At 43.8% G+C, this 228,341-nt stretch overlaps 1 protein-coding gene across 6 annotated transcripts; it reads left to right on the top strand.

Moving 5' to 3' along the window:
- Nucleotides 1-200: 200 nt before the first annotated feature.
- Nucleotides 201-157,554, top strand: GRB7 (growth factor receptor bound protein 7). 6 transcript variants are annotated; one of them, XM_077252363.1, is made up of 16 exons: nt 201-276; nt 30,478-30,547; nt 132,784-132,967; nt 133,332-133,464; nt 134,081-134,237; nt 136,416-136,537; nt 138,411-138,488; nt 138,767-138,904; nt 141,949-142,059; nt 142,151-142,249; nt 142,886-142,960; nt 145,999-146,115; nt 148,129-148,189; nt 150,447-150,534; nt 152,138-152,231; nt 156,793-157,554. In XM_077252363.1, the coding sequence occupies exons 3-16, from the start codon at nt 132,792-132,794 to the stop codon at nt 156,937-156,939; spliced, it is 1,596 nt and encodes a 531-aa protein (XP_077108478.1). In that variant the 5' UTR covers nt 201-276; nt 30,478-30,547; nt 132,784-132,791; the 3' UTR covers nt 156,940-157,554. The 6 variants fall into 6 exon arrangements, with proteins under 6 accessions (XP_077108478.1, XP_077108476.1, XP_077108475.1 ...); XM_077252361.1 differs by lacking the exon at nt 201-276 and adding an exon at nt 1,470-1,609; XM_077252360.1 differs by lacking the exon at nt 201-276 and adding an exon at nt 20,506-21,094.
- The last annotated feature ends 70,787 nt before the right edge of the window (nt 157,555-228,341 follow it).

The following is a 228,341-nucleotide window of genomic DNA, read 5'->3' on the forward strand; positions in this document are numbered from 1 at the left end:
CTGCAGCAGGGAGGTGAGGAGGATGGTGGGGCCATGGAGGACATTATCTCTGGCTGGTGGACGCCCTGCATCACGTCGGCTCCAAGCTGCAGACAGCTGACAAACCTCCTGGTTCATGAGGGACGGAACCTATCGTAATCATGGAGGGGCGGAGCCTAAGCACTGAGGGGTGAGCCTAAGCATTGATGGGCGGAGCCTAAGCACTGAGGGGGCGGATCCTAAGCAGTGAGGGGCGGAGCCTAAGCGCTGAGGGGACCTGGTGCTGGGTGTGCTGAGGTAAGGGGCGGCCTATAGGCGTGAGTGACTGTAATGTGTATGTGTGTATTTATACACTGTGTATACTGTATATATGTGTCTGTATACTGTATGTATTGTATATACTGGGTCTACACTCCATTTGTGTATACAGTGTGTACATATACTGTGTGGGTGATGTATACATTGTGTATGTGTATATATATATATATATATATATATATATATATATATATATATATATATATATATATATATACATATAAATAAGTAGTGTATATACTGCATGTGTGTGTATATATGCACTGTGTGGGTTGTACTGAATATACTTACTGTGTGTGTATTTTATACACTGTGTGGGTGCTGTATATATTGCGTGTGTATATATAGAGAGTGTATATACTGTATGTGTGTATATATAGATAGACAGGGTGGTCCAAAAGTAGGTGGACAGTATGTGTAATAGGGTTATGAAGGGGGAGATTTATCAAACATGCCCTTAGCAACCAATCAGATTCCACCTTTCATTTTCCAAAGAGTCTGTGAAGAATGAAAAGTGGAATCTGATTGGTTGCTAAGGGCATGTTTGATAAATCTCCCCCTACATAACCCTATTACACATACTGTCCACCCACTTTTGGGCCTCCCAGTATATATAGTGTGTGTATATATAGAGAGAGTGTATATACTGTGTGTGTGTATATATATATATATATATATATATATATATATATATATAATAATTTTTATATAGCGCCAACATATTCCGCAGCGCTTTACATATACTGTGTGGTAGACAGTACTGTATATACTTACTGTGCTGTGTGTACTCTATATACTGTGCTGTATAGATTGCATATGTGACATTTATACATTTTGCAGCTTACATGTAGTTTATCTGTGGGGTGTCAGTATATACAGTATATGGTTTATAATGTTGTTGATATGGGTTGTGGGGCATGAAGAGATATGTTACTTACTGTACGTGCGGTGAGTGGGTGAGATTTGTCCGTGTTGGGTTGGGGTATATAGTATTTTCCTATATGGGAAGATATATAAATACTATAATGTCAGTTTGTTGGTATCATTTCATTATAGAAGTGGTAATTGCCACACATGTAAATTGAAGGGGTTGTCCACTGTCATTTTATTTGACTTGCACTGTAAAAAAAATAAATAACCAAGTCAGTGTTACACCTTCCACCCCAGCCCTGCCCCGTGGTCTTTGTTGACGGGCAGCATCGGTGATGATATCACAACAACTGAACATGACCGCTGCAGTCAATCTTCTAGCTGAATGCTCTTGTGCTACCTGCTTGGCGTAACTGTTGAGCACTCCTTTCTTCAGTATTGGGTCAGTATGTCTGTTTTCACCATCAGTGTTTCATCAGTGATTTTCCCCTATGAAAAAATAAATCTACTATACCAGTTTTGTGGAATAATGTCCTTAAGTGACAATTGGCGCAAATAGTTATTAAAGGGATTGTCCACTTTCATTTGTTTCTTAGGGGACAGAATTCCTCTGTTAAAAAAAAATAATATCAGTATGTGGCCGGGGTCCCACTAACAAATCACATCGGATGCAATATGCTAATGACCCTCAGCTCCAGCTGTGCTGCAACCCTGAGCCGAGTGTCAGTACTCTGTGCTCCGATCCTTTAGGCCGGCGTCACACTAGCGAGTTTTATGGACGTATGAGAGGTGCAGAAAATACGGATTGCATACGGTACAATGATTCTCTATGGCTCAGCTCCTATCTGCCGTATTTTACTGATCCGTATTATACGGTCTTGTACAGCCGTAGAAAATCTCAGCATGCTGCGTTTGTCACCGTATTGCGCAAAAAAAATCACGAATGAAAGTCTATGGGGGCGAGAAAATTACGGATTACACACGGACCATGCGTGTGACTTGCGAGAACTACGCAGCGGTGTTCTCTAGAAAAGCCGGCAATTCAGTGCGGTGTACAGTAAAATCACACTGACAGAATAGAATAGGTAGAATAAATGTCTACACATAGAATAGGTATATATATATATATATATATATATATATATATATATATATATATATATATATATATATATATATATATATATATATATATATAATGTCAGTGAGACACACACATATATATATATATTTATATTTAATTCAGCGCTAGATAGCATGAAAGCCGGTAATTCAATTGCTGGCTTTTGCTATCTCCTTCCCAAACCCGACATGATATGAGACATGGATTACATACAGTAAACCATCTCATATCCCTTCTTTTATTACATATTCCTATTTACTAATGTAAGAAGTGTCTGTGTGTAAAATTTGGTGTGTCTAGCTATTAAATTAAAGGGTTAAATTGCGGAAAAAATTGGCGTGGGCTCCCGCGCAATTTTCTCCTCCAGAGTGGTAAAGCCAGTGACTGAGGGCAGATATTAATAGCCTAGAGAGGGTCCATGGTTATTGCCCCCCCTGGCTAAAAACATATGCCCCCCAGCCACCCCAGAAAAGGCACATCTGGAAGATGCGCCTATTCTGGCACTTGGCCTCTCTCTTCCCACTCCCCTGTAGCGGTGGGATATGGGGTAATAAAGGGTTAATGTCACCTTGCTATTTTAAGGTGACATTAAGCCAGATTAATAATGGAGAGGCGTCAATTATGACACCTATCCATTATTAATCCAGTAGTACGAAATGGGTAATAAAACACACACACATTATTGAAAAGTATTTTAATGAAATAAAGACACAGGGTGTTTTAATATTTTATTATACTGGTAATCCACCTGAGGACCCTCATTCTGTAATAAAAGAAAAAGAAAAAATCAACAATATCCCATACCTTCCGTCGTTACAGTCAAGTCCCACGATGTAAATCCATCTGAAGGGGTTAAATCATTTTACACCCAGGAGCTCTGCTAATGCAGTTGTGCTCATGGCTGTAAAACCCCGGGGAATGAATGGAAAGCAGGGGAATGTCCTGTAGTTACCTTGATTCGCGGTGATGCGCCCTCTGCTGGATGTCCTCATATGAACTCGAGCGTGGGAACTTTTCCCAGGCTCGAGTTCATATGAGGACATCCAGCAGAGGGCGTATTACCGCGACTCAAGGTAACTACAGGACATTCCCCTGCTTTCCATTCATTCACAACATTTTACAGACAGGAGCACAAATGCATTAGCAGAGCTCCTGGCTGTAAAATGATTCCCAGAGCCATAACTTTTTTATTTTTCTGTCAATATGGCCATGTGAGGGCTTATTTTTTGCAAAACAAGTTTTACTTTTGATCGACATCATTGGTTTTAGCATGTTGTGTACTAGAAGACGGGAAAAAATTTCCAAGTGCAGTGAAATTGCAAAAAAGTGCAGTCCCACACTTGTTTTTTGTTTGGCTTTTTTGCTAGGTTCACTAAATGCTAAAACTGACCTGCCATTATGATTCTCCAGGTCATTACGAGTTCATAGACACCAAACATGTCTAGGTTCTCTTTTATCTAAGTGTTAAAAAAAATTCCAAAGTTTGCTAAAAAAAGTAAAAAGAATTGAGCAATTTTCCGATACCCGTAGCGTTTCCATTTTTCATGATCTCGATTTGGCTGAGGGCTTATTTTTTGCATGCCGAGCTGACGTTTTTATTTATACCACTTCTGTACAGATAAGATCTTTTGATCGCCCGTTAATGCATTTTAATACAATGTCGCGGTGACCAAAAAAATTTATTTTGGCGTTTTGATTTTTTTCTCGCTACGCCGTTTAGCGATCAGGTTAATCCTTTTTTTTTATTGATATGGATTGCCCCCAGGCGCAGGGCAGTGGGGTACTCGGTACTGGGTCCCTTCTGTCTCGGTTCTGGGGATGTCATGGTGGCCTGACCCGGTCCGTGGCCCTGCTAAGGGGCGCCCAATTAAAGGTGTAGTTAGTTGTTTGTACGGTGTTCGTGACGCCACCTGTGGTATTCGGTCAGGATGACCGACGCTGCTTGGGGTCCACTGGGGTGATGGAATGGCAGCTAGATGGTATACCTTCCCACAGATGAAGTATGTCCCCAGGGCTTCCCAGTAAGGTAGATGATGATGGTGTAGGTCGCAGTAAATAACGAGGACACAGGGTTGCAGTCTCTTTACCTTTTACTGTAGACTTCAGCATCCACAATCCCGAGCACTGCTAACAGGGCTGGCTGAATCCGGCCGGTCCGAAGGCACATCCAGAGTTCCCTTTGCAGGTGGAAATCAGTAGCCTTCCTACTTGTGCCTGTGTGTTGTAGTACCTCCCTGCTGAGCACCACGGGATAGTCCTCACAACTCGGTACCGGGTCCCTTCTGTCTCGGTTCTGGGGATGTCACGGTGGCCCGACCCGGTCCGTGGCCCTGCTAAGCGGCGTCCAATTAAAGGTGTAGTTAGTTGTTTGTACGGTGTTCGTGACGCCACCTGTGGTATTCGGTCAGGATGACCGACGCTGCTTGGGGTCCACTGGGGTGATGGAATGGCAGTTAGATGGTATACCTTCCCACAGGTGAAGTATGTCCCCAGGGCTTCCCAGTAAGGTAGATGATGATGGTGTAGGTCGCAGTAAATAACGAGGACACAGGGTTGCAGTCTCTTTACCTTTTACTGTAGACTTCAGCATCCACAATCCCGAGCACTGCTAACAGGGCTGGCTGAATCCGGCCGGTCCGAAGGCACATCCAGAGTTCCCTTTGCAGGTTGAAATCAGTAGCCTTCCTACTTGCACCTGTGTGTTGTAGTACCTCCCTGCTGAGCACCACTGGATAGTCCTCACAACTGTCGTGTATGTTTCTGATATTCTCTCTCTACGTCCCCCAGATGATATGGATAGGACGACCCGTATGACGGGGTAGGCCTGGAGCTATTTTATAGGGACCCTAGAGACGCCCCTCTCCCACAATTTGCCTCCGTTGTCTTCATTAGGTTAAAGGTTGGGCAGCCAACTTGGAATTAACTGTCCTGCCGTAGTTTGAAGTAATGCGTAGAGCCTATTACTCCCTCGGTGTTCCGGCCACCGGCTACGCGCCTCAGAAGGATGTTGCCGATCTTAAGGCAGAACTCCTCCCGGTGTTATCTCCTTGTGCTGTGATCTCGTTTCTCACTTCTCCACAATATACTCCGCTTCTTGTTCTTTCTTAGGATGCTGCCGCAATGGGGTGCAGGCGCAGCTCCGTAACGTTCTATCTCTCGCTCAGTCTCTGCCAGGATCCCACCCCTGACAGGGACCTCTGTCTGCAGCTCAGATGTTCCTCCTTCTCTCCCTGTCTGCCTGACAGGTCTTTCCTGGGTCTCACCCAGTAGCGTTCTCCTCTAACTTCCTATCCAACCCCCAGTTTTACCCGAGTGTGAGGAGTGGCCTAATACATAGAACCCTTTGCTCCCCCTGGTGGTTGGAGTGTGAAGTGTAGTGTGTGACTGTGATACCTGGTCAGGTGAACTCCTTTAGTGCCATCAGACGTACCATCACTTCCCCTGGTGGAAGAGCGACAATACTGCAACGACCAGGACTCTGGGGCGCTGCAGATAGATCGGGGGATTCTGAACTCGGCGATACCAAATATGTGTATATTTGATTTTTTTTAATTGTTTTATTTTGATTGGGGCGAAAGGGGGGTGATTTGAACTTTTAGGGTGTGTGCACACGTTGCGGATTGTATGCGTTTTTGCCGCGTTTTTGCCTGCAAAAATACATACACAACACCGCCCATTGAATCCAGTGGGATTCCGCAATGCTGTGCTAATGCTGCGTATTTTTCCGCGGTGGAATTGCATCGCGGAAAAATACGCAGCATGCTCATTCTTTGTGCGGAATCGCGGCGATTCCACACACATAGGAATGCATTGATCCACTTACTTCCCGCATGGGGCTATGCCCACCATGCGCAAAGTAAGCGGATCATGTGCGGATGGTAAAGAATTAAAAAAAAAAATAGTTATATACTCACCTTCTGGCGGCCCCCGGATCCAACCCTGGCCTTAGCGATGCTCCTGGCAGCTCCTGTTCCCAGTGATGCCTTACGACAATGACCTGTGATGACGTAGCAGTCTCACGTGATGCTACGTCATCTGGGGTCATTGTCGCGAGGCATCCCTGGGAACGGGAGTTGCCGGAAGCAACGCAAATAGCAGGAAAGGCTGCGGGGGCCGCCGGAAGGTGAGAATATCACGATTTTTTATTTTTTTATTATATCTTTTTACTATTGATGCTACAAAGGCTGCATCAATAGTAAAAAGTTGGTCACACTTGTCAAACACTATGTTTGACAAGTATGACCAACCTGTCAATCATTTTTCCAAGTGATGATACAGATCGCTTGGAAAACGCTAGCATTCTGCAAGCTAATTACGCTTGCAAAATGCTAGTGTTTAGTGAATACGCATGCCAATTCCACATGTGTTTTACCCGCCGCAGGGAATTGCCGCGGAAATTTCCTTGGCAATTCAGCAACGTGTGCACATAGCCTTATATTTTTTTTATTTTTAAACACATTTTTTTTAATTTTGGCATGCTTCTATAGTCTCCATGGGAGGCTAGAAGCATCCACTACTCGATCGCCTCTGCTGCTTAGAGGTGATGCACAGATCATCTCTATGCAGCAGAATTACAGGCTTGCTATGAGCGCCGACCACAGGGTGGCGCTCATAGCAATCTGCCATCAACAACCATAGAGATGGTTGTGATGGCAACGCACCGATGACCCCCGATCACGTGACGGGGGGGTCAGCAGTGCGCATACTTCCGGCTGCGCGGCCAGCACCGCTTGTTAAACAGCATTGAAGACAGCTGACATGTCGTGGCTTTGAGGTGGGCTTACCATCTGAGCCCACCTCAAAGGGGGGTATCTGCCAGCTGACGTATTGTTGAGAAAGAAAATTCCAAATTTTGTTTAAAAAAAAAAAAAAGCGCCATTTTCTGACACCCAGAGCGGCTGCATTTTTCAAGATCTGGGGCTGGGTGGGGGTTTATTTTTTGTGCGGCGAGCTGACATTTTTACACCATTTTGGGGAAGATACAATATTTTGATTGCCTGTTATTGCATTTTATTGCAAAGTTGTGGCATCCAAAAAACTGTAATTCTGGCATTTCGATTTTTTTTTCTCATTGCGCCGTTTCCTGATCGGATTAATTCTTTTTATATTTTTAAAGTTCGAGTGTTTCTGAACACAGCGATACCAAATGTGTATTTTTTATTTTGTTTTCTTGTTTTAAATGTGGCAAAAGGGGGGTGATATGAACTTTTATATTTATTTAATTTTTTTCAACTTTTTTTTTAAGCAGAAATAATCATCTGCAATGAACGCCAGCCACAGGGCAGCACAGTGACTCAGTGGTAAACACTCGCAGCGCTGGGGTCCTGGGTTCAAATCCCACCAAGGACAACATCTGCAATGAATCTGTGTGTTCTCCCCGTGTTTGCGTGGATTTCCTCTGGGTTCTCCGGTTTACCCCCACACTCCAAAGACACACTGATAGGGAATCTAGATTGTGAGCTCCAATGGGGACAGCGAATGATAATGTCTGTAAAGCGCTGCGGAATATGATAGCGCTATATAATTTACTTGTTAAGCAAGTATCGAGTGATGGGTTCGCTCATTAAGTTAGAGAAAGACAAAGTGGTAGGGGGCGCCATTTCATTTTTCGTCTCAAGCGGCAGGGAAGCTATAGGCTATGTGCACACTTTGCAGATTCTGCTGCGGATTTTTCCACAGCGGATTTGTTGAAATCCGCATTGCAAAAAGTACTGCGGATTTATCGCGTTTTTTTGTGCGGTTTCCACTGCGGTTTTAGGCACCTGCGTTTTTTTAACATGGAGCAGGTGCCAAACCACTGCGGATTCCGCACAAAGAATTGACATGCTGCGGAATGTAAACCACTGCGTTTCCGCGCGGTTTTTTCCGCAGCATGTGCACAGGGTTTTTTGTTTTCCATAGGTTTACATTGTACTGTAAACTCATGGGAAACTGCTGCGGATCCGCAGCGTCCAAAAACGCTGCGGATCAGCAGCAAAAACCGCAAAGTGTGCACATAGCCATAATCGGCCCTGCATAAGACTGCTGCACAGTGAAGCCACAACTACTTTCCTCTACTCCATAGCACAGCATGTTGTGATACCACAGCGTCATGTACAATTATGACAGATGGCTGAGAGAAGCCAAATCCCTCTTTAGATAAATGTGGAGACATACACTACATGACTGCACTGAAAATAAGAAGGAATAATGGACATAAAGGTGGACAAGAGAGCGGAAAGAATAAAGAAGGATAGGGGGTAACCTTGAAACTTTGTACAACCCCACTTAAACATTTTGATCTATAGCCACCTAATTCTAAGGGTACCGTCACACAGTGGCATTTTTATCGCTACGACGGCACGATTCGTGACGTTCTAGCGATATCGTTACGATCTCGCAGTGTCTGACACGCTACTGCGATCAGACACCCTGCTGAGAATCGTACGTCGTAGCACATCGTTTTAAACTTTCTTTCGTCGCTGGATCTCCCGCTGTCATCGCTGGATCGTTGTGTGTAACAGCGATCCAGCGATGCGTTCGCTGGTAACCAGGGTAAACATCGGGTTACTAAGCGCAGGGCCACGCTTAGTAACCCGATGTTTACCCTGGTTACCAGCGTAAAAGTAAAAAAAAACAAACCGTACATACTCACCATCTGATGTCCGTCAGGTCCCTTGCCGTCTGCTTCCCGCTCTGTCTGTCTGCCGGCCGGAAAGTGAGAGCAGATCACAGCGGTGACGTCACTGCTGCGCTCTGCTCTCACTGTACGGCTGCACTCAGTCAGAGCAGGAAGCAGACGGCAAGGGACCTGACGGACATCAGATGGTCAGTATGTACTGTTTGTTTGTTTTTTTACTTTTACGCTGGTAACCACGGTAAACATCGGGTTACTAAGCGCGGCCCTGCGCTTAGTAACCCGATGTTTACCCTGGTTACCAGCGAACCTCGGCATCGTTGGTCGCTGGAGAGCGGTCTGTGTGACAGCTCCCCAGCGACCACACAACGACTTACCAACGATCACGGCCAGGTCGTATCGCAGGTCGTGATCGTTGGTAAATCGTATAGTGAGACGGTACCCTAAGGTCAGGGGCATTCTAACAGCCGACCCCCTAAACCTAAATCATAGCCTCTAGATTATTAAAATGCTTGGCCTGATTCCGTTGTATCTATTGTATACAACAGTGACTGTCACTACATGGGACATCATGATAATAATAATAATCTTTATTTTTATATAGCGCTAACATATTCCGCAGCGCTTTACAGGTTGCACACACTATCATCACTGTCCCCGATGGGGCTCACAATCTAAATTCCCTATCAGTATGTCTTTGTCATGATTGTCGGCTCTTACAACATAGCCCACTTTATTCTTTCTAATTGTTAGTGTACCATATAATACTGGTTTGGAATTAACTCAGTTGAAGAATTATACAGTATCAGAGGCGTAGCTAGGATTTTGGTTTGGGGGGGGGGGGCGAAGCTTCTGAGTGGGCCCCTAACCAGGTAACCTTGATTACATCTCGGTGACACCCCCTAAGGGTACCGTCACACAGTGAAATTTCCATCGCTGCGACGGCACGATTCGTGACGTCGCAGCGCCGTATGAATATCGCTCCAGCATCGTAGACTGCGGTCACACTTTGCAATCACGGCGCTGGAGCGATGCCGAAGTCCCCGGGTAACCAGGGTAAACATCGGGTTACTAAGCGCAGGGCCGCGCTTAGTAACCCGATGTTTACCCTGGTTACCAGCGTTAACGTAAAAAAAACAAACAGTACATACTCACATTCCGGTGTCTGTCCCCGGCGTCTCAGCTTCTCTCCACTGTGTAAGCGCCATAGCCGGAAAGCAGAGCGGTGACGTCACCGCGTCACCGCTGTGCTCGCTTTCCGGCCGGCAGACGCTCACACAGTGCAGAGAAGCTGAGACGCCGGGGACAGACACCGGAATGTAAGTATGTACTGTTTTGTTTTTTTTACGTTTACGCTTGTAACCAGGGTAAACATCGGGTTACTAAGCGCGGCCCTGTGCTTAGTTACCCGATGTTTACCCTGGTTACAAGCGAACACATCGCTGGATCGCTGTCACACACAACGATCCAGCGATGTCAGCGGGTGATCAAGCGACGAAAGAAAGTTCCAAACGATGTGCTACGACGTACGATTCTCAGCAGGGTCCCTGATCGCTGCTGCGTGTCAGACACTGCGATATCGTAACGATATCGCTAGAACGTCACGAATCGTACCGTCGTAGCGATGGAAATTTCACTGTGTGACGGTACCCTAAGGGTTTGTGCACACATTCAGGATTTCTTGCAGAAATTACCTGACAAAAAACGGACATTTCTGCCAGAAATCCGCATGCGTTCTTTTCGCGTTTTTTCCCAATGCATTAAATAGTGGGAAAAACGCGAAACATCCGCAAAATTAATGAACATGCTACTTTTTTTACTGCGATGCGTTTTTTTAGCGGAAAAAAAACCGCATCATGTGCACAAAAATTGCAGAATGCATTCTAAATGATAGGATGCATATGTATGCATTTTTTATGCGTTCTTATCGTGAAAAAAACGGGACAAATCCTGAACGTGTGCACATAGCCTAATAGTGGAGAAGAACCTCAGCAGATGACCACGCCGCTGCTGAAAATAATCTCTATACAAAGAGCAACATGGATATTACCGCCATATGGTCAGTGGTAGATACCAGCCCTGCAGAACATATAACAGATCAAAGTACAGTTACAGATGGTGACTTACCGCTGACATTCTTTCTGATGGAATCGTTCATTTTTCCCGTCTTTTCCATCTGGCCCAGACCGACACAACTTCTTCCACCCAGGACTCGTCTGCAGAGATTACGACAAAGACACAGTACACTTCTCATATTCCAGCCATCACCATCTATTCTCAACCTGCACAAACTCCTCATCCTACTGGTACCCCAATGCTGCCGCTGTATGTGACCCTATTACTGCACCTGCTGTGTGGTTCTCTGTGCCCTCTAAATTCTAAAGCAACCCTCTAGAATACAGTAATGCCGGGTGCAAGTGCCCTAGAAAACAGTACCCACATTTTGTTCCAAGTCTCCCCCCTGTACAGCTCCCCTATACACAGCATAATGCTCTCTTATACATAACATGATGCCTCCTCACTGTAATGTACCCCCACACAGTATACTGACCCCTTAGTAGCCCCCAAACTGCTTGATGGCCCCAACACTGTGTGATGGCCCCTTCACTGTAATCCCCACACTATATGATGGCCCCCTAGATAGCCTCCATATAGTATAATGTGCCAGATAGTCCTCAATATAGTATAATACATTCCCCATAGGCCTGTATAGTATAATGCATTCCCCATAGGCCTGTATAGTATAATGCATTCCCCATAGGCCTGTATAGTATAATGCACTCCCAATAGGCCTGCATAGTATAATGCACTCCCCATAGGCCTGTATAGTATAATGCACTCCCCATAGGCCTGTATAGTATAATGCATTCTCCATAGGCCTGTATAGTATAATGCACTCCCCATAGGCCTGCATAGTATAATGCACTCCTCTTAGGCCTGTATAGTATAATACACTCCCCATAGGCCTGCATAGTATAATGCACTCTCCATAGGCCTGTATAGTATAATGCTCTACCCATAGGCCTGTATAGTATAATGCACCCCCATAGGCAGCCAGTGCAGTATAATGCACCCCTATTAGGCAGCCTGCATAGTATAATGCACCCCCATAGGCAGCCAGTACAGAATAATGCACCCCCTTTAGGCAGCCTGCATAGTATAATGCACCCCCATTAGGCAGTCTGAATAGTATAATGCACCCCATTAGGCAGCCAGTACAATATAATGCACCCCCATTAGGCAGCCAGTACAATATAATGCACCTCCAATAGGCAGTCTGTATAATATAATGCACCCCCATTAGGCAGTCTGTATAGTATAATGCACCCCCAATAGGCTGTCTGCATAGTATAATGCACACCCATTAGCAGTCTGTATAGTATAATGCACCCCCATTAGGCAGTCTGTATAGTATAATGTACCCCTATTTGGCAGCCAGTACAATATATTGCACCACCATAGCAGCCAGTACAATATAATGCACCCCCATTAGGCAGTCTGTATAGTATAATGCACCCCCATTAGGCAGTCTGTAGAGTATAATGTACCCCTATTAGGCAGCCAGTACAATATATTGCACCACCATAGCAGCCAGTACAATATAATGCAACCCCATTAGGCAGTCTGTATAGTATAATGCACCCCCATTAGGCCGCCAGTACAATATAATGCACCCCCATTAGGTAGCCAGTACAATATAATGCACCCCTATTAGGCAGTCTGTATAGTATAATGCACCACCATTAGGTAGCCAGTACAATATAATGCACCCCATTAGGTAGCCAGTACAATATAATGCACCCCCATAGGCAGCCAGTACAATATAATGCACCCCCATTAGGCAGTCTGTATAGTATAATGCACCCCATTAGGCCGCCAGTATAATAAAATGCACCCCCAATAGGCAGTCTGTATAGTATAATGCATCCCCATTAGGCAGCCAGTACAATATAATGCACCCCATAGCAGCCAGTAGAATATAATGCATCCCCATTAGGCAGTCTGTATAGTAAAATGCACCCCATTAGGCAGTCTGTATAGTATAATGCACCCCGATTAGGCCGCCAGTACAATATAATGCACCCCCATTAGGCAGCCAGTACAATATAATGCACCCCCATAGGCAGCCAGTACAATATAATGCACCCCCATTAGGCAGTCTGTATAGTATAATGCACCCCCTTTAGGCCGCCAGTACAATATAATGCACCACCATTAGGTAGCCAGTACAATATAATGCACCCCCATTAGGCAGCCAGTACAGTATAATGCACCCCATAGCAGCCAGTAGAATATAATGCATCCCCATTAGGCAGTCTGTATAGTAAAATGCACCCCATTAGGCAGTCTGTATAGTATAATGCACCCCGATTAGGCCGCCAGTACAATATAATGCACCCCCATTAGGCAGCCAGTACAATATAATGCACCCCCATAGGCAGCCAGTACAATATAATGCACCCCCATTAGGCAGTCTGTATAGTATAATGCACCCCCTTTAGGCTGCCAGTACAATATAATGCACCCCCATTAGGCAGCCAGTATAATACAATGCATCCCCATTAGGCAGCCTGTACAGTATAATGCACCCCCATTAGGCAGTCTGTATAGTATAATGCACCCTCATTAGGCAGTCTGTATAGTATAAAGCACCCCCATAGACAGTCTGTATAGTATAATGCACCCCATCAGGCAGCCAGTACAGTATAATGCACCCCCATTAGGCAGCCAGTACAGTATAATGCACCCCCATTGGGCAGTCTGTATAGTATATTGCACCCCCATTAGGCAGCCTGTATAGAATAATGCACCCCCATAGGCAGTCTGTATAGTATTATGCACCCCCCATTATTCAGCCGGTACAGTATAATGCACCTCCATTAGGCAGCCAGTACAGTATAATGCAACCCCATTAGGCAGCCTGTATAGTATAATGCACCCCTATTAGGCAGTGTGTATAGTATAATGCACCCCCATAGGCAGTCTGTATAGTATTATGCACCCCCCATTAGGCAGCCGGTACAGTATAATGCACCCCCATTAGGCTGTCAGTACAATATAATGCACCTCCATTAGGCAGCCTGTATAGTATAATGCACCCCCATTAGGCAGTCTGTATAATATATTGCACCCCCATTAGGCAGCCTGTGTAGTATATTGCAACCCCATTAGGCAGCCTGTATAGTATAATGCACCCCCATTAGGCAGTCTGTATAATATATTGCACCCCCATTAGGCAGTCAGTACAATATAATGCACCTCCATTAGGCAGCCTGTATAGTATAATGCACCCCCATTAGGCAGTCTGTATAATATATTGCACCCCCATTAGGCAGCCTGTATAGAATAATGCACCCCCATAGGCAGTCTGTATAGTATTATGCACCCCCCATTATTCAGCCGGTACAGTATAATGCACCTCCATTAGGCAGCCAGTACAGTATAATGCAACCCCATTAGGCAGCCTGTATAGTATAATGCACCCCTATTAGGCAGTCTGTATAGTATAATGCACCCCCATAGGCAGTCTGTATAGTATTATGCACCCCCCATTAGGCAGCCGGTACAGTATAATGCACCCCCATTAGGCTGTCAGTACAGTATAATGCACCCCCATTAGGCAGTCAGTACAATATAATGCACCTCCATTAGGCAGCCTGTATAGTATAATGCACCCCCATTAGGCAGTCTGTATAATATATTGCACCCCCATTAGGCAGCCTGTGTAGTATATTGCACCCCCATTAGGCAGCCTGTATAGTATAATGCACCCCCATTAGGCAGTCTGTATAATATATTGCACCCCCATTAGGCAGTCAGTACAATATAATGCACCTCCATTAGGCAGCCTGTATAGTATAATGCACCCCCATTAGGCAGTCTGTATAATATATTGCACCCCCATTAGGCAGCCTGTGTAGTATATAAATCCAAAAATAGAATATACACACCACACCTAAATATTGGAAGGGGTGTCAGGGTATGTATAGCAGGGTTCAGTGCCAAGGACATGTGAACCAATGAGAAAAAAGCACCAAAAGAACCAAAAGTAAAGCATAAAAACAACTTTATTGAATACAAAATAATACAAAGAGAAACCACAGGACAAATGACAGGGAACACACCATGGAGGTGGCACCACAAAGAACAGCAGGCAACACTAAATAGAGAGCATCACAATAAGCCTAGAGAAAATGCACCCCAATTGTATACGACTCAAAGTGACTTCAGTAGTGAGGAGGCACAAATAAAAAAAGGCTGTAAGACTAAAGAATGTCGGATGCTTCAAAGTAGCAATAAACAAGTTGTATTACCTGCGGGACCGTGCTGCCACCCACCCCAACGCCGCGTTTCGGCCTCGTGCCTTCTTCCGGGGGTATGGCATCATCAGTAAAAGCCAGCGTTTTAAGTGTTAGAGGAACCAATCCGAAGCGCCGTTACAAAAAAGACCCATGTAGCGGCGCATGCGCAAGTCGGCTTCCAGAGAGCAGAGCGACACAGAGGGCGTCAAGCAAGGCCGGGGAGCGCGTCACCAAGGCCCGCCCACATGCGATCACATGAGCGGCGGCTTCGCCGAACCCCAGACAAGCCTGTGAGACGCCGCCAGTGTCGCCCGGCAACAGAGCGCCGACGCGCATGCGCACAGGATCAGGTAAGTATAATAAGAGCGGCGCTAAGGGAAAGAAAACGCTGGTTGAGAAACCCAAGCCAATATTAAAATAAGCAGAATTAAAAACATTGCGGACCAAAAAGCAAAAAGAAATAGACCTATAAATGTGCAATATGATAAAGTGCGAAGTGCAAAAAATGTGAAATAGAATACCCCACTAAAAGGTACATTAGAGACTATAAAATACAAGTCAATAAAACTACTATACAGAAGCAATTAATATAATAATAGAAAAGTGATAACGTCAATACCACAGCAAAATACAAAAAATCAATACAAATATAAGAATGGAGAATCCATAGATAAGATGCTGTAATCTTCATAACAGGTGATATTCCACATATTTAAAAAGAAGAAGTGCAGAAGCAAGAGGTCGCAATATTGATGATCCAAAGGACCTAATCTAAAAAGGATAAAATAATAAACACAAGGGTTAAAATAAATAACACAAGACGAGATACCAATTAAAAAGCGTGCTGAAAAATGATCAAGGAGATAGATAAATTAAAGAAAAGGGGCAAAACTAAGGCTTTCATTGAGACCCAAAGGATGTAATGTCTGAAGTCTCCATATCCATCGCGCCTCTTTCTGCGCTAAATGGCGGCTGAGTTTGCCACCACGTAAGTCGACAATCAGATGATCAATGCCCTTAATCCTGAAGCCAGAGGGGTCACATGAATGATATAATTTGAAGTGTCTAGGAATGGTTTTAAGACACTCCGCATTCTCCACTTTTGCAGCCGCCAAGATGTCACATACATGCTCCCGTGTTCTAACTTTAAGGGTACGTGTCGTGAGCCCAATGTAAATTTTATTGCATGGGCAAGTTCCATGATACACCACCATCGTGGTTTGGCAATTGATCGTGTGTGTGATGGTAAATTCACGGCCATCTGATGCCAAAAAATGCGTAGCAGAATCGATGTTGGGGCACGCTATGCACTTCCCGCATGGTCTGCAACCCCATCGAGAATGACCAGGTGCACTGGAAAAAATTGGAGGTGGCGTTATTGGTTTCAAATAACTCCTAACAAGGTGATCCCCCAAATTTTTAGATCTCCGTGCCGTAACAGAGGGATGTAAGGGCAGATATTGTCTCAAGATAGGATCAGCGAGCAAAATGGGCCAATACTTGGCCAGAACATTAGACATCTCCCCCCACCTAGAGTGGTACTGTGTGACGAATCTGACCTGATTTGTGCTTTTAACCGATCTGGAAGAGAAGAGAAGTTGTTGGCGGTCTGAATACTTTGCTCTGTTGTACGCTTTTTTGATGCATCTTTTACTATAGCCGCGATCCATAAAACGGTTTCTCAAGTCCTCAGCTTGAATTTCAAAAGACTCCTTGGTGGTACAGATTCTTTTCAGCCGAAGGAATTGTCCTGTAGGAACAGCTTTTATCACATGGGGTGGGTGGGAAGATGAAGCATGAAGTACTGCATTCACAGATGTTTCTTTACGGAAAACACTGGTCAAAAGTAAGCCATCCACATTCCTCTCCACCAAGACGTCTAAAAAATCAATACGGGAAAAATCATGTTTATAAGTCAGATGAATATTCAATGAATTATCATTCAACTCCTGTACAAATGATCGTAACTCAACCGAAGTCCCCCGCCAGATCAGGAAAATATCGTCGATGTAGCGGGCCCAAAATACGACCCGCTCCATCGACGAGACCCGATCTGACGAGAAGAGATCCTTCTCCCACAGCCCCAGGAACAGATTTGCATACGAGGGCGCACAAGCCGCGCCCATCGCTGTCCCCTGGAGCTGCAGGAAGAAGGATCCGTTAAACAGAAAAAAATTATGTGTCAGGAGGAAATCCAAAAGAATAGACAAAAACTTGATGTCAGTGGTGGAGAGGCTTGTCATGGCGAGAAAGTACGAGACTGCCCCCAAACCATCCCTGTGGCGAATATTGGTGTACAATGACTCAACGTCACACGTGACGAGGAGCATGTCCTCGTCAACATGGACGGAGTCAATCTTCTTCAAAAAATCTGATGTATCCTTTAGATAGGAAGGTAAAGTCTCCACAAGGGGCTTGAGGAAAGAGTCGAGATATTTTCCAATGTTCTCCGTAAGTCCACCCACCCCAGAGATGATGGGCCTACCTGGAGGTGATTGAAGTTGCTTATGAACCTTGGGCAAAAGGTATAACGTCGGTATGCAGTGATCATGACCCAAAAGGATGTCCCGGACCTGTGTTGTAATTATCCCCTCTAGTACCGCTTTGTTCAGGATCTTAGCCAATTCTTCTCTGAATGAAATTAGAGGGTTGAATGTTAGTCGCTTATAGCACTTCGAGTCCCTGAGAAGGCGTTGTGCCTCAGCCAGGTACAATTTAATCGGCCAGATCACAATATTCCCCCCCTTGTCCGCAGGCTTGATAACCACATCCTGAAATTGTTTAATACGTTTCAAAGCCTGAATTTCATTGAATGATAAATTACCATGACTAATATTGGTCGGTATCATGTCAAACTCGCGGGAAACCAGCTTGACGAAAATATCGACATTGGGACAAAGGGACAAGGGGGGGAATTTCCCGGATCTAAGGCGCAATGAAGAAGGTACCTTAGCCAACGAGGGATTCAAGTGTTCACGTGCCAACTCCTCCAAGTCTTGTAATGCTAGTTGTTCTTCCGGTAAAGGGAATGCCCGTTGAATATCCTCATTATGGTGCCACTTCTTAAATAAAAGGGAGCGTGCAAACATATGTAGATCTTTCAGGGCTAAGAAAGAATCAAACCGCATACTTGGTGAAAATGTTAGACCCTTAGAAAGAACAGAAATTTCAACAGAGTTCAAAACATGGTCTGAAAGATTTATTACCTTAGGCGTATTATTCATTGAGGGCTGAGTCTGACCATGTGCATTCTGACCGTATTTATTCTTGCGCGTCTTTCTTTCCCATCTACGTCTACCATTATTCCCAAATCGGGTTTGCATAGGATGCAGAGGGGTATCAGAAACGTCTCCAGACGAAGAGGCCGAGGATGCAGACGGAGATCTCTGTCTATTGCCAGGAAAATTAATACGTCGCCATCTATACATGGTTTTGTTTTGAAAGTCTGTTGTGTCACGGAGTAATTTCTTAGCATGAGTAGTTTTAATTTGTGTCTCCCACTCCACAGAGCTCTTATCTATAGCAGTATCAAATGCCGAAATGGCATCAATACCCGCCAGTTTCTTAAAGTTGGAATACAGGTCATCAATTTCTGTCTCAAGTATCACCAAAGAGTCTTTTTCAAACTTCACCAAAAGTTCCATAAATTGAGTAGATGCTTTACTACACACTTCTTCCCAACTATCAATGAACTGATCATCAGATATCGGAAAAGAAGGGAAAATCTGTATCCGCAAACCACGCGGGATAAGATTTTTCCTGAGGTAATTCTCTAAGAAAGCCTTGTTCCACCATAGTTTCGTACGTTTATACATTAATTTCTTAATTTGGGTTTGTATTTTATTCACATCTCCTCGATCATCATTAAGCACACTCGATGGATCCCTGTCAAAAACCTGGGCAACTGCAGACTGCCAGGTAGCGTCTCTAGAGCGGTAGTCCATCCTGATAAGAAAACAACACTGTGGAAACCACAGCAACAATTAGTATATAAATCCAAAAATAGAATATACACACCACACCTAAATATTGGAAGGGGTGTCAGGGTATGTATAGCAGGGTTCAGTGCCAAGGACATGTGAACCAATGAGAAAAAAGCACCAAAAGAACCAAAAGTAAAGCATAAAAACAACTTTATTGAATACAAAATAATACAAAGAGAAACCACAGGACAAATGACAGGGAACACACCATGGAGGTGGCACCACAAAGAACAGCAGGCAACACTAAATAGAGAGCATCACAATAAGCCTAGAGAAAATGCACCCCAATTGTATACGACTCAAAGTGACTTCAGTAGTGAGGAGGCACAAATAAAAAAAGGCTGTAAGACTAAAGAATGTCGGATGCTTCAAAGTAGCAATAAACAAGTTGTATTACCTGCGGGACCGTGCTGCCACCCACCCCAACGCCGCGTTTCGGCCTCGTGCCTTCTTCCGGGGGTATGGCATCATCAGTAAAAGCCAGCGTTTTAAGTGTTAGAGGAACCAATCCGAAGCGCCGTTACAAAAAAGACCCATGTAGCGGCGCATGCGCAAGTCGGCTTCCAGAGAGCAGAGCGACACAGAGGGCGTCAAGCAAGGCCGGGGAGCGCGTCACCAAGGCCTGTGTAGTATATTGCACCCCCATTAGGCAGCCATGGTGGTGGTGGGTTCTCCTACTATGGTGCCAAACCTATTTACTGCATACCAGGGATCAGGGACCAGTTTGCACATATTAAAATACTTGAAGTGGTCATGTTGCCTTACACTGAAGAGGATACACCCGTTATGTTTTACTACATGTAACACAAAAATCCGATTTAAGCAGTGGGTCGTTTTGTAATAATAGCTTCCCTTTTGAGGTCCATAAGCTTCAAGTTACGACTTGTTTACTGCAGTGAAGTGTTGCAAGGTGTTTCATCGCTGGAGGTAAAGCTTCAATATCTATTAACTGGGCTACAGCAGATTTTGGTGCTGGTTCCGTCACTGGCACCCAACATCCAGGCCACATGTCGCGCCAGTCATACTGCTAATGCATACCATACCGCCCTAGTCATATTGTCTATTGAAGATCACTAGAAAAGTTAGCAGAGCCAGCTGTTAGGATGGTATTGTTACTGAGGGTGCTGCCAAAGTGGTTGGCACTGTGCAGGCAATTGGCAAGCAAAGTGCTCTCCCTCTAACAATACTATAGATAAGACGCTGATCCATAATGTCTGAAGATAACGCCGAGAGCACTTTGTACTATAACTGCACATTACGTTAGCAAAAAAAAAAAACTCTGCAGATCTTTCCAGAGTTAAAGTTGGGGTCATTAGAAGTGTGCAGCCGTGATTCCAAGAGCTTGCAATCTAATTCTAATTCTGCTGTGGCCAAAATACTGTGACGGACGACTCCACGTGGAGAGCAGAATATTTTGGACTGTCTGGACTCTGTCTGCTATCACTATGTGTGTGATTTGTGTCAACAACTGAAAGTCGTCGTCACTGCAGAGTCCCCGGCGTATACAGGCTGGAGGGACGGAGATAGGCAGCTGTCAGATTTCTGGGTACAGCACCTGGACGGCCTCCACATCTTGGTGATGCTTGGATACAGTGTCTGGAACCTCTAGGACTACTGACCCAGCAACTTATTGCTTCCCGTCGTCACAGAAGACATGGAAAGCGAACAGGCACAAGCCTAATCTTTCTTGCATTTCTTTGGCTGCCAGACTCAGAGTGGTGCAGAGTGCCCTATGATTTTGGGCGAGGAAAGGAGAACTTCTCACCCAGTTGGGTGGCAGAGGAAAAAACGACTTCGTTGGAGGAATGTCCTGGAACAATTATTCTGTTGTTTTAAGAAAAGGAATGGGAAAAAGAGAGTCTCGAGTGAGAAGAGGGTTTGTGAGCTGCTCATTGAGAACAAGGTAAGAAATGACATGAACACGTGGGGAAGGGGCTCGCTGCTTGCTGCACGTCAGAAAACTTTCCAGAAAGTAGCCATATTGTAGATGAGCAAACAAGGCAGCTCTGAGTTCGCAGAGCTTTGTGGTATCCAAATGTAGCAGAGCTGAGATTGTCACACAACAGTGTGGAACTTCTCACTCGGCCAATAATATGAATATAATGTCTTATCTGCTATTTTACATAGGACTGCAGGTAAACCTACTTCATTATCTGGAAGAAATATAGTCTTTTAAAACAGGGAGCCTATTAAATGCCTAATTTAAAGGGTGCAAATAGGCACTACTACACCCACTCTCCTACTCCCATTGAGGGGGTTTTGTCAAAGATGAGCTCTATATATTATGCAGCACTTAACCCACTCATCTGATTGGCTGTGAGGTATCACATGGCTAGCATACACTTCTATCTGGGAGGTAATTACGGTACATATATAGATGGGTCTGTACTAGAAAATATGAATGAGGCCTCAGAGAGAACCAACGCATATTCTTCTTAAAGGGGTTGTCCAATTTTTGTATCCTAAGGTCACAAATGTAAGATTTATGTGAGTCTAATAACCAGTACCACACTGAACAACTTTTATCACCTCCGCCAGCAGGCCCATGTAAGTTTTGTATGGAGCAAAGCACCATAGTTATGTCATGCTGTCTAGTGGCCAATGCCAGGTACTGCAAGTTAGCTCTTATTGAAGAGAATAGGAGCTAATCTGCAGTACCAGGAGCGGCCACTAAACACTGTGCTGAGCTGCGGTATTCTGTCCTGTACATTGTTTACATCCAGACGCTGCCAAAGGTGAGAACTGTAAACTCGGAGAGGGTGCTGTATATTGGTCCCCATAGATCTTATATTTATGACCTATGCTAAGGATAAATCATCGACATAGAAGTAGTGGACAACTCCTTTAAAATAGTAAAAGAGGGTGGCTTCAGCATCCAACTATGATCAATTGCCCCATTGTGTCCAAAGACCCTGACCTATACTATGGGTCAAGACGGTGCTGCTGAAGCCGCCTTCTTTTACTTTTTTAAAGGGTTATTTTCAGTGTGGTAGTGGAGCTTGATTCTGCCACTATTGTTAACCCCATTTAAAGAAAACCTGGCATCTCTCTTAAAATATATATATTTTTTTGTTAGTAAAGGCTTATATTCTCTATGAAATGACATAACTGGAACATCCTAAAGCTCAGTGTTCTGACAATTTAGTGTTACCATTGCCAAGAGGGAGTGTTCCTACACAAGCTAGCATTGTCCAATCAGATCTGATAGTATTAGATGGTGCAGGGACGAGCCTTTTTAAATAGGAGAATAATAATGCCATGATGTCAATTTCAGTTTATATTTCCGGGAGGAATAATAGGGGAAAGTCAACATTCTGTGCTCTAAGAAAACCTGGGCTTGATATTTTATGACGAATACAAGTATTTACTAAAACAGACATGTCAGGAGAGATTAGAGATCTTCCCTAACACACCAGGCCTGCACTTTCACCTAGGGCTTACAAGTGTATCATTCAATAAAATATGACATATAAATGATGTATGGCTGCTATGGGGTTTGTAGAGTGGGGAGCTCACAGATCAAGTTAACAGTTGCATTCTTTAAAGGGAATCTGTTGCGTCCAGAAATACTATTTATCTACGTACCGTATATAAGGTTAATCCAAAGGTAAATAGTGTTTAAACCCTGTTTAGCCTGCTCTGCACACACTTATTAGGCAACAGATTGTCAATCAAAATACCGGAGCGTGTAATAACTCCCGGCACTGGCTCTATAACTGGAAGCAAGTGGCTGCAGAGAGGATAAAACCTCATTTTCTTCCTGTAGCCGCTGTTCCAGTATGCCAGTTACACAGGATTTTACCTGCAGAGCAACCCTATGGTTCCCTTCAATCATTCATGGTGTGAACCTGTTCCAGTGACTGACCAGTGTCCGCCGATATCATATCATGCAGAGAGCAATAAGGAAAACAAGGTGCTTGTTTCAGGAAAACATGGTGCTTACAGAACAAGATGTAAAATGAACAAGATCAGGTTTACTGAGCTATTCGGTGTGCCTGCTGTGTGGGCACAAATGTGCGAGATACTCTACATTCCGATCAACAGCTAGAGATTTACAGTAACACTGTTATTAAGCTCCACATATAATGACACAACCAGCGCTAATATACAGTGTATATATATAGAAGTGTGTCTCTTTATAGAGAATTTCCTCCAAACATCAAAGTAACACTAGCAATTAATGGGGTATTCCTATTATATAATTCTATGGTGTATTATTAGACTATGCATTGTTTCTAATTGTGGGTGTGCTACCATAATAATCCCCACCGAATCTGAGACGAAGTGGCAGTAGCGTAACTAGAGTCCGATGGGCCCCAGTGCAAAATTTGGACCTGGGGCCCCCAATGCATGTTGGTCAGATGTAAGAGCCCTTGTAGCATTCCATATCCTATAAGATCATACATGTTGCCATTCTGGTATATATGTCCCACATCCTGTTATTTATGGCCCTCATCCTAGACCCATTCTGGTATATATGTCTCCCATCCTGGGCCCCTTCCTAGTATACAGTAGCATGTAAAAGTTTGGGCACTCCTTCTCAAAATTACAGTTATTTTGAACAGTTAAAGAAATTGAAGATGAAATTATCTCTAAAGGCCTAAATTTAAAGATGACACATTTCCTTTTTTTTTATTAAAAAAAATATATATTTGTCATTTTTTTTTTTCAGTTTAAAAACTTCAAGAAGGGAAATGGGCCTATGCAAAAGTTTGTGCACCTTGGAGATTTGTATGCTCAAATAACTTTGACCAAGGTTTCAGACCTTAATTAGCTTGTTAGGGTTATGGATTGTTCACGATCATCGTTACGAAGGGCCAGGTGATGCAAATTTAGAAAAACCCAGCCTTCTCTAACCTTATGCCAAAAAACAGCCATGGGTTCTTATAAGCAGCTACCTAGCACTCTGAAAATGAAAATAGTAGAGGCCCACAAAGCAGGTGAAGGCTACAAGAAGATAGCAAAGCGCTTTCCAGTTACCCTTTCCTCAGTTCGAAATGTAATTAAGAAATGGCAGTTAAGAGGAACAGTGGAGGTCAAGATAAGATTTGGAAGACCAAGCAAAATTTCAGTGAGAGGTGAAGCTGCTCGTAGGATTGCTAGAGTAAAGATGAGCGAACATCGTCAGCTCCCTCTTTATTCGGCAAGCTATAGCGATTACTGGAGAAGCTGCATCGGGAACCTGGCTACCTGAAGTGCTCCCGATAATCAGCTGTTCGGCGCTGCAGCTTCATGTGTCGCGACCAATGCAGCTGCGGCGCCGACCAGCTGATTATTGGGAGCTGGGTTCCCGATGCAGCTACTTCGGTAAGAGCTAGAGCTTGCCGAATAAGGAGGAAGCCGACGATGTTCGCTCATCTCTACTAGAGAGGCAAATCAGAACCCCCGCTTAGACTACAAAAGACCTTCAAAAAGATTCAGCAGACTTTGGAGTTGTAGGACATTGTTCTGCTGTTCACAGACACTTGCACAAATATGGCCTTCACGGAAGAGTCATCAGTAGAAAACCTCTCCTGCTTCCTCACAATAAAATTCAGCGTCAGAAGTATGCAAAATAACATCTAAGCAAGCCTAATGCACTGTGTGTAGAGAAAAAAGGGCACAGAATTTCAGGAAAAGAACATCTCACCAACCGTTAATCATGGGGTTGGATCTGTCATACTTTGGGGTTGTGTTGCAGCCAATGGAATAGGGAACATTTCATGGGTAGAGGGAAGAATGGATTCAATGAAATTTCAGCAAAACCTTGATGCAAACATACCACCATCTGCAAAAAAGCTGAAGTTGAAAAGGGGATGGCTTCTACTAATGGATAATGATCCTAAACACACATCAAAATCCACAATAGGCTACCTCAAAAAGCGCAAGACGAAGGTTTTGCAATGGCCCTCACAGTCCCCTGATCTGAACATCATTGAAAATATGTGGCTAGACCTCAAAATAGCAGTGCATAGCATGACGCTGGAGTCTTACAGAAGTGGAAGAATTTACCAAGGAAGAATGGATGAAAAATCCATCAAACAAGAATTAAAAAACTCTTGGCTGGCTACAAAATGCGTTTACAAGCTGTGATGCTTTCAAAAGGGGGTGCTACTGGGCACTAAACATATAGGGTGCTCAAACTTTTGCATGAGCCCATTTTCCTTTTTGCCATATTTAAAATGTGAAAGATGTATTTTTTGCCTAAAATGCAAAAGAAATGTGTCATCTTTAACTTTAGGCCTTTTCGAGATCATTTTATCTTCAGCTTGCTTAACTGTTCACAATAACAGTAATTTTAACAATGGGTGCCCAAACTTTTACATGCCACTGTATTTTTCCCCCACTCCGGGCCCCTTCCTTGTATATATGTCCCCGTTCCTGGTATACATGTCCTCCATTCTGGTATATCTGTCTTCCATTCTGGCATATCCAGATCCATCCTAGATCCATCCTAGTATATATATTCCCCATCCTGGGCCCCTTTCTGGTATATATATCTCCCATTCTGGTATATATGTCCCCCACCCTAGTCCTATCCAGGTACTGTCCCACATTCTGGTATATATGTTCCCCATCCTGGCCCCATCCAGGTATGTATGTTCCCCATACTTAGCATCTTTCTAGTATATATTTCCCCCACCCTGGGCCCCATCCTGGTCTATATGTTCACATCCTGGGCCCCTTCCTGGTATATATGTCCCCCATCCTGTTATGTATGTCCCCTATCCTGGTCCCCTTCCTTGTATATATGTCCTCCATCTTGGTATATATGTTTACCATCTGGGCCCATTCTGGTATGTATCCCCCATTGTGGGCCACTTCCTTGTGTATGTCCCCCATCCTGGTAAATATGTCTCCCATCCTGGTATATACAGCTCTGGCAAAAATTAAGAGACCACTGTAAAATTTTCAGTTTGCCTGATTTTTCTCTTTAAAGGTATATTTTTGAGTAAAATGTAAATTGTTCTTTTATTCTATAAACTTCTGACAACATGTTTCCGAATTTCCAAGCAATAAATTTTGTATTTTTTTCTGACAAAGAAAAATTGTCAAAATAAAAAAAACAGTGCTTTCAGATCTCAAATAATGTAAAGAAAACAAGTTCATAATCATTTAGAAACAACAATACTAATGTTTTAACTCAGGAAGAGTTCAGAAATCAATATTTTGTGGAATAACCATGATTTTTAATCACATCTTTCATGCATCTTGGCATGCTTTCCACCAGTCTTTCACACTGCTTCTGGTGCAAAAATGTAAGCAGTTCTTCTTTGTTTGATGGCTTGTGACTATCCATCATCCTATTGATTACATTCCAGAGGTTTTCAATGGGGTTCAGGTCTGGAGATTGGGCTGCCCATGACAGGGTTTTGATGTGGTGGTCTCTTAATTTTTGCCAGAACTGTATGTCCCCTATCCTGGTATATATGTCCCCCCATCATGATATATGTCTCCCATCCTGGTATATATGTTCTCCATCCTGGTATATCTGTCTCCCATCCTGGTATATATGTTCTCCATCCTGGTATATATGTCTTCCATCCTGGTATATATGTTCTCCATCCTGGTATATTTGACTCCCATCCTGGTATACATGTTCTCCATCCTGGTATATATGACTCCCATCCTGGTATATATGTCTCCCATCCTGGTATACATGACTCCCATCCTGGTATATGTCCTCCTTTTTTCCACTGTTCTTTAACAAATTAAAAAAATTATTGTACTCACCTTCGGCGGTATTGAACATCAGCAGGAAGCCAGGGCTGCTGCCGCGCTCTGGCTTCTTTTGATGATCAATTTGTCTGAAAGCGGGGACAGTGACGCAAGCACAGATTGGGTGTAATTCTCACGTGAGCCCCAGGAAAGGAAGTGAGTATAGATGTTTTTATTTTAACGGAGCCAAACATGAGGAATGAGAAGTGGTTGTCCTAGTAGTGGACAACCCCTATAAAGACAATAGAAAGAGGAGACAAACGGAAGAGAGTAACACATGGTTACAAAAGAATCATTTCCACATACTGTAAGTCTGCCTAGGAGTTGTACAAATGGTAGAATTTTAAAAGATTAGTTGCATATTTTCTTTTACTTGAGATATATTAGAGAAAAAAAGCTATGGCTTGGAAGCACCAAGCCGTTTGCCAACTCTTAGGGATTATATAACAGGTATCAGCTAGAAGAGTACATCCCCTTTAATTAAAACATAACCTTTACTGAAGAAATTTAAAATTAGAACAAACCATAACAACAAATAAGTGCTCACGCCGAAAACTGTGCTCAAGTTAAAAAACTGGCTTGGTCTCACCAATTAAGGACGGGGGATCTCAGAGCGGTGAGTCGGATGATCCCAGGGAGGGTTCACACAGTAGAGTATTAAAGGGGACAGGGGCCTACTACCCTGTCGTGCCCCAGTATCAGACTCCTGTCCTCACAAGGACAGGCCCAAGTATGTTCTACTCTGGACACCCCCCACCAAATGTATATGACGCCTCCCAGGGAGGCGTCATATACATTTGGTGGGGGGTGTCCAGAGTAGAACATACTTGGGCCTGTCCTTTTGAGGACAGGAGTCTGATACTGGGGCACGACAGGGTAGTAGGCCCCTGTCCCCTTTAATACTCTACTGTGTGGACCCTCCCTGGGATCATCCGACTCACCGCTCTGAGATCCCCCGTCCTTAATTGGTGAGACCAAGCCAGTTTTTTAACTTGAGCACAGTTTTCGGCGTGAGCACTTATTTGTTGTTATGGTTTGTTCTAATTTTAAATTTCTTCAGTAAAGGTTATGTTTTAATTAAAGGGGATGTACTCTTCTAGCTGATACTTGAGATATATTAGAAAGAAATGAAAATAGTTTTTCAAATTTAACAAAATAGTTAGCAAAAGAATACACAGCTAATCTCTCAACCAAAATTTCTTAGCAGCTTAGCCCATGATGAATATTGCCATCATCCAAGTTATTTGTTACTTGGGGTCATAATTGTCTTAAATAGGGTTAAACGACTCCATCTGTATGAAGTCAACTTGTCCCTGCAAAACCCAGAAACATTCTAAACGGGAACATCCATGATCTCAATTCCGACTAGTAAGGAAGTAGTTCTGACTAGGAATGCGACATATTTTGGGAATCCCAAAACTGAAGTGCTAATGCTTATTGAATTACCAAAGGTCATTGCACTTTGCCATAGTTTAGTCTTCCCCAGCATATGGTAAATCCATAGCCTTCTGTACTCATCACTATGAGCTATTCACTATGTGCTCTCCAGGAACATATACAAATTCTTATGGAATTATGGTTGAGATTCGCCATTAAACCTATTAATATTCTGAGGGTGATTGTGGACCAAACTTGTGAATTTATGTACTAGGCATCAGGAGGAGATGACTACTGAAAAAATGCCAACTCCTCATGTTACGGGTCAGAGTATATCTTTCTTGACTATTTATGCATATAGCAAAATACCGCATTGCACAATGTATCTCAGTGTATCCACAACACAGTAGTAGCAACAGACGCACCCCAGAAAAGTCAGTGGAAAATGCTTATTAAAGGGGTGGTCTGGCATCTAAAATGTATTTTCTAAGTATCTATCCTTACACCCTAACCACTTTTGTAATTTGCTTTATTACACAGTACCTTACAATTGTACTTATCTACCTAATCTCTAAATGTGTTTTCTTTGTTTACTGTCTGTTATGTTTCATTTGAGTGGAGTCCCAAGTGTGACGTCACAGGAGGCTCGTTCCCTGCAGCCTCCATTTCCCCTTCTGTAAAAGGACATTATCCGGGGACATCACTGCAGTTACTCATTAGATTTTTGCATCACCACATTCTCTAAAGATGTCCTAGTTCCTGGGTAATAGACGCTGTGAGAGAGGTGAGTGCAGCACCAGCTCTCTGCCGTAGCTTCTGTGAAAAAAAGATGTAGTCAGGGAGCAGAGATTGAAACAGTGAGTTACACCAGTGCCACCCCATAGATTCTAGCACTGTCCTCAAACAAGTAATCAGTAAAGGGCAATGATAGAAGCAGTGAGTGACACCAGCGCTGCCCCCGATGACGATTTGTTTGAGGGCAGTGCTGAAAGCTGTGGGACGGTGCTCGTGTCACTCACTGCTTCTGTCTCCACCCCCTAACGAAGTCTTCTTTCACAGAAACAGTGGTGGAGACAGAAGCAGAGTGCCAGCACTGCACTCACATCTCCCACAGCGTCCATCACCCAGGATCCAAGACATCTTCAGAAGAGGCTGCAATGTTAGAAACTATTGAGTAACTGCAGCACTGCCCCGTGACCTCTTGTTCCAGGTGGGGCAATGGATACGGGGAGTGATTGAAGGCACAGCCTTCTGTGAGGTCACGTTTGAGACTTCTCTGAAGCGAAACATCACAGGGTGTACAGTAAAAAAACACATTTAGAAATTAGCTAGACAGGGAGAAGAGTGACTAAAGAGGTTAGGATGTAAAGGTAGATAGAAAATACATGTTAGGTTCCAGATTACCCCTTTAATGCAGGGGTTTTCTGCAGAATTATACTTCTGTCTACTTTAATCAAATGCCACGGAAAACATAGGAGCTCCTCTATCTTTGTCTTCAGGCAGCTGGAATGTTGTCAGTTAAAGGGAATCTGTTACCAGGTACCTGATATCCCATGTGAGAGCAGCATGTAGGGACAGGGGCCTTCCTTACAGTAATGTATCACTTATGTATCGCTTTAGTTTGATAAAACTACTGTTTTCTCTGCTGCAGATCTAGCAGTTCTCTAAATGCTGAGCTCTGTATAACACCGACAACACCACTAATTGTCAGCTCTTTGTGTACGCTATACACTGCCAATCAGTGTTGGGGGCAGGGTTATACAAAGGTCATGTATATGGAGGACTACATTGCAGCAAGTTTACTAGTCCTCTAGTGATCTGCTAATAAAACAGTGATTTTATTAAAACTGCAGCAAGCAGCCCAGTAAGTGATACATCGCTGATGTTGGGGTCTCTGCTCCTACTTTATGCTGCTATCAGATTAGGTGGCAAAAACCTACTGACAGATTCCCTTAAACTCTAGTGTTTTACAGAGGATTTGGAGCCCTATCAGAAAAATTGGATGCTATGACGATACGTTAAAAAGTGAATTTTGGACTAAAAAACAAATGTTAAAAAGTTGAAATACGTTTAAAGTTCTATGAGTCACCATGGAACTTTTTTACTTGGACCTTAGGCATGTGTTTGAAGTAGATATCAAACATTTTGGGATAGGGGTGTGGGGTAAAAACGCATAAAGCAATAATTAGATTTCAACGTTGTCATTTTCAGGAGAATGGTGGAGGACGGGTGAGCTGTGAGACCACAGAGTGTGATGCAAATGAAGACAGCTTGGAAGACGGTAAGTGCCTCAATGTTCATATTGGCAAAGCATTCAGGACATTTACTCTATTACATTGCCTAGATTTTTCTTTGAATTGAACCTACATCTGTCAATATATTTCTTCTGCAAAAAAATGGAGAACCTAAAAAATGAATGCGCCTGTTGTGGACTGGAATCATGTCTTAAAGGTGCACTCCTGGCAAAGCTACTACTCGATGCTATGCCTAGTGCATTGCCAAAAGGCATGTAGCATGATATAAGGATTTTTGTCTGGTGTTCTTTGAATCCCTGTATTGCAATTTCTTTTTCCAGGCCTGGCATTAGATCCGGGGCCCACTGGGCTTTTTAAGGCCCATGGCAATCTGAGTAGGCATGCGATATGCTTCCTTTCTCACCTAAAGGCCTATGTAAGGCTGCAGCTGGCCCTGTTCAACCAATCAATATTTATTTTTTATTTATTTTGCTAATTCCAAACCACACTTGCCAACTTCTTAAAATATATTTTCAGACAGACATTGATTATGACAGAGCATCCATGAGATAGACATCTTTTCCAGGAGGTTCAGGAGGTCTTCCTTTTTTGTCCTTCAGCCTCCAGGACATTCTGAGAGAGAGGCAGTTGGCTTTTCGTTTTGGAACGTTTTTTTACCTTGTCAAATGTTTACATGCCAATATGTCTTCACCTATGGCCTGTTCATCAGTGATAAATGATGGACATTATGTACATGTGTAACAGCAACTTGAGTCATTTGACTATAAGGAATAGCAGACGTAAGATTGGAATCAAATCTAAATGCCCAGAGGGGCGAGTGAGTAGAGGATGATGTGTCTGCATATAATATGCTGCATAACAAGGATTCACAGCTAGAGTTACAGATGGTCTAATAAAAGCTTGGCTAGAGAATACATTATTTCCTTGTGGCCCTTCAGCTTTACTGTGGACAGCTCAAGAGGAATTTACTAACCAGGAATCATTGGCTCCAATTTCTGAGTGTTTTGACCAGTTTTCTCAAAAGTTGTGGAAAAAGTTTGTAAATGTTCCTGTTTTTACGCCAGTCCCGGCCAGCTACTCCAAAATAGGTGTAGCATTGATGGTACGAGGTGTGGCTAAGCATTCCTGAAAATTGATGCCACTTGGTGGTGTATATTTTCTCAGAAATGTTCTCATTCCCTTACTGGAGTAACATTTCTGGTTGTGGCACATGCCAGTTGTATGGTGCGCCTAACTCCCTAAATGACATGTGCCCTTTAATGAGTTGGGCACATCTTGCTCCAGCTTCCCTGATCAATAAGATGGGTGCACAACAAAAGTGTCAATTAATCTGCCCCGATATACCATTTCAGGGCCTATGTCCTACTATGTCCTGCTACCCAACTTGTTTTTCCTTTACACATTTATTCCATTAATTTAAAAAAATGATGTATTGCTAAGAAAAAGAGGACAAACATAACATTTTGTTCGTGATCCCTGACTGTGTCCGCTTTACATACACCAGAATGTTATATTAGGGAAAAATGTGAGGGGCAAATGATCAGAACTGGTGCAAATGGATCTTACCCAGACCGTTTAAAAAGAGGTTTGATGTCGACACTTACTTCTGTGGTTAGCTGAGATTGAAATCTACCTGGGTGTAGGCTGGACACCAGACAACTGAGAGAATACGGGTGCATACCAAAAAATAAATCAATTATAGTCCAAAAACAGAGAAAAAAGGTGGCACAACATCCGGTAAAACATTCCTTTATTTAGTCCATAACGCAGATACCTTCTGTGGAAGACGGCCGTTTCGCGCTAGCTGCACTATCAACAGATAGGACCCGTTGAAGCACTCATTCTGCAAATGGACAACTGCTCTGCTTCTTCATTGCACAGGTTTTGATAATCCTCCAGGGGATTTTATTTCACTCGTTCACACCTGTCCTTCAGACTATGTCTAGTTTTCTGATTTTTCACAATGTGAGAACTCACACTTAGAAATTAATGTGTCTTCTGGTTCAATCAGTGTAGTTATGACAAGTACGATTAAGTCTAATTATACGATGAGTTAAACCAGTTGACCAAGATAAGAAAGAAAAATGTATTTTTTTGCTCCAAAACAGCTCCACACCAAACAACAGGTCGCATGTAGTATTGCAGTTTAGCGCATTTTGCTTCAATGTATCTATAATGCAATATCAGACACAACCATTGACAGGAGTGGTGCCGTTTTTGCAGTCATGTAATCCTCTACAACCCCTTTGACATTCCTGTGCACTCTTTCATTTATGACCCACATGTCCGTCCTGTTTTTTCACCTGTACTGGGAGCGGCAGGGGAATTTGTCATTTTGTGGTGGTTATTAAGATGTCTCAATGAGATGAGTCACTGGTGCTGTCCATCACTTTTAGTATTATTTTTATTATTACATTATTGTATCCTGACAATCTTCTTTTAATGACTAAATATATAGCTACACGTTAAAGATATATTGCAGGTCTTACAGCACCAAAGACAGAATGGAGCTGAGATTGGGCTTCTAAGCAAAGTATAATCTAAAGGGAATCTCAGCCCAAACTGACAGTTTAACCAAAGCACACACAGTCATGTAGGGGATGTCGCCCGGAGCCTAATACCTAACACCAAAACATTGTTTTTCATTTGTTCCCCAGTAATTACAGCTACCTCTTCTCTGCAGAAACTAAAGAGTAATCAAATTTATTAAATCGGCTGCTCGGTGTTCCCTTAGTGTGGCCAAGAAGCTTAGCACAGCGGTCCGCTAACTGGTTGTGCGTCTTTCGTCTCCCTCACTGGTTATTGACAGTGCTGGCTTTTCTGGATCATGCACTGTCTACAGAGAAAGCCCAGGCAAGCCAACGCTGTCAATCACCAGAGAGGGAGGCAGGGACGTGCAAAACTAGGGGGTGGAACGATGCACTGAGCACCTTGGCTACACTCAGGGTGCACAACCACCCTAATAAGCATAATTGATTAGACGTTGATTTCTTCAGAATAGAAGCAGTGACACATAGACCTTGATTCATTAAGACTGGCAATGTTCACATTGGGGGAGTCAGACGCTCCTGATTCATTAAGAGGTGCACACCTCCTAAAGGGGTTGTCCACTACTAGGACAACCTCTTCTCACTCTGAATGTTTCCCCCCATTGAAATTCCAAAACTTACACTCACCTTCTGTGCCAGTGCTGATCCAGCGGTGTGTTCCTGGGGCTCATGTCAGTTTAGGTCACATGAGCCGTGCACCCAGTCAGTGCCGGCTTTCACAGTCCTCACCTTCAGACGTATAAGTAATCAAGAGAAAGTGAGCAGCCAGCCGCAGCTCTGACTTCCTGTTGATTACATTTACGTCCAAAGATAAGGAAACGGGCGCACGGCTCACGTGACGTAACAACCTCACCTCAGTCCCAGGAACGCGAGTGCCGACACCGCTGGAACGACCGGAGGTGAGTGTAAGTATTTTTATTTTAACACGGGCAAACATTCAGAATGTGAGAAGAGTTTTTCCTAGTAGTGGGCAACCCCTTTATCAGGAGCATCTGACAAGTGGCGCGCGCCTATGTTTGCCATGCTTCAAGTCTTACTCTGGTCCGGGACTAAAGTAAGATTTCCAAAGTAAGGAACGTCACTGCTTGTCATAAAGTAGATGAGCAGTGGTGTGATGCCCCATTGCACCATTGTCCCATCCCTGCTTCTCCCAATCTGGCGGAGCAGGGAGAAACTGGCATAAAAATGGCTAAAATCACAAAATTTGCAAAACTCTTCTTTAAAAGTTGCTAGTTGCAAATGATTTAGGCTAAAACATCTGGATCAGAAAAAACACGCCCATAATGCAAAAAAAAAAAAAAACAGATTAAGCCAACTAAAGTTAACTTTAAAACAGTTGAAAATTAAATGAATAAAGCACAAGCATAAAAGTCACTATTAGGCCATGTTCACACGTTCAGTATTTGGTCAGTATTTTACATCAGTATTTATAAGCCAAAACCAGGAGTGGGTGAAAAATACAGACGTGGTGACATGTTTCTATTATACTTTCCCTCTGATTGTCTCACTCCTGGTTACAAACACTGACCAAATACTGAATGTGTGAATGTGGCCTTAGAACCATTTTTGCTTCAGAAAAAAGGGACGGAAAACAATGATGAAACGGGACCTACTGTATGTTCTAGTTAATACCATCAATTTGATCTGACATACTCCCTCTAAACCTATGAAGGCCTAAAGCACAATCTATAACAGGATCCCCCCTAATACAATTCAAATTACCCACCCCTCCCACCGCAGAATAAATTCGGTTTATTGGCAAAATTGACAAATGTAATGGTTTTCAATTAAAAATAAAATCAAACTAGAACAATGCAAATAGCTCAACACAAGTAAGATCACAAGTGCTTCCCCAAATTCAGTACAAAATACCACTTTTCCTGACTACTGCATTATCACAACTATTCAATGCCCTCAATGAAATTGCTCATTACAAAGCTGTTGTTTTTTTCTCAAGTAATCAGGGAATTAATCAGCTGCATCAGGAATGCGTGAGATAAAATACATTAAATACCTGGACTGGCTGTTGGTTTGTTGACTGTGAAGATTTATTGCATATGAGAAATATGGGTAATGATGGGTTTGTGCTATCCGACGTACAGCGTTAAACAAACTGTTTGACAATCGGTGGTCATTTATTAGCCTGTTTAGACAGGCCGACCTCTTTCCCATGCTCGCAGAACGATCTGTGATAGATCAATCTATGCACATCGGCTGTCATTGTTCTCGGCAGCACATGTCCTCTTTACACAGCGCGATGTGCTCCGAAGAATGATGATTTATAAGCAAGCTTAAAAATAATTTCAACCGACAAATAAGCATTATGCCATTGTCAAGTGATTGGCAGCGTGTTTACACTGCCTGATTATAAGAAAACAAACGTTACTGGGAATGATTGTTTCCGATAATCATATAATAATAAACAAGGCACAGACATTTTGGGATTCTGTTTTGACGTGCAATAAAACAAAACTCAAACGTTTCAGCGTTCTGTCCGGAGGAGGCTTAGTGTGATGCCCTGGCGCTGCTTTGCTTCCAATGGAGACCTTGTGGACCTTGCATGTGAAGGCCAAGATAGATTCAATCAAGTATCAGGAATTGCTAGGCAGAAAACATGTCTTCTGAGAGAAATCTGAAGCTTGGTCACCATTGGACTTTCAAACAGGATCCCAAGTATACCTCACAGTCTACCTAGCCTGAGTTGCCATCACAGTCACTTGACTTGAACTCCATAGAAAATCTTTGGGATTTGTAGAACACAGTTCAAACCCAAGAATATTAATGACCTGGAGGCCATTACTCATGAGGAATGAGCTAAAACTCAACAGGAACGCTGCCAGTAGCTGCTGTCTGGCCACTTACCACATCTGCAGCAGGTCAATAGCAGCCAGAGATGTTCTACCAAGTGCTAAAGATGCTTGTCATGAAGGGGTTGAATAATTATGAGTTGCATTTTCTATTGAATTTGGAGAAACCACTTGGAATATTAATTGCGTTAAGCTATTTAAATGATTATTATTGGTTTGTTAAAAAAAAACAAAAGCCGAATGTTTGCACATTTTGCTAATAAACCTAAATTGCAATGTGGGCAGAGTAATTTGGATGGCGACTGTATGATACAGATGCCGTACAAGTCATTCTACTTTTTTTAAGATATTCTGGACATCCTCTCTGGTACTTTTAAAAGCTGGTGCTATCCCTCACTTAACCTGTACCCTCCCATCTCTTAACGAAACCTGCAGCTCAGCTACTAATTCCCTCCCAAGCAACAGACACAGGAGGGGAGGCTTATACATGGGCATTGGAGCCAGTCCAAGAGTTCGCCGAGCTGCTAAGTAGGGGATGCACAGTATGTACACACATGGCATCGACCTCCCTAATACCTGCTTTTGTGTGCTGCAGAGATTGTACACGATTATTACACGTGCAGCAGAAAAGATAGCGTCTAAGTACATAGCAACATGTGCCCGCCCAGACACCCGGCTGAGACGGCTCATCTGCTGCCTGTACTAACCCTGACAGCCGTCCACTTCACTCAGAGGCAGCTGGTCTGGCTACTCAATAAGATGCCTCTGATTCATATTTCAGGAGGGCGGGAAAAGGGTTTCCAGGTGATGTCACCTGGGAGGAGTGCTCATGTAAATCAAGACAGGTAGATAAAGAGAGGAGGATAAACAGGAATTGCCAGTTCTCCGGTCGGTGAAGAGCCCCCCCGCCGCCCCCCTGGATCTCTGTACTGGTCATTGGTACAGGTAGGAAATTGTCACTTCTTATTATTACTAATAAGACCCCTCGGATAAAGGAGCAGGGGCAGCGGCGTGACTTAATATGTGATTAGTGTGTGTACGTGTGTTATCAGCAGGAGTGCTACATGAGCAGATCTGGATGTATACAGGCTCCAGGAGGGATAAGCACAATATACAAAGCCTCTATGTATAGTCCATATTCACTGTGGAATGGGATAAGACCATGTACAGCTGCTGGGGGACTACAAGTTAAAGCAACATCTAGTTAAAGTTTTCAGCCCTAGTTTATAGCATAACTATCTTGGAGCGTTGGCTGCAGAGTGGTTGAGTACAGACAGGTAGGGGTTAACAGCTGGATGCGTAGTCCTTAAAGGTCTCGGTGTGTGACATACAGTAGGCGACGGTGGAGCATATAGGATAATTGACCTGGAGTACCTGTAATCATCCTATACATACAAGGCAAGGTATAGCAGCACATACCGCGCCATCGCTGTGCTGAATGGCATAGGTGCTGGCACTGTACTGCGGCAGTGCTACTGCTGGCATCCTATTTATTTAACCTCAGGGGCATTTTCTGTTACCGTTTTAATCCCAGGTGATTTCTTACTTTACTTCTTTGCTCTGATTCTTTTAATCTCCTGAGGTTAATTCTGCCTGCCTTGCTGCTGCCTTCCCCTGGCTTGCAGTTTCTGTAGCTGCAGATAAGGCTGATCCTATATTTCCCGGGCTCTATCACAATGTCGGCATTACATAGTGGAATGTGCCGGCACTTAACACTAAATTTTGCAACATGTACAAGTATATAGTGCATTTAATGTGTACATTCCCAGAGCAGACTTCACATACTTAACATTGCTTTTCTGGCCTGAAGAGAAGCAATGTTACTCGGAGCTAGTGAGCTGCTGACATCATAAGTGGAGTCTGCCATGGGTGATAGATGAGCAAGTTCATGGGCACACACCGCTTTCCCCCAATTTTAGGTTGTTGCTAATAATACTTACAGATCTACTTATAGTTACATAGGTTGAAAAAGGTCCATCAGGTTCAACCTTTCTTCACCAATTAGACATTTTGTCACTAAATTATCTATAACCCGCAATGTTATGTATATTGAGGAATCCATCCATCCCTTTTTGAAAATCTGTTATAGTGTCTGCCATTACTACCTTTTGCAGTAGGACATTCCACAGTCTGACTGCTCTAACTGTAAAGAACCCTTTCCTATGTAGCTGCCGGAATCACCTTTCTTCCACTGGTAATAAGTGCCCCCTGGTCCTTGGAAGGAATAAGTCATGTGCCAATCCTTTGTACTGGCCACACATATATTTATACATGTAAATGAGATCTCCTCCGAGGCATCTTTTATTCTAAGCTAAACAAGCCCAACTTTTCCAACCGCTCCTCATATGACAGGCTTTCCATCCCTTGTAATAATCTAGTTTCCCGTCGTTGAACTGATTCTAACTTCTGAATGTCGTTTTTAAAATGTGGATTCCAAAACTGGATTCCATATTCTAGATGTGGCCTCACCAGTCACCAGTGATTTATAAAGAAGTAACAATACTTAGGGATCACGGGATTTTATCTCTCTTTTTATACACTCTATATATTTATGATGTTTCATATCACAGGTCAGAATAAGGCTATGTTCACACCATGTTTTTGCTGCGTTTTTTTCCCCTCTTTTGGCAATAAAGAAGCTGTTTACAAAAAGCATGTTTGCTGCATTTTTACAGCTTTTTTTATTGCTGCCTTTTTGCTGTCTCTTGTGCATGGTGATAATGTTTAGTGGCCCCCCAAAAAAGGCCTGATTTAACTTCCGTAGGTTTTTGCAGCAAAAACGGATACCTGCAACTACGATGTAAAAAACGCTGAAAGAAGTGACATGCTTCAGTTTTTAAAAAATGCTGCAGTTTTCTGAAATCTCATAGACTTTGCTGGTACTGTAAAACGCAGCTTAAAATTAGCATTAAAAAAGCAGGAAAAAAACCGCAAAGTGTGAACATAGCCTAATAAGGCATTATTTCTGCAGGTAAAGGTTTTATATAAGAAAGGAAATAATAATAATAACCCAAAGTATTCATCAATTCATCTTGTAATTTCAAGGTCCCTGGTGGTCTGGCTTTTTGAAGGGGATAGTTGTAAACCAATTTGGACCACCAAGTTCCTAAGATGGTAGAGAGGTGAACTTTACATTCAAAGGGTGATTTAGGGAGTTTAAGGATTACATTGTAAATTTAGTTTGTTTCTGGGGAAGGAGGGTGGTTGTCTTCTGGGACCGCCTTGAATATTGGGGATCTGGCAAAGACTTCCACAACCTAAACCTGACTAAACATTGCTCTGCTTCTAGATCGGGTAATAGGTGTTGGTGAGAGCAGGTACATAATTGGATAGAAAGTATAAAAATCAATATAGGGTTGCTTTACTGTAATGCTCTTCACAGTCATTTATATGATGATAATGTCATAGGTGGTGATGATGTCAATGTTGATGCATCCTAGTGAAAAAGCACACAGGTAGAGGAAGACCTAAGTCAATACTAGGTTCTAGAGGAGATCAGTGGCTGCCACTTTGGCCTTCTGTGGCTGGTATTCTAGGGCTATTTTGGGGGCTATTTCATTGAATATGTGGGGGCTATTTGAAGCTAATACACTTTTAGGACACCTGCAGCTAACCCAAAACTTTTAAGGGTTTATCCAATAAAAGAGGGGAAAAGAAAAAATAGGGGTATCTGGGTCTAATTTTTCCTACCACGCTATGTTCTCTAGGCAGGGGGCAGGTTGGGGGACCATTCATGGAGTTTTTGCACTGTGCACAACTATGTGTTAATAGACCTGATGCAATAAGATGTTAAATATAAATGGTCAGATGCAAGGGTGTGATTACTTCTGGCACTACCCTTGTTCTCAGTGCTGTAGGCATGGGCAGGTATTGCTTATATAGCAAACAAAACCTTTGGTAAGTATTTTTATATTACTTTGACATGTGCTGTTTGTCGCCAGTGATATCTCGCATATTGGAACTGTGTAATTTTTAGTATTTTTCTGTGAAAATGTTGGGAGACAACCACCCTTGATGTTTTGTTGGGAGCGGAGACAATTTTAGGGGGTAGAAAATTGGGCAATTGCTGAGGACTTGTATTTTGTAGGAGTCCTCGGAACTGGCCCCCCAGCAACTAACAGAGTGGGGGAGGAGGAGCATTTCCCGACCATTTTGCCACTAGTCTGTAGAGCAGTTATTTATACCGAACGGTGTGCCCAACAATAGAGACAATGGTGTAGCTGTTGGTGGAATGAGATGGCTACTGTATGAGCGTATTAATAAGATATGGTATGGCAACACGATTTGGACAGTGAATGACTTTATTTGTGCAGTATTGTGTTGTGTGATCAATATATGGCATGATAGAACTTTATTGTGGTTTTATATGGATATAAAATAGAGGTATTATGAAAGCACTGTATGGCAGTATTATTTTAGAAATAGTTGTTAAAGTGTCACAACATTTTTCCCACTCCATCTCCTCCCCCTTTTAAAAATGTTTTCAACCCTGTTGTGGATGGACTCTGGTGATCTCCTTTACCATTTTAGACTTTAAATATCATATTGTTTTACTAGGTTGTGTATGTTGTTTTTTTCCGCTTGAAAAAAAGACTCCGTCTCGGCATTATAATTCATAGTGCTAATAAAAACCTTCAATTCTATCATGTCAAGAGAATTTAATTGCAGCTTTTAATGTGTTTTCAACCTTGGTCAAAGTGATGCATAAAAGCATTTTTAAAATGAAGATTGTACTTGGCTTGTTGTCCAGGGTCCCATTTTCTTTGAGACCAGCTCTGGTTGGGAAAGATGGCGGGACACATGGACACATCCAGAGATAATTTTTTCTACCAATGGATCCCATAGTAACTTTCGTTTCCTTACCGTCATATTGTTAAATTATCAAGACTCCTTCTCCAAAGTGGAAAACTACAAAGAAAAAAGTTCCCACAAGGTTGCAATCTTAAAATAGAAGCCTGCAAATATCTAGAATACTATGCACTTCTGCCTTACATACAGCAAGTCTGGTAGACACGCTATGCATGTTTTGCTGTATCACAGCTACTTTTCGATGACTTAACTGTAAAACTGGTTTTGGTTTTGTGATGTTCTATGGACAGATAGATAATTGTATATATTACTAGGTAGGGCATGATTCAGCAGGTCACTCAGGAGGCTTCTATCTCATTGAAACCTATTGTTCCTGAAGAATCTAAAAGGGTTGTACAAGGTTAGAGAAGCCTTGAGGACTTGCCATCACACATGTCCATTGGATGTGCAGCTCAGCTATTTTGAAGTGATTTAGTCTGAGCTGCCATACCATATACAACCTGTGGACAAGTGTGGCACTGTTTTCTAAGGAAGTAGGACTGTTCTTTCATTCCTGGACAACTCGTTTAACTGTTTCTTTTTCCGATTCAGTACTTGTCCTTGAGTCCAGAGTTTGCTTCTCTAGTCTTGTATTCAGATACCCCAGTCAAGGCAGAAGGGAATCCATCCAAAACCAGCATCTTGGCCTCATTCCCTTCCAGTTCAGTCCTAGTTACATAGGTGAGTACAGATTTTTTGGTTATTTTAGTCCAGTTGATCATTCTTTTTTTTTCAAGCTTTTGAGCATCCCTTTTACCCAAGTCCTTGAATTTTTCATGAATATTATAAGACATCTGCCACAGACATCACTCAAAATAAGGGCTCATTTAACGTAGAACTGATCCCTGCGTCACGGTTGCGAAATCCACACTATTAAATTGAAAGGGCATGGGTCAATAGGTTCAGCTGCAATCCCTGATGTTTACAAAGTATAGTTACTGTGAGTTAGACGCGGTGTGAAATGTCGTGTCATTCTGTTATGTCATGGAATGAATCAGTGGTGGAAAGTCCCATATTCCCAAGCCGTACTGGCTCCAAGTGAAACTCTGTTTAGTTGTCCGCATTACGAATAGGTGCAGAAGATGCGAAGAAAGGACCAGCCTAGTGCATACGGCAATTTTTTTTTTCCCCGCACAGACCATTGCTCCTATGCAATGGCTGCCATGAAGAACACACTGTCTGAAAATACTGCCGTCTCATTGAAGCATAAGACACAGTTTAGAAGGGCTAAAGACTCACTCTATTGTAGACTACAGGGACAGCAGCACCACAGGACTAGTAAATGAAGGTACAAGAAGGCCAAGTGTAGCACTGTTTTAGAGAAAAAGAGAACGAGGCTGCTGTTCCAATTTGTGAGAGTCCTAGAGGAGGGTTCAAGATTCGAGTAACTCTTTAAGTCCTCCTGAGTCTCCATGTTGATTCTTTGCCCATTCTTCAGTGACAATTAAGAGGAAGGTTCCAGATTCGAGTAACTCTTTAAGTCTTTCTGAGCATCCATGTTGATTCTATTCCCATTCTTCAGTGACAATTAAGATGGTATTCTAATTGTGAAGAGTCATCACCAATCTTCAAGTTATCCACTCAGGTCAAACTGATGGACAGGAGATCACAAATTTGTTGCGTGGTGCCCATTATCTTTGGCACTGTTGAATATAGCACTCGGAGTTGTATCACCCTTTGCTCCACCTCCGCTCTGTACTCATATAGAATTTTAAACCCCTTAATTCTGTTTCTCTGCCAGTTATCTTCTATCCATTGGATAGGGGAAAATTCTATACCGGCTAAATCTAATCTAACCAGATTGGTTGCTTTAGACATTCTGCCTGACAAATCAATAAAAAAGACTGATTAGGTAATGAATCCATGCAACATATATTCACCACAGTGCATGCATCTGCTTACAACTATTGACAATATGACCACATATCATGACTGACACTACTAGCTCAGTATGAGACTACAATCTCTGCACTGAACTGCAGAATATGTTGGTGCTATTTTAGCAACAGATAAAAAAAACAGAGCTCCCCTCCCACGCTGACTGGAGTACATGATGCATAAAAAATGTTGTCAGTGCATATTTGAGTGTAAAAATGGAAAAATACAATAATTTGTTAATGTGAAGCAAGCATGCACTATGTAAATAATAAAGGAAAAAACAGCATTATGCAATATTTGTAATTGTAGGATATGATTCCACGAGAAAACCATATGTTTTTACTTTGATCTGAAAGGTCTTCTACAAATGTAGATCTGGTATGACTTCCTAGCCTTGGTGGCACACAACAGCTGAAATGCCAAAGTTTGCCCTTTTTGCCCCTATGGCCGGAACGGGGTGCTATGAATGGTAATCCCACCTCTGTAAAACACCTATAGCTTGAACTAGACTGGCTTAATTACTAATAATAGATAATACACAGGTTGACTACATCTTGTTACCAGCCAATAGGCAGTGAGCAGGAAGGATTAATGGGATTTATAAACTAGCCAAACATAGTACACCCCCAAAAATGACTTATGCTACACTAATAGGTTCATATCTGCAAGACATTCATAGAAAATGTAAGACTGATGTAGCTTGGAACAAATGAGGCTCACAGGTTAGATGACACTTGGGGCTCATTCAGATGTCAAGTTTTCATGTATGAGCTCTATTATAGTGTGAGTTCAATTATAGTTCATGGGGCTTCTTACACGTCTGTATATTTTTGTGTACTGGGTGGTCCACACAAAATCATGGAGACATGTCGGATTTCACAAGTCTATGGGTCCACGAAAAAAATCGGAATGTTCCTTGGAAGCCATCCATGTGCTGTCCATTTTTCACAGACTGATAGGAGAAACGTAAGAAACATCCATCATTTCTTTTTGTCATGTGATGAAACTAATGATAAAAACTTTGGGTTTTTTTTACATTCAGAAAGCCGTTGAAATGCGTTGGTGAATAAAAAACCTCGTTTATACACTCCTGATCTAATCCTTTCTATTAGCACAGCCTGCACATTATATAATCTCCGCTTTGCCAAACTGTTATCTTGACAACACTCTTCTCCAGCCCCGGGGCTGCAGTTGTGGCACATAAGGCTTCTAAAGGTGTTGTGTCCTTACACAACCCTTATAGTGGAGTGCTACTATCAACCTCACCCCCACCTTTCTCATTATGGTACTGCCCTATCTAGGTGCATTTGTCCCATAGAGATCTTCCCTGATAATAAAAACTGACACACTGACCAAACTGATAAAATCGGATCAAAGACGCCGATGAAACTCGGACCGTTGCTTTTTTTGTGTACGAGAAGAATTAATGACTTTTAAATGAGCCCTTGTCTTCAGCTCAGATATAGTTAAGACCTTTAGTTTTTCGGTACTTGGACATATTGGCTAACCACAGTGGTTGAAAATCTACACGTACATTACCTTGTAGTTGGCAAGGCATTTTACTACGTGTAGTTCTCCAACGACATGATGCAAGATATATTGCCTAAGCATAGCCTAATAATTAACTTATGTATCCAAACTACTGCACGAAAAGCTAATCATTGGCTCTGGTCGTTAGAACGGAAGTCAACTTTTTGTACTAATCTAAAACCTAGACATGATGTAAGACTCTTATCTGCAGAATAAAACAATAGCGGTCTCTGGGGTATGGAGAACACAAAAGCTATTGTAGGTGTAGACTTGGTTTGTGAGGAAGTAAGTCTCCCCAAAAGAAGCACCTCACATCTAGATCTTAATGGTGATCTGCAGAAACATGATCCATGCTTGTCAAGTGTAGGGTACACGGAGGATTCACTGTGAATCTTTCCTCCAAGGGCCCAGATACACCTGGCGTCACTCATGGATCTGTGGAATGGCAAGTATATAAACCTATCTCGCCTCATCATTATGTTACTTGTTTTATTGGACTTGTAGTTGGGTTCTGCTCCAATCTAAGCCGACGTTCTCTTTATTGTGCTCCCAAAAATAGCTGGAACGATGTCAGCGCTGTCTGCCAACATCTCTATGGCGTTAAACTGGGAGCATACAGTAGTTATATATTAAAGGAAGCTAACAATGAGGGGGATTGTAGAATAGGCTGGTGATAAAACTGCAGATATACATAAATGACTGGGTTTATATTCCTGAAATATGTTTATAGTGGCACATAACGTGCAATATTTTAACTCTTTCAGTATGTAGTTCCTCTTGTGTCTTCAAGGGTTATACCCATGTAGTGCATTTATGGCATATTCATGGGATATGACAAAAATGAATGATAGATGTAGGTCCCATCTCTAAAACGGGGGTCTCAGTCAATTGCCACTGTCAAAGGTGGATGGCTTACATGTGCCCATCTCTTTATAGATTTGTATGGGAGTTTCGAAAAGGAGACCTGCTTCGTCAAGAAATGGATATACTCCTCTCTTGTCCTTTTTGGTTTTCTCCATACCTTCTGCATGGTGCGCTACAAGTATCTGTGTGGCCAGTACCTTATACAAGCCTTATTCGTTTGTATATACAATATTACGCCACCACTTCACCCCATGGTGGATATGTGTGTGAGTGGTTGTTTTTCAGTATTTTGCACCTGTGCCTGTGCCTCTCATCTTCTTTCTCTAACTTCTTCATTCGGCCTCTCAGTTTACTAATTCTCCTACGCATGAGGACGGGAATACTCTGGACCTGGTTTTCCCCCTTTCCGGCTCGCTGCACGACTTTACTAGCTCCCCTCTCCCGCTCTCTGACCACAACCTTCTTCTCTGTCTAGAATTGTCTCCTCACCCGGGACACCCCCACTTACCACACTTATCGGAATACACGTACCATTAATAACCAGCAGCTTATGGGCAATCTCCACACATCTTTAGCCCCCATCTCCTCTCTCTCCTGTCCAGACTTAGCATTGTCACACTTCAATAATACACTGAAGAATGCCCTAGATGAAGCAGCACCTTCTACGCGCAGAAAGACCCGACACAGACAACTGCAACCCTGGCACACTATGCAAACACGCTTTCTTCAGCGCTGCTCAAGGTGTGCAGAGCGGCAGTGGAGAGAATCTCTCTTAGCAGAAGACTTCATCCACTATAAGTTCATGCTCAAAACCTATAACTCTGCCCTTCATCTGGCCAAACAATCCTACTTCACCACCCTTATTACCTCACTATCCAACAAACCAAAATGACTTTTTGAAACCTTAAACTCCCTCCTGAAACCTAAAGTACAGGCCCCTATCACCAACCTCAGCGGTGAGGATCTGGCCACTTATTTCCTAGAAAAAATCAACCACATCCATCAGGATATCTCAGCCCAATCTCCTCAGTGCCTGGATTCCCATCCCTGCAGTACCTCAAGCTCACTAGACATCTTTGAGCCTGTTTCAGAAGAAGAAATTTCCAAGCTCCTCGCTTCTGATCGGCCTACAACCTGCAACAGTGACCCCATTCCTTCACATCTCCTGCAGTCTCTCTCACCAGTGGTCACCACTCACCTGACTAAAATATTTAACCTCTCTTTCTTCAGGTATCTTTCCCTCCTCATTTAAACATGCCATCATAACCCCTTTACTTAAAAAGCCATCCCTGGACCAGAACTGCACTGCTAACTACAGACCTGTCTCTAATCTTTCCTTCATCTATAAACTCCTGGATCCCTTGGTCCACTACCGTCTAATCCGCTATCTCTCGGATAACTCTCTTTTTGACCCCTTACAATCTGGTTTCCGCTCTCCTCTGAAACTGCCCTCACCAAAGTCTCTAATGATCTAATAACAGCTAAATCCAAAGGTCATTGCTCCCTGCTGATTCTCCTGGATCTCTTTGCCGCATTTGACACTGTGGATCACCAGCTCCTCACTATGCTCCGCTCTATAGGCCTCAAGGACACAGCCCTCTCCTGGTTCTCCTCCTACCTCTCTGACTGCTCCTTCACTGTATCTTTTGCCGGCTCCTCTTCCTCTCCTTGTCCCCTTACTATCGGGGTTCCGCAGGGCTCAGTTCTAGGCCCCCTCCTCTTCTCTCTATACACAGCCCCTATTGGACAAGCAATCAGCAGATTTGGGTTCCAGTATCATCTCTATGCTGATGACACCCAATTATACACTTCTTCCCCTGACATCACCCCTACCCTAATTCAAAATACCAAGGATTGTCTGTCTGCTGTCTTTAACATCATGTCCTCCCTCTATCTCAAACTAAATCTCTCCAAAACGGAACTAACCTCACTCTACCTAACCTCGAAATTTACCACGGAGAGTTCAACCATAACTCCCAAGCAGCATGCCCGCTGTCTTGGGGTCATATTTCACACCAAACTTTCCTTTACTCCCTATATCAGATCATTCACTCGCTCTTGTCACCTGCATCTTAAAAACATCTCCAGAATCCGACCTTTTCTCACCTTTGAAACTGCTAAGACTCTTACTGTCGCTCTTATTCATTCTCGTCTGGACTACTGCAACTCACTTCTGATCGGTCTCCCTCTTACCAAACGTTCTCCTCTCCAATCCATCTTGAATGCGGCAGCCAGGGTCAAATTTCTGTCCAGCGCTTCACCGATGCCTCCATCTTGTGCCAGTCATTACACTGCCTACCCATTCGCAACAGGGTCCAGTATAAACTCATTTCTCCCACCCACAAAGCTCTCCACAGTTCTGCATGGCCTTATATCTCCTCTCTCATCTCTGTCTATCGCCCTACATGTGCCCTCCATTCTACAAATGACCTAAGGCTAACATCCCCCGTAATCCGAACCTCGCAACTCCATCTCCAAGACTTCTCTCGTGCTGCGCCAGCTCTCTCGAATGCACTTCCCCAGACGATCAGACTGATACCTAGCCCCGACCTATTCAAGCGCGCTTTAAAAACCCATCTCTTCAAACAAGCCTGCCACATCAACTACTCAGTAAACTAACTTTGCCCTGTTCCCTCCTTCCAAATATTACTCTGAATCTGCACCCTACTATTCATCTGTCTCCACACCCTCCATGCACACGGTAACTGCACTCAATACTTGACTATTGCACTTAAACACACGGGCTGATGACCGGATCATGCAGCTTTGTATGAAAATCCCTATTTATCATAATTGCCAGACCTGAAATAACAAGCACTTTTCACCTATTGTGTCCCCCCATTTCCTTGTAGATTGTAAGCTTGCGAGCAGGGACCTCACTCCTAATGTCACTGTTTAAATTGTCTTAACTCGTACCGAATTTATTGTTTGTACATGTCCCCGCTTAATTGTAAAGTGCTGCGGAATATGTTGGCGCTGTATAAATAAAAATTATTATTATTATTATTATTATCATGCGGGCTTAATGCATCCTGCAATACATTAGCATTGGCACCAGGTATTGGTAATTATGGCTGTTTTTTCTATTATGCTTTTTCTATTTGATGTCTTAATTAAATTCCATGCATTCTGCCCCTTTCGCTTGCTGACCTATAGACAATAGCAAAAATGGAAACCTGAAGGAATTAACACTGGCCATAAATACTAAATAAAAATCAACTGAGCCTGCCAATTTTGGCGAAATCTGCCAGCTTTCTAATGTATGTAGAGTCCTTTCCAAAAGACGTGATCGTAGGAAGAAATAATCAGCATCTGAGATTTCAACATGCTGACGTGCCTGACATTAGCTTATTACTATCTCTCCACAGAAATAAACATGCATGCTCAGCGAGGCATGCATGTTTATGGTACAGTCAGCAAGAAAAGCATTTGCCCAACCGCTACCTCATGGTTATGGCTAACGTAACATGACTCAAGGATTAGCCTACACAGGGTTTATAATGTCTGTAACCATAAAGACACATACTTCTGTCTACCTGAAATGGTAAAATATTTCTAATCATGACAATCAAAAGAGAACATACCCTTTAAAAAGGTTTTCGAGAATTTTTCATTGATGACCTATCCTATTAGTGGGGATTGCCCTCAACAAAAACCACTAATAAGCAGAACAATGGGCACTTGTCTCGTAGAGAGAGGCCATTAATATAAAATCCCACATCCACTAAGTTAGCCTGAAAAAAAAACAATAAAGCTGAGGCGCAAGAAAGCGGCGGTAGGACTCACTTATTTTTTATGACAGATCATTGTAGTCATTACACATTAATCAAATAAGTCTTCTCACATTTGTAACTTAAGCTCTTTTCTGAGAATTTGGGGATTTTACTCAGATCAAAAAGAATTATTCAACAGCCTGTAAACCTGACATTTGATGAATGCGTCAGAAGACAACTTCTTATTTCTTAAGTCAGCAATCCTCATAGCTCTTAAGACATACCCTAACTAGGAAATCCTTTTGCTGAAAAGGCATTTAGTGAAGAGTTTATATTGAATGATTTATTGTCCTAGGACATTATAGGATCTAGTGAGATCTGTAAGACATATTCTACTGAAACTGTGCTAACAACAGACATCAGTAGTGCAACTTACACATTTAAAGGGGAAATCCATTTAAAAAGGATTTTTAATGTAATATTGGCAATATATTAGTAAATACAAAGTAATTGCTCACATATTATTAGTATAGTTATTCTAGTTACGGAAATATTGGCATTTTTCTGTATTGATGCAGCGGCCATTTTTTGCAAAAGGAACAACAGGAAGTCCAGCCAGATTTTGTACTAATAGTTATACTATCATTTTGTTATTGATACAGCTTACTAAATAATAGTATGTCATCGGGACTAAACATGAAAGTATCCAAAATTCCCAGATTTTTATGGGGCTGTAAGGAGAGGTGAGTGCTTACTCTTAATATTGGATAACAGAAACTGTACATTTTATTTTCCACAAAAATCTACTTATGTAGGGCCAACATAGCTGAAAATAGTACAAATTAACGTTTTGTAAATCTATGTTTTTGGAGGAAGATTGAGTTACACCTACAGACTCAATTCAACTCTGCAGTCATTGGAAATAGTCAACAAGTTTGTTATCAGTTAGTTTTTCCTTATGGCACTCACAGTACATTGACAGGTGTAAAAATGAGTGTACCTATCTTACAAATATCCAGAGTACGCTCTCTGTAGTCATTGACTCAACAAGGCATGATGGGAGATTAAAGCTCTGAGGGTTACAGAATTTTTAATTCATCTTTGGATTACGATATAGCCAGATCAGTACAAGATAAGTTATGTAATGTACTTAATTGGATATGTACAATATTTATACTATTAAATTGGATTTAGAGATGAACATAGACATTCTTTGATCCGCATTTTCTTACTAGTATGGACACTTTGTACTGTTATTTCCCTGAGAATGAATGTTGTTTTCTAGGGTTTTTGGAATGGGAACTATGACACAGAAGCACACATGTTGGGAGAACACAGTTCTGCCAGCCTGATAACAACCACTTTAGATGGTTTGTTTAACCTTTTTAGCTGGGAGCCTGCAGCAGTAATGTACTTCTAGTTGTACAGAACCCCTATGTCCTGTCTAGATGTTAGATATAAGATAAGTATAATGATAGGTGAGATATCTCATTTGTAACATTACCCATTAAGACCAGACTTTGTTAAAGGGAACCTGTCACCTGAATTTGGCGGGACCGGTTTTGGGTCATATGGTCAATATTGCCTTGCGCAGGCGTGTACTCCGGAGGACAGAGAATGAACTTCAATCCAATATTGCGGCCAGCATGCAGCCAGCGGGTAAGGAAAGGGTGAATCAAACACCCGAAACCCCCACCCATATGAACCAAAACCGGTCCCTCCAAATTCAGGTGACAGGTTCCCTTTAAGGTTCTTAGGCCTTAATTGAATAAATTAAAGGGATTTTTCTATACTCAGACAACCTCTTCTGAATCTCTATGTTTACCCCCAGTAAAATAATAAACGTATACTCACCTCCGAGTGGTGTCGGCACTGACGCTCCCAAGGATCACATCACATTGCTGTGTCACACAATCACGCAATCTACAGTGTCGAAAGCTGCAAAGAGATCAAGAAGAATGAGCAGAGAGTGGTCACTGTTACGTTTTGCTGTCAAAAGGTCATTGACACCTGGAGGAAATTAAAGGTGCGGCTGCTCTCACTTCCTTCAGGTGTCTTGATTTGTCTGGAGGGGAGAGTGAAGCCAGCGCTGATTGACATCAGGGATTGTGTCACATAACAATGTCACACAATGCCCAGGAGAGCCAGTGCCGACACTGCTGCAACAGCATTGGATGTGACTATAAGTTTATAAGTGGAGGGAATAATGAGGATTCAGAAGGGGTTGTTTCATGACTAGCCATCCAACATGTGACTTTTGGAGGTGTGTGGAACAGACAAAGGGGTTGCCCAAATGTTGTTCAATCACTGCCCATAGTTGTGGAGGTAGCACAGTTTGCATATAATCACTAAGACCAAGGTCAGAATGTCATCACTGCAGGAAAGGGTAGACAAGTAGGGAAATAATCAAGTGAATATAAATTATTTAGGGGTTCTGTCCATCACATGATGATTATTAGTTTTCAGGTGTCCAAGACTAAGCCCCTTACAAGGCAGTAAAAAAAAATAGTTGTAGACATCTGAGTCTGACAGGTGTAGGTCAGAAAAAAAATGTTTTCCCTGTTCGCTTGGGCATTGCTATAGGAGATTAGGGCAGTCACAGTTGTGACTAGGCCCTAAAGCAGTGATGGCGAACCTATGACACGCGTGTCAGTGCTGACACGCGTAGTCATTTTCAGTGACACGCCGGCCGCCGGCCGCGGCCCCATAGAAATTGCTTCTTTCCCAGGGTCTGAAGGAGAGGAAACTCTCCTTCAGGCCCTGGGAACCATATTAATATGTAAAATAAAGAATTAAAATAAAAAATATTGCTATACTCACCTCTCCGACGCAGCCTGGACGTCCGCGAGGGAACCGGCAGCGTTGTTTGCTTAAAAATCGCGGTTTTCCTTCCTTACTTGAAGTCCCGGCTTGTGATTGGTTGCGTGCCGCCCATGTGACCGAGACGCGACCAATCACAGCAAGCCGTGACGTAATTTTAGGTCCTTCAGGATTTTAAAATTACGTTCCGGCGTTGTGATTGGTTGCGTCGCCCATGTGACCGCACGCAACAAATCACAACGCCGGAACGTAATTTTAAAATCCTGAAGGACCTAAAATTATGTCACGGCTTGCTGTGATTGGTCGCGTCTCGGTCACATGGGCGGCACGCAACCAATCACAAGCCGGGACTTCAAGTAAGGAAGGAAAACCGCGATTTTTAAGCAAACAACGCTGCCGGTTCCCTCGCGGACGTCCAGGCTGCGTCGGAGAGGTGAGTATAGCAATATTTTTTATTTTAATTCTTTATTTTACACACATTAATGTTGTTTCGATACCGATACCCGATACCACAAAAGTATCGGATCTCGGTATCGGAATTCCGATACAGCAAATATCGGCCGATACCCGATACTTGCGGTATCGGAATACTAAACAATGGCATCCGATCCGATTTTTTATCGGATCGGATGCCATGCAGGAGGTCTGTGGGTCCAAACAACAGAGCTCCAGTGCAGAGCGTCTAGGCCTGGGACTTCCGGTAGGCCAGGCGCAGCTCCCGGAAGTCCCAGGCCTCTGCGTCGGATCTGTGTTGTTTGGGCGACATTGCGCTGCTCCCTGCTGCGCCGACCAGAAGTCCCAGGCTGCGCCGACCAGAAGTCCCAGGCTGCACCGACCAGAAGTCCCAGGCTGCACTTCTGAGGCCTGAGGAGATAGCTGTCTGGAGGCCCTGTGATAGCTGTCTGGAGGCCCTGTGATAGCTGTCTGGACTCAGGCCCTGTGATAGCTGTCTGGACTCAGGCCCTGTGATTGCTGTCTGGACTCAGGCCCTGTGATTGCTGTCTGGACTCAGGCCCTGTGATAGCTGTCTGGACTCAGGCCCTGTGATAGCTGTCTGGACTCAGGCCCTGTGATTGCTGTCTGGACTCAGGCCCTGTGATTGCTGTCTGGACTCAGGCCCTGTGATAGCTGTCTGGACTCAGGCCCTGTGATTGCTGTCTGGACTCAGGCCCTGTGATTGCTGTCTGGACTCAGGCCCTGTGATTGCTGTCTGGACTCAGGCCCTGTGATTGCTGTCTGGACTCAGGCCCTGTGATAGCTGTCTGGACTCAGGCCCTGTGATTGCTGTCTGGACTCAGGCCCTGTGATTGCTGTCTGGACTCAGGCCCTGTGATTGCTGTCTGGACTCAGGCCCTGTGATTGCTGTCTGGACTCAGGCCCTGTGATTGCTGTCTGGACTCAGGCCCTGTGATTGCTGTCTGGACTCAGGCCCTGTGATTGCTGTCTGGACTCAGGCCCTGTGATTGCTGTCTGGACTCAGGCCCTGTGATTGCTGTCTGGACTCAGGCCCTGTGATAGCTGTCTGGACTCAGGCCCTGTGATAGCTGTCTGGACTCAGGCCCTGTGATAGCTGTCTGGACTCAGGCCCTGTGATAGCTGTCTGGACTCAGGCCCTGTGATAGCTGTCTGGACTCAGGCCCTGTGATTGCTGTCTGGAGGCCCTGTGATAGCTGTCTGGACTCAGGCCCTGTGATAGCTGTCTGGACTCAGGCCCTGTGATAGCTGTCTGGACTCAGGCCCTGTGATTGCTGTCTGGACTCAGGCCCTGTGATTGCTGTCTGGACTCAGGCCCTGTGATTGCTGTCTGGACTCAGGCCCTGTGATTGCTGTCTGGACTCAGGCCCTGTGATAGCTGTCTGGACTCAGGCCCTGTGATTGCTGTCTGGACTCAGGCCCTGTGATTGCTGTCTGGACTCAGGCCCTGTGATTGCTGTCTGGACTCAGGCCCTGTGATTGCTGTCTGGACTCAGGCCCTGTGATTGCTGTCTGGACTCAGGCCCTGTGATTGCTGTCTGGACTCAGGCCCTGTGATTGCTGTCTGGACTCAGGCCCTGTGATTGCTGTCTGGACTCAGGCCCTGTGATTGCTGTCTGGACTCAGGCCCTGTGATAGCTGTCTGGACTCAGGCCCTGTGATAGCTGTCTGGACTCAGGCCCTGTGATAGCTGTCTGGACTCAGGCCCTGTGATAGCTGTCTGGACTCAGGCCCTGTGATAGCTGTCTGGACTCAGGCCCTGTGATTGCTGTCTGGAGGCCCTGTGATAGCTGTCTGGACTCAGGCCCTGTGATAGCTGTCTGGACTCAGGCCCTGTGATAGCTGTCTGGACTCAGGCCCTGTGATTGCTGTCTGGACTCAGGCCCTGTGATTGCTGTCTGGACTCAGGCCCTGTGATTGCTGTCTGGACTCAGGCCCTGTGATTGCTGTCTGGACTCAGGCCCTGTGATTGCTGTCTGGACTCAGGCCCTGTGATTGCTGTCTGGACTCAGGCCCTGTGATTGCTGTCTGGACTCAGGCCCTGTGATTGCTGTCTGGACTCAGGCCCTGTGATTGCTGTCTGGACTCAGGCCCTGTGATTGCTGTCTGGACTCAGGCCCTGTGATAGCTGTCTGGACTCAGGCCCTGTGATTGCTGTCTGGACTCAGGCCCTGTGATAGCTGTCTGGACTCAGGCCCTGTGATAGCTGTCTGGAGGCCCTGTGATTGCTGTCTGGAGGCCCTGTGATTGCTGTCTGGAGGCCCTGTGACTACTACAGCAACCATCATCCAGTGAACTGTGGGGTGTCATTGGCCATTACTGAGATAAGTGAGAGGGAGGCATCAGTGATGGCGAACCTGTGGCAGTCCAGCTGTTGCAAAACTACAATTCCCATCATGGCTGGCCATTCAAAGCAAAGGCTTTGGCTGTAAAGACATGATGGGAATTGTAGTTTTGCAACAGCTGGAGTGCCACAGGTTCGCCATCACTGGAAGAATTCCCCCTCCCCCTCACTTATCTTAGTTCACGGCACCCCACACAAGTTAAATAATAGCAAGACCAACAAAAGAAACCAACTGACAGATGAACAAAGAAGTCACTAAGCAGGTAAGTTAATTCTAATTATACATATTTGTTATTTAAACTATACATGTCGCAAAATTATGTTTTTTTTATCAAGGTGACACACCACCCAAGTTATGCTCGGTTTTTTGGCGAATTTTGACACACCGAGCTCAAAAGGTTGCCCATCACTGCCCTGAAGGCTAGGGGACCCACTGGTTTCCTGCTATATTAAACCCTGCATAGGAATATCAGCTACTATGAAGCTCATAGATTTTTAACCCCTTCATGACCCAGCCTATTTTGGCCTTAATGACCTTGCCGTTTTTTGCAATTCTGACCAGTGTCCCTTTATGAGGTAATAACTCAGGAACGCTTCAATGGATCCTTGCGGTTCTGAGATTGTTTTTTCGTGACATATTGGGCTTCATGTTAGTGGTAAATTTAGGTCGATAATTTCTGAGTTTATTTGTGAAAAAAATGGAAATTTGGCGAAAATTTTGAAAATTTTGCAATTTTCACATTTTGAATTTTTATTCTGTTAAACCAGAGAGTTATGTGACACAAAATAGTTAATAAATAACATTTCCCACATGTCTACTTTACATCAGCACAATTTTGGAAAGAAATTTTTTTTTTGCTAGGAAGTTATAAGGGTTAAAATTTGACCAGTGATTTCTCATTTTTACAACAAAATTTACAAAACCATTTTTTTTAGGGACCACCTCACATTTGAAGTCAGTTTGAGGGTTCTATATGGCTGAAAATACCCAAAAGTGACACCATTCTAAAAACTGCACCCCTCAAGGTGCTCAAAACCACATTCAAGAAGTGTATTAACCCTTCAGGTGTTTCACAGCAGCAGAAGCAACAAGGAGGGGAAAAATTAACATTTAACTTTTTAGTCACAAAAAAGATCTTTTCGCAACAATTTTTTTATTTTCCCAAGGGTAAAAGGAGAAACTGGACCACGAATGTTGTTGTCCAATTTGTCCTGAGTACGCTGATGCCTCATATGTGGGGGTAAACCACTGTTTGGGCGCACGGCAGGGCTCGGAAGGGAAGGAGCGCCATTTGACTTTTTGAATGAAAAATTGGCTCCAATCTTTAGCGGACACCATGTCGCGTTTGGAGAGCCCCCGTGTGCCTAAACATTGGAGCTCCCCCACAAGTGACCCCATTTTGGAAACTAGACCCCCCAAGGAACTTATCTAGAAGCATAGTGAGCACTTTAAAGCCCCAGGTGCTTCACAAATTAATCCGTAAAAATGAAAAAGTACTTTTTTTTTCACACAAATTTTCTTTTAGCCTCAATTTTTTCATTTTTACATGGGCAACAGAATAAAATGGATCCTAAAATTTGTTGGGCAATTTCTCCTGAGTACGACAATACCTCATATGTGGGGGTAAACTACTGTTTGGGCACATGGTAAGGCTTGGAAGGGAAGGAGCGCCATTTGACTTTTTGAATGAAAAATTATCTCCATCGTTAGCGGACACCATGTCAGGTTTGGAGAGCCCCTGTGTGCCTAAACATTGGAGCTCCCCCACAAGTGACCCCATTTTGGAAACTAGACCCCCCAAGGAACTTATCTAGATGCATAGTGAGCACTTTAAACCCTCAGGTGCTTCACAAATTGATCCGTAAAAATGAAAAAGTACTTTTTTTTTCACACAAAATTTGTTTTTGCCTCAATTTTTTCATTTTCACATGGGCAACAGGATAAAATGGATCCTAAAATTTGTTGGGCAATTTCTCCTGAGTACGCCGATACCTCATATGTGGGGGTAAACCACTGTTTGGGTGCACGGCAAGGCTTGGAAGGGAAGGCGCGCCTTTGACTTTTTCAATGGAAAATTAGCTCCAATCGTTAGTGGACACCATGTTGCGTTCGGAGAGCCCCTGTGTGCCTAAACATTGGAGCTCCCCTACAAGTGACCCCATTTTGGAAACTAGACCCCCCAAGGAACTTATCTAGATGCATAGTGAGCACTTATAACCCCCAGGTGCTTCACAGAAGTTTATAACGCAGAGCCATGAAAATAAAAAAATATTTTTCTTTCCTCAAAAATGATTTTTAGCCCGGAGTTTTTTATTTTCCCAAGGATAATAGGAGAAATTGGACCCCAAATATTGTTGTCCAGTTTGTCCTGAGTACGATGATACCCCATATGTGGGGGTAAACCACTGTTTGGGCGCACGGCAGGGCTCGGAAGGGAAGGCACGCCATTTGGCTTTTTGAATGGAAAATTAGCTTCAATCATTAGCGGACACCATGTCGCGTTTGGAGAGCCCCTGTGTGCCTAAACATTGGAGCTCCCGCACAAGTGACCCCATTTTGGAAACTAGACCTCCCAAGGAACTAATCTAGATGTGTGGTGAGCACTTTGAACCCTCAAGTGCTTCACAGAAGTTTATAACGCCGAGCCATGAAAATAAAAAATTATTTTTCTTTCCTCAAAAATGATTTTTTAACCCACAATTTTTTATTTTCCCAAGGGTAATAGGAGAAATTGGACCCCAAAAGTTGTTGTGCAGTTTCTCCTGAGTACGCTGATACCCCATATGTGGGGGTAAACCACTGTTTTGGCACACGTCGGGGAGCGGAAGGGAAGTAGTGACGTTTTGAAATGCAGACTTTAATGGAATGCTCTGCGGGCGTCACGTTGCGTTTGCAGAGCCCCTGATGTGCCTAAACAGTAGGAACTCCCCACAATTGACCCCACTTTGGAAACTAGACCCCCAAGGGAACTTATCTAGATGTGTGGTGAGCACTTTGAACCCCCAAGTGCTTCACAGAAGTTTATAACGCAGAGCCGTGAAAATAAAAAATGTGTTTTCTTTCCTCAAAAATATTTTTTTAGCCCAGAATTTTTTAATTTTCCCAAGGGTAACAGGAAAAATTTGACCCCAAAAGTTGTTGTCCAGTTTCTCCTGAGTACGCTGATACCCCATATGTGGGGGTAAACCACTGTTTGGGCACATGGCGGGGCTCGGAAGGGAAGTAGTGACGATTTGGAATGCAGACTTTGATGGAATGGTCTGCGGGAATCATGTTACGTTTGCAGAGCCCCTGATGTGCCTAAACAGTAGAAACCCCCCACAAGTGACCCCATTTTGGAAACTAGACCCCCCAAGGAACTTATCTAGATGTGTGGTGAGCACGTTCAACCCCCAAGTGCTTCACAGAAGTTTACAACGCAGAGCCGTGAAAATAAAAAATAATTTTTCTTTCCTCAAAAAAGATGTTTTAGCAAGCAATTGTTTATTTTCACAAGGGTAACAGGAGAAATTGGACCCCAATATTTGTTGCCCAGTTTGTTGTGAGTACGCTGATACCTCATATGTGGGGGTAAACCACTGTTTGGGCGCACGTCAGGGCTCGGAAGGGAAGTAGTGACATTTGAAATGCAGACTTTTATGGAATGGTCTGCGGGCGTCATGTTGCATTTGCAGAGCCCCTGATGTGCCTAAACAGTAGAAAAAACCCACAAGTGACCCCATTTTGGAAACTAGACCCCAAAAGGATCTTATCTAGATGTGTGGTGAGCACTTTCAACCCCCAAGTGTTTCACATAAGTTTATAACGTAGAGCCGTGAAAATAAAAAATAATTGTTCTTTCCTCAAAATTTTGTTTTAGCAAGTAATTTTTTATTTTTGCAAGGGTAACAGGAGAAATTGGACCCCAATAGTTGTTGCCCAGTTTGTCCTGAGTACGCTGGTATCCCATATGTGGGGGTAAACCACTGTTTGGGCGCACGTCGGGGCTTGGAAGGGAGGGCACACCATTTGACTTTTTGAACGCAAGATTGGCTGGAATCAATGGTGGCGCCATGTTGCGTTTGAAGACCCCTGATGTGCCTAAACAGTGGAAACCCCTCAATTCTAACTTCAACACTAACCCCAACACACCCCTAACCCTAATCCCAACTGTAGCCATAACCCTAATCACAACCCTAACCCCAACACACCCGTAACCCTAAATCCAACCCTAATCCTAACCCTAATCCCAACCCTACCCACAACTCTAACCCCAACACAACCCTAACCCTATCCTTAACCCTAACCACAAGCCTAATCTTAACCCTATTTCCAACCCTAGCCCTAATTCCAACCCTAAGGGTACCGTCTCACATAACGATTTACCAACGATCACGACCAGCGATACGACCTGGCTGTGATCGTTGGAAAGTCATTGTGTGGTTGCTGGGGAGCTGTCACACAGACCGCTCTCCAGCGACCAACGATGCCAAGGTCCCGGGTAACCAGGGTAAACATCGGGTTACTAAGCGCAGGGCCGCGCTTAGTAACCCAATGTTTACCGTGGTTACCAGCGTAAAAGTAAAAAAAAAAACCGTACATACTCACATTTCGGTGTCCTTCAGGTCCCTTGCCGTCTGCTTCCCGCTCTGACTGAGTGCCGCCGTACAGTGAGAGCAGAACGCAGCGGTGACGTCACTGCTGTGCTGTGCTCTCACTTTCCGGCCGGCAGACAGTCAGAGCGGGAAGCAGACGGCAAGGGACCTGAAGGACACCGAAATGTGAGTATGTACGTTTTTTTTTTTTTTTTTTTTACTTTTACGCTGGTAACCACGGTAAACATCGGGTTACTAAGCGCGGCCCTGCGCTTAGTAACCCGATGTTTACCCTGGTTACAAGTGAACGCATCGCTGGATAGCTGTCACACACAACGATCCAGCGATGACAGCGGGAGATCCAGCGACGAAAGAAAGTTCCAAACGATCTGCTACGACGTACGATTCTCAGCGGGGTACCTGATCGCTGCTGCGTGTCAGACACAGCGATATCGTATGGATATCGCTGGAACGTCACGGATCGTACCGTCGTAGCGATCAAAGTGCCACTGTGAGACGGTACCCTAACTCTAATTCCAACCCTAACCCTAAGGCTATGTGCCCACTTTGCGGATTCGTGTGAGATTTTTCCGCACCATTTTTGAAAAATCCGCAGGTAAAAGGCACTGCGTTTTACCTACGGATTTACAGCGGATTTCCAGTGTTTTTTTGTGCGGATTTCACCTGCGGATTCCTATTGAGGAACAGGTGTAAAACGCTGCGGAATCCGCACAAAATTGACATGCTGCGGAAAATACACAGCGTTTCCGCACGGTATTTTCCGCACCATGGGCACAGCGGATTTGGTTTTCCATAGGTGTACATGGTACTGTAAACCTGATGGAAAACTGCTACGAATTCGCAGCGGCCAATCCGCTGCGGATCCGCGGCCAATCCGCTGCGGATCCGCGGCAATCCGCTGCGGATTCGCAGCCAAATCTGCACTGTGTGCACATGCCCTAACCCTACCCCTAACCCTACCCCTAATTCTAACCCTAATTCTAACCCTAGTTCTAACCCTAACCCTAGCAGAAAAAAAAAAATATATATTTTATTTATTTTTATTATTCTCCCTATGGGGGTGATAAAGGGGGGGGGGGGTCATTTACTTTTTTTTATTTTGATCACTGCGATAGGCTATATCGCAGTGATCAAAATAGATCTGGAACGAATCTGCCAGCTGGCAGATTCTGCGGGCGCAGTGCGCATGCGCCCGACATCTTGGAATATGGCGGCGCCCATGGAGAAGCCGGACGGACACCGGGAGGCCAGGTAAGTATGTAGGGGGTGGTGATCGGATCACGGGGGGGGGACCGGAGCACAGGGAGGGGGCACCGGAGCACGGGGGGAGCGGGCAGGAGGACGGGGGAGCCGGCAGGCGGACGGAGGGGACCGGACCCCGTAACGGAGCACCGGGGGGGCGATCGGTGGGGTGGGGTGGGGGCAGATTAGGTTTTCCAGCCATGGCCGATGATATTGCAGCATCGGCCATGGCTGGATTGTAATATTTCACCGTTTTTTGGGGTGAAATATTACAAATCGCTCTGATTGGCAGTTTCACTTTCAACAGCCAATCAGAGCGATCGTAGCCACGAGGGGGTGAAGCCACCCCCCCTGGGCTGAAGCACCACTCCCCCTGTTCCTGGAGATCGGGTGAAATTGGAGTTAACCCCTTCACACGATCTGCAGGAGCGCGATCCCTCCATGACGCATACGCTGCGTCATAGGTCGTTTTGGCACCGACTTTCATGACGCAGCGTATGCGTCAAAGGTCGCTAAGGGGTTAAAGAGTATCGGTTGGGAGGTCAAATGTGTCTAGTTTCCTCTAGGAAACTTTATTCTTTATCCTTTATCCTTTATTCCCGCTGTTCCCCTGAGTATTCCGTTGTTTGTTTTATGTTTATGATCCACCATACAGTTCCAGAAATATGGGCTTTTTTATTTTATGCTAATTTTTATGTTGTTTACAAAGGGGTGTGTCTCACATGGCAATAATACCGAGGAGCCTAAACACCCCCCACCCAAGAGAAACCTATAAATTATCACTGATTAAAAGGCTCTTATCAATGGAACCATATGGTGGATTTAAAAAAAACTAACTCAGGGGAGCAGTGGGAATAAAGTAAGATAAAAAAAAGACATTTTTTACCTGTTTGAAAGACTCTCTTTAATGGATCCCTCACACACAAACGTTTTCAAATGGCCCTCCAGACGATGTATGTGGCAGTCTATACAGGGTGCTGATGGTGAGAGCTGCATTGATTTTGGGCCCCATCAGGATTCACCATTTTTCCACCTTGCTCTGTTTATTGGGTCATCCTGATACTTGTACTTTCCCAGATGTTGTATTTTTTCCCAATGTGATTTAACCCTAACATTTACATGACTCTGACAAATACCAAGTGAGCGATACCCATGAAACATTTACTATGAGCCCCAGCACTTTCTAGTTATACCCCTGGAGAATCCCTGTCTCTGAAGGACCTAACATTCATTTGATTGAGAGCTCTCTGCGATGCCTATCTCCCTCAGTGGCAAGGTTGCCAACTTAACTTTTTATTTTTACTTGGCAGCCTATCAAAAAATCATGGATAGACCATATTTTTTTCGGACACATTGGAAATGTATAATCAATTATTATGTTTATAAGTGACTAGATTGTGGCCCGATTCTAACGCATCGGGTATTCTAGAATATGCATGTCCCCGTAGTATATGGACAATGATGATTCCAGAATTCGCGGCAGACTGTGCCCGTCGCTGATTGGTCGAGGCAACCTTTATGACATCATCGTCCCCATGGCAACCATTATGACATCTACGTCGATACTGTGCCCGTCGCTGATTGTATTTATAAGTGATACATGTCCGCAGTCCATAATTCTGATGTGAAGACATCAGCTGCATCCACTGTAAACCGTAAAATGATGATAATTATAGTCAAGAAAATCTGTATACGTTTCTTCAGCTTCCAAAAGATCATGGATGTCTTAAAAAAATGTTTACAGGCAGGACAAAAAAAGTGTCCTATTTTTATTGACTGTCCTGGAATTTTTGGATGGTTGGCAACTCTGCTCAGTTGTGGCGCGGCAGAGAAATGCAACATTTCCCGCTATGTTGCTCCACAGCAGATCTCCAGTGATCCAGGGCAGCATGACATTATATGAGTAGAGTATTTCTGGGGAAAGCAAACAGACAAGGATTATCAGCTGATACCCCATTTTAAAGACCATTTTAAGGAGTTACTATGTTCTAACCACCATTAAATGCAGTTAAGTGTATTGCAAGTATCATGATGTAACAATTTCTGGATATTTTGTGGCTGCAAATGTTGTTGCGGAGCTGGTGTATAATCAGGACAGAAGTAAATAGCTCCAAATGAGTGAAACCGGAGCTGCCCAGACTAGACACATTCGCTTTGTTTACTCATTATATAATACATGTTGCAATATCTCATAGAATGTCAACTTCTTAGTTACTGAATTAGTCACTAGGCCCCTCCTTACCGTCTGTCTTGCAACACAAGATTGCCCTGAAAAGCCTTATGACATGCAAATCTTCCCTATTTAGCCATTAGTGGACTACAGATACTGTCCAGTATAATGTTTTCTGATGCCTTCTGCCTCACATGAGCTGACAGCTTGGAGGTGATGTGGGGATTGCTGGCCCTGCAGGATGCTGATGGGGAAGGGCAGTGTACGTGCCCTCCAGTACTGGCTCTGTTACAATCCGTAACCCAACTCCGTCATGAGCGTCTACCTCTGTTTGGAATGTATGTTGTGAAATCAAAGCTGTTGCAGTGTCATGCCAACAGCTAAATATATAGCCCTAGAAAGGGGGCATGGGGGCAGTGAGTCGTCTGCCTCCGCCAAAGCAGATGTCTCATGCTCAGACATACCAAGACCAGTAGTTCTTTGTATCACATTGCTATAGAAATATTTCACATATGCTAAACGTTATGATCCACCTATGATTAATATTGGTTTTTATATTAAGGATACAAAAACATTTTTTGTTTCACCTATTTTTTACGATGATCAGATCCAGGCATTTATGCTAATGCCATATTTTACAGTTCCCCTAATATTAGAGAGGGTTTAAAAGTTATTGGGCCCAGGATGGCGTAATAAAAAAAATACAATATTCACCTATTGGACCAGCGCCCTTTCTCCACACTCACTTTTATGACTGTTGCCTTTCTAAGGGTGTCAACATCCAAATCTGGCACCATGTGACCACTGCAGCCAATTAGCAACTGCTGATCAGCTACAGCCAGTATTGAAAGAAGCGGATGAGAAAGTGGTCGGCACAGGACCACAGGTATGTAATTCTCATATGTGCTTTATGGAAGAGTGGAAACACTCCAAAACATACTGATAGGGAGTTTAGATTGAGAGCCCCATTGGGGACACCAATAATAATCTATGTAAAGCGCTGCGGAATAGGATGGTGCTATATAAGCAATGCATAGTAAATAAAGAAGAAAGCCATTTTTCAAAGCAAGCCATGAGAAGTCTCGTTTGCAGTTTGCAAGAATCCATGTAAAGGACACAGTTTGGAAAAAGGTGCTCTGGTCAGATGAGACCAAAGTAGAACTTTGTGGGCTAAATGCAAAACAGAATGTGAGGCTAAAAATTAATACTGCGCATTACCCTAAAAACACCATCCCCACCGTCAAACATAGTTGTGGCAACATTATGCTGTGAGGATGCTTTTCTTCAGCAGGAACAGGAAAGCTGGTCAGAGTTGATGGATAGATGGATGGAGCTAAATACGGGGAAATCATGGAAAAACTTGTTAGAGGCTGCAAAAGACTTGAGACTAGAGCGTAGGTTCACCTTCCAGCAGGATAACGACCGTAAACATACTGCTAGAACTGCAATGGAATGGTTTAGATCAAAGCAAATTCATGTGTGTGAATTGCCCGGGCACAGTCCAGACCAAAATACCATTGAAAATCTGTGCCAATACTTGAAAATTGTTCATAGACACTCTCCATCCAATCTCAGTGAGCTAAAGATGGTTAGCAAAAACGACTTGGCAAAAATTTCAGCCTCTAGATGTGCAAAGCTGATAGAGACATACTGTACTTCAAACAAAGTATTGAATATGGGAGGCTAAATACAAATGCATGTCACAATTTTCAGATTTATATTTTTAAAATATTTAGAAAACCATGTACAGGTGTGTAACAACTCTGCTGGCATCACGGCATGGCCTCGCATCTGTCACACTATCTTACCCACTGCTCCAGGTCATGATGTGGTTTCTGTTTCATGCCAGCTCCATGTTCTGTGTCTCTGCTCTCTGCATGCTTCATGGCTGTGTGTATAGGGGGGGCGGTGCCTGAACTCTCTGGTTCTTATAGGAATCAGGTGCATCTGTCTAATCTGTTCCTGACCAATTGCCAGGAGGCCTCCAGTATTTAGTGCAGTTCCACCCAGTGGACTGGGCCTGTGCAATGTGTTAGTGTTTAGCTTCTGAGTTTGCCTGGCCTTGCTCTGTGTTACTCCCTCTCTGGAGGCTTTTCTCTGTGCTATTGCCTTGGTCTTGTTGTCCGCCCTCCAGGAGGCAGAATATCCTGGTCCCTGTGTCTTTGTCCTTGTTTCTTCTCTTGTTCCATTTCCTTGTCTGAACGTAGTCTTATCTCGGTCTCCTTGTCTGTGGCTTCCTTCCCTGCTGTGTCTTTCCTCGTGTTCTCAGTCTGCTTACACTCCGCACTCTTGTGGCTCTGCCTGCTCTGTACCTTTGTGGCTTTACCTCTGCTCCGCACTCCTGCGGTTCTGCTCCTTTCCTACTCTGCTTAGCTTTTGTTGCTACACCATCTCTTGCTGCTCTACCATTCCTATTCGCAGCCTTGCGGTTCTCTTCCTGAGTGAACAAGTCCCAACCTGTTCCTTCATTCTCCTTTCCTCCTGGCTTGTTTCCGTACCTACATCTCCTGTGTGAACAGGTCCCAACCTGTTCCTTCATACCTCATTCCTTTCTGCTTGTTTCCTTTCCTGCACCTCCTGTGTGAACAGGTCCCTACCTGTTCCTTCATATTTCATATCCGTTCCTGCACCTCCTGTGTGAACAGGTCCCTACCTGTTCCTCCACACTACATATCCATACCTGCACCTCCAGTGTGAACAGGTCCCTACCTGTTCCTTCATAAACCACATCAACCAGTCCTGTGTCCTCTGCCGTGCCTTCCAATTCAGTGTTCCTGCCAGTCCTGCCGTTCCTGCCGTGCCTTCCAGTCCTGTGTTCCTTCCGTCCCTGCCAGTCCTGTGTTCCTGCCAGCCCTGTGTTCTCTGCGGTGTCTCTGCCAGCCCTGTGTTCTCTGCCGTGTCTCTGCCAGCCCTGTGTTCTCTGCCGTGTCTCTGCCAGCCCTGTGTCTCAGCTGTGCCAGCCTACTCTTCTGAGTTTCAGCTGTGCTCTTCTGCCAGTCCTGCCTGATGCCCGCACCAATCCTGGTGTTCCTGTCACCCGTAGGTGCCACATGAGGAGTCTTGTAACGGGCACATACCTCTCAAGAGAGAACATAGTCCTTGGTATCCTTCAGGCAAGTTGGCCACCAGAAGAATCAGCTCAGGAACTCTTGTGTCTTCTGTACCCCCTGTGACCAGCCAACTTGGAGTCAGGTACCAACTTGAGGATCTGGCAGACGGACGACCTCCGGGACGTAGATACGTCGATCTCTGAACCACATGTGTTGTGAATTCTGCTTTTGGGTTCCCTCCGGTGGTAGTAGGTGGTAATGCAGTTGTCCCTGGGTTGCAGTCCTGGTCAGGTGTGTCTGCTGATTGCAGTTCTGACTGGGGTATTTAGGTGTGCAGGATTCATTAGTCCTTGCCTGTTGTCAATTGTTGTTGGGAGGTGTTGACCTCTGCCTTGTTCCTCCTGCCTTTCTTCCAAATCAGCAAAGATAAGTGTCTGTTTTTTTTTTTCCTGTGGCACACATGCTGTGTGCTTCATAATTCAGTGCTGTTTTCTTGTCCAGCTTAGATTGTGTCAGTATTTTCTCAGTCTTGTTGGATTCTCTGGGGTTGCAGATATTCATTCCACGTCTTAAGTTAGATTGTGGAATTTTTGTATTATCTGCGGTGGATATTTTTGAAAGGGTTTTATTACTGACCGCCTAGTAATCTGTCCTATCCTTTCCTATTTAGCTAGAGTGGCCTCTTTTGCTAAATCCTGTTTTCTACCTGTGTGTGTCTTTTCTTCTCCTACTCACAGTCAATATTCGTGGGGGGCTGCCTATCCTTTGGGGGTCTGCTCTGAGGCAAGGTAGTATTCCTATTTCTATCTATAGGGGTATTTAGTCCTCCGGCTGTGTCGAGGTGTCTAGGTTTTGTTAGGCACACCCCACGGCTACTTCTAGTTGCGGTGTTAGTTCAGGATTTGCGGTCAGTACAGGTACCACCGACTCCAGAGAAAGTTTCATGCGGCTCCAAGGTCACCGGATCATAACAGTACAACTGGCCCATAATGAGTTAAATGCATCTCAGAAGAAGGGAAGAAAGGTGTTGAGCCATTTTTTTTTCTGTGGTCTGCTTTGCCTTTTCTTCCCTCTTTATCTATGGGTGGCTGAGGAGTCTTGTGCCAGCATGGATGTTCAGGAATTAGCTTCTCGTGTAGACCAGCTTGCTGCTAGGGTACAGGGTATTTCTGATTATATTGTTCAGACTCCTGCTTTAGAGCCGAAGATTCCTACTCCTGATTTGTTTTTTGATGACAGGTCCAAATTTTTGAGTTTTAAAAACAATTGTAAACTGTTTTTTGCTCTGAGACTGCGATCCTCCGGTGATTCCATTCAGCAGGTTAAAATTGTCATCTCCCTGCTGCGTGGCGATCCGCAGGATTGGGCATTTTCCCTGGAATCTGGGAATTCGGCCTTCCTTAATGTAGACTCCTTTTTTCAGGCTTTAGGATTATTATATGATGAACCGAATTCTGTGGATCAAGCGGAGAAGACCTTGTTGGCCCTGTCTCAGGGTCAAGAGGCGGCAGAATTGTATTGTCAGAAATTTTGAAAATGGTCTGTGTTGACTAAATGGAATGCTGATGCTTTGGCGGCAATTTTCAGAAAGGGTCTTTCTGTATCCGTTAAAGATGTTATGGTGGGGTTTCCCACGCCTTTTGGTCTGAGTGATTCTATGTCTCTGGCTATTCAGATTGATCGGCGCTTGCAGGAGCGTCGAACTGTGCGCGCTGTGGCGTCGTCCTTAGAGCAAAGTCCTGAGCCAATGCAGTGTGATAGGATTTTGTCTAGAACGGAACGACAAGGATTCAGACGTCAGAATAGGTTGTGTTATTATTGTGGCGACGCTTCTCATGTCATTTCAGTCTGCCCTAAGTGGACAAAAAGTATCGCTAGTTCATTTACCATCAGTACAGTACAACCTAAATTTCTGTTATCGGTGTCCTTGATCTGCTCTTTGTCATCATTTTCTCTCATGGCGTTTGTGGATTCAGTCGCCGCCTTGAACTTAATGGATTTTGAGTTTGCCAGGCGTTGTGGTTTTCCCTTGCAGCCTTTGCAGAACCCTATTCCTTTAAGGGGGATTGATGCTACACCTTTGGCTAAAAATAAGCCCCAGTTTTGGACACAGGTGACCATGCACATGGCGCCAGCCCATCAGGAAGATTGTCGATTTCTGGTGTTGCATAATTTGCATGATGTTATCGTGCTGGGTTTTCCGTGGTTGCAGGTACATAATCCTGTGTTGGATTGGAAGTCTATGTCTGTGACTAGTTGGGGTTGTCAGGGGGTTCAAAATGATGTTCCTTTGATGTCAATCTCCTCTTCTTGCTCTTCTGAAATTCCAGAGTTTTTGTCTGATTTTCAGGATGTATTCGATGAGCCCAAGTCCAGTTCCCTTCCACCGCACAGGGACTGTGATTGTGCGATTGACTTGATTCCAGGCAGTAAGTTTCCTAAGGGCCGACTTTTCAACCTGTCTGTGCCTGAACATACCGCCATGCGGAGTTATGTTAAGGAGTCTTTGGAGAAAGGGCATATTCGGCCATCTTCTTCACCGTTGGGAGCAGGTTTTTTTTTGTTGCTAAGAAGGATGGCTCCTTGAGACCTTGTATTGATTATCGCCTCTTGAATAAGATCACGGTCAAGTTTCAATACCCGTTACCTTTGCTTTCCGATTTGTTTGCTTGGATTAAGGGGGCTAGTTGGTTTACGAAGATTGACCTTCGGGGGGCATATAATCTTGTTCATATTAAGCAGGGTGATGAATGGAAAACTGCGTTTAATACGCCCGAAGGCCATTTTGAATACCTTGTGATGCCATTCGGGCTCACTAATGCTCCATCTGTTTTTCAATCCTTCATGCATGACATCTTCCGGACTTATATTGATAAATTCATGATTGTATATTTGGACGATATTTTGATTTTTTCCGATGATTGGGAGTCTCATGTGGAGCAGGTCAGGATGGTATTTCAGATCCTTCGTGACAATGCTTTGTTTGTGAAGGGGTCTAAGTGTCTCTTTGGGGTGCAGAAGGTTTCTTTTTTGGGCTTTATTTTTTCTCCCTCATCTATGGAGATGGATCCGGTTAAGGTTCAGGCCATTCATGATTGGATTCAACCCTACATCCGTGAAGAGCCTTCAGAAATTTTTGGGTTTTGCAAATTTTTATCGCCGTTTCATTGCTAACTTCTCCAGCGTGGTTAAACCCTTGACCGATTTGACGAAGAAAGGCGCTGATGCGGCGAATTGGTCCTCTGCGGCTGTCTCTGCCTTTCAGAGTGATTTCTGAGGTTCACTGTTCTGTTTTGGCTGGTCATCCTGGTATTTTTGGTACCAGAGATTTGGTTGGTAGATCCTTTTGGTGGCCTTCGTTGTCACGTGATGTGCGTTCTTTTGTGCAGTCCTGTGGGACTTGTGCGCGGGCTAAGCCTTGTTGTTCCCGTGCTAGTGGGTTACTTTTGCCATTGCCGGTCCCTGAGAGGCCCTGGACGCATATTTCTATGGATTTTATTTCTGATCTTCCGGTTTCCCAGATGATGTCGGTTATCTGGGTTGTTTGTGACCGTTTTTCTAAGATGATTCCTTTGGTGCCTTTGCCTAAATTGCCTTCCTCTTCAGAGTTGGTTCCGTTGTTTTTTCAGCATGTGGTTCGTTTGCATGGTATTCCGGAGAATATTGTGTCCGACAGAGGTTCCCAGTTTGTTTCTAGGTTTTGCTCCGGTGTTGCGCCAACCGGATGTTTCTCTTCCGTTTCAGGTTGAAGTTGACGCTTCTGAGATTGGGGCAGGGGCCGTTTTGTCTCAGAGGGATTCTGTTGGTTCTTTGATGAAACCGTGTGCCTTCTTCTCCCGCAAATTTTCACCTGCTGAACGCAATTATGATGTCGGCAATCGGGAGTTGTTGGCTATGAAGTGGGCGTTTGAAGAGTGGCGACATTGGCTTGAGGGAGCTAAGCACCGTATTGTGGTCCTGACCGATCATAAGAATTTGATTTACCTCGAGTCTGCCAAACGGCTGAGTCCTAGACAGGCTCGATGGTCCTTGTTTTTTTCCCGTTTTGATTTAGTGGTTTCGTATCTTCCGGGTTCTAAGAATATTAAGGCTGATGCCCTTTCTAGGATTTTTTTGCCTGATTCTCCTGAGGTCCTTGAACCGGTCGGCATTCTGAAAGAAAGGGTGGTCCTTTCTGCCATTTCCCCTGATTTACGGCAGGTTCTTCAGGAATTTCAGGCTGATAGACCTGACCGCTGTCCTGTGGGGAAATTGTTTGTTCCTGACAGATGGACTAGTAGAGTGATTTCTGAGGTTCACTGTTCTGTTTTGGCTAGTCATCCTGGTATTTTTGGTACCAGACATTTGGTTGGTAGATCCTTTTGATGGCCTTCTTTGTCACGTGATGTGCGTTCTTTTGTGCAGTCCTGTGGGACTTGTGCGCGGGCTAAGCCTTGTTGTTCCCGTGCTAGTGGGTTACTTTTGCCATTGCCGGTCCCTGAGAGGCCCTGGACGCATATTTCTATGGATTTTATTTCTGATCTTCCGGTTTCCCAGAGGATGTCGGTTATCTGGGTTGTTTGTGACCGGTTTTCTAAGATGATTCCTTTGGTGCCTTTGCCTAAATTGCCTTCCTCTTCAGAGTTGGTTCCGTTGTTTTTTCAGCATGTGGTTCGTTTGCATGGTATTCCGGAGAATATTGTGTCCGACAGAGGTTCCCAGTTTGTTTCTAGGTTTTGGCGGGCCTTTTGTGCTAGGCTGGGCATTGATTTGTCTTTTTCTTCTGCATTTCATCCTCAGACAAATGGCCAGACCGAGCGAACTAATCAGACTTTGGAGACTTATTTGAGATGCTTTGTGTCTGCTGATCAGGATGATTGGGTGGCCTTTTTGCCATTGGCCGAGTTTGCCCTTAATAATCGGGCTAGTTCGGCTACTTTGGTTTCGCCTTTTTTTTGTAATTTTGGTTTTCATCCTCCTTTTTCTTCTGGGCAGGTTGAGCCTTCTGACTGTCCTGGTGTGGATTCTGTGGTTGACAGGTTGCAGCAGATTTGGGCTCATGTGGTGGACAATTTGGTGTTGTCTCAGGAGGAGGCTCAACGTTTTGCTAACCGCCGTCGGTGTGTTGGTTCCCAGCTTCGGGTTGGGGATTTGGTTTGGTTGTCTTCTCGTCATGTTCCTATGAAGGTTTCTTCCCCTAAGTTTAAGCCTCGGTTTATTGGTCCTTATAGGATTTCTGGGATTATTAATCCGGTGTCTTTTCGATTGGCGCTTCCGGCCTCTTTTGCTATCCATAATGTCTTCCATAGATCTTTATTGCGGAAATATGTGGTGCCCGTTGTTCCCTCTGTTGATCCTCCGGCCCCTGGTTTGGTTGATGGGGAGTTGGAGTATGTGGTTGAGAAGATTTTGGATTCTCGTTTTTCGAGGCGGAGGCTTCAGTACCTTGTCAAATGGAGGGGTTATGGCCAGGAGGATAATTCTTGGGTTTTTGCTTCTGATGTCCATGCTGCTGATTTGGTCCGTGCCTTTCATCTGGCTCGTCCTGATCGGCCTGGGGGCGCTGGTGAGGGTTCGGTGACCTCAAGAGGGGGGGTACTGTTGTGAATTCTGCTTTTGGGTTCCCTCTGGTGGTAGTAGGTGGTAATGCAGTTGTCCCTGGGTTGCAGTCCTGGTCAGGTGTGTCTGCTGATTGCAGATCTGACTGGGGTATTTAGGTGTGCAGGATTCATTAGTCCTTGCCAGTTTTCAATTGTTGCTGGGAGGTGTTGACCTCTGCCTTGTTCCTCCTGCCTTTCTTCCAAATCAGCAAAGATAAGTGTCTGGTTTTTTTTTTCCTGTGGCACACATGCTGTGTGCTTCATAATTCAGTGCTGTTTTCTTGTCCAGCTTAGATTGTGTCAGTATTTTCTCAGTCTTGTTGGATTCTCTGGGGTTGCAGATATTCATTCCACGTCTTTAGTTAGATTGTGGAATTTTTGTATTATCTGCGGTGGATATTTTTGAAAGGGTTTTATTACTGACCGCCTAGTAATCTGTCCTATCCTTTCCTATTTAGCTAGAGTGGCCTCTTTTGCTAAATCCTGTTTTCTACCTGTGTGTGTCTTTTCTTCTCCTACTCACAGTCAATATTCGTGGGGGCTGCCTATCCTTTGGGGGTCTGCTCTGAGGCAAGGTAGTATTCCTATTTCTATCTATAGGGGTATTTAGCCCTCCGGCTGTGTCGAGGTGTCTAGGTTTTGTTAGGCACACCCCACGGCTACTTCTAGTTGCGGTGTTAGTTCAGGATTTGCGGTCAGTACAGGTACCACCGACTCCAGAGAAAGTTTCATGCGGCTCCAAGGTCACCGGATCATAACACACATGCCACCCTTAAAGACAAGATTAATATCCACAGGTGGGTTGGCCAGAAATACATCACCTTCATAGGCCTTCCTGCACTCCTTCCACAAGTCCTGATCGTGGATAACTCCGATGAAATTGGCATCAGATAGAATGGTCTTGGACGGGGCTCCAGGTACGGAATCCGCAGCATGGATTCGGGATAAAGCATCAGCCTTCCCATTACGAGAACCTGGACGGTACGAGATAACAAAGTTAAATTGATTTAAAAATAAGTTCCAACGAGCCTGACGAGGTGAAAGACATCTAGCGGATCTAAGGAACTCTAGATTGCGATGGTCAGTTAGCACTATGATCTGTTGTGCAGCGCCTTGCAGATGATGCCTCCATTCTTTGAAAGCCACAATAATAGCCAGCAATTCCTTGTCTCCCACGTCGTAATTCTTCTCTGCTGAGGTTAGTGTTATGATCCGGTGACCTAGGAGCCGCATGAGAGACTTTCTCAGGAGTAAGTGGAATCTGTACTGACTGCGAACCCTGAACTGACACCGCAACTAGAAGTAGCCGTGGGGTGTGCCTGACCCGTCCTAGACACCTCGACACAGCCGGAGGACTAAATACCCCTATAGGTGGAAATGGGAATTCTATCTTGCCTCAGAGCAGAGCCCCCAAAGGATAGGCAGCCCCCCACAAATATTGACTGTGAGTATAAGAGGAAAGACACACGCAGGCAGAAAAACAGAATTTAGCAAAAGAGGCACTTCTAGCTAAATAGAAAAAGATAGGACAGAATTCTAAGCGGTCAGTATTAAAATCCTAAAAATATCCACAGCAGAAAATACAAATATAGGGTCATTCCATATCAAGTGATCCAAATATGAATATTTTTTTTACCTTACGTCTTTAGATTTTTTTTATTTTTTGTTTTTATGAAGTACAACTTTAGATAATTACAAATTAAAAGTTTAGAATTTTTTTCTTCATCAGTTAATTTTTTACAGATTTTTAAAGTTTTGAAAAAGAGCGGATTTTGGCCTGGTATGGCTTTACATTTTTTATCGTATCTCGGGTTAGAATTAAGATATAAAGGTGGGAGAGGCATCATTTTTCTCAGAACGGTACCGGCTTTCATTTGATATGTCACAAGACTATGTTTCTTTATATTTTGCTTTGGAGAAATCAAATTAAAAATTTTGATGCGCAATTCTGAAAAAAACGTATGTTTTAAAATTGTGAAAACATGCATGTGTGTTACTTGTGTCCTTGTTTATATTTGTACAGGGATTCAACTTGGGATCTATCAAATTTGTATTTTTTTTTTAAGCCTTGAATCATCTGATTTATGTCTGTGTGAGTTTCTTCCTTTTTTCTTTTCAAATTACAACTTATTGCATTCAACATTTATATGTAACAATAAAGAAACACAAAAAACAAATACCGAAGTGCCAGAATAAGGCCTCTTTCACACTAGCGTCGTGCACTGCACGTCGCTATGCGTCGTTTTGCTGAAAAAACGCATCCTGCAAAATTGATTGCAGGATACGTTTTTTCTCCATAGACTTTTATTAGCGACGCAGTGCGACGCATTGCCACACGTCGCAACCGTCGTGCGACGGTTGCGTCGGTCCATCGCCACCAAAAAACATTGCATGTAACGTTTTTTGGTGTGTCGTCTGCAGCATTTCCGACCGCGCATGCGCAACCGGAACTCCGCCCCCGCCTCCCCGAACCTCACAATGGGGCAGCGGATGCGTTGAAAAACAGCATCCGCTGCCCCCGTTGTGCGGCGCTTCATTATGCGTCGGTGCGCCGCAACGTCGCATTGTGACGTGCAGTGCACAACCCTAATGTGAAAGTAGCCTAAATACATCTTAATCATCATAACAACTTACTCAGTATTTTCAACCTGAATTCTTTGAACAAGCCAAAAGATAAAAGGTGATCACATCCTCAAGTGTGGTTTTCTAAATTCAGTCTGATCCTAATTATATGTTAAAAACCAGATTAAAAGAACCAATATTTCTACCACCTATTTATACATGGAACAATTTTTTTTCTACTATATCACTAAACGTCATTTCTGAAGTGTTTAAGAAGAATAGTCCAGCAGTTAAATCCTCGTACTATAAAATATGAACTAATCAAACAATTAATAGTAGGTTTTTACACTGGCCTGTTATCATCAATGTGTCCCTTCTAGAGGATGAAATGCCATCTTGTCCATAAGCGCTTACTAGCAATGGCCGTTTCCTTTTGTGTCAGTATGTGCGGCCTGTCATGTGTCCGGCTCCACCTGAGTTATATCTTATTTTTGTTCACTTTTACCATGTCTGGTTTTCTTGGATACACAAAGGATGGCGCTGGACCAGAAGGTGCAGAAAAGTCACTTCTTCATTTTCACAATCTTTGGAGAGTCCAGTAGCCGTCAGCGCCGATCATATTCACAGGTCACATCACCAGTTGTGTCATCCATTGCCGATCTTGTGCCGCCTTCTACCACGTCATGGACGTCACTGTCTTTATTTCCACTACATGTGATGACAGTCCGGTATTGCTGAGTCCCTGTGATGGGTTCTGCTTCCTGTAACCAATATAACAAACTCTCCTCCTCCTCTTCGTAGTCCTGGTTTGTACAATATATGAACTGGATGTTAAGAATATTTTTCTCCCTACATTTGAGGAGTTGCATCGGTGATAAGATTTGGTGTGAATGTGGGCTCTGGAGGCAGGAGCTGCCGGCCTGTCATCTGCTCTGAAGTCACCGTCTACCCCTGCTCATCCTCAGCCCTAACAAAGATTCTCCTCTGTCCTCTCCTGCTTCTAATACTCTGTAACATAATAAATAATACCGTAATATCTAACAATCATGGATTATTTGGTAAATATAGACCCCACACTTCTACACAACAGGCTGAACAGATCTGAAATCAAGATTTTTGAACTGGCACTGTAATAGTTTTATTTTTTAAAATATGATCCCATCATGATCCCAGCTTGTATTTTGGTACAGATGTGGTTAGGAGCATAGCAGGCACATGTGCAGTTTTTGAAATTTTTAAATTAAACGTTTTTTTCGGAAATGCGTTTTAAAGTTTTGCGCTTGCGTTCGCATAGGTAAAATATTATCAAAGATACTCTTGTGACATATCTGGTGAAAGCCTGTACAGTTCTGAGTAGAATGGTGTTAATTTGGTTTCTCTACCTCTTTTCTAGCCTGAGTTATGGGGAGAAATGTAAAGGCAGGCAACACCGAAATTCGCACTTTTTCCGAACTTTGAAAATCAATAAAAAATAAAAAAAAAATATCTAGAATTTTTTCTTCTTCATATTTTGCATTCTCTGACACACTATTACCAAATAACAAAATCTCAAAAGAATTAAAAATATAGTGGTAAAAATCATTGGTTCACTTGACATGGAATGACCCTATACTACATCTAACTAAAGACATAGCAAGTATATCTGCAACTCCTGAGAATCCAGCATGACTGAAAAATCCAAACAAAGTCTAAGCTGGACACAACACAAATGAATTGCACTGAATTACAAGCACACTGCATGTGTGCACAGAGACAAAAAAACAGACACTTATCTTAGCTGAATTGGCAGCAGAGCATGAGGAACCAGAGAGAGAAGCAATCCCTCCAAGAACAATGGACAACTGGCACTGACTAATGAATCCAGAGCCCTAAATACCCCAGTCATGCCTGCAATCAGCAAGGACACCTGAGCAGGATTGCAAGGCAGGGACAGCTGCAATACCACCAACAACCACCGGAGGGAACCCAAGAACAGAATTCACAACAGGTTAGTCTACGGGAAAAGAAAGCTCAAGGATGTAGCAGACCCTTCTCTCCAGTTCTTTGGGAGAGAATAGCCCCCAAAGCATTATCAGAAGCGTCCACCTCCACAATGAAAGGAAGTGTTGGATCTGGGTGTATCAACAGCGGTGCTGATGTGAAACAGATCTTAAGCCGATCAAAAGCTTCTTGAGCCTGTGATGACCACTTAAAGGGCTTTTCCTTCTTTGTCAAGGAAGTAATGGGACGGACAATATCAGAAAAATTTCGAATGAAGCGTCTGTAGAAATTTGCAAAACCAATAAAACGTTGGACCTCCTTAGCGTTCTTGGGTAGTGGCCAGTCAAGGATAGCCTGAATCTTACCAGATTCCATGTTCAGCCCCTGGGGAGAGATGATATAATCTAAGAACTGTATCTCAGAATGATGGAACTCGCATTTCTCCGGCTTAATATACAGATGGTTCTCTTTCAGACGTCTTAAAACAGTTTTGACATGTTCTTCATGTTCCTGTAGAGAGTCAGAAAAGATCAGTATATCGTCCAAATAGATCACTACAAACTGGTCCAACAAATCTCTGAAAATGTCATTAGCAAGGTGTTGAATTGTTGCAGGGGCGTTACAAAGCCCGAAGGGCATCAAGAGATTCAAAGTGTCCATACCGGCATCTGAATGCTGTCTTCCACTCATCCCCTGGACGAATACGCACCAAATTATAAGCCCCACGAAGATCCAGTTTAGAGAACACCTTAGCATGGCGGACTCTTTCCAGTAATTCGGGAATCAGAGGCAAAGGGTAACGGTTTCGTACGGTTACCTTATTGAGTTCTCGATAGTCAACACAGGGTCTCAGGGTCCCATCCTTCTTCTTTACAAAAAAGATAGGTGCCCCTGCTGGTGAGGAAGAAGGACGTATGAAGCCTTTGGCCAGATTTTCATCAATATACTCTTTTAAGGCCTGAATCTCAGGTGCCGCCAAAGGCTAACGTGACCAAAAGGAATGGCTGCCCCGGGAAGCAGCTCAATGGGACAGTCATAATGCCTGTGTGGAGGAAGCTGATCTGCATTCTTCTTGTCACAGATGTCAGAGAACTCTTTATAAGCTGGAGGTAAAGAAAATACCTGTACATGTGGTTCCTTCGCCGTGGACTCAGGGACAGCTTCTGTTAACGCTGAGTTGCTTCTTGTTGAGAAGATAATCTCCTTGGTCTCCCAGTTGATAATTGGGTTCTGAGAACTCAACCAAGGAATGCCTAAAATCACAGGAAAATGAGGAGAAGAAATTAGCAAGAAAGAAAGTTGCTCCTGATGATTAGGCGCCAACAAAATTTCAAGGGGTACGGTCTCCTGATCCACAGGCCCAGTGATTAAAGGTGACCCATCCACTGTTTCCATGGTAATTGGAGAGGCTCTTTGCTGAATTTTAATACCATGTTCCTTGGCAAATGCGATATCCATGAAATTGCCACCTGCACCAGAGTCAATCATAGCTGAACTGGAAATCCACTGTCCTGACCACAGGATCTTAATAGGGAGAGAACAGTGAGAGTTCTTTTCCTTCAGCTCCTTGGGGGGTGAAGTCATAGAAAGTGAATGGAATACAGCGTCTAAAGGCAGGCTACATTCAGAGATGTCAGATTCATCATCACAGTTGTCATACTCCCCTATTGCTGCTAGCACCTTGTTAGGCCGTCTAGGACAATTGATGAAGAAGTGGTCAGACTGGCCGCAGTAGAAACATAGACTTTCACGAAGGCAATGCTCCCGGCGCTCATTGATCTCGCGCCTCTGAACGGAATCAATTTGCATGGGCACCTCCTCCACCTCCCGAGAGATTTTACCTGCAGGCTCTTTGGATGGAGGGGAAAAGTTAGAAACACGGTTATATGCAGCAAATTTCTCCTGCCTACGCTCAGTAAGGCGAATGTCTATGCGCACACAATGCTGTATAAATGTCTCTAGCTCTTGTGGTGACTCAGAGCAGGCTAGTTCATCTTTTACAATACTAGACAGACCCCTTTTAAAAATAGGCAATTGTGCATAACTGTCCCAATTGGTATCTACCGCCAATCTCCTGAATTCAGTGGCATACTCAATAACAGAACGTTTAGCCTGGCGTAAAGACAACAAAGCAGATTCAGTGGTTGCACGGCGATTAGGGTCATCAAACATTAATGCCATAGCGGCCAAGAAAACATCCAAGTCATTTAACTGTGGGTCACGAGACTCAATCATCGGAATCGCCCAGGCGAGCGCTCGTGAGGTCAGTAGCATTATTACACACAATACTTTGGATCTATCAGTAGGAAAACTGTCAGCATGCACATCAAAATATAGCATACATTGATTCACAAAGCCACGAAATTTGTCGCGATCACCATTAAATCTGAATGGGGCAACTTAGGTGGGCCAGCTGGTGGCGGTTGCCGAGAGGGTAAAGTCACTTGTGCAGCTATTTGCGTGCTTATGTCCTGAAAAGCCTGTCCATACTGGGACTCTATGCCAGCAAGTTTGTTTTCCTGGGCTGCCATGCGGTTGCTCAAGTCCTGCAAAGTTTGTCCAAACACTTGTTCATTGTGTTCAAAGCTTCCAAACTTCTTTTGCAGACCTTCCACATCTTTCTGCAGTGATCTAATTATTGAAAACACCTGCTCTAATTTGCTTTCTGCAGTCATTGTTCCAGCAGTCTCCTTTTTTTTTTTTAGGCTAGAGTTATCCTGTAATAATTATAGGGGATAACTCAGGAGACTCTTTGCGTGGAACAAGACAACTACAGGACACAGTTTTATAAGTGGTAAAGTCTATATTATCACACGCTGATTCAAACAGGTGCAGAAAGAAACTCAAGTCCACAACACTTGGTGCAAATAATAAACGCAGCTTAGCAGTCTATAGGAAACTTCAGAGCAAAATGCAATCAAGCAGAAAGTCTATGAAGCACAATTATTCTTGAGGATACTTGACACGAATAAATCCTTGTCTTAGTCCAGGCACAGATAGATATGCTTATTAGGCAGTTCAAATCATATCTTAGCTCAACCAGGGAGGCCTGGTTAATAGTCTCAGGTTATTGCAAAGCAGAAACAGTGTACATGTCCAGCAAATGCAGATAGAAGTAAACACGAACAGCGGATTACTGGAAACTTGTGTATGCAGCAGGAACTTAGAACAGAGTAGCAGGATCACCACACAGGTTCACAGGAGCAGGTGTATAGCCAGGGAGTAATCAGAGGTCAGGAGCTGGATGCAAGGCAGAATACTCTAGCACAGACTGAAGGCTGGGGTGGAGTTTTATAGCAGGAAGACACAATGCACATGAGACCAAAGACGCCATCTTGAAAAGGGGCAGTAATGCACAAAAGGTAAAAAATGTTCAGAGTCCTGACAGCGTTTATCAAGTGTGTCAATGACACACTCCACCAATACCTGGTTTATAAACAACAGTATCACTGTGTTTGATTGACCAGCAAACTCGCCTGACCTAAACCCCATAGAGAATCTATGGGATATTGTCAAGAGGAAGATAAGAGACACCAGACCCAACAATGCAGACGAGCTGAGGGCTACTAGCAAAGCAACCTGGGCTTCCATAACACCTCAGCAGTGCCACATACTGATCGCCTCCCTGCCACGCCGCATTCATGCAGTAATTGATGCAAAAGGAGCCCCGACCAAGTATTGAGTGCATTTACTGAATATACATTTCAGTAGGCCAACATTTCGGATTTTAAAATAATTTTTCAAGCTGGTGTTATAAAGTATTCTAATTTACTGAGATAATGACTTTTGGTTTTCATTGGCTGTAAGCCATAATCATAAACATTAACAGAAATAACATTTGAAATACATTACTGTATTCTGTTTGTAATGACTCTATAATATATGAGTTTCACTTTTTGCATTGAAGAACTGAAATAAATTAACTTTTTGATGATATTTTAATTTTCTGAGAGGCACCCGTATCATTTATTTTACATTTCACAAATACTTGCTACATTGTGTTGGTATGTCATATGAAATCCCAATAAAATACATTTAAGTTTGTGGGTGTAACCTTAAAAAAGTGGGGAAAAGTTCAGAAAATGAATACTTTTTCAAGGCACCGCATGTGTGTACAGGACAACGTGTTTCAGCTTCCGGTTGTACAGAGGCCTGAGGCAAAAGACAGATGTTGAAGCATATTGCCCTGTACATACTCTTTATGTCCTAATTAAACGTGTTTGAATATATAACCTGCTGCCTTATTGGAAAGTCATTCAATATGGCCGCACAGTGGCTCAGTGGTTAATACTGTAGCTTTACAGCGCTGGGGTTTTAGGTTCAAATGCCACTAAGGACAACATCTGTAAGGAGCTTGTATGTTCTCTCCGTATTTGTGTTAATTTTTTTCGGGTTCTTCGTTTTCCTCCCACATTCCACAGACATACTATTAGGGAATTTAGATTGAGATGATGTCTGTAAAGTGCTGTTGAAGATGATGGTGCTATATAAGCAAAGTATAATAAATACAATGAAGATTTTGCTGCCCATACAGGTGAGTGAGAGTGGAAGCAGTTGATATTCAATTAACAAAGCTCTGAATCAGAGTTACACATACAGTTGCAGACCTCCTCTACGTGAGCATATGACCTATTACCTGACTGTTCCCCAATTTCTAACATATGATTCTGCACCATGGAACATCCATTCTCTTTTGTATTTAACATAGCATGGAATCCCCCTTTAAAAATTATGGATACCTTTGACATGGTAAAAAATGATTTTTACATATGTTAGTGATTACATTTAGTTTCTAAAATTTCTAAATGTTTAGCATGCACTCTTCATTCCTACATTCATTTTCAGTCCTTCTCATATGCAGTTTGCAGACTGATCCATGTTTCAAAATTTTATCTTCTGGGAGTGCTTCTTCTAGTAATATAGGCTGGATGTCAGATCTGTGCATATCCCAAGTGTGGCTGTCTTTATTAGCTCATGAATTAGCACAATTTCTATCCTACACTCATTTGCTCATATGCATTCCTCCTTATCTGCACACTGTTTTATCTGATACTTTTCCCCTCTTCACACTCTGATCTGTGTACAACCCTACTGCTATCCCTAAAGTTAAAGTGAACCTGACAACTGATACATGCTGTCCAATCCATGGAAAGTATGTATCAAACACAGACTGTGCGATCTCAGCTAGGCATGTTTTTGGTTCTTCCCGATTGCCAATGCACCAGGGCACTGGAAAGAGTCAAGGTGAAGCGCCAGAATTGGAGCATGTCGTGTGATGCTCCACTTCTGGGCGACTGCGGGCTGATATTTTTAGGCTGGGAACAGCCCAATAACCAGGGAACTTCCCAGCCTGATAATATAAGCCTGCAGCTGTCTGCTTTACCTTTGCTGATCACAAAAAATGGAAGGAACTCCATGTTGTTGTTTTCTTTTATTTATTATTTTAACCCCTTCACCCCGAAGCCTGTTTTCACCTAACTGACACGGCCAATTTTTACAATTCTGACCACTGTCACTTTATGAGGTCATAACTCTGAAACGCTTCAACGGATCTTGGTGATTCTGAGATTGTTTTCTCGTGACATATTGTACTTTATGGTAGTGGTAAAACTTCTTCGATATGACTTGCATTTATTTGTGAAAAAAACAGAAATTTGTCAAAAATTATGAAAATTTCGCAATTTTCTAATTTTTCGTTTTTATGCCCTTAAATTAGAGAGTTATATCACATAATATAGTTAATAAACAACATTTCCCACATGTCTGCTTTACATCAGCACAATTTTGGAAACATAATTTTTTTTTGTTAGGGAGTTATAAGGGTTAAAAGTTGAAAAGCGATTTCTCATTTTTGCAACAAAATTTGCAAAACCATTTTTTTTACGGACCACCTCACACTTGAAGTGACTTTGAGGGGTCTATATGACAGAAAATGCCCAAAAGTGACACCATCCTAAAAACTGCACCCCTCAAGGTACTCAAAACCACATTAAAAAAGTTTATTAACCCTTCAGGTGCTTCACAGGAATTTTTGGAATGTTTAAAAAAAATTGAACATTTAACTTTTTTTTCACAAAATTTTTACTTCAGATCCAATTTGTTTTATTTTACCAAGGGTAACAGGAGAAATTGGACCAAAAAAGTCGTTGTACAATTTGTCCTGAGTACGCTGATACCCCACATGTTGGGGTAAACCATTGATTGGGCACATGACAGAGCTCGGAAGGGAAGGAGCGCCATTTGACTTTTCAATGCAAAATTGTCTGGAATTGAGATCGGAACCCATGTCGTGTTTGGAGAGCCCCTGACGTGCCTAAACAGTGGAAACCCCCACAAGTGACACCATTTTGGAAAGTAGACCCTCTAAGGAACTAATCTAGATGTGTGGTGAGCACTTTGAACCTCCAAGTGCTTCACATAAGTTTATAATGTAGAGCCGTAAAAAAAATTAATATTAATTTTCACAAAAAATGACCTTTTTGCCCCAAATTTTTTATTTTCCCAAGGGTAGCAGGATGAATTGGACCCCAAAAGTTGTTGTGCAATTTGTCCTGAGTACGCTGATACCCCATATGTGGGGGTAAACCACTGTTTGGGCGCATGGCAGAGCTCGGAAGGGAAGGAGCGCCATTTGACTTTTCAATGCAAAATTGGCTGGAATTGAGATCGGAACCCATGTCGTGTTTGGAGAGCCCCTGACGTGCCTAAACAGTGGAAACCCCCACAAGTGACACCATTTTGGAAAGAAGACACCCTAAGGAACTTATCTAGATGTGTGGTGAGCACTTTGAACCTCCAAGTGCTTCACAGAAGTTTATAATGTAGAGCCGTAAAAAAAAATTAATATTAATTTTCACAAAAAATTATCTTTTTGCCCCAAATTTTTTATTTTCCCAAGGGTAGCAGGATAAATTGGATGCCAAAAGTTGTTGTGCAATTTGTCCTGAGTACGCTGATACTTCATATATGGGGATAAACCACTGTTTGGGCGCATGGCAGAGCTCGGAAGGGAAGGAGCGCCATTTGACTTTTCAATGCAAAATTGGCTGGAATTGAGATCGGAACCCATGTCGTGTTTGGAGAGCCCCTGACGTGCCTAAACAGTGGAAACCCCCACAAGTGACACCATTTTGGAAAGAAGACCCCCTAAGGAACTTATCTAGATGTGTGGTGAGCACTTTGAACCTCCAAGTGCTTCACAGAAGTTTATAATGTAGAGCCGTAAAAAAAAATTAATATTAATTTTCACAAAAAATGATCTTTTTGCCCCAAATTTTTTATTTTCCCAAGGGTAGCAGGATAAATTGGACGCCAAAAGTTGTTGTGCAATTTGTCCTGAGTACGCTGATACTTCATGTATGGGGATAAACCACTGTTTGGGCGCATGGCAGAGCTCGGAAGGGAAGGAGCGCCATTTGACTTTTCAATGCAAAATTGGCTGGAATTGAGATCGGAACCCATGTCGTGTTTGGAGAGCCACTGACGTGCCTAAACAGTGGAAACCCCCACAAGTGACACCATTTTGGAAAGAAGACCCCCTAAGGAACTTATCTAGATGTGTGGTGAGCACTTTTAACCCCCAATTGTTTCACTAAAGTTTAGAATGAAAATTAAAAAATAATTTTTTCTTTCCACTAAATGATGTTTTAGCCTGCAATTTTTTTTCCCCAAGGGTAACAGGAGAAATTGGACCACAAAAGTTATTGTCCAATTTGTCCTGAGTACGCTGATACCCCATACATTGGGGGGAACCACTGTTTGGGCGCACGGCAGAGCTCGGAAGGGAAGGAGCGCCGTTTGAAATGCAGACTTAGATGGATTGGTCTGCAGGTGTCATGTTGCATTTGCAGAGCCCCTGATGTACCTAAGCAGTAGAAACCCCCCACAAGTGACCCCATATTGGAAACTAGACCCCCCACGGAACTTATCTAGATGTGTTGTGAGAACTTTGAACCAACAAGTGTTTCACTACAGTTTATCATGCAGAGCCGTGAAAATAAAAAATATTTTTTTTTCCACGAAAATTATATTTTAGCCCCCACGTTTTTATTTTCCCAAGGGTAACAGGAGAAATTGGACAACAAAAGTTGTTGTCCAATTTGTCCTGAGTACGCTGATACCCCATATGTGGGGGGAACCACTGTTTGTGCGCACGGCAGAGCTCGGAAGGGAAGGAGCGCCGTTTGAAATGCAGACTTAGATGGATTGGTCTGCAGGTGTCTTGTTGCATTTGCAGAGCCCATGATGTACCTAAACAGTAGAAACCCCCCACAAGTGACCCCATATTGGAAACTAGACCCCCCACGGAACTTATCTAGATGTGTTGTGAGAACTTTGAACCCCCAAGTGTTTCACTACAGTTTATAACGCAAAGCCGCGAAAATAAAAAATATATTTTTTTCCACGAAAATTATATTTTAGCCCCCACGTTTTTATTTTCCCAAGGGTAAGGCTGGTTTCACACTTGCGTTTTTATCTAAATGCGTTTTTTAAAAAAACGCATGTGTGAAAAAACGCATGTAAACGCGGTAAAACGCATGCGTTTTTTAGACGCATGCGTTTTTATAGAAAAACACAAGAAAACGAGAAAAAAACAAAAAACCCTAACCCTACCCCTAACCCTAACCTGAAATACGTGGCACTGAAATACGTCGCACTGAAATACGTTTATATACGTAAGTGCCACGTATATAAGTGCCATGTATATAAGTACCACGTATATAAGTGCCACGTATATAAGTGCCACGTATTTCACGTAAATGCAACGATATTTCAGTGCCACGTATTTCACTTAAATACGTGGCACTGAAATATCGTGGCACTGAAAGACGTGGCACTGAAGTACGTGGCACTGAAATATCGTGGCACTGAAATATTGTGGCACTGAAATACGTGGCACTGAAATACGTGGCACTATGACTGTCAGAAAATGTTCATTAAACGGTTAGGTGTGAGTTTAGGGGTAGGGTTAGGGTTTGGATCCCTTTATCACCTTGATGGTGGTGGGTGACTTTTCAGTGTGTGTTCTGGTTTTTTTCTATAAAAACGCATGCGTTTTTAACGCAAACAAACGCGTTGAGATCGGACGCCATGTCGCGTTTGGAGAGCCCCTGATGTGCCTAAACAGTGAAAACGCCCCAATTCTAACTGAAACCCCAACCCTAACCCCAGCCCTAACCCTAGCCCTAACCCCAACCCTAACCCTAGCCCTAACCCTAGGCCTAACCCTAGCGCTACTTTCACACTAGCGTTTTTTTGCATACGTCGCAATGCGTCGTTTTGGCGAAAAAACGCATCCTGCAAAGTCATCTGCAGGATGCGTTTTTTCCCCATAGACTAACATTAGCGACATATTGACACACGTCGCAAGCGTCGTGCGACGGTTGCGTCGTGTTGTGGCGGACCGCCGGCAGCAACAAACGTTACATGTAACTTTTTTTGTGCCGACGGTCCACCATTTCCGACCGCGCATGCGCGGCTGGAACTCCGCCCCCACCTCCCCGCACCTCACAATGGGGCAGCGGATGCGTGGAAAAACAGCATCTGCTGCCCCCGTTGTGCGGCGCTTGCACAGTATGCGTCGGTATGTCGGGCCGACGCAGCGCGACGGCCCCGTACTGACGCTAGTGTGAAAGTAGCCTAACGGGAAAATGGAAATAAATATATTTTTTTAAATTGTATTATTTTTCCCTAACTAAGGGGGTGATGAAGGGGGGTTTGATTTACTTTTACAGCGGGTTATTTAGAGGATTTTTATGATTGGCAGCCGTCACACACTAAAAGACGCTTTTTATTGCAAAAAATAGTTTTTGCATCACCACATTTTGAGAGCTATAATTTTTCCAGATTTTGGTCCACAGAGTCATGTGATATCTTGTTTTTTTGCGGGACGAGTTGACGTTTTTATTGGTACCATTTTCGGGTACATGACATTTTTTGATCGCTTTTTATTCCGATTTTTGGGAGGCAGAATGAACAAAAATCAGCAATTCCTGAAATTCTTTTAGGGGGGGCGTTTATACCGTTCCGCGTTTGGTAAAAAGGATAAAGCAGTTTTATTCTTCGGGTGAGTGCGATTACAGCGATACCTAATTTATGTAATTTTTTTTATGTTTTGGCGCTTTTACACAATAAAAACTATTTTATATAAAAAAAATAATTGTTTTTGCATTGCTTTATTCTGAGAGCTATAACTTTTTTATTTTTCTGCTGATGATGCTGTATGGCGGCTTTTTTTTTTACGGGACAAGATGACGTTTTCAGCGGTACCATGCTTATTTATATCCGTCTTTTTGATCGCGTGTTATTCCACTTTTTGTTTGGCGGTATGAGAATAAAGCGTTGTTTTTTGCCTCGTTTTTTTTTTTTTTTTTTTTAGGTGTTCACTGAAGGGGTTAACTAGTGATATAGTTTTATAGGTGGGGTCGTTACGGACGCGGCGATACCAAATATGTGTACTTTTATTGTGTGATTTTTTTTTTATTTAGATAAAGAAATGTATTTATGGGAATTTTTTTTTTTTTTTTTTCTTTATTTAGGAATTTTTTTTTATTTTTTTTTTACACATGTGGAAAAAATTTTTTCTTACTTTTTTACTTTGTCCCAGGAGGGGACATCACAGATCGGTGATCAGACAGTGTGCACAGCACTCGGTCTGATCACCGATGTGACAGGCACGTTCCACAGGCTTGCCGGCGCCTGCTATGAGGATTCTCAGCAGACGCCGGCAAGCAGGGTCATCTCATGACCCGGAAGGAGTCCCGCGGCCATCTTGGATCCGGGGACTCCTTCCAGGTCACCGGAGCAGCGCGATCTCATCGCGTTGCTCCGGTGGGAGAGCGCAGGGAGCCCCCGTCCCTGCGCGATCCCCCTCTATGCCGCTGTCACTATTGACAGCGGCATCAGAGGGGTTAAATGCCCGCGATCGGCGATAGCGCCGATTGTGGGCATTGCTGCGGGGTGTCAGCTGTCATATACAGCTGACACCCGCACCCGATCACCGCGGCGCTCAGCGCGAGACCGCGGTGATCGAGCCGCCGTACTAGTACGGCGGCTGTCAGTAATGCAGTGCCGGCAGCGCAGTACTAGTACGGCGCATGTCGGGAAGGGGTTAATACAAAGCTGCACAATAAACTCCACATGCAAAGCACTAAAGGGTGCAATGTTTCGTGGGGTTGTGAAATATATATCTGACGGATATCTATTAGTGATGCGCAAATATACTCGTTACTCGAGATTTCCTGAGCATGCTCGGGGGTCCTCCGAGTATTTTTTAGTGTTCGGAGATTTAGTTTTCATCGCCTCAGCTGAATGATTTACAGCTATTAGCCAGGCTGAGTACATGTGGGGTTGCCTGGTTGCTAGGGAATCCCCACATGTAATCAAGCAGGCTAACAGATGTAAATCATTCAGCTGAGGCGATGAAAACTAAATCTCCGAGCACTAAAAAATACTCGGAGGACATCCGAGCATGCTCGAAAAATCTCGAGTAACGAGTATATTCGCTCATCACTAATATCTATCTATCATTTGAACTTTTATATTTTTTTATATTTTTGAAAACATTTTTTTTTTTTACTATTGGCATGCTTCAATAGTCTCCATAGGAGACTGGAAGCTGCCCCAACTCGATCGGCTCTGCTACATAGAGGCGATGTTCAGATCTACTCTATATAGCAGAATTACTCACTTGCTATGAGGTCTCAAGGAGACCTCAGGTTGTCCTGCCAACACACCGGTGACCCACGATCACATGATGGGCGTCACCGCTGTGCGTATTTCCAGCCTGATGGCTGGAAGCACGATTTTAAATGCCGCTGTCAGAGTTTGACAGCGGTATTTTACCGGTTAATAGCCGTGGGTGGATCGCGATTCCACCCGTGGCTATTGCGGGCACATGTCAGCTGTTCAAAATAGCTGACATGTCCCCGAAAAGATGTGGGCTTAGCGCCGGAGCCCACATCAAAGGGAGGAAGTCTGGCATCGGCATAAATGTACGCCCGATGTCGGAAAGGGGTTAATCCTTATCCTTAACTTTACAACAGTCACAATTTTTGTCCAGTGTTAAAAAACCGTATTAAAAATCAACACTAAAATTGCTGGTTTTACGTTATCTACCGTTCCCCAAAAAAAATAAAAGAAATTGTATGTTTCCCCAAATATTAGAGATGAAAAATCACATAAAAACGCAACAAAATGAAAAAGGTAGTAAAACATATAAAAATGATATAAATCAGATATTAATCATAATGACATACAGGAGAAAGTTAACGTGTTAACTATACTGAATAGTAAATGCCATAAATAAATGAAAAAAAAAAAAACAAGACAAAAAAAATTCCAGAATTTTTTTCTGATGCTTCCTCCAAAAAATATAAGATAAGTGCAAAAGAGGTCATAAGTACTTCAAATTGATGATAATAAATATTGTACGACAAAAAAACCCCACGCACAGTAACCTTTAAAAAAGAATGATGTATCTCAGAAGATGATGACACACAAGCAAAAGTCAGCTTAAAAAAAACTATGTAAATTTGCTTTAGACTCAATCATACTGATAAGAATAATGATTATTGGTTATTTATTTTGCATGGTGAACATCACAAAATTTTAAATGTAAAAAAATTGCAGTTTTGTTTTCCTTTTTTCAATATCTTCCCCCTTCTGCCCCACTGGAAATATTTAATAAAATGTAATTAATAATAATAATTGAATATAACCCAAAATTATAACAGTGAAAAATACAACTTTTCTTGCAAACCCCCCCGAAAAAACTACAATTTTTGAGATACGTAACGTCTTAAATTTTTGGTCGAAGGGTTGTGTGAGGACTTATTTTTGCCCCCAGAGCTGACATTTTTACTGAACCCATATGATATTTTGATCACCTCTTATTGCATATTATTATTTCAGTATTGTGGTGGCTGAAAAAACATTTTTTTCCCATTACGTTACCAATCAGGTCAACTAATTTTATATTTTGATGGATTGGGCTTTTATGCGCATAACAATACCACAATCGATTGTGCTATACACAGCAATACCACAGTGTTGATGTATATAGCAACAATCATGTTCTCCTATGAACACCGCCAGAAGCTGGCGTACCGAAGATTGCCATCATGACAGGCCCAGGGATTCTCAGCAGACCACTGGCCATCAAGGCAACTAATCAGCGCCCCACATTCATGTTATGAGGGTGCTGATGGGCACATGAAATAAAACACACCCCTATCGGCACTTTAAATGTCATTGTTTCAGGAAACAATACCTGTAGAAAGGTAAATGTGAAGTGAGCGGTAGGGGGGTCAGCTGTAACATCGACTACTATGATTGGTAAGTCCTGTGTTATCACCTGTGTGTAGAGTGTGACCTGTGTTGGTAATCCTTTCTTCTGATAAGGATTCGAGGATGATAAACAACAGAGTAGCTATGGGCGCCACACGGGGGGGACGTTTTATATCATAATGTTTAGTCCTCCCAAAATCCTTATCCTCCCTTGTGGTATCCATATCTACTCAGTTTATTTCTATCCTCGAATTCTCATACTACGAAGTGGAATACCACAACCAGTTCCCCTTCTGAGGTGGAGCTGCTGCAATCAGTCTTTAATGATGCTGGTATAGTTGTGGAGCTGTGCCTGTCCAGGTGAGCAAAAACCCTCTCACCCTTCTCACTCAAATATCACCTAGTACACACTACCTTAGAGGAATGCCGCTGTTTTTTCTTTTCGCTCACAGACTGTCTGATGATAAAGCTCCTGCTGTAAACTCTTCTTAAAAGGACAGGGAGTACGTCTAAAAAATAAACCAAGTGTTAAAATTGCATGATTACTATATCATTTTTTTTTTTTTAAATCATAATATGAAACAAAATGAATTTTTTTTTAAATACATGTAAGACAAAAAAATAGGTAATTTTCTAATGATTGCTTCCCCTTAAAGGTTTGCTCACACAACCATCGAATCTCTCAAGAGAATCAGGACGATTATGCAAATGACACTGATCAAATTCTGATCCGAGTTTGATTAGTGTCGGCATAGTGTGGTGCTGTCAGATGAGAGAATTGGAGCACACTGCGAGGAGAAGATGGAGAACAAAATTTCTCCATCTTCTCCATTCTGTGAATCCATAGAAATCAGACTGCACTCGGATGTCATCTCAGTGCAGTCCAATGTTTTTTCCACTCACTCATAGACTTGAATGGTGGAGTGTCTTCCGATTTCAAAGTGAAATCTCAGCATGTTGTGTTTTTTTTCTACTGACTAATTCTGTCAGTGGAAGAAACATGAATCAGCACTGCTCATTGAGTAACATTGGTCCGCGTACTATCCAATAAAAAAAATATGATAGCACTCATCATATGTATATGCTCGTGTGAGCAATCCCTAAATGTCATCCCCAGGGCCACCTCAAATGTAATCCCCAGCTCGACTTCTCAAGTGTCATCTTTAGGGCCACAGTAAAATTATTGTAATGCTACTGCCGGTGCCTCTGCGTGGTTCCCCTTCTCCTGCCATGCAGGGACACCAGCATACTCACCGCCCCGGTCGCATGGTGCCTCTGCATGGTTCCCCTTCCCCTGCCATGCAGGGACACTGGCATACCCACTGCCCCGGTCGCATGGTGCCTCTGCGTGGTTCCCCTTCCCCCGCCATGCAGGGACACCGGCATACTTACCGCCCCGGTCACATGGTATGGTCTCTGGCATACTCCGTCTCCTGGAGTTAGGCATGCCGAAGGTCTCGGCGGTGTGCACCCCTGTTCTTAAAGGGGAAACTTGCACACATAGTTAAATGCCCCTAGCTAATGGCTGGGAGAAATTTAGTATAAAAGTGCATCTGCAAGATGGCCTTTCAGCCAATTGCTGGGAGGCTGTTGTGAATTAGACTTCTTGGCTCTCTCTGGTGGTTATTAGTGATATGACTCTGGGATTTTCTTTCCTCAGTTTGCACCCACCTGGGTCGTTAGTCCAGGGGTGTTGCTATATAAACCTCCTGGATCCTTAGTCCAGTGCCTGGCATCGTTGTAATCAGATCCTTTTTGTTTGCTCCTATCTGCTGGTCCTGGTTCATGAAAAATTAAGCTAAATCCTGCTTCTTTGTTTTTTGGGTTATTTGCTTGCTCTCATTTTTGTCCAGCTTGTACTAAATGTGATTCCTGACCTTGCTGGAAGCTCTAGGGGGCTGGTGTTCTCCCCCCGGGCCGTTAGACGGTTCGGGGGTTCTTGAATATCCAGCGTGGATATTTTTGATAGAGTTTTTGCTGACCATATAAGTTATCTTACTATATTCTGCTATTAGCTAGTGGGCCTCTCTTTGCTAAATACCTAGCTCATCCTTACGATTGTCTTTTCCTCTTACCTCACCGTTATTATTTGTTGGGGGCTTGTATCCAACTTTTGGGGTCTTTTCTCTGGAGGCAAGAAAGGTCTTTCTTTTCCCTTCTAGGGTTAGTTAGTTCTCCGGCTGGCGCGAGACGTCTAGAATCAACGTAGGCACGTTCCCCGGCTGCTGTTTGTGGTGCTAGGATTAGATATATGGTCAGATCAGTTACCACTGCCCTATGAGCTGGTTTTTGTGTTTGCAGACTTAGAAACTATTTCTGAGACCCTCTGCCATTGGGGTCATAACAGGAGGCATCTTGTTTAAAAGGCACCATCCCCAATAGGTAGGTGCCAAGCAACTGTGAATCATTAGGTAGTGTGGAAGTCTACTAATGAGTTGTAAGGTCCCCTGGTCCTGGTGTGGCCAGTGTCCCGAACCCATAGTCCCTGGTCCTTGTGCCACCAGCTATGAACCCGAAGTCCCTGGTCTGTGAGTGGTCAGTTCGTGAATCAGTATCCGAGAGCTTTGCGCCATTCTTAACATGTTCCTTTCCGAGTATTCCATGTATCTGCACTTTCCTAATAGTCTGCACATCAGCCCCATCTGAGACTCCATGTCAGTAACCGTTCTACCCATGGATCCTTAACCTAGTAGTCTGAATGGGTCCTAATCTTATCCGTGTCTGCGTACCTGACCTCTGGGGTAAGAAGCTGCAGTAATGGGGATTGCCTAGGAGTGGTACCTGGGGGCTACCTCCATCATCAGGAGGTCCAGTGAACACCAGGTGGCCACTTAGCTAAGCCCCTCCTAGGTAAGCCAGGCCCCGTGGCACAGTGGGTACATGAACCACGCGCTCCACCTGCTTGAGTAACAATTGTCATCCTAAATTCCCCTTTTAATGTCATTCACGGTCCCTCTAGATGTCCCCCTTCGTCACGTCTTAAACAAGGTAGGCAGCTTAAAGACATCATCACTTTTACTGTAAGTAGGATCTTGATTGACATCCAACTTCTCCCTGATTCTCTGAAACGGCTTTAACTTTAACAACCAATTTGGGAGAACCGGGAAAATCAGCTGGATCCTACTACTGGAACTACATTTTTATCAAATAGTGGTGAAAGGAATTAGTCCTATTTAAAGATTCTAGTGGCAAGTGGTCCCCTCCTATATTGACTGTAATTGAGATTGTCTGTCTGCCGGGGTCTACCAACACATTATTCTGGTGGGGCAGTCCAATTATTCATATACAGTACTGGTAAAAGTAATGGGTGAATATAGGCTATATGCAAAATAATAATGTTATGAATTTAGATCTTCCTGCATCATAAAGTAGTAGGTGCTAAGCTGAATAATATATAGTTTTGTGCAAATTGATTCCCCATATTTTGTAATATATTGCTTGAAATCCCAGCTTTTAGTCTAATGGGCTGCCCTGTCTTACTCAATGCCTGTCAGCTTTCACTGTTTGAGCATGGACACGGATGGCTGTCAATCACTGGTTAGGACCACCCACTGGACTCCTAAGTCTAGAATGAGCACAGATTTGAATTAATAAAAAACAAGGTACACTGATTATTTTAGTTTAAAATCCTATACATCAATTTGTTCAATTCCTTCTGCTCAATAACATGATGCTGTCAGATTCCATGTTCTTGGTGACATGTTTTCTTTAAGTGAGGTTGGAACCTCCGCACCAGAAAAGAAAATCAAATGTAAATTTATTTTGATCCGGCAAGGAATCAAAAACCTATCTCGCCCAACTTTTCGACCGGGGACGGTCTTTGTCAAGGACATCTGAATTGCGGAAAATTACAAAATAGATACACATAATACATGGTTTCAAATGATATATACAAAATGTCAAAAAAAGGACAGTCAAAATGATAACACGCATACACGGGAGAAGATCTCATTGATAAAGTCTGTGATCTCCTGTGGATAAGGGATAACTTTTGAATCTGGCAATAACCCTTTAAACCTCTTCGGCACTGGTCAGGGATTTTTGTTACTGTAAATCCGATCTACCATTCTAAACAAAGGGTGAGATGACTGGAGTTTCCCTTTAAGTTGCATATGGAAGAGATGAGGATAGCAGTGTATTAAAAAAATAGTAGGACTATAAAATGATTAGAGAGGAGAAGCAAGGAAAATATGAGTGGGGCACAAGGAGAAAAAGGTGTGTAAGAAGGGGGAGTATGGAGGGAATGGGGATCAATAAAAGGAGTATAGGAGGGAACTGAGCAGTATAAAAGGCATATCAGAATCCAAGAGAATTATGCAAAAGTCTGATACGGGCACAAAAGTTGCAATTAGATGAATGTAAAGAATGTAGGAGGTGTAACGCCACAGGGCGCTAGTAAAAAGCAGCCACTTCTTCAAGACCAGTAGACCTAAATGCAACACAACAAGGATTTTACCTTCGAGGAATCTGCTTTTTCTAGAGAGTCAAGGACGCTTATAGAAGGTATTTTTCATAAAAGTTCTGTCGTAAAACACAATTGTAGATCTGGTAAAAGAATGTATATAATTTGCATACAAGGGCATAACAAACCTTCTCCCTGGTCTGCCAAATTTTAACTCTTATCATGCCCTGTCAGAGGTATTGTCATGTATTATATAAGAGATCAGACAAGTGCATTAGTCCAATAGTGGACTAAACATGTTGACATAAAGATCAATAAAGTTTTTTTGAAAACGAACATATATATATTGCCATATTTTAATAGTGGTCCGGTCAAGAACGGTGCCTGACAAACAGATGTATTGTCATGTATTATATAAGAGATCAGACAAGTGCAGTAGTCCAATAGTGGACGAAACATGTTGACATAAAGATCAATAAAGTTTTTTTGAAAATGAACATATTTATATCTATCTATATATATAATTGTCTAAGGGTTGCCTTGACCAATCAGCGACGGGCACAGTCTGCCGCGAATTCTGGAATCATCATTGTCCATATACTATGGGGACATGCATATTCTAGAATACCCGATGCGTTAGAATCGGGCCACAATCTAGTATATATATATATATATATATATATATATATATATATATATATATATATATATATAACTAAAAAACATTTTTCCCTATTAAAAAATCTTTTTTTTTTCTTGAACAATATCTATACACTTCTGGTATTGCATCCCAAATAAAAACAATTATTTTGTGAACAGTGGAAAAAGTAATGATTTTGATGGTGTTTTTCCTTAATCTGAAAGAAATCAACATTAAACAATGATCAATGATATAAGGATTTTAAGGCATTTGTGCCTCAAAACCACTTTGGTAAAAACTACATCTAGTCATGCAAAGAATAAACCTAGTTGACTGAAAATAAAAGACTGTTGTAGTGTGGTCCAAAAGGGTGTGAACACATTTGACAGGGAAAAATTATTTTTATATATGTTAAAAATTAGATTGTAGTCAGTCTGCAATCTTCATTTCTTCACTTATTTTCATACCTCCCTGATATGCAGTTTGCAGGTTGATCCAAGCTACACACTTTTCTCTTGTGAGAGTGTCCCTTGCTGTAATACATGCTAGAGATTTCTCTGTAATACATGCTGGATGTTTTTCTGTAATGCAGTGAGTTTTGTGTGTATCCAGGGTGCTTTCTTCAATGTATTTTATGTATCAGCACAGCTTCAGAACTGCCCTTATTCCTCTTTGTTTGGAGCCTGTTTTCTCTGCCCTCTATAAAACTTTAAAACCTCTGATCTGTATACAACCCCCATCAGTAGCAGGAGCCTATATTGGTTTTCGATTATTTTAGCAAATCACTTGATAAATGCCTTAAAGACACAAATTTGCTGATTTCCTCAGACTTCTAGGCTGAAAGAAAGGTGTGCTATATACACTGCTCAAAAAATAAAGGGAACACTAAAATCCCACATCCTAGATATCACTGAATGAACTATTCCAGTTGTAAATCTTTATTCATTACATAGTGGAATGTGTTGAGAACAATAACATCTAAAAATGATCAATGTAAATCACAACTAATATCCCACGGAGGTCTGGATTTCGAATGATACTCAAAATCAAAGTGGAAAATGAAGTTACAGGCTGATCCAACTTCAGTGGAAATGCCTCAAGACAAGGAAATGATGCTCAGTAGTGTGTGGCCTCCACGTGCTTGTATGACTTCCCTACAACGCCTCGGCATGCTCCTGATGAGGTGGTGGATGGTCTCTTGAGGGATCTCCTCCCAGACCTGGACTAAAGCATCCGCCAACTCCTGGACAGTCTGGTGCAATGTGACATTGGTGGATGGTGTGAGACATGATGTCCCAGATGTGTTAATTCGGATTCAGGTCTGGGGAATGGGCAGGCCAGTCCATAGCTTCAATGCCTTCATCTTGCAGGAACTGCTGACACACTCCAGCCACATGAGGTCTGGCATTGTCCTGCATTAGGAGGAACCCAGGGCCAACCGCACCGGCATATGGTCTCACAAGGGGTCTGAGGATCTCATCTCGGTACCTAATGGAAGTCAGGGTACCTCTGGCAAGCACATGGAGAGCTGTGTGGCCCTCCAGAAAAAATGTCACCCCACACCATTACTGACCCTCTGCCAAACCGGTCATGCTGAAGGATGTTGCAGGCAGCAGATCGCTCTCCATGGCATCTCCAGACTCTGTCACATCTGTTACATGTGCTCAGTGTGAACCTGCTTTCATCTGTGAAGAGCACAGGGCGCCAGTGGCGAATTTGCCAATTCTGGTGTTCTGTGGCAAATGCCAAGCGTCCTGCACGGTGTTGGGCTGGGAGCACAAACCCCATCTGTGGACATCGGGCACTCAGACCATCTTCATGGAGTCGGTTTCTAACCGTTTGTGCAGACACATGCACATTTGTGGCCTGCTGGAGGTCATTTTGCAGGGCTCTGGCAGTGCTCCTCCTGTTCCTCCTTGCACAAAGGTTGAGGTAGCGGTCCTGCTGCTGAATTGTTGCCCTCTTAAGGCCCCCTCCACGTCTCCTGGTGTACTGGTCTGTCTCCTGGTAGCGCCTCCAGCCTCTGGACACTACGCTGACAGACACAGCAAACCTTCTTGTCACAGCTCGCATTGATGTGCCATCCTGGATGAGCTGCACTACCTGAGCCACTTGTGTGGGTTGTAGAGTCCATCTCATGCTACCACAATTGTGATAGCACAACCAACATTCAAAAGTGACCAAAACATCAGCCGGAAAGCATTGGTACTGAGATGTGGTCTGTGGTCCCCACCTGCGGAACCACTCCATTATTGAATGTGTCTTGATAATTGCCAATAATTTCCAGCTGTTGTCTATTCCATTTGCACAACAGCATGTGAAATTGTCAAACAGTGTTGCTTCCTAAGTGGACAGTTTGATTTCACAGTAGTTTGATTTACTTGGAGTTATATTCTGTTGTTTAAGTGTTCCCTTTATTTTTTTTGAGCAGGATATATTACTCACCCAATAGTAGGCATTCTGGGTGGTTCTGAGTGTTCTGAGAGGGCTGAGGTGCAGTTTTGGGTTGGGACTTTAACTCCTTCAGAAATATTAGCAGCTATTATGCTAAATGGCATACTTTTTTTTTCTTATGGATACTACTTAGAAAGCTGCTTAATTTTGCTTTTAGGAAGAAAATGAACATAAAATTGTGAAAAAGTATACATAGCCTTTAAGACTAAACTTGTAATTGAAAGGTTGGTAACCATAGACATTTATTCATGCAAAGTTCTTTTGCTACAGTTGAATTTGCTTTAGAAAAATATTCTGAGTCTTGGAAATTCTTGGCCAATTGTTATGCTGAGTACAGTAATAAATCAGATATTTCCTCAAAAAAACAGGAAACCTGTCTTACAAGGTGGTTATAATAAAAGCACAAGAAGACAAAGCGCCTTTTCAGTAAATGAACATATTGATGCACATTATATACTAAAGAAACCAGAGTATATAATTCACCACCACAAAGATCTTATTTTTAAAAGATTCAATTTTTATTTGTATATTCCATATAAAAACAATAAAGTACAAATAAATACAATAGAGGAGAACAACAACTGAGCACTCAAAGGGGGAACCACTGCTCCATTTAGTCTGACTAGGTATAGCATGTGTCCATATATTTGGGAGGTGATATCGTTGCTATAAATGCTATTAGTTTCAAGATCATACCCAAATTGCAAGTTACTTGATACCACATAATCCCTAACAATACATATACACTCCCAGCATCATTGCTTACCCATTGTAGGTTCGGTTAGAAGCGGTGGTCCACCCTGCGACCCCTGACGCGCGTTTCGCGTTTAGATGGCTTTCTCAAAGGGGATGACATCCCCTTTGAGAAAGCCATCTAAACGCGAAACGCGCGTCAGGGGTCGCAGGGTGGACCACCGCTTCTAACCGAACCTACAATGGGTAAGCAATGATGCTGGGAGTGTATATGTATTGTTAGGGATTATGTGGTATCAAGTAACTTGCAATTTGGGTATGATCTTGAAACTAATAGCATTTATAGCAACGATATCACCTCCCAAATATATGGACACATGCTATACCTAGTCAGACTAAATGGAGCAGTGGTTCCCCCTTTGAGTGCTCAGTTGTTGTTCTCCTCTATTGTATTTATTTGTACTTTATTGTTTTTATATGGAATATACAAATAAAAATTGAATCTTTTAAAAATAAGATCTTTGTGGTGGTGAATTATATACTCTGGTTTCTTTAGTATATAATCTGTTTTTTGGAGTATTTCACCGGGCGATGTGCCAGATTGTTATATGGGAAAGGTTTTAAATCATTCACCTTTGGCCCTTGGGAATATGCAGTGCTGGATTATTTCTGTTTGTATATTGATGCACATGTCTATTGACAAATCGCTACAGTGGCTATAAAATATTTCTGAGCAAATAAGCTTTCAAAGACGTGGTTTACCTAAGTCAATGCACAATGCATTCTACATCCTCTTCCCCTACATGTGTGTGTAGGTTATAAGAACCAAAGTAAATTAAATTAAATTAAAATGCTAATTTGTTTCAGAGAAATCCACTTTGAAAGTGACATGTAGATGAGGCTGGGAGTGCTCTGGGCAGGACGAACTGCCTTGGCTCCAGCCTCCATTCTCAGCCTAACTCCACCTTCCACTGTGTGATTGACATGCTGCGGGAGTGCTAAATGACAGTTATCTAGTACAGGCTGGGGATAGGCTAAGAACCAAGATAGTCGAAGCGCTTCATCCAACCCAGAACACTTACATCCTGATTTTCATATTAGTTCTAAGGGCGATTTCTCTGCAACAGAGCAGTATTTTTCAATCACCGGATGTTTTCTCAACATCTGAAAGGTCCCTTAAAGGGGAGGTCTGAAGCTGAAAGTACATTTTATCTAACACCCTATCTATTTGATGCCGTAATCTAAGCTATTTTCTAATATACTTTGCGTTAGAAATTTCTTACCGTTCCCTAACTACATTATGTAACTTCCTGTTTTGATCTGGTGACCTTGGAGCCGCATGAAACTTTCTCTGGAGTCGGTGGAACCTGTACTGACCGCAATCCTGAATTGGCTCAGGAATTGGCTCTGAGGACGACGCCACAGCGCGCACAGTTCTACGCTCCCGCAAGCGCCGATCAATCTGAATGGCCAGAGACATAGAATCACTCAGACCGAAAGGCGTGGGAAACCCCACCATAACATCTTTAACAGATTCAGAAAGATCCTTTCTGAAAATTGCCGCCAAAGCATCATCATTCCATTTAGTCAACACAGACCATTTTCTAAATTTCTGACAAAACAATTCTGCCGCCTCTTGACCCTGAGACAGGGCCAACAAGGTTTTCTCCGCTTGATCCACAGAATTAGGTTCATCATATAATAAACCTAAAGCCTGAAAAAAGGAATCTACATTAAGCAAGGCCGGATTCCCAGATTCCAGGGAAAATGCCCAATCCTGTGGATCACCACGCAGCAGGGAGATGACAATTTTAACCTGCTGAATGGAATCACCGGAGGATCGCGGTCTCAGAGCAAAAAACAATTTACAATTATTTTTAAACTCCAAAAATTTGGACCTATCACCAAAAAACAAATCAGTAGTAGGAATCTTCGGTTCTAAAGCTGGAGTCTGAACAATATAATCAGAAATATCCTGTACCCTGGCAGCAAGCTGGTCTACACGAGAAGCTAATTCCTGAACATCCATGCTGGCACAAGACTCCTCAGCCACCCATAAATAAAGAGGGAAAAAAAGACAAAACAGACTGCAGAAAAAAAAATGGCTCAACACTTTTCTTCCCTTCTTCTGAGATGCATTTAACTCATTATGGGCCAGTTGTACTGTTATGATCTGGTGACCTTGGAGCCGCATGAAACTTTCTCTGGAGTCGGTGGAACCTGTACTGACCGCAATCCTGAACTAACACCGCAACTAGAAGTAGCCGTGGGGTGTGCCTAACACTCCCTAGACACCTCGACACAGCCGGAGGACTAAATACCCCTATAGATGGAAATGGGAATGCTATCTTGCCTCAGAGCAGACCCCCAAAGGATAGGCAGCCCCCCACGAATAATGACTGTGAGTAGGAGAAGAATAGACACACGCAGGTAGAAAACAGGATTTAGCAAAAGAGGCCACTCTAGCTAAATAGGAAAGGATAGGACAGATAACTAGGTGGTCAGTATTAAAACCTTTCCAAAAATATCCACAGCAGAAAATACAAAAAGTTCCACAATCTAACTAAAGACATGGAATGTATATCTGCCACTCCAGAGAATCCAGCAAGACTGAGAAAATACTGACACAATCTAAGCTGGACAAGAAAACACAAACAATAGCACTGAATTGTGAAGCACACAACATGTGTGCCACATGTGCCACAGGGAAAAAGAACCAGACACTTATCTTTGCTAATTTGGCAGAAAGGCAGGAGGAACCAGGCAGAGGTCCTACACCTCCCAACAACAATTGACAACTGGCAAGGACTAATGAATCCTGCACGCCTAAATACCCCAGTCAGATCTGCAATCAGCAGATACACCTGACCAGGACTGCAACTCAGGGGCAACTGCATTACCACCTACAACCACCGGAGGGAGCCCAAAAGCAGAATTCACAACAGTACCCCCCCCTTGAGGAGGGGTCACCGAACCCTCACCAGAGCCCCCAGGCCGATCAGGACTAGCCAGATGAAAAGCATGAACCAAATCAGCAGCATGGACATCAGAAGCAAAAACCCAAGAATTATCCTCCTGGATAACCCTTCCATTTGACAAGGTACTGAAGCCTCCGCCTCAAAACGAGAATCCAAAATCTTCTCAACCACATACTCCAACTCCCCATCAACCAACACAGGGGCCGGAGGATCAACAGAGGGAACAACGGGCACCACATATTTCCGCAATAAAGATCTATGGAAGACATTATGGATAGCAAAAGAGGCCAGAAGCGCCATTCGAAAAGACACCGGATTAATAATCTCAGAAATCCTATAAGGACCAATAAACCGAGGCTTAAACTTAGGGGAAGAGACCTTCATAGGAACATGACGGGAAGACAACCAGACCAAATCCCCAACCCGAAGCCGGGAACCAACACACCGACGACGGTTAGCAAAACGTTGAGCCTCCTCCTGAGACAACACCAAATTGTCCACCACATGAGCCCAAATCTGCTGCAACCTGTCAACCACAGAATCCACACCAGGACAGTCAGAAGGCTCAACCTGCCCAGAAGAAAAACGAGGATGAAAACCAAAATTACAAAAAAAAGGCGAAACCAAAGTAGCCGAACTAGCCTGATTATTAAGGGCAAACTCGGCCAATGGCAAAAAGGCAACCCAATCATCCTGATCGGCAGACACAAAGCATCTCAAATAAGTCTCCAAAGTCTGATTAGTTCGCTCGGTCTGGCCATTTGTCTGAGGATGGAATGCAGAAGAAAAAGACAAATTAATGCCCAGCCTAGCACAAAAGGCCCGCCAAAACCTAGAAACAAACTGGGAACCTCTGTCGGACACAATATTCTCCGGAATACCATGCAAACGAACCACATGCTGAAAAAACAACGGAACCAACTCTGAAGAGGAAGGCAATTTAGGCAAAGGCACCAAATGAACCATCTTAGAAAACCGGTCACAAACAACCCAGATAACAGACATCCTCTGGGAAACCGGAAGATCAGAAATAAAATCCATAGAAATATGCGTCCATGGCCTCTCAGGGACTGGCAATGGCAAAAGTAACCCACTAGCACGGGAACAACAAGGCTTGGCCCGCGCACAAGTCCGACAGGACTGCACAAAAGAACGCACATCACGTGACAACGAAGGCCACCAAAAGGACCTACCAACCAAATCTCTGGTACCAAAAATACCAGGATGACCAGCCAACACAGAACAGTGAACCTCAGAAATCACTCTACTAGTCCATCTGTCGGGAACAAACAATTTCCCCACAGGACAGCGGTCAGGTCTATCAGCCTGAAATTCCTGAAGAACCCGCCGTAAATCAGGGGAAATGGCAGAAAGGACCACCCCTTCTTTCAGAATGCCGACCGGTTCAAAGGCCTCAGGAGACTCAGGCAAAAAACTCCTAGAAAGGGCATCAGCCTTAATATTCTTAGAACCCGGAAGATACGAAACCACGAAATCAAAACGGGAAAAAAAAACAAAGACCATCGAGCCTGTCTAGGACTCAGCCGTTTGGCAGACTCGAGGTAAATCAAATTCTTATGATCGGTCAGGACCACAATACGGTGCTTAGCTCCCTCAAGCCAATGTCGCCACTCCTCAAACGCCCACTTCATAGCCAACAACTCACGATTGCCAACATCATAATTGCGTTCAGCAGGCGAAAACTTGCGGGAGAAGAAGGCACACTGTTTCATCAAAGAACCAACAGAATCCCTCTGAGACAAAACGGCCCCTGCCCCAATCTCAGAAGCATCAATCTCAACCTGAAACGGAAGAGAAACATCTGGTTGGCGCAACACCGGAGCAGAAGTAAATCGGCGTTTAAGCTCCTGAAAGGCAGAGACAGCCGCAGAGGACCAATTCACCACATCAGTGCCTTTTTTCGTCAAATCGGTCAAGGGTTTAACCACGCTGGAGAAGTTAGCAATGAAACGGCGATAAAAATTTGCAAAACCCAAAAATTTATGAAGGCTCTTCACGGATGTGGGTTGAATCCAATCATGAATGGCCTGAACCTTAACCGGATCCATCTCCATAGATGAGGGAGAAAAAATAAAGTCCAAAAAAGAAACCTTCTGCACCCCAAAGAGACACTTAGACCCCTTCACAAACAAAGCATTGTCACGAAGGATCTGAAATTCCATCCTGACCTGTTCCACATGAGGCTTCCAATCATCGGAAAAAATCAAAATATCGTCCAAATATACAATCAAGAATTTATCAATATAAGTCTGGAAGATATGCATGAAGGATTGAAAAACAGATGGAGCGTTAGTGATCCCGAATGGCATCACAAGGTATTCAAAATGGCCTTCGGGCGTATTAAACGCAGTTTTCCATTCATCACCCTGTTTAATACGAACAAGATTATATGCCCCCCGAAGGTCAATCTTAGTAAACCAACTAGCCCCCTTAATCCTAGCATACAAATCGGAAAGCAAAGGTAAAGGGTATTGAAACTTGCCTGTGATCTTATTCAAGAGGCGATAATCAATACAAGGTCTCAAGGAGCCATCCTTCTTAGCAACAAAAAAAAAACCTGCTCCTAACGGTGAAGAAGATTGCCGAATATGCCCTTTCTCCAAAGACTCCTTAACATAACTCCGCATGGCGGTATGTTCAGGCACAGACAGGTTGAAAAGTTGACCCTTAGGAAACTTACTGCCTGGAATCAAGTCAATAGCACAATCACAGTCCCTGTGCGGTGGAAGGGAACTGGACTTGGGCTCATCGAATACATCCTGAAAATCAGACAAAAACTCTGGAATTTCAGAAGAGGAAGAAGAGGAGATTGACATCAAAGGAACATCATTATGAACCCCCTGACAACCCCAACTAGTCACAGACATAGATTTCCAATCCAATACAGGATTATGTACCTGCAACCACGGGAAGCCCAGCACGATAACATCATGCAAATTATGCAACACCAGAAATCGACAATCTTCCTGATGGGCTGGCACCATGTGCATGGTCACCTGTGTCCAAAACTGAGGCTTATTTTTAGCCAAAGGTGTAGCATCAATCCCCCTTAAAGGAATAGGGTTCTGCAAAGGCTGCAAGGGAAAACCACAACGCCTGGCAAACTCAAAATCCATTAAGTTCAAGGCGGCGCCTGAATCCACAAACGCCATGACAGAGAATGATGACAATGAGCAAATCAAGGACACCGATAACAGAAATTTAGGTTGTACAGTACTGATGGTAGCGATCCTCTTTGTCCGCTTAGGGCAGACTGAAATGACATGAGAAGCGTCGCCACAATAATAACACAACCCATTCTGACGTCTGAATCCTTGTCGTTCCGTTCTAGACAAAATCCTATCACACTGCATTGGCTCAGGAATTGGCTCTGAGGACGACGCCACAGCGCGCACAGTTCTACGCTCCCGCAAGCGCCGATCAATCTGAATGGCCAGAGACATAGAATCACTCAGACCGAAAGGCGTGGGAAACCCCACCATAACATCTTTAACAGATTTAGAAAGATCCTTTCTGAAAATTGCCGCCAAAGCATCATCATTCCATTTAGTCAACACAGACCATTTTCTAAATTTCTGACAAAACAATTCTGCCGCCTCTTGACCCTGAGACAGGGTCAACAAGGTTTTCTCCGCTTGATCCACAGAATTAGGTTCATCATATAATAAACCTAAAGCCTGAAAAAAGGAATCTACATTAAGCAAGGCCGGATTCCCAGATTCCAGGGAAAATGCCCAATCCTGTGGATCACCACGCAGCAGGGAGATGACAATTTTAACCTGCTGAATGGAATCACCGGAGGATCGCGGTCTCAGAGCAAAAAACAATTTACAATTATTTTTAAACTCCAAAAATTTGGACCTATCACCAAAAAACAAATCAGTAGTAGGAATCTTCGGTTCTAAAGCTGGAGTCTGAACAATATAATCAGAAATATCCTGTACCCTGGCAGCAAGCTGGTCTACACGAGAAGCTAATTCCTGAACATCCATGCTGGCACAAGACTCCTCAGCCACCCATAAATAAAGAGGGAAAAAAAGACAAAACAGACTGCAGAAAAAAAAATGGCTCAACACTTTTCTTCCCTTCTTCTGAGATGCATTTAACTCATTATGGGCCAGTTGTACTGTTATGATCTGGTGACCTTGGAGCCGCATGAAACTTTCTCTGGAGTCGGTGGAACCTGTACTGACCGCAATCCTGAACTAACACCGCAACTAGAAGTAGCCGTGGGGTGTGCCTAACACTCCCTAGACACCTCGACACAGCCGGAGGACTAAATACCCCTATAGATGGAAATGGGAATGCTATCTTGCCTCAGAGCAGACCCCCAAAGGATAGGCAGCCCCCCACGAATAATGACTGTGAGTAGGAGAAGAATAGACACACGCAGGTAGAAAACAGGATTTAGCAAAAGAGGCCACTCTAGCTAAATAGGAAAGGATAGGACAGATAACTAGGCGGTCAGTATTAAAACCCTTCCAAAAATATCCACAGCAGAAAATACAATAAGTTCCACAATCTAACTAAAGACATGGAATGTATATCTGCCACTCCAGAGAATCCAGCAAGACTGAGAAAATACTGACACAATCTAAGCTGGACAAGAAAACACAAAGAATAGCACTGAATTGTGAAGCACACAACATGTGTGCCACAGGGAAAAAGAACCAGACACTTATCTTTGCTGATTTGGCAGAAAGGCAGGAGGAACCAGGCAGAGGTCCTACACCTCCCAACAACAATTGACAACTGGCAAGGACTAATGAATCCTGCACACCTAAATACCCCAGTCAGATCTGCAATCAGCAGATACACCTGACCAGGACTGCAACTCAGGGGCAACTGCATTACCACCTACAACCACCGGAGGAAGCCCAAAAGCAGAATTCACAACAACTGTGATGTGCACAGTGACAGCGCCCACTCTTTTCTTTGCACAGTGACAGCGCCCTCTCTTGCTTGCTCAGATCTGCAGTAATGAGTCACAAACACAGCAGTGTTACAGTACCCGGCAGAGACCAGTGAGGTCATCCTCAGCGGCGGTGCTGAAATGTTTGGTGTTTTACTGTTACTGAAGAGACCGTGAAGACAGCAGTTATTCTATTTGCTTGTTGAGGTGCTATGTTTGGGAAAGTTTGAAAAACTTTTGTCTTGCAACAAATGGTTTCCTGTATAATATTAAGCTGAGGAATATGAAAATTAGGATTGAACATCTACCAGATATCACTGTCAACTGGGATGTACTATGGACATAGGAAATGGGTGATAAAAACATTACAGTACATGGTTATTCATTCTCCTACTGCTTTTGTTTTGTAGTCTGTAGACTTCTCTGTTGTTCTAGTAAAGAGGAATTCTACAAAATCTGGATTCCATTCTGGTAATGTTGTGGTGAACCTAGTTCTATAGAAATCACTTGTCCACCAGGAGTAGCTAGATGTTTAGAATTAATGTTTGGTCCCTTAGGGGGTAATTCAGTGTAGTGGTTTTGTTTCTCGGGATCTACAATCTTTGTGACTGACTGAGCTCAATTCAATATCATGTTCTACATGAATTATATAGAATATGTGGTTTACTTTTTGTGGAACGGGGTGGAGGATTATTCATGATAAAGCTTTTCACCTGGATCTTATGCTTCCAGATTCTCAAGTCCTTTTTGCACCTTTTATATTTTCTTTAAATGCTTATTTTTACATTTACATTTATTAAAACAATTACTGGTTGTTTTGACCAGAGGGATAGCTAGAAGTTCCTTGGTCTCAATTCAAAATCAATGAAAAGATCTCGAGGGATAGCTAGAAGTTCCTTGGTCTCAATTCAAAATCAATGAAAAGATCCCCGCTTTCTATGTTCATCCTATGATCCTGGTGTCCTCGCTTATTGTACTGGGGCCCTTCAGCAGTCTAAGGCACCTAGACTTATTTGTGTCTGTTACCCCTCCATGGTTGTGTCCTTGGTTGTGACAGTGCAAGATTATTATTATCTGTACTGAAAATTGACTCTTTTAGAACAAGTTCTGGAAGAACTGGTTTAAAGACATCATGGTCCTCTTTAAAACTTAATACATCTATTTTAAAAGAATCATCAAGTATTGTAAACTGATACTGAGACTTTTCTTTTATCCTGTGTTAATCAATGGACATGGCACTAACATCTTCCAGAATTTTGCCCTTGGATGGTCTTCATACTGAGCCTGAATTATGTATGCTTCCTTGTTCTCCTAAAGGGCCTACTCTTCTTGTACGGTTGATGGAGAATTTTATACACTTTTATAATCTACTAGATGGTGGCCCGATTCTAACTCATCGGGTACTCTAGAATATGTATGTATGTATGTATATAGCAGCCACATAGTATATAGCACAGGCCACGTAGTATATAGGAGCCATGTAGTATATAGCAGACAAATAGTACATGGCCTGTGCTATATACTATGTGGCTGCTATATACATACATACATATTGTAGAACACCCGATGCGTTAATACAGGCCACGCAGTATATAACACAGCCCAAACAGTATATAACACAGCCCACGTACTATATAACACAGCCCATGCAGTATATAGCAGCCACGCAGTATATAACACAGGCGACGTAGTATATAACACAGGCCACGCAGTATATAACACAGGGCACATAGTATATACCACAGCCCACGCAGTATATAACACTGCCCATGTAGTATATAGCAGCCATGTAGTATATAACACTGCCCATGTAGTATATAGCAGCCATGTAGTATATAACGCAGCCCACACAGTATGTAGCAGTGTGGGCACCATATCCCTGTTAAAAAAAATAATTTAAATAAAAAATAGTTATATACTCACCCCCTGGGGTCCAGCGAAGCTACGACGATGCGCTCGCGCCTGCCGCCATCTTCCGTTCCCAGGATGCATTGCGAAATTACCCAGATGACTTAGCGGTCTCGCGAGACCGCTAAGTCTTCTGGGTAAGTTCGCAATGCATCTTTGGGAACGGAAGATGGCGGCAGGCGCGAGCGCATCGTCGGACGACCGAGGGTGAGTATAGCAGGTTTTTTGTTTTTTTTATTATTTTTAACATGACATATTTTTACTATTGATGCTGCATAGGCAGCATCAATAGTAAATAGTTGGGGACACACAGGGTTAATAGCAACGGTAACGGAGTGCGTAACACCGCGGCCCGTTACCGCTGCCATTAACCCTGTGTGAGCGGTGACTGGAGGGGATTATGGAGCGGGCGCCGGGCACTGACTGCAGGGGAGTAGGGAGGGACTAATCGGACGATGCCCGTCGCTGATTGGTCGCGGCAGCCATGACAGGCAGCTGGCGAGACCAATCAGTGACGCGGGATTTCCGTGACGGAAGTTGAGGACAGAAAGACGGAAGTACCCCTTAGACAATTATATATATACTAGATGGCAGCCCGATTCTAAAGAATCGGGAGTCTAGAATCCATATATACTTTATTTATTCAAATGTAAGAATAATACAATTAATAAATAATAGTAAGAAAGAACAAAAAATGGCTGCACTCACCAGCTCTTGACAATTCTTGACAGTACGGCACATTTCTGATTGGTCGCTCGCGGCAGGCGGCAACCAATCAGAAAAGTGCCGCGCACCACGAAGGCATATATCTTTGTCCACCCTGAGCGGGTGTAGGACGCTGGTGACGTCACTTATCTCCGGACATTATCTCCGGACAAAGCCACGGAAGTTGGCACAAATTGCCGGAAGTAGTATTCTAGGCAATTATATATTAGATTTTAATGTTATCAGTGGTTACCTTTGAACGTTTGTATTGTATTGTCCTGTCACCAGCCATGTGTACGATTATCGGCCGAAAGCCTCTCTGGAACCAATAATCACCCCATGTAAAGGTATCTTTATAAGTTAAAGATTCAGAATACTATGACTTTTATCATATCCTGAACAGTCAAGTTTTTTATGAACCGTTAAGGTTTTCTGGTTGAAGTAAAAAAAACTCTGAGTGTTTACAGTTTGAAACCATAAAATGTTGAAAAATTATGTCATTCTTGAGTATATCACTCAATGGTGCTCATAAACGTGTCAAATTTGATCTATAATATACTTTAATATACGTTACTTTAATCTTTAATATACTTAAGAACAGGGCCCCAGACATCACACAGGGGGTCTGAAACACCGCACAGTGGTCCAAAATATCGCTGTGCTCTGCCTGGGGCCCCATATGCTGCCTGGGGCCCCTGTGCTCTGCCTGGGGCCCCATATGCTGCCTGGGGCCCCTGTGCTCTGCCTGGGGCCCCATGTTCTGCCTGGGGCCCCTGTGCTCTGCCTGGGGCCACTGTGCTCTGCCTGGGGCCCCATATGCTGCCTGGGGCCCCTGTGCTCTGCCTGAGGCCCCATATGCTGCCTGGGGCCCCTGTGCTCTGCCTGGGGCCCCTGTGCTCTGCCTGGGGCCCCATGTTCTGCCTGGGGCCCCTGTGCTCTGCCTGGGGCCACTGTGCTCTGCCTGGGGCCCCATATGCTGCCTGGGGCCCCTGTGCTCTGCCTGGGGCCCCATGTTCTGCCTGGGGCCCCTGTGCTCTGCCTGGGGCCACTGTGCTCTGCCTGGGGCCCCATATGCTGCCTGGGGCCACTGTGCTCTGCCTGGGGCCCCATATGCTGCCTGGGGCCCCTGTACTCTGCCTGGGGCCCCATAGGCTGCGATGGGCCCCTGTGCTCTACCTGGGACCACTGTGCTCTGCCTGGGGCCCCATATGCTGCCTGGGGCCCCTGTGCTCTGCCTGGGGCCCCTGTGCTCTGCCTGGGGCCCCACGTTCTGCCTGGGGCCACTGTGCTCTGCCTGGGGCCCCATAGGCTGCCTGGGGCCCCTGTGCTCTGCCTGGGACCACTGTGCTTTGCCTGGGGCCCCATATGCTGCCTGGGGCCCCTGTGCTCTGCCTGGGGCCACTGTGCTCTGCCTGGGGCCCCATATGCTGCCTGGGGCCCCTGTGCTCTGCCTGGGGCCCCATATGCTGCCTGGGGCCCCTGTGCTCTGCCTGGGGCCCCTGTGCTCTGCCTGGGGCCCCATGTTCTGTCTGGGGCCCCTGTGCTCTGCCTGGGGCCACTGTGCTCTGCCTGGGGCCCCATGTTCTGCCTGGGGCCACTGTGCTCTGCCTGGGGCCCCATAAGCTGCCTGGGGCCCCTGTGCTCTGCCTGGGACCACTGTGCTCTGCCTGGGGCCCCATATGCTGCCTGGGGCCCCTGTGCTCTGCCTGGGGCCACTGTGCTCTGCCTGGGGCCCCATATGCTGCCTGGGGCCACTGTGCTCTGCCTGGGGCCCCATATGCTGCCTGGGGCCCCTGTGCTCTGCCTGGGGCCCCATGTTCTGCCTGGGGCCACTGTGCTCTGCCTGGGGCCCCATAGGCTGCCTGGGGCCCCTGTGCTCTGCCTGGGACCACTGTGCTTTGCCTGGGGCCCCATATGCTGCCTGGGGCCCCTGTGCTCTGCCTGGGGCCACTGTGCTCTGCCTGGGGCCCCATATGCTGCCTGGGGCCCCTGTGCTCTGCCTGGGGCCCCTGTGCTCTGCCTGGGGCCCCATGTTCTGTCTGGGGCCCCTGTGCTCTGCCTGGGGCCACTGTGCTCTGCCTGGGGCCCCATGTTCTGCCTGGGGCCACTGTGCTCTGCCTGGGGCCCCTGTGCTCTGCCTGGGGCCCCATATGCTGCCTGGGGCCCCTGTGCTCTGCCTGGGGCCCCTGTGCTCTGCCTGGGGCCCCATGTTCTGCCTGGGGCCCCTGTGCTCTGCCTGGGGCCACTGTGCTCTGCCTGGGGCCCCATATGCTGCCTGGGGCCCCTGTGCTCTGCCTGGGGCCCCATATGCTGCCTGGGGCCACTGTGCTCTGCCTGGGGCCCCATGTTCTGCCTGGGGCCCCTGTGCTCTGCCTGGGGCCACTGTGCTCTGCCTGGGGCCCCATATGCTGCCTGGGGCCCCTGTGCTCTGCCTGGGGCCCCATATGCTGCCTGGGGCCCCTGTGCTCTGCCTGGGGCCACTGTGCTCTGCCTGGGGCCCCATAGGCTGCCTGGGGCCCCTGTGCTCTGCCTGGGACCACTGTGCTCTGCCTGGGGCCCCATATGCTGCCTGGGGCCCCTGTGCTCTGCCTGGGGCCACTGTGCTCTGCCTGGGGCCCCATATGCTGCCTGGGGCCCCTGTGCTCTGCCTGGGTGTAGGACACTGGTGACGTCACTTATCTCCGGACATTAGCTCCGGACATTATCTCCGGACATTAGCTCCGGACATTATCTCCGGACATTAGCTCCGGACAAAGCCACGGAAGTTGGCACAAATTGCAGGAAGTAGTATTCTAGGCAATTATATATTAGATAGATTCCTATTATAATAGCTAAAGACGCATGGATATTTGAATCGTTCTCCTATCTCCATCAGATTTACCATCTGATATCTGATTTTACTAGAAGTCTATAAACAGCAGGAGTTAAAAAGCAACACATTCTCTGCATAACTTACATGACAAATTTTTCTTATGTTGGGAAATAAGAGCCTACTGAGAAGGGATTGTGGAGGTAACAATATGCTACATTGTAAAACACCCAGAAGAGATATTACATTTTCTTGGTAACACGGTAATCTTAAGTGATGGGGTTGGGTCTACAGAGCATAAGGTGTGTGCCTACAGAATGCAACAGTATAGATCAGGCCTAGTTAGAGACCACAATAGGTGTGCGTGTACCAAAGAGGAACTCAATGAATTGGCAGGTAAGGCGGTCACCAGGGACATCTTCATTGGTTGGTTTCTATTTAAAACTGCGAGTAGACCATATGGTATATCACTGCCAACAACATGGTCAATTGCTTCACTGTCTAATATTAAAGGGAATCTGTCATCAAGTTTTTGCCACCTAATCTAAGAGCAGCATGATCATTCCAGCAATGTGTCACTTTCTGGGCTGCTTGTTATAGATTTGATTAAAATTCTGGTTTATCAGCAGGAGATTATCACTAGAAGACTAATAAACCAGTTGCAATAGAGTCCTCCATTTTCAGCTAACTCTGCCCCCATCACGGATTGCCAGCTTACTGCCTATGCACAGTGTACACTGAAAGCTTACCAATCAGTGGTGTGGGCAGAGTTATGCAGAGGTTAGCATTCAGAGAACTGGGAGATCTGCAGCAGAAAAAAACTGGGATTTTGCCGATACTATAACAAGCAGACCATTAAGTGATACATTGCTGGAATCAGGATCTCTGCACCTACGTTACACTGACAGATTCCCTCCAAGTGATGCAATTGTGATGTCACATTGTCTCATTTTGACCTTGGGGGTTAAGTGAGAAAGTTGTCAGTATGAGTAGACACATCAGACATGGCCTTCTGGGATCATGAATGGTAAAAAGCTCCTGGACTTTAATGCAAAAATATATTTAGAAGGGTGGAATGAAAATAACAGAATTTGCCATAAGAAAGCAAAACTGATCCAACAGTATTGCAGTGTTAAGCTTATGATTAAATCCAGCTTTACTTCTTTGTGTTAAGCCTTAGCCCTCCTTAATGCCCCGTAACAAGACCCTAATGGAGACTGTTATCCCATTTCACCATGGGAAAGTGTACACAGGATTATAGAATAGCAGAAAGACGCGGAACAGACATTGCTAAGTGCTGAACCTGTCAGGATGAATCTGCTGCAAGAATGAACTGAATACTGAAGGAGAAACAAGTAAATGGAATTTGCATAACTGCTAGGTGAAGGGTGGGTGGCATTGGAATGGCACTGGCTGCGTCACAGCACCCACCCATCACCTTCCCTATAGATAGACTTTGGATCAGTCGCTTCAATGATTGCTGCCTTCCCTACCTCCCTCTGCTGAGGCTTACAGAATAACAAGAGGTCATTTCACGCATGAGGAATATCAAGTCAATTATTAACTCCTCACACAAGTTTACAGACAAGAGAAGCCAAACTTAACAATTAACCCATTTTTTTCCTAGAGGCAGTAATGCCAGCACATAGGGGTTAAACACTGTGTGGCCTTTACCTCTGCTTTCTATTAGTTGCTGGGTAATCATTGATAGTCTCATAGTCCACAGCTTTCAGTATTTGTGTACTCTTGTACGTGGCATAAGTAGGCAAAAGCAAACAGACCGGAGACTGCACACATTACACTGAATGTATATATGAATCCGCCTCTCTGACATCACGGCATAGACAGGATTCCAATATATTATGCCAGGACTACAAAGACTGGAATCTAACTACCAAAAGACCAGTAGCGTAGAGCGAGAGACTTCATGCAACCATAAAAATGAGGCCTCATTCGCAGTGCTGTTTGACTCCACAATACTGCTTGACTCCACAGTACTGCTTGACTCCACAATACTGCTTGACTCCACAGTACTGCTTGACGCCACAATACTGCTTGACTCCACAATGCTGCTTGACTCCACAATGCTGCTTGACTCCACAGTACTGCTTGACTCCACAGTACTGCTTGACTCCACAGTACTGCTTGACTCCACAATACTGCTTGCCCCCACAGTACTGCTTGCCTCCACAGTACTGCTTGACTCCACAGTACTGCTTGCCCCCACTGTACTGCTTGACTCCACAATACTGCTTGACTCTACAGTACTGCTTGACTCCACAATACTGCTTGCCCCCACAGTACTGCTTGACTCCACAATACTGCTTGACTCCACAATACTGCTTGACTCCACAATACTGCTTGACTCCACAGTACTGCTTGGCCCCACAGTACTTCTTGACTCCACAGTACTGCTTGACTCCACAATTATGCTTGCCCCCACAGTACTGCTTGACTCCACAATACTGCTTGACTCCACAGTACTGCTTGCCCCCACAGTACTGCTTGATTCCACAGTACTGCTTGACTCCACAAATACTGCTTGACTCCACATTACTGCTTGACTCCACAGTACTGCTTAACTCCACAATACTGCTTGCCCCCACAATGCTGCTTGACTCCACAATACTGCTTGACTCCACAATACTGCGTACCACCTGTGAAGAACAACAAGTTCCAAACTGTTTGTTAACATTACTTACAACCCCAATGGATACCACATTACATTGAGGGTAACACCAACTTGGAAAGGGCCGTCTTCCTCCAGTAGCCCAATAGTTACAATAGGAGCAAATACAGACAGAAGAGGGCCCCTTTCCAAGAACTTTATATGGGCAGTCCAATATCTCATCAAAAGGCTAAATTCTGCCTGCTTTTGAGGTAGAAGTGGACCCCCTTTCCTCTTCGGCTCCTATGTGGCTGCATCGGTTGCATCAATTAGTATGTCCGTCCCTGAGCTGTCACATGGGCCCTTGCTTCAGACGTTTGCAAAAGTTTGTGATTATGCATTATCATTGAATGCATATGAATAAGGAATATATCAACTAGTGCTTAAAGGGAATCTGTCATCACCAGGTTTTTGCCACTTAATATGACAGCAACATAAGCAGAGACCTTGATTCCAGCGGTGTATCGATTACTGGGCTGCTTGCTGTAGTTCTTATAAAATCAATGTATTATCAGCAAGAGATTATTGTTAGTGGACTAGTAAATCTGCTGCCTTGTAGTCAAGCATATTCATGAGCTTTATATAACCCCACCATTGCCAGCTTTCTGTGCGCAAGGGCAGAAAGCTGCCAATCAGTGGGGTGGGCGGGGTTTTACATTGTGTCTCTTAGCACTCCCGGAAGAAGCTAGGCAAAACGGCGACGGGGTAGTGGGACACTGTGCCTGGAATCTCATCGGTAACATGTTACCTTCTTACATTTAAGAGGTGTTGAAGAACCAGATGTGTTGTTCACTTGGAGATCACACTTGGTTAAGCGCTATGGGTAGGAATAAATATACCCTGTACTGAAGCTAAGCACTTGCACTTTATGGCTCAATACCCTTGGCTATTTTTCCTTCTGGACCCGTTCATTATATTGCTAGTTCCCCAGGCATTTTCTGTGTCCTTTTTGAGTCTTTCACTGTCTTTTTATATACAGTTTTAGTATTTTTTTAAATATTATGGTTTGAATCTCTGTTTATCGTGGGATATTATCATTTTGGGTATATACAGTGCCTTGCGAAAGTATTCAGCTCCCTGGAACTTTTCAACCTTTTCCCACATATCATGCTTCAAACATAAAGATACCAAATGTAAATTCTTGGTGAAGAATCAACAAGTGGAACACAATTGTGAAGTTGAACGAAATTTATTGGTTATTTTAAATTATTGTGGAAATTCAAAAACTGAAAAGTGGGGCGTGCAATATTATTCGGCCCCTTTAACTTAATACTTTGTTGCGCACCTTTTGCTGCGATTACAGCTGCAAGTCGCTTGGGGTATGTCTTATCAGTTTTGTACATCGAGAGACTGAAATTCTTGCCCATTCTTCCTTGGCAAACAGCTCGAGCTCAGTGAGGTTTGATGGAGATCGTTTGTGAACAGCAGTTTTCAGCTCTTTCCACAGTTTCTCGATTAGATTGAGGTCTGGACTTTGACTTGGCCATTCTAACACCTGGATACGTTTATTTGTGAACCATTCCATTGTAGATTTTGCTTTATGTTTGGGATCATTGTCTTGTTGGAAGACAAATCTCCGACCCAGTCTCAGGTCTTTTGCAGACTCCAACAGTTTTTCTTCAAGAATGGTCCTGTATTTGGCTCCATCCATCTTCCCATCAATTTTAACCATCTTCCCTGCCCCTGCTGAAGAAAAGCAGGCCCAAACCATGATGCTGCCACCACCATCTCATCATTAGGCATTTAGGATCATTCAGAGATCCACAATGAACTTCTGGAGTGAGTTTGCTGCACTGAAAGTAAAGGGGATGAATAATATTGCACGCCCCACTTTTCAGTTTTTGAATTTCATAAAAAATGTAAAATAACCAATAAATTTCATTCAACTTCACAATTGTGTTCCACTTGTTGTTGATTCTTCACCAAAAATTTACATTTGGTATCTTTATGTTTGAAGCATGATATGTGGGAAAAGGTTGAAAAGTTCCAGGGGGCCGAATACTTAAACGGACGAGTGCAATGCGATTAAAAATCGCATTGCACTCGGACCAATGTTAAATTATGGGGCAGCTCCCAGCAGCCGATTTTTTTGTCGGTCCGAGACAATCGCAGCATGCTGCGATTGTCACGGACACTCGGCCGACTGTCGGCTCACTCGCACCCATATAGGCCTATGGGTGCGAGTGAGACAGCGCACACCATTCAGATATCATCCAAGTGATGTGTGTTAAACGCAGACCCCGGCAATGGAGGAGATGGAGAAATTCATTCGGATCCCGCTCGCAGCTGAGCAGGAGCCGAGTGTCATTAGCATATCGCATCCGATGCAATACGCTAGCGTGACCCCAGCCTTACTGCTTTTATATTGCAGTGTAAAAAATGTGATCATTGATGTTAACTGATCTGCCTTTTGTTAATGCCCCTGTATTTCGTGCCTTAAGTGTATACTGATTCCGCCCTTTTGTACATGGCATGTAGATTTGATCACAGCCTTATTATCTGAAGACTTCTTGGATGTTAAAGAATCTGGATGGTGTATGGATTGTATAGAACAAAGCTGAAGTTTTCATAAGACCCATCAACAGCCTATAAAAAAGTATGACCCCTCATGTTCTTCTGCATGACTTTAGAGGCTAATACTAAGTATGCAAGTCCTACTGAGGAGACTGTTCGCTTCTCTGACTGTACAGAACATTCCCTCTACTGTGTAATTTTCTGTCTACTTGCAAGAACATACCCATGAAACTATCATTTGTTGTCTGCTGCTATAGAACATACCAAGGATTCTGGAGACACAGAATATACCGTAAATCTAGGCCTCCCTGAGGTGCTATCTCCTTCTCCTCCCATCATAAAAAGTACTACACAGGCCGGTGCTTTTTTATGCACTTGCACATCTCTGATGTACGGTATTAGCGCTATGGGCATAAACCTCCTTGCTGTTTGACTATTGCATCTTAAGACCAAAAAGGAGGCGCTCATGAAGAATTCACATGGAAGACGTTACTTAACGCTTTGCCAACTATTGGAAACGGGAGGAAGATAAATGAGAGGAAGATAATGTCTTACTCCAGATTTGCAGTGGGGCCCTGCAGTTGACGTGGCCCTTACAAACTGCGCTGTTAGCGAGAAATAAGATTATTTGTACTGCAGTTCATATGATGGGGCAGTCACAGCTGCCAACAGTGAATCATTCTTGTATAAATCTGGATGTTTTGGCACTTTGCAAGGAAAGACACACCTATCCCTGTGGCTGTGTGGGGTGTTCTGTATACCTGGGGCAATGGCACTCCCTCTAAAAGCTCTGGCGACAAATCGGTATTGTTCCTCTCAGACACTATTATATGACATATTTTCTTCCTTCTTAACCTCTTGGTTGCTGGGCCATAAAGTGTACTATGCACAGCTTATCACAGGACAATTCCCTTCCTATGGCAGTTTTGAGGTAAAGGATGTTTCTGGAACTGCTCAAATGCAGTATGTTGTGATTAAGGTACAAGGTCGAGGTATATACATAATATACATATATATATATATATATATATATATATATATATATATATATATATAAAATACTTTTCTTATATTCAGTCCTCGGGAACATCCATAATTGAGTTGAAGGATTTTACTAGAAAACCTCTAAACTAAACATTAGCATCTAACCTAAAGGGATTGTACCAGGCTTGATAGTTATCACCTATGGGATTTGCAGAGCCTCCTGTAAATGGAGTGACAGTTGTGCGTGTCTATCACTGCTCCATTTAATCTGTATTTCATAGCTGGAGATCTCCTGTAGTCCCATAGACAATGAATAGACGGCACACTGGTGAACATACTTGACTGCCACTCCATTCAGAAGGGTCACTGAAGTTCTCAGAATCAATATGGGCCCCAGCAGTGGGACCCCCAGTAATTAGCAAGTTATCACTTATCTTGTGAAGAGCTGATAACTTTTATATTTTCACATTTGTTACAGACCCTTCAAGTCAAGGTCATGCTCAGTGGCTTGCTAGATGATTCAAAGAAAAGAAGCGTCAAAATAAAGGCTAGTGTCCATGTATGCCTACATTTGGTGAAGTTGGCGCCATTTACATAAGTTGTGTCATAAAGGATACTGTTCCTGGTACATTGGACAGTCTTTGGTCAGGAAATCATGTTGTGCAGAAGACCTCTATAAAGAGTAAATGTCTAGCACACAGTCAGAGCAAGCATCAGTGCCTGGCACACTGGGGCTTATTGGGCTCCTTACTGGGGGTCCACTGGTAAACAAGCTTTGCACTTGTCATGTCTGGGATAGAATAGATTAGTGGCAAATGTTTTATACTATGTCAGGGTTACCAACCGTCAAAAAATTCTAGGACAGTTCGGAAAAATAAGGCACTTTTTTGACCAGTCCATTCAAAAATTTAACGTGTTCGTGATTTTTTTTTTTTAAGCTGAAGAAACCTAAACAGATTATTTTGACTAATTTTCATAATCATTTTACAGTTTACAGTCTTCATATCAGAATTATGTGCTGTAGACATGTATCTACTATATACAGTAATTGTCTAGGGGTCACTTCCGTCTTTCTGTCTGTCCTTCTGTCTGTCTCGGATATTCATTGGTCGCGGCCTCTGTCTGTCACGGAAATCCAACTCGCTGATTGGTCGCGGCAAAACAGCCTCGACCAATCAGCGACGGGCACAGTCTGGCGCCAAAATGGCCGCTCCTTCCTCCCCGCAGTCAGTGCCCGCTCCATACTCCCCTCCAGTCAGCGCTCACACAGGGTTAATGGCAGCGCTAACAGACCGCATTATGCCACGGTGTAACGCACTCCATTAACGCTGCTATTAACCCTATGCAGCATCAATAGTAAAAAGATCTGTTAAAAATAATAAAAAAAATAAAAAATCATTATATACTCACCTTCCGCCGCCTTTCCCGCTCCTCGCGACGCTCCGTGATCGCTCCATGCAAGCGGCAGGTTCCGGTGCCAAGGATGGTATGCGAGAAGGACCTGCCATGACGTCACGGTCATGTGATCGCGACGTCATCACAGGTCCTGCGAGAAGGACCTGCCATGATGTCACGGTCATGTGACTGCGACGTCATCACAGGTCCTGCGCTCATACCAACCCTGGGACCGGAAGCTGCCGCATGCACCGCACACAGGGCCAGGACTTAAACGGGCCTTCGGAAGATGAGTATATGTTTATTTTTTATTTTAAGTCTGTATACTATGTGGCTGTGTGCTGTATACTCCGTCGCTGTGCAATATACTACGTGGCTGGGCAATATACTACGTGGCTGGGCAATATACTACATGACTTGGCAATATACTACGTGGCTGGGCAATATACTACGTGACTGGGCAATATACTACGTGGCTGGGCAATATACTAAGTGGCTGGCCAATATACTACGTGGCTGGCCAATATACTACGTGGCTGGCCAATATACTACATGGCTGGGCAATATACTACGTGGACATGCATATTCTAGAATACCCGATGCGTTCGAATCGGGCCACCATCTAGTCACTTATAATCATAATGATTTATTGTAGTTTTCTAACGTTTCCATAAAAAATATTGTCTGTCCGTGATTTTTTGATAAGCTGTCCAGAAAAATTAAAAGGTAATATTGGCAATGCTGGCCTATGTACATGTGTATGCCTGCTCAGACCTACTCATAGCAAACCCAGAGGTGTATCTAGGATTTCTGGCACCCGGGGCAAGAATTCAGTTTGGCGCCCCCCCCCCAGAACGTATGCGATTTGCACACTCAGTCATGTACCCACGAGCTCCTCTCCCTAATGCTGTCAATGTTCAGTGAAAAACTGAGAGAAGCAGAAGAGAAGCTCGATGTCACAGGACCACAAGTATGAAAATCACATATGAGTGAAGTGTCCATGTGACGACTACTGGAACCTGCAGAGCTGAATCCTGACATCGCAGCTTCTGAATTCTCACAACTAATGCACTGCACACTTTTAGGGTTCTCCCTGGCCGGTGGACAGTCATGTCAGCACAAGCATGCGATTTGTATACTTCTGACCACGTTCCGACTAGACATTCCCGGCCTCCCTCAGTTCATTTTCATTGAATGAGGCCACACATGTCTAGTTAGCACGTGACCGCATGTATGTAAATCGCCGGCACCAGAGAATCCTGACAGGGTGCAGGGCGCACTGTGAGAACTCAGAAGTCTGCAGTCACAAAGAATGACTGCAGACTTGTTACAAACCTGGACATTCCCTTTAATGCTCCTAACATAAATAAAAACATGAGAGTTAGTTAGTATCACAAATAACATTTACATCCAGGTACCTTATAGATGGCGTCGTCTCGCGAGCCGTTCTCCTTTTCTTCATCTTGTCCAGACCCCATGATGAGTTTTCTCATCCACAGCCGTCTCTGCAGACTTCCATCTTCTCCGCTCTTTTGCAGAAAATCTCCACATGACGCTCTTAAAGATACAAGTGTCATTATAATGCTCCTGAATGAAAAATTGCCCCTCACTATATTGTCTGCATAAAATCTGACCCCCACACTGTCCCTCTTATGGTACATGCTCTTTACACTGACCTCTCCTTTCCATACCGGCCCCCTCTTCACACTGTCCTCTCACACTTTGGCCCCCCTATAGGGTCCAGTATTTATACTGTACTCTTTCATCACACATCCCCCTCCTGGTATACTGTCCCCTCCTGGCTGTGCCCTTACACTGTCCCCCCATGCTACGCATGCACACATCACAACACCCTCACTCCCCGTACTCTGTCCACATACGTTTTTCACATCACTACTGATACTGTGTCTGCATACATTCCCCCGTTTGCTCCCCAAACTGTCTGCACCCATCCCCCATACTGTTTCTTCATATATGCCCCCTATTCCCCTGTACTGTTTCCTCATACATGCCCCCCATCTCCCCCTTTGCTCTTCATTTTGTGTCCTCAAATCTCCCCACACACATTAAATCCCCCATCCCCATGACAAATCTCCCCCACACACATTCAATCCCCCTACACACAATAAATCCCCCCATCTCCACTCACATTAAATCCCTTCCCCACAATAAATCCCCCCATCTCCACTCATATTAAATATCCCCCATCCAATAATAAATCCCACCATCCCCACTCACATTAAATCCCCCCACATTAAATCCCCCCCTACCCCTGCACCTTCGGTGTCTTCAGCTCCACTGAAGCACTTACCACCGATCTGCGTCTCTGCCTCTGCTCTGCAGCGCTGGCGAGTGATGTCAGCCGCGTGATCACATGACCTGATCACGCTGCTGGCGTCGCTCTGACCCGGCAGGCTGAGCTTCAATTGTACTCGCATCTCAGATGCAGTACAATTGATCACTGGGAGCCGGCGCGCTGCAGCCTCTCTGTGCTGGCTGTCAGCTTGACAGTCGGCACAGAGAACAGCTGACTCCCAGTGCGAGGGGCAGCAGAATGCAGCCGCCCGGGGAGACACTGTGGAACGCCGCTTTAGGCGGCCCGACTGCGCCCCCTGCCGGCTGCGCCCGGGGCACATGCCCCGGCTGCCCCCCCCCTAGATACGCCACTGAGCAAACCCCATATATCCCATATCCAGCCTACCTTCTCCTCTTGCTACCCAGTTTCAGAGAACCAAGGCAACCTATACAGAGTGGTCAATTACCTCTTGGTTGAAGTAATTTAAAATTGAGTCAAGATGCTTGGACCACCACTGATCCAATAGGTCTGGGCAGACAAGCAATGTAAAATGTATAGACAGTTTAAATGAATTTTGTTATGTACCCTCCATCTCATTCCTGGGTTGGATACATACAAAAGTAATGTACCGGTATTATTTCTTTGTTAACTCCTTTACTGGAAATAGTCTTTAGAGAGACTCAGAAGGAAGATATAGAAACTTGAAGCAATGGTATCAATGGAAAAATATGCAAACCTCTCAAGAAGGAAGAAAACTTCTGTACATATAAGGTGATATTTTCATCAATACCCTATAATTGAAGGTCTCAGTCAGGAAGGAGTCTTACAACATGGCACCCGTAGACTCTAACCAAAGACATTCGTCTGATGACTTGGTCTTTATCTGTGAAACGGGTGTCTTTCTTTGGCTAATACTCAAGATATTTCAGTTTTTCTTTTTTAATAAACTTGCAACAATTTTTACATTTCTGTTTTTTTTTCTTCAGTAAAGATGAGGTTGCAGAGTGTACATTAATGAGAAAAGAAAATAACTTTTTTGAATTTACCAAATGGCTGCAATGAAACAAAGAGTGCAAAATTTAAAGGGGACTGAATACTTTCTGTACCCACTGTATGCTAACAGTTGGGATGATGAATAAAGGGATAGTTTAGTGGGAAAAATGTTTTCACAAAGAGCTCAAAGTAGTTTAAAAAATAAGAGTGATAACCGTCCAACCCAATCCCTGCCACTCTTGTTCTGACACTTACCAGGCATCCAGTGGTCTCTACTTTCTTGTTCCATCTTGACACACAGAAATTGCCAGGAAATACCTGCTCAGCCTGTTACTAGCCACAGTGTGACCCGATAATGATTGGCAAAGCCACAATTTCACGGCATTTCTTATGTGTCAAGACAAGAACAGGACAGAAAGAGGACTGTGACCCATAAAGCATGAGAATAGGGGCTGCAGGTGATCTATATGGGTCCTTATTGCTTCGCTTCTTTTTTTTTCAAACCATTATGAGCCCTTTACAAAAACATTTTTTTTCCTTGGACAACCAGAGTAGCCAGACAATCTGCTAGTTTTTTTCTTGTGAAAAGGGCTAGATGCTAGAACTCTAGCCTACACATAGCAGAGTTGCTCTCCAGTTGCAAATTGTAGTCATTACTAGTGATGAGCGAGTATACTCGCTGCTTGGGTTTTCCAGAGCATGCTCAGGTGGTCTCCGAGTATTTGTGAGTGCTCGGAGATTTAGTTTGTGTTGAGGCAACTGCATGATTTACAGCTGCTAGACCCCTTGAATACATGTGGGGATTCCCTAGCAACCAGGCAACTCCCACATGTACTCAGCCTGTCTAGCAGCCGTAAATCATGCAGCTGCATGGACAAAAACTAAATCTCCGAGCACTAACAAATACTCGGAGACCACCGTAGCGTGCTCTGGAAAACCTGAGCAACGAGTATACTCGCTCATCACTAGTCATTACCTTTAAAAATGTATTGCCCATGCAGACTATGGTAGAATACAGGACTGAATTATGGCATGACTAAAGGGGCAAATGCCTTGATGCCATGTAACAGTCCGCATTCTACCATTTTCCCTTAAGTATATGTGCACAGGCTTCGGCTCCAAAACCTGCCTAAAAAATGCTAAAAAAATTTACATGAGCACTGACATGTCAAAAACGACTTGCTGTACATATGCTTGTTTTTTTGAGCTTCTTATAACTGATTCAAGCGTCAAAAGCTGCCAAGTGCTTGACCTGACCATTCTTCAGGCGACTTCTGCTTGGAATCTGCTTGCCATTGTATAGACAATATTAAAAAAAATTCTGGTGGCAGGGCTGCCACAAAAAAAAGACAACAAAAAAGATGCTTCTCAGAAACACAGCCGGCATTTTCCTGAAGCGTTCCCCTTCATGAAGGTGTCATGTCCACATATATTAAAGGGAATCTGACAGGCGTATTTTTGCTACGTAATCTGAAGACAGTGAGAGATAGAGGCTGAGACACAGAATCAATGGATGTGTCACTTGCCTATGTGCGTGCTGTTTACTAACTGTGAAGGATTTATCACTAACAGTGATGAGCGAGTGTACTCGTTACTTGAGTTTTCCGAGCATGCTCGGGTGTTCTCCAAGTATCTTGGGTGTGCTCATAGATTATGTTTAAGTCCCCGCAGCTGAATGATTTGCGACTGTTAGACAACCTGAATACATGCAAGGATTGACTGTTTGTGAGGGAATCCCCACATGTATTCAGGCTGTCTAGCAGCCACAAATCATGCAGCGGCGGGGACTCAAACATTATCTACCAGCACGCTCAAAATACTCAAAGAACATCCGAGCATACTCGGAAAACTCAAGTAACGAGTACACTTGCTCATCACTAATCACTAAGAGTTAACATTTGGAACTTTCTGGAGAGATGCAATAGCGATCATTAATAGAACATACTCAGTCGATACAGCTCCATCACCATTAGAATGTATACTGGGATATATATAGAAGATCTGAACACTGACGAACATGGCAAAATAGCGGTAGCATGCATGTTATACATGGCTAGGGAACTGGTAGCCCAATATTGGTTATCAGAGCAGGCGCCTACGGTAACAGAATTTATGAATAAGATTAATGGGTTATTAAATCTGGAAAAAATATATATATTTGAAAAGGAAGGCCATCTCCAAATTTGAAAAAATATGGGCTCTACGGATTGACGGCTGCGGCCTAGCATCCAGAGAACTGCAAAGATTTCAACTAGGTCTGTTTTGATTTATGTATAGATTCAATTTAAAGACATGATAGGTGTTATATTCCATATTGGGCAGCTTTAGACACGTATAAAACTGTTCCAAATCAAGATTTGGGTTCCCCATTAATACTGTTACGATAGTGATTATTCATATTGTAAGATTTCTGATCTGCTGTGGACAGAACTGTGAAACATTTATCTCAAAATATTATGTTTAAAAGGGTGACATGTTGTGGGGGGGGGAGATAGAAGAGGAACTGGGTCCCTTTCTTGGTTGAGTTATTGTTTTTTACTGTTGTGTCGCAAAAAAGTATTTTAATAATAAAAAATATTTAATAAAAAAAAAAAAGAGTTAACATTGCCGGCAGCTAAGCACCTCACTGTCTATGGACATTCTATATACAGGGCCTGGTGGGGGCAGCGTTCTCGGTGGGGGCGGGGCTAGCTTTCTCAGCTCTGCTTCATTCTAAATCTAAAAGCTCTGACTGTGTCAGAACAGCTGCACTCAGTAATCTAAGTGATACATCATTGGATTCAGTTTCTTCTTGCCTTCAATATGCTTCTCTCAGATAAGAAGATAGCAAAAATCTCCTGACAGATTCCCTTTAAGAAAAATAAGCATTATATGGCTATATTATGTGATCATGGTTTTTATTGCACATTTAATTTTTTTTTCTGGTGGTTTTATTTACCGTAATAATTTTTTTTTGGAACGTACAATTTTTTGGTGAAGTATTATTGTAGCGTAACTCATCATTTTACCTATTTATCAGCACAAATAATAATCTATATACCGTACTATGTATCTGTTCAGTTTTTCCAGGGGTGTTAGTAAGTCTCCTTTAAATGAATAACAATCTGTTCATTTGTGATATCCCAGAAATGTGCTAAAAATAAATGTTATTAACTTGTAAAGTAAAAATTAAAGAGAGTCTGTCAATACAAAATGAATGTTAAAACCAAGCACAGCACAGTGTCGGGAACAAAGTCCTAATAAATATTGCACTTTTAGTGTCTAAATCCATTGCTGCGTTTGCCAGAGATTGTTTTTTACTCATATATGCTAATGAGGTGCTTGGTGCACCCTTGATTGCTAGATCACAAGAAAAAAAATTCAAGAACCCTTGCCTTATACTAAAGCTATAATTCCCCAATTACGCGGTGCTGTTGTTATATAGCCGTTATAAATGTTTTATCAGGATGAGTGTATTATTGTTTAAATGTAACTACATAGTTACATAGTCGTTGAGATTTATGTCCATCAAGTTCAACGTTTACCAGCCTTAATTATTGTAACTTCTCCTTGGATCAGCCATTAAAATGAATTTTTCCTTATACAGCAAGTTCTTCTGCTACTTAGAGCACAACTGTGCATTTACATAATGTTATTTCCAGATTGGGTCACTACGATGCCAATGGGATTCTCCGCTCCTAGAATTCGGATAATTTGTACTCAAGGTAATCCCTTGGAAACAGACTGATCCCAAAGATTCCATCTGATATGACCCTGAGTATTCAGTAATTATTTTTGATAAACTCTATAATAAGTGATCAGTTTTCTTACAGCGCTTCCAGTGTTAGAGACACTCTTTATAACCACTTTTGAAGCAAAAAATATAAACAGATGATAACTTTATTTACTAAAAAATTCCCTAATGGGGCGTGTAAATATATATATATTTTTAAAAGACAATCCCTTTCAGTGTATGATCAGCCATAGCATGGACAATCAGATTCTAGGATTGTGAAAACTATAGTGTTTGAGTGTAATCAGGTGGTCCCATTAAAGGGATTCCTACTACCTGTGGTCTGTTTTGTGGGGGACATCAAACCTAAAGTGTAAAGTATGTTGTGGTTGAATGGAATTTACATTTGTCGGTAGATATTTCAGGCTTGGGGAAAGGTCAATAAAAATTACTGAAAAAAGTCTTGAAAAAAAATATATATATTCTCCAAAGATGTTGTTTACTCTAAAATATGTCTAGTTTTGAGATACTGATGAAACTGAATTAGGGCAGAAGGCTCATTACTAGCCACAGCCAAGTTTTCTTGGTATCTACAGAACATAATCTTGGGTTGATCAGTCAGGTCACATCAGAGTTGATGGCACATATAAACTAAGGTATGATTTATTATACTTTATAAGAGTCACAGACTTCTGTTTGGATTGCATAATAATCTATGACAATGACTTATCTTACATTTTTATCTACATGTTTCCTCAAAGACTACAATGAAGTGTTTCAGATAAATACCTAAGGTATTACTTTCTCATGCAATAGAAACCAGACATCAACTGTAAGGATCTGGAGTTGAAAAGTATTGGCAACCATATAGTTGCCGTCGGAAGCTTTACAGATTACCTTGAAGATGACCCTACATCTTGAATTGACAAGCTCTATAGTGCAACATTCCCATACACTAAACGTACATTTTTCACTATAAGAATCAGATTTCAAAGCATGTTTTCATAGATTTGTATACAATTCTAAAAAAGTCTAAAACAGTGAACATGGAAGAATGGTTACAAATTGATTAGAAGTACTGAAAATCAGGAATATTTATTTTTCATTAATTTACTTTACTCGCTTATATAGCGCCATCATATTCGACAGCGCTTTAAAGAAATCATCATCACTGTCCCCATTGGGGCTCACAATCTAAATTCCCAATCTGTATGTTCTCCCTGTGTCTGTGTGGGTTTCCTCTGTGTTCTACGGTTTCCTCCCATATTTCAAAAACATACTAACTATTTTCAGATGTTGTCCTAACTAGATATTGGTAAACCCCTGGATATTCGGGTTCGGCCAAACAGTTTAAAAAAGTTTGGGTACCAGATCAGTACCCGTACCCGAACCGGCCCAAACATCCAGTGTTTGCCATGCTGTCATGTGCATGACAGCGCCGCTAACACCGCATCTGATCAGCGGTAAAATCATTACCGCTAGTAGACAGCCACGGTTCCCACGCTGTCAGATGATAGCGTGATCACGCAGCTGTGATTGGAGGTATAAAGTTTACCTTTGGTCACTGGTGTCAGCTGATGGGATTACTGCACACCTTACCAGCCTGAGAATACCAGCCCTCAGCTGTCAGCGTTAGCAAGGCTGGTTATGAAGAATAGAGGAGTCTCCACGTTGTTTTTTTAATTATTTAAATAAGTTAAAAAACTGCATGGGTTTCCCCCCATTTTTGACAACAAGCCTTGCTGGGGGCCCCCCAGCCTAAAAATAGCAGCCCACAGCCGTCCAGAAAAGGCACATCTATTAGATGCACCAATTCTGGTGCTTTGCCCAGCTCTTTCCACTTGCCCTGTAGCGGTGGCAAGTGGGGTTCATATTTGTGGGGTTGATGTCACCTTTGTATTGTCCGGTGACATCAAGCCCACGGATTAGTAAAAGACACCTATCCATTACTAATCCTATAGTTATAAGGTGGAGGCAAATAAGGTGGGGGTATGTTTTGTATGGCTGGACCCTCATAGTTAGACATTTTTTTCTGGTGAGCCACAAATGTCAGATCATTCATATCCATTCTGATATTATTTCAAAAAGAGGATTCTTTGTACACAATTATTCTTAATTGCTAAGTTTAGGTAGCTGCTCTTGTGTGGCCACCCATTAAAGTCCATAAGAGATGATTGTTTTTTTCCCCTAATTGTCAATTTTAGTCTGACTCCTGGAACCTTTATGATCCTGATAGTGATCTGCTGATAGACACTATTGTCAGTGGAAAGGATATGATCCAACATGCTCTATACTTCCCCTTTGACATCAAAGTTGTGAAGTCCCCATACACATTATATGGTTGGCCGATCTTACCGGAAATGGTGTGCTCATACGGTATTATCCTAGTGTGGAGTCTTTAGTGGCAGGACACTGCTAAGGCGGGCTTCATACATCCGACATTCATGGTCCGAGTATGGACAACGTGGCCTGAGTAGGCAACGTGTCTCCTAACCCAAACTCAACAGCCTCTCATATGCCTGTCAGGACGTCTAGGTCTGTACTTGAACCATGAATATTTGATGACTAACGTCAGTCTAAAGCTGACCCTAACACCACACATTAATTTCTTATGGCATATCTAATTGATATGCTACAAACATGCATCATGAGAAAACGAATTTTCCATTTTTTGGTAGCTATCGTATTGAAGCAAATGCTTAATTGGTTTCCTTAGGTTATAGAAGAGCCTTGCTAGCTGTAGTTTATTCAGCACTGCAATGGTGCTTTGCTTGGTTGCAGATTAAGGGGAATAATATTTGCATAGTGGCTCAAGTAATTTTATTAGGGAAAACAAGCCCTGGAAATGAAGAGATGGCAGTAAAATGATTTTCCATGCAATCCGATTAAAGGTCTTAATAAGGGATGCAAGAAATTGTAATAAGCCTTTCAGTGGGTAGTTACACGCTCTTAATTGCTCCACATATCACGAATCCTTGCAGGGTGTAAAGCAGCAGATGAGAGTCTTGCCTGTTGTAAATTAAATATTTGCTTTAAATTATTTCAATAGCTTAAAAAAGGTCATGTTTAACCCAAGTCATGCGTGGCAAGCTTTACTTGTTTAAATGGACCACTGCAAGCGAGGAGCATGCCTTGCCCGGAATAGCTCACCGTGTTAAATGAACTAGGCAAATGACACAATGGACAGATTGACAGAGAATGGCATCTTGAGCACTGTGACAAGCCACTTGGTAAAACAACAATAACTTAAGACTAAAACTTGAATTTTCATTGTTCAGAAATTATGCAGGTGCGCTACGTATCATTTTTCCCAGGTTTAGCTTGGATGGGGTTAAACAGGATTGACAACTGCATACACTTCAAGTTCCACAAGAGGACCAAGAAATAAAAAAAAATGCAAACTGTCTCGTTTCCTTTGTGTGGGAACCATCAGAGCATTTGGGTCACATACTTCTATTAACCTCTGTTGCTTTAAAGCCCAACTTAAAAAAATTCCATAGTCTTATCTCCATTCACTAAAGTGTAAGAAGATATTCCAGCTACACTTTTAGAGGGACCTGTCATTTGTTAGCTTACATGTTGTTACCGGCTCAAGATGAGAGAGCTAAGATTGGTTAACTTCTTAATAAGAAAATGTACATTTCTGCATATTTGACCTTATTTGACCCAGACACTTGGGGAACATGCCTGAGATCCTTTGCCTGGTGACCCAAGCCAGTGGTCAACACAATTTGTATGATTCTATTTCAGGACATACTAACCCATGGAATCGGAATCAACTTTTTTATCCAATCCTTTCAATCAGTATAAAATGGTGTCCCAGATATTAGAAATTGAACAATGACCTGCGTGGAGCATTATAACTAACAACCGAACAGTTTCTTTCAATGGACAGGTTCCTCTAAAACAAGAATGGAGGAGCTTCTCCATTAAGTGAGTTTACGTGAAGGAATCTTGAGAAATTTTTCTTACGCATTTTAAATAAGTCGAACTCAGCCTTTTACAGGCCATATTCCCTGTCATCATTTGACACTACAGTACTGTTGACTTCTTATGAAGCAGTGGGACGTTAAGGGTTTCAGAATGACTGCAGCCTTTGTGCCCCCTTAGCCCCATTGCTGTGCCTCCAAAACTAATACTTGTACAGCTTAAAGGGACTGTGTGGTCTTTCAGTAAATGTCTGCAGTCATGCTATGTGACTAAAGGCCTCATTACAACATGTTCACTGAATGCTGTCAAGATATTCCCATGTTGACCCATGACTGCAAGTATGCGAGTTGCATACTTCTGGCCACATTCTAACTAGACATAATCTGCCTCGCTCAATACAAGTGAGAATTCAGAGGTCTGCAGTAACATGGCCCCCTGACGAAGCTGTGGGTGAAACACGCGTAGGGGTTTCTGGACCAGGTCACACATATCCCCCTTTGACACATTATCAGATGTAAAACCAATATGAGGAAAGACGATATATCGCAAATATAAAGTTTAAAAATAAGTCTTTATTAAATTTTAAACAATAAAATAAAATGCATGAACCAAGCAATAGGAATTGAAAGAGGATGAAGACATGGAACCGCCAAAATGTAAAGCATAGAGCATGCTAGTATAATACTCAAATAGTGAAATAGCAACCTTCAACCAAGGATGGTATTTATGTATCCAAACACCATAATAATATCAATCAGTAAGTGAATGAGCCATAAAGTGCATAGTGCAAAACATAAATATTCACATTAAGTGGAAAAAGTCTAAAGTGGATACCATAGAACAAATGCAAGGAACAGAACACATGACCACAAAGGGCCCATATATATCTTGCAATGGAGGTTTTGCCACAATCATGTTGACATGTAATGATTTAAATGATGAAGGTGAAAGATGATAAAATACCTCTAAAGTGCTAAGTGCAAGGGTTCCAAATGCCTCGTCCTCTCACCCAGACAGCGCCGTTTCGCAAAATGCTTCCTCAATGGGGGCCCCCATTGTGTGTATTGGTTCTTTTATAGAGGATACTCCATCTTCTTTTTTTATTTGATACTAAATTTTTCCTATTTATTAATAAAGATGTATGATTTATGAGACTTGGATGCACCTAGTTTGTCCTTGTGTTAGAATTATAGACATAATCAGCCTCGTTCAATACTAGTGAATTCAGCAAGGGTGCAGATGTCTAGTAGGAATGTGGCTGGAAGTACTTGCTGTCATGAGACTGCCCAGTCTGCCCGCCGATACCAGAAAATCCGGACAGCTTTGTGGTGCGCACACTGAGAATTCAGAGGTCTGAAGTAACATAGAATGACTGCAACCTATTACCAAGAGACCTGGCAACCATTTGTAATTGTATTCATTCTATAGGACATCTTAGATTGGCTAGTTAATGGGTGAACTACAATGGAAAACATGTCTGCCCTCCTGAGAACACAGAGAGAGGGTAAAACTTTCTCAGTTAACTGATGCAACTCCATTTTCATAATACCCCTATAGTGGGATGACTGGTTTACTGTTGCTTAATAGACAATGTCCAATGGCATGAATGAATCCATTTCTATAGTTTTCTGTGCAAACTGTCAGTGCTATATAAATAAAAGGGAATGATAACAATAATCTAGCATTCCTTAGGGTTTCGAGGATTACTTGAACTGGCTGCTCTACCTGTTCCATTTATGTGTGAATAAAGCTATTTTTTCAAGCTGACAGTCCAGGATTTCTCCAAATCATAATCAAATTCCACTCCTTAAAGTGACCTCCACCCTGGGACTGAAAAGTGACTATAGATTTCTCATGTATAGACTCTCTTCCTGCTGTCTTCCACTTGTCTTCCGCTTCTACCTCTGCTCAGATCACAATTCCCTTCTTTGTAATAGCAAGATGGCTGCTATAGTTGCTTGAGGAGCTCAGTGATAAGTCTAAACCACCTCTTGCATACCTTTCCTACCCCACAACACAGGGAATGTGTGGTTTAGACTTATCACTTCACTCCCCAGGCCACTGCATTGGCCATCTTCGAAGAAGGAGGAATTGGATGCCGATTAGAGCAGTTGGAGGCAAACGGTGGGCACCAGGAAGGGTGACTATCCGTGAGAAATGTCTGGTCACTTTTCAGTCCCAGTATGGAAGGTTGGTTTAAAGGGAAGGTTCAAATTTTCAAAAGTCAGTGTGGTATATAGACATAAATAGGCCCTGATTTATCAAAGCTTTTGCTCCAAAAAAAGTGGCATAAACAGCTTTGAAAAGTTGCACATTTTCTAAGCAACATGAGGCTGCGGAAAAGACTTGACGTTTTCATACCATTTTTGCCAAGTTATGACACAGAAGGCAGAGCTAGGGAAGGCCAGGGATGTGAAGAGGTAAGATTTGTAATGAAGCAGAGATTCACGCCTCAATTGATTTATTAAGGGGTGTACTCCACTAAATGAATCGAGCTTCTCACCCTCCACCACCCCTCATCAAGATCGGCAATGCCAGTCTTGATGAGCCAGGGTCAGAGTCTTCTAGTAGCCATACAGTGGACTGGTTGTCATGCTAATTATCTTGTCATCCATTGCGGCAGGAACATTGACAAAGCCCGCCCACAGCATAGGTTAGACTGACCGCTTGTTGATGGATGTGTGATATCAGCACAGTATTTCCCAGTGAGTAGGGGGGTGAGCCAGCGCATTAGTAATGGTTACAGCATTCACCAAGGTTCCCCCTCTCTCATGCTAGACATGTAACAATACGGCACCATATTAGCTAAATGCGCCAACAGGCTTGTCCTGTGGACTCTTTTTTTTTTTTTGTATAGTGGGTGCATTGCTCTAGTACGACGGTCACTTTACAGCACTGCTGTAAAGCTAGAGCCTCTTTGCAGACTTGCAGTGAAGCAAAACTGACACATTTGGGAGAAGGCAACATACTGTATGTATTTTGTTCTGGCAACAGAATGAGACTTGGTTGTTACTTTATCACTATCAGTATCTTATGTCTGGACCACACACATAGGACAATCACTGCTCATTAACCCCTCATATACCTCTACCAGCTTGTATGGATTTCGGAAAAGTGTCTTTTATTCTCGTAAGCTGGTGCAGATGAGCCTGACGATTTGCATTTATCTGTTTAAAAATTACAAGTTCCAGCAAGACAGTAATGGGGCTTGTAGTCTCCCCACTTTACAAGCCACATGTTGCAGGTCCCAATCTTTGTAAGCCCCTTTGCCTGTTGAACTGAAGTATAATAATCCAGTTACTCCCTGCCACACCTTAGGCCGAGCCATACCGTGTGTGCGGAGGCTGCTGGCTGTGCCGAACGTGTTAATAATACAGGTATCACAAGGGCCTGCCTCCCTCATAGTTACATTTTAAATCCAGAAGGAGGAGCGATTCAGGTCGGGTGCAGGTCAGAGCGAGGAAAGAAAATTAGCTGAAGAAGCAGAATCCATGCCAACAGCAAAAGCCAAACAGCAACCTTACGGCTTAAAGACACAGCACACATGGAAATTGTCCATCTGTCACATCGTCACAGACGGCAATCACTTTCTAAAGATTCATCAGTCAATCTGAGCCAATTATGTGTCCCAAAGTGAATGGAGGATCTGTACCCATGGGTCTCCTAGGTCAGCTGCTGCCTTCTGTCCATATGGTCTACTGCAAAACTTTGTTTTTGGAGCTGATAACAAATTCTGCATGTTATCTATAGTCTTCATAGTTAGGAAAAATCATTTGTCATTTGTTAGTGGTATGGGAACATAGTGAGGTTTTGGTGGACAGTGACTCCTCAGACCTAACCAAATAACTTATTTTGACTTGTCTTAATAGTTACAAAGCTTGGTGTCTAGATCAAGGAAGATGAGATAAATCAGAGGTCTTTGGGAAATTATTTAACTTCTCTCTTTTCTTTCAAGGGGGCAGTATGGACTTGGAGGCTTTGGAGAGCAGTCATAGTCCTGCACCAGACAACCCATATGAAAGGGAAGGGAGCACAAGCCGTGGCCTGACACTGCACAAGGGGCCTCCAGAAAAGCCTGACCTGCTATCTTTAGAAGTCAAAAGGTCACAACCACTGTTAATACAGAGCGGAAGATGGGGGTAAGTTATGATGGGGCATTGGAAAGGTGCTTGTTGATTTTCAGATTTGAACCAAAGGTTTCTTGGCTTGATCTTTCTCTGTAGAAAGAGAGCTATGTTCCTATATTATTAATCTTGTCAATATCAGGGGTGGCAGGGGTTGCAGTCACACCAAGGCCCTGGAACCTGTGGGCCCATATCACAAGACTAATACTAGTATAGACCTGTAATAATTGAGGAAACTTGCATTGGTACCCATCCATGAGCTTCAAGTTCTACCACCTGTCAATTTCAACTGTGAAGTATGTAACATTAATGTTGCATCTATGAGCCATTTATTATGGAATCTCCATATGTCTCTTACTGAATACTCTCTTTATTATAGGCGATTACGAGATGAGGAGCCAAGATCATCATCCCTTCCTGACATCCCAAATCCATTCCCAGAACTCTGCAATTCTTCCCCAATCCTTAGCAACACACCCAACAGCAGTTCCCCTTTGGAAGGGGGTCCTCATGTGAGTGTCATACTGGCTCATCCCATACAAGGCGACAGATTAGAGTTGGTGCTTGTCCATTCTCAGGATCTTGAACTGCTGCCACGTCAGTGATCTGTGGCCACCATCTGCTGCTCTTTTTGTTATTATCTATCGTTGCGATGTGTCACGTGTGTCAAGCAGTAATGATGTACTAGTGACATTCTGGCTAATCTAAAGAGTATCTTGGGATACCGTCAGATAAGAGGATGTCCAGGGCTCCTGTCCAGTGTCCACAGATTACTAACATGGCCGCTGGACCAAGTTCTGTGAGTCGATCTGTACTACTGCTATTATTATAGCAACATTATAACATGTAATGGTTTAGCCCTGGATGATGGCTGCATCACCTAAAAATTACAATTCACTAAAAGCCATTCTTGTTAAGTAAAATATGTTATGCACAAATTAGTATTAATTGTAATGGTGTATAGTACCCATGTTAAAATTTAGGGGATCACTGCTCAGACTGAACAGCAGTAACAAAATTCAGTGATGTGTAAGATAGTGCTAGATAGAAAATTGGGTCATCATATCATGTGGTTTAGTTATGGGGATAGGCATTGATATAAATAATGTCTTCTGTCTGTAAGAGCAGATGGTGAAAGTATACAGCGAGGATGGTACATGTCGATCACTAGAAGTGACAGCGGGAGCCACAGCACGGCATCTATGTGATATGCTGGTAGAGAGGGCACACTGCCTAAGTGACGAAAGCTGGTCATTAGTGGAGCTTCATCCACATCTGGGGCTCGGTGAGTACAACAGATATTTATGATAGAATGACACAGACTCTTCAACAGGGTTCTGGTTTCTCATCCTTTCTAGTTTTGTATCTGTTGTTTTATGCTTATTGCAAAACAAAAACTGACAAGTGAGCCACTGTATATATCTATATACAGGTCCCTAATATGCAGCATGGTTGCTCAGTGGTTAGCATTGGGGTCCTAGGTTCAAATCCCACCAAAGACAACATCTGGCAGAAGTTTGCATGTTCTCCCTGTTTTTGTGTGGGTTTCCTCTGGGTGCTCTGGTTTCACTCCACTCTCCAAAGACATACTGACAGGGAGTTTAGATTGTGAGCCCCATTGGGGACAGTGATGATAATGTCTGTAAATCATTGTGGAAAATGATGGCGCTATATAAGCAATGCATAATAAATATAGATCAGGAGAGGACATACCATTGATGCAATCGCACAGGGACCTAAGAGGTAAGGTGGCCACTTCTAGCTTCAAAGCAGGTGGAATTTAATTGTACATCATGAGCTACTGGACTGCAAAGGGCCTATTATTAATATACATTTTATAGCGCCATTTATTCCATGGCGCTTTACATGTGAACAGGGCAAATATAGACAACTACAATACACATGAGTAAAACAAGGCACACACAAGTACAGGAGGAGAGAGGACCCTGACCGCGAGGGCTCACAGTCTACCGGGGATGGGTGAGGATACACTAGGAGAGGGTAGAGCTGGTCGTGCGGCAGTTCAGCAGACAGAGGATCGCTGCAGGTTGTAGGCTTGACGGAAGAGGTGGGTCTTCAGGCCCATATATTATTCTCACAGAGAACTCTGCTATCTGTTGGCGCCCCTGTAGATCACAATTTTGTATCACTTTTAATAGTGTACAGAGCCACAGAGAGGTTGTTACAGATAAATATGGAAACCATGAGAAGGAAATCAGGTTATTTTGCAATGTATGTGGTATTACTGAGGCATTCTCCCCTAGAAATATTAATTATAATGGAGAATTAGATGCTTCATGGTGGCCAAAAGAAAAAGTGGCCAGCTCACCTATACTTGTAAGGCAGGTGCACGCAACTTCGTTGTGATGAGACGTGAATAGTGAATACAGAAGACAGATGCTCCAGCGCCTTAAAGGGAACCTGTCACCTGAATTTGGCGGGACCAGTTTTGGGTCATATGGGCGGGGTTTTCGGGTGTTTGATTCACCCTTTCCTTACCCGCTGGCTGCATGCTGGCCGCAATATTTGATTGAAGTTCGTTCTCTGTCCTCCGGAGTACACGCCTGCGCAAGGCAATATTGCCTTGCGCTGGCGTGTACTACGGAGGACACAGCATGAACTTCAATCCAATATTGCGGCCAGCATGCAGCCAGCTGGTAAGGAAAGGGTGAATCAAACACCCGAAAACCCCGCTCATATGACCCAAAATTGGTCCCGCCAAATTCAGGTGACAGGTTCCCTTTAAGAATAAAATTGTAAATTCTTTCATTAGTCAATCTTTGAAACATTACATTCTTCAGAACACTCTGATAGACAAAGGAAAAGTGATGTTTCAATTTCCGCAGCAATCTTTGCCAAAGCCTTTGACAAAGAATTAAATTAATTAAATTTGATTTACAATTTTATTCTTATGGAGCTGGAGCATCTATTTTCTTTATTCGTTTCATGGTGGCACCATACATCAGCATACATGCTTATGGATATGACCATAGGAACTCCGTCTATGACTTTGTATCTGTATTTGCCATTTGTGCTAACTACTCACTTTTAGGTCTCATTAATATCTGCATCATGGCTTTACTTTATTATGGAAGCCACAATACTCTGCTATATCCTTTGTACAATAATAACAGTTCCAGATGTGGTCTATTAACGTCAATTTGATGGGAATAATACCTTTATGGGTACGATCCCACAATCTGGCACACAGCCTAAAGGGTGCACAGAGCCCCCGACAGATGCAAATAGAGACTAACCCAGGCAGTAAAATGGCGATAAATTAAATAACTCTGCACAAGGCACTGTGCACACAGTCATATTGCATGCTTGCTTTAACCCTTACTGTGTGTAGATTTCTTGGAACTTCAGGAATGGCTTCTATTAGTGATTGTCACCCCACAACAAAACACCAAAGTATCTAAAAAAATCCCCATATTAAAAAATGCTCTCCTCTGTCCTGCAGAACGATGCCTTGAAGATCACGAGTCCGTGGTGGAAGTGCAGGCCATGTGGCCTGCTGGAGGAGACAGCAAGTTCATTTTTCGCAAGAATTTTGCCAAGTATGAACTATTTAGAGGATCTCCGGTGAGTACAAAGGATTTTATGTCTACAAGAAAACAGATAAATGGTTGTGGCAGAGCCTGTTCTGATAATTACATGTTCTTCTCTGGCCTGCCGTTCAACTTTGTTCTGGTCAGACTCCTCTACATTACCGAATATTTTTAGTCATTGTGCTTCTGCTTCACTGATCATGAGAAGCGGAGGACAGTACCTGCTGAACCTCCTGTAAATAGCCCTAGTAGCAAACTACCATTTCTAACTTTTCCCAACACACCGCTCGACATACGCAGATATAGAACCATAGTAGCATGATCATCAATCACTGTGAAGCTATTACTACCCTGCCTTTAGTATTGTGTACTACTGTGTTCAAATGCTTTTTTTTTCATTCACTATATACTCCAAGACATGATGGCAGCTTCAGAGTAACACTAAGGCTGGTTTCATATTTGCGTAGGGCAGAGCTGCGGAGGGCTGCCGACGTAGGCGGAGCTGAATGGAAGAGGTGCGGTAGTGGGCAGGGCTTAAAGGAGGAAGTACGCAGCCCTCGGCAGCTCTGCCCTACACAAATGTGAAACCAGCCTTGGTACAAGAGATGTACGCCAGTCAGTGGTGTAATTTATCATGAACTCAATGGGCGGCATTCAAGTTGCTCCACATCCATCCCCAGCTCTGTCCATTTTGGAAAAGTTGGCTGGCACTGGTGCAAAAACACTAAACATCTCTAAATTATTGCACAACTTCTTGATGCAAAAAAGTAGCAATTTTTTTTCAAAGTGTATCTGTCATCAGGATTTCACCCCCAAACTATTTATATGTGCATGTAGCTCTTTCCAATACAAGTCCAGCAATACCTTTACCTAGACAGTCTGTTCCTCAGTTACAGAGAAATCAGTGCTTGAATTGATATGTAAATGAGTCTGAAAATCTGAAACCTTTGTCACTCCAGCTCTATTCCCTGCTCAGTGCCACCTCCCCCTGCTTGAGTGGCAGTCTCTAGGCTGTGTGACTTCAGGCAAAGGTGGTGGCACTGGGTGGAGAATAGAGATGGAATGATAGAGGCTTCAGATCTACAGTACATTTCAATTCAATTGTTGAATTCTGAGTAACACAGGAACGGACTGGACATTTAAAGGAACTGTTGAACATGTCTTTGAAATGGCTAAATGCACATATAAATAGTTTGGGGATGGGGGTGAGATACTGCTGAAAGATTCAATTCAGGATGTTTTACTCCAGAATTCTGTTTAAATACCTTACTGAATCAGGCCCTAGTTGTCTAGCATCATGTCCAAGAAATAATACAGGCAGCGGTTCATCATTTGCGTTTTTTAAGTCACTTTCCTTTATTGTTTTGCGGTATTAATTGTTTGACGTCAAGTTCATCAAAATTGCACACATGATTCATGAATTTGGTGCAATGTAAAATGAATGGTCTCCTTTCCTTTCTTGAACTGGTTTTGCGACATTTAGTGCCAAAAGTTGCAAAAATTGTGCCAAAAGGTTGGTGTACTCACAAATACACCAAGGTGGGACGGAAGTGACGTTTCTCCAGATTTTGAAACTTTGTAAAAAGTCACAATTGATGAATCGGGCTAAAACTTCTGAAATTACTAGACTCTATCCACAAAGCGAAAAGCAAAAAAACAAAACAGGTGAGCACATAAAAAATAGATGTAAAAAAAGGCAGAAAATAGAACAATGAATTGGTGCAAACAAAAAAGGCACAAAACACACAAAACCAGACAAAAGTTAATGATGAATCAGTGATTTAGTGTAGAGTTTAAAAAGAATATAATTCAGGAGAGCGAGCTGAAAATTTTGTTTCCATCTCATATTCAGAGGGGAATATATTCTTGCTATCGATATAAATGTTGTCCTATATTTTCTCTTGTAGTATGCCTTATTCCCAGAGGAAATGATTGCTGGTAATTTAGAAGCTCACAAAGGACTGTCGCACTCAGAGCTAATACAGGTGGGTAATTAAGAAGTAGAAACAAGGAGCTTGACCTACTATGTCCAGGACATCTCAGATGCTTAAAATCTGGATTTCTCAGCTCTTCGTGATAGCGTGACAGTGTCCTGGACATTCTGTACAGTGACTGGACAGTTTAGAGAAGGCTGAAGAAAGCATCAGCCAGTTTAGGATTACAGAGACTTGACAACTCAAGCAAGTCTGGGCTGCTAATGGAAAGACACCCAAGCTCACTTTATGTAACCTGGCTGAAACTTGATGATTATTCTCCCTGACAGAACTTCCTCAACTCAGGCAGCTGGCCCGAGATCCAAGGCTACTTACATATGAAGGAGAGTGGTCGAAAAGTATGGAAACGCTTCTTTTTTTTCCTTCGGCGCTCTGGCCTCTATTACTCTGCAAAGGGGACATCCAAGGTAATTATACTTTGCATCCATTGTGACATGATGCGGTTCCACCATTACTCCAAAGCAACATGCCCGCTGCCTTGGAGTCATCCTTGATTCCGAGCTTTCTTTCACCCCCCACATCCGATCACTGGCTCGCTCTTCTTATCTGCATCTCAAAAACATTTCCAGAATTCGCCCTTTTCTTACTTTCGACTCTGCAAAAACTCTTACTGTCTCACTTATTCACTCTCGTCTGGACTATTGTAACTCTCTACTAATTGGCCTACCTTTTACCAGACTCTCCCCGCTCCAATCTGTCCTGAATGCTGCTGCCAGGATCATATTCCTCGCCAACCGTTACACCGATGCCTCTACCTTGTGCCAGTCATTACACTGGCTACCCATCCAATCCAGAATCCAGTACAAAACTACTACCCTCATCCACAAAGCACTCCATGGCTCAGCACCACCCTACATCTCCTCTCTGGTCTCAGTCTACCAACCTACCCGTGCCCTCCGCTCTGCTAATGACCTCAGGTTAGCATCCTCAATAATCAGAACCTCCCACTCCCGTCTCCAAGACTTTACACGTGCGGCGCCGATTCTTTGGAATGCATTACCTAGGTTAATACAATTAATCCCCAATCCCCACAGTTTTAAGCGTGCACTAAAAACTCATTTGTTCAGATTGGCCTACCGCCTCAACGCATTAACCTAATTATCCCTGTGTGGCCTATTAATAAAAAACAACAACATAATCACGTTCCTCCATCATGTTCTCATACACTTTACGCAGTTAATAGCCTCTGTGTCTGTACTGCTACATACTTAGGCAGTTAACTGGTTCATGCAGCTTTACATGAACACCCGAGCCTTACACTATGGCTGGTCCAAATAACTAAAGCAATTGTTACCATCCACCTCTCGTGTCTCCCCTTTTCCTCATAGATTGTAAGCTTGCGAGCAGCAGGGCCCTCATTCCTCCTGGTATCTGTTTTGAACTGTGATTTCTGTTATGCTGTAATGTCTGTTGTCTGTATAAGTCCCCTCTATAAGTTGTAAAGCGCTGCGGAATATGTTGGCGCTATATAAATAAAATTATTATTATTATTATTATTATTATTATTATTGTGTATAAAGTAATTACTGTAAGTAGAACATCTGGGGGTGTATAGTGAATAATATGGATACCATTACTTGGGGTGTTGTTTGCCAATTTAACTATAAACTCTAATTTGGTTTTACCAATCATCCAAAATGAGAGCAAAAGAGAAAGTATCAAATCTTCAAGACCACACACAGGGCTCTATATCACGGGTGGTCTTGTTGAGCCAGCAGTCAAAGTTTAACCCAACAATAACCTGATCATTTGGCTCCTAAAATATTTGGTGATCAGCTGACATCACCAGGGAAAACAACCATACTGTCTCTGTCGGGGGAAATTTAGCCTTACTCTTTGACAATGCAAACTAATCAAAGACATGGCTGGACAGAGTCCACCAGAGTAGAAGTTACTCTATATATATAAAGTCTCTGCTCTGACTAAGAAGGCCCTCAGGCATGGAAGGTGCCTGCATGATGTGTATACACCCTAATAAATGTCTTTATAAGACAGCCTTTTTAATGATAATCTTTTTTCCAGGAACATTCCTATCTGTGATTGTTAAGTAAATGGCCAACTTAAAGACCAACCATCTCTTTGTGCATTATTTTAGGTGCAAGATGATTGGAGACATTGCTCTCGATTCTGCTGCTATACTTTTGGAGTTAGGCATATGTATGGTTACAGGCCTTTTCAGATATTTCCTTGGTGTGTATCCTAATCACAACAGATAATTTATATAGATTTTACACCAACTTACAATATGTATAAAAATACTAGTACAATTGGTACACCAAATTCCCATGTATGAAGTGGCTCATGCAAAATATGTATGGGGCACTTGCAAATTATATCTTCCAATACTCAACATTACCGTCCTAATTTTTTGTCAGAATATCAAAAAAGTGGCTTACCTCAGTGTTAAGTTGGTGTATATAGTACATTTGTTAGTAACATAGGTTAGTAGTCTTGAACCAATAGATGCCCAATAATACTATGCGTTTAACCCTGCGTTAGGTGTCGAGTTTCCGCCCCTGCACAGGGGAATCTCGAACCACCTCCGCTGCGGTCTCCCATTCTTCTCCAGCCGCAGTGGAGCCTGCTCAGCGGAGACGTCGGTCCCAGCGTCTGGCTCAGGCTGATACTGGGCGACTGGTTACGACTGTTCTTCCAGGCTCTGCCTTTGTAGCCAGTACTGGTCAGCGGCGAGCAGACGTCTCTGGGACTAAGTCCTGCTTTTCCCCTTCTGAGCATGCCCAGGGTAAGACCTCTCATTGGATGTCGGGGGTCACATGCTCAGATACTGCAGCAGCTCCCATTGGTCCTCTAGGAAGGTCCTGAAGTTGCTGCAGCTATAAACGGTTTGCATAACCGCACGGCCATGCGCTAGTATCAAACCAATGTCTATGAGCGCAGCACCAGTGTGGTCATGTCTGGATGCGGTTAGGGTTTGGCTGAAATAAGCCCCTAGAATACCGGCACCTCCAGTGAGAAGTTTGTATGAGTGTATTCAGGGCCTTGGCTGAAATAAGCCGCTAGAATACCGACACCTCCGGTGAGGAGTTGTTTGTCTGTTTTCTCTGACTGCATGACCACAGTTTGCTCTGGTTGGTAGTTGTGTACCTCTGTGAGGTTAACAGGGCACAGCATCTTGTTCCTAGCAACTCTGTGGAGTTAACAGAGTTTGCTTATACCGCCATATAGTGCCGCCATTTGCCAGCAGCAGGTTCCTCTCCTGCACGGTGGACCCCGGGTTGCAACGCACCTAATAATACATATATATACTCGGTGCGTTCCGCCAACCCTAACACCTTGTATCATACGTTTATCAAATCGAACTGGTTTCAGTTTAAAACTATGAGAGAAATATGTCCTTTGGTCCTCAAAGGGTTAAACACAGAATGAAATGTTGTGGCCATACATGTATCCGAAAAATTCTTCCTATTGTTGCTGTTATCTCACTTCTCAGGACCCTCGCCACTTACAGTATTTTGCTGATGTGAATGAATCTAATGCCTATTGCCTGACACAAGGAAAGAAGCTCTATAGCGCTCCTACAGAATTTGGTTTCTGCCTGAAGGTAAGTGTTTTGGCATTTATCAGCTTCCTTATTTCTAAACTCTTTGTCTTGGTTATATCTGTTTTAACAATGTTTTACTGAATCCTTTCAGCCATACAAGATGCGGAGTGGCACTAAGGGGCTTAAGATTTTGTGCAGCGAAGACGAACCATCTCGTACTTGCTGGCTTACTGCTATCCGTCTGTTTAAGGTGAACCCAAAAGTTATATCCCAAGGTTGTCCAGGAAGCTATTTCTTATACTTTTCCATGAAGCCATTTCCTGTGGTACTGCAGTTAGCCATGCTCTGTGGTTTTCCAAGGAACCACATCTTTATGTTGTACAGAAAGATCTGCCCAGTGGTTTTAGTTGTCAAGAACATCATGCCCTGTGATTGTCCACGAAGCAATGTTTTGTGGCTGTCCAGGGAGCCATGTCCTGCAGTTACCCAGGAAACTATGTTTTAGGAAGCTATGCAATTGTCCAAGATGACCTGTCCTGTGACTTTTCGGCAAGTCATTTCCTGTGGTTGTCCAGGAAGAACTGTCAGGTGGGTTTCGAGGAAGCCACGTCCTGTAGTTGTCAAGAAAGTCATGACTCATGACCTGTGATTGTCCATGAAGCCATAACTTGTGGTTTTCTAGGAAACTATGTCCTGCAGTTGTCAAGGAAACCATGTTTTCCCTGAAGCCATGTCTTGCGTTGTTTAGAAATCCATGTCTCATGGATTTTCACCATGATTTCTGCAGACCTTTTATTGCATATAAACAATGCATTCTGATTTTGATTATGTTAAGTCTTTAGACTGGAACAAGATAGTTTTCACTATCTTTCTCTCTTTCTTGCAGTATGGAGCACAGCTGTATAAAAACTACCAGCTCTCCAGGCGCAGTCCGCAGTCTTGGACAGACCTTAAAAAACAGGTATTATAGGAATAATGTGGTGATGGCACAACATGGGATGTGAGACGAGACATATATTGAGAAAACAATCTACTATATAATTGTCTAAGGGTCACTTCTGTCTTTGTCTGTCTGTCCTTCTGTCTGTCACGGATATTCATTGGTCGCGGCCTCTGTCTGTCATGGAATCCAAGTCGCTGATTGGTCGTTGCAAAACGCCCACGACCATTGCCACGACCAATCAGCGACACGCACAGTCCGGAAGAAAATGGCTGCTCCTTACTCCCTGTACTCACTGCCCAGCGCCCGCATACACACCTCCGGTCATCGCTCACACAGGGTTAATGCCGGCGGTAACAGACCGCGTTATGCCGCGGGTAACGCACTCCGTTACCGCTGCTATTAACCCTGTGTGACCAAGTTATTTACTATTGACGCAGCCTATCCAGGGTCAATAGTAAAAACATCTAATGTTAAAAATAATTTAAAAAATAAAAAATGATTATATACTCACCTACGCCGCCTTTCCCGCTCCTCGCGATGCAAGCGGCACATTCCGGTGACAAGGATGGTCTGGCAGAAGGACCTGCCATGACGTCACGGTCATGTGACCGCGACACGGTCATGTGACCGCGACGTCATCACACCCTGGGACCGGAAGCTGCCGCCTGCACCCCACACAGGCGACAGAGCTACAACGCGCCTGCGGAAGGTGAGTATATGTTTATTTTTTATTTTTTAACCTGTGTCATACGTGGCTGGGCAATATACTACGTAGCTGGGCAATATACTACATGGGCTGTGCAATATACTACGTGGCTCTGTGTTGTATACTACGTCACTGGGCAATATACTACGTCACTGGGCAATATACTATGTGGCTCTGTGCTGTATACTACGTCACTGGGCAATATACAATGTAACTGGGCAATATACTACGTAACTGGGCAATATACTACGTGGCTGGGCAATATACTATGTGGACATACATATTCTAGGACACCCGATGTGTTAGAATCGGGCCACCATCTAGTACCCATATAAACAGTCAAAATTAAGCCCTTCAATTCATGCTGTCTCTTGGCAAAGTACTCTATGGACAGTTCTAAAGTTCACCATACTCCATTTCTATAGCAGGCTCTTTGGCTTCTTTTGGCATTCTATGGTCTGTACAAAATTGCTCAGGTCATTGCCTACAACATAATCAGCCCACTCATCTGCTGATATCATAACCTTGATGAATGGGCACACATTGCATAATAGCAATCATTAAAGCAGGAGAAGGGAAAATATAATGAGGTGCCAGAGACTAAGTAAAATATTCCAATAACAGCTTCTGGTTACACATCTGTTCAGTAGTAAAGCTGCACAGTATTACACTACTACTGTGCACATAGCTCAAACTCTAATTTATAGATCCACAAGGATATTGGTCATACACAAAAGTACACAGTATAAGTTCATGTCAATTTTACAGCTCACAGCAACCATTGGATTTATTAAGTTATGTCTTTTATGCAAGACATATGTCTCCTTCACATCATGGAACATATTATAATGCTATGTATATCACCAAGTGGACAATTATTGTATGAGAATTAAATATATCTTTATGTACCTCAGCTTAACATAAGGTATTTCTCCATCTTTTCATGGAGACCTATTTTATCTTGGAATATTTAGATATTGGTAATCTTTTAAAAGTTGGCCAAACATTAAGAATTTCAGAAGGCCGTTTTCTGAACATCATGAAGCTTGTTGTCTTTGATGACATTGCTATATGTTAAACAACCACAAATCTAACCAAAGTACCAATCATTTATCTGCCAATATCTGTGGGTACAACTGGGTTTCCATTGATGAAATTTAGATGTGACGTTCAGCATAAATAATGTTCTAACTACAGCGTTTCGAAAGTCACCTGAATTCAGTTGGTAACTTTCACGCTAATTCGTAGCTTAAAAACACAGCATTCAGCAGTAAATGGTCTAAATCAATTTTTTTTTTGAAGGGGACAAGATTTCTAGTGTAATGCCACTTTAAATTAAGTTTTTGTATACCGATAATTTTTTAGCGAAGGACTTCTTATGTATTTTGAACTATGTGGACACCTTCTTTATAACATTCATAAACATGCAAAATAAAACCTGATATAAGAAATGTTTATAGTTTACAAATTTACGTTCTTATTGGAACTTGAAAGTTCTCAAAACAATGGCTACCAACATGCAAAAAAGATATAACATCATGATAAATTAATTACAAGAAAAGAGTGTGAAGAACCAAAGGGGGACCCCACTAGGTAGTTATGGGATTTGCATAGAGGTTAATTGAGGATGCAGAGTCTGAGGGATTATCTTTATATCCACAAGTGGATCCCAGGTTACTGTTGCGTCAATAGTCTCCAGAGTTGACCTGAAGTGACATATCAGTGGTATAGTACAGCTGACGGTATTATAGTCAGACAAAGCCGCCATGTCAAGGTTGGTTGTAGAGAGGTATGAATCAAGACAGGCAGGCGGCATTTATTCACAGGAGACACAGGTCTGGGCAGGTTGGGAACAGTTACAACTCAGGCACATGTTGGACTTTTTTGTGGACAAGTGTTTAAGTTTGTTGTCAAATTTACACATGTACCATAGATATATCATCAAATTTTTGTTTTCAGCCAGATGGGCAAGAGACCTGTTACTAGATATGACAGATACTAACAGATATGACAAGGCATTATCTACATGGGGCACAACGGCTCTGTCATCATTGCAATGAGCATTTCATTCTTTGATATGACAAGTTCACATTAAATGCGCATTTTCACATTACTTAACATTTGTAAAATTGAAGAAAAACATGGATGATTTTTTTTCCATAAACTCATGGCCACTGTTGAATTGAAAAAGGCTGAGTTGCAATATCAGATACCCCAACAGACAAAACTGGTGGTGTTTCAGTAAGAAAGCAGTCATTTTTTTGAGCCGCATTGAACCTTCTTTTAGCATATTAATATTGAGCCTTTTGGGTTATCAAAAATTTGTCACTAACTATTTTGTTCTTCATAGCGCAGTGTATCTGATAGCACTTTGGTTCCTATGGATTTTTCGGGGTGTACTGGTCGAGTAATAGAGAATCCTCTTGAAGCACTTTCAGTGGCCCTTGAAGAGGCCCAGTCCTGGAGGGTAGGTATTATCAATTATACTGAATATCTATATCTGCAGATTAGAAGAATATATTTATGGATATATAGTAACATATAATATCACATAAAAATAAGGTGTGAGCTATATATGCTTAAAGGGATCCTGCAAATAGAAAAACTGACCGGCACTTCCAAACCAAAAAAGACAAATGTGAACAGGTGCAAGCTAAGAGAGCCACTTTATGTAATTAAAAAAATTAAAGCTGCAATCTGAAATGCTATAGCATGAAAACATTCAATATATGAAATCAGAACAGCATTACTGCTGTAGAAAACATGTTAAAAAATGTAGGTACTTAGCGCACAAATTGGCCATTTCGTGTGAGCCCATAAGCCAGTTCCAGTTTCATATATTCAATGTTTATATACCATAGCATTTCAGAGTACAGCTTTAATTTGTTAGTTAGGCTAGGTTCACATCGTACTAACGCTGATGCCCAAAATCGCTTTTTTGCTACAACCATGCTAACGTATGCGCTAACGCATGGTACCATTGTTTTGGCATGCGTTAGCAATAGAGGTCTATGCACAGCGAGCGCTGTGCGTTAGACCTAACGTACCCGAAAACACGTTAAATGGCGTTCGAGGGTGCGTCACAAAGTAACGCATGCCGATTTTGACATATGTTAGGATGAGTTACGATAATGTAAATCTATGGGCACGTTAACGGATCCATTACATTGCGTTAGTGCCACTAAGTAACGGATCCATTAAACGGATCGCCCTAAAACAATGTGAACCTAGCCTTATATAGACTGTCTCTCTTATCTTGAACCTGTTCACTCTTACCTTTCTCTGTTTGGCAGTGACGGTCAGTTTTTTATGTTTAATAATAATCTTTATTTTTATATAGCGCTAACATATTCCGCAGCGCTTTACAGTTTGCACACATTATCACTCACAATCTAAATTCCCTATCAGTGTGTCTTTAGAATGTGGGAGGAAACCCACGCAAACACGGGGAGAACATACAAACTCCTTGCAGATGTTGTCCTTGGTGGGATTTGAACCCAGGACCCCAGTGCTGCAAGGCTGCAGTGCTAACCACTGAGCCACCGTGTTTGTAGTACAATCCCTCCATCTGAGCACTCCTCCCATCAGCCTAAGGCATTTTTAAATAGAGCTTTATCCTATCTGCCCATATAATTGTAGGTTTTTAGTCCGAGAGAGGTATATTAGGTTTAGGGTCCCAACAAAGGAGTACACCTTGTCGCTGGCTGTTGGGCTCTCACAAATTAGCCAATTTGTGCGCTAAGTACCTTCATTTTTTAACATGTTTTCTACAGCAGTAATGCAGTTCCATTTCCATATATTGAATGTTTACATACTATAGCATTTCAGAGTGTGGCTTTAACTTAATGGGAACCTGTCATCATGAATCAGAGTCTGGGGTTTCAGAGAATATATATTTTAAAGATCTTTCTGGGGATGGAACCATAGCTGTAGACATCTGGCGCTACAACCTGCAAACTCTTCCCAGCACCGATGCTCACTCCCATAGCGTGAGACCTGTAAATCACCTAAAAGGACTCTGGGGAGAGCTAATCAGGTGTAGTCCTGGTCTTGTCTTTGATTATGGTCCCTGAGCAGATTTTTAATTCAAGCTTTTTTTTAAAAAAAATGCCAGAGCATTTTAGAGAAAGACATACCTGGCTGCAATTGTGCAGGCTCTGATTCATGCTGTCCACAGTTTTGGCTTCATGAATCAGATGACAAGTAGAGCAACCTCTACCACAATTAGTAATAATAAAATGGGGCTCCCCCAGACAGCAGTGACTGATTAATTTCATCATATATTGCAATATCATATATAGTATAACTCTGTAGATTGTTGATCTTGTATGTTATTTTTTATTAGATTTTTCTGTTGCCTTTGAGCAGCTAAACAATTTTTCCTCACACCATTATGATACAAATTCTGTTCTGTTCCTGTCTGACAATAAGTGTTATCACATAAAATTATATATGTATAATGCTGTCTATTCTCCTACAGAAAAAAACAACTCACCGGTATAGTCTACCCACACCGTGCCAGACAACGCCAAGTAGTGCAGGTCTGTTTAACAGGATGAGAATACACCTTTACCAATTACCAGTTACCAATTACACTGTAAAAACAGCACATAAGGATTATAAGGACTGTATGTGCATTTCTCCACTGTCAATGTAAATGTAATTTTTCTGTAAAATTCTCATCTCATGTAGCCATATGACATAACTTTTTTCTTTTAACGCCCACATTACATGGGATATTACACATGGCCAGATATGTTTTTAAACTGTTTGCAGCAACTTCATGTGCATGGACAACCAGATCAATGCAATTCTTGCAAGAAAAAAATCACTGTGAAGGGCGTATTCTACCTCTACATTACCTATATCTATTACCATGACCACAGACAAAATGTGGTCACACAACACTAACATCAGAATACCGTAAAGGTGTTGACTTAAGTATTACAGGTTCTCTTCCTGCACTTGATGCTGAAGACCTCCTTACAGAGTGCATAGCTCTGCTGTTCTCATCATGGCTGCTGACGGAAGACCAGACCTGTCCATTAGCCACCTCCAAACCACTGAGCATGGGAAACCTGTTTTTCAATTGCAGAAGGCAGATGGACAAGTCTAAAGGTACCGTCACACTAAGCGACGCTGCAGCGATAGCGACAGCAATGCCGATCGCTGCAGCGTCGCTGTGTGGTCGCTGGAGAGCTGTCACACAGACCGCTCTCCAGCGACCAGCGATGCCGAGGTCCCCGGGTAACCAGGGTAAACATCGGGTTGCTAAGCGCAGGGCCGCGCTTAGTAACCCGATGTTTACCCTGGTTACCAGCGTAAAAGTTAAAAAAACAAACAGTACATGCTCACCTGCGCGTCCCCCAGCCTCTGCATCCTGACGCTGACTGAGCTCCGGCCCTAACAGCAGAGCGGTGACGTCACCGCTGTTGCTTTCACTTTCAGTTTAGGGCCGGCGCTTTAGTGTCAGGAAGCAGAGGCTGGGGGAAGCGCTGGTGAGCATGTACTGTTTGTTTTTTTAACTTTTACGCTGGTAACCAGGGTAAACATCGGGTTACTAAGCGCGGCCCTGCGCTTAGTAACCCGATGTTTACCCTGGTTACCAGTGTAAAATATCGCTGGTATCGTCGCATTTGCTGTCAAACACGGCGATACACGGCGACCTAGCGACCAAATAATGTGCAGACCTTCTAGCAGCGACCAGCAATTTCACAGCGGGATCCAGATCGCTGCTGCGTGTCAAATACAGCGATATCGCCATCCAGGTCGCTGCAACGTCACGGATTGCTGGCGATATCGCCTAGTGTGACGGTACCTTTATTACTGCATGCTCCTCCACTAGTAGCCATGATGGGAACAATAAATCTGTGGCTTTTAGATTGAACTTGGAAAGTTGGATTTTTCCTTCCTTTATCTGGAGCAGTGGAAACATGTTCTCTATTTTGCAGTGTGATGGAGAAGGGATAAGAATATGGGTTGTTTCTCGGGAATTGGTCCCCTTTTTTCTTAATCTTGTGGACAACTCTGGCTTCCAACTTCATGAAAACAGTTTTGAGAAAGCCATTTTCTGTTCCAGGCCCAGCGCACAAAGGGAGGTCCATAAAATCATGGTTGGATGTATTTAGTGTAGAAGAACATGATTGACCAAGTAGAGCCCTGACCTCAATCCCATCCAACACAAGTGGGCTGAACTAGATCAGAGATTGTGAACCAGGTCACATCAGTGTTTGACCTCACAAATGCTCTTCTGAATAAAATGGTCAAAAATTCGAACAAAAACTTCCCAGAAAAGGATAAGCTTTATTGATGAGGGAGTGTACTCGTTGCTCGAGTGACCTCCGGGTATTTGTAATTGCTCAGAGATTTAGTTTTCATCCCGGCAGCTGAATGATTTACATCTACTACCCAGGCTGAGTACATGTGGGGGTTGCCTGTTTGCTAGGGAATCCCCACATGTAATCAAGCTGGCTATCAGATGTAAATAATTCAGCTGCTGCAAGGAAAACGAAATCTCCAAGCAGTCATAAATACTCGGAGGACCCCCGAGTAACGAGTACACTCGCTCATCACTAATAAGCTTTTATACAGTAACTACACAGAGGGGACCAACTCCATAATAATACCTATGAATTTAGAATGGCACATTATAAATGCTCCTGTAGGTGTAATACATAGGGTGCAAGATACTTTTGTCCATATAGAGTATGTTTATTACATGATTTTGTTTGTCTCCAGATGTATAAGCTGCCATACAGTTCATCCGTAGTTACACCCATTGTATTTCCATTCTGTCAGTGATACACAAGACTCAGCCATGGTATCATGGGCGTCTGTCCCGAGATGAGACTCAACGCCTCATAACACAACAAGGAATGGTGGACGGGTAAGATCCATGTAATCATATTTTCACCAGCTTCAGAGATTAATTAAGTATTTTTGTCAGAAATTGAATGGCAGCTATTAAATATCTGTCCTCTTATGGCATCGTTATCTTGTTTATTGTAAACAGTTTGTTCTCTAGAAGCTCCTGATTTGCTCTGACGTAATGTAGACCTGTCATCAGGACACATATTATTATACCCTGCCTTGCCTAACCACTCACTATAAATCACACTTCATAAGTCTAAAACTGAGTCATTAATCTGTGTACACTTTGCTATTATCCCTCAATTATTTTATATGTTTTTTTAGCTCTATGACACTGATTTGTCCAAGTAACCACAGCTCTTCATCTTCAGGTCCATTTACAATGCAAAAGTATCACTTATTCCTAGGAATATGCATTAACGATAATCATGCAGTGCAAATGCACTATACATTGGTTGTGCCAAGTTTGGAAGTAATCCCTTTATATAGGATTGAGGATATCTTCCCGGTCGCTGGGGTCCTGACCTCTGGGAAGTCCAGAAGACTAGTCAAGAGTAGCTCTTGGCTATCTCTGATGGGTCTATTAGGAATGAATGGGTTGGCAGTGCTCATTATTAACTACCTTTCCATTCACATGGGGGCTCTTCAAAGCCCGTTTCTTGAGGTCAGTGGGGGTTTCCCTATAAGCTAATACCAGACACCACCGGAAGAAAACACAAAAAGATTGAGTGTTTACATTAAAAATGCCTTTTCTCTTCTTACATCATCTTGCTGCTGCAGAAAGTCAGTAGGCTCACTTACACATTAGATGGAGGGCTCCAATACATGTTTTGGAAAATGTTAGTGGCTTAGTGACACGATGTGTTTAAGTTGCCTCTTTGCTGTAATATTCATATAAAATCCAACCGTTTTGAGTGGTTTTCTTGGTAGTTTTTTTCCAGGGCATGGCAACTAAAGAATTTAAAAAAATCCTGGCATATCAGTAGGATAAGATTATGATGGTGGTGGTCTGAATTCTGGCACAATCTTGAGAAGTGAGAACTAAGTGATTGAGGTCTCTTCCACTAATTCCTGCACAGTGGTCCTCCCAGCTAGCTGCTGTGCAGAGAACTTCAACGCAGAGAGTGAGGCTGTATAATAGTCAATGGCCATTGATGTTCATGTAAAGTCAATGTAAGAGCATCCATAAACTAGCTCTGCTTCTCTCATTCTGAGATGTATGGGAGTCCCACTAGACAGTCCTTCCCCAATCAGTAAATGATTGAATATTCCATTATACCGTATGAAGACCCTTTAAGCCTTTGCTTTTCACTCCCCCCCCCCCCCCCCCCGAGAATGGATTGCTTCACTCTGATATGGAAATTGCCTTTTGACAGAGGAAGAGGACTCTAGTGCCACCTATTGGATGTGGTAATCCTAAAAGACAATATCGACCCTTAATGAAACTTGCCACATGACATACGATAAGAAACCAAAAAAAACCCTCCATTTTCAGACACATGTTTTGGAATGTTTGCCCCTCATCAGTGCTGATTTGGATAGGCGAGAGGCCTCCGACTGAAGGTCTTAGGGGAAACTGAAGCCACTCTTATAAACACTCTTTCTTTGTCTCTTTGCAGAGTTTTCCTAGTGCGAGAAAGCACAAGAAACCCCAAAGGATTTGTCCTGTCATTGTGTCACTTACAGAAGATCAAGCACTACCTCATCTTACCGGTATGTGACTGCAAAAGGAGAACATTGACTGCAGCTCTGCAATGCGTCCAGCAATTATGACTGTGAAGCAGCAGAGTTTAATGAGCTTGTTTAACTACCGGCCTCAGATTGATAACGTGACAGCCATTAATTCTGTCCCAACTGTCAGATAAGCCCGTTAAAATGATTGCAGCATATTTTATTACAAGCCTTTTGACCTGTTTATCTTTCACAGAATCTCATTATTCTGCTCTTGAATTCCTTGCACCTGTCTGTTCTGGCACTCCATCCATTTCACACCCATAAATATCTTTTGACCAGCATTTTTAATGAATAACCTTGTTTTTTTCTGATATACATATGCACATACAATGGTCTCTAAGCCTTAAAAAACTTCTGTAGTAACCTACAGTAAAGCCCGCTGGGGGTTGTGGTTTTGCAACAGATGGAGAGCCACGGCTTATAGTGCACCCATTACTTACACATAGTAAAGAGCATATCAAGAGATTAGAGGTGTTAGCCCCATGTCTGTATTCTGAGGCTTTGCTATAATGACCTGTGAGTTCATTTATGATCCGTCTACCATTCGTAAGATGACATAATAGCCTACCTCTTCATTTATACTGGCAGCTTTACACCACCTGACTTGCTGACTTGTTTGCTGCTTGGCAGTCATATAAAGGGAATCTGACATCTGACACATGGTGCCCGATCCACAGGCAGCATGTGTCAGCCACTGGCTGCTTGATTTCAGCCAGGTATGTTTGACTCTACTCTCTTTGAAAAATATACTTTAAATGTCGCCCAGGACTGAGCAGCATGGCTTACTAGTTGAACAGGCAGGTCCACAAGGTTTGTCTCTTTTAGTGTCTAGGCCCAACATACACTCCTCAAAATTGAAACTGCAACACCAATATGGCAAAGTTATGGAATTATGGAAATCACTGGATGGATAGACCTGTTAATGCAAATTATTAAAAAAATGGAAACAAAGTTTTCAAAACATCTCCAATTATATAGTACCGATTATGAGCGCATAAATACTTGAACTTACACACCTCAGCGTGTTATCAGTCATGTTATTAATAGTTATCTGAAGAAAGTTCTGCCACACCGCTTGCACCTGGGGTCACAAATCGTCAAGATCTGCTGCCGGCAGCTCCCTAAGATGTTGACAAACAATGACATCCCAGATGTGCTTAATGGGAGACAAGCCAGAGACATTGCAGACCATGGATATACGTTTAGACTATACAGACTAATCAGTGTAGCATGAGCAACATGTGGTCTGGCGCTGTCATGTTGAAAAATGACTCTTGGGGATACTTCGGAGAAAAGGCCGTACTAGTGGTTGCATGACCAAATCCATTCAACACCAAGCTGTTAGTGTACTTGAAATAAAGACTAGATGGATCTGACTACCGTACATTATAACACCACACACCATAATCGGGAGTAGGACATCTTCTTGGAGTTGTCAGCATGGTCTGCAGATGGAGACTGAAGCCTGGGATAAAGCAATGGAGGAATATCCTCTTGAGTGATGAGTCCCACTTTTAATTTGAAGAAAATGATAGCTTGAGGATGGTCTGGAGAAATGGTTATATCACTGGTTGCCCTTGTGGTCTCCAAAGTGTTCCCACAAGTCGTTTTTCAATGTGAACATGCCAAAGCTGCACATTGCTTGTGCTACTGTAATCAGTCTGTGTGGCCTAAACATGCTACCATGGTCTACGGCGTCCCTGCCTTGTCTCTTATCGAGCACATCTAGAACATCATTGGTTGGCAACTGCAAAGGGAGCTGCCAGTAGCAGATCTTGGTGATTTGTTTGATTCCTCAGACAATGATTCATAGCCTCATTGATAACAACCAAGGAGTGTAAGCAAGAGCATTATTGAGCATGACGCTCATACTCGAGAATGAAAAAATCAAGAGATTTTGACAATTTTGTCTCCATTTTTTCATCATTTGCAAATCACTAAGATGTCTAACAATCCTGTAATTTCCATAATTCCTTTTCCTTCATAGTCCTGAGGAGTGCATATAGATCAGAAACACCTTTTTAGGACCACAAACACCAAGGGTAACAACGAAAACTATGAGGTGAACTAAGGTAGTGTTATTTTTGCCCTTACCTCATTTTGTCATTTTTTTTATATAGTTTGTTTATTTGTTCATTTTAGTTTTCTACACCCATTATTAGTTGCTTATACACCAACCGGCAAACGAGTGTGTGTCATGAGCAAATAAGCCCGTTAACCCACAGCAATAGGATAAAAGTTCTATGGTCCAACCTACTTTTAGGTAATGACTGTTAGTAGCTGGGAATGACCATTTGCACAAAATATTTGGACAGAAATTAGATTGAAACAGTTAAAATGTATTATGAACATAAGATATTATCTAATTAAGTGTGAAGAATTAAAAATAAGACAGATGCATGTCTCATAATGCGGTGGATTGCATTACTTTTTGGGAATGTGGAATTATTGGTGACTATGTGCCTCTGGCAACTTCTACATTTTTTTATTACATGAACCCTGATGACAGGCCATCACATATTCCTGACTTACCAAACTACATTTTTTTTTTATATGCCTTCAGCTCACATTTGAACTCGTAAATAACATGTTTAGATTTTTTTCTAACTGAAACCTTTCTGATGGGTTCAATAAGTTAGTGGAATAATTCTGAGCGATTGCTTAATTCTTCTACAAAAAATGATCTGCCGAAACATAAAGCCATAAACACTACGTGAAAGTAGTTAGGCTCTTATAAATGACCACTCTTGTCCATTGGTTGTGTATGGTATTTGCCATGTTTTTAAATCATGAATCTCAATGTTCTGTCCTACCAACACCACCAAGTCAGCAACTTTTGCCATGCAGTCCCAGAATCATGGACTCTTATTACTTTAGGTTGTCCCTTTAGATGGTCATAAAAGGGATTCCAACACTTCAACACTTTTATCATAGGTGCATGATAATTACACCATAATGCAACTTTTAAAGGCAAACTGTCAGTGCAGTACCTGGGAGGAAATGAATGTTATTTTTCATGGGAGTCGCCAGCTTTCAGTCATGGAGGTGTGCCCAGAGCAATTACAGTCATGCATCCTCACCCATGAGAGCGACGGCTGTAACCATGCCCCAGCACAGATTTACAGCCGGATCCGCACTTATGCAATGTTGAGCTGGCTATCAGGGCCGGGGCATGCTTGCAGCTGCTCTCAGTGCTGAGAATGGTGGCTGCATGACTGAAAGCCGGTGGCTTTCAACATTTTCTCCCAGATACAGCACTTTAAGTACAGTGGCCAAGCACCTCCATAATGCTACTAGCCTGCAGATTAACTCTATATCTGCAGGTTAATTGCTTTATAGGACCTGACAGGTTCCCTTTAAACATAATAATAGGCAGTGAGTGTCACGTTGTGACGATCTTCAGGGAGGAATAAACTAAATGGGAAAAGGGACCAGTAGATAAACATACACATACAACAGCAAACTACAAAACAGCACAACTCCAACTCCAAACTTCACCTACTTAGCTTTAGCACACATCAGAGCGTCCCTAAGAGCAAGGAAGGAGAGCTTTCACTGGCAGGACAGAGAGAGTCTCTATAGGAAACCTTAACAACCGGATCAGAAGCAGATGTAATGGAGCTGCATGTTTCTGACCAGCATAGAAAGCGTTGTTAACCTCCTCAGCACCAAAGGAAACTAAATTCATTCAGTATGGGATCCAAATACACAGGCTAAATGAAAGATCTGCGATTCACAATACTCAGTGATCTTCTACCCCTTGATCTCCCAGGTTGGCATGAAACACTTGTGACAGTGAGCATCATAAGTGTATGCCTAGCCCTTCACATGATTTTAGGTATTGCTAGAAATGTTCTAGAAATTCTTGGATAAAAATCCACTTTGAAGTAGTCTAGCATACAGAATAGTGGGTTGCCCTAGCATTACAACTTTTTTAGAAAATGAAGCCAGCCTGACGATCAACAGGTCCAGCTTCTGATACCCTTCGTGATCAGCTGTCATTATCAGGGAAACTAGGAGCTGTCTTTTTGGGACAACTCTTTACACTGGCCAATTATTGTCAGAATTTTCCGCCCTGAAATAAATGACTTTTATATGCAGCAAATAAATTAGAATGATTTCCATATCGATATTACCAATAAGCATTGCCAGCTAGGTCTCAGCTTGTGTAGCAGGCTCCTACCATAGTTTGATCGGAAATAAAAATAAATGTGAGACAATGCCTGAATATGTGCAATAAGAAGAAAAATAATGGCACCAGTCAAAATAAAAACTGTTTGTTTATTTAACAATTGTTAAAAACATGGATGCAGGAGGGTGGAGGTGCGAAAAGATGGACGACGGCCGTTTTGTGCACAAAGGCGCTTCAACGGGTCCAATACATGAATACATCAACATCTGATAACAATATGGGTTTATTTCTCATCTCCCAGTTGAGTTGACCAGCTTTACGCTACATGTGTATGCATTGCTCTATACAGCACCGTATATCGTAGGTTTATACTGAACACATATTTGACTACTTTTTATCTCATTTTAGTGTGAGGAAGATTCCAAGCCTTTCTACTCAATGGATGACGGACAAACCAAATTTTTAGACCTTATTCAGCTGGTTGAGTTCCACCAGATCAACAGGGGTATCCTACCATGCACCCTGAAGCACTACTGCACTTCTGTAGCCCTGTAAAAAGGGTCTTGATTACCACAAAGCAAGGACGGAACAGACCTCTTAAAGAAAAAAAATTACAATTTAAGACCGATGTTTCCATAAGGTGATTGGTGCACCACTATGTGAAAGATGCCTCAAGTTCTCTGCTGGGATTTGTAAATTATTACTAGATTGATACTGTGTGGATCCAAACCCTCGCCTTAGTGGTTGAAGATGTATCAGGAAGCACATAGTTAATAAGCTAAACTTTTTCTTTTCCTTGTGATGCTACAATCATCTCTGCAAGACTGTCAGGTGACAGCAGAATGACATTTGGTGGCTAAATTCCAGTGGAAGACATGCTTTCCATAGTCTCCTATGCCCTCTGAGAGATGGCAGGAGAAGGGCACCCTAACTGTGTCTGGGAAGGAATGTTAAACTGTGCATCTGTTCCTGAGGGCACTATACTGTAAATATCTACAAGGCCAGTTCATTGTCAAATATTTTATATATGAAATCTTAAAGGATATTATATTTTTTTCCTCTATTTTCTCTTATTTTGTACATAAATCTTTAAACACAATCTACATATGAAGAGGAACAGTTTATTTATATGTATCCAAAAGTGTCACAATAATAAAAAAATGTTCACTACCCTAGTTTACTCTGATTTCAGGGGTCAGTACTAGATTAGTCTCTTTTCACATCAGCATTATGGCTTCTATTTATTATGACACAATCGAATATATACCAATGGAATCTATTGACTTAAAGGGAACCTGTCAGCAGGATTGTGCACAGTAACCTACAGACAGTGTCAGGTCGGCGCCGTTATACTGATTACAATGATACCTTGGTTGATGAAATCCGTCTTGTGGTTGTTGTTTAATCTTTATTTTCAGTTTTGAGTTAATGATATGCCCGTGCTCCAGGGCGGCATAATGAATACCATCACATACTGAATAAAAAAATCCACTTCTGAAGGCAGGTGTCGGCCATGGCACCTGCACTGCAGCATAATTGCATGGTTACTGTGCACTTAATCCATTTTGCTGATTTAATTGAACTGGAGGAAAAAAAAAGTCAATTTGAAAAAGGCACCCGCTGCGCCTGCGCAGTAGCAGCTCTCAGAGATCGCTGATAGCTGCTGTTGCGCAGGCACAAGTGGCGCCATCTTGGAGGAGGAAATTGTTTTTTTCTTCACCAGCAAGGCGATTTCGCCTGCGCAATAGCAGCTGTCGGATCTCTATACACACACCGATAGCTGCTACTGTGCAGGTGCGGCGGGCACCATTTTCAAATTGACTTTTTTTTCCCCTCGCTCAGTTAAATCAGCAAAAGGGATTAAGTGCACAGAAATCATGCGATTATGCTGCAGTGTAGGGGCCACGGCCGGCACCTGCCTGCAGAAGCATTTTTTTTTTTATTCAGTATGTGATGGTATTCATTATGTAAACTAAGGGCAGTCAGGGTGGGATCAGTGACCTGTCAGCAGTCTGCATTATGAATACCTAATCAGAGCCCCACATGAAGACCCCCCACAGGCCGCCCAGGGCACGAGCATATCATTAACTCAAAACTAAAAATAAAGATTAAGGCTGTGTGCACACGTAGCATATTTTTCGGGTTTTTTTCGCGGTTTTTCGCTATAAAAACGCTATAAAACCGCAAAAAAAACGCTACCATTAAGCATCCTATGTAACAGAATGCATTCCGCATTTTTTGTGCACATGCTGCATCTTTTTCCTGAGCGGAATCGCATTCCAGAAAAAAACGCAGCATGTTCATTAAAATTGCGGAATCGCGGCGATTCTGCACCCATAGGAGTGCATTGATCTGCTTACTTCCCGCACGGGGCTGTGCACACCATGCGGGAAGTAAGCAGATCATGTGCGGTTGGTACCCAGGGTGGAGGAGAGGAGACTCTCCTCCACGCACTGGGCACCATATAATTGGTAAAAAATAAAAGAATTAAAATAAAAAATAGCGATATACTCACCTTTGATGTCCCCCGCAGTCTTCCGGCCTCTCCGCTGCACTCTGCCGCTTCAGTTCCTATAGCTGCTGGGCGGTGAAGGACCTGCGATGACGTCACGGTCTTGTGATTGGTCGCGAGACCGCATGTGACCGGTCACGTGACCAATCACAAACCGTGACGTCATCACAGGCCCTTCACCGCACAACAGCTATAGGAACGGACGCCGCTGAGGTCTGCAGGTGAGTATAACCATGTTTTTTATTTTTTTAAATTATTTTTAAACATTCGATCTTTTACTATAGATGCGGCATAGGCAGCATCTATAGTAAAAAGTTGGTCACACTTGTCAAACACTATGTTTGACAAGTGTGACCAACCTGTCAATCAGTTTTCCAAGCGATGCTACAGATCGCTTGGAAAACTCTAGCATTCTGCAAGCTAATTATGCTTGCAAAACGCTAGTTTTCTGCGGGTATATGCATGCTAATTCTGCATGCGATATACCCGCGGCAGGAGGCGCAGAATTGCCGCGGAAATTTCGGCGGCAATTCTGCAACGTGTGAACTTAGCCTAAACAACAACCACAAGATTTCATCACCCAAGGTATCATTTTAATCAGTATAACGGCGCCGACCTGACACTGTCTGTAGGTTACTGTGCACAATCCTGCTGACAGGTTCCATTTAAGAATGAAGTTTGTCGGGAGTTTCCATAATTTTGATGGAAAGAATACTGCTGCATACACACTATTTGTGCATTTAGAAATGACGCCTACTAGAGACTTGAATGACAAGGTAATCAGAGAGAAATGGTCACTACTGTCACCCTTTAAAACAGGGGTGCCCAACCTGTAGCTTGGGAGCCACATGTAGCTCGCTGTCCCATGACCGCGTATGCCGAATACGGTTTTCCTTCGGGCGTAAACCTAAATACAAACAAACCCCGACATACTGTCCCAACCCATTCCTTAAATAAAACACAACCAATTTATGTTCTTTGGATAATTTTTGGCCACAGCGACCAACTTTTATTAACAAAACAATAACATAAACAGTAATACAATCTCTATATAAATAACGAGGGGAGGGTTCTTGGAGCTAAAAGATCTTGCAAAACCCCAAAATGAAGATCGACCACCATGTTACCCTCAGCCGTACATCACCAGCTCGAGGGCACCGTACATCCCATTCCGGGAAGAGAAACAACCAAAAGCTCCCAGGGTAAAACCCCGTCCAGAGCCCATACCAAATGCCAGATCAAACCCCACACCATTTTCAATTGCCTGTAATTATGTCACAATTCCTTCCCCCTACCAATCAGCATCAACTCCAAGAACCCCCACCCCCCCACCAACACCGCCACTGTGACAATAACACGAATAAAGATATGCAAAAATTAGACCCAACACTCTTCCTTCATATGTATACACATATACATAGATATACACCTACACATTTCTTTATATATATATATATATATATATATATATATATATATATATATATATATATATATATATATAATAAAACAGCCCCCCCCCCCCCCCCCCATGAAACCATCCAGGAAAAACGTAAAGGGAAGGGTGGGTCTGTTTCCTCCACGGATATGGAATGGAATGGCAGTTTTCCCGCACTTTTTCCCTATACCCTAGATCCCCCCTCCTTAAAGCTCCTCCCCCCCACTACCATCCACCTATCACAACCCTTAGTATTCTTTTAAAAAACCTCCCGGCCAAATGCAGTCATGGGGGGGCCTCCATATAGCTGCGCTCTACTCCTGCCCCCGTCTTGAATTGTGGATCACTGCGGTCTGCCAGCTTGGTGCATTAGCTCCAGGTCTAACAAATTGGTATGAAGAGTACCGAATGGTGAATTGTTTGAGTAGCCCTGCACAGAAGAGCAATCTGGATGCGAATATACTGGTCTTAGGGGTTTAGAGATAATTTATGGTGTGGTATGGTACGCTGGAGACAGGATGTTACTACCTCTCTAAGGAAGTCCTTGAAGCTGAAGGTGACAGTGTGCTGGGTGTGCTTGTTGGGAGAATACTGAATGCCGGTATTGTGGGAACCCCTGGGTCTTGGTATACTGCTTCAGGGTGATTTCTGTGGAAAAGCTTTGGTTATCATTATACCCGTAATGGAGACCTTGGTTGTCAATATTGTGGGTGGAGCAGGATCTGGATGTGGCTCACGACCCTCTCTCAGAGCTGAATGTGGCTCTCAAAGTCAGGAAGATTGGGGACCACTGCTTTAAAATATAAGAAGCCTATAAGATCTATAAACCAGTGTACTCAAGTAATTCCAAAGCGCCATGTTTTCAGAATTTCCTTACTATTGCACAGTTTATATTATTACTTTCAGTGCCTGGCTAATTGCTATATCCCTCTGTTGGGCATCTTTAAAGGGAATCTGGCATGTTGAAAATAGTAACTGATCTTTATGCGGCAGGTTATAGAACAGAAGGAGCTGATCAGATTGATTTACATTTTTTAGAGAAAATTTCATTAAAACTTAAATTTTATTAATTTAAATCCCTGATATATATAAAAGAATGAGTCCAGTTCTACTCAGTCTTCCCAGTATGACAATCACTGAGTAAGACCACCTAGTGGACTCATATGTACACAAACACCAGGAATCATTGAATAAAATACAAGATGTGCTGTTTTTTTTCCCAACACACCTATATACAATTCTGCTCAGCTTCTCCGCTTTACCGTGCTGTCCACATATCGGTCTGTATGTACAGGAGGACAGGTTCCCTAAAGCATGCTGTGTAAGCGCTTGGATCTGTATAGCAAGGCATGTGACCAGCATCCGAGACACTGACCATTAATCCTACAGCCTAGTTCAGAGACCATGGAATGGTGCCGTGCTCGGCCAGGTGTTGAAAATCAAGACTATCAGTCTCTACTCAAACCCATTCTACTAGAAAGACAGCCATTAGTAAAATCTGCTCACAGCATCTCCAACGGAAGTGTTCCAGTTTGTCTCAACAACTTAAGCGACGCACCAGTAGTAGTTAATGCCAACTACTGTCAAATAAGTCTGAAGCTTCTTGGAATTCGCAGGCTACTATAACAACTTCATTTATCACTTTGCTAAAATAACTGACGGAGTTGCTACGAGGATGGGCCAAGGAAAACTACAACTGAAGGCTTCCAGTAGACTGGACAGATTGTCAAAAACAAGCATTGAAGGCCCTTCTCACTCAAACACCTATCCTGGCCTACCCTGATTACACTCAGCCATTCCTTCTCTATACAGATGCTAGCCTCCAAGGGCTAGGTGATGTCGTGTCCCAGGTCCAGGCCAACAAGGAGCGTGTGATCCCTTACGCCAACTGCATCATCAGAGGAACTGAGAATAATGACCACAATTCCAGTTGATTCAAGCTTGAACTGCTCACACTTGTCTGGGCTGTTACTAAAAACCTATCTGTCATGCCCTTCTCTGTATACACAGATAATCATCTGCTATTGCACCTGGATACTACTTGACTATGAGCTCTGGAACAGTGGTGGGCTTCACGCCTAGCGAATTACAAGTTCACAAATACCGCTGTTGCAAATCGAATGTCAATGCAGTTGCATTGTCCCCGCTGCCTGTTGGAAAAGAACCACCCTAAGATAAGATCTGAGAAGAGGTGGAAACGTTTCCTTTCTAATCAATGTTTGCCCAACAGAGTGTCATCACTGCTTCTACTGAAGAGTAAAGGTACCGTCACATTAAGCGACGCTGCAGCGATATAGACAATGATGCCGATCACTGCAGCGTCGCTGTTTCGTCGTTGTGTGGTCGCTGGAGAGCTGTCACACAGACAGCTCTCCAGCGACCAACGATGCCGAAGTCCCCGGGTAACCAGGGTAAACATCGGGTTACTAAGCGCAGGGCCGCGCTTAGTAACCCGATGTTTACCCTGGTTACCAGTGTAAATGTAAAAAAAAACAAACACTACATACTTACATTCCGGTGTCTGTCGGGTCCCCCGGCGTACGCTTCCCTGCACTGTGTAAGCGCCGGCCCTAAAGCAGAGCGGTGACGTCACCGCTGTGCTTTGCTTTACGGCTGGCACTGACACATTCAGTGCAGGAAGCTCTGAGCAGCAGCGCGGACGCCGGGGGACGTGACAGACATCAGAAGGTGAGTATGTATTGGTTTTTTTTTACTTTTACAATGGTAACCAGGGTAAATATCGGGTTACTAAGCGCGGCCCTGCGCTTAGTAACCCGATATTTACCCTGGTTACCATTGAAAAACATTGCTGGCATCGTTGCTTTTGCTGTCTAACACAACGATACACGCCGATCTGACGACCAAATAAAGTTCTGGACTTCTAGCTCCGACCAACGATATCACAGCGGGATCCAGATCGCTGCTGCGTGTCAAACACAACGATATCGCTATCCAGGACGCTGCAACGTCACGGATCGCTATCGTTATCATTGTTAAGTTGTTCAGTGTGAAGGTACCTTAAGAGTCACATTCAAAGTCACCTTCTGAACCTCTTCAAGAACCTTCTCTGTAGAAGACTTCACAAGAAGAAAGCAGAGTCCTGGGAGAATTTCATGATTTCCTTACCACTGGAAGAGTTCAAATACGGCTACGACAAGCTCATCCTAATTTGGAACTTTCCCGCCTCTGAAGACCGAGAAATGCCTATTTATCCAGAAAGGATTCATAATGACAAACATTTGAACCCTGTCTCAGGTGAGAAACTTCACTAAATACTCATTCCATAGAGAGATGCACGAGTCGTCCTTGAAGCCTATCATGATCATTCTGGCCATTTCGGTGTCTAGAAAGCTGACGCTACCATCCACCTAAGGTTACTAGGTTGGTATCAGAAGCAACTATGAAATTTGATGCCGAGAATATCCCTCGTGTAACATCACTAAAGATATGCATGAATACCAAAAAGTGCCTCTTCACCCTATCAAATCACAACAACCAGGAAAAATTGTTGCTTTTGATCCTGTGAAATTGGTTCCAACTCATTCTGGCAATACATATGCGCTCACAATGGTGGGCCATTACACAAAGCTTGCCACTATTGCTCCTATCAAAGATCTTTTAGCCAAAACTGCAGCTGAGGTCATCTATACAGAGTTTGTCCAACACTATGAATGTCCGCACCACATTCTCACTGACCCTGGACTGGCCTTTCAATCTCAACTTTTCCATGGGCTGTGCAAGTGCAGAGAATGCAAGAAACTGAGTACCACTAGTTTCCAACGACAAGGCAATGGACTGGGTGAGAGAATAAACCAAGTCATCATTGGTATGCTCGGACTGCTTCTGACACCAAGGGAATTGAGTGGCCTGTACTTCAGAAAGCTCTCGTCCACATCTACAATAATAGCACCCATTGCTCAAATGGTCATACTCCATTTTATTTGATGTTCGGCCAACAAGATCAGTTGCTGATGTGTATAAGATTTCCAAGATTGGTTGGAAACCTCAGATGGTACACAGGAATCACCTAAAACTTTGTCCCAAGGAATAACACTTGAGAGAGCCTCCATTACCATAGCCACCTATGATTAGAACACAAAAGCCTCTGGATTCATCAGAAAAACTGCCAAGCCTCAATGAACTCATCTTGGCTCCTGGCTATCACCAGTTCATTCCTACCTCAATAGAGATGTCTCTTCCACCTGAAGTGGCCACAACCTAAACTGATCTCCATTCACAGTACCACTGAGATGCTCCGAGCGAAGTAGAAAAGATACCCAACTGCTGGTTACAGGGACTAAGTACCTCAACATGGTATCTACAAGTCTTGCAATATGTGGAGAGTGACATACCAGCTCTGGCTTGTCAAGGTAAGGAGGCTTATTCGCCATGATCATTTTCCTAAAAAGTAATTAATCCTCTTGATATGTTTTAATTTTTTTTCTTGCACTTGTGTATAGCACTTTTTCCTCTGTACTTCTAACTTTGTCATTTGTACAAGGCTCTACCCTTCAACTCTACGCTAATGATGGCTTTTCTTTAGAGGGGAGTTTGTGGTATCTCAGTACCACTGCTGCTGAGTAAAACAGTTGTTGTGTGGCAGAGGATTTGTTCCAGTGTGCCACTGTGAGTTAGGAGATGGAATATGCTGATTGTTGTAATGTGCATACACATACCTCCCAACCATCCTGGATCCAGCGGGACAGTCCCGATTTTGAGACTCCGTCCCGCTGTCCCAGCTGGGATCTTACTTTTCCCACAGTGCTCTGAGAATCAGCCGCCACGCCCCCCTCTTCGTGCATCCATGTAGCTCTCACATCTGGCGATGCCCCCTCTCTTTTGCCGGCCACACCCCCTCTTCATGCTGGCCACACACGGCGCTGTGCCCACCAGGATACTGCTCTAACACCTGGCTGTGTCCCTACCGCACATACAGACGCAGGAGCCGGACCGGCCACAGCAGCCAATGGAGGGAGGATAAACAGGAAGCAACAGCATAATAGGAGCCATGTGTGCAGGGAGGAGCCGCCAGATCAGCAGTGTCCTCGGGGCGCACGTCACGATGAGCGCTGTGTGCGGTAAGTGTGTGCCTGACACCGAGTGCCACAGGGGACTGCACCGCTATGTGCTGAGCTCTGCCTGGGCCAGCCTGCTGCAACATGACTGCACACACACAGCTCTGCTGCAACATGACTGCACACACAGCTCTGCTGCAACATGACTACACACACACAGCTCTGCTGCCAGATGACTGCACACACACAGCTCAGCTGCAACATGACTGCATGCACACAGCTCTGCTGCCAGATGACTGCGTGCTCACAGCTCTGCTGCAAGAGGACTGCGCGTACACAGCTTTGCTGCCAGACAACTGAGCGCACACAGCTCTGCTGCCAGGTGACTGCACACAGACAGCTCTGCTGCCAGAGGACTGCGCGAACTCAGCTTTGCTGCCAGGCGACGGCATGCACACAGCTCTGCTGCCAGGCGACTACGCGCACACAGCCCTGCTGCCAGGCGACTGTGCGCACACAGCTCTGCTGCGAGGCAACTGCGCGCACACAGCTCTGCTGCCAGGCAACTGTGCGCACACAGCTCTGTTGCCAGGCGACTACGTGCACACAGCTCTGCTGCGAGGCGACTGCGCGCACACAGCTCTGCTCCCAGATGACTACGCGCACACAGCCCTGCTGCCAGGCAATTACGTTCGCACAGCTCTGCTGCCATATATCGGATGCTGTAGGTTAGCCCGCTGTGTCTATGTAGTGCTGTGTAAACTCCCTCGGGGCGGGTTATGAGACGCAGCATGTCTGTTTCTGGTCTCCGCTGCGGATTTTGACCAATAGAAAGTCATTATGTGCAGTGACTTCGCGTGTACTGATGGACAAGTGCAATGATTGGAACTCAGCGTTTTGGACGCAGTAAAAATACACTGCGTCCAAAACGCTACTATTCCTGATCTTCAGCACACAGCCTTCATCCTGGTAAAGACGCCACCTGCAGTGTTTTTCCTGAGGTGTCTTTTCTGACCTCTTTTGTGGTGCCTCTGCCACCAGATTTTTTGAGCATCTGAAGAATGGTCGTCTCGCATCTTTTATCTGCTTTGTGGCTTTTGAAATCTGAAACAATTAAAAAAAAAATCTGGAGACTGGGCATGTTCACACATTGCATTTTTTGTGCTTTTATTCTGTAATGTCTTTATGGTCTGTACAAGTCCCCTCTGAAATGTAAAGTGCTGCGGAATGTGTTGGCACTATAGGAATAAAAATTATTCTGTAAAATCCTGTGGAATATTTTGTCATTGTAGAAGCTAGTGTAATAATAACATGTACAGTTGTGTTGGAATGAATGAATGGTGTGTTAATTTAATTTGTATTTTTTTGTATTTTATTTCACAACCTGTTTTACTGTTGTCTTTCTATATTTTTGTCATGTAATATGTCATAAATGACTGTGCACAAATGTTGATATTCTTTAATTTTCTACTGTAACTTGGCCATAAGTGTGTGCCCGATTCACAGTGGGAGCAGCTCTCTGGCAGCGCTGATCTGGGTCAAGATCTAAAGAGGCAACAATTGCCACAGCCTCTATTCAACACACATTATTAATGTAGGCTGCAAAAATGAAAACAGAAGTGTTAATAAACTGCTTTTACCAACCCCTGGTTCTTCAGCAGTATGACAGCCACACATTCAGCTTCTGCTGGATGCTGGAGCCTTACACCTGCAGCAGACATTTGCTATGGTGTATTTTAGGCCGGGGGTCACACAGTGGTTCACAAGTGATGCGCCCACAGGGCAGTGGGATACTCGGTACCGGGTCCGGTCGCAAAGAGGGATGTCACGGTTGCTGCAACCCGGTCCTTGGCCCTGGGCATCAACGTTAAAGTGGGGTAAATGTTCAAAGTTTGTTGTGACGCCACCTGTGGAGTTCAGTCAATAGGGGGACCGACGCTGCATTAGAGGGGTCCCCTGGGGGATGCTGCTGCGGCCCAGATGTTACACTTCCCACAGGTGAAGCGGGGGCCCCAGGGGTCCTATGGTGTGTGGCGTAGATGTTAAGGTCAGTGAATAAATGGAGGAGACAAGAGTTATAAGTCCATGTCCATGGTACCAGGTACGGAGGATGGTGGTCTGGCCGGCTCAGAGGCAAGTGAGAATTCTCCTGTACCAGTAGAGGTCCGTGAGCCTTTCCAACTAGCGCCTTTCAAGGTGAGGTCCTTCAGGTTCTTTCTCCTTCCAGAGGCTGCAGCTCCCTCGTCGCTGCCAGGCCTCTCTGTCTGGACTCAGTTCCAGACTTCCTTCTACTTCTCTGTCTCTCCCAGACTAAACTAGCTCCTCCTCCAAGTCAGGATACATAAAGCCTAGGGAAGCCCCCCTGGATCTGGGTATTGAACTCCCCCTCCTGGCCTGGATTCAGAATTTGTTGCATGTGTGTGCCTTACCTGGTGAAGAGAACTCCTTTGCCTCTGAGCATGACATCACCTTCCCCTAAGGAAAAGCAACATCACTGCAGCAACCGGTTACCTGGGGTGCTGCACAAGTGCTGTGACTCATTCTAATCGCACTTGTGCTGATCTTTATGGGGTGTGAAGAGTCCCACTGATCTGATAATACTGGCCTATTCTAAGTATCAATAATCTAAACCTCAAGGCACTGAGTGAGAAATTCCTGCTGGCAGATTACTGTTATTTATTCTGTCAAATTGTGAATGCAGCTGTTGGCTATTATCAGCCTGTAATCGATGATGAGTATAAGATACAGAAATATTACATCATTTTCACTCATCCAATATTCTCATAGTGTTCTGTCCATTATAAACAAATACCGTATATACTCGAGTATAAGCCGAGATTTTCAGCCCAAATTTTTGGGCTGAAAGTGCCCCTCTCGGCTTATACTCAAGTCACGGTCGGCGGGTGAGGGGGAGAGAGGTCTGTCATATACTCACCTGCTTCCGGGGCTCCTGGTGCTCCCCCTGCCTGTCCCATGATCTTCGGGTGCTGCAGCTCTTCCCCTGTTCAGCGGTCACGTGGGACCGCTCATTAAAGTTATGAATATGGACTCCACTCCCATAGGGGTGGAGCCACATATTCATTTCTCTAATGAGCGGTAACGGTTACCGCTGACAGAGGAAGAGGCTGCGGCACCCGAAGACCATCTGTCCAGGATAAGGAGCCAGGGACGCCGGGAGCAGGTGAGTATTACATATTTACCTGTCCACATTCCACACGCCGGGCGCCGCTCCGTCTTCCCGTCCTCTTGCTCTGACTGTTCAGGTCAGAGGGCGCGATGACTTACTAGTGTGCGCGCCGCCCTCTGCCTGAACAGTCAGTGCGGAGAGACGCCGAGACGGGACGCTGAGGAGCTGCGGGCAGCAAGAGAGGTGAGTATGTCATTTTTTTTTTATTGCAGCAGCAGCATTATATATTGCACAGCTTTATATGGAGCATCTATGGGGCAATAATGAACGGTGCAGAGCATTCTATATGGCACAGTTTTGTATGGAGCATCTATGGGGCCATAATGAACGGTGCAGAGCATTCTATATGGCACAGCTTTATATGGAGCATCTATGGGGCCATAATGAATGGTGCAGAGCATTCTATATGGCACAGCTTTATATGGAGCATCTATGGGCCCATAATGAACGGTGCAGAGCATTCTATATGGCACAGCTTTATATGGAGCATCTATGGGGCCATAATGAACGGTGCAGAGCATTCTATATGGCACAGTTTTGTATGGAGCATCTATGGGGCCATAATGAATGGTGCAGAGCATTCTATATGGCACAGCTATATGTGGATCATATATGGGGCAATAATCAATGGTATGGAGCATTATATATGGCACAGCTTTATATGGAGCATCTTATGGGGCAATAATGAACAGTATGGAGCATTATATGTGGCACAGTTTTATGTGGAGCATCTATGGGGCAATAATGAAATGTATGGAGCATTATATGTGGCACAGTTTTATATGGAGCATCTTATGGGGCCATAATGAAATGTATGGACCATTCTATATGGCAGTTTTATATGGAGCATCTATGGGGCCATAATGAAATGTATGGAGCATTATATGTGGCACAGCTTTATATGTAGCATCTTATGGGGCAATAATGAACGGTATGGAGCATCTATTTTTATTTTTGAAATTCACCGGTAGCTGCTGTATTTTCCACCCTAGGCTTATACTCGAGTCAATAAGTTTTCCCAGTTTTTTGTGGCAAAATTAGGGGGGTTGGCTTATACTCAGGTCGTCGGCTTATACTCGAGAATATACGGTACTCATTATAGTCTATGAGCATGCTCACATGTCCAGCTTTTTTATAGATAAATTGACGCTATCCATGTGGCATCCTAATGCTGTCCACTTTTCACTGTCAAATAGGTAGAAGTTGGAAAATGTTGATCTTTTTCAATCCTTTCAAACAAAAACCGCACTTATGGTAAAAATGTACATAGTGACCAAAAAAATGACAAAAATCGTTTAGAAATCATTGACCAAAATGTATCCATATAAGGGGATAGATATGATTTCTCATTGCAGTTCTTGAAGAGAAACACATCTTATGAGCCCAGTTTCCTACATGAACCAGACACCTAAATAAACTCTAGAAGAAAAGCAATAATATCTGACGGCATCACAAAATGTGTCAACTGAAGGAAACTAAATTTTAAAACGCACTCCTCTTAATATATTGCAATCATCATATCATACGGCACTGTGTACTTAAAATTGCTCATTTTTCCCTTCTGCCCTTCATTTTTCCCTTCTTCCCAGTTAATTATTTTCTTTTCTATTAGGTCTATGACATCACGTGAGTAAAAACAGACTAGCTGAATCCTTCTAAGCTCTATGTAGAAACAGGAAGCCTCTCTTCCCTGCATGAGTCATCATTAGAACTACAATTCTACATCGCGTGATATAGAGCTAATGGAAAAGAGAAGAATTAGCTGGGTTCAAAAGCAAAATGAGCAATTGCAAGTACGCAGTGATAGACAATATGATGATTACAATATACTGTCTTAAGAGGAAGAAAACTTTCAAAAATGTTTCCTGAATAATTGAGATTCCATGCTGTCAACATAGCATTTTTCGGTGCCATCAGGACACTATGTAGGTCTGTTACTGTTTTACAAATTGCATTTCTTGCATCAATGAAGTAACTCCGGATGGGTGCTTTATGTACCTGATTTAAATGCATGGAGTAATTCAATTTCCCTGTGTTACACCCTTCCCAATTTGCTGTCCGGGAAGGAGCCGCTGATGCCTCTTGCCCACAACCTGCAGTTGCACAGACACAACAGTCAGCAACCACGTCCAGTCCTGCGTTCAGTTGTCCCTTGTCAGCATATATGTCTGTTCACAAATTGTTAGATAGGGCATATATATTTGGTAGCACTTTACATTGTCCGGTGCTGGACAAAGACCATTGCTGGCTTTTAGAGGCTCCTAAAGGAGACTTGGGTCTCTTTATTACACTGTCGCTTCTCTTACATTTTCTAAATTTTGGTAGGAAAAAAATGGTGATAGGGTATTGACCAGTTTCTGTACATTTTAAGCAGCTCTAAGAGTCTGGGTTAGCCACTAGAGGGGGGCATCATAGCAAACTGAGGTTAGACATAGGAACTCAAGAACAGTAACAGTTAACTTAGGAGGGGCCAACTGTGGGTAAGACAGGAGGATTTCCTGGGTTTGGGTCAGTCAGGCTAGGGAGCCCAGACTGGTCAGCTGGGCCTGGGGCCCCCCAGCTAAGCAGTGGGCCACGAAATGTTAAGTGTAAAGCCCAGTCATCCAGGACAGCAGACGTTAGAGCAGCAGAGACAGCAGAAGTGAGAGCAGCAGAAACAGCAGAAGTGAGAGCAGAGGTGATAGCAGAAGTCACCGCAGAACAGAAATGCAGGTTGCTCCAAAATGTTGCAGCTTTCTACTTTCTACTTATGTCTGGTGCGAAACAGACAAGGGAACGCCATAATGTAGCGAAGCTGAACAGGGAGCACGCTGCTGTTGAGACGGGACAAACAGGGTACAACATAAAGGACATAGGGAAGAGCACAGGGAAAGCAAAGGATGTGAACTGTGCAGAACTCTGTGTTGATGCTGTAACTGATGTGGATGTGCTGCAATTGGAAACAAGCAAAGTTCTAAGTTTTAAGTTGGAATTGCACTCTGTCTCTTTATGTGAAAAAGTGTCCCTGCATCTAAGGGAGGCCTCTGAGAACCAGGCAAGTGAGACAGTGGGACAGTATATTTGTAATGCGGGCGGTGAGGGCACACTAAAGCAGACACCTATGTGGGCCATGACTACGGCCCTGGCTGCCTCTCACAATACAGCGCTTATTCATATCCGTGGATTGTCAGCTACTGCAGGGTATAACAGCCGTCCGGAGGCAAGACCACTCTCTGTGACCACGAGGATCACGGACAAAGGACACCCCTATATTCCTTAGTATTCTTCAAGATACCATATCAAAATGTTTAGTTTTGGGGTTTTTTGTGCACTTTTTTCTTAGCTGGACAATCTCATAATTTAGACCACAAATTCTCTCCCATTGGCAGCAGACTTGTCTCTCATCTCCCATCTCACAATCAGTGAAATTACACTCTAAGGCTATGTTTATACCATGAGTATTTGGTAAGATTTTGACGCTGTAGATTTCCTGCAGAATTTCATTCTTTAACTTGCCAGATTAGGTTATTTTTGTTTCTTCGTTGCCTTTTGAGTGTTTTTTACATATTTTTATTGCATTTTTTTCAGTTTCGCGCTTGCTTCTTTTTAAATATAATTTTTTAATTAAAATTACTTTGTTTTCTAAACTTCCTGTTTGCCATGAGCTTTGATAATGCTTTATTGATAATGTTATGTGTGTATGTGGATTACATCCATTTTTTTGCTGCTGAAATGTAATAAAAACTCATATGAATTTTTTATATGCGAATATTCGGCATCTCATTAAAGTGTATGGGGAAATCCCACAAATAAAACACATATATTGCAAGATTTCAAAAATTCAACACATCTCAATTTTTGTAGTATTCAAAAAAGTAAACAAGTCCAAGAATGGTAAAGGATCCAGCTTCCAGAATATAATTTTTTTAATTTAATCCATTTAAAAAGTGAAAAAATATACAAACTTTGCAAAAGGTTGAAGTGACCACTTTCTGTAAGAACAAACGCATTTCAAATGTTACAACGTTCTTAGTCCTGGTTCGAAATGCGTTGGTTTTTATGAAGGGTAGTCGAAAGTGAAATCTCTTCCCCTGTACTTTACACACTCTCCCCTGCTCCAGGGCTGAATCTCTGGTGCCACCCATGGTATCTGTTATTGTGTGCAGCGCTGACTTCACATCGACAACAATGCAGACAATTATTGAGCTCAGCAGCTTATGATATCAACTCAAGCAGAGTCACTGAGCTAAGTTACTGACTGCAGCGCTGTCATCGATGTAATGATGAAGTCAGTAAGGATTTACAGCAGTTTTACATGGCGATATTTTGCATCAGTATTTGTTAACAGACTCCAGGAGTGGATCCAAAACACAGAAGAGGTGAAAGTCATTCCGTTATTATTTTTCTCTGTGTTTGTTCCTGTCTGTTTTTTTAGCTGACAAATACTGATGTAAAATATTGGCCAAAATACTCACTGTGTGAATGAGGCGAGGAAGCTGCTTGTAATCCTGCTGTAATATAAGTCCTTATTCCAATGATGAGTGCACACTTGCTTGTCTTCTCTGCTCCATGATATTCTGCAGAGCAGGAGCAACACCTGGGGCGAAACTGTGGCCGGCAGATGTCCGACCCTATGACACAGTGACATGTGATGGACCCTGACTCCCAAACAAAATGAATTACACAGACGCACACAAAATAAATACTCGAAGCATTGTAATTAGGTGTCAAACGTTCTCAATTTTATTTACATTCACATGACACCAAAAATGGCACAACCCCCGACTCACGAAGAGTCACCCTCCAGCACTCAGGAGAGGAAAAACCCCTGTGGTGGAAACCTCTAGGAAACCATGGCTGGAGGATCGCCCTTCCCATGGGCTTAGAGAGTTAGTGCCGATATATAACAGATGTAACAAGTTTAAACATTTGTACATTTTACCGGATTTACAGAGAACGACATAACAAATATAGACTATAAATGTGATAAACCGGATGTGGGAGAGATCTGGCTGCGATATCGGTCACCACATTGGTTGTGAGACCCAATTTAGTTGAGCTGATTGCCCAGATGGATGAACCATTTCTTCCTTACAGATCCAGGTCCACCTCTCATAAATTTAGACTTTTGGTTACAGGGATTGTTCATAATGGATAACCCCTAATAGGAGAAATACCCCCACCCCCTTTTCCCATCCCAATTTATTACCCATTAAAGTCATAGGTGCTTCCATGAACTCCCAAAGGAGAGCAGCTTTTTGTAAAGGGTAACAGAAGGGAATCCTGTGCTGGGGACACCCCTCGGTTACCTTCCCATGTCCTGGGGGTGTCTGAAGCAGACAAACCCTTTCCCTGCTAGAACGTCCAAATTTCACCAAGGTCGGCACATTATGTGGTGTGGTCAAGCTCAACGTCCTCAGGCGCATCAGTAATGGCGCTGATCGGGGCAGCGCGGCCTTCTAAGGTGGAATCCTCTTTATCACACTTGTTTATGACCTTATAACAGTTGTCATGGTTACTGCAGGGGCTATTACTGATGCAGGACCCAAGTATTAACCCTTTCTTCATTGGTAATTCACTTCATTATAGAGGCAAATAACTGCACTTGTTACCAAGCAGGCGCCTATCATTATGGCTTCCCTTAGGCACCATAAGAAATACAAATTAAATGTGCAAGTGTTTCAGGAGTGTTTTGCACTTTTTAAATCCAGAGATTGGATTTATAGCTAGCACTTTACACAGAAAAAATAACGGGAAATTACTTGTAAAATAATATTATAGGGAATTACATTTCAAGCATTTTCCTAATGTACAGTTCACATAATTACATAGGTTGAAAAAAGACCTAGGACCATCAAGTTCAACCTATCTTCAAAGTTATATATTTTATATTTCTAGATCATTTATAACTCACAATGTCATGTTTGGTTAAAAAAGCATCCAGACCTTTTTTAAATGTTGTTATAGTAACTGCCATTACTAGCTCTTGTGGTCGGCATTCCAGTCTGATTGCTTTTACTGTAAAGAACCCTTTCCTTATTTAGTTGCCATAATTGTCTTTCCTCCACGTGTAACGACACCATTGTCAATTCTCTCATGCCAGAGAACCAGGCCGATTATGCTAATGTCACTCAGATTAACCCCTTCATGACCCAGCCTATTTTGACCTTAATGACCTGGCCATTTTTTGCAGTTCTGACCAGTGTCCCTTTATGAGGTAATAACTCAGGAACGCTTCAAAGCATCTTAGCGATTCTGGGATTATTTTTTCGCGACACATTGGGCTTCATGATGGTGGTAAATTTAGGTCAATAATTTTTGCGTTTATTTGTGAAAAAATTTCGCAATTTTCAAATTTTGAATTTTTATTCTGTTAAACCAGAGAGTTATGTGACACAAAATAGTCAATAAATAACATTTCCCACATGTCTACTTTACATCAGCACAATTTTGGAAACAAAATTTTTTTTTACTAGGAAGTTATAAGGGTTAAAATTTGACCAGTGATTTCTCATTTTTATAACAAAATTTACAAAACCATTTTTTTTAGGGACCACCTGACATTTGAAGTCAGTTTGAGGGGTTTATATGGCTGAAAATCCCCAAAGTGACACCATTCTAAAAACTGCACCCCTCAAGGTGCTCAAAACCACATTCAAGAAGTTTATTAACCCTTCAGGTGTTTCACAGAAACAGAAGCAAAAAATGAACATTTAAATTTTTAGTCACAAAAATGATTTTTTTAGCAACAATTTTTTTATTTTCCCAAGGGTAAAAGGTGAAACTGGACCCCGAAAGTAGTTGACCAATTTGTCCTTGTCCTTGAGTATGCTGATACCCCATATGTGGGGGGGAACCACTGTTTAGGCGCACGACAGGGCTCGGAAGGGAAGGAGTGCCATTTGACTTTTTGAATAAAAAATTGGCTCCAATCTTTAGCGGACACCATGTCGCATTTGGAGAGCCCCTGTGTGCCTAAACATTGGAACTCCCCCACAAGTGACCCCATTTTGGAAACTAGACCCCCCAAGGAACTTATCTAGATGCATAGTGAGCACTTAAAAACCCTCAGGTGCTTCACAAATTGATCCGTAAAAATGAAAAAGTACTTTTTTTTCACAAAAAATGTCTTTCAGCCTCAATTTTTTCATTTTTACAAGGGCAACAGGATAAAATGGATCCCAAAATTTGTTGGGCAATTTCTCCTGAGTACATTGATATCTCACAAGTGAGGGTAAACCACTGTTTGGGCACACGGTAAGGCTCAGAAGGGAAGGAGCGCCATTTGACTTTTTGAATGAAAAATTAGCTCCAATCGTTAGCGGACACCATGTCGCGTTTGGAGAGCCCTTGTGTGCCTAAACATTGGAGCTCCCCTACAAGTGATGCCATTTTGGAAACTAGACCTCCCAAGGAACTTATCTAGATGCATAATGAGCACTTTAAACCCTCAGGTGCTTCACAAATTGATCCGTAAAAATGAAAAGGTACTTTTTTTTTTCACAAAAAATTTCTTTCAGCCTCAATTTTTTCATTTTCACATGGGCAACAGGATAAAATGGATCCTAAAATTTGTTGGGCAATTTCTCCTGAGTATGCCGATGCCTCATATGTGGGGGTAAACCACTGGGCGCACGGCAAGGCTCGGAAGGAAAGACCGCCATTTTACTTTTTGAAAGGAAAATTAGCTCCAATCGTTAGCGGACACCATGTTCCGTTTGGAGAGCCCCTGTGTGCCTAAACATTGGAGCTCCACCAAAAGTGATCCCATTTTGGAAACTAGACCCCCCCAAGGAACTAATCTAGATGTGTGGTGAGCACTTTGAACCCCCAAGTGCTTCACAGAAGTTTATAAAGCAGAGCCGTGAAAATAAAAAAATAATTTTTCTTTCCTCAAAAATTATTTTTTAGCCCAGAATTTTTTATTTTCCCAAGGGTAACAGTAGAAATTGGACCCCAAATGTTGTTGTCCAGTTTGTCCTGAGTACGCTGATACCATATATGTGGGGGTAAACCACTGTTTGAGCGCACGGCAGGGCTCGGAAGGGAAGTAGTGACGTTTTGAAATGCAGACTTTGATGGAATGCTCTGCGGGCGTCATGTTGCGTTTGCAGAGCCCCTGATGTGCCTAAACAGTAGAAACTCCCCACAAGTGACCCCATTTTGGGAACTAGACCCCCAAAGGAACTTATCTAGATGTGTGGTGAGCACTTTGAACCCCCAAGTGCTTCACAGAAGTTTATAAAGCAGAATTGTGAAAATAAAAAATAACTTTTCTTTCCTCAAAAATAATTTTTTAGCCCTCAATTTTTTATTTTCCCAAGGGTTACAGGAGAAATTGGACCCCAAAAGTTGTTGTCCAGTTTGTCCTGAGTATGCTGGTACCCCATATGTGGGGGTAAACCACTGTTTAGGCACACATCGGGGCTTGGAAGGGAGAGAGCACCATTTGACTTTTTCAACACAAGATTGGCTGAAATCAATGGTGGCGCCATGTCGCGTTTGGAGACCCCCGATGTGCCTAAACAGTGGAAACCCCTCAATTCTAACTCCAACACTAACCCCAACACACCCCTAACCCGAATCCAAACTCTAACCATGACCCTAATCACAACCCTAACCCCAACACACCCCTAATCATAACCCTAACCACAAGCCTAACCCTAATCTTAACCCTAATTCCAACCCTAACCCCAACACACCCCTAACACTAATCCCAACCCTAACCACAACACACCCTTAACCCTAATCCCAACCCTAACCATAACCCTAACCACAAGCCTAACCCTAACCCCAACACACCCCTAACCCTAATCTTAACCCTAATTCCAACCCTAACTCTAATTCTAACCCTAACCCTAAGGCTATGTGCCCACGTTGCGGATTTGTGTGCGGATTTTTTGGCATCGGTTTTGAAAAATCCGCAGGTAAAATGCACTGTGCTTAACCTGCGGATTTACCGCGGATTTCCAGTGTTTTTTGTGTGGATTTCACCTGCGGATTCCTATTATGGAGCAGGTGTAAAACGCTGCGGAATCCGCACAAAGAATTGACATACTGCGGAAAATACAACGCAGCATTTCTGCTCTGTATTTTCCGCACCATGGGCACTGTGGTTTTGGTTTTTCATAGGTTTACGTGGTACTGTAAACATGATGGAAAACTGCTATGAATCTGCAGCGACCAAGCCGCTGCGGATCCCCAGCCAAATCCGCTCCGTGTGCACATAGCCTAATTCTAACCCTAACCCTAATTGTAACCCTAACCCTAATTGTAACCCTAATTCTAATCCTAATTCTAACCTTAACCCTAATTGCAACCCTAACCCCAATTCTAACCCTAACTGCAACCCTAACCCTAATTCTAACCCTAATTGCAACCCCAACCCTAATTGCAACCCTAAACCTAATTGCAACCCTAACCCTAATTGCAACCCTAATTCTAACCCTAACCGTAAGTGCAACCCTAACCGTAAGTGCAACCCTAACCCTAAGTACAACCCTAAGTGCAACCCTAAGTGCAACCCTAACCCTAAGTGCAACCCTAAGTGCAACCCTAACCCTAAGTGCAACCCTAACCCTAAGTGCAACCCTAAGTGCAACCCTAACCCTAAGTGAAACCCTAACCCTAAGTGCAACCCTAGCCCTAACCCTAACCCTAGTGGAAAAATAAAAATAAATATATTTTCTTTATTTTTTTATGTTCCCTACCTATGGGGGTGATAAGGGGGGGGTTATTTACTATTTTTTTTATTTTGATCGCTGTGATAGAACTTATCACAGCGATCAAAATGTACCTGGAAAGAATCTGCCGGCCGGCAGATTCGGCGGGCGCACTGCGCATGCGCCCGCCATTTTGGAAGATGGCGGCGCCCATGGAGAAGACGGACGGACACCGGGAGGGACATCGGAGCTCGGTAAGTATGGGGGGGTGGGATCGGAGGACGGGGGAGCGGACAGGAGGACGGAGGGGAGCAGGGGACATGACAGGACGGAGAGGAGGAGATTGGTGGTGGGGGGGGCAGATCGGGGTCTCCAGCCATGGCAGATGCTATTGCAGCATCGGCCATGGCTGGATTGTAATATTTCACCAATTTTCATAGGTGAAATATTACAAATCGCTCTGATTGGCTGTTTCACTTTCAACAGCCAATCAGAGCGATCGTAGCCATGAGGGGGTGAAGCCACCCCCCGTGGGCTGAAGTACCACTCCCCCTGTCCCTGCAGATCGGGTGAAATTGGAGTTAACCCTTTCACCCGATCTGCAGGGACGTGATCCCTCCATGACGCCACATAGGCGTCACAGGTCGGATTCGCACCGACTTTCATGACGCCTACGTGGCGTCAAAGGTCGGGAAGGGGTTAAGCTGTCAGTCTGATCTTAGTGTGATACGATTCTCTCGCATGAGAAAATCGCAGTACAGGTGCAGAGAAGATGGAGAACTTAGAGGGACTCTGTCAGCACAGAATGACTGTTAAAACTAAGTGCAGGCGGTCGGTGCATCATGGCACTGCCAATCATTTGTATACACCTTCCCACCTGGTTTATATCTCTGACCTTTTCTGGCACTATGAAGTGAGGGCTGTCAAAAATTAGGGGGATTTAGATTGAGTGAAAACCATGTGGGAAAGTGTATATAAATGATTCACCCCATTGTGAAGCACCGAGCTGCAGGTGTAATAATTATAGGGGATAATTCAGGAGACTCTTTGCATGGAACAAGACAACAGGACACAGTTTTATAAGTGGTAAAGTTTATATTATCACACGGTGATTCAAGCAGGTGCAGAGAGAAACTCAAGTCCACAACACTTGCAAATAATAAACGCAGCTTAGCAGTCGATAGGAAACTTCAGAGGTAGATGCAAACAAGCAGAAAGTCTATGAAGCACAGTTATACTTGAGGAAACTTGACACGAATAGATCCTTGACTTAGTCCAGAAACAGATAGATATGCTATTAGGCAGTTCAAATCATATCTTAGCTCAACCAGGGAGGCCTGGTTAATAGTCTCAGGTTTTGCAGAGCAGAAACAGCTTACATGTCCAGCAAATGCAGATGGAAGTTACACGAGCAGCAGATGAAGGAGGATTACTGAACACTGGTGTATGCAGCAGGAATTCAGAGCAGAGTGGCAGGATCTCCAACACAGGTTCACAGGAGCAGGTGCAGGTGCAAGGCCAGGGAGTAATCAGGAGCTGGATGCAAAGCAGAATAATCTAGCACAGACTGAAGGCTGGGGTGGAGTTTTATAGCAGGAAGACAAGTGCACATGAGACCAAAGACGCCATGTTGGAAAAGGGCAGTAATGCACAAAAGGTAAAAAATGTTCAGAGTCCTGACATTACTCCCTCCTTAGAAGCGGCCTCAGGACAATCCTGGACCTGGTTTCTCAGGGAATCTCTGATGAAAACGAGAAATCTTCTGTTGGGCATTGATGTTTTCCACAGGTTCCCAAGAGTCTTCCTCAGGGGGATATCCCTGCCATCTTATCAGATATTGGAGCCGATTCCTGCGAATCCTGGAATCAATAATTTCCTCCACCACGAATTGTTCTTGCCCATCAATCACCACAGGCTGCGGAGGTGGCACAACACTTCCCTGGAAGGTATTAGGAGATACAGGCTTTAGTAAAGATACATGAAAAACTGGGTGTACCTTCATTGTCCTAGGTAGCTTCAGCTGGCAGGCCACAGAGCTCACAATACCGTTGATCTTGAAAGGGCCAATGAATTTCTGTCCAAGTTTTTGTGAAGGAACATTTAACTTCAGATTCTTAGCTGCTAACCACACGGAATCTCCTACCTTGAACATGGGTGCAGGTTTATGGAATCTATCAGCCGATCTCTTATAACGGTCTTGGGCCGTGGTCAGGGATTCCTTCAGAACCTCCAGATTTTGTCTCATCACAGTCAGCCTTTCCTCCACTGCTGGAACTGGAGAATTAATTGGAGACCTAGGTAAAATACACGGATGATAACTCAGATAGGCAAAGAAAGGTGTAAATTTAGTGGAGGCGCTCTGAGAATTATTATATGAAAATTCGGCTAACGGCAACAACTCCTGTAGCGCCCCCACTGCCGCAGGGCCGAGGGGTACCCGGTACCGGGCCTCTGAGTCTCTGCTCTGGGGTTGTCACGGTGGCTAGGCCCCGGTCCGTGACCCTGCCGAGGGGCGCACAGTAAATGATGTGGATAGATATGATGGATGATGGTAGTGATGAGGCTGTAGTGGTGCAGTGCAATAAATAACGAGGACACCAGGTTGCAGTCTCTTTACCTCTTTACTGAAGATCTCTGGGTCCTCAGTCCAGAACACGGTTCACCAGGCTGCGCAAGTCCGGCCGGTCCAATGGCACCTCCAGAGTTCTCTTCACAGGTGGAAATCGGTGCCTTCCTTCTAGCGCTATGTGTTGTGGTCCTTCCCTGCTGTGCTTACAGAAAGTCCCCACAACTGTTGTGTCTGTTTCTTAAGTTCCCTCACAACTCGATTAGATGATGTTCTGCTAATCCTCCGTCCCTCCCTGTTGTTCTGGTTGGGACGGCACCCGTTTGACGGGTAGGCTCGGAGCTCTTCCGGGACCCTAGAGTCGCCCCTCTCCACAAGTTGCCCCCCAAGACTGCATAGGTGATTAAAGTTAGACAGCCCGCCTTAGACTGACTGTCCTGCCGCTGTTTGGAGTATTGCTTGAAGCTGAATGTTATGATACTCCCTCGGCGTTCTGGCCACCGGTAGTGCGCCTCAGTAGGATGTTGCTTCGGTCTTACAGCACGACTCCTACTGGTATTTCTCCTTTTGCGTGATCTCGTTTCTCACTCAGCACAATCTATCTCTCTTCTAATCCTTCCTTGGGCACCGCCGCTACCCGGAGCAGGCACGGTCCCGTTTCCTCTGCCACAAGATGTTGCCTGGTTCCAACCCAGTCAGCTTTCTCATCCAACTTCCTGCCTGACCCCCAGTTTACCCACTATGGTGGGGAGTGGCCTAGTGAATAGAACCCTTAGCTCCCCCCGGAGGCCCGACTGTGAAATGTATTGGTGTCTGTGATACCTGATCAGATGAACTCCTTCAGTGCCATCAGACGCACCATAGCTCCCCATAGTGGCGGAGCCACAGTACTGCAACGACCAGGACTCTGGGGCGCTGCACTCCCCCCTGGTTAAACACAGTACTCCGGGACTGAGAAGAAAACAACAATACAGGTTAGCAAAAAGACATACAGTTTTGTTGAGTGCAATAACAATAAGTATACTTAAACAGAGCTTCCCTTTATGGGAGGTGAGGACACTTGAACGTTACAAACATGGTTAGATATCATAGCAACATGCTATAATTAACTTTCCTTTTACCCAACCGGGTATTCTACTAAGTGCAAAATTGTTGAACAATAATTTAACATTGCCTTTAAGGACATACACTCTGCATCCACTAAAGACCTTCTTATAATCACATTATAAGGCAATTTAACTTTTTCATTCTCCTTCTTTAAATCTGCAGGACCGCCTGTCCTAACGGCACCAGACCTACTGCCTCTCCTTTCTATGCAGGACCGCCCCCTTCAGCCCGGGCCTACTGCCTTTTCAACTACTATACACAGTATAGAGCATAACATTACTTTCAGTTTAAGAGCACCGAGCCATTTTTACATGACTCCTCTGAGGACTCAGGGTTCACCTTCTATCCCCATTATCTATCAACATTATCAAAAACATTTTCTATCGAACATTAAACCTTCTCATTATCTTTCTCACTAACATGCATGCTGGACACCACGTCTACCCCTACGGGCCCACTGCATCCTTCTTCTATCTTTCACTTTCTTTCGGAGAACATCATCAGCATTTCTTTACAATTAACTAGTTGGATACATATAACTTTCTCATATAAACATTATCACCACTTTCATCAAACATTATTGCTATCTTTCAGCCTTTAAAGCAATATCACCATTTAAGTGCAACAGATGAACATCCCCTTTAAGAGGGGACCAAGTCTCTATGAGGTAGCATATCTTCTCAAGCTACCAGTCCATACTCAGCAAAGGTTCCAGTGTGGTATCTTCACAAAGAGTCCTTTTTGAAGTAAAACCAATAGGGAGCACCTTTAATAAGGTGCAAACTATGTACAAAAAGTTTGTATCATGCACTGTTCATGATTGCAGCAGTTCTGGAAACTTGTGCAAAAACTTAGAAAAACAAACAAAAAACAATAAGGATCCCGGGTCAACGAAGGGATCCCCTTAAAAGTTAACCCTAGACGGGTTTTAGCAGCAACATGAGAGAACAGTAACTATTTACATATATAAAGCATTTATGCTTACTCATTTTTCGGGGAAGAAGGTGGTTTCCTTCCGGGCCTCACCAGACCAACAGGTCGTGCTGCCGATCCAGGGAGCGGTTCCGGTCCCAACAACGACAGGATTCCGCGCCGCGATGCTCTCTTCGCTGAGGATCCGGCACGCCCCCAAGGTACATGGTGGGTCCGGGTTCTTCGCTGTTCTTCAGGGTCAGGTTCTGTGGCTTTTTCAGCAGGAGATTCATCCTCTGATGCTCCGGCAGTGGCTTGGAGTGCGACGCACCATTGGACGCCCCGCGCCATCCAGCCAGCCTCCCCCGTAGCCCTCCTCCACCTGGTGTAGGTTACTGCATCACCTGGCTCCAGGTCGCGAGGGAATCTTCCTCCGCAGGGCTCCACCTCCTCCCGGTCCACATGGACTTGTAGCGGCTCCCCGATCTCCTGTATAACCCCGCGTCCATGTCGGGGGTTGAAGGAGACCACTACACCCCAATGGGACGAGAGGACCTCTGCAACGGTGGTCAGATCAACCTGGGTTGCCGGTTGTGGTCGGTCTCGCCATGCAGCCACCAAGCGCCGCAGGTGTTCGGCCTCTGGCATGATCTTCAGGCCCTGCGTCTGCAGCACACTTTCAGCCGCGGCCGGGTTGGAAGGAGCAGGGGACACCGGAGACAAGCGGATCTCCGTGGGCTGGCCCAGCCGAGCGATCACGCGGGCATCGGCCTCCAAGCGGGAAGCTATCCGCCGGGCCTCGGCCGCGGCCATACACTCCTCTGACGGCGGCCGGGGAGGTTGGCCCATCGTTGGCTCTGCAAGGGTCAGCTCCCGCAGTGACGGCGTACCCTGGGCCGCATCGGGCTGTCCAGCCTCTCTCCGAGTCCGATCATTCCCATGCGGTGCTTCCGGCGTCGCCATCTTTATCTCCTCTCCAGTGTCTTCTTCCCGCGGTCTCTTTCGTGGGCGGCCCCGTCTCCATGGTCTCCACCCTCCAAACAGGATCAGGAGGCGGACCTCAGCTGTTGACGGACACGTCCTCAGGACACAGAAATATTTAGACTGGGCGGCCATGGTTGTTCGCGCTCTCCAGCTTGCCTACGCCCACTCCACGCCCCTCTTCTCCTCCTGCGCTCTCCTCAGCGCTATAATGGCGGCGGATTTTGGCGGTAAATGGCGCAGCACAGTCTTTGTAATAAAGTACAGTCCAAGCACAACAAATCACAGTTCCAAGGCACACATGACCTGATTCCTCAGGCTTAAGTAGATCCTGTTCGTGACGCCAAGTTTGTAGCACCCCCACTGCCGCAGGGCCGAGGGGTACCCGGTACCGGGCCTCTGAGTCTCTGCTCTGGGGTTGTCACGGTGGCTAGGCCCCGGTCCGTGACCCTGCCGAGGGGCGCACAGTAAATGATGTGGTTAGATATGATGGATGATGGTAGTGATGAGGCTGTAGTGGTGCAGTGCAGTAAATAACGAGGACACCAGGTTGCAGTCTCTTTACCTCTTTACTGAAGATCTCTGGGTCCTCAGTCCAGAACACGGTTCACCAGGCTGCGCAAGTCCGGCCGGTCCAATGGCACCTCCAGAGTTCTCTTCACAGGTGGAAATCGGTGCCTTCCTTCTAGCGCTATGTGTTGTGGTCCTACCCTGCTGTGCTTACAGAAAGTCCCCACAACTGTTGTGTCTGTTTCTTAAGTTCCCTCACAACTCGATTAGATGATGTTCTGCTAATCCTCCGTCCCTCCCTGTTGTTCTGGTTGGGACGGCACCCGTTTGACGGGTAGGCTCGGAGCTCTTCCGGGACCCTAGAGTCGCCCCTCTCCACAAGTTGCCCCCCAAGACTGCATAGGTGATTAAAGTTAGACAGCCCGCCTTAGACTGACTGTCCTGCCGCTGTTTGGAGTATTGCTTGAAGCTGAATGTTATGATACTCCCTTGGCGTTCCGGCCACCGGTAGTGCGCCTCAGTAGGATGTTGCTTCGGTCTTACAGCACGACTCCTACTGGTATTTCTTCTTTTGCGTGATCTCGTTTCTCACTCAGCACAATCTATCTCTCTTCTAATCCTTCCTTGGGCACCGCCGCTACCCGGAGCAGGCACGGTCCCGTTACGTTCGTTCAAGTTGCCAAGCCTCTGTCAGGATCCCACTCCTGACAGAGACCCTACTGTATCTTCCCCCACAACACCCTCTGCCACAAGGTGTTGCCTGGTTCCAACCCAGTCAGCTTTCTCATCCAACTTCCTGCCTGACCCCCAGTTTACCCACTATGGTGGGGAGTGGCCTAGTGAATAGAACCCTTAGCTCCCCCCGGAGGCCCGACTGTGAAATGTATTGGTGTCTGTGATACCTGATCAGATGAACTCCTTCAGTGCCATCAGACGCACCATAGCTCCCCATAGTGGCGGAGCCACAGTACTGCAACGACCAGGACTCTGGGGCGCTGCACTCCAACCAATCATCCTGGAGATGGCTGACATAGCATCTTAGATATTGTTCCAGCGTCTGGTTGGTACGCTCAGTCTGACCATTTGTCTGGGGATGGTAAGCAGAAGAGAGACAGACATTAATATTGAGTGCAGAGCAAAACCCCTCCCAGAATGTTGAAGTGAACTGTACTCCACGGTCAGAGATGATCTCATCCGGCACCCCATGCAACCGAAAGACATTCTGTATAACCAAGTTCACTGTATCTTTAGCAGAGGGGAGGCCGGTGCACGGAGCAAAACTACCACCATGATTGTATTCCTGCCCCCCGATGTAGGCAGCTCCACAATAAAGTCCATTGATATAGACCCCCAATGGAACAGGTAATGGTTGTAGAATACCCATAGGTGCCACATGAGGAGTCTTGTAACGGGCACATACCTCGCAAGAGAGAACATAGTCCTTGGTATCCTTCAGGCAAGTTGGCCACCAGAAGAATCGGCTCAGGAACTCTTGTGTCTTCTGTACCCCCCTGTGACCAGCCAACTTGGAGTCATGTACCAACTTGAGGATCTGCAGACGGACGACCTCCGGGATGAGCGACAGACACAGTTAGTAGGCCCAAATAATAAAGTAGCCTAAATGCAGTTCAAAAGTGGTAACAGGACTAAACAGGCGGCATTGCTTTGCTCATTGGAGGACAACTGTAATGAGCAGCAACTAGAAAAAGGGGAGGGGAACAAGACAGTCCCGATACACCCCTTACATTCCTCCTTCCTTTAATCGTGGGGAGGTCACCCGAGCAACGAGTACACTCGCTCATCCAGGCAGTGGAGGAGGCTCTGCACAAGGAGGGAGCAGAAGCAGTGCCTCTGCCCAAGGCAAGACCAGTATGGCCCAACTGTGGCACAGTTTTTTGTGCCCGCCACAAAAGTCTACACCATCACAGACGGCTCCAGTCAGCAGGAGGCAACGGTTCCGTCAGATGGTGACAGACTACATGTCTTGCTGATGCAAATTTTCCAGCTTTATAAAAGCCCAGTCTCCTCTAACCTTTTTTATGGGAGAGAAATGTTGAGATGAGTTCTTTGTTCGACCAAGTAGAAAACAAATCCAGAAAATCACCTTGTCTGATTTGGCAAGATTTATTTTGCAAATTATGGTGGAACATAAGTATTCGGTCTGATAGGGTTTTCAGCTGACCGACATAACAGATGTTATATACAATTATTTCCTTAGAACAACAGCAAACAAATAGAGAAAGAAAGGCAAATTGGACATAATTTCACACAAAACCCCCAAAATTGGCAAAAAAAATTGTTTGCACCTTTCTAAAATTGGGCGGTGTCTACTGAGAAGACGCCAGAGAATATGCAATGTGATAGAATTCTGTCCATCAGCTGGTTCTCGGCATTTTCTCAGCCTTCTTGTACCTTCTGCTACATTTCCAAGTTCAAGACCCTAAAGATGACGACCCGGAAGACCGAGAAGCAGAAGAACAAGAGGCTGCAGAACAAAGAGCAGAAGAACATTAAGCACAAGACTAAACATCAGAGCAAAAGATATTATCTAAATTGCAGCCTCTTGTTCTTCGTCAGAAAGGCATGCAGGCATCTTCTCCATGTTGTTCCTATTTAGTTTTAGCTCTTTCCCATCCATTTCAGCCTTGCAACGGGAACTCTGGAGGTGCCATCGGACCGGCCGGACTTGCTCAGCCCGGTTAACAGTGCTCTGGACTGAGGACCCAGGCTGTGTGCATAGGGGGGCCCTGCCTGGTGTTGTCCTCAACTAAATAAAGCTGAGCTTCAACCTTCTGCTCCAAATTACCATTTTAAGTCTTATGGAGTTGTCACCTACTCCTATTCTAAAAGTAAGGCCTCTTTAACACTTCTGTCTTTTCAGATCCGTTGCAATGCGTCGTTTTGGGAAAAAAACGGATCCTGCAAATGTGCTCGCAGGATCCGTTTTTTTCCCATTCAAACGGTGCTCCCACCCTTCTGAGCCCTACCATGTGTCTAAACAGTGGCTTTTCCCCAAATACATGGTATTGGTACTCAGGAGAAATTGCACATCACATTTTGTGGTCCATTTTCTCCTGATATCCTTGTGAAAATAAAAAAATTGAGGGATATTTGAGATCTCTCAAATATCAGGGCCCCTGATGTGGTCACCACCTTTGCACCCCTATAGCTTTGCCCCTACAGTCCCTTTATCTCTTATTGTGTTCCATAATACCACTAAGTAAAAATCTGGCAGCAGCAGAAACTAAGCAGAGCGGAACCGCAAGGAATGCAGAGAGGGGAGCTGCAGCAAGAGACCTCTGCAGCAGCCGTTTTTCATATATCCCCATGTATTGTTCTCTGTTATCAGCCATGTCTTGCTTTGTTATTGCTCATTGTAGTGTCCTTCTGTGAGATGAGGTATAAGACATCACCATAGTTAGGGCTAGTGCTGCTATAACCTGGTATTCTTCTATACTGGAGGGTTCATCTCAGGGGTCACAGCTGTAGAGGGCAGGGGACATTATTTTTTTCTCCTATCAGGCTGCCATATTGTACATACATTTGTCTCTGTGTTTTTATTAAATCTAGATAATCAATGATATTTGGACCATACTAATGCCAACTCAATGCCTCTACTAATGCTTACTGCGGCACATCTAGGATTGATGATCTTTCCCGGCTCCTTCGTGCAGCAGCTCCACATCAAGTTATAATTGGGGGATTTCCACTGTTTAGGCACATCAGGGGCTCTCCAAACGCGACATTGCGTCCGATCTCAATGCCAGCCAATTCTGCGTTGATTTCAGTATGTGGCCACTGAACCCCCAAGTTCAGCTCCCCAAGAATGTCATGACTCTACTGTGAATGCTGATGTTGATGTGTTGAATGTGCCTCCAACAGTGGAGAAGGGAGTGAAACCCACAAACAATCTCTCAACATACACAAACTTCCATGTATTCGTCTTCCAGGTACCGCACAACATTCCTCCTCACCCACCACACTCCCAACCACGCCACGCATCCTGTTAGCCAAAAGTTTCTATTAGCCTTGTTATAGACTCATCATTATCCCTCAAACGTGGATTAAGTAGACTGGCTCTATTGATCCTATGAGCATTATTATATTCTGGTGGTTTTTGGCTAGTGCTATGGCAGGATTTCTGTCAGGACCTTTAAACACGAACAGTTGGCTTGATGAAGCTAGGGAGGTGTTTTCCGAGGCTGAGGGGGATCTAGGGGCATCGGTGGGCTGGATGGTGCTGTCTTTGTGTGACAAGGGCAATTATTTTGCAATGAGACACAAGTCTGCCTCTAGTGGTGAAACTTGTTTCATTCAGCGAAACCAAACGACCGAAAATACAATTGCACAACCATTTGTCATATGCGAAGCACCCGAAAACTGGTATGTTTTTTATGCCGGATAGGAACATGCCACTGACAATCAGTGACTGCTGCGTTAACAGTGCTCTGGCATTGGGAACGTCATTCTATGCGTCCATCAGCCACTCTGATCACAGGGCGCCGATGGGTTGCTATAACAGCTCGGGGTAGATTGTAGATCTTACATCAATAAGCTGCGTTACGTCAAGAAGCTGCATTAAGCTCCAATCTGTAGTTGGGTTTAAAAGGAGATTGTGATTTTTACTTTGCCTGGGGGCTCTGGTAAGGGTTCGGTGACCCCTCCTCAAGGGGGGGGTACTGTTGTGAATTCTGTTGTGGGTTCTGCTCTTAGGCTCCCTCCGGTGGTTATAAGTGGTAGTGCTGCTGTTTGTCCTTCACAACAGTCATCAGCTGCTTCCACTTTGGACGGGGCTATTTAGTCTGGCTCCTTCCTTTATTGAGTGCCAGTTGTCCATTGTTTGGAGGGCAATTGTCTTGCTCTTAACCCCATTTTGTTTCCTTTTGCAGCCCTAGCTCTTATTATGATAATTTTACAGCATAAAAGTTGAGTTTTATGAGTTTTGAGTTCATGGTCAAGTTCTGGTAACGAACTTGCAGCACACTATAGAATTAAAAATCCCTCCGTTCTTAAGAATTGAAGGATTTTTTTTAATTCTAGGCAAAATGCTGCCCAAGCATTTTGCCTAGAATTAAAAAAAATCCTTCAATTCTTAAGAACGGAGGGATTTTTAATTCTATAGTGTGCTGCTTGTAGCTACAGTTACCAGCTACCATAGAAGTGGCTGGTTTCCTGGGCATGGAGCATGCATTTGCTATACGGCATGCAAATACCTCTCTTAAACTGTCCAAAACCAGCCAGCTTCAGTGTCCCAGTGTTAATCTGATGCTGTGGGGCAAATTTAGCTGAGCAGCATTGGGAAAAAGGGTAGTTAAGACCAGCAGTTCAGGCAGGAATTGTTAATCTTCAATGGCACACTGTCTGTGGCAAGCAGGAAGCTGGTAGGATGGGGAGCTGTGTGCTCCTGAAGATAGGAACGCGCTGTAACCACTGGAAAGTCTTTTCTGGCCCAAAGTGTGCTCCTTTCTCATGTGCTTCCTTAGCCACCTGGTCTATCATGGACGAGGGAATCACTGTCTGCCATACAAGACTGAGTTCTGTTTGCAGGAATACCTTCCGGTACAGGATACCATCCCGCAACTCGAGCCTCTCCCACTGGCGTAGCATCTTCAGTACTTCAGGTGACATGGACCTCCTCTCACGTCGATTGGGCATTTGTTCAGACACGACCCACCTTCTCAACTGAGCTAGCTCCGGATCCTCCTGTTGTACTCGGACCCAGACAATAAAAGACTTTTCTCCTTATCCATCTGTGAGGCATAAGAACATTTTAGGATTTAGCTCTTGATAAAGGTTGACACTGTTATAAGCAATGCACATTATATAAGAACGTCCCTAAAGAATAAATGCCATCTGCTATAATGACGGGCACCGCAAAGTGTGCCTGGCCAAGGGATAACATAACAGCGCTGGCTCCGGGACAGAATTAAACAACGCAGAGGAGGCGGCGCACGGCGCCAAGGGGGTAGGAATGACAGGTGTGCTGCTTGTAGCTACAGTTACGTACAGTTACGTCTCTGAACAACATGCCACCCTTAACCCTCCGTCAGGGGCAACTGATCTGACAGGCGCAGCTCACTTAGTTTCATTTCTCTATTTTCAGTGGTTTGTTTGGGAAACACCATCCTCCCAGTACCTTCATAACTTTAAAGGCTGTGTGAAACCTGAGAAGCCTCTTGTGCTGCAGAGCTGCAGGAGATCAGATATCAGTGTTTTGGCTTCTCAGGCTCATTGCCCCTGAATGCGTCACACCTTTGACCATTAGAATTTGCTGGTTTTATTCATCCCAATTGTTTTTTTTAGCTTGTTTTATGAATAGCTAGTGCTAAATTTGTGGATTTGTCATAGAAGATTTTGTTAGAAATAAGAGTGTGCTTCTCAGGCACATTGCGCCCTAACACATATTCTTTCTCTTGCTTCAGCTTTTCTTCTGAAATGGCGAGGAGAATATTTGACTTGTCAATAGTGTTGAGCGATACCGTCCGATACTTTTCGGGTATCGGCCGATACTATCCGATACCGATACTTTCAAGTATCGGATATCGCCGATACCCGATACCAATACAAGTCAATGGGACACCAAGTATCGGAAGGTATCCTGTATGGTTCCCAGGGTCTGAAGGAGAGGAAACTCTCCTTCAGGCCCTGGGATCCATATTAATGTGTAAAATAAAGAATGAAAATAAAAAATATTGATATACTCACCTCTCCGACGCAGCCTGGACCTTACGATGTAACCGGCAGCTTCCGTTCCTAAGAATGAGCGCTTGAAAGACCTTAGATGATGTCGCGGCTTGTGATTGGTCGCGTGGCGATCTAGTGTATATATAGTACTCATAGGATAAAAACATTTTGTGGTATATAATCGACACGCTCATCTGCATATTATTCCGGAGATGTACCATCATTCACATCTCAGTCGTGCAATCTTTGTTCACTATATATATATGAATGAGTATATTGACAAAGCAAAATACTTTGGTCCACTATTTGAACCCATGCTATACACACTGGCATTTGATGCATTCATCTATATATAGTATGTATACCCCGGTATATATAGTAATTAGGAAAAGGACTTGATATAAATTTGACTGAGTACTCCAATCACCTGGAGTTTTCCAGGGATACTCTGTTAAAAGAAGTCCTTTATAACATAACAGTGGTATCCATCTTTTTATACTGCCTTTTTATTTCACTTTTTCATTTGTGTTGCACCTAGCACTTTTCTATTGCACGGTTTACATGCACCTTAGTTTAGATTTTTTTTAAATAATCTAGTAAAAGTTATGTTTTAATATTTGAATCATAATCCGTTGCTACTCCTATATATAATTTTTCAGATTTTCAATAAGGCCCTTGCTGAAATATTAAGATAAAATCCCCTCCACTATGCTGTAACATCTGGACGCTGCAGATTGGACGCTGCGGCTGTACGCAGCGCCCAATCCGCAGCAAATACGCCACGTAGAAACATACCCTTACAGAATGCTGCAAGTGCCTCTGATGATCAGATCACGTGCACCCATACAAGTCTATGGGTGTGGGTGAAACATCCGATTGAATTCGGATGTCATCCAAGTGCAGTTCGACAGCGGCAGACTCAGTTAATGAAGAAAAGGAGAAATGAAAAGGACTGTGAGTATAGAACAACAGTTCAAACTAAGTCCTGCTGTCTATTCGTGAAAACTGGACTGCATTCAGAGGTCGTCTGAGTGTAGTCCAATGTTTTTCACAGACCCATAATCATGAATGGGTGAGCGCCATCCAATTATCGGAGGCAAAGCGTGCATACTGCAATTGTTTTTTATTTTTTTTTGCCTCCGACCACTTGGTCAGAGGAGATAAAATGTACTGCCTCATTGAATAACATGGGGACGAGTGCTATCCATCAAAACAGATATCACTCGTCTGAGTAATATGGTCGTCTGCACGAGCCCTAATACGGAGTGACTGCTTTAGGCCGGTTTCACACGTCAGTGGCTCCGGTACGTGAGGTGACAGTTTCCTCACGTACCGGAGCCACTGACACACGTAGACACATTGAAATCAATGCATCTGTGCAGATGTCATTGATTTTTTGCGGACCGTGTCTCCGTGTGCCAAACACGGAGACATGTCAGTGTTCGTGGGAGCGCACGTATTACACGGACCCATTAAATTCAATGGGTCAGTGTAAAACACGTACCGCACACGGACGTTGTCCGTGTGCAGTCCGTGTGCCGTGCAGGAGACAGCGCTACAGTAAGCGCTGTCCCCCCCACGTGGTACTGAAGCCGCCATTCATATCTTCTCTGCAGCAGCGTTTGCTGTAGAGAAGATCTGAATAATCCTTTTTTTTTTTTGTTTCTGGTGTTTAACATAAAGATCCCTGTCCCCACCCCCCTCCCACCCCCTGTGCGCCCGCCCGCTGTTATTAAAATACTCACCCGCCTCCCTCGCAGTGTCCTGTCCTGGCCGCAGCTTCTCCTGTATGCGGTCACGTGGGGCCGCCCATTACAGAAATGAATATGCGGCTCCACCCCTATGGGAGGTGGAGCCGCATATTCATGACTGTAATCGGCGGCCCCACGTGACCGCTCATACAGTAGAAGGTGCGGCCAGGACAGGACACTGCGAGGGAGGCGGGAGAGTATTTTAATGCCGGTGGCCGGGCGCACAGGGGGTGGGAGGGGGGAGGATGCCCTAAAGTTTATTTTAAACACATAAAAACAAAAAAAAAAAAGATTTTTCATCCCTTCTCCCCAGCGAGCGCTGGAGAGAACGGATGAATGGCGGCTTCAGCACCATGCTGGGGGGACAGCGCTTACTGTAGTGCTGTCTCTCCTGCACGGTCCGTGTGGTACCCAGGCGGCACACGGCTGCTGCACGTGTGCCACACGGATGGCCTACGTGAGCTCACGGACACACGGACACGGATAACTCCGGTACCGATTTTTTCTGGTACCGGAATTATCTGGACGTGTGGGACAGGCCTTAGATAGTTAGATAGGAGCCAGCAATGAGAGCGCACACTGACACTGCAGGAGCCCAGCCTTGCACTGCTCACACATTGTCGGTGTGCGCTCTCACCACTGGCCCCTGTTTGTGTCTGCTGATTGGTACTGTACTGCAGATGGGGATCAGCTTACCGGGATGTATAATTAAGTAATGGAGCAGCAGGGGATGGGTAGGGGAGTTTGCTGTACCTTATATTTTTACATCATGCTTAACCTCTTCTTAAAATGGTGAAACCTGTTTAATTTTTTTTTTGAGTGGGGGGGTGGGAGTCTTGATAGCACGAACAATAGAAAATCCACTTAAGTTTTGTTTGGCTCTTTTTTTAATTTAGTTCAAGGGAAATAAAAAAATATATATCTATAAAGAAAATGAGTGAACATTTCCCTTCCCCCTTGGGTTGCCCACAAATGCTCTTTTCAGCATAAAATGACATATGTGAGAATTAATTTAATTCTTAAACCACCTCCCGCTTTAAAAATATGCAGCTAAATCCACAGTGTGGATAAAAACACTAAATGTTATAGCCGCACTACCCTGGATTTCGCTGCACATTTATCCCTTAGCATTTAAAAAGTTGAAATCTGTTGCCGCCGGCACTCGGACAGGAGCGTGCGGCTGCATGTATTTCTATGCAGCCGCACGCTCCGGTCCCTATTGCCGGCGGCAGTGCCCGTATTGACATGCGAGACTCGAGACACCAGTATCTCTCTTTTAACGCAATGGATACTAAATAGAGCTTGTAGAGTTCTTTTTTTATTTTTTTTTTAATATTCTAAATCTACATTTTGCCATCCTTCCTTTTCTCATTTTAGAAGTCACAGTCTATATGATGATCTGGGGAGCTTACTAGCAAAGAATATGGAGAGTGTTCAAGCAGACTGGTCCACTAGAAAATATTCCAATTTATGAAAACAGTTTATAAAACAGTGTGATCAGCAGTGCTAAATGGGTGTGGATATGGGTGTGACTAGTTGTGCAATGGGTGTGGTCAGGGGTGTGGCCTAAAATTGGGCGCACTGCAAACTGTGTCCCTCTTTCCCTTCTTCAAAAGTTGGGAGGTATGCATACACTGAGGATTCAGAAATGCATTGCAAATTGTACTTTGCTGCCATCTACTGGTCGCTGTATACATATGAAAATTAGGTGATTAATTTCTGCACTAGAAGCAAACGGCTGGGAGGAGCCTCCCAGCTCACTGCACACACTTCCTCTGAGCTGGTAAAAACCAGTTTAGTCTAGTCCTGTCTAATCATGGCAGAGGAAGGAAGCACCATTTACTCCAGTCAATGCTGAAGGGATATCATTCTCCACATAATTGCCTAATTAGTTTTACTATGTACTTCCAGCCAGAAACCAGATACATTGTGTCTGCCACGTGTCTACCATCATTACTAATCCCATAAGTTTAAGTTAAAAAACACACACAGAACAAGGTCATTTATGTGAACAATATACTCCCCGACCCCCTGTTACCTGTTTAATAAGATCCAAATATAAAAAAAGGGTAAGTGGGAAGAGCTGAAACTCAGCGTCAGAATTAGCACTTCTACAGGATGCACCATTTCTGGGCCGGATGAGGGCTGATGTTATTAGTCTGGGAGGGGGCCAATATCTATATCCCATACCCAGCCTATTAATATCAGCCTGCAGCTGACCCCTTGGCATTTTTTTCTTTAATTTTTTTTATTAATTAGCTAAATACATGTACAGTAAGCTACACACGCTAAGCACTAATTATTAGTGATGAGCGAATATACTCATTACTCGAGATTTCCCGAGCATGCTCGGGTGACCTCCGAGTATTTGTAAGTGCTCGGAAATTTAGTTTTTATTGCCGCAGCTGAATGATTTACGTCTGTTAGCCAGCAAAAGTACATGTGGGGGTTGCCTGGTTGCTAGGAAATCCCCACATGTGCTTAGCCTGGCTAATAGCTGTAAATCATCCAGCTGCGGCTGAAAAAACTAAATCTCCGAGCACTAAAAAAATACCCGGAGGTCACCCGAGCATGCTTAGGAAATCTCGAGTAACAAGTATATTCGCTCATCACTACTAATTATATATCTCAATCACATATTTTTATTCATCTATATCTGTATATAAGATTATTTTATTACTTAGAAAACTAGCTTTAAATGACAGTCACAGTATGTAAAAGCTGATGTTCCAATAGCATTGCATACGGATTGCAAAGGGATGTCATACAGATGCTAGGTGAGACAAATCACATTGTACTGACATGACACTCGTGCTACTTTTCAGGAACAACATTGGAGTGATTTTATTTACACTGATGAGTGTGCGCTTTAAGTAAGGCCACTTTCACATTTGCGGTTGTGTCTGCAGCGTTTCTTCCGCAGATATCCGCATGCGTTGTGTATTCCTATAAATAACATTAGAAACGCATGCGTTTTTGTGTGTTCGCGTTTTTCCGCGTTTGACGACGCATGCGTCGTCTAGTCGTCTGCGTCTGGGCGTGGAAATGCAACATGTAGTAATTTTTAGAGGCGTCAATTTGACGACTGGAAACGTATGCGGTCGATTGCGTAAGGTTTGCGCCAAAAAAACGCATTGTAGTCTATGTAAACGCATGCGTTTTTAAGCACATGCGTTTGGTTGCGTTTTTAAACGCATGCGTTTCAATTGAGAAAAACATGTCTAGACACTGATAAGCCACCCCCCACATACAAGGTGATAAAGGGAGGTAGTGGACATTTGCAGGTCACTAGTCAGCAGACTGCCTTGCAGACGAGACGTCCCACAGCCCCTTGTAGCAGCAAACAAGACACTGAACAATGTGAGTATATCCTATCCAATGCCTTTCTTTTCAATTTTCTTTCTGTACATGTCCTAATTTCTGCCATTTCTTTCTTTCTGCACGCATCAGAATGTCTTCTTCTTCTGATGAGGATGAGCAAACGCCTGGGCCTGCACAAGGGGAACATGTCAGCGAAGTGAGTATTCACCTCCTCAGATTGGTAAGTATTCACTGTCACATCTACACATATGACAATGTATATTTTCCTTTTTTCAGACCACTTCTTCTACAGCGGAAGAGACTGGGCAGGAGCAGCGTAGTCACGGTTGGGTGGCACGGCGGCAGCGTGTAAGTATACCTGGCTGACTGTTTATTGTATCCTCATTTTACAATTCTTGAATCTTCATTTCTTTCTACTTCTCTCTTTCTTTCCCTTTTGCTTCAGCACTATTTTTTTTTAAATTTCAATATTCATGCCATTCCTCTGCTTCTGTTTTCTGTCTTCCTTATGTTAATGTCTCCAATATTAATGTCCTTTTTGTTTTTAGGTTCCAGAACAGGATGAGGACCTCATCGAGAATGAGCACCTCATCTCCCTGGTCCATGAGCGAGTCCCGTTGTGGGACACCCGGGATCCACTGCACGCCAACAACGTGACGATCCGGCGGCTTTGGAATGAGGTGTCCACAGCGTTGTGGGATGTCTGGGCCAATGCCCCGACTCGGGTCCGTTCTGCATTTGGTAAGTATAGCAATGCAGTGTGATGCAGTCAAGACCTTGGCCATGCTCACACAACTGTGTGATAGAAAGTCATTACTTTTTCACAGCACATACAGTTGTGTGACCACGGTCAAAAGAGCATTGTCCTAACTATTATGTTTTGTTTTGTCAACAGTGTCAAAAGTCAAAACACGTTGGCGATCGATGAAGGACCGCTTCAACAAGAACCTGTGCCAAGAGAGCCGGCTTCCAAGTGGTTCTGGAGCAAGGATACGAAAATACAAGTACCACCGCATCCTTGCGTTTTTGAGTCCGGTCCTTGCACGAAGAACGTAAGTACCGTATATTGGTTAAAAAAAAAATTTAAAAAAAGTTTTGTAATTAATGCTAGCATTTTTTTGGTCAATATTTTGAATCAGTATTTGGAAACCAAAACCATGAGTGATTGATACATGCAGAAGTGGGGTACGTGTTCTTTGAATACTTTTCCTCACATAGTTCCACTCCAGGTTTTGGCTTACCAATACTGATGTGAAATACTGAGCAAATACTGACAGCGTGACGGCAGCCTACACAACAGATCTGTAGTCATCAAGTCAGGTGTCAGAAGTAATGAATTCATGATGCACAAACAAATGGCTCCAGAATTCATTTTTCCTGACTCTTGTCCTGGTGAGTATAGATGTGCCTTGTATGACCTCCATCGTCCATTTATATTTTCCATCAGTATTTGAAATCCAAAACCAGGAGTGATTGATACATGCAGAAGTGGGGCACGTGTTCTTTGAATACTTTTCCTCACATAGTTCCACTCCAGGTTTTGGCTTACCAATAGTGATGTGACATACTGACCAAATAGTGACAGTGTGACGGCAGCCTACAAAACAGATCTATAGTCATCAAGTCAGGTGTCAGAAGTAATGAATTCATGATGCACAAACAAATGGCTCCAGAATTCATTTTTCCTGACACTTGTCCTGGTGAGTATAGATATGGCTTGTATATAGATATGGCTTGTATTGCCTCCATCGTCTCTTCATATTTTACATCAGTATTTTGAATGCAAAACCAGGGGTGGTTGATACCTGCAGAAGTGGAGCATATGGTTTTATTATACTTTTCTTCGTACTGTTGTACTCCTGATTTTGGCTTTCAAAGTCTGATGTAAAACTCTGTCCAAATAGTGCTAGTGTGACCTCTGCTTTAATCTCAATGTATATATTACACAGGAGTTATCGCTTTGTAACTGTTTGGTATTAATTGTTTTTTTTATCTTTTTTCACAGCACTTGCAGCTCCACTGTTGGCCCAGGTTCTGGAGCGGTCCTTCATCAGTCAGCCACGGACCCGTCCCAGCCATCCTCCAGCGCTGCAGCAAGTGGGCCTGCCACACAACCTGGAGACCAGGAAGCTGGTCCATCAGGTCTTCCCCTTCCCCAGTCCTCTGCCTCTAGCCAATTTTTTATGGGCTCCTCCCGGCAGAGGCAGAGGGCCGCGGACAGGTCACTCATGCCCGAGTTTTTGCACTTGAGCTCAGTCTTCCACGAGGGACTCAAGGCGATGGGTGACCAACTGGATACTGCCATTAGTCATATGAGCACACGTATCCAGGAGGTTACCACAGCCCTTGCCCAAGTGAAAGCCGACCTCCAGAGGCCAGCACATCATTTTTTTAATCAGATAGAACAGGGCATGTCGGAACACCTTAGTCCTGATCTCCAGATTACTGTTATGCAGGCCTGCAATGCTGCTTACGTGCAGGCTATGCAGCAGAGTCGGTATTTCCAGCAGACAGTGGGGGCATTTCCACCTGTGCCCACACTGTCACGCTTTACCTCTATGCCGACCGACATCTGCTGCATACCACTGCACGGCCACCTCCATTCCAAACACTGCCGGACCGTATTATAGCACCACCACCATGCCCAGTGCAGTGGGTCAGCCCACCGCCACCACCATGACAACTGCTGCTCCTGTTTGGGCCTCCTCCACTGCCACCACCATGCTGCAGCCGCAAGACCCTGGGCTGTCGTTCCCCGCCACCACCACAAGAATGCCGCTGCCGGACCCAGGCCCGTTCCCGGCCACCACCACAAGAATGCCGCTGCCGGACCCAGGCCTGTTATCCGCCACCACCACAAGAATGTCGCTGCCGGACTCAGGCATGTTATCCGCCACCACCACAAGAATGCCGATGCCGAACCCAGGCCTGTTACCCGCCACCACCACAGAAATGCCACTGCCGGACCCTGCCCTGGTGTTCCCCGCCACCACTAGAAGGCAACAAAAACAGCAGATGGACAGTGACATGTCGGCAACCACATCAAGGCCAATACCCAGTAGCCCAACGAGGCTCCCCGGACGGCAGCGCCAATCAAAAAAAGGGAAAGGCAATAAAAAAACAAAGACAATAGCTATCTCTCCCCCCTCACCTCCCAATGTGTCTGTAATGTCTGGTTTGTCTCAACCTTCTAGTGTGTCTCTGCCCTCTCATGTGTCTAGCCCAATCCCCGAATTTCCCGACCCCAGTAGTTTTATTGCACCTTCTCCAGCCACCCCTGCGTCGTCAACAGTTAGCCAGCCCTCACTGCTCCACACCCCCCAATTTCGGCAATCAACCTCAAGCAGGCGCAGTTAATTTGTTTTTTTGGTTTTATGTTGTTAAAATAAATATTATTTTTTTTGTCCCCCAATAAGGTTTGGATAACTGTGTATTTCGTCGCCGGCCACGCACACTGTGCGCCAAATCCAAAAATGCGCCGAACATTTTTTTTTTGGGGCTACCTCCTAGCTCCAGTAGTTAGTTAGTACAACATAGAAGGTTTGTGTGTGTTTGGTATAGAGAAAAAAGGTTGCCCAAAAAAACCAAAACTTGTATTTTCAGTCTGTGACTTTTTGTCGCAGAATGAAGACAAAATGGTGGCAATACACAGCTGAATACATAGCTGTAACTATACTCAACTGGTCGTGTCTTAACAAAATCGTTAGTTATGACACCAGACCTTTAGAGTAGAGAAATGCCTTGTATTACCTCCATTTTATTTTCTTTGTACATTAAATCTATTTAACACAAAGTGAAGGTACGATGTAGGTGATACAAGGCATATCTATACCCAACAGGACTTGTGTCAGAATAAATAAATTCATGAGCTACTTATTGATGCATCATGAATTCATTATTTCTGACACCTAACTTGATGACTATTGATCTGTTGTGTGAAGCTTCCGTCACACTGACATTATTGGCTCAGTATTTAACATCACTATTGGTAAGCCAAAACCTGGAGTGGTTCAATGTGAGTAAAAATCAAATAAAAATGTAAACACCACCTCTGGATTTAACAACCACTCCTGGTCTCGGCTTATATACTGATGTTAAGTAATGAACAAATACTGAGAATGTGATGGCACCAAACAGCCATCGTCTACACAGTCTGCCTCACATACCAACTGGTGAACCGAGTCAAAACGCAATGATGTTAACAGCCCAAGAACCGTTAGTGGTGTGTAAGCAAATACATGGGAGACATGGTGGAGATACTAAAACAGAATTTTTTTATTAAAACAAACATTATCAACATTTTGAAAATAACTGTTACACACCCAAAGCCAACAGGACATTTCACACCATATTGTCCTGCCATTCCACACGTCTGAGGTCTGAATCAAAAAATGCAGCAAATTGGTTCCGCATGTGGCCTACTTCAACTGTTGACCGCAGCGGGTGATGACGGTAATCAGGCAAAGGGTTTCCAACAGGTTCATCAAGTTCTATGGTGGGTCGCTCCTTAGCCAGAATGAAATTGTGGAGAACCACACAGGCTTTTACCACCTCATCCACTGTCTCCATTTTTAGATTTATGGCAGTTGCTAGAATGCGCCATTTGGACACCATAATCCTAAAGGCACACTCTACTGTTCTGCGGGCCCTGGTTAGTCAGTAGTTATAGATCCGTTTTGTGCGGGTCAAGTCCCGACTTGAATAGGGCTTCAGGAGATTTTCACTCATCTGAAAGGCCTCATCCCCAACCATTACAAATGGCAGCGGTGGGCCTTGAGTGTTGGGGAGAGGTCGTGGCTGTGGAAAATTAAAATTTTTGCCATAAACACGTCGGCCCATATCCGAGTTTTTAAAAGTCTGTGAATCGTTGCCACGGCCAAAAGCACCAATGTCCACGGCAATGAAGCGACAGTCCGCATCGGCTATTGCCATGAGAACAACTGAAAAATATTTCTTGTAGTTGAAGAACTGTGATCCCGTTCTGGCTGGTTTGATAATCCGGATGTGCTTCCCATCCACCGCACCCAAACAGTTGGGGAAATCACAAACAGACCAAAATTTATCAGCAATTTCCATCCACATGTCCTCCGTGGGTATGGGTATAAATTCTTCACGGAGAATGGTCCATAAAGCCCGGCAGGTGTCAAAAACAATTCCGGACAGGGTGGAAATTCCAAGGCACTACTGGAAATGGAGGGATGTCAAGCTCTCTCCAGTTGCAAGAAATCTGTAGAAAGAAAAAATAATTTACAAAAATACAAAGAATACATGTCAGACCAGCAATAATTATGACTAGCATTTGTTTAGAATTATTACGTACCTTAAGGTAACCAGGAGACGTTCCTCTGGTGGAATGGCTCTACGGAGCTGTGTGTCCTGTCTCCAGATGGCTCCTTGGACGCGAGCAAGCAAATCCCGGAAAGAGTCTTGTGACATCCTGGTATATTCCGGGAATTTTTCCGGGTTCTCATTGAGCTCAACATACAGGGTGTGATATGCACCACGGCTCTCACGCAGTTCTACAATGGGGTGTTGCCAAAAACGCCTACACCGTGTCCTTCTCTGTCTTTCCCGGTTTCGGTGTTGCTCCCAAGCAAACGCACACGCCAGAAAAATCTTGATGCTTAGATCCAGGTTGAAGTAAAAGCTATCCATGGGAAGATCCATCATGTCACAGGAAACAGGAGCAAAATCTGAAGATTTCAGCTGTCCTAGGGTCTATATATAGATATCCCGTAATACACGCCCTCTGTAGTCCCATTGGCTGTTTCTTTCAACATGCGCCAAAAAAAGCAAACGCATGGAAAACGCGTAAAAAAGCATGTAAACGCAGCGTTTTAATGCCGCATGCGTTAACCGCATGCAGTTTGAAACGCTGCGTTTACACGCGTTTTCTTGCGTTTTTCTTGTCCTTGCGTTTGCGGATTAAACGTTGCAGATTAAAACGCAAATGTGAAAGTAGCCTAAGAGACTGTACCGTTTTCTGCTTCAGTAAAGTGTTACTGCATGTTTTCAAGTTCACTTGTGGGTCCGGCTGCTTGTAATTGCACGAACATCGCTAGCACCCAGGCATCACTTCTACAGGAGTGCCCCCGAGGGGGGTCTTATACCGTGTCCATGAGTGGCACTTCCCACTTTTGATAATCCAATCCACTGTGCTTGTACTGTACAATGCAACGTTTTGGACTTAACAAACACTAGTATTACTGATCGTTGGCATGCAGCCTATCCATTTTTGAAATCACTTATATTTCCCAAAAATTGATGCCATACATGAAAACGCACTAGGGGACACTTGGGGTACAATTGCGACAACCTTTATTTATTTATTGTGCATTGCTTATATAGCGCCATCATATTCCACTGCCCTTTACATACATTATTATTGCTGTGCCCAATGGGGCTCATAATCTAAATTCTAAAATCAGTATGACTTATGGCAATAACAGTAGAACACATAAAACAGATTTAAAAAGGCACAAATGGAAAGATGAAATTAGTGCAAACAAAAAAGGTGCAAAACACGAAAAACTCAACAAATAACAGGCGCAAATACAAAAAAAATCAAGCCCTTTGTGTGATAAAACATTGACCCATTAGTTAGATAACTATCAGAAACTGCTCAGGAAGTCCTATATTTCACAGTAGTGCCACATTTTGATTATAGGAAGTTCTTGATGGGATGCTGTTACCCTCTAGTGGTGATTTTAGGAAATTGCACTGACCAAACAGGAGATGTATGGAGACATAATATACTGTATCTGCGGTAGAGCTAAAGAGGACAAGGCTTAATGTGAAGTGGTGTAAGCTCAATGTTCTCTGCTCAGTGGCATATCTAGAGGCTGTGCAGAGGCCCAAAGTCCTTCTCTCACATAAGAAGACAGCAGTAATATAAATGGCATACTATGGCAACCGAAGATTCCGTCATGCTGGAGATGTCGCAGTGGGATGATCTACAAAACTCATTGTACGTGTTACCTTTTATTCTAGGAGGACCGTTGTTTCCGCTATGGAATGTTCTCTTTGGTAATGGCGTTGCTCTCCTGGTACACTCCCGGCGAGCTTCTATCACCGATCCGTAAAGTTAACCATGTTGTTTTCTTTGTTGTTCTCTATTGCCTTTACCCTCCTGTGTTTCCCCCCTTCTCAGATCAGGTACTAATATATACGGGTCCCACCCTTGATGGCACCTTTAATATTTGTAAATATAGGAAAACTAACTGAACAGCAATCTAGTCTGAACTGGTGCATAACCAAAAAAGTCTTACATAGCAAATAGATCAATGGCTGCACTCAATTTTACTGTGCTAAGGCAAGGAAATGTGCAATATATGAAATGTGAATAGCATAATGGCTTGTGAAATCTATGAAAAAACACATGAGATGCTTAGCACAAGATTTGGCCAAAAATTGTGAGTCCATCCACCAAACGTCAAGGTAATCTCAAATCGGATGGGTACCTGACCTGACTGCCTAGTGTGAACACTTACCTCTGGCTAATAACATGGTAAAGCCTGTATTTATAGAGGAGGTTAGAACCAACTGTGTTTGGATGTAATTAAAATCACAGCATGGTGAAGGGCGGGGCGTTCAAGTCAGAAAAAGCAATACATAGTAAATATAGAAAAACTGACTGAACAGCAATCTAGTCTGAACTGGTGCATAACCAAAAAAAGTCTTACATAGCAAATAGATAATGGCTGCACTCAATTTTACTGTGCTAAAGCAAGGAAATGTGCGATACATGAAATGTGAATAGCATAATGGCTTGTGAAATCTATGAAAAAACACACCTTTAATATTTGTGCGTGCCTGCGGCTCACTGTGACCGAAAGGGATGAACACACCTTGTTGCTGTACACTGCACAGACTGCCCTGGGACCCAGGATGACTATGCCTCAGGCGCCAGACTCCAACACCACTTACACCTCACCACACTTGAGTTTTTTGCCATGGAACGTGGCAGGCCTTAACACCCCACTCAAATGCAAAAAAGTTTTAATACATATAAAACAGTTCATGCCAGATGTGATCTTTCTTCAGGAGACACATTGGAGAGCTGACAAGTCTGGTAAATTATCAGCACCTTGGATAGGCGATTGTTATGCTACCTCGTCGCATACTTCATCATCACGCGGAGTAGCCATCCTTATAAAAAAAAGGGCCTGCCATGTTCCATCCAAAACTCTATCAGCAACAGCCAGGGTAGATATCTGATTTGGAAGGTGGAAATAGCCAATAAAATATATTTTTTGGTCAATCTCTATGCTCCCAATCATGACTAAGAATACTTTTACGCATCAATTCTCTAGATTCTTTTAGGACTTGGGCCTAACCATCTAATAGTAGGATGACATTTTAACCTAGTACAATGTCCTGCCTTAGGGCTCATACCCATATGTGAGAAAAAAAAGGTCCATAATCTGGACTGAAAAAACGGAGGAGTGCCATGCGAGTACAATGCGATTTTCACACATAGCATCCGATTTACATCCGAGTGCATTGCGATTGCTATCTGATTGCAATGCGATTTTAACATGAGCTTTTACATACAGCAGTTCTCTCTGTCACTTACACATCATTTTCAAAGGAAAAATTTGTCAAAACACACATGTATATACAGTATATATATATATACTGTATATATATATATATATATATATATATATATATATATATATATACTGCTCAAAAAAAATAAAAGGAACACTTAAACAACAGAATATAACTCCAAGTAAATCAAACTTCTGTGAAATCAAACTGTCCACTTAGAAAGCATCACTGTATGAAAATGAATTTCACATGCTGTTGTGCAAATGGAATAGACAACAGATGGAAATTATTGGCAATTATCAAGACACAATCAATAAAGGAGTGGTTCTGCAGGTGGGGACAACAGACCACATCTCAGTACCAATGCTTTCTGGTTGATGTTTTGGTCACTTTTGAATGTTGTTTGTGCATTCACACTAGCATGAGACGGACTCTACAACCCACACAAGTGGCTCAGGTAGTGCAGCTCATCCAGGATGGCACATCAATGTGAGCTGTGGCAAGAAGGTTTGCTGTGTCTGTCAGCATAATGTCCAGTGGCTGGAGGTGCTACCAGGAGACATGCCAGCAGGACCGCTACCTCAGCCTTTGGGCAAGGAGGATCAAGATGAGCACTGCCAGTGCCCTGCAAAATGATCTCCAGCTGGCACAAATGTGCATGTGTCTGCACAAACGGTTAGAAACCGACTCCATGAGGAATGGGCTGAGTGCCCGATGTACACAGATGGGGGTTGTGCTCACAGCCCAACACCGTGCACGACGCTTGGCATTTGCCACAGAACACCAGGATTGGCAAATTCGCCACTGGCGCACTGTGCTCTTCACAGATGAAAGCAGGTTCACACTGAGCACGTGAGTCTGGAAACGCTGTGGAGAGCGATCTGCTGCCTGCAACATCCCTCAGCATGACCGGTTTGGCAGTGGGTCAGTAATGGTGTGGGGTGGCATTTCTTTTGAGGGCCACACAGCACCCATGTGCTCGCCAGAGGTAGCCTGACTGCCATTAGGTACTGAGATGAGATCCTCAGACCCCTTGTGAGACCATATGCTGGTGCGGTTGGCCCTGGGTTATTATTTTACTTTTATTACAGGAGATCGAGGGTGTCACATGGATTAGGAGTAACAATAAAATGGTCAAACTGTGTTGTGTTTTATTTAATTAAAATACTTTATTCAGCTGTGTCTATATTTAACATGTACCAACTATAGGATTAGTAATGGATAGGTGTCTCCATTACTAAGCCAGGCTTGATGTCACCTTTCAATACAAAGGTGACATCAACCTCACAACTATTACCCCAGTTGCCACCATTCAAGGGCAAGTGGAAAGAGCGAGGCTAAGTGCCGGAATTGGCGCATCTTCTGGGGCGGCTGCGTGCTGATATTTTTAGCCAGGGGTACAATATCCATGGCCCCATCCTAGGCTATTAATATCAGCCTGCAGCTGTCTGCGTAGCCTTTGCTGGTCATTAATTATGGGGGAACCCCACGTCATTTCTTTTTGGGGTCCCCCATTTTAAGAGCCAGTAAAGGCTATTGCAGACCCCTATTTTTAAGGGGCTTATGTTGGACTCTAGGCAATTAAAGGTCGCAGCATTTGCAGATTAAATATTCTGCTGGTAGTAACTAACTGCAAACAGGTCCTGCATTCTCTTATACGAGAGTCAGAAGATGTGGGAGGCTTGTTGGGCTATAATATTAATTGGGATAAAAGGCTACGTTCACATTTGCGGTGTGCGCCGCAGCGTCGTCGCCGCAACAAAACGCATGCGTCATGCGGCCCTATCTTTAACATTGGCGCCGCATGGGGCCGCATGTACATGCGTTGTCATGCGTTGTGTTGCGTTGTACGCCGCATGCGGCGTTAGGGCGCACCTGTCAGGGCGCGGCAAACGCAACATGTTGCATTTTTCGGGCGGCGCCGACCTTTTAAAAAACGCATGCGTCGTGTTTGCGTCGTCGATGCGCCTTTTTCCCCATTGACTTGTATTGACAACGCAGACGACTCAAGTACTTGCGTCGTGGTGCGTTGTACGACACATGCGTTTTCCAATAAAAAATGCAAAACATTGTCTAGACTTTGTCTAGACACTAAAAAAACACTATATATATATATATATATATATATATATAAAAAGGGGTTTGGCATTGTCTTTCACAAGGCTATCTACAGAGAAGACTGACTAGAGGGAATCTGCTTTCCAAACCTGTAAGTATATATTTCTCTTTGCATATTTTTTATTCTGTGTTTTATTTCTTGATTTTTATTTAATTTGTGCAATGTTTGGTCTGAGCTATTGTACGGTTATGGCACTGTGGGTTGTTATTGAAAATTTTTTTTTTTATTCTGGCTCTGATGTACTTCTGGCGTTATATGCTGGCGTTTATTGTCTTCGGCCTTGCTTGGTTTTGGGTTGTTCAGGTGTCATGCGGTTGTTCAATGTCTTTTTTTTTGGCTGATTTTTTCTTGTTAAATTTCTGGTGCATGTCTTTTTCTGGTTTCTATTGTTGGGGGTAACCATATGGCGTTTTCTGGGCTCATGTCTTGCTGTGTTTTATTGTGCTGTTGGCATTTTTTTTTCTTTCCTTGAGTGTCTTTTCTTGCTGGTGGGGGGGCTACATTTATGATGTTTCATTTGTATTGTATTGTTCCGTGCTGCTATGCCATTCTATTTTCAATTGTATTTTCCCTTTTTTTTTTTTTTTTTTTAATCTCTGATGGTTTTACGTCGTTTTCCGTATGGCATATATCTTCCTTCCTTGACTGTTTGCATTGCCAAGTGTGTAGTATAATATATATCTTCCTTCCTTGACTGTTTGCATTGCCAAGTGTGTAGTATAATGGATTTTTTTTTTTTTTTTGGTGGGGCCCATTTTTTTTAATTTCATGTTTTTTCTTTTCTATTTGACTATGGTTTATCTTTTGGGTTGCTGTATTTTGTAACAGCAGTTGTCCGGTAATGTTTATTGCTTATTATCTAGAATGGTATTTATCGCCTTTTTCTGATGTATTTCTGTGGTTAGATGTCACCAGATGGTGTTGTTTTGGATCATGTCTTGTTGTAATTGTAAATTATGGCGTTCATTAGTTTGCTATTTCATTGTGCCTTTTTTTTTCCTGTAAGGTTTTTTTTGTAAGTTTTTATATTTAAAAATTTGAACATAGGTGTCTATTTTTGCTTAATTTTGTTTGGGTCTATTCTTGTATTGTTTCTTCTATTGTATTCTCTTGCAATGTATGGCGTTGTGGTGTCGCTTTTTGAGTTTGCATTGTCCTATCAGTCAACAGTCAATTGTGGTTGTTTTAATTTTTTTTGGCCTATTTTATTGTATGTGTCATTGTTAGGTTTGGATGTGATTTTTTGTTCATTTTTTCATTGCAGAACAAACTTGCAAGAATGCCAAGTTCATCAGCATCTGGCCAATCTGCGCGGGGGAGTGCGGTGAGTAATTATGTCCAGTTGCTTACTATTCGCTGCCATTTGTAGCATTGACAATAATTTTTGTATACAATTTTTACAGGCTTCTTCAAGTGAGGGAGAAGGCACACAGCGGGAGCAGAGAGCTCGGGGCCAAGGTGTGGCGTCAGGCCGGCGAGTATTTTTTTTTGTTGTTTTTGAGAAGCATCCTGCTGTGAGGAACATTACATTTGAGTAGCATCCTGCTTTCACTAGGGATGTTTACTAAGCTTAATTACATTATAGCTTTTCAGGGTAGCAAGTATTGGGGGAAGGTAACATAAAGTTGAACTCCCTGCACAAAAATACAAAATACAGGTGTAGAAACCATCAATATACATACATCAAATGGCAAAGGATAGGGCAAAGGTACATATCATGACAGGTGCTGGTGGTTGTTAGTATTTGCATATTTGTAACCTTTTTATTTTCTAATTTTTCTAGGTTTCACAACGGGACCAAGGAGACAGTGGCATAGATGTGGAGCTCCTGATCTCCAGCATCCAGGAGCGTGGCCCGTTGTGTGACAGCCGTGACCCCCGGCACATGGACCAGGTGGTGTTGAGGCGTTTGTGGGTAGAGGTGGCAAAGTCGCTGTGGGATGGCTTTGACAGCGCTTCAGCCAAGGACAAAGGCAACTTTCGTGAGTATTGCTGATACGCTGCTATGACCCATCTTGCCAGGATAAACACAACCGTGTGTGATGCGATCAACGCCTAAACTTTGCATCGCACACGGTTGTTTTATCCTTTTAAAATGCTAAATATGTAACCTTTTTTTTTTCTTTGCATTCACAGTTAAAAAGTTGAGGACCAGATGGCGATCCATGAAGGACCGTTTCAATAAGGGGATCCGTGCTGAGGAGGAGCAAGCTCGGAGTGGTGCTGCTGCGGCCAAGTCTGTGCCCTACAAGTACAACAGGGCATTACAGTTCTTAAGACCGATCCTTGGCCGCCGACAGTAAGTATTTTGTCCACATACCATATTGCACAGCCACATTGTACATTGCCCAGACACATAGCATATTGCACAGCCACATAGTACATTGCCCAGCCACATAGCATATTGCACAGCCACATTGTACATTGCCCAGCCACGTACATTGTGCATCCACATAGTACACGTTCTAGCCACGTATCCACATAGTATATTTCCCAGGCACATAGTGTATTGGCCATCCATGTAGTCAGCGTAGCATATTGGCCATCCACGTAACTTTTTCCCTAGTGGAATGGTATATAGCCCATTATTAATTTTTTGGGTTAAGCGTGAGTCCTTGTAGTCCATGACAGGTTACGTTCTGAGTCAGGGTAGTTCTGATCGCAGGAATAATGATGACGTCTCGATCACATGATCCTAACGTCATGGCCGTTCCTGCGATCAGATCAGCAAAGTCACTGTGTATTTTTTTTTTATTTTTTTTTTAATTTTTATCTTGACTTTAAATTTTATACTATTTTTGCGGCATAGGCAGCGTCAAGAAAGAGTTTTAAACAAAAATTTTTTTTACCCATGACAGTGGTATGAGGTCAAAAGGCTTTGGCAGCGGGAATGAACATTAATTTTCTGCCGTTGGTATGTCCATGATTGTTATCGTCAGCCATAACGGTCAGCTGGCGATAACAATCAGCAATTTATTATAGGCCACACAGACTGAGAGACAGAGGATTTGTATTGTTGTGTAATGTAATGTTAATTTTATTACAGGAGTTGGCGTATGTGATAGGTTATTAATTGAAGACTAATTTTTCCCTTATCTTTTCACAGGACACACAGCAGCACCCTCGAGCGAGCTCACCCCGCAGGAGCGGACCTTCATGAATCGCCATCTGACCCGTCACAGCCCTCCCACAGCGACAGCAGGCTTGCACCACCATCTGGAGAACCGGCAGCCGGTCCATCAGGTGTTCCCCTGCCCGAGGCCTCTGGCGCACCTTCGTTCGGGAATTACCGACAGCACCAGCGGGCCTCGGACAGGCCAGCCATGCCCGGATTTTTGCATTTGAGCACGGTTTTCCAGAACTGTTTCAAGGCGTTGAGCGATAAAATGGACACTCGTCTGTCCAATATCGACCGGCGCCTTGAAACTATGGAATCCGAGCTCTCGAGTCCGGCCAAACATTTTTTTAGTACCATTGCTAAAGGCATGGTGGAACACCTTACGCCGGAAATCCAGATTTCGGTGATGCAGGCCTGCAACACTGCCTACGTGAGGGCTCTGCAGCAGGCTCGGGTCATGCAGTCAGCGACAATGCCCGTAGTGCCGTCGCTGGCTAGCATGACTCCGACTCCTGCTGCAGAGCCACTCCAGCCACCCCACCGAGGTCCACGTGCCGAGCGATGCCACCACAGGCACCATAGCATTGTGCCGCCGACTCCTGCTCCTGCCAGGCCCTCATCCTCCCGTAGCCGTCATTCTGGGGGAGCTGCCGCGGGAGAGAAGAGAAAAAGGAAACGAAGGAGGACACACACGGAGGCTCTGGCTGCTCCAATACAGACACCAAGTGCGCGTCGGGGCTCTAGCCGCAGCAGGAGCAGCCAGGGCCAACCAAGAACCTGGCAAAGGCTTGTGTTGCCTCCTCCCTCCCCTACAGATGTGGCGGTTTCATCCCCAGTATACCCTGTGGAGGGTTTGGACCTGCCATCTAGCCTCCTGGACTCTGGCTCAGCATCCTCTTCCTCTCCCCATTCCCAAACACCAAAGACTTACCATTCACCGCTGGTAGCGGAGGTTGATACCCCCTAAGTTTCTTTCCCCTTTTTTTTTCTGTTTCCCCCCAATAAAAATTGTTTGATTTAAAACAACAATATTTGTTCTTGTTTTCCAGTATACTTCTCGGCAATTCACGCCGTGCGCCGTCTACACATATTTTGTGCTTCAAACACCTCATATATGCAATGTCAGACAGTATTTTTACAATTTTTATTTTGCCTTTTTTTGGGTGTCTCATTGCTGTATGAGGTGTTTACAAACACTAAAGTGTATGAGGTGTTTTCAAACACTAAGGGTATGTGTCCACGCTCAGGATTGCATCAGGATTTGGTCAGGATTCAGTATTTGTAAGCCAAAACCAGGAGTGGGTGATAAATACAGAAGTGGAGCATATGTTTCTATTCTACTTTTCCTCTAATTTTTCCACTCCTGGTTTTGGCTTACAAATACTGATGGAAAATCCTGATGCAATCCTGAGCGTGAACACATACCCTAAAGGTACCTTCACACTTAAGCAACGCTGCAGCGAAACAGACAATGACGCAGATCACTGCAGCATCGCTATTTGGTCGCTGGAGAGCTGTCTGTGTGTGTCAGTGCAGGAAGCGGACGCCGGGGGACGCGAAGATGAGTATATGAACTGTTTTTTTTTTTTTACATTTAACACTGGTAACCAGGGTAAATATCAGGTTACTAAGCGCCGCCCTACGCTTAGTAACCCGATATTTACCCTGGTTACCATTGTAAAACATCGCTGGTATCGTTGCTTTTGCTGTCAAACACAACGATACACGGCGATCTGACAAACAAATAAATATGTTATATGGTATGGTATAAATTTGTTCTTTGAAGCAGGTTAGAAAACTTAGAAAAAATTTTTATTAAACAACAACATTTTAAAAACAAAGGGTTCCAATTTTTTAGATAAGGCACATTACATTTGTGAAGTATAGGTAGATGCCAAATTTGACATAACCAAAACAACCAAAACGGATTACATTTATTGCACATTTACTGGAGAATTAGTTTATTATTATATTATATTTTTAGCACAGTCACAGTAGAGGTATTTATTGATGTAGTTAAAACCAGAATACAGTCCAACAGTAACATTATTACTACACCATTTGATCTTGCCATGACACACGGCCAACATCTGACACAAAATAGGCCGCAAAACGTTCCTCATCTGTGCAATTTCCACACTTGTCCTCAGAGGATGATCATGGTAATCGGTCAATGGGTTGGCTATGGGTTCATCGAGTTCCACATTCAGTCTCTCTTTGGCCATAATGTAATTGTGGAGAACCACACAAGCCTTCACCACCTCATCCACTGTTTCAATTTTAAGATTAATGGCGGATCCTAATGTACGCCATTTGGAGACAAGGATGCCAAAGGCGCACTCCACAGTCCTTCTGGCCCTGGACAGTCTGTAATTGAAAACCCTTTTTGTATGGTCCAAGCCCCGACTGGAGTAGGGTTTCAATAGGTTGGCAGACATTTGGAATGCCTCATCCCCAACCACAACAAATGGCATCGCAGGGCCTTCGGTGTGGGGAAGAGGTCGTGGCTGTGGGAAATTAAAATTGTTGCCATATAATTTTTGGCCCATATCCGACTCTTTAAATGTGCGTGAGTCATTTGCACGGCCAAACGCACCAATGTCCACTGCGAGAAAACGGCAGTCCGCACCGGCAATTGCCATGAGCACAGTTGAAAAGTATTTTTTGTAATTGTAGAAAAGGGATCCACTTTTCGCAGGCTTGGTAATCCGAATGTGCTTTCCATCCACTGCGCCAATACAGTTTGGAAAAGAACACACTTGCTCAAATTTCTCTGCGTTGGCCTCCCAGATTTCACTTGTAGGGACGGGTAAAAATTCCTCCCGGAGATTATCCCACAAAGTGCGGCATGTCTCAGCAATAATTCCGGAAAGAGTGGAGACTCCAATCCGGAATTGAAAATGAAGTGATCTCAAGGTCTCTCCGGTAGCCAGGAAACTGCCAAGAAGATAAAGAAATTACATTAAAGTACATTGCAATTTATAAAAGTACATTGACCATACCAAACCCAAAAAAAATTTAAAAAAAGAAAAAAAAAAAGGGAAGAACATATCACAGTCATTCAAACAGCTACGTACCGTAGAGTCACCAGCAGCCATTCCTCTGCGGAAATAGCTCTCCGGAGCTGCGTGTCCTGCCTGCTAATGGATCCTTCCACCCGACGCAGAAGATAGCGGAAGCTGTCCTGAGACATCCTGGTATATTCGAAATATTTCTCCAGGTTGTCATTCAGTTCGCCAAACAAGCAATGGTATGCTCCACGGCTCTCCCGGACTTCCACGATAGGGTGTATCCAAAAGCGGCGACGACTCCATCTCCGTTTTTCCCTTTCCCTTTGATGAAAACAGGCGACAGCATAGGCATTAGCCAAGGCAAATTCCATCTCCATATCCATGTAGATACTGTCCATGGGACGCTCCATCATGAATACCAGCAAAATGGGAGGAATTCATCTCTGCCAGGGTATATATACACAATTACATTACACCAACCCTCTTCTAGCCTCTGGTCGTCCTTATCTAGTGTGTAGACACTTTTTTTTTTTTTTTTTGGGTGATGAAGAATGACTCACTGTAGGAAAACGCATGCGTCGAAAAACGCAGCGTTTTTTGGTCAAAACGCAACTGCGTTTCCAAAAAACGCAGCGTTTTTCGACGCATGCGTTGAACGCATGCGTCGAAATACCATGCATTTCTACTGCGTTTTTGTTGCGTTGTGCGTTGCGGCGACAACGCTGCGGCGCACACCGCAAATGTGAACGTAGACAAACAGAGGTGATGATGCTGTGTAGCCCCTCCAGACCGTTATGGGTATTGAGGTTTCCCCATCAGTTCAGTTTTCACTGGCTCATTAAAATACTTGGGAATACAGGTGACAAGACGCCCAGCTAAATTATACAAAACCAATATTAATTCATATCTCAAAAATTTGGAATCCACCTTAGCCAAATGGAAGGATTTTAGCTTGCCATACCTAGGAAGAGCCAATTTAATTAAAATGACAGAATTTCCACATCTTCTCTATCTCTTCCATGCTATCCCAATCTATTTAGCTCCTAAAGAAGATAAACTGATCTATTATTTATACCGCTCTGGGAGGGAAAAAAAACCCTGTATAGCGTTTAATTACTCCAACAGCTGAAAGGAGTTGGGGGGATAAACTTCCCTGATATTTGATACTATAACCTAGCATCCCTATTCTGGGTGGTGGTAGACTGGCCGGGAGGGACGTCCTGTTATGCTGAGATCTCCACTTTGCACTGACGAGGGGCAGTACCCCGAAACACAGTGTCTGCAAATTGAGATACTGGTTTGGCTATTATCCTAAGTCATGTGACAAGATTCGTTAACCCCTTCACCCCCAAGGGTGGTTTGCACGTTATGGACCGGGCCAATTTTTACAATTCTGACCACTGTCCCTTTATGAGGTTATAACTCTGGAACGCTTCAACGGATCCCGGTGATTCTGACATTGTTTTCTCGTGACATATTGTACTTCATGATAGTGGTAAAATTTCTTTGATATTACCTGCGTTTATTTGTGAAAAAAACGGAAATTTGGCGAAAATTTTGAAAATTTTGCAATTTTTCAACTTTGAATTTTTATGCAATTAAATCACAGTGATATGTCACACAAAATACTTAATAAGTAACATTTCCCACATGTCTACTTTACATCAGCCCAATTTTGGAACCAAAATTTTTTTTTGTTAGGGAGTTATAAGGGTTAAAATTTGACCAGCAATTTCTCATTTTCACAACACCATTTTTTTTTTAGGGACCACATCTCATTTGAAGTAATTTTGAGGGGTCTATATGATAGAAAATACCCAAGTGTGACACCATTCTAAAAACTGCACCCCTCAAGGTGCTCAAAACCACATTCAAGAAGTTTATTAACCCTTCAGGTGTTTCACAGGTATTTTTGGAATGTTTAAATAAAAATGAGCATTTAACTTTTTTTTCACACAAAATTTACTTCAGCTCCAATTTGTTTTATTTTACCAAGGGTAACAGGAGAAAATGGACGCCAAAAGATGTTGTACAATTTGTCCTGAGTACGCCAATACCCCATATGTGGGGGTAAACCACTGTTTGAGCGCATGACAGAGCTCGGAAGCGAAGGAGCGCCATTTGACTTTTCAATGCAAAATTGACTGGAATTGAGATGGGACACCATGTTGCGTTTGGAGAGCCCCTGATATGCCTAAACATTGAAACCCCCCACAAGTGACACCATTTTGGAAAGTAGACCCCCTAAGGAGCTTATCTAGAGGTGTGGTGAGCACTTTGACTCACCAAGTGCTTCACAGAAGTTTATAATGCAGAACCGTAAAAATAAAAAATCATATTTTTTCTCAAAAATTATCTTTTCACCCCCAATTTTTTATTTTCCCAAGGGTAAGAGAAGAAACTGGACCCCAAAAGTTGTTGTACAATTTGTCCTGAGTATGCTGATACCCCATATGTGGGGGTAAACCACTGTTTGGGCGCATGGGAGAGCTCGGAAGGGAAGGAGCGCCGTTTGACTTTTCAATGCAAAATTGACAGGAATTGAGGTGGGACGCCATGTTGCATTTGGAGAGCCACTAATGTGCCTAAACATTGAAACCCCCCACAAGTGACACCATTTTGGAAAGTAGACCCCCTAAGGAACTTATCTAGAGGTGTGGTGAGCACTTTGACCCACCAAGTGCTTCACAGAAGTTTATAATGCAGAACCGTAAAAATAAAAAATCATATTTTTTCACAAAAATTATCTTTTCACCCCCAATTTTTTATTTTCCCAAGAGTAAGAGAAGAAATTGGACCCCAAAAGATGTTTTACAATTTGTCCTGAGTACGCTGATACCCCATATGTGGGGGTAAACCACTGTTTGGGCGCATGGCAGAGCTCGGAAGGGAAGGAGCGCCATTTGACTTTTCACTGCAAAATTGACAGGAATTGAGATGGGACGCCATGTTGCGTTTGGAGAGCCACTGATGTGCCTAAACATTGAAACCCCCCCACAAGTGACACCATTTTGGAAAGTAAACCCCCTAAGGAACTTATCTAGAGGTGTAGGGAGCACTTTGACCCACCAACTGCTTCACAGAAGTTTATAATGCAGAGCCGTAAAAATAAAACAAACATTTTTTTCCCACAAAAATTATTTTTTAGCCCCCAGTTTTGTATTTTCCTGAGGGTAACAGGAGAAATTGGACCCCAAAAGTTGTTGTCCAATTTGTCCTGAGTACGCTGATACCCCATATGTGGGGGGGAACCACTGTTTGGGTGCATGGGAGGGCTCGGAAGGGATGGAGCGCCATTTTGAATGCAGACTTAGATGGAATGGTCTGCAGGCGTCACATTGCGTTTGCAGAGCCCTAATGTACCTAAACAGTAAAAAAAAAACACAAGTGACACCATTTTGGAAAGTAGACCCCCTAAGCAACTCATCTAGCTGTGTTGTGAGAGTTTTGAACCCTCAAGTGTTTCACTACAGTTTATAACGCATAGCCGTGAAAAAAAAAAAAAAACATTTTCACCCCAAAATTATTTTTTAGCCCCCAGTTTTGTATTTTCCCAAGGGTAACAGGAGAAATTGGACCCCAAAAGTTGTTGTCCAATTTGTCCTGAGTACGCTGATACCCCATATGTGGGGGGGAACCACTGTTTGGGCGCATGGGAGGGCTCGGAAGGGAAGGAGCGCCATTTGGAATGCAGACTTAGATGGAATGGTTTGCAGGCGTCAGATTGCATTTGCAGAGGTCCTAATGTACCTAAACAGTAGAAACCCACCACAAGTGACACCATTTTGGAAAGTAGACCCCCTAAGGAACTTATCTAGATGTGTTGTGAGAGCTTTGAACCCCCAATTGTTTCACTACAGTTTATAACGCAGAGCCATGCAAATAAAAAATATTTTTTTTCCACAAAAATTAGTTTTAGCCTCCAGTTTTGTATTTTCCCAAGGGTAACAGGAGAAATTGGACCCCAAAAGTTGTTCTCCAATGTGTTCCGAGTACGCTGATACCCCATATGTTGGGGTAAACTCCTGTTTGGGCGCACGGGAGAGCTCGGAAGGGAAGGAGCACTGTTTTACTTTTTCAACGCAGAATTGGCTGAAATTGAGATCGGACGCCATGTCGCGTTTGGAGAGCCCCTGATGTGCCTAAACAGTGGAAACCCCCCAATTATAACTGAAACCCTAATCCAAACACACCCCTAACCCTAATTCCAACGGTAACCCTAACCACACCTCTAACCCAGACACACCCCTAACCCTAATCCCAACCCTATTCCCAACCGTAGATGTAGTCCAAACCCTAACCCTAACTTTAGCCCCAACCCTTAACCCTAACTTTAGCCCCAACCCTAACTGTAGCCTTAACCCTAACCCTAGACCCAACCCTAACCCTAGCCCCAACCCTAGCCCCAACCCTAACCCTAGCCCCAACCCTAGTCCCAGCCCTAACCCTAGCCCCAGCCCTAACCCTAGCCCCTGCCCTAACCCTAGCCCCAACCCTAACCCTAGCCCCAACCCTAACCCTAGCCCCAACCCTAACCCTAGCCCCAACCCTAACCCTAACCCTAGCCCTAACCCTAGCCCTAATGGTAAAATGGAAATAAATACATTTTTTTAATTTTTTTTATTTTTCCCTAACTAAGGGGGTGATGAAAGGGGGTTTGATTTACTTTTATAGCGGGTTTTTTAGCGGATTTTTATGATTGGCGGCTGTCACACACTGAAAGAAGCTTTTTATTGCAAAAAATATTTTTTGCGTTACCACATTTTGAGAGCTATAATTTTTCCATATTTGAGTCCACAGAGTCATGTGAGGTCTTGTTTTTTGCGGAACGAGTTGACGTTTTTATTGATAACATGTTCAGGCACGGGAGATTTTTTGATCGCTTTTTATTCCGATTTTTGTGAGGCAGAATGATCAAAAACCAGCTATTCATGAATTTCTTTTGGGGGAGGCGTTTATACCGTTCCGCGTTTGGTAAAATTGATAAAGCAGTTTTATTCTTCGGGTCAGTACGATTACAGCAATACCTCATTTACATCATTTTTTTATGTTTTGGCGCTTCTATACGATAAAAACTATTTTATAGAAAAAATAATTATTTTGGCATCGCTTTATTCTGAGGACTATAACTTTTTTATTTTTTCGCTGATGATGCTATATGGCGGCTCGTTTTTTGCGGGACAAGATGACGTTTGCAGCGGTACCATGTTTATTTATATCCGTCTTTTTGATCGCGTGTTATTGCACTTTTTGTTTGGCGGTATGAGAATAAAGCGTTGTTTTTTGCCTCGTTTTTTTTTTTTTTTTTTACGGTGTTCACTGCAGGGGTTAACTAGTGATATAGTTTTATAGGTGGGGTCGTTACGGACGCGGCGATACTAAATATGTGTACTTTTATTGTTTGGTTTTTTTTATTTAGATAATGGAATGTATTTATGGGAATAATATTTTTTTTTTCTTTATTTAGGAATTTTTTTTTTTATTTTTTTTTTACACATGTGGGAATTTTTTTTACTTTGTCCCAGGGGGGGACATTACAGATCGCTGATCTCACAGTGTGCACAGCACTCTGTGAGATCTCCGATCTCACTTACAGCCGTGCAGGCTGCAGCTTTCATCTGCAGCCTGCTCGGCACCCGGAAGTGATCCCTGCAGGACCCGGATGCAGCCCCGCGGCCATTTTGGATCCGGGGCCTGCAGGGATAGGAGGTAGGAGACCCCCGGAGCAACGCGATCACATCGCGTTGCTCCGGGGGTCTCAGGGAAGCACGCAGGGAGCCCCCTCCCTGCGCGATGCTTCCCTGTACCGCCGGCACACCGCGATCATGTTTGATCGTGGTGTGCCAGGGGTTAATGTGCCGGGGGCGGTCCGTGACCGCTCCTGGCACATAGTGCCGGATGTCAGCTGCGATAGGCAGCTGACACCCGGCCGCGATCGGCCGCGCTCCCCCCGTGAGCGCGGCCGATCGTGCTGGACGTACTATTCCGTCCTTGGGAATTAGGGCCCACCCCACATGGACGGAATAGTACGTCCGATGACAGAAAGGGGTTAAGGGTCAACATTGACTTGTAGGATTGCTACTTCCAATAGGTGGCACTAGAGTTCTAGTTCTCTTTCTCTCCGAAGAGACAATTTGCATAATTAGCATATTTCCCAGAGGAGCAGTGCAGCTTTAAGTCTTCTCATCTCGGCATGCTTAGCATGTCAATCTCCGCAAGGAAAAACAATACTTCTTGAATATGCAGTGCTTTTGAATTGGTGAAAAATGCACACAAAATGCACATAAAAATGTAACAAAATACCATATTTTTCACTTTGTAACATGCTCCGGATTATAAGACGCATCCCAAATTTTGAGGAGAAAAATAGGAAAAAAACTTTTTTTATTAAAATGGTGGTGTTTCTTACAATTCATGCATCTTATTGCTTACCGGGGGGAGGCTGCGGTGAAGCGGAGTCCCAGAGTCGCTGCTGGAGGAGGCAGGAGTGGAGCGTTGCTGCAGGCCGAAGGCTGGGATGAGAGTGTGTGCAGGTGTCCTGTGCTGCGTGGGGGTGCTCCTGTGCTGCGGAGGGGCTCTTGTGCTGTGGAGGGGCTCTTGTGCTGCGGGGGTGTCTCCGGTGATGCTGGCATCTCCGGTGCTGCAGGGGGGCTGTGCCAACATTTTGTGAAAGGCCAGAGCCCCCCAGCAGTTCGTCCATGCTTTCCTGTGTGGTGGACTTCGAGAAAATGGCTTCCCGGGAGGTGGCGCATGCATAGATGGAGATCTTGGCACCAAGATCTCAGGAGATGAGATTACAGCGTTGAGATCTCATCTTTCGAGATCTTGGTCCCAAGATCTCCATGTGTGCATGTGCTGCCTCTGGCAGCCATTTTCCTGGAACCACCGCACAGAAGGAAACTACGGAACTGCCAGGGGGCTCTGACCTTTCACGAAATGCCGGCAGAGCCCCCCTCAGTGGTGGACACCCTGGGCAGCGGCGGACACACACTCATCCCAGCCTGCAACAATACCGGTAAGCGGTGTATCCGCATTGTAAGACGCACCCCCATTCCCCCCCCCCACAAATTTGATGGAAAAAAGTGCATCTTACAAAGCGAAAAATACGGTATCCGTTTTTCCTGCCATTGCTCTTGTTTTTGGTCTAGAAAAAACACTACAAAAACGGAATGTGTAAATATGCCCTTATCTACTATATAATTGTCTAAGGGTCACTACCGTCTGTCTGTCCTTCTGTCTGTCACGGATATTCATTGGTCGCGGCCTCTGTCAGTCATGGAAATCCAAGTCGCTGATTGGTCGTGGCAAAACAGCCTCGACCAATCAGTGACGGGCACAGTCCAGAAGAAAATGGCCGCTCCTTCCTCCCCGCAGTCAGTGCCCGCTCCGTACTCCCCTCCGGTCACAGCGCCCGCTTCGTACTCCCCTTCGGTCAAAGCGCCCGCTTCGTACTCCCCTCTGGTCACAGCGCCCGCTCCGTACTCCCCTCCGGTCACAGTGCCCGCTCCGTACTCCCCTCCGGTCACATGCCCACTCCGTACTCCCCTCCGGTCACAGCGCCCGCTCCGTACTCCCCTCCGGTCACAGCGCCCCCTCCGTACTCCCCTCCGGTCACAGCGCCCCCTCCGTACTCCCCTCCGGTCACAGCGCCCGCTCCGTACTTCCCTCCGGTCACAGCGCCCGCTCCATACTCCCCTCCGGTCACAGCGCCCGCTCCGTACTCCCCTCCGGTCAGCGCTTACACAGGGTTAATGGCAGCGTTGACCGCGGTGTAACGCACTCGGTTAACGCTGCTATTAACCCTGTGTGACCAACTTTTTACTATTCATGCATCCTATGCAGCATGAATAGTAAAAATATCTAATGTTAAAAATAATAAAAAAATAAAAAACAGTTACATACTCACCCTCCGGTGGCCCCCCGGATCGAAGCGGCCGGTTACTGATGCTCCTCGCGACGCCCTGGTGACCGCTGCATGCAGTGCGGTCTCGCGAGATGATGACTTGCGCTCTCGCGAGACTGCTACGCAGGGCCGTATTTAGAGTTTCTGCTGCCCTAGGCACTTTTAGTGCTGCCTCCCCCTTTGGTGAGTATGACACTATCGGCAGTGACTTTGGCAAGAATCGCTGATGTGAAAGTCGCCTTTTGTAGCAGATCCGGCAGTTTTTCTGCATGTGCCGCGTAATGGATCACTTACGGCAACACTGCGTTCGGTCTCATTCATTCCCTATGGGATTTGCGGCACTTGCAATGATCTGGCAAATGCAGTACCATACCTCCCAACTTTTGAAGAAGGGAAGGAGGTATAAAGTTTGCGGCGCGCGTAGTGCGCTGCGGCAAATTTTAGGCCATGCCTCTGACCACACCCATTTCACAAATAGTCACACCCATATCCACGTCCCAACCACAGCCATTTAGCACTGCTGATCACACTGTTTTATATACAATAATTATAAACAAAAAAAAATATGGCCACAGTGCTCCATACTGTATAATGGCCACACATGATGCTCCATCCTGTATAATGGCCACACATGATGCTCCATACTGTATAATGGCCACACACAGTTCTCCATACTGTATAATGATCCGACATGATGCTCAATACTGTATAATGGCCACACATGATGCTCCATACTGTATAACGGCCACACAGTTCTCCATACTGTATAATGACCCCCCTCCTGCATGCATGGCTCATATTCCCCCCCTGTATGCATGGCTCATATTCCCCCTCCTGTATACATGGCTCATATTGCCCCCCTGTATGCATGGCTCATATTCACCCCCCCTCCTGTACGCATGGCTCACATTCCCCCCCCCTGTATGCATGGCTCATCTCTCCACCCCACCCCCATCTTGAATTGCGCTGCTTACCGTCCTCCTTCATCCCCCCTCCCCTGTCCCCCCATCCCTCATACTCACCTGTTCCTCACCACGCGGCAGCGCCGACGTCCCTCTCGCTCTGTCCTCCCCAGGGAGCAGCACCTTTTTCCTGCGTGAGCGGTCATGTGATACCGCTCATTAAGGTCATGAATGTGCGCATATTCATGACCTTAATGAGCGGTACCACGTGACCGCTCATTCAGGAGCGCTGCAGATTGCAGAAGCCGAGACCAGGCATCACTGGAGCATGGTGAGTATCGTCTTCAAGGAGGGTGGGCGGGCAGGCGGGCAGGCGGGCGGCCGGGTGGGGGTGGGGGGCGCAGGGGGGCGATGTCGGTCAGGAGGTGACCCAGCTTTTATTAAAACAAAACAAAAAAAAAAAAAAACAACAAACCTTGCTCAGGTGCCGCCCCCTGCATTGTCCCCGCCCTAGGCACGTACCCTCACGTGCCTAGTGGCAAATACGGCCCTGCCGCTACATCATCATCTCGCGAGACCGCAATGCAATCTTCAGAACGGAGCGCGCGAGGAGCATCGGTAACCCGACGCTTCGATCTGGAGGCTCCAGAAGGTGAGTATGTAACTATTTTTTATTTTAATTTTTTTTCTTTAACAGGGATATGGTGCATACTACGTGACTGGCCAATATACTACGTGACTGGGCAGTATACTACGTAGCTCTGTGCTGTATACTACGTGACTGGGCAATATACTATGTGGCTGGGGAATATACTACGTGGCTGGGCAATATTCTACGTGACTGGGCAATATACTATGTGGCTGGGCAATATACTATGTGGCAGGGCAATATACTACGTGGCTGGGCAATATACTATGTGGCTGGGCAATATACTATGTGGCTGGGCAATATACTACGTGGCTGGGCAATATACTACGTGGCTGGGCAATATACTATGTGGCTGGGCAATATGCTACGTGACTGGGCAATATACTATGTGACTGGGCAATATACTATGTGGCTGGGCAATATACTATGTGGCTGGGCAATATACTATGTGGCTGGGCAATATACTACGTGGCTGGGCAATATACTATGTGGCTGGGCAATATACTATGTGGCAGGGCAATATACTACGTGGCTGGGCAATATACTATGTGGCTGGGCAATATACTATGTGGCTGGGCAATATACTACGTGGCTGGGCAATATACTACGTGGCTGGGCAATATACTACGTGGCTGGACAATATACTATGTGGCTGGGCAATATGCTATGTGACTGGGCAATATACTATGTGACTGGGCAATATACTATGTGGCTGGGCAATATACTATGTGGCTGGGCAATATACTATGTGGCTGGGCAATATACTACGTGGCTGGGCAATATACTATGTGGCTGGGCAATATACTACGTGACTGTGCAATATACTTCGTGGCTGGGCAATATACTACGTGGCTGGGCAATATACTACGTGGGCTGCGCAATATACTACGTGGGCTGCGCAATATACTACGTGGGCTGCGCAATATACAATGTGGGCTGGGCAATATACAACATGGGCTGCGCAATATACAACGTGGGCTGCGCAATATACAACATGGGCTGCGCAATATACAATGTGGGCTGCGCAATATACAACGTGGGCTGTGCAATATACAACGTGGGCTGCGCAATATACTACGTGGGCTGCGCAATATACTACGTGGGCTGCGCAATATACAACGTGCGCTGCGCAATCTACTACGTGGGCTGCGCAATATACTACGTGGGCTGCGCAATATACAACATGCGCTGCGCAATGTACTATGTGGACTGGGCAATATACTACGTGGGCTGCGCAATATACAACGTGTACTGTGTGGGCTGCGCAATGTACTGCGTGGGCTGTGCTATACACTACGCATACATATTCTAGAATACCCGATGCGTTAGAATCGGGCCACCATCTAGTAGTAAATATCTATCCTATAGTCTTCGTCCTTAATTTCTCTTTACACAGCATTTCACAGTATAAGGCCCCATTCATATGTCAGTATCTCCAGTACATACAGTGTCATATTTCACACATACCAGAGACACTTACACACGCACACCCATTATAATCTGTGAGGCTGCGCACGGAAAGTGTGTCTGTATCACTCACACGTAGACATGTTTTTTTCTGGCAGCACAGATGATGGGTCCCACATAAGTGGACATTGATGACATAAGGTATGACATCTGTTTGCACCATTTGTGTGAGACACACCAGAATAGAAATGACAGATGTTTAGGTGTTAAAGATATGGATAGATAGATAGATAGATAGATAGATAGATAGATAGATAGATAGATAGATAGATACAGCACAGATAAATAGAAAGATATCCTTGAGATACAGTATATAATTAGTGCTTTACGTGTTGTGACAGTCACAGGTGAAGTGATGGAGGGGAGAAACGTGTCACTTCGCATGATGGTGTCAGTGATGTAAAACAAGAATCGTTTCCTCCGGTACACTATGTGTTGGGTCGGTTTATTGAGAGGTATGTTAAGGGCTGGTTTTAGTGAACCTCCATAGAACAGGTGGGAGGGAGTCCACCATATCTCCCTGTACTCCAGGGTTAATCTGGGCTGTTGAGGGACTGGAGAGGAAGACTCCAGGAGAGTGTTGGTGCATATAGTGCTTGTACGAGGACATTGTTAACCCTGAGTGGGCTGACCCCAACTAGAGCAAGGACTGCACGAAGTGCTACCGTTTTGTTTTGCTATTTTGCCCAGAGAGCCATTGTTATTTTTGTGCTTAAAACCTTGGTTTATGCTGTACTGATAAACCAAGTGCTTCCTTAAAGGCGCAGTGTTTACATTGACTACCTTCGTGTGTAGCCGAGTGAGCCGATCTGCCATGGTGTGTAGGTTAGATGTCAATCTGAGTAACGGTAGTTGAGGTTGATGTTAGCAGTGATTTGTCAAAAATCACAGCTGGCATCAAGCCCCAGGGTTAGTAATGGAGGGGTGTCTGTTAGACAGCCCTATTACTAACTCAATAATCAGAAATAAAAACACACACAAAAAAATAGTTTATTTGAAAAAAAAAAAACACCCTCACACTTTCAATGGTTTACCAATTTATTAAAAAAGAAAAGCCATGCAAGTCTGATGTAGTCCTGGGAATCCGCTGTAGTCCACCGTATTGAACGCAGTCCTGAAATTTATACCTGAAAAGCATAAGAAGAGAGAAATAAAATCATGACATTGTGCTTTGTTCACCACTTTATTAGAAAGGGTTCTCATGCAGGTCCAACGTAGTCCAGTGTTCCCCAAATCTGACTCTGTCGACAGTGAATGGCAGTAACGATGATGCATAGCAGAGTCGACGAGACTGACAGAGGGCAGCGTGACTCGTCGATTCTGATGAGCATTATCGTTAGGACATCACCGCTGTTCAGAGCCGCTGGGTCCCGCGACTCTGATGAGTGGTGACGTCATTACCCGGTGACTGTGAATAGATGTAGCATCACGGCTATTCACAGTGGCCAGGGCTGGATTTGGGTAACACTGGACTGCGTCAACATCTAAGCCTATTCAAGTCTGGTGCACCCCTAAATAATGGGATCCCACATGGATCAAATATATAGCATGCGATTTGTACGGATTCATTGCAATTCTTTAACATAGGAAATTGTATTTGAGCTTGTATATTTTAATAACTGCTGATATATAAAAATGGATGTCAAACAAATGAAAATACAGATGAAAAATTGTCTGGTTTTTTTCTGAATGAAAATCGGAATTTTTTTTTATAAACTCATGTGAACTCAGCCTTAGGGGTCATGCAAATGTCCATGCAACACGGTCGAAGTAGTGATGAGCAAACGTTCTTGGGTGTTATTTGGGTATCTTGGGCGTGCTCGAATAATATGTTTGAGTCCCCACGGCTGCATGATTACCTGTTTGTTAGGCCATCCCACATATATTGCAAAACATGCAGCTGCAGGGACTCAAACATATTATTTGAGCACGCCCGAGATATTTGGATAAGGGCTGTCCCACACGTCCAGATAATTCCGGTACCGGAATAAATCGGTACCGGAGTTATCCGTGTCCGTGTGCCTGGGAACTCACGGAGGCCATACGTGCGGCACACGTGTGCCGCCCGTATGGCGATTGGGTACCACACGGAGCGTGTGGTACCCACTCTGCATGGTGCTGAAGCTGCGATTCATATCCTCTCTGCAGTAACGTTTGCTGCAGAGAAAATATGAAGAATAGTGTTAAAAATAAAGATTTAGGTGTCCGCCGCCCCCCCACCCCCTGTGCGCCCCCCCGCTGGTCAGAAAATACTTACCCGGGTCCCCCGTCGGCTGTCGCTCCTTCTTGGTCTTGCCTCGGCTTCTCCTGCATGCGGTCACGTGGGCCCGATCATTTACAGTCATGAATATGTGGCTCCACCTCCCATAGGGGCGGAGCCGACTATTCATGATTGTAATTGATCGGCCCCACGTGACCGCATACAGTAGGAGGCGCGGCCAGACCAGGAAGGAGCGAAAGCCGACGGGGGACCCGGATAAGTATTTTCTGACCAGCGGGGGGGCGCACAGGGGGTGGGAGGGCGGCGGACACCTAAATCTTTATTTTTAACACTATTCTTCATATTTTCTCTATAGCAAACGCTGCTACAGGGAAGATATGAATACCGGCTTCAGCACCATGTGGGGGGGACAGCGCTTACTGTAGCGCTGTCTCCGGCACGCCACACGGACCCCAGACGGAGAATGTCCGTGTGAGGTGCGTGTTTTACGCGGACCCATTGACTCTATTGGGTCCGTGTAAAACGTGCGCTCCCACGAACACTGACATGTCTCCGTGTTTGGCACACGGAGACACGGTCCACAAAAAATCAATGACATCTGCACAGATGCATTGATTTTTATGGGTCTACGTGTGTCAGTGTCTCCGGTACGTGAGGAAACTGTCACCTCACGTACCGGAGCCACTGACGTGTGAAACCGGCCTAACATGTGAACATGCTCAGATAACTCGTTATCCAAGCACGTTTGCTAATCACTAGGTCCAAGCACTGACCACAATGCACGGACTAGCTTCAAATCTCCCGAGCATGACAGCCTTATAGAATTACAGCTCTGACTAAAAATTAGGAGACCACTGCAAAATGTTCTGTTTGTCTGATTTTTCTCTTTATAGGTATATTTTTGAGTAAAATGTAAATTGTTCTTTTATTCTATAAACTTCTGACAACATGTCTCCGAATTTCCAAGCAATACATTTTGTATTTTTTTCTGACAAAGAAAAATGGTCAAAATGAAAAAAAAATCAAACACAGTGCTTTCAGACCTCAAATAATGCAAATAAAAGAAGTTCATAATCATTTAGAACCAACAATACTAATGTTTTAACTCAGGAAGAGTTCAGAAATCAATATTTTGTGGAATAACCATGATTTTTAATCACAGTTTTCATGCTTCTTGGCATGCTTTCCACCAGTCTTTCACACTGCTTCTGGTGCAAAAATGTAAGCAGTTCTTTGTTTGATGGCTTGTGACTATTCATCATCCTCTTGATTACATTGCAGAGGTTTTCAATGGGGTTCAGGTCTGGAGATTGGGCTGCCCATGACAGGGCTTTGATGTGGTGGTCTCTTAATTTTTTTTTTTTTTAAATTCGTTTATTAATAACAATATCAATAGTACATACATTTGTTCACATTCCCAACATCTAGAAGGTACATAAAATTTTTTACATATAACCATATTTGGGATATTGCAAAGGTTACAAGTGATGCATGTCAATCATTTGGTCATGTCTTATACAAACCTTATCTACCTTATCTTCTAATAAAACTTCCAAAACTAATGATGGTCTCTTAATTTTTGCCAGAGCTGTATATGAAGCTGTCACACTTGGGTCAGGAGTCCTGCAGCAAGTCTGTGAATTGCAGTCCGTGCTCGAGCTGTGTTGTTCATACTTCTAAATGTGCTCTTAGAATGAGATGTTAGATTAATATTTTCAGCAAAATCATTATTGTAGGTCTTTGCCTAATATAGACGCTAAAGGTAACCTCATATGCAATGCAAGCTGGCCTGATGATTAGCAGATAGCCGAGGAGAGCTGGGGCATGATGAGTTGTCGGTGCTATGATTGACCTCTCAGTTGACCTATCTGAGACTGGGGGGTGCAGAGATTTCTCCAGGTGCTCCCTATTCTTAGTAATTGCCCTGCTATTTAGGTGAGCTGTTTGGCCCAGATCACTGCCAGTCAAAGCTTCCGCTGTCTGGTATGTGTTTGCCTGACTCCTGTGCAGTGAGTTCGGATCTATTGCTGCCAGCCCTTTGGACCGTTTTCTGACTACCTGTTTGTTTTTGCCCCTTTGCTTAGATCCACTATTTTTCTGGTATTCTGACCCCAGACTGTGACCTGACTTATTCCTTTGTCTTTTCCCTTAGTTTACTACATGCTCTCTTGGTATTGCCCCCGGAACATCTGACTTCTCTGCCTCACAGCCTGTCCATTAATAGTGACTAGTGTTACATGTATATTATAGAATGTTCTAAAAGGGTTTTGTCTAATTATCAGAACCCCTCTCTTACATGCACGTGCCCATTTTATTTTTTACCACTGGATCACTTCTCATCTGCATATATGTCTAGGCTCATTTATGCAAACTGTCTGTATGACTTGCT

The sequence above is a fragment of the Ranitomeya variabilis genome, chromosome 4 (genome assembly GCF_051348905.1).
Source record: "Ranitomeya variabilis isolate aRanVar5 chromosome 4, aRanVar5.hap1, whole genome shotgun sequence".
NCBI classification, from domain to species: Eukaryota; Metazoa; Chordata; class Amphibia; order Anura; family Dendrobatidae; genus Ranitomeya; species Ranitomeya variabilis.

Coding starts and splice junctions, on each gene's coding strand:
- GRB7 (XM_077252360.1), top strand. CDS start 20,924: ATGATTTTGGGCGAGGAAAGGAGAACTTCTCACCCAGTTGGGTGGCAG. Junction 142,250..142,885: donor CTGCTATCCGTCTGTTTAAG/GTGAACCCAAAA, acceptor TCTTTCTTGCAG/TATGGAGCACAGCTGTATAA. Junction 142,961..145,998: donor GGACAGACCTTAAAAAACAG/GTATTATAGGAA, acceptor TGTTCTTCATAG/CGCAGTGTATCTGATAGCAC.